Source organism: Lepeophtheirus salmonis, chromosome 6 (assembly GCF_016086655.4).
Source record: "Lepeophtheirus salmonis chromosome 6, UVic_Lsal_1.4, whole genome shotgun sequence".
In the NCBI taxonomy this organism is placed as follows: Eukaryota; Metazoa; Arthropoda; class Copepoda; order Siphonostomatoida; family Caligidae; genus Lepeophtheirus; species Lepeophtheirus salmonis.
Genome location: NC_052136.2, coordinates 40,140,591 through 40,428,948, shown reverse-complemented (window position 1 = coordinate 40,428,948; position 288,358 = coordinate 40,140,591). Strand labels below are relative to the sequence as shown.

The 288,358-nt window shown below is 30.1% G+C and overlaps 1 protein-coding gene across 2 annotated transcripts; it reads left to right on the top strand.

The window, feature by feature from the left end:
- The first annotated feature begins 59,103 nt into the window (after positions 1–59,103).
- On the top strand, positions 59,104–259,292 carry LOC121120034 (RYamide receptor). 2 transcript variants are annotated; one of them, XM_040714884.2, is made up of 7 exons: positions 59,104–59,219; positions 163,232–163,362; positions 216,673–216,973; positions 241,744–242,227; positions 242,286–242,386; positions 243,460–243,550; positions 258,699–259,292. In XM_040714884.2, the coding sequence occupies exons 2-7, from the start codon at positions 163,233–163,235 to the stop codon at positions 258,936–258,938; spliced, it is 1,347 nt and encodes a 448-aa protein (XP_040570818.1). In that variant the 5' UTR covers positions 59,104–59,219; position 163,232; the 3' UTR covers positions 258,939–259,292. The 2 variants fall into 2 exon arrangements, with proteins under 2 accessions (XP_040570818.1, XP_071745532.1); XM_071889431.1 differs by lacking the exon at positions 163,232–163,362.
- Positions 259,293–288,358: the final 29,066 nt, after the last annotated feature.

Here is a 288,358-nt window from a genome sequence, read left to right as displayed (position 1 = left end):
CTTTTCCGACCATTTATGGAGACCTGAAGTTATCATGGTCTTATTTAAATGTGTAGAATAGAGAATAGACTTTTGAAACAATTTATTTGATTTTAGTGAAGTTTTTATAGGAAGAAGATGACTTCAACAACCAAATCAGTTTTGGAGATCAATTTTTAACACGAAAATTCTAAGAGCCCTACAGTCATGATTACTTTTGGATATTCGTAAAATAAAAGAAAAAAGTGTATAACTTAGTCATCAACACTTAGACTATTTGTATCTGTGAATATGAAGGGTCTCCGAAATACATAGTCAAGTTATCTATCGGCTATTATTCTTTTTGGATTCTCCGTGAGAAGGAATTCGCCTCCCAAAACTAAGGCACTGTATTATGAACTTTTAAATTCTAAGGCATATTTTGCCAAAAAACTCACTTTAAGATAGCCGATCAGAGTAGAAGATTTTAGAGGCATTATATTAGATGCCGCAGCAAGATACGTTGCTTTTAACATCGAAAGACCAAGAGTCTATGGAAATTTATGGGACCTAGCCTCTTACATAGTGAGGTTCATACCCTCTGAATCAGAATGTCACCTGAAAAATTTAAAACATATTGTGAATATTTTTAAAAAACATCATCGTCTCTCAGATAAGCTAAAGCTGTGGAAATTTTTATTACTGTAATATTTAACGCTTTCTTAGTATTTGTGTCAGTTCTTTCAATATTTTTTTAATTCATTTCATTTTTTATTTTACTTCCAATATTTTTAAATCAAAATTTTTTATTTTTTATAATTTTTTTTGAATTGAGACATAGAAAAAAAAATAAAAATAGAACTGATGAATTGGTCTATCCCTGTAGATCTAATTTTAAACTATAATGTTTATTTATATTATTATAATGAAATTCATCTAGGTATCTCATTTAATTAATAATTGTACTAAAAATGTTAATGTTAATAAAAAGACCGCAAAAAAAAAAATAATAATAAAAAAAAAAAAAAGAGCTTTTCTACTTCAAGGGACAGAAATATCAATTTTTCATCTTTCTCTCTTTCAAAGATTTATTGGTGAATAATGAAGAGGTCGCAATCCTGTAACAGAACGGTAATTCTTAAAAAAATTAATTCAAAACATAGTAAAAGAGTGTTAAAAAAATTAAAGTCGTCTATTATATTGAATAAACTTAGTTATCTAAAAACTTATTAAAAATATATCCACAGACACCCCTGTTATAATTATGTTAAAGTGATAATTTATACACACGATTTAACATTAAAAATGGAAATTAAATTACAGTTTTTATTCTTTCTGTTAATTATAGGCAAGAAAAACCATATAATATATAGCTAAGATCCATTTTGACGTATAAATATTAGGGATAGATTCGAGTATTACTTCAACACTAAAAAAAAATATATACTGTTTTAAAGTCGACAATTTTCAATCGATTTTTTTTGTTTTTTGAAACCCCTACTCTACTACAACTCGAATAATAATCAAAACCCGAAATATTCCATTAAAGACTAGTCAATTTTCTAGAATCACTACTCAAAATTATACTAAACAACTTGATTAAAAGAAGAGTTGACATAATAGTAAGGAAGATAAATCATATTGCATACGTCAAAATTCGATCCAATTCGAAAATTGGAATATGCATTGTCCTAACATGAACTCAACTCAAAGTAGAATTAAAAAACTTAAAACTCCAAAATTTCCACTATCAATTTTGTTTAACAAAAATACAATATTTCAATTCAATACCTTTAATTCAAACTGAGTAACTGGTATAATATAGAAAACTTTACCAAGTGGTCCATTAAAATCAAAACAATTTTAGTCTTGAACGAGATATAATTTATAGTTAACAATAAAATTTCAACAAAATTAATAATTAATACTATAAATAGATGTTTGTCTGAGCTCTTCTTACCATTAATGTAGCCGCCCGTAGTGGCAATGAGATCTCCAGGGGGAGCAGAAGTAGTCCTCTGTCATAGCATGCTAGTACTGGGTAAAAGAGAGTGGCTTTGAGGGCCTTAAATTGGCAACAAGGCTATGGGGGAGGGGCACAATTGTCAATAAAAGAGTTGTAGTTATTAGTCAATAAAAGAATAATTCAAAACTTGTTCAAAAGAGTCTTGGAACAGAGAAGATGGGTTTCTTTCATTGCTCGTGTCAAAAGTGGCCTTTTCACCCTCATCAGTCTCTTTCCACCTATTTTTTGATAGTCTGGTCTAAAACCTTGATATCTTTTGCATGGACCCTCATGGACTTGCGGAGAATGACTTGGGATGTATTCTTTAACCTCTCCGGCTCCAAGTTGGTTTTTTTTTTTCAGGGGCTTTCCTTTTCTCCAGCGTTTGGGACTTGCAGAAAGCGTAGACATGGGAGCAGGAGACGTCCAACTCTTTGGAGTGCGCGAATGGAACTTCATAGATCATATTAAAGTGTCATTTTTCGACATGTACGCAAGCTCGGATTTGTTTTGTTTTGTAACAAATTGTTTATCATTTAATATATTTAAATATGAATCTATTTCAATCAGTTAACCTTTAATTAATTATTGAATTAGTATGTGTTCAGATTTTCATGGACCACCCGGTATTATAGGAATTATTCTTTTGTATATGTATAAATAAATTAAATTTCAATCCGTTCTTTCATATTCCTCATTTCTTATAATTACATTATTCATTGATACTCTTCAAACATAATATATGTGAATTTAGATAATGATATTTAAAAATTGAATGCATATAATCTAATATAAAACCTTGGAAGTAGAAAAAAACAAACAAAAAAACAACGACTTAAAAGTTTGAAAATAATGAGATACAAAGTTTAAAATGTTTATTGATACACATATATTGATACTTCTGCTGAGGCTCTACAACATGACCACCCTACATATGAATATTCATCAAATAACCAAATGAGCGCATTCAGTCTGTAAAAATTTATTCCTCCTCTGGACCAGTGGCTCTCAAAATCGGGGTGGGGATAAATGGAAAATACGGAGATCTTACAGATCTTGGCTATCACAGGTGATGATCCTCGAGTTGCTGTATCCAAAATTAAAAATAGAATAGACCTGCTTTGCTCAATGCACATCCGTCACATTAAGACCTTGGTTCGTTTATAAACCTATTTGTATATCCACAACCTGAAAGGTTATTTATTTGTGATACTCAATTTTGACTTTATTATTGCAAAAAAGAGAATTGATAGTATAGAAATGATTCAACGTATTACATAATATAAATCGTTGATTTAATATTTACAATATATTCGATTATTTCGACGTTGTATTTTTTTTTCTTCTTCTTATATTTTTCAATATATGTAGAATTAAATTCCTTATACTTGATCAATATAGTCAAATAGCTCATATTATTTGCCTCTGGGTTAAACTTTATGGGGTTGATATGGCCTTTAATTAATCAATTGACATGAAATGCAATCCAATTTTTACATTCATCTCTTAATGAAAAGTGTAGGGTTCGCTTATTCTCCAATCATATATTTTAAGAGTCGCATTCAAAAAAGTTTGGCAACCACTACTCCAGACGACATCACAAATAATCTGTTAGCAATGGACACCAGCTTTTTTTCTGTTGACAAAACGCTATGGATATGAGGACTGTCATACTAAGAGTTGTTTAAAATATGACGTACCGATTTCAAAAAAAAAGAAGAAGCAAACATTAATGTAATAACATTGAAAATTTGAATTATATTTGAGAGGAGAGAAGCTCTGCTGTAATGAAATTTCATGAATATAGCTGATAACAGCTGTTATATTTAGGAAATAAACACAAATTCCCTTCCGTATCTTGCAAGGACATAGGCAGAATTACCCCGATGTTGATCCTCAATTATACTCTGACCTTAAAGAACTCCAATTTCAATAATAATTCAATTGAATTTTGTATATAAAATATTATTTTTTTAATGAAAACTTTCAGATTGGGCTCAAATGTCAAAAAACAAAACAAAAACATATAATTGATCACATTATTATTATAAGTGATTTTTAAATAATATTTAATTTCAAATCTCTTATAACTTTAGAATTAAGTTATTGTAAAATAGTTTAGTAGCTAAAATAACTTCATTTTCAATTTTTCTGAGCAATACATGGCATAGTCGGTAAATTAAGAAATTAGGTCTTTTGTTAGGTTCGGGAAAAAGTAATTTAGTATTTCTTTTTTTTAAGCTCTTTTTATAAATTAAATATATCTTATTCATTATTAGTCATATCAGATCATACGATAAAGGGATGTAAGGGTATAAATGTACACTACAAACTTCTTTTTGGACAGTATTGCACATGGCCAGTTCAGTCGTGAATTATTTTGCGCCAAGTACGTTTCTTCATGTATCCTTTTGATTCCATACATTCTTTTTTTTATGTAAGGAATAAAGTGTACAACCGTAGCTACAAAAATTTAATATTGTAAGCATTTATTTTAAATAATACAGGCAATTTCATCGAAACTAACTAATTTGATTCCCAAAATTCCGATATCATAAATTTAGTAATTTTTTTTTTCAATAATAAAGATTTAATGTGTAACTATACAAATTAAAAATTAAATCTTGTCGAAACCCAAAAAACTCATGTTGCTAATATTATTTTAGACGAATAATTTATTTTTCTCGATGTTGTGCATTCATTAATGTATTTTTAGCATTTTAATTGATATTTACTAGTGCAAAATGAATGAAGTAGTTAAAAATAATCTAATTTAAAATTTAATTAATCCAATTATTATTCTCGTTGAACCGTTTATCATGTAATAAAGTACATTTTATTTTTGTGTTATATTTTAACACAATTCCCTAACTGCTTTATAAAAGGAATGTTCCCTAACAAAGAGTTAAACATAACTTCTTGTATTTGTTTTGGTAAACATATCCATGTGGGAAAAATGTCCCATTGATTTTTTTTAGTTTTAAAATAGTCTACTGCACTAGGTTAATCATTTGACCCTCGTCATTGTTTGGAAATACTTTTTGAAGAGAAACATTACAGTTTTATTTGCCATGTGCTTCCTGATAGTCCCATCTTGAGTCCTTTTTGATACAGGGAGTTTAAAAGAGTGAGCATAATTTACATTAAGAGAAACACTTTGAAATCTTCCCCTATTCAATTTTAAGGAAAAGTTTGTATTATTAGGATTTATAAAAAAAATATTTGAAAATTTAAATATCTACTCAACCTACTAAATATAGTAGTATATGGTTGTGAACAAATATAACTCTAAAAAAGGTGGAACCCCTAAATCTTTAAAGTATTATGGAGAAAATCATATCAATTTCAATCAGCTGTTGTGCAAGAGAAATTAAACACTGAATACCTTGAAATCAATATATCAGAATTAAGTCCTTATGACAAAGTCAATTTTATTAATTACTGACACAATAGTCTCAGTATCTCTAAGATTTGCAAATCATTGATGGAATGGACCAAATCAAAAATAATTATAGATTTCACATTCGATCAAATTTTTGAGTTGAAAATGGAAAAGAAAAGAAGTGTGTGAGCTCGCTCTGTTGCTTAATTTACTTTTCGTAATGATATATAAGTCTTACTTCATAAAATATAATATCATGGGATGAACTGGCGTTTGCCCCAGGATTGACATCCCCAAAATTCCTTGGAGATGCATTAGTTCAGGGAATAACAATGACTTACTTGAGAAGTTAGGCCAAATTGATAACATAATGAAAATTAACCATGATGTTGGTATTAATATTCGGGGATCAAAGGGAATAAGGGCAATTCAATTATCGGTTGAAATTTCTGTAAAGAATGGTTTCTAATAAATATATGAGTATACTAAAGGAAATATTGAGAAAATTTGGAGAGTTGGTGGGTAATATAGAAAACATAAGCCACAGGAGGGTGGTGGGAGAAGACGATCAAAATCAATATGCTAGTAATAATAGATTCTTAATCAGTAAAGGGTGTCACCAAGGCGACCCAATTTCACCTTGTCTTTTCATAATTGCATTGAACCCTCTAATAATGGAAATTGAAAATTGTTCTGTCATCAAAGGGATTAAAGTAGGAAACTTAGAAAAGAAAGTGGAAGAGTTTGCAGGCCACCTGACTACTTTATACTCAGGACACGCAAAACAAAAGATTAAATCTCTTTACTAGACCGACCATATCCTTGAAAAGTTCAAATACATCTCTAAATTAGAAGTCAATTTTTAGAAATCAAAACTAATGACAAACTGCTCGAATAGACTAGTCTTTCAAAAATTAGAAACCGTTCAAGTAATTAATATACTGGGATCGTTTGTTGCACTAGAAAGAGGGGATGAACATGAAAATTGGAAAAAAAATGGAAAACGATTTGGTCAACACAATTGTTGAGGGCCCTCTGGAATGTAGGGTTTGATTGTTCCTTATATTGGTTAAAATATCGAATAATTACGAGCACTCTGCCTTTTGGTAGGATTCAGGAGAGGTCAATCGATTGTTCTATGAAAACAATATAGAGACGTCTATCTATTTTTTATTTGAATGTAAAAGCAATGAATCACATATGGGACCACTTAACCTAAGAATTTTTTTCAAAATTCCGCTTGATTTTAAGAGAAAAATATTTCAGTTTTATTTATATTGGTCTTGGCTCGGAAAAAATAAACTTTAAAGAACAGCATATTTTATATAAATTAAGAAGTACGATAACCCCCCTGTTGCCCAGTTGTTTAATGCGTGTATTTAATATGATTGAAGTTTGTATTAATTTGATGTTGTAATTACAATTAAATATAATTGTAATGGAAGCTCCTCCCAGAGATTCTATTAGTCGACATAGACTACAAAAGTCTTCCAACATCGAAACAAAATTTGACAATATTGGTCATTTTGTTGAACCACATGGAAAAAAGGATGGAAATATGGCCGCCAAGACTGGAAATCAAGGCCTTCATAAAAGTATTGTTATGCAATGTCTAATTATGTATCAAATGCTTCAAAAATAAAAAAACCAACAGTTTATATATATACATATGTATGTCATATGTTTATAGGATGAAAAACTTAATATCTGCCCGACATACTAAATATAAAAGGTGCTGTATCTCTAGTATAAGTATGAACTATACAAAAATAAAACTATTTTTAAATACTTTACATAACTTAGTCTAAAATTTCTTTCCCATTAAAGGGTTAATAAAATGTATAGATATGTTAATGAACAATAATCATTCAAAGTTTGAGTTTCCAATGACCATCATTTCTTAAGTGTAAAGTGAAAGCTCCAATATACACGAAAAACTTTTTCCTGATTGTTATACTCCTACTCATACTAAATAAAAGCTTTGAGGGGTTCAAAATTAGGATGCTGAGCTTGGAAAATCTACCTTAAGAATACGCTCCAAAAATAATAATTGAGGGCATTGAGATCTGGAAGTGAGGGTTTGTCTATAACTTTTCAAAGTTTTCAAAAGATAACTTTTGACCTTTCTTAGAGGTGTGAGATAAGGAACTGTCCTGCTATAAAAAACACTCTCTATTAAGACTAATTTTCTTTGGTCCAGGCAATTTTTTTTATCTGGATTACCCTTATGTAGTATTTCATTTTTTTCCATCCCCTTGTTTTGCAGATTTTCTTTTCCAAATCATCTTTCTGAGAGATCCCCATTTTTTCTCAACCAACGATTTGAATTATATCATCTTCCCCCTCCTTGACTTCGACATAGGTTCCTGACGACCGCCACGAGTCAACACTATTACATTACATAACAGTGCATCTATTGTATCACCAATATTTTGAAATATACATCATGTAATCTATTCATATAAATTGGAAGAGAATTTAGTGATTTATAAAAGGATTTCTTGAGTGAAATTAAACCTATTTAGCTAATGTGGAATAATTCAAGTCATTTAAAGGATTTCTCAGTTATGTTCATTTATTGGATGTATCAACTCTCTTTCCTGAAACAACTTATGTCCAAGTTTTTGAAGACTCAATTTCCATATGCCAAAATATTTTAACCTTTATTAATAATTAATATGTTGAACAAACTTTTCAATGTTTAACATATATTGTATAACTTGTATATTTTGAATACTTTTTTCAGAGTGTACCAAAGGATACGTGAAAATTCTCTTATTGAAACTCTGCATGAAAATTGTTCATCAACAAAACTTGTTGATGTAAGTGTATCTGTTCGTTTGCCGGATTAAAGTTTGTTAACTAGTTGGGCACTTACTCCTCATTATAAAATTTCAAACTGTTGGCTTTACACCTGTTCAAATTTTAACTTTCTTTTTTTCAAACCTTTCAATATTTGACTTTTTTCTCGTCATCCAAGGTTTATAAAAAGCTAAATATACCAGTCATTTGGATTTTGGACTGCGACTATACCTGCCACATAGGCCTTGAAAATTCATTGTTAGAGGCTCTAAAAAAACCGAAAAAAAACCCGTGATGGTTTGTATTCTTTTCACTATAGCTTCGCAATGGCTTAGCTTATTGTATAACATTCATCAAATCAAAGCAAATAAACTATCTTTCAAGTTTTAAAAATATGTTATTAACCCTTTATTTGTGCCTATTGGTAAATTTAATACCAGATATTAAAAAATGGTTGGTTTTTATATTTTCCCATTTTTTTACTGTTCTTTTTTCATTTTTTATTAGCACAACTTCATTTATAAATACTACTTTAGTCGTAGTTGAATTAAAACTAAATTTTCTAAAAAACACAATAATATATGGATAAGTACATATATAGTAAACATATAGTTAACATTCATCTTCTTTTCTTCCCATAACAATCAATCTTTACAAATTTTTAGGGATGACATAAAACTCAAATATAAATAATTTAAAAGAACGAGCTATGATTCATAGTTGATTATGATTAATTTGTGACTCGTAATAATGTAAAATCCCTATTTCACTCCCAATTCCTCTTCTCTGTCCCCAAGGTAATCAGTAACATTAAAATAAAAACATAACGAGAATTAACCAATAAAATCCAGATCTTTGTTCCTACTCGCTAAATACAACTAAGAACAAGGTTATACCATAACGCATGTACGACATATGTTTGACTTCCACCACGCTTTTAATATTGACGTCATAGTAGATGAGTGGTTGTGTGTTTCGTCAAAATCTTTTTTTCCTGCCTAGCACCCGGTACGATATTTTAAATTGAAAATTCTAGCAAAAGTGATGTCATAGAATATAAGTGGTTCTGTATTTTGTCAAAATCTGCCTGTCTTGCCCAGTAGTCGGTATAATACATCAGATTGAAAATACTAGCAAGCGCGATCTAACCTTGTATTTCTATTAACCTTGGTACGCATGTATCATAGACATCATAAAAACCAAAAATCTCAGCCACACCATTCTCTTTGCATTAAAAGGAGTTAAAAGTCCGACTTCATTGGTGCTAGTTCAAACTCCCCAAGAGGCATCTCCACTATTTTTGGTGAAGGGCAGACACCTCTGAAACGCATCGCAGGGATAAGAGTCTGGAGCTTGCATATAACCTTCGGCACCAAACGTAATCCCTCGTTGGTTCCTTTGAAGCCGTAGAGAACCTCATCTGGATCAGGTTTGTTTCCTATTTTCTCCCCTACACCCTTCTTCACATTATCTATGATGTCCCGTAGTATTCAACAGTCCCGAAAAAGAGTTATGAAAAATTGTATTGACTTGCTTGCACTCAACACAGTGCGCCCAAGCGTCATTAAAATGCCCCCCAGTAAACAAGCTCCCCGACGATATCCGATATTTCAGGTACATTTCTGTTGTCAAATTGTCTTGAGATATTTATCTATATTTTCTGTCTTCATCGTTGCCCTAGCAAACTTATTTCTGAAATTTTCCTTCGCCAAGTTGATCCTCATCTTTCTATTTGGGATGTTATATGGACTCCCCTTCCTCGTAATTGAGTGGAGTATGTATTCTTTAAGTTGATTTTGAACCATAATTATCAGGAGGTGAATAGTTTCAATTTTTAAAACATCGTCTATCGTTCTCAAACTGTCTTCACATTTGCAAGTATTTTTATTTGGAGAAGCTCACTCTCATGGAGCAAGGCCGCCCTTCGTACCTGGAGCCAATAGATCTTCCTCGTATCTTTGGGTATGCCTTGAATCTCTTTCTATGATGAATATTTAAATTCTTTTTCCACCATGTGTATTATTCTTTGCCATCGAAAAATAAGCAAGGTACCCTTCTTTTGCCATCATAGTAATAAAATGTTTCATTCCCAATATCGATCATACCAAGCCTGACTCGACACTTTGGAGTGAAAAGTCTTCTTGATCCTACCGTTTTAGATAAACAAATAAGTTCCCTCCCTTTCTGCCTCCATATTTGACTATGTGTTTTGTTCTAGGACGTATATCTCAGAATATGGATCACTTTTGGAATGACTACCATGTTCCAATATTTAATTCACTTAAAAATGGTGGGCTTATGTTTTCTTATTTCTTGAATTGAGCGATCTATATATTCATTTAATTTTTCTATATTTCCGGTAGTTGTATCTCTAAATGAAATTGGATTTCCCACCACAATGGTTGTGTCTGCTTTTTACAGCGATTTTAGCGTATGAGGTATTGTGGAAATATTTGTAATTTATTGAGATTTTGACAAATCTTTTTTTCGGACCATCCTTAATATATTGAGTCGACTCTGCACCATTTAATATACTACTCACCACAGAGCAAAATATCTCAGGAAATTTTCTTTTTGCCAGTTCATCCATTATAAAGAAATGCTCTATCGAATCGAAAGCCTTCTCGAAATCCAAGCATATCAGCGCCAATTCATCTTCATTTTTTTACATGTTCCACTATTGATCTCAATGACATGGTTGGATCCTCCATTTGGGTGTACAGAACGAAAACCAAATTGTGTGCCGCGAATAATTTCTTCTAAAATTGGTTTTAATCATTCACATAAACAACCAAAATAAATTTTATATTCTATTTCCAGCAATGTAATGGGTCTCTACGTAGTTTCTTATATTTATACAGTAGCCTCTTCCGAAGAAATTATCATTAAAAAGTTCTGTCACAAAGCAAACAAGTTCTGGGAACTGTCTGTAAAATTCTGTTGTAAAATCCTGAAACACCGGGCGCCTTATCAGTCTTGAGCTTTCTTGTTATAAACTTCCATATTTCTGATTGTGGTAAAATATTTGTCAGCTCCTTCTTATTCCCGTCTAAAAAGTCTCCGTCATATGTTAAAATTTCTTCTCTTGCCTCCATATGGGATGTAAATAGATCTTGATAAAAATTTGCAACATTGCCAATTTTCTCCTTTATATTCGCATCGTCACTATTCTCTATCTTGATCTCATCTATAATATTATGGTAATTTGTATTCTTCATATATTTTAGGAGATTTAAATTTTTGGAATTTTATTTCTATTTAAATTTCTTGCTATTACTCGCACTCCTTTGCTATTGAATTCGATTACCCTCTCCAGTTCATTGCAGACTATTCTTAATAAGTATCTACAGATATTTTTCTCCTTCTCTTCTCCTTGCAGCTTCCATTCACCACGCGTGTATCAATATCTTTTTTGCAGCACCATAAAAAAATTTCAATGCCTCTCGTACTGTCCATCCAGCCTTTATATCTGTTTGGATATCCTTTATTACACATTTGATAGCATTTTTTACCTGTTCAATGTGCAGAAGTTCGATATTCAATTTCCATCTCACTGGTTTCCTTGGATTTTTGCGTTCTATTAATACTACCTCAAAAAAAAAAAAAAAAAAAAAGATCCGAGAAGCCATTTGGCGTTAATCTTTTCAGCTGATATGCATTACAAAGCAATTCATCAGAGATTTAGACATGGTTTATTCTGCTCCTTGGTTTACCTTTTGCATTTTGCCTAATCAAAATATATTAAAGGACATTTCCCGAAAATGCACCTCAGTGACTACATAATTTCCATTTTTATCTTCATTGCCGAGATATTTCTTCTAACAAGTATTGTAACACCACTTACTGGGTAATTTGCTCTAGTTCAAACCGAATTGGAAGAGTAATTTTCATAATAACTTTAAATGAAGGACCACTCACCTGCACTTTGCAGCCTTGTATCATTTAAGCAGACCACCTCGGGCAGATCAATTGCAATCAAATACTTGAGTAAACTATTCTTTTTTTTTGTTGTTGGATTAGAGTCCATTAATATTTGCCTGCAATATTCGTAGGCCTTTAGTTTTTTTCGATACATCCATATAAGTATTCTTTAGATTATCGTGCTTTTTTACTTTCATTTTTTGAGGGGGGTAGTCCCTTCGCTCGAAGATTTTCTATCCCTTCTCTTTTGTTTTGTTTTTTAATTGAGTGTCGGATCTATTCGAGGCTCCTTCTCATTTTCCCCTTTTTCACTGTGAGTTTAATCTATTTTTCTATGTTAAAAATATATTTCTCCTTCTAAAAATTACTTTTTCTCATCAATTCAATATTACTTTTAAGATAAGCTGAAAAAAGTTATTTTCACCCTTTATATGATCTTCGAGATGATATAAAAATTATTATTTTTTTTTTTAAATAACGACAATAGATTAACAATTAATATTATGATTATTTTGAAAAAATTAATAATTTTTGTCATCTTTGTTTGAAAAAAATATTTATCTAACTATTAATTTCTCATTATTCATTGATCTATTTTTTTTTTAAATTTATACATAAAACTCAATTTGTTTACTGTTGCAGCCATCTGCATCAATCGAATCAGCAACAACATTAGACTGATCTTATTAAAATACAGTTTGTGAAATAACTAACGACTTGTATAATCTGTCAGGGTATATACCTACAACCAAAATTCAATATACAAATTAGAAATAAACTTACAAACTGACATGAAATAAATATTGCAAACGAAATATTTAATAAGAAAAGGGTTATCAATTATAAATAATGCTAGTATTTGGCAACCTAGATTGTTTTCTGGTTGTACTGAATGTAAAATGTTTGAGAATCACTTTTATATACTTTCCCTTACTGTGTTTTCGTTTTTCTTGCAAAAGTGAACATTTAATTATTTTGTAAATGCCTAACAGGCATGATGACATGAACAAAAAAAAAATCTTAAAAGGAAATCAAAGATTTTATTTTATAAAGTACAATCACTTAACATAACTGACATAGGTTCAGAACAAATAGAAAAACAATACAAAACGAAAGTAAAGATCTCTAATTTTTTCTCACTACCTTTTATAATTTAAGGTTGAACTATACTTAATTAAAATGGTACACAAAACTAGGCAAGGTTGATTCTGCTATATTACCAACATTTTGCTGTTAATTAAAAGTTCATGTTAAGGACCATTGTCACAGAAATGTTCTAAAATGCAAGTTTTTTAACGATTAAAAATTCCAATTTTATTGAAATTGGTTTACTTTTGCTTCGTCTTGAATATATTATTTCTTGTATTTTGTTAATGATTACTTCTAGCTTCAGAGCCGTAGGACAATTTGGATCCTTGGCTACTATCTAATCTGTTTGGAGGTCCTGGCATGTAGGTTGTCTTTTATTTACTTTTGTTCACACCTTCGTACTAAAGGATAAATCATAACATATTCGTATAGAATTTGCATTATTCTTTCTTGTTAGAAAAATATGTGTGCTTCATCACAATTGAAGTATTCCTCAAGTGGGTTATAATGTTTGGAAGCTTTTTTTTTGGTTTATTTTTTTGGAATTATACAGGAATGAATCGTATATATTCCTTTTAGCCAGCCTTGGGATGTAGTTGACTACTTCATCATAAATGAGCAAAACCAGTGGTGACTTTCGTTATTATCACGGATGTTCCTTGATGATTACTAGACGAACTCTTTAAAAAATAGCTTCTTGTAAAGGAAAATTGCGATCTTACATTTGTTTTAGATAAATTTCAAAGGTTCACTTGATTGGGGTTCCTAGAATCTTGATTGTGGCGCCCCTAGGTGACTGCTTTTAACTTTTTTTCAATGATAATTAATTATTTTTCCCGTCTGTGCTTCAAAATTTTTTTTTTCAACCTATATTTTCATTTAAAATTTGGACCCCTTAAAACGATGATAGAAGAAAAGGGGACATAAACGCCCTGCTACTATGCCACTGTTGTGGATGCTTTCTAAAATATGCATGACTTATAAGTCAACTTTCTTTTCCTTTTGAATATCATATATTTGTAAAATTAAGATATTTTTATAATTGATCACACTACTTACTGAATCCTACTTTTACCATTGTTATTTAAGGCTTATAACTCTTACAACCTTAAACCTTTGAGAATAATTTGGATTCAAAACCATATTTTGAATTTGAAATAACTATCTCAATAACATAAAACCTAAAATCAATTGTTAAGGATTTATTATGTTGTATTGATTATAACTCCTACAAAATGTTTCTAATTATTAAAAAAAGTAAGATGAAGGATTGTATTTATCATATATTTAGTCATTTTTATATTTATTATATAATAAATGAAAATTTAACAAATAAAAAACTGTCTCATTGTATCGATTATTCATATGTTAAATTTGATCTTTATTACATAATATTGATAAATATCTAATCATTAAAATTTGATGATTATTTGTTAAGGCTGTGACAATACGTGTGTTGTACCATGATACGATAACTCGATATTGAATAATATTATTGTGATAAATCAATACTTCACACACCCAGATTTCTTCACAAATATTGAAAAAGATTGAAGTATCATTCAATATGATTACAATATATGATAGTAGATTCAGTATAGATATTGAATATATATTATTGGCTGTGACATCATAATTATTAGCTGGGGTTGTATTGTTTCAAATTATTGGGATTAATCAAATGGGAAGGGGAGGAAATGGAAGAGTTGGAACTGTGAGTCAAGGTATTTAATTTATGAGGATTTGCAGGGGTCTTTTCAAGGGAGCATTCGGATATATGGATCTGCATCCACTCATCCTTCGTCTTCCAAGGAATTCATATTTTCCCATTGGGATATATGTGCCAGTTGAAACACACCTTTTCATCTGAGATCTTCTCTTCAACTTCAGGTTACACTCAGTCAAGGGATCCCACTTCTTGTTGCCTCACTCACAGGATCTCATCTCCTTGAATGCAAGGATCGTTCATTACCAAAGTTACTTCTCACCTCGTGAATCCCTCCCTTTATTCTCAAGAATACATAAATTACTCCATATCTTCTATAGAATCATCATATACTTATACTTATAAAGCGTCATAAAATAAGATCATATGCCCAATAAGGAACGAAGAGAGTTCTCATCCTCCATCCACAGCTCCTTTATTGCAATTCTTAAATTTATTAGATGGAAAAAAAGAGGAAGGCTATCCTAAACTCTCTTACTCGATATATTTGTCTTCAAATCATATTCTGTTCAACTATTATGAACATATATAATTATTTGGAAATATTATGTGATACAAAAGTGACTTCTTAACTTCTGTACACTTCTACAGGAATATCCGAATGTCATTCCAATTCTAAAACTTATTGTGTGGGGAATCATCTTCTTAATAAGATTATTCCTTCTTAAGCCTGTCAGCCTTTCTGACGGATATAGCATTATCCAGCACAAATGAAAGGGATACTGTCATACATGATATATGAAGAGATTTACATATATTCTCTTTAGTACCTAAAAGTGAAGATTTAAAAATAATTCATTAAGTTTCATGTAAAGGGTTTTCCAATAAGAGGTGTTATTTTGGTATTTAAAAAAATAGTATTTTTTGGGATAAATGATCGGATGTTTCATTCACTCTAAAGGAAAATGTATGTCATTAATAATAGAAAACAATATCAGCGAAATGGCCGCCACGGCTACGCCTACCGCACCGTATCCTTTTTATGAAATTTTCCTTCACCAAATTGTAAAATGGATGTTGTATGCCCTCAATGGCTTCACTAATTCCATCTTTGAGGTCTTGAATCGTCGCCTGGCTGTTGACTTAGACTTTATCTTTCACGTGGCCCTAGAGGAAGAAGTTGCAAGGTGTTAAATTACAAGATGTCCGTGGCTCATAAATAAGAAGTCATATCAAAAAGTCAATGTGGTCACTTATTTTCAATAATTCCTTGGAATAACTGGTTTTAATCTATATCGATATTCTCAATTAATATATACATATTGACATATATTGCAATATCTTATGATATCAATACTTTTTGACAGCCATACTATTTTTACAATTTCTATTTTTTGAACATTATTTTGTATAAAGACATTCTTATCAGGGATAAAAAATTTCTAATTTTATCAACATTTTTTTATAATTTTAAAAATTTATAGTTAAACAAATATAATCAGAATTATATCCGTCAAATCGCTTGACAGCAGTAAGCTAACAAACAGACATAAAGACAGAAAGTTACGATTAATTTGGCTACAACTCTTGTTGCATTGGACATATCTAGATTCTCATTAAAAACTACAAAAAAGTTTTGATACAATTTTTAATAATGTAAATTTGCTATTTAAATCGTAAAGCTAAAATGTGTATACTGCTCACAAAATACAAAAAAACAACCTCTACCCTAACAAACATTCGTTTGAAATTTTAGTTTTTGCTCAGGTGTTTCTTATCTAATATATTAATAAGTATATTTGCTAAGTTTTAGGTTTTTGTGATAATTGTCATAGGCGTCACAAGGTGGTAAGCTGGAGGGGCTGTAGCCCCTCCCCAAATAAAGGAACTTTTGCTTTTTATTAATTTTTTTTTTTGTCATTCGAGCAAATTATGTAGCAATGCAAAAAGTTTAATATTTGGCATATTTTATAAATAGGTAAGAATTTTTCCTTGTTTTTTTCAAAAATTTAATTTTTTGTGTATAACTATGAAATTTCGATTTTCTTTTCATCAAATTTAATTATTCAAATTTTTTAATAAAAAACTTAATTTTCTGTGAATAATAATAAATTCTTGAATTTTTTCGCAAAAAATTTAATTTTTGAATTTTTGTTTCCGAAAAATTTAATGTTTGGATTTTTTTTGAGCCTGATTGTTGCCATTGGATCTATTGATAAAAGATAAATTAATTTTATTTTATTTTTGCATATTTAAAACTGATATTTTTAGAAGACATTTGCCATTTCAAATTCAATGTATTGATAATTTATGAGCCTTAATATAGAAAATAAAAACAAAACACCATGTTGTGTTTTAATTACCTTTATTTAAGTGCACCAATACATTTGTTGCTAATATGAATAAAAACATATTTGGAACGTTTCAGATCTCATTAACTATTGCAAAAATGTTCAATTTCGAAATGACCAGTAGCATGCGAAAAAGGATTAATGAGACATTAGATACATTCAAGATTAAATTGAGGCTATTGGAAAATAATTTTATTTTATATTTTTCCTTCATGTGTACGTCATTAATATAGATTGCTTTCTCAATCATTTGACCTGCTCGAAAAAAAACACAATAATTGCCATGGTAACCCTGACAATTTAAATTTTTTTTAAGGAAAAAAGCAGCTCAGCTATTATGACGTCTCATTAGATTATCTGCAAGTAACTATAGCATAAGGAAATAAACCTAAATCCCACTTCGTATGTTACAATGATATAGTAGGAGTTACTTCAATTTCCATCTTCAATTATACAAGAACATACAAGTTACACCGACAAATGCGGAAGAAATAATCTGTAGACTCTGTATTTAGTTGTTTAGTTGTATTTGCCCGTGCAAAGTCCGAGAGATAACATTACTGGCGCGTATCGAGGTTATGTTTAGTTAGTAACATATCCTGGAAGAACACAAACCAACTTTCAGTCAGATCGGTCTGTTTCTTTCTGTTTGGCATTCGTCTGAATCGAGGAAGTGGAGTGATTTAAAAAAAATCGAAGAAAAATAATTTCGTGTATTGATTCAATCTGATGAAAGACAAGAGATACTTCAAAAGACTAAAAATAAGCTTGATTAACATTATGGGGACTTTGCAACTTCGATTAGAACAGTTTACAAGTTTTTTCAAAATTTTCTGAGGGGCATTATTGACACTAGTGACGCTGAACGCCCTGTTGAGGTTACTACTCCAGGAATCATTGGTAAAATCCATGATATGGTGACGAATTAAAGAAGAATGAAGGTGCATGAAAATACTTGTAGCTATGGGCATCTTGAATGAACGGGTACATAATATTTTGCATCAAAATTTGGAAAGGACAAGCTATCCGCAAGATGGCTGCTCACGCTTAACCGAAAACGAAATCGTGTAAGTGTTGAAAGGATGGTTTGCAGCAGTTAAAGAAGAATCTACAGTAGTTTAAGCATTGTTTTGTCACTATGGATGAAATATGGATACATCACTACATTCCTCCAAGCAAACAACAAAGGGTTATCAAGAGGGAATCTGCACCAAAAAAGGCGGAGACTGTTCCTCGATTCAAATGAATACCAATCATAAAGAAATAAACCGATCTGGCTGAAAGTTGGTGTTTTTTCTTCCAAGAAATGGTACACACTAAATATATCATCAATACGGGCCAGTAGTTTCATTTCTTGGATTTTGCACAGACTTTTCCAACGACATTCCTAACTATTAAAGTTAAAAAGAATACAGATAATGACTCAGTTTTTTCATTTTTAATGAATATATATTTTTTGAAATATTTTTATGTTACATAATGTAATGTTTTAATTTATTTTGACTTAAATATTTCACCATCTTTGATGATTATTAATCTAAAAGGATTTTCTTTTCTACAGCATGTTTATGTCCCAGAAATATAATACATGTAATACTAAAAAAGACTAAGGAAAAGATTAAAGTCTTGCCGTATAATTAGATGTACAAATGGGATGTCAAATGAATGGACTTCAACCATTATTTTTTATGAAAAATATATATGCTTTAAGTCTAGTTTTAATGTATATCAGATTCAAATATGTATAAAAACATGTTATTGTATTATTATATATTTTTTATTAAATAAATAGCTGGTATTTTTCTTCTAATTTCTTCTTTTCTTATCTTTAATAAATTCCTGTAAAAATCTAATTGAACAAATTTATCGATTTCATAGGGATTGCAGTTTGAAACATTTTCTTAGAATATAATAATAAACATGTGTTTTGTTGGTTTAGGACTAGGTGCAATTGTTATTTAATTTATCAACAAAAGCTTTCATTTTAAAATATTGTTAACAAACAATTATTTAAAATAATTAATTGGAATAATACAATTATAGAAAACATAAACAAAAGGTTTTGTTTTATTAACCAGTCTTTTGGAATTGGGAAATGTATGAAACAACAAAATATTGAGCATGGAGTCACTTAGTTTTAATAAAAAGTCGTTAAAAGAGTTGTAGAACATAATCAGTTTGGAGCTTTAGCGGAATACAAATTGAAACAGTCTATCAAATCATCAGGCTGTTATAACTGTACAACAGAATCTCTCAGTATAAGACTTTCAACTACTTTTGAAGAATGCAACTTCAACTAAATTACCTTCCATAAAAATATCAATAGGGCAATGTGTAACATTTTTATCGTCTGACACGGATTGTAATAAGGAAGCTCTACCTTTTCCACGATTCTGGAATAAATACTGCGTTGATCGATGTATTCTTTTAAATAAGACAAAACCCTTTTGACTAGTCACCCAAACAACAAATAACGTATTATTTACGCATACACAGCTGTCACCGGCTCTTAAAGTTTGTTGTTACAGTAAGCTGCACACTTAATATCTTCTTTTTTTTTTAGAGGGGGGTCAATATAGATAAAAGATTTCTCTGTAACCGATCTAGACCAAATTTCTTTAAAGAACCGAATTAGTTATATCCGACAAAAATTATGACAATCTTCGACCCTTTTAGGATTTTCAAACCAAAAACCAACACTAATATCTGCATATAGGATACACGTGACATGTAACTATTGAAAGAGAAACATAAAAGGACCACTACATAATGTGTACTTATAACTTATAAAAGCTAAAAGGAAAGATTTGATACGAATACAGAACATAAAATAAATATAGATAAAAGCATTATCGAGATGATTGAATGTTTTTATTCAATGAATAGAATGTTCATTTATAATCTCTTCGTTCATTATCTTTTCTTTGTCAAAGGCTTATCAAAAACATTTTAAAAACAACAATAAAGCGAGAACAATGATTGGAATTACTCTGAACATGACCCGTAAATTTGAAGTGAACATTATCAACCCCTCTAATTTTTCTGCATACATTCTTGCATCTTTGAGGGAGATATGTATGACATATTCACTTAAAGTAGATGATGTAACATAAAATAACAAAAAACAACAAAATGCTATTAAAGGAGATCATTAAGTTGTCTCCTTTGAAACACTGAAGTCAAGTATAACTATTGATAAAATATATCAAATACTAAAATACAGGAAACTCTCTTTGCGTACAAGAAATTGAATAAATTTTTTTTTCTTTCCAAAGGAAGAAGTAATAAAATTCCTTCTTTGAATATATAAAACTTAAAATTATCATTTATAAGATCAGGAAAAGATTGATAAAGAGATTTTAAAGGTTTACAATCGTAGAGAAAAATGATCACTACACCCATTTTCAGTGCAGCAAAAACAACACTTACAATGTTCATCCTTAAACAATTTCAACCTCACTTCGAGTGTGCCTGTGAGTACGCAATATTTGAACCACTTTTCAGAGGAGGACAGCGTAATATTTTTTATAGCTTTAATAGCAGAAGCAGTTGGAAGATCCAAGTTTCTTCTCCTCAAATTGTTGGTAAAAGGATAGGTCTGGTAACAGGCTTATACTGTATCTAAATACTTATTCAACACTCAAAAGCTTCTTGTTAGTGAACAAACTTTGAATTAGTGGTTTCAGCAGTAGAATCTAGTTCAATGGTTTGAAATTCCGTTAAACCAATAGAACTGCTAGTAGGAAATTCCTAAACCATAGTTTTATTTCTGGTCATGGAACCTCGATATATAAGCGTTTATAAATTAGTCCGCGTATTTATGCAACTACCGGAACCTTCACCTATATACATAAATTACCGTGTGCAATGGTTGCAAGAAAAGTGATTTTATAATTTCCATTTTTAAATTCTTGTTGGCATCAATCTGGTGATAAAAGGTTTATTTCTTTATATTAGAAATAGTTCAGAGGAATTAACGTTTTAAGGGAAGACACATATATTGTCAAAGAAAAAGAGAATACAATATGCGAAAATACAGGTCCGACCGAGACAAGTTACAATCAAGAAATAATTTCTACACTGTTACTTTTCGAAGTCAAGGTAGTTAATGGTGGGGTTTCACAAATAAAAAGCATGTCCACTAATGTATGCCTGGTTGAGGGAAAAAGAAAAAATGTATGGGTCAAAATTACAAGGAAACCATTTCTGAATGTAAGAGTGACTTGAGAGGAAAAGTTGAACCTAATGTACTACCTCTAAAATCAATTCTTGGTAAGGGCAAAATTCTAGACAAGTGCGCACACTCTTCGTCTGGCTGTAAGAAAAGCAAACCTGACTCTGATTATTTTCAAGCAAGGGGGGATTACCAAAGACTGTGAATCTACATGATAATTGTTTTCCTATCATAAATTCATCTGCCGGTATTATATTGTGATAAAAAATATCTGTGAAGTTTATTACTACATTTTTTTCTACAGCAGTTTCAGATGATATAAAATCAAATCTTGGCATTAATAAGATTAGGTTCCTCAATACAAGAGGAGGAAAAGATAAATAACACCAATATACATTGATGAGTTATACTATTTTTTAATCCAGACATAATTTGTCTACAAAACATTGGGGTGGAGGTACCTACTTCATGTAATTTATTAAAATGTAGTTTATTTTGTTTAAAGTTTTAATGATTGTGACTTTAGTTTTATGAAAAAGACTTTCATCATATGTTATAAACAAATATTTAATTTCAAACAGATAATTTTTCTTCAAAGATCTTACAGAAATTCCTTTGATTTTATTTGTTGAAGTGGAAATTTGGAGTAGATTTGAAATTGATCTAAAATTGTTAATTTTGCATTTAATATTTAAATTTTACCAAACTCTAAGTAATCACATATACCACAGTCCAATGATGAGGGGGACACAAGTTTGGAGACCAGAAGTTGGTGATGTTTTCCTTGCACCAAGCTTGAGCTTTTATTCCCTTATCATGAGGTACTGAGTCTTGTTGCCAAAAGTAAACTCCTTCAAGGTAGTTGGCTTCCAACAAAGGCTTAACCACCTCCTTCATCACCTCTTGGTACTCCTGGGCTTCAATTTCAATGGTCACATCTTGTTGTATCCTCTACTTCCTGACACTCTGAAGAGGCTCTCGCCGTTATTAACGGGACTCCTGACCTAACGGACAAGTTCAACAGAGCAATTCAAAACGTTCGTAATATCATTAAAAGAGTGATGGGGCCTAATAAGATCTGTAATCCCTTGACTTTTTGACTTCATTGTTGTTTTTTGTTTATTTATCGCAATCAATGATACAGCGTATGAAAGCTGATAAGCTTTGGAGCAATGTTTTATTAATAACCCAAGTATATAATTTAAACTTATTTCTTATAATTGACAATATTTTTTAGTACAAGTTTTTTTGAAAGTAAACGCTAGTAACCACATCTCCAAACATATGCACACAATTTTTTTTAGAAATTTTTTGGATGTTAAAGTATTCAAATCTGTAGAAACTCACATGTCAAAATATATAGGTTCGGGTATTCAAAATGTTCATTGTATGGTGGAGAGAAAATGCCATGTGCTTTCAGAATTTAATTTAATGACATTTTTCCTCTAAAAAATAAGATTCATTTAAAAATCATGTTAAATATGGTAACCTAACTTACGGTAGTAGTTTTATTATTTTCCATGAATATATTTTTTTATTATTTCATTCCTTTTTTGTTTAGTATTAATATTGGTAGAAGGTTTTCAATCCCTTGTTCATTTTTGAGCAACAACTTTTTATTTATAATTATCAGAACCATTAGTTAAAGTTTCCTTAACACTTTGTTAAAAAATATTTCTTATAGCGTGGTCAGTGAATCGGGGAAAAAATATAACATATTTAATTACATGAAACAGATGTTTTTGTCATTTCTTTCATATTTCATTCATTTTGCACTCGTAAATATCAATTAAAATGCTAAAAATACTTTTAATAAATTCTTATTTCAAATTAAAGTTTGGAATATTACAAAGTTATAACTTTTGAATATCATAGTCAAAACATTACATTTTTTATCGATGACAAAAAAGTTCTATGAAATATTCATTACTTTATGCAAATTTTGGGAATCAAAGAAGTACTTATCCGTTTTGATGAAGTTACATGTATTATATACAATAATAGCTACAATATTATAGTTTTAGGGCAACTGTTGTAAGCTTTAGTCCTCACATTGAAGTAAAAATTAATCAAAGAAATAAAAAAGAAAACCAAAAAAAAAAAAACGACTTTGAAGCAAAATAGTTGATTAAATTCACTTAGCCTTGACCCTTAACCCTACGTTAATGACTAATATATATATTTTTTAAATTTTACCTGAAACTCGAGTATACATATTAATAAATGTTCTGTAAAGAAATATAAAGTCATAAAAATAAATCCTAATCTGCATATTTGTAAATTATATAAATATTGCACAAACGTAATCATTAAAATATCTATCATACAAAATATGTTGCGTAAGCTCAAAAAACAACATTTGATTCAAATGTGTTTCTAGTTATGATTTTCTTTTTTCTTTTATAATTACTCGTAGATCAGGAAAAACAAATTTAATTTGTATTATTATTTAAAAAATACCCAATAACAGTGTTATAAATATTCTAAGTGATATATAAATTTGTTAGATTATTTTGTATGATACTCTTGAGAACATTTTTGATTTATGTGCATCTTGCATTTTGAACATACCTATAAATATAGTTTGACTATTACACAACTTGCAGCCACGTTAAGAAGAAGGATCAAATTTTTGAATGTGATGAGCTATATCCTCGAATCGTTCATGTTCACTGAGATTCATCTGTGTTTTTTGAATTTTTTCCAAATCTTGAGGAATAGCACTTCCTCCTCCACCATATTAATTGTAGCTTTTTTTGTGTGCTCCATGTTTTCCTAGGTATACGTTTTGGATCAGCACAACCCAATCCTTGTATCCCCACGGAATGTACTTGCCCCAGATGAATTGCTTTGATAAGTGACGTTCAAAGTGGGGAATCAGAGCTACGTCAATTTTCAAACATTATCTGGACCTAACAGTTATTCAAATTACCTGAAATTTGTATAATAGATGTCAAGCAATGGCTGAACTTTTGCAAAATTGTCGTTGGATCTTTGGAATTGTATGTCTGGTACATGAAATGACTTCATAATTTAATTTAAACAATCTCGCCTCATATATTTTCCAATAGCTTCATTATGGTTGTCCGGTTGCATTTGCTCAAAAAGTCGGGACCGTGGCTCGGTGCAAAATTCTAACACGAAACATCTCATTTCAATTGAGTCGATTCTAAAGCTATGGCTACCTCGTGGAATTGCATAATTTATTGTTTATTTGAATTGATTTTCTATGGCCTTTTCAGACAGAAACAGTTGAAAAATTTAAATAGATCTTCTTCGCAAGTCAACCCTAGATAGCATAAAATTAGATTCAGTCAATTTTAAGCAATCAGATATCTCTTCAGCTAACCAATTTCTGGATACATCTTTTCGTGATAATAGGATTACTTTTATTTGTGTCCTATTAAATCTTGAATTTATACTGAAGAAAATGCTCCGACGAAGGAAGGTTTTCTAAACTTACGTTATCTTTTTCACCAGAATCCTCATCACTAGCATTTCCATCATTAAGAGACGTAATGAATGCGTTTAGAGTTCCAATAAATTTATTATATTAATCCAACGAATAAATATAATTTAATCACAAATCCGACCATGTATCAAAATATCTATTACTTTGTTTAAAGTTAATGGTTTGAAATATTTGTTATAAAAGATATAGAAAAAATTAGTAAAAAATTGCAGGAAATTCAATACCGACCCTTGTGTTTAGCCAACATTCAAAATTTTACAAATGGATACTTGTATAGGGAAGAAATATCCATAGAAATATTATCAATTAATCAATTTTTCAAAAGATAAGATTTATTAGAGTGGTTCAAATATGACAAAGTACTTTTTTCAATATTATTATATACAATTACTTTTTGGATAGAAAAAATATTTTTTCGATAAAGTACGCCTCGTTTACAACGCTTTCAAGATAATAAATGATCATTATTGTTGGAGAAAAAAATAGAGGGAGTAAAAATTAAGACTATCTACTTTTATATTGCGCACTTTAAAAATTGAGACAGAGTACTTTAATATTGCGTAGTTATAATTAAGTACACTTATTAGTTTTATAATTACGAAGGTTTTAAGTTCATCATTTTTTAGGTTACACTATAAAGAATTTCTTATATTCCTTGGTGATGTGCCTCCACAAGGTGAAAAATTTATGTGACCTAATGATATACACCATGTCTAATGGCTATCAAAAGTTTTATAATACCTAAAAATTTGGATTTTTTGATCTCAATTCAAATTGACAAACATAGAGGAGTGAGGTTTATGCAATATTTGTGTGTTTATAATGAGAGTGTATCTTCGAGCCTGTATGTCTGCTACATAAGTCTTATGTGTACCTAATAATGACCTGAACTTGAAAAAATCCCTCCATAAATATTCCTCCATTAATTTAGACATTTCGAAATCAAAATCCATAAAATTATTCAAACACTTATAGCACTTGTCCGAAGAACTTGTTGGATTAGCTCTATTGGACAGTGGATTATTTATAGAATCTAAAATACATATGGTTAAAGTCATACAAAATTTGAGTAATGCCACTCAAGAAATACCCGTCTTTGCTCTAGATAGATATGGAACTGAATTTTGAAAACCCAAAATTTCCACATGTGCCCTAAAAAATACGTCGGATTTGTCATAATTTAATTAGTTAAATATTTGGGAGTTATTTCGAATATTAAAATTCAGTTCTCATTTTTTTAAAGATACCTCTATTTAAATGGAAATCAAATAGTAGCCATATTATTATAAAATATACTGTGGAAAACTTAAAAGTTGTAAAATGATACCGCAGAGAGGGAAAATAAGCTTTGCAATGACTATGTAGCCACATCACTGACCAAACCAGCGACAAAATCAATCGAATAATAGTAAATAGTATCTCACTCTATTTGATTAAAACCTATATTGAAAGAAAATATAAATTATTCAGATTTATTAAACAATATATGTATCATTTAGGTTATCCATTAATATGAAAATTATCCAATATATTTAATACAAATGTGCTAATCCAAGATATTGTCTAATCCTCACCAAATTTTGAAGAGTTAGTCTTAAGTTTAAGTCTCAAGACCATAAAAATGGTCAATTACAAACCGTAACTTAAAAAAATAAATATGGCAGAGCAATCAACCTATTGAGTATTTATTTAAAGTCATTGAAGCTTTCTTATCAATCTTTTTGATAGTTTTAATTTTTGCTTTTAGCATATCAAAAATTTCATGCCCTAATAAAAATCAAGGAAGCTTTAATATCTTTATTTTTCAAAGTTCTAACTTTTACCATATCAAAACATCATAAAAAATTTCTTCATTGAACATAAAAAGCGCCCTTCTTTTTCAAAGGCTTCTTACACTTCAAAAGGTAAATCTTCTCTTAATAATTCATTGCCAGATTAACTTCATGCCATTCTTAATTTGAGGGTGTCTCTTTTTGACTCATGAGTAAAAGCTTTATTTTTTTTGCTTTTTCACTTTTTTGGGTATCATCCCTTAATTTTTTTACACGGACTATACTTTCATTCTGTAAATTACTTTTCGCATTTTTTTATTAGTTCAATAGCTTCTTTTAGCAAAGTTTAAATGCTATCTTGTCTAAGTACTTGTAACAATTATAGGGATTGTTGATAACTCTTGAATCATATCATCTATAGATTGTTTCTTCCGATGCAAATTTAGTTTTCATGTCTTGATATTATCGCGTTCCGATTTAAACTCAGAGGTTATGTTTGGAACAGCATCGGGCTTTATGAGTATACTTTTTGCTTTCGTGATGTTATTGGGAAATAAATTATTGTTCAAAATATTTTTTACATACTACAGAATATAAAGCAGGCTTCCAAATTAGGAAGGTATATATATAACTTTTAATATCCATTTAATATTTCTTGTGACATTTTTGTGATTTGTTGAAAATGGAAATCTACAAAAGTGAACGTTTCTTTGAAGTCTTTAAAACTTTGTTGATTCAGTTCTATTTCTATATAGGAAACAAGAAAAAAACCCAAAGAAAAATACAGATTTGCATTTTTAATGATATAATATTTTCTCAGTGTTACTTTCCATCTTTCATGAGCAAACACACTTTATATTTAGATGTTCCCTCTTCAACAATCAAAGAACAATGACAATAAGGGAAGTAAATTTTAGCTAAATGGTAGTGTGCTTAAATTTAGATATATATATATATATATATCTCTTGGTAAGAACAAGATGTTAATGCTCTTAATAATTATTCGTTCAAATAGTAATGTTTCAGAGAGAAGGATAGTTTTTATTGGTGTCTCAGAAGATCTCTAAAATTGATCATTTTTTAATAACATTCTTTCAATATGTGTTTTTACCCTTACCGGAATTTAAACAATATTCCCATCATTAATGATGCCAGCTTTTGGAAAATAAACAACATTCTTTAGGTTGCTACGACAAAAAGCTCGCAGCTAGTCTAAGTTCATAATTTTTTAACAAATCCATACACAAATATATATATATAAACTATTATATTTGTTTCTCATTTAAACTTCTGACTTTTCACTATAGAAAAGAACAATTAATAATATTTTTATGTTCAGTCAACAGGTTTTTGACAATATTCACATTCTTAATTTTAATACCTTCCTGCTGGCTGCACCCTTGATACATGACGTGATATACCGGAAAGTCAATAAATCTTGCATCACATTGTATTCTGTTCTCCATTTTAATAGGAATCAAGTCAAAAAAACTTGGACATAATAGACATCAAAGAGATATTTACTCAAAACCTATATCTCCAGGAATATTATTTGGGAACTTGGCTTCTATTGTCATAAATGGCAGCCTACAAGCGGGCTGGAGACATTGTAGATGTAAATGTGGCTCATTTTCATCCAAATCTTATTCAAGCAGGACATGCCTTCGGCTATGTTGCAGTGGCTGACTAAACAGGCATTAAAATCCACTTGCCAAAATATTTTTTTATTGTTTCTTTAATTGGTTAGATGGAATTACACTGATTCAGTATAAATAAGCATTATAGTATTACATTTACTCCATCTAACCTAGGAGTTTTTTGGTAAAATCCATATACATAACGTATATTTCTTTTTCTAGTAATCACCTGGGCGCGAACGTACACACATACACTTGAGTGTATTGTCCATGAGCTACGGCTATTCTATGCAGATTTTGTTGTCTAGTGGGTTGACATCTGTGCTCTAAAGTTTCCAAATGCTAATTGAAAAGTCATTAAGAAGACTCTTACAACACTCCTTATGAAATTTTTGATGCTTTTGAGTCCATAATGACCTCTCTTTAAACCTCTTTGACTTTCTCCTAGCAGCTTTGATCACTTTTAAAATGGTAAAACGGTATACTTCATTATCGAATTTAGCCAAAGACATGGCCAGGATTGTCTCAGAAAGAGTGTTTTGCAGTTTTGAAAGTTAATTTGACTACTTGGAGGACTTATTTGAGGCCATACCCACCTTCCAGGCGCTTCCAAACGCAGTAAATAGTGTGGTGGTTGACTCCGAGCTTCTTGACGATGTGCCAGGTGTCATGGGCGCCGTGAATCAAAGCTGCAATCTCCAAAATTTTCGTTTTCATCTTCTTATTTAAGTACCTTGTTAAAAAGAAAGCAAAAACCAGCTTTTCATTAAAGTGTGAGAATTTATTATTGAAAGTCTCTGTACATATATCAAAAATACAGTTAAAGAGGTTGTGCCAAACTTATTTACAACCCTGTATTAAAAACAAACTAACTATTTGTATATAATTCTCTAATAGTTTTATCATAATAAATATAAAAATAATGTAATATTAAAATGTTTTTGCCTTTTAAAATTAAAGTTGTAAATATTTATATGTTTACAATTCTTTCAACCATTACTTTATATAATTTAAAATTTATTTACATCCAATATTTGCTCACATTAAAGAAATAAAATAAAAGTTTAATATGCAAAAAAAATATTTTCAATACATTCACATTAAAAATTGTAGTTAATTTTTTTCCTTTTAATATTATCACAGTCCTTATCATAACATGGAATTATGGACAAATCTCTGACATTAGTAAAATATCAAACTTTATACAGGAAGTCATTTATTCAATAACTTGGCCAAAAAAAGTTACATATAAATAAATATGATATTTTATAAAAAATAGGTTTCCACTACGTGCCAAAATTATTTGATAAAGTAGAAGAAAAACTGAACACATAGATGTCCCATTTTCCCTGGGCTCGATTGAAATAAAATAGTTTTTTCTTCAGCACATTGTCTCAAAAGGGTCTAATGTCAAAAATTAACTCTGTCTCTGCTGTCTATTTAATATCATTTAAGACATTTATAAGTGATGGTATCTTAATATTTTATAAATTGTATATTTTTTGATTAGTTTACTAAACAATTACATTTTTTCTATGATATTCTTTAATATTGTAATTTATTTTTGAATATAAAGAATAATAAGATGGACTGTTACTTAAGGACTCAAGGGAAAGAGTGGACAGACAAAAAATCTACAACAACAACAAAAATATAAGGGACGAAACAGGGCCTTTATCTAGAGCTATAGCACTGACTCATATATAATTTAAATTCTCTTATGATTAAAAATATTTATTTAAAAAAATAAAGTTTGTTAATACTTTGTTTTATTATCTTTATGAAAATAGTTCAATTGAAAATTTAATTTTTTAAATAAATATAAGGTCAAAAAAGAACAAATTTAACTTATTTAAATGTTAATATTTAGTCGAATTTTACAACATAAACTTGAACAATATTTATAGGAAATAATAACTTTAAATAATTAATTATAAAATAATTAATAGTCAACTTTATGTAATTATTGTTCAAATCAAATGAAGATCTACTATATAAATAAAATATGGATTGCTTAAATAAATAATAATGCATATTCAAAAAAGTGCATTGTAGACTTCAGAACTAGAAATTTTCGGTTATGTAGATCATTTTCATGTTTGTTGGTGTAAAAACCATCAGAAACACACCATCTCAATCCAAAGACAAAATTTATCTAAAGAAACATATTAGACTGTTCTTTCATTTATTTTGCATTTAAGGATTTTCTTATGCAATTTAAGGGAAAATCATGTTTGCAAAGCGTCAGCCTTCAAAAACGATTTTCAGAACTCTCAAGTCTTTAAAAATTGGATTTTCTATTTCAATGAGCTTGAGAGTACTCATTTTTGAAAAAATGAGTACCAATTTTCTTACATACTTTGACTAGCATGATGATCAAGAAAATATATTTGACCTCTTAAACGAAATGCAGAGCTGAAAATTCACTTATCCAAACAAATACAAAGAAATGGGCGCTTTAATAATATAAATGATTTAAGCTGCAACTCACCCTGCGAAAGAGGTGCTGAATTAGTCCCTTCAGCTCTTATTCAACCCGACCATAATACCTAAGCCAATGACAGTGGTGATGAATGTTCCAATTTGTTCCATCAAAAGAAGACGACGTTTTCAAGATCCAAGTCCGAATGAGCTCCATATTTTTATGAGGGCTGCAATGTAAAAAGAAAAGACAAAATAATATGCAAAAACAATATTGGACCCTATACTAACAGCGAAACAAAGGTATTCACATTATGGAATAGCATCAGGCTTCTACTTCACACAAAAAGTATTTTATGATAAGCAGAGACTCAGCAGTTACTGTAATGAGACACAGATATTAGAGCACGACTTTAGGGACTGTAAAAGACTAAAGTAAGCGGTGAGAGTCCTGGCGTAGGGCATTCTCAAAAATATTAGGAGAGTATCAACACAGCACGAACTACTATTTCTACAGTTTCTTGCTGGATAACAAAATGTGACGTTGAGGACAGCGTCCAAGGAAGTGTTAAGATATATTACTTTGAAATAGAGTCAAATGCTCTTTCAAGATCCACGAGTACCGCTGAATAATTATAAATTGTTGAATAGTCAATAGAATCCTGAACTGATCTTCTAATAGATGAAGTTTCATAAACCATTTTTGAGCCAGAGAGCTGATTTGTAGAAGATATTTTAGTGTTCGGCGATTAAGACCGCCGTTGAGTATTTTGTAGGATGTATTCAAAAAGGAGATGACCCTGTAACATTTTAAATCATATTGGTCTCAATTTATTTCAAAATCAAAGTCAGAGGACCACAACTCATAAAGTCTGGCATAAATCCCTTTTATATATTTTCCTCGAAAAACCTCGTGAGTATTGGTGATAAAAATGAATCAAATTTTTTATAGAACTCGAAAGGCAGGCCAAAGGGGCCAGGAGACTTGTATTTCTTTCCCTAACTAGGCTGAAAACTGAGAATTTTATCGTGAGTAATTGGTAAATCCAACTCCTCTATAGTGTTTTTAAGAGCAAAATTGTTAATTTTTCTTTCCCTCATGTAGGGCTCACATTTGAAATATAGTACCAGTTTCAATTTCGTGGGATCCTTAATCAGTCTCCATCCATAGAAGAAGTCACAGAGGTATTCAGACGCGCAGTCTAGACAGCAGTACAATTTTCTTTAAAAATTGCTAATTTCTTTCTGAATTTAAGAGGGATCTTCTGTTATCTTACCTGTCGATAGTCTAAGTGCAGATATTCTTTTTGATTGGACAGCTTCTTCCATATGTTCAAATGTTGACTTTGACAATTTATGAATTGTTTCTTGGAGCATATCAGTGACCCCTGTTTCTTGTATAGCAGAAGCCCTCCAGTTTTAAGGGTGAGGTAGAATCGTCTTTGCTCAAAAATTATATTTCATTCAGCGTTTTTTACATAAGTGTAGCCTTTCCTCTGCTTTTTGAATGAAGATTTTCCTTGCTTGAGACTCGATAAGTATCAGGTTATCCTATGGAGGCAAAAGTCCGCTTTCCATCGTGAGAACGTAGTGACGAATGACCTTGTATATATCTTCTCGTGTATTTGCTTAAGGAATGTAAGGATGTAAGGAAACATTGAGCTTCCTGGAAGATTTCCAGTTCAATGGGGATGCTTAAATGATGCTAAAAATAGGTAGTAATCTGAGATGTCCAGTGGAAGCACGCTGAATACGTATACTACTATGTGGATCAACTATATTTTACAATATTTCAAAATTATTTTGTGGACTCTTTTGATATTTTCCTCGGTTACTGCCTCTTTCGGACGTCGAATGCATCATTTAAATTTAGCAAACCATTTTCATTTGTTAAGGTCGCTGGTGCAGATTCTAAATAATATTTATCAAGCTAAACCTTGACTTCAATAGTGTTTATTCTTTGACCAAAATGTAATGCTTCAGTAACACACGAAATTATTTTTTATTCATTCTTTTTACAGTAACCATAGTTTCTTCACGCACAATGCTTCTCGTAGATCGTACGAACCAATTGTCTGACAGCTGTCAAACTTGTACACGTATCATTTGAAAATTAATACTAACTAAAAATTATATCATTTATTCTAGAGGGGCTATCTATGTGTCACCCTGCAAACTTTTCAATCGACAAAATAGTTACTCTCAGCATATTTTACAAAACAATTATAATTTCCTTCCTAGCCTTATTAAAAAAATTATTTTTATACTATTTTAAATAGTTTGACACATCCTTAAAAGTTAATTGCTTCCTTTTTCATTAGTTTTTTTACAGTAATCCCAAGAGAGCAACTAAAAGACATATTAGTTAATGTATTTGTCTTAATTAGTTATGACTGGTTGTATTATGAAACAAAATCTTTCTGATATATAATAATGGATCTTTTATCCTATATTTGAGATTGTCCAGTTGTAAAGGTGATTCTTTATTTATTTTCCGCTGATGAATTCAAGTTATGTATTAATGAAAAAATTAGTCCACAAAATTTCAGCCTTCAAATGCCATTTTTAGACCTCTAACACAATTCAAAATTACACTTTTAACACATTTTATTTCTTATGTTTGTTGAATTTAAATAAAGAAATGGAAGAAAATCTTTCCTAGCAAACAAAATAATTGTTAATATATAAAAAAAATTTAATGAAACAAGTATTTTGGCAACTAAAATGGTAATTTACTAAATCTTTATATTCTGGTTATATAAATAGAATATATACTGACAGCTTAATTTTATGGTTTGTAGCCGCAGATGTAGTGTTTTAAAAAAGTTTTTGTATGTTATAACAATTATTTAGCTTGAAACCAAGCTTTTATTAGGTTTTCATTTTCAATAGTCGGTCATTAAATGTAGGAAGTATGAATATATTTGCATTTTCTTCTGACAAAATCTCGTAATACTTTGGCCGTATAATGTTTTTAAAGATAAATGGATACTTATTCTTCAGAGACTGACTGAAGAAATGGTAAAAAAAGTGCCAATTTCACAAAAATAAATATTATAATGCTCCAGGTCTCCCGAAATTATCAAGGAAAATACTATTGGTGAAAGACCGCATGAAGGTGAAAGATTATCGCCAGATAAAGAAACCAATCCCATTGGTACCCAAAATTCTCAAATTAAAACCCGTACTGTGATTGAGGCCTTTACACCTCAATAGACGGAAAGCCACTTTAAAAAGTAAAGAGGGAGACCTTCAAAATATGAATAATAAAATGAGAATTGCAAGTGAGTGTGTTTTTTTTTTATTTTTTAAAATACAATAATAGCAACTTATCTGACATTTTTTTTTTTTTTGTTGGTAGGTATCTCCAAGACTTTTGTGTATGATACATCGTTTAAAGTCCCAGATAATTTTTGGGCATCCTCAGAAGCTCAAAAGAACTATTTTTTTTCGCTTTTCGCAAACTTTAAACTTATACTATAAGTATGCCAACTCTGGTATCTTTCAATAAAAACTCAATATTCCCTTCTAGGAGGACCTCCAGGATATTTAATAAAATCAATACATTGTATTACTATACAAGATATTATAACGTTGTTCAATATAAAAAAAATCGTCTATCTTCTACAAAAGACACATGTCCTTTCCTATCTATTCTAGAAAATCAACTCACCATTCAAGAGGACTTATTGTGCTTATCCATAAAAACTTAAACCAAACTGAAAGAGTCTCTTGTAACTAAGGTAATTACGTTTTCGTTGATTTGAATTTCCTTCGAAACCGAACAATTTACGACCTAACCATGATTATAACATTTTGTTCTCAAAACTGGTCGAAGGACTTGGCTCTTTTGATGGAAATATTTAGGTCTTACATGCGATGGCCTCCCCAAAAAATGACTTTTAATACAAAAACTAGGACTGTAAAGTAATCAGGGGCACACTTTATTATATATTCGCTTGTCACCAAATTACAAACCTCCTATACAAATTCAGCGTGCTTCCACTGTACATCTCAGATTACTGCCTAGTTTTAGCATCATTTAAGCGTCCCCATTAAACTAGAAATCTTCCAGGAAGCTCAATGTCTCCTTACTAGATTAAGCAAATACACGAGAAGATATATACAAGGTCATTCGTGACTACGTTCTCACGATGGAAAGCGGACTTTTGTCTCCATAGGATTTCCTGATACTCATCGAGTCTCAAGCAAGGAAAATCTTCATTCAAAAAGCAGAGGAAAAGCTACACTTATGTAAAAAACGCTGAATGAAATATAATTTTTGAGCAAAGACGATTCTACCTCACCCTTAAAACTGGGGGAGCTTCTGCTATACGAGAGACAGGGGTCACTCATAGGCTCCAAGAAACAATTATAAATTGAAACTAAAATGGGAAGTCATCATTTGAATATATGGAAGAAGCTGTCCAATCAAAAAGAATATTTGCACTTAGACTATCGATAGGTAAGATAACAGAAGAGCCCTTTTAAATTAAGAAAGAATTTCGCAATTTTTAAAGAAAATTGTACTGCTGTCTAGACTGTGCGTCTGAATACCTCTGTGACTTCTTCTATGGATGGAGACTGATTAAGGATCAACAAAATGGAAACTGGTACTATATTTCAAATGTGAGCCCTACATGAGGGAAAGAAAAATTAGCAAATTTGATTTGATGTCTTATCAGGACATTATAACAATCCCAATTCCCCCATATTTTCAGTTACACATTGTATTACAAACTTTATAGATACATATTTATATGAAAATTACTTTAGTGGTCTACACATCCAATTTTACATTGCGTTGGAGGGTTTCAAAGTCTGTTAGTTTCAAATGATTACGAAAGATAAATAGATAGGCACGGGATAGCTAAAGTGGCATGGAAATCGGTCAAGTGAAATCCATTCTTCAATTTAAAAGAGAAATAGCTGCGATATTATCTCAGTATTTACTAACAAGCTTAAAAAAATATGAAACAGAGCGATTCTGCAATTGGAATAGCAAAGATTGGTGGGTGGGCATGCCGCCGACTACACGAGCTTACCTAAAAGCAGATACAGTCGTCATTAGCACTATGTATATATTATATGCTAGCCGGACCATGAATTCAATAATAAGATGTCAGAACTCCAGGATTTTGTTCCGCAACAGTTGAGGGTGCTGCTACTGTTTTAGACTTTGTATTTTTACTAAGTTTATTTACCAAGTGTGGGATTAAAAAACTAAATAATCTCATTTGCTTCCACTGTGTTCTCGTCTCTTATGAGAACCATTTAATCGACACGATGTTGTATAAAAAATAAATACAATTACATTTAATTTAATTCATGTTTTGCTCCAAAATATTATCTAATATTTCTTTTATATGGAAAAAATTGAGGACATATATTGTAGAGGATAGATTATTTCTTAATTTATGTTAATTTTCTTTCAAAAAAGTAATATTCTGCACAGAATATAACTGGCCCTTCATCTCTCTTTGGGATGGATATATAACAAGAAAATATTAAAAATATTTTCAAAACTTGAATAGTTAATTTCAGAATTTTTAAATATAAAAAACTAATGACGAACCATCTGAGAAATATGAATAGGTATTATTAACGATAGATAAAGAATTTACATGAAAATAGGGATAGAATTCCGGTATAAAAAAAACAAACAAGGAAATCACTCGAAAGAACTTCAATATGCAAAGAGATCTTTTACTGAAGGACTTGAATATTAAAAACGAGAGTGTGTATGTACACGAATTACATGCTATTCATTTTCTTATTAGTAGTTACTATTATAATTTATATCTATAATGTATTACCTAATGCTGAATTTATACCTATTCTATTTATTCATAATTGGCATTATCCATTCATTGCTCATAAATCATTATTTTATTTGGATTAATTTAACATTAATTTTATTGTCTTAAAATTATGAATGAGTATTTTATCAATTTGCTGATACTATTCGCTTAGAATCAAGGAACCCATATTATGAGTACAAGCTTTCTAAGGATCGCCTTTATGGATAAGTTTTTGTGAAAAAATAATGATTAATAAATGGAAAGGAGAAATTCCAAGAAATTAGGCACCAGATTTTATACTTGTAGTATCAGTTACATCGAAAATCATTAATTAAATTTGTACAAATATTATTATTAATTAATAATATTCATCGTTTATATATCCAGAGCAACACAGAACAAATATATTATTAAAATATTATAATAGGATCTGTAAGTTACTTTCTCGAACGATATCGTCATATTTTTTGAATTTCGACGAATGAATAACTGGAGAGCCTTTTCATGTCATACCGACATCTGTAGGATGTATTATAATAAATCGGATGCACAACTTTATGATTCTTTATCACAGGGAGGGATCTCCAATGTAAGTACAGTGTACCTTGTTGCAACGGCAATTTGTATACATCTAATATCAATAAGACTATAGCACTTTTGCATAAATTCAAACCTTTTTTCAAAACTTTTTTTCCCTTCTGATTGAGGTAACTTCAAAACATAGGTCTTTAATGAATGAGTGGCTTATTTGGTGATGAAAAAAGCTAACTATGTAATTTATTTTTAGTTTATGGGAATAAAAAGATTCACGAAGCCCATGTGTAACATGTATACGACATTTCTGTCATATGTAATATAAAATAGGTAGAAGACGACATAAGTGTTTTTCTATCTATTAATTCGATTAAATTGCCGGTTAACTCTTTTTGAGGACTTTGGCTGACTTTTGCCTGTCTGGATCTCTCCTTTCCTTCGTTATAAAGGATTCAAGAATGAAAAAGTTTAAGCTTTGTCTTCTACTAATTGTAATAAAATAAATAAATGTTGAACGGAACTTTTAGAATTTCAATATTGTTCAACCTTTCTCTACATAAATATAATTTATAACTACTTTTATTATTTTATGTATAAATATAAAGGATGATTCTAATATCGACCCAACAATGGGTATGAAATGGGAAACTATCATCTACAACAAGGGGGGGAAGAGGTTTAGATCCCAATATAATGAATAAAGAACGAATCAAAAAGGGACTCGAAAGAGGCAAATAACAAGCAAAATCTTGATACAACAAAGATGCCACTGATGCTAATTGTAGAGGGACTGAAGCTCTCAATGAAGATGACAGACCAAGAGAACAAACAACACCCCAGCCAAGTACGGAAGGAGTAGATCAAGACCCAAAGACAAACCCAACTAGAAAGAACTGCTCTTTGAGGATTTACAACCCAAGACTCACCAGGGTCAAATCCAAGGGCTTGGTTACGATCTGTTAACCATTTGCAAGCATGGTCAGTTCTATTATTTTTAGACAGAGACCTCAACATGATATGTATGAAAATAGATGGGCTACTAACGTATATATATGTTGCTTACCTTGACCAATTATTACTTATTGAGAATGAAGCAGTGTTACGTCTCATTATGCATTGTGAACAAAAAAAAATCCACTTCTCTGAGCTATGGACTCCAATGCCCACAATCAACTTTGGGGTAGTAGAGAAATTGACATAAGAGGAGAGTCTCTAGAAAACATCATTGATGAAAACAATCTGACTGTTATAAACGAGGGGAACGAGCCTACTTTCATCACCTAACGAGCCAGTTTAACTATCGACATCACATTTGTGAACCAAAATGCATTCAACAAGTTTGAGAAAACAGGGTGGCCCATAAAGAAAAACTATCAGAGCAAAATTAATTCTCTGGTGGACCAAATATCTTGCCAGCCTAAGGTATAAGCTCAGAAAACTTGAATCAAAATATTATCGTAGTTTCCACAGAGATGAATACCTTATAGCAAAAAATGCTTATCCTTCAGCAATTGGAAAAGAGTAGAGAGAATCATGGAAGAATTTCTACAGCAAAGCGGAAGGTCCAAAAGATATCACTCAACTTATAAGATTTAAAAAAACGTCGTAGAACTCTATTGGTCTTCTTAAAACTTATCTGGGCTACGTGCAATCACCTGCCGAATCACTAAAAATACTCATGGAAACTCATTTCCCCAATGTAGACTCAGTACTTCTTCTAGAACATCCATACAAGTAAATGATTTTAACATATACTTCTTGGAAAGCAAAAAGGTCAGGGAATCTTTTAACTCCTTTGGCTCATACAAAAGCTCGGGACCTGATGAACTGAAACCAGTTGTACTGCAACATCTTGGGGAAAGCTTCGTCGCCTATATCTCAGAACTTTATAAGGTCATCATCATCACTGGTTATACACCAAAATGCTGGAGATAAATGAAAGTAGGTTTCGTGGCAAAACCATGTAAAAAAGATTATAGTCCGGCCAAATCTTTCAAATTTCAGACTGATAACTCTTTCCAACTTTATGTTTAAAGAAATTGAGCAGATTTTACATTGGGAAGTTCAACAAGTTATACCAACACTACTCACAACATGTCTATACAATGGGTCCATCAACTGAGACGGCTCTTTCACATGAGACGAGACCAGTACCATAGAAAAATACATCGGTCAACAACAATGCACACTTGTTGCCCGTTTTGATTGCAAGGGTGCGTTTGATTATATACAATTTCATGTAGCTGATGCAGCAATGGGAAAACTCGGTATTCTAGAGTATATCAGATCCTAGTACAAAAATTTACTATGTGCCTATACGGTCACAGCCAAGCTTAATGGTGTATAAGTTTGTGTCCATCCAACCTGTGAGAGCCCACAAGGGAGTGTTCTATCGCTGGTCATTTGGAATATGATTATGGATAATTTATTTAATAAGTTTAAAAAAAGGAGCAATCAAAGTCGTTGACTATACTGACGATATACTCCTTTTGATTAGTGAAATCATCCTCAACTCCTTGTCAATACAACGCAAAGGCAAAGTAATACTGTTATTGAATAAGGAAAAGAAAATGGTCCTACTTATAACCCATCAAAATCAAGCTCTATAGTCTTTTCGAAAGCTTATAAACTTACATCAAAATACTTGCCACAATTAGACATGGAAGCCAAAGTGATGAAATATGCTACACATATGATGTACCAAGGTGTGACTTTTGATCAAGGACTCACCTGGACAGATAATTAGAAAAAAAATCTCCAAGTGTTCTTGGATATGAAATATGGCTAAGGCAATTATAGGACGAAAATGTAGACTGTCCTCAGACAAGGCTATCTGGTTGCATGAAGCCATAATCAGACCTATCATCTCCTATGGCTTCTAGTATACTACAAAGAAAAGCGCAAGGAAAATATTAAACACCATTCAAAGGAAAGCACTCTTGGCAATGTCTCATACATTTCGACTTCACACCAACCGCAACTATGGATGCAGTTTTGGGTATTGCTCCTTATACGTTAAAGAACATGCAACAAAATCAAGATGGAGAACAAATCATTTCTTACGTGATACCTGGGATGGAATTTGTAATCTTCCAAAACGTCGTGGGGATCGGTTGTATAGTGATAAAATACACAAGATATAGAAGCTCTTCTCAAGTACAAAAAAACACTGAACAATCTTATAATCAGATCGGACTCCTAATCAGCAATTGCTGAAATCATTAGTCCACTTAATACAAGTAAAGAAGTTTGAAAATCTAAAGAAAAAACTATCATCAAAGGAATGAGTGGGAAAAATTAATGTCTAGAATGGTCCAAAGGACATTCTGACATTACAGGAAATGAATATGTAGATCATCTTGCGAAGAGGGGTACTGAGAGCCAAAACCAGTTTACTATTGGGATGCCTCCAAGCTACATAAATCAAAGTATGAAACATACACATACTATGTTTAATAAGCCGAAATCGAAGTGTATCAAGCTCAGAAGAGAAAAATTGAGACTCATTGTTCAAGCCTACACTGGACATGGCCCTTTTCTAGCCCAGCTAAGCAAGTGAAAAAACATAAGCTCAACGCACAATTTTATCAATAATTATGTGGTTGTGTTCGTTGCCTTATATTTGTAAAATTTTATTTTTTGTATTTATGCCAAGCATTAATGAATATTTAATTAACAAAATGGGAATAAAAAAAAGTCAATGATGGACCAATCAAGGCTATACAGCGGATAACCCATCAATTCGACTAAACGAAATGCTCATTGTTTGAACAAAAGCATAAGTACTTGCATTGTCATAATGAATAATAGTTCGACTCTTCTTCAGATTTCTTGGAAAACTTCCGTTAGACAAACGATTTTATACCAATCAAAATTAACTATTCAACAATACAATAATACAACTGGAGCTACGGCACCTGTCAAACTGAAAAAATAGCAAACCATTTGCATTGATGTGCTTTTCCCAGGAATAACTATTGTTGAATTTGGCTCATCTTGATAGATCCATACCGTCGATTACTTTTTTTAGGGTAATATGTATATATCCATGTTTTGTCACTTGTTCAAATATTATAAGCAGCTTTTGATGGACTTCAAATTAATTTTTCACCATTTCCTGGCTCAAACGACACGAGCCTTCTTTTGACCATTTGTCAGATTACGGGGGGTCCAATGTGAAGAAATATTTTTACAGCCAAATTTATACCTAATATCCTGTAGATGCTGTTAATACTAATCCCTAAAGATGCCACGATCTCCTGGTAAGTCAACTGAAGATATTTTTTTAGACCATGCACAACATCTTTATATTCTGGCTCAACAACCAATTTAGAACGATCTATACGAAAATCTTTGATGGACGAACTACAGTCTTGTTTGAGTTCGTTATACTCTAGGATGGCGAATAATCACCATATAAGGAATTACTTAAATCAATGTACTGTTTCCTTAATACTCCACATCGAAAGTTATCAGAAATGATTGGACGAAAGTCTTGAGGAATCCATTTCTCCATGATGAAATAGACTACATCTCTTCTAGTATTTTTATCCGAATCAAATAAAGCACTTCAAATTATACTGTCTTGGTGTGCAAAGACTGAATTAACTTTGAATGAAGTTTCAGCAACATATTTCAACATTTTTTTATAATTTTTATTTGCTTAACTTAAATTATTCGGTTAATTTTCCCAGAGTGATCAATTTATTCTTTTTTGTATTTATATTCAATCCACTTTTTTTCCAAAGTCTTATAGCAATTCTATTAGTTTTATTATTATTGATCCTTTTCCTTATGAAGATACTACGATAGTCGTTAGTCATGTCATTGGCTTAAATCTTTGACTTTAATTTAATGTCTCCAACCATTATCTCACCTATTCTGTCGTTATTATCTATAATTTACTCTTCTTAGGTAATAATAAAAATACATCTGTCACTCCCCTTTCATCTTCTTTTTTCTTATTCATCAATAATATGGATAAATAGTATGAACACATGAACAATAATAATATTGATTTAATAAACAGAGACTATGGTGCACATTTAGAAAGAGTCTGAATAAAGTTTGAGTTGCTAATGTTAGTCTCATCTTTATTGTATTTCGTTACCTTTCCAATCACGGGCATGTTCTCAAATATAAGTTAAAAAGTAATTATAATGACAAATAATTCCAATTCACCCAATGAACATTTCTAAATATATAATAATAGGTATGTAGAAAAACGATAGCTTACAAAAAATACTAAGAACTTTTTTATATAGTTGAGCAAACGGTGTGGAAGAAAGCAATCCTTAGCAAATTTATTTATCAATTATTACATTAATTCTTGAATAGATCATTACAGAAACAAATAGTTTATATAATGAGTTGTAAAAAAGAAAGTCTATTAAGCTAATTGTCATTCAGAGTACATATAGTAGGTTATTTAAAATAACATCTATAACATTAGATGTGTCTTCATTAACAGTAAAAATATATATTATAGCATGAATGGTCGTTTGTTTAAGCTCTATCATTGTCATCAAGGCCGGTTTTTAGGGATAGATCACTTACATCAGGAATCCGTTCTTGACTCGGGGTCCCTTGCTGGATAGAATTGAGTAAAAATCTAATTGTTTGCATCTTGGTCGTTCCTAGAGAAGAAAATGTATTTTGACTTCAAAGATAATTCTTTGTTCCTTGTTCATAATATGAACTATTTGTTCTCCTCATGATCTATTGATGTAATGTATTTTGTTACTTTTATTTCTTTAATCTAAGAAACTTTGATTTGTAAGCTCCATCTGTTGTATCCAGTTGAAAGCTTGGTATTGACAAGTATGAAATTTAAAATAATGTTTTGTTTTTACAAGTGATTTGAGTATTTTTAATCTTATTATTTTTTTTTTTGGGAAAAAAATGGAATTTATACTTAATTTCATTGTTTTTTTTTTACAAAATAACTAGAAAGAAAAAGAAAGAATAAATTAATAAAAAATTGCTCAAAAAGAGCGTTGTATTACAATATATGCTACAGTATATTATGGACTCCATAAATGAATGAACAAAATAAGCTTGTTTTTTTTTAAACAAAATAATGGAAATTGTTTCTGAAGAAAAAGTTTTTCTTTTCAAACTCACTTTTAGGAATAAAAAGTTTTTTCATCCAATTTTGATCATTTTCGGGAAAAATTATTAATGGCCCAAGCAGCTCTTCGAATTCCAGCCACAAAAAAAAAGCAAGTTATTCTTACTATTACGTCAATTCTTAATATGATCAATTTGGATTTTGGTTTGGTTTAAATTGGTTTTATACAACTCATGTCACTATTATATTTTTTATTGTTTTGGTTGAAAATGTATGATACTTGTTATATAAAAAAATCTGCTTATCTTCTTTTTCAAAATCATAGCTCTGAGTGCCACAGATGCCTTATAATTACCCTTCCCTTTTGCTGTGGATTTTTCATCTTGGAGATGTAAGCCAAAATTTCCATCAAAGATCGAGTCACAGCTCTCCACAAGTGGGAAAAGTAGTCTTGAATAAAACTATGGCTTGTTTAGATTCGGACAATAAATATTTAAAATATCAAATATATGATAATTATTTTTAACTTTACATATATTTCCCCACATGTGGCTGAAGGTGAAAAAAAAATTGTACAAATGAAGAAAAAATTCATTTTTGATCGAAAAATACGTATTTCAATATTTTGGAATTGATAACATAAAAAAAAGTTTTTTGCAGTGGTCATGGACTAGTGAAAAAGAAGAAACACTGGATTTTAAGTAATTTAAGATATTAAAAAAGATTGAAAAGGAGTGAAAGTATATAGACAAACATAATAATTGTAAAAAAACGAAAAATAAATGATTTTGATCTTATTTGCCAACCTGAATATGGGCATGCCTACCTTATCAAACTATTTAAAATTTAAAAGAAAAGGTAATATAGTTGCTGAATGCTCGAAGATATTTGATAATTTCTTTTTCTGAAAAAAACAAAAAAACATACTTTTTGGTTCTAGCCACAAAAGGTTCAAGCAATTTCAAGGTCAATATGATGGTATCTTTTAAATAATAAACTCATTTTAAATTATTTTATTTTGAAATAGGGCACTTATGTTTTTTTATATTATATTGAAAATAAACTGAAGATAATCAATTTTTTTCATAATAGGGTTCGTTTGGTCTATCCCCTTCTTTTAACAAAAATAACTCTAATTTTGACTCGTCCTTTTTCAGAATTCACTTTTTGTTGCTGTGGTCTTGAACCATGATGGTTTTTTTTAAAAGAACAGAGTGTTTATTTGTGCTGTCAAAAATATCAAAATGGATTAAAACTAGTTATTAATTGGTTTCCTTTGAAATGAAGTAATGCCATATTATTTTTTTATATGACCTCATTATTCATGTTTCAGTGATTTTTTAATCTGATATTTAAAAATTATGAAACTAAAAGTACTGAGAACCTCTTCATTGTGGAGAGACATAACTTGTTTGAGACATTCAAAGAAGTATATTTGGTAAATTTCTTCTATTTAATTCCATAATTGCGTGAATGGATTGGAGTACAACGTCCACATCATTAATGAATATAAATATAGGATCAAACTAAGAATGACTAAAATCTGTCGTTTGATTATTTTTTCTACTCAAAATTTTAGTGAAAAAAGGAGGAAATTAGGGCTGATTGTAGGATAGAGTGCGAATAGAGGGTGGGATCAAGACATAAGTTAAGTTTGATCAAAGTGTATTTCTTACATAGACTTTTAAATATATTTATTTAAAGACAATAGATCATTTTGACATATGTTTATTTAAATTGTTTTGCAAAACATAACCTGCAGTTTTATATTTTGGCCATCTTGAAAAAAACAACAACCTGAAAATCAACATGGTAACCCCCGACTGTTTAAAATTTTTTTTGGAGGAGAGAGCTTAGCTTAAGGGTGAGAAGGAAATAAATCAGGACATTGCGAATAATTACTCCGATGTTGATATATAATCTCTGAGAAACTTTTGTTATCTCAGAGTTGTCGGGAGCATGGCCACAACCTCATCTTCTTGCTGAATTTCTATGCCGTATTCTTCTTTTATTTTTTCCTACCGATTTTTCCCACAGGTTTAATTCTGCGACATTCATAGAAAAAACGGAAAAATGATTTTATGTTCTTCTTACAGAATGACGTAACTTATCCACCTTATTTTTCATGATTTATTTGTGAAGATTGCAAACGTTGGAAGACGATATCTCATCTATTTCTCCATGGAATTGGTCAATGACTTTCTCACATAACTTATTTCCATTTCGTTTTCTCGATATTTGTGTTATACTTATCCAGCTATTAGAGAGATTGTTTTGATTACTTGGGTGAATATTTTAAGTATTGCTTACTGGGACTTGTGTTTCTTTTGTTGTGTAAGTTTCATGTTAAATAACGGCCAATTTGATCATTAAAGAGTTAAAAACGATAATTAATTAATGAACGCTTAATTTTTGCAATAATTACATATCTAAATTTTTTTTTTTTGCTGACAAAGTTTTTGTTAGGGAGAGTGTCCGCGTTTAAGATTAAATGTATTAAATATTTCTTGCCCCAATTCTACACTTTAGTGTCAGTCAGCGGTAGTAAAATTTTTTTCGACATTAGCCTTTAAAAAAAAAACACTTTTACGATGAACATTTATCCATGTATACTTTGTGTTAATATATGCAATGTGTAAACACAAAATAAGTAATCGCTAATTTATTACCTTACTTTAGAATTACTAAGAGTGCAAAATCGTCAGACATATGCATATCAATCCTTCCTACGGTAGATGAACCCTCTTGTTATACGTAGGCTACATGTATGTTTTTTACGTTTTGGACACAGTCAAAGGCTCATGCCACCTCTCCTTTCCAAGCTCCTTCTTACTTGCGCTGTTCGATGTGCATAATCTCACTGATGACAGTTTCACTATTTTAAAAATAACAAACGACATGTTAGTATGTTGTATTTGTATACAAACCAGTTATACATGCCACATAGAGGAGAGAAATGAAGAAAAGTCCTCCGGAAATACTATTCTTTGAGGTGTCGACCTTAATTTTTGTAAATTAACTAAGGCGATGAGTGAGAAAAAGGTTAAGTAATGTTTCATTTGAGGAACGCTCGCTACAGAGCAGAAATTAGGTTGGATGACAATGAAGGCCGTATATTTTGCCTATAACGACGTCTAGGACAATACTAGACTGAAAAAATGGGTTTTCTAAAAGTTCAAACTCAAAGAGGAGAGATGTGTCATTCATTCGTTTGTTATTAGTGCTATGTTAGACCATATTTAGGACTGTAGTGCCATCCAGTTCAGTCAAGCATATCAGTCCTAAAACTCATAAAGTTAAGTCATTGATGAAGTAAATCAACTTTATTTCTTCTTTTTTTAATTAGTTCTATTACTGATAGTTCTAAAGACCCACAGTTTTAAGGACTGATCTTGACTGGACCGAATAAATAAGAATTTCTCTCTTTAGCATATTTATATACATTCATTTTTTCTACTTTTCTTCCAAATACTCTTTGGCTGCTTTTATTAATTGTCTACTTGTAAGGTAGTCCCACCCATAAATAAATGTGCAGTGTCAACTCATAAAATATTTATTTATATAATAAATAGTGTATTATTCATCTTTTTAATAAGTAGCGATTCAAATAATTTTATATATACATTTTTACGTAGCACATATGCTTTAACGTTAATATAATTATAAAAAATGGTGTAATCCGTATTTTAAACCATTCATTAACTCCTTAGTGTGTTATCTATTCCAGATACTTAAATATTTATCTTAGCCTTTAATTTTTTCTTAACTTTTACTAGTATAATGGATACCAGTGAGTGTCGACTATAACTAATAACATTTTAGTAGAATTTGAATATTGAAAAATAAATGTGGTGATAATTTGGTATATTGAAACAACACTTCCCTTGATATAAACGATGAAACTTTAAATTACCTTTTTCAGTCCTTAGTTCTTTTATGATTATATTGTCAACCTTTCTAGAATTATCTTTGTGGTACTCCTCATTCATTGTATATTCTCCTCTGAACTTTTTCAATTAAATTTATTAGGTAAAATTTCGTTGGGTTCAACACTTCAGATCCCTACAATCCTTGGAGTATTATGTTTGTATTATATTGTTTCTACGTTATTAATTATCAGAATTTCAAAGTTGTTTTTTTACTGAAATATAAAGTAATACAATGTTAGGATGTATACATAACAACTATTATGAACAAATAAAAAAAAAAGTTTGATAGAGTATACATTTGTATGTTTTCTGCAAATTCATTTTTGAATGTATTTTTGGAACTGTCTAAGTAATTTTTTTCCCTCTTTCATTTATTTAATCATCTCAGCTAAAAGGTACAACTTGTTTATACGTTTATACTTATTTATACGGTCTAGTCCAATCCTTAAGACTGTGAATCCTTCAGGTTGTTAGTTCTAGAACTGATTAAGAAAGAAAATAATTATAGATCAGTGACATCATCAAGGATCGAACTTTATCCGTTTTAGGACTGAACTGGACCGTACCAAGACTCAAAGGGACGGTACAAGATACAACACTAACTACAACATAATAAACGACACATATTTCCTTTTTTAGTCTAAATTTATAGAATAACTATTTTATGTTTTTGGTGAAGTATTATACTGGACGAGCGTGTGTAGCTGAAGCTCATATTAACAAATAGAAAGAGAGGGAAGTACAGGTTGGGGAAAAAGTAATTTCGTATTTTTCACCTTATTTCAATATTTTATAAGAAGTGTTTTACAATCGTCCAATTTGGGCCAAGTATGTACTGTTATTTTCAATAACTTCTTGCCAACGGGAATCCAACTTCTTAATGCCCTTGTCCCTATTGGCAAAACACTTGGACAACCAACTTTCACTGGCCTCTATAGAGGCCAAATTTGTACCCCCAAGCACATTGTCCATTTCAGGAACAGGTAGTAGTCACTTGATGCCTGTCCTGACTGTAGGATGGATCCATAAGAAGTTTCCATCGGAGCTCCTGGAGTTTCTGGCGCGACATCAAAGATGTGGGTGTAACCTGATGTTTTCTTGATGATGTCTTGTCCCCTTTTCACCAATGCTTTACTTCTGTTCCACTGCGAGCTTCAAACAGTAAAAAAATTCACTGAGGAGGGCAGAATTGAGTGAGAAAAGATTTCCTCAAACCACTGTTGTGCAAGACGAAACCAAAAAGTACCGGCCCTATATATATGGACATTTTTCTCAGTTGCTTTCGTCGCATTTTTCCCATTTGCCTAATAAAAATGTAAAATATGGCGAATTTCTTTCTTTGATATCTCATACTCGACGTACGATAATTCACGACTGAACAAACCAAACTCAATACTGTCCAAAAGTGTTTGTTGTATACACTCACACCTTTACAATACTATATCGTATGATCCGATGGGACTAATAATGATGAAGATATACCGTCCCTTTTAAAAAATTTACTATTTTCTTAGCCTAACAAAAAATAAAGAAAGTTAATTTAAATGAAGCTTAGCAGCGAGAGTGTTTAACTAAAGCTCAGACAGGGAGCGTTGTAGAGACTAAAGTACTCAATTTCTCATCAGTCACATTAAAAAAGAAAAAAATATGGGGTACATATATTTAGAGTTGTAAATACTAAGCATTCTATAGTGTGAAATTTTTGTTGTTTTTCTTTTTCTAAAGCTGTTATTTTCATTTTTAAGCTAACTTCGGGTGTGTTTGCTCATGAGGAATGAAGAGTCACACTAAGGTTAGTTATCCTCTATATGAATACAGCAAAGTTTGACTGTTCATCGACACCAAAATACTACGAGTAATGCTAGGTATTATCGCAATTGAACAAATACACTTTGATATTGCTAAAATATCCATTTCAATGACTCCTGGAACTTGGTCTAGATAGAATGTAAAAGAAAGTAATTCATGATTATATAGTGATGTGAATCTTGTTTATCTTTTATTTGGCCCGTTTTTTTTTTTTTTTTTTTGGAATTGGTAATCTGAAGAATTAATTTTCTTTTCCTTAGAAGTTGTCATTATTATTTTATTCCTGAGTAGTGAACATCCTTTTCGACTACATTCAATTATATTCAAAACCTGATTAAACATTCGTTTGGGCCCATAAAAGACAGAAAGTAACCTTGAGGATTTTCTTGCGGACTTATAATTATCAGTCATTGTTGAACTCAGGATAGAATTCCGGATTGATATTGTAATAATCCCTGTCAATGTCCTAAGTTATTTCCTTCTCTTCCTCCCACTTGTTGCAACTGATCTATTGAAACGTCATGACAGCTCAACTGCTCACCTCTAAAACATTCTTCATATTTTGTGTGTTAACTTGTTGATTTTTGATTTTTTTTTAATCATGCTCAAAATAAACACTATTTTCATCACTATTTATTTAGTAAAAAAGAGAAATGCGTTAGGACAATCATCACATTAAAAACATTTACAAATAAGTCGAAAAAGATACGTAAAAAAATAAAAACGTTTATGAGTTTGATTATTACACATACCAACAAAAATAAATATTTTAAAATCCTTTTCTAATTCTATTAGTACCCTGATTCTAAAATTAAGAATTTTATTGATTAAGTTCGATATTTAATTCTCGTAGTAATTGTTCAAAAGTCATTATAAAAACTACATTGTTGGAATATTTATATTAAATTCTATCTATTTTAATCTATAAGCGGTAGACCTGGCATTGTACCGGAGTTCAAAGGGGTTCACAAAGAGATCAACCTTGCTTTAATATTAGAAAATATAGATATGCAAGACATCATACGTGTTACTCTTTACTTTTAATGAGTACACTCAGCCGTAGATACTCAATACTTATATGTTCTCTACTTCAGAATGAAAGAATAATGTTATCAGCTGTAGTTTTTTTTATAGATTTGACTTCATAAGCCACAATGTAATTGCTTCATTAATTAAGCAAAGGTTGTTTGTCTGTGGAATACTTTTTTTAGTGTGTTCTTCATATCTTACTGCTTGCCTACTTGACCTGTGAAATAACAACGTTGCAATAAGGTTGTGTAACTAAAGCACATTGTATTATATTTATAAATAAATAATCGTGGGATGCTTAAGAGTTAATATTAAAAAGGGTTTATATATCTTAATGCAAGACAGAAGTACAAAATATATTGTTTAAAAAGAAGTACTATTTCAATTTGTATTTACAATTTTGAATATATTTTTAGTACTGATAAAATTCTGGTAAAAACAAATAGGGTTTATTTGTAAACAAAAACTAATCCTACGCTTCAAATAAACTCCTTTTATTTATAAATACTGGGTGGTCCATTGAAATCAAAACACTTACTAACTTTATAATTTATTAAAATTAATTGATTTAAATTAATTCATATTTCAATATATTAAAGCATAAACAATTAATTACAAGACAAAACAAGCCTAATCTCTTTAGTTTACGCCCAAGTCGAGAAAATAGCATTGAACGTGATCAACAAATTTACAATCGCTCACTCAAAGCAGTTAGGCATCTCTAGGAACAGCGTCTACGCTGTCAAAAAATCCGAAACGTTGGATAGGAGGAACAACTCAGTCAAACAGGCCAAACTGGACTCGGATGAGTGAAAGAAAACTGACCAGGACAATCCAATTGAATCCATGCAAGATATCTCGGTTTTTAAAACCAGATTATCCGGGGAGCTATCAAAACAGTGGGTCGAAAGATCCTTGTGAGGGTGGAGAGGCCACTTTTGGTACCAACTCTTTTTGACACTTTTGGCCCCCTTACAGGCCGGATAAAAAACCCCTGGGACTAAATATTTTGGGGATATATGTCGAGGGGAAGGCCAGTAGGGTCAGTCATCTAAACACCAAGGCCGATAAAACCACTGCCAGCCAGCACTGGGACGCCATGACCTAAAACAACATCTGAAGGGGATGTCAGGCTTTCTGCTGCCGCCTGGAAGTCATCATTGTCACTAAGGACGGCTACATTAATGATTAAGAGAGCTCAGGCACACATCTATTTATAGTATTATTTTTTTTTAAAGTTCTAATTTAATTAATATCGTGTTGAAGTTATAATTTAAAGTCAGTAAAAGATAAAAAAGGCTTCTTACTAAACAAAACGTTCACAAATGATTTTTTTTTACCCTTAAAGAGCGTTTCATAAAAATGTCATATAAAATATTAATCCATCTTTGTAGTCAGTATAACATTTTACCGATACTAAGTTTATTTTATAGTAAATTACTGATTTTTTGTCTTAATCATCAATTGACCCAAACAAAAGGGATGAACAAATGAAAAATTTCTAACCGAGAAAATCAATTAAATTCACCAAACGCTTATAAAAAATTACGAACTATACGAACAATTGCAAAAATAGTTACAACATCTAAAAAGTTGCATTTTATCTGGCTAAACGTTTCAAGAACATATTAAAAAAGTCTACAAGTAAAATTTAGTTGTAACAGAAATAAAAGGTGTTTGATATACTTTAGGGTACATAAATTATTCTTTTTTTTGTTGAGGCGTCACACATTATATATTTTTCTCCCATAAAAAAATGTAAAAAACATTGTTGTATGCAGTCGAAAATCCTCATTTTTTATTACTTTTTTAGCAATGGAAGACAAGAATGTCAATGAAGATCTTCAAAAAACATAGGGCTGGCCATATATAGCAACATACGCCGAAAATCTAATTGAATAGTTTATCTGAATTTATTCAAAAGTTATGGACAGTAATGCATTTTTTACGTTTTGTATTACCTTGACTTATCAAAATTTAATATAGGGTTTTTCTGTGACCATATACAACCCCTAGTCTCTAAAACATTAATTTTTTAAGTTTTAATAAAATCACGTTTTTCAAGTGTAATTAGAATTCCAAAACGTATTTTAAAGTGAAGGAAACCAAATACATGAAAATCAAAGTTAAAAATTATTGCAGCAAATTGAAAAATGTATTAATTATTACCTTCCTTTGTAAAAAGGTAATTATGCCATTGCATTCTGTAATTTAAAAGAAATCATAGTTAGTTATAGGTTTATGCTGAAAATTAAAATTAAAAAGGGTTTATAAATCATAATGCAAGAGGAATTAAGTAGGAATATTGTTTAAAATCAGTCGATTATACGCTTGGGAAATAAATATTTGATATGGAATTAACAATTTTAGATCAGGATGCAATCTACTAAAGAAATATTATTTTCTGAGACAAAATCAAGTAATTTCTGCTAGGTTTTGGAGTAAAATCATATCATTGGGGAAGAACATGTATAAATCAATTACTGGTAAAGTGAATCACTATACTGAATATTTATTAGGTAGGTTACATTCAGAATTAGTCAAATATTTATATGCGTATCAGTTTTATATGATATATTTTTACAATATAGTAATTAATATAAATAATAATATAAATCATAAAATCAAGTTCCAGTAGTTAGTTAGATGATTTTTAATACAGAGTCAAATGGTATCAAGTATACAACATCATGTTGGGGCCAATAAATCTTTTTAATCGAACTTTAAGGTGTAAGAACTTTACTTCAATGTCCATGTGTGCGTTGTTTTTCTTTAAAATCCTGCAGAACCAGCAGGACTTGTTCTACAATAACTGTAGCATACGAACCAAGGGTGATCTACTGGTCTATCTGAAATGCAACTTTAAAATTGTGCCTATTACATAGAAGGGATATATTTATAAATTAACAAAAATTAGATTTAATTAATGGATCAACAAAAGTTGATAAAACTAATAAGAATATGATGTTTTGAGTTATATTTCTCAATTTTACCCTTACAAAATACTGTTTAAAAAGTCAGAAAAATCCAACTATTAGTTAATCATTAATCCCAAATGTTGGGCTTATTTTCATTCACTTCCAAAAACATATCAACGCTCAAAACAGAAATAGTACTATTGTACTCAAATTTGGATATAAGTCATTTTCTTATAAACAAATAAAGACCTGCAATCATTTGTGTTACAATTTGTTATAGAATATCATTTACAAGTACTATTTTATCTTTATTATTTTAGTGATAACGATTCTACTTCTGATCATAGCTATAACAGTAGAGATTGTTCAAATTGTAAAAAATAATCTTTTTCAAAATTTTATGTTTGAGTACATAATATAAATGATAAATAATTAATGTACGTAAAGTCCCTAGGAGCGCTATCCATTGACTCTTGATTTAAAATTAATTTCTGGGCCTATAGTATCTTTAATTTCATTTTTTGGTATGAATGAGTATGTGATAAGATGTGGCATATAAGTGATTTCCTTAAATTTTTGTCGTCAGAATCTGTTCTTGAGGATTCTTATTGTTGGAGGGACATCACTTTTTTTTTGTATCATCAACCTATTTTCTCTTCTTCCTTCCCCCTCATATCTTCCTCCTGCTTAAACTGCTGAAGGTGTATAATAGTGATAAAAATCAGTTGTATTTTTTAGGTCTCCATTTTTTGGGAGTTGGTAAACTGTAAAGTAAATTTTCTTATACTGAGCTGTTGTGATTATTGTTTAATTTTTGTGGATTGAACTTCCTTTTCGACTACATTCCATTAAATTCAAACCCTGATTGAGCATGTGTGTGTCCTCATAAAACCTTAATTTTTTTTGAATAATATAAAATTTAAATAATTTAATAGAAAAGATACTGGAAATTAGTATTATAAAAAAATTAATAAACACTTTAGTTGAAAATTATTTTCTCTTTTTATGACCACTTTAATCATGTTATAAACATATATATATATAAAATCTTTGTACTTCCAGGGCCGTGCAGAATTATTTAACGATTTTTGTTCAGAACATATCGCAGACTATAATGACATTTCGAATGACTTGAGAAACAATTGATTCATATATTTTTAGAATAATAAAATAGTTTGTGATCAAATTTAATCAATGTAGCCACCATTTGACTCAATGACACTGGTCAGGCAACGTCTTAAGCTGCCACAGACTTGCTGGATGTAATTGGCGTCCATGGGGGCCCAGGCCTTGTTGACAGCAGTCTTTAAGGCATTTATGTTCTTGTGTCGTTTTTTGCTGGCCTTGGTCTCTACGTGCTCCTAGATAGAGAAGTCTAGTGGGTTCAGATCTGGGCTCTGAAGGGGCCAGTAGTCCTTGGGCCAAAAGTTCATGTTGTCCTTGAGCCACTCCTGAGCTTTCTTGGAAGCGTGGGCGGCTGCTCCATCTTGTTGAACACCCCAAGGAAAGTTGCCGACTATGGATTTGATCCACGGAAAGACCTTGGATGCCAGAATCTTCACATAATCCTCCGCTGTTAATCTGTAGCCAGTGGGGAACCATACCGGCTTCATGACCTTCACGTTGGAGGCCACGAGACCCAACATCATCACCGAAGCAGGGTGCTTTGTTGTTGCCACATAGTGGTGCTTATCTTGCACATCTCCAAAGCTCACAACACGGTCATTTTGCCTGTTGAAAACAGGATCGACCGTAAAAGTTTTCTCATCTGAAAAAATGATGATGCGTCCAGATGAACTCTTGATATCATTCAAGATTTTCTTGGCACGCTCAAGTCTGACTTCTCGCTGACGTTCAATTAGCAGAGGGCGTTCAGTACGCCTCAGGGACTTTCCTCCAGCCCTTTTTAATGCCCTTGAAACTGTTGATCTCGACGTTCCCATCTTTCTGGCCATGTCGGCAATGGACCTGTTGGGAGTCCTCTTGAACACTGCCTTTATTTGCCTTGTTGGGACAGTGGGCTTCCTGCCAGCCCCAGGGGAATACTTGAGATCACCCCCTGCCTCCAAGCGCTTGGAAACGTTGTAAATTGTCTTCAACGAGGCCCCAACCTGTTCCTTAATGTTGTTATCTGGCACCCCTGCTCGGAGGAGGGCTGTAATTTCGATCCTCTTTGTTTCCTGATTGGACATGGTCTTACGTGTGGAAGTTGTTACGCTCTCACAGGAAGGATTTTTGTTTATTTTAGCAGTAAAAATATGAAACAATCAGATTGGTTGCCACAAAACCTCTTAAAAAGTATATTTACATCATCGGTAAATAATTTTGCACGGCCCGGTATATGAAGATAATAATTTTAAAACTTTATATATTTTACAATAAACAATAAAAAAACCACAACAATACAAGCAAAAGAAAAAAAAGAAAAGAAGTCCACAGTTTCTTACTTACACTTATTATGTCGATGTATAAATATTCTAAGAGTGTATTCAATATTTTAAGAGTGATACCAATGGAAAATATGTAATCAATTCGGCAGCGTAATCCCACGATGAGTATTGTGTTCCTTAGGGTTAAAGTGGAGTATCTAGTTAATATCAAGAGAGTCCTCAGATTTCTTCCATCAATCATCTATCTTCTGTAAGCTGTTGAACAATAAATCCCTTAACGTTACTGATAGTTGCAATAAATATTTTTCTCTCATCTGAACTCTGCTTTCTGTTAGAGGGAATACAGAATAGGATAAATGCTTCCCAAACTCTTGGTTCAAAATTTACAATATTTTTTAATTTAATTATTATACAATCTTTCAATTGATGTGAGATATAGGGTAGAAGGTTTAAAGATGCTGATGGAGTCAAAGAAGAGGTGTTTTTAAAATTGAGAGGCATGGATAGATAATCCATAATTAGGAAAAAAAATTACAATTGAAAAGGCTCCCAAGAAGGAGTGAAATATATTTTTGTATACTGAAAAAAATCTGTTTTTTTCTCCTAAGTTCAACTCGGAGAATTGTTGGTTGTCTTACTACAAAATTAATCTTCAATAGGGAAAACGTTCTTAAAAATCAAATTCCTTTCGTTTTAGATATTTCCTATAAAGAAAAATGCAACTGATCGTCCTCCAGATGATCTTGATTAAAAAGTGTATTCTAATGTTACTATAATAATAACAATAAGTTCAAATATAACAAAGCATCCAAATTGAAGTAGTAATGCATTTCATGTAATTGAGGTTTTGTCTGAAATGAGAATACAGGTCCAAACCTCTGAGGTTATAGTTCCAAGGATCAGAGAACTTCTTATAGTTAAATTTATGTCAATTGTACAAAAAAATTTAAAAATGGATTAGTAGGGTAAAATGGAAACCATGAAACTGAGGGAATAAACATAAAAAATTTATGCACGAGAAATGAATTGATGAGGAAATTGAAAGCAAAGACTGCCTAGAGAGCTTTATTTTTCAAAGTTGGGCACACTTATACTGAGTGTAATGTCAACATAACATTAATTTTTGGTTGAGTAAATATAAAAAAAAGTGTTTATGATAATGTGTATCAATTAAATAAACAATTATCAATTTTTGTATCGAGCTTAATTAGTAGCAATCGAAACAAATAATTGATTCTTCACAGTATACACTTGCACTTAATATTTTATCTACATACGTAGACATGTAGAACTCGAGTATGGACTATGAAAAAGTTACAAGAATACTGCATACCTTTATTGTATCTCACAACATTTTGTCTTGAAAGAAATAGGAAAAAAATCATATCATTATGAACATGGGTATAATTACAATTGCCCCTATAGTCGTAATGATATGGCTTTTTGAATACCTACTTAATTTAGGAGGCACTCCAATTATAATTTTTTTATCTAAAATTATATCCAACATCTCCATCATTCACCTCGCCCCAATTTTTTCTATCCTGCTAATTATACCCATACTTCTAGTGGTACCATTTATCATAGTAGTATTTTCAACAACTGCTCGAGAAATTTTTTAAGGAAAACTCTACTCCTAAACTTATAAATATTAGGATGTATAAAAATAAATACAATAATGGAAAATTGCATTTATCCCTTCATGATTTCCTTCATTGAACAAAGTATTTTCTTCTCCCAAGATACCGGCAGATCTAGCAATGATATACATATACTTTTTACTAATGTTTCCTGGTTCTACACACTTTACCAACCTATTATAAGCTTTTAGATACCATCGCATCAGAGGTGGGTGAATTTGGAATGTTTTCTGAAGAGTAAAAAAATAATTTTCCACTATTAAAATAAGAATCGAGTTTTAGATCGTGAACAGTAGGGGTGATTTGAAACAGGGGCAATGCTCTCAAGATCTTCAGGTCCTGGAAGGTTTAAAAGAAAAAAAAATTGTTTTCGATCTCGGTTTGGTTAGATATATCAATAGTCAAATTATTTTCAAATTTCTAAATCCTCTTTGTACAGATGCCCATTCACTAGATATCTCAATGCTGGAATAACTGGAGATAACGGAGGTAACAAAGGAATGTCATAGATGTAAAACTTTGTAAATAAATACTTTTCTATTCTAATTCAGACCTTTTAGGTATATCAAATAATAACTTACCATATATCTTTGAAGGAATATCTACCAATAAAGACAATCCCCCTTCTAATTGCTTGCATGTTCTATTTGATGCAGAATTATCTCTATCGTGGAAAAGTATTTTCAGTTAAACTTCTTTGTCTCTCATGGCTTTCTCAGCTAATAAGGGAATGAAAGGCGCTACATAATTTTTTAGGGAAACAAGCTTACTATTGTATATATCGATTCTTTTTTTCATGTTAAATTTACACCATTCATAGCAAAAAAATTGTACAAAGAATTTTAGTTCGACCAATTAGAGGGACAGAGTCCTTCAGAGTTACATACTATCCCCAAATTTTCTACCTTATTGCTCACTTTACATGTGTCTATAAACATAAACGGTAACGGTTTCCATTGGCCTAAAGGGATAATTGAGGTCTTGTCCCCCATTCAATAAAGGAAGGGAAGTATCCATTATTTATAACATTTCAAATTGTCAATTTGTCTTTAGCAAGACGTTCATATTATCAACATACAAATCTACTTAGTCGTGTTTCTCACCGAAAAAGATATCAAAACCTCCGTACTTACGCAATAAATTAGAAAAAATCAAATTTGCAACGAATAAGAGAGAAAATACTGGGTAACCCTGTCTACAACTTTTTCCTAACTTAATGTGTTAAAAATTATTCCATGGATAGAAATGGTGTTTTTTTTTTTTTTAAATACATAATGGCAAATCATAGTTTTTACAACAATAACTTATATAGGTATAAAGATGCTGAATATTAGGTCATTTTATTAACAATGATTTGTAATATAAAAATACTATGATGCTCACTATTTAATTACTTTAATAAAAAAAATAACATTGCAAACATGAAAGAGATGTATTACATGAAGACAAAACACACATTTGTCTTGGGTCAACATTAAAAAATCTTGAATTAAAATCAAGAAACTAAGAAAGTTTTTAAGATAAGGTGTTGTAAAACGAAATCCATCAATTTTAATGAATATTTATCTAATTGGCAATCAAAATAGTACTTACCATAATGTCAGACAAGACCCATTACTATTATATCGACTATATTTTGACAATTGTATTTCCAGAGCGTGGTGCATCTTTGACATTAAAATTCTCGAAATGGAATCGACAAAATCAAAAACTCACATGATTGATAGGCTGTTATAGTATTCAAACCATAATCACTTTTCCTCTTTTCATCCACCTGGCTTACATTTTACTCTTTATCGAGAAAAAAACTGCACAATATGGCGTATTTCTCTTTCTTGGTGTGTAACTTTCCCAGCCGCTTAAACGATACTCAGTAAAACAATCACACAACTGTCCTACTTTTTTTTTTTTTTTTTTTCAGAAAGCTTATCTTTCTAACGCCATCAACCTTAAACCAATTATATTTACACAACACGAGATTCACATTACCAAAGCCATCTAATGGGAAAATAATAGGGATACAAAAATGTACATATACATACATAAATAATATATACTTGTAGATATATCTAGGACAAGTAATAATTAAATCAAATACTTTAATTGATTTCCGTGTAATCTTTGCTAATTAAACTTAATTTAAAATAAATACAAAAAAAGTATCCCAACAAATGTAAACTACAGGGATGTGAATAGGTAATAAGAAGCACTTGGCATTTTTTTAAGTAGTACCTGATTAAAACATACATTTGTTTAGTGAAGTTAAAGAGAATAAGTAAGTTGTACATTATGTGTAGAATGTAGCGACACAAACAACTATTTCTTTTCAGAAATAGTTGTTTGTTATTTGTGCTCATATAAGGTACATTCGCTCCGTGTGTTTTAGATTTACATATAGCTAAGACTGTTCTTGACATTCTAACTTAGCACTACTAAAACGTAAAATCAGGTAAACCAAATTTATTATTTCAGCCTTTTTAAATCATATTTAATGTTTCATCATATACAGGGTAATGTAAAAAAAAACTTTCCTTTTTATGGAAGGCAATAAAACAATTTTTTTAGGGAAAAAAGTTTTTTAAAATGTTGTTTAAAGTGTTTAAAAATCTTATCATATAGGTGACGCCACATCCCAATTACCTATACACCGAGTTTTGATATTTTAATATCTGGTGGTTCATTAAAATAACTTTTCATTAAGATGTTTTAGAGCAGTGATTTCTAAACTTTGAGTCCCGTCATTCCTATTGTGTTTTGTACTAAAGGTCTATATAAGTTCTAAAGAGTGATTGTTAAATGCAAGTTCATCTTGGAACCTATCTTCACACTATGTAAAAATAATAATAATAAAATTAAAGCCTTTTCAATTTTTAGAATGTTTGTGAGGAGAGCAGTTTATCTGTCATGAAGTTTTGTTAGATGACGTGAAAGGAGCTATGAGAGGAAAAAATAAACAAAAATATCATTCTGTATATAAAATATGATATAGTTTAGAATGACTCGGAAGTTCATCCTCGATTCTACTCTGAACAATTGATATAATTAACGGCAATATATTTTGTTAATCTGTTTGGGAATCCGTTTTTATTAGAGAAGATTGATCTCCATCATTTAATTTTAAGCTAAAAACACAGCTGCTCGATATTCAGTAACTTCTATCAAACTCCCTCTGTCATCATCTTCCTTGTGGGCATGGCCTGGAAATATCAACAAATTTGTTCCTTCGAGGTCTGTGCAATATTTTAATCTCCTCAAGTTTTTTAATTTAATGTAATTGTCCTGTTGCTTCTTATTTATATGATACTTTATGTGTATTTATTATCTACACTGTTTGTAATGTAGAATAGAAATAAATTATTTTAAACCCAAAAAAAAATTCTACTCTGAACCCTACAAGAACTTGCACTAATAACTACCGTACAAAACCTCATTTTTACTCTTCGTCTTTGATGAACACATGCATTAGTTATTAAATTATACCTAAATATTCTGTCTCAAAGAATAAAATAAAAATGGCAACAGCTTTTCAAAAAAAAATCAAAAACAGAATGTCCATTACTAAAAGTAGTCCAGCGTTTTAGTACATCTGTAGTTTGTAAAAGGGAACTGAATACCGCTCCTTAGTGCAGTAACACGCTGACATCTGGTAAATATTAGACCAGGTTCGATTTAATTATATGTCAAGTTTGGATTGAAGATAAATTATCTTTATTCAAAATAGTATCAACTATCATTTACGTATAATCAAAGCTGTAAATGATGAATATATACCAGGTGCAGACTTAGTTTATTGAATAACTTTAACGAAATATAAACTCAAAAGAATAAAAAAAGAGAGAGAGAGAAATATAAATGAATCCTATATATGAATAATAAGTATCAATGAATAGTAAATTAAAATCATACAATCGTGTAATGATTACCTTAAAAAAAAATAGAATAAACATATTTATAAACTATCCTTCTAATAATTTAATATTAATAAAACACTTGTTTGAACAGAAATCACGTACAAAAACTAAAGAGCCATAATTTTCTAGGACCAAATTTTATAAATACATATATTTTAAGGAATAAAACGTGATATATACAGAACACTTGTTTCATCAGAGAAAAGTATAGAGCTGTAAAAAATATGACGGCAATACTTCGTGTAGTTCCAGTTAGTGTTGTGTTAATCCTTATTTAAGACTGAAGATTGTCCAGCTTAGTCTTGCATATCAGTCCTAAAACTTATTATTTTGTTCCTTGATGACGTCACTGAAATTTATTTCTTTGTTTTATAATCAGTTTTATAAATGACAATCCCAAAGACCGACAGTCTTAAAGACCGGTCCTAAGACTAGACTAGACAGAATAAATATGGACCGACAATCTGCACAGTGTTTTGTTTACTGTTCTGGTAATTATTATTTCATACTTGAGAAGGAAACATCCTTAAAGTATAAAGTGCGTGTGCTCATGAGGCTTAAGGTTAATACCACAGATTTGTTTCGAAGATATTGGAGTGTAAGTGTTTGTTTAACTCTGAGTAGAATTGAGGATCAAATGCAAGTTATTGCTACATATAAATGTCCCTGCTATTTAGAAAGTAGGATGTGTATTTCCTTCATCTCAGAGATACTTGCAGATAGTCTAGTATAATGTTATGACTGCTAAGTTCCTCCTCTACCATTTATTCTTTAAATTGTCTGGGTTATAATTTAATTTTGTCTGTACGTCGGTAGGTTCTTTTTTTCTAACTAAAGTAGGGATTATTTTATAAATAGAACTAACACAGTTTTTTAACTTTCCTTTCTTTTAACCTCCTTTTAATAGTAGAATAGTTAAAAAATTAAATCCAAACAATCATGTAATGATTCCATTAAGAAATTGGGATATACATTGTAAAAACTATCATACTGATAATATAATATTAATAGGTAAATAAGAACTAATGTTTGTATCCCTTTACATTAAATTCCCTTTCTCATTTCATAACTATTATACTTTAAAAAATAACAATTCGATGGTCAAAACTAAGAAAGGGGGGAAACTATTGATTAGATTGTATAAACAAAATTTAAGGTTATGTTCAAACAATAACATATTTATAACAATGCTGCAACATTTCTTTTATTTGGATTTAAAAAAATTCCCAACCACACTAGGAGTAAAACGGCTTAATCTTTATCTGGCTAATAATTTCGATATATCGAATAAAAATCCTATTTATATACTTAAAAGTATTTCTGTTTACATTATATACAAGAGTATATTATTTACTTATGGTATACTAGATATGTTTTTAAGCGTTCTTTCATTAAATCACAGGATAACGCAAAAAAGTGTTTTTTCAAATTCTTCCATATAAAAGCTGTTAACTGTTTTTATTTTGTCTTGTTTTTTAAGATTGATTTTTTGAATACTATTTGAAATTCTACCTTGGACCTATAAGTATATACTATTTGTTCTATATATTTGTTTATGTACTTTTTACTCAATAGCTCCGCTTTATTAATATATGTATGTTCTGTATAATATAAAAACCTAATAAAGAATAATAAAAAAAATGGAATAGAGGCCTCGTTTGGACACAAGAACAAAACTGATAAATATTTTACGTTTTCCTCAGAAAACATTACTTTTGGACAGGGATAGATTTTTCTAGTCTATTAGACGTTTTCCAAAAATATAATTTTATGTTTGATGGAACACCAGTTTTGTATTAATAAATATGTTGTGTTTTACTTTAGAAAACATTGTATTTGAACGGTAATAATTTTCTACTCTAGACATTGTTTAAAAAAAAGTTTTAAGTGGAACAAAACGTAGACTTGGTATGAATACAAGTCCAATACAAATGTGGCGTTTTACTCAGAAAACAATAACTTATGAACGGGCCTTATTTTTATTTATTTCTGTAAGTAGGTAAGACCCTCTTATTTACGTAGATATCAAATGTTTGGAAATAATTAAACTGTCCACATTTTCAGAAATTGGACTACTTGATGAATCAAAAATGATTTTGTTTTTTAAGGATTATTAAAAATTCAATAATCGTTATTTATAATAAGCATACATACACAAACTTTTTTTTTCTAATTTACTTTTTTCCTTTGACTTTTACCCCTACTTATGTTAAGTTTGTTCGTTGCACCTCCTTAAACTCAACTCATACTTTTCTATACATCTATATTTTTCTTTTAAGAAGTCAAGCATAAAAAAAATTATATTTTAATGATCTGTTATACATCACAATATGAAAGTTTGCCAAATAGGGAGAAAGATAAAAAAAAATGCATTTTGTTGGAATACTTAAATGCAATATATATATATTTTTATATCTATGCATATTATATTTAAGATTATAGTTGAACAATACATAAATAATGCATCACACGAGGTCAGAAGCCGTTCCGCAAATACAACTTACAATTCAATTTTTCTATGTGAGTTTAGGATGGATAAATATTTCATAAGCTTTCTTTATTTAGAAAGGAGTTTGGCATATCCTAAATATGTGTGTAGTTTGTGTGTTATATAAACCAGAACTGTATTTGAGTACCATTTTTTCGAGTTCTATTCAATATTGATTCCAAAATCAAATACAAAAGCTAGGAGACTACTCTAACTCTAAGTTTTATCCGGGTAAAATTTAAATAAGGAGTTTGCGTCTTTATTTAGTAGCAAATACTCGTTTTTACCCAGGAATTTGTCTTATATAGATCATTATTGACGAAAAATTTCTAGTCTTTACCTTTTTCTATGAGTACTTATCTACAAATAATGATTGAACAAACTAAGGTGTTCATAGTTTTTTGTGACGTCATCATCTTTCTTCAAAAGTCAGCGATATCGAGTGTTTCATAAAATCTGATCACTAAATTTTAAACTTCAACAATATATAGTTTATTAATTAAAAATATAATTAATATTATAAAAAGGTGTGTGGTTGAGCTCTATTAACCATTAATGTAGCCGCAGAAGGCCTGGCACTCGCAAAAGATGAAGTCTTCTGTTATGGCTTCTCAGTGCTGACTGACAGTGAATATGTGGGCCTCTGTGTTTGAACTATGGATACTAAAGTCCTTTCTCTTGACATACAAACAAAAGGTGTAGTCAAGGGGGTTGTTATCAGGTCCGTAGGGGGGCCAAAAGTGTCCCAAAAGATTTCAAAATAACTGAAAAGTCTCTTTCAAAAATCAATTAAAAGAGTATTGAATGGGGGAATGGTTTTCTTTTATTTTTGGTGTCAAAAGTGGCCTCTCCACCATTACAAGGGCTCTTTCTACCCACTTTTTGATAGCTTTCTAGACAATCTTGTGTGAAATCCCTAGATCTCCTGTATGGGCTCACATGAACTTAACCTGGGCTGTTTTCTTAACTACCCTGGGTCCTGTTTGGCCTTTTTGAAAGAGAAATTTCCATACTTTTTTAGATATACATACAGGAGATTACATTAAAGTCTAAATACTGTCTCACTTTTTGTAAAATTAATTTGATCTCTCTTTACTGTTTCAAAGTGCTAAAAATAGTGTTTCTGCTTTGATTTCAGTGATGAGTAAATGTTTATGGTTCATTTTTGAAGAATTCATTATCAAGGATGCTTCATCGTCCCCTGTACATACATATAGACTATCTGATTAAATATGTACCTTTAGCCTTAGGATTTTTGATCATCTCTATTCATATCATGAGTATATGTAGATATATACGAGTACAGATATATACAGAACAAAAAATAATATACATAATATATATTTCTACGAGGAAAGCTTAAAATTAAACCTCCTAGCCAAGATCTACACCTATTACAATTAAACATTCCAACGATCCAAAAATTATATTAAACATCACAAACGAAACAATTCATAACATAATAATCAATCCATTGGTCTCCCTCGATGAAATAAAATACCACAGCCGTCATACTTTTGTTTAATTTTTCTTGATAATTCTTCTTTGGTCATAACAAGCAATAGAGGAGCCGTCAAACATCCTTGACGACAGCTTCAATGTAGTATTATAAGATTAATTTTATCTCCGTCTATATCAATGGTTAAGTCTCGTTAAAAAATAAAGATGGAATAGGGTTGTAAAAACGTTTTGGAAGACATTTCTTCGTAGTATATAAAATGTGTTTATGATTTACCATATCAAATTTATTAAAAAAACAACAGCAGTTAGGGTCTGTATCTTTTTCTTCTTTTTACAGAATGTATCGAGCTTTGGATATTTCGAAAGGCATCAAACACCTTTCGTCCTTTTATTAAACCTTTTTGATGAGTATACATATGTCTCATTTAGTATTGTTTTGGGCCTCCAGTGTACAATGTCAGACACATCTCCTATTTTGGAACTAATACTATATGTCTCTCTGTGAGTGATCTAGGAAGCTTTCCGTATATTTCCATAGATTTACCAACACATAGTAAATAAGGAATAATCTTATCTTGAAACAAGGATGAACTTTTCCTCCTATTCCTTCAGGTCCAGGAGCTTTGCTGTCATTAATTTTATTTTTAATGCAGTTCAATATTAATTAAAAGAGAAAGCAGTAGCCGTAGACTTCTTACAATATTTAGAAAAAACGAACATTCTGCACACACATCGTGCCCTGAAAATCTTTTTGAAAACATGATAATATATTCTTATTTTTAGTTAAAAACAAAACCATTATAAATGTTCTTTTTAACTTGGAAGATTTTTTGTATAATTTAATTTATGTTTTCTAATTTTTCCACAAGCTGCTTCGTATGGTTTTTTAAAATATCTCTGACGAATCATTAATCCAATGCATTAGAGTATTAGCTGCCCAGAAATATTAGACTTAAATTATGTTTTTTAACCTAAGTTTGAAGTAATCAACATGTTAAGTAATTAATATTATGCCTGTTTTATTGCAACAAATTGTTATGAGGTTGGGTTGATTTTTCTTTCATTTCAAATAGATTTTGATAATTTTTGGTGACAGTAAGTTCAATTTTTACTTCCTAATATTTATTCATTACATTATAGTTATATTTGACTGCTATTAATCTTCTTGCATTGGAATGATTACATAAACCACCTAATGTAGACTATTTCATATAACTTATATTCACTAAAATAACTTGATAGAATAAATTATTATTGCTTTTCTAATTCTATGATTATTATTTATGTTTTGAAAATTCTATCATGGATTACTCAACATCAGTGTAGAGTAATCCATGATGATCTTTATAAGAAATATTGATAAGTAATAGCAAATCAGTCCATAGATTTTAACTTAACATAGATTCGCTTGGATGTTGAGTTTTATTTTTTTTAAATGATCAGATATTTCTCTGATTTCTTCGTTTTGTGCTAGTACAAAGTTAATCATTACAATATACATATATATATTGATATTATGGACAAAAAAGAAGAAATGAAATGGTCTAATTCATAGAACATTAAAATATTTGGCAATATGTAGAGCAAGACATAGTAACTAAGTCAAAAGATTAACAAAAATAAAATAAAAAGGCGACAAGAGCTCGATAACATTTTCAATGCATGATATTTTTGCACAAATATCTCATTCTGAAGATTCAATAAAAGCTTATCTTTACAAATAAAAAAATTGATTATTTTACAATACAAATACGTTTTGAGAATCCTTAGTTTAGTTTTTTTATCATCTAAAAAATGACTTAATATGTTTACAAATGTATAAATTCTGAAATTCGTAAATATTTTTATAGAATGGAATTTTTGAAGCTATTTCTAAGAAAGATAAAAAATATATTGAGAAACTTATTTTTTATTTCAATGCTACGCATAATCTCTTCTTACAAGGCTACAAATAAACAAGATGTCTTATTTATATTTGGGGGAAAACACTGTCGAAATAAAAACAATACAACTGTGTCTTCTTGTCCTTCATTATCTTTAAAACTATTAGAAGATGAAAATGTAGAAAAATAGGTATAATTTTTTTTTTTAAACAATTGATAGGAAAGTGACATTTTCGCTATCAAACGGCTATTTCCAACCACTTTTTAAAGCTCTCTGGAGAGTTGAGAGTGAAACCAGGGATCTCTTCGCCCATGATGGACTTTAGAGAATTGGCCTATATTGTTTTCTTTATCATCCTCCATAACCGATTTGGCCTTTTTGACAGAGCCTTTCTTCCTCGTTTTGAAATTACTAACGTGTAGACAGTGGTCCTGGAGATCCCCAATTGCTTAGATTGCGGAAATGAAATCCCGTTCAAGTGTCATTTTCTCGACTTTAACGTAAGAGTTTAGGCTAGTTTTGTTTTTAACTAATTTTTTGATATATCAAAATATGAAATATAAATTCAATTCAATTAATCAACCTTCATCGAATATGTGAAATGGTAAGTTTACAGATTTAATTGAACTATTTGGTATTACTGATATGTGAAATAAATATTTATTATTATTTGAGGGGTGCTAATTTTTTAAAACAAGCAAATTCTACTTTTCTAATCACTACGTATGTTGGTAGTATTTTGGCAAGAAAATAAATTAAAATTATCCCTCAACCAAAATTATGTTTAAAAAATTTCTGTCTTCAAAAACAGTTTTTTTCTCTATAGCACTTAGAAAATGACTATTTTTAATACAGTCTGTATTTGTAAAGGATTGAAAGATTACAATTTCTAAGTTATGTTGCTACGCTTTTGCATGTTAAAACTTTATAAAACTAAAGTTTTGTTTATTTTAACACTACATTTCTCCCAAATTATATATGTCAAAGTTTCTACTCCCTCAAATAGAACAAAAGTTTCTTCCTCCTAATAATATAAATGGCAGTTGATTTGATCAATAAGTCCTCACATCAATAGTCTTCATAACATGTATACGTTAGAAAGTCACCTTAATAGTCTCATTCATTATATCATAGTTACTCTTCTGAATTGATTAAAATTGTAGTTTAAAAATAATATAAAAGTCCAAAGACATTTTTTTCTCCTATTCATCAGATATTTTTATATATCGAGAATCAATAGAAAAACTCTGCTAAAAACTTTCTCATAGAAAAAGAAAACCATATATCTGTATTTTATTATCTTTAAATGAAGAGTAAACATAATTAATTGAAGCGTACTGAAGTGAAATAGAAAAAATAATTTATTATTTCACCATAACAAAACTTTTAATGAACATCATTTAACGGAGTTTGAAAATAAATAATCTACTATAATTTGCAAATTTTTTATCATTATATATGAATTACCATTTTTCATAATAATATTTTAGCCACAAGCTTTTTGCAATGTAATAGATTAGGAAATTGCTCATTAACTTTTCTAACATTTTACAAAAATTGTCTCATTGTGAATAGTTATTGCAGAAAGAAGGGATTGAGTGTTTCTATCCAAAATACATTTGTTATTTTGAGATTTATACTTTTTCGTTAGGGTACTTAATCTAGTGTATGTAATTTGCAATTGTGGTATTGGGGTTTCCTTCAGAGGTTACCTTTTCTTCTAAATATTTTGTGGTTTTACACCTTTAATAAATTTTGGGTAAATACATATTTCCTGCAAAACCTCCCGGGAAAATACATTCCTAGTATGTTCATTTTTAGTGAACTCATTCACTGTAAAAACTTTATTCCTATTTATAGGAGGGATATATTGTTACGGTATATATTTTTTTTTTTTAAATACTTTGGTATATACCTTGTATTAAATACTATCTATGTAAATATATATATATTTATATTTAATAAAAAAAGATAAAAATAAGGAAAAAAAGATTTAAACAGCAATTACATATCATGAAATTTAAAAAAATATATATTAAATGACTGACTTTTATTAGAAAAGATCTATAAATTTCTGAGCCAAAAATATGAGAGATAATGGAGTAAAAAAGGTTACGAACTAATAAATTGATATTTTTTGTGTAACGCTGAAATGGAAGATCTGATGAAGGTAATCAGGGGGGTTTAGAGTGCAAGTTATTAAATTGTTACAAGATTTAGATAAAGATCAATCTTCCCAAAAGTACCCATGGCAATAACTTTACATTTCATGCCAACTCAATTATAACTCCCAGTTAATGAACTGGGATTTTATATTCTCCGAGAATTATAAAAATACTTACTATTCCTTTGAATATACATTTTATCGTCAATATTTTTACAATATGCTCCTACAACATATAATCAGATTTTATCAAATTCTTTATATCTAGATAATGCATTGCTTAGGATTAAATCGTATATTTAACCATTGTTTAAATCCAGGTTTTGTGAATTTATTTAACTGATTTACTGAAAATTCGTTCCTTATTTTACCTTTATTTTATACTACAAGGATCCTTCTCTTTTTCAATGAGACAATTGAGGCATACAGAAGTAGTTCCAAAAATGAAATATTTTAACTATGATTTGACACGCAAAATCATTAAAAATTCATTAATACTAGCTTGATTCCCGAAATTCGCATTTAGTAAGAAATATTCATTTTTAAGATGTAAATAAAATGTTTTTACCGTAAGATTAACTCTTTAGTGAGCCCTAATACTAACGTAGTTAAGACTATTCTATAACTATTGGATAAGTGATAAGGAGGGGGAGAAAACTTTCACATCTTTTTCCTCTGTCGTAGCTAAAAACATTTCAGATCATGTTTAATCGACAAATAATGAATACCCCAGGTTGAAGAAGGTTTAGTAGGTCCTTCGATTTCATACTTACCCAAATCTTCCCGATGGTCCTCATTTAAACTAAAAATAAATTACTTAGATGTCAGTATTCCAAAGGAGGACGTTTTCCTGGACTACAAAGTAGCTGAAGTAGCGATCAATAAACTCAGAGTGACTGCTTATGCTCTATCACGTAACAGTGCAGAAAATGAACCCGGTCGTATTGTGTGCGCAAAAAAAACCTATTGATATCATACAAAAATTCTCAAATCTAACTCTTCCCATTAACTACGAACAAACGTAAACAGGATTAAAACTGAAGTCCTAGGTTTAAAATCTTCACTTGAAAAATTGAAAAAAACACACATTTCAAATCCAAGCTCCGTTACATATTGAAAGTATCAGAGGCCGAACTTGTTTCGAATTTGAAGCTCAGTATCTGTGATTGGACTTGTGAGATCAATGAAAAATCAAAAAAAGTTTATCAGAACATCCAGAAATAAAACAGGCAGCTAAAACCATTGGTTCGGGCTCCCTTTTGATCGAAGTAATTGGAGAATCTCTCAACTTTACCGGTGAAAGGAAGTATCATCAAATTGGTATTCGATCAATCACGTAAACAATATAGTAACTGTTTCATATTTAGCCACACATTGACCAAATGTGACGGCTCTAAGGTCTCATTAAAGAATAAGAAGAAATTAATCTCTGTAAAGAGAACCTACAAACTGATTTGAGAGTTATAACCTTCGGATTTAAGGAACGTGATTCTGAGTCTGTTTAGAATTCAATCGACTCAGGTGGCATAAAAAGCAACGTAGGTCTGCTGGGGGAGTCGAGTGTAAAATATTTAGAGGATGGTCCTCTTCTTATGGCCCATCCATTAAAGGCTCTGATGGGTGCGTGTCGAAGAAAATATCAATGTTACATCGAAAAGAAGATATATTCTACATAAGACAGAAGTCTCCTGCCTCTGAAAAAGGGAAAATAAAGGAAAATACCATTGGTGGAATGCCGCATGAAGATGGAAGTAATCGCCAGATTAAGAAATGGTTAAAACGACTCAGAAGCTCTCGTGATTTCTAGACAATTAAAATCGAAACAAAATTTTTACAAAAACAATTGGTTAGAACGATATATTTTTTCTAATCTAGTTTGTACTTTTCAGTAACGCTTTACAAAATTGCTTCCCATTAGTTTGGTGTCTTCCCTTATTCAGGACTGAAGAATGCAGTCCCGTCAAGATCACTTTTGGCCCAGTCCAGCTCAGTCTTAAAAATTTATAAAGATGAAATCACTCAACTTTACTTGTACTTTTTTAAATCAGTTATAGTACTGACAGTCCTAAGGATCAACAGTCATAAGGACTGATAGGACCCGTCCTAAGAATAGACTGAACTATACTAAATAAATAAGGACTGTCACCATTCTATTTGCTACTGGAGATTATTAGTAATAGAAGACATAACAAATCATAATTTCTTATCCCTTGGGTTAGTGAACATCCTTTTTATAAAGCGGTTAGTAACTGTTTTATAAAAAGGCAGTTCACTAACATCTTTTATATAAAAAGTTTAGTAGCAGGGAAAAAATAGGCTTCAAAAATAAAATGTATTTAATTGCATGATAAAAAGTTGAACGATTTCAATAACTATGTCATTAATATTTTCTATAACTTTTTTAATATTCCAAACATTTTGCACTCTTAAATATCAATTAAAATGCAATTAATTGGCCATAATAAGAGGACCATCCTCTAAATATTTTACACTCGACTCCCCCAGCAGACTTGCGTTGCTTTTCATGCCACCTGAGTCGATTGAATTCTAAACAGAGTCAGTATGACTTTCCTCAACTCCGGAGGTTATACCTCTCAAATCAGTTTGTAGGTTCTTTTTACAGAGATTAATTTCTTCTTATTCTTTAATGAGACCTTAGAGCCGTCACATTTGGTCAATGTGTGACTAAATATGAAACAGTTACTATATTGTTTACGTGATTGATCGAATACCAATTTGATGATACTTCCTTTCACCGGTAAAGTTGAGAGATTCTCCAATTACTTCGATCAAAATGATATCATAATATATCCTACATATGTATAAAGTTGATTGGAGTTTGCAGGGAATTGATTTATGTGGAATCAAAATACAGGGAATTCAATTACTAAAAATTCCTTCAAATTCATTAAATTAAAAGTTAGATAATTGTTTTAACCTAAAATGAGGCTATATTGGATTATCTTTGACTGCACTCTTAAAAAGAATGTACATTAAATACTCTCATTAAAAAAAACCAAAAAGATAACAATGGCAATAAATCACTATTAAATAATACACAAGAAATACCACCTACATATTCAAAAATCCCTTGAGATCTAGTTTTTAATTATTTATGCTGTGTAAATAATATCCACCGAAGCATTATCAACAAACATAAATAGAATTATTAATTTCGAATCGTTTACTGTTAAATTCAGGAACATATTCACAAAATGCAATATGGATTTTTAAATAGAAAAAGTTCAAATTCATGAAAATGAATCTAAGCTGAGGTTTACCCTATACCTAGAACCAATTCTAATTCTAACGTTACACTTTTGCAAATAATGATTATTATTTTTAAAAGTAAAATATTATGTTAAGTAAGTACTACAAAGAAGTTTCGTGTTAAAAATGTGAAAAATAAATTTTCTTTGCACACATCCATCGCTTCAAAATCGTGTAAAGCGATGAATAAACTACTGGAATCTTACTAAGTATTGAAAAAAGCAAACAAAAAAACAACAACACACATTTTAAATAAGTAACTTATTGTTAATTTATGCAAATTCACAACTTTTATTATATTTATATTAAATAAGTAATCCTCATTCTTCTTAATTCTGGTAAAAAATCATCTAATTAAAAAATATATTATAAAGTTAAGTATTAAAAAGGGCCCTAATTTCACATTTGTTGTCAAAAAAGTGCAGTAGAATGCAATCACATTTTATAGAAAATTGTTTTTTAATTCGTTTGTGTATCAATATACTCAATTGTATTCAAAAAACTGTTTTCAAATAAAATAGCAAACAACTGAGAACAAAATTATCCCTTTTACAAGTTAATTTGACATATTGACCTTCTGTATTTAAAATAATTGTTGCATATACTTCAGTAATTCACTAATTTCTCAAAAAGTGAAGAAAATATCATATATATACTTATGTATGTATTATATAGTAAAGAACTCTAAATAAACAGGTATATGTATTATAATAGTTTGAATAAATACGTGTCTCTTTCATGGAAAAAACAAAACAAAACTTATATATATCCTCTCTTATTTGGACTCCATAGTTGATCATTTTTCAAATATCCTGAATACTTATGGAAAGATTGTGTAAATTGAAGTTTGCGTTATTTTAAGAAAAATGATAATTCAGCAAAAATATTATTTCTCCAACTATTGGAAATAGGAAATATAGAGAATGCTTACTAGGATAATAGTTTAGCTCTCTGTTGTTCTGAGTATCTATGAAAAGAAAAAAACAAAGTCCCACTCCGTATCAATCAAGTACATGAGAAGAAATTATTCTATTTTCAATTTGTGATTATAATCTGAGTCCAACAGGTACTTACATTTATAACTCCCCAACGAATCATCAACATTACTGTCTATCATTGATGAGGACACAGACTCGTGGATACAATTTATACTTAGGGTATGACTTTTTACTTCATTTTTTTAGCAATATGGTATTTTTTAAATGGAATTAAAAACTGCTTTTTAATAAAACAAAAACAAAAATCACGAATTGATGGTTTATCATTTTTCATTCATCAAGACTGTTGTGTTCTCACCTAAAGATAATGAATATACTTATATTCAGAATTGTCACAACACAAGGGGCAAAATGAATGGAAGAGAGTGACTCCAGACAGGGTATATTTGCCAAGAGTATGTTATGCATGTTCACTAGAATAAATGGAATATATAATACAGTTGCGAAAACACAAGGAAGTGACTTGACCCACGGGTAAAAAGGGCGTGACGAGATAAATGTATAGACATGTTACAAGGTACACAATGTTATATTATGCATTTTCACTAAAATAAGATTGTACAGACACTGCCATGATCTTGTAACACAATAAAATTTACTTATTTAAGGTATTATTTTTTAAATTTATGCTTACCAGGATTCAATTAGTTTTTTCATCGCTCAACCTGATTTTCTAAGTACAAAGCTAATTAACATAATTTTTTTTGTTATCTTCTTAAGAATAAAATAGTAATTAATTTTTTTTTAAATCCTAATGGGAACTATTTTTTCTCATTATATATTCTTATAAAACAAATTTTTATTCTAAGAAATTACTTTCAATCTTCAAAAGAGACAATCCTTTTCTTTTTAATTTGACTTATAGTGAGATGAAAAAGTACTATAAAAAACTTATATAAAAGATTTAATTAAGATATTAGAATCTGATAAAGGATAACCCTTAATTTCTTGGAAATGATGGAACAGTCATGGGGATGATTATACTGAATAATTATATGACTGGAGTATCCTGAATAGTCGATATAGTGAACTTCAGATTCTACACACTTTCTCCCCCTTGTCATCAATTAAAATATAGAGAAAAATAACCATTTTAAAATTAAATAAGACACAAAAAGTTAATTCCTATGTTCATATATTGAAAGTTTTATTCCCGTTTTCCTTTAATGTAATTACGATTAAAATGCACACTTAAATTATATTAAAAAATGTTTATAGCAAGGATTATTATTATACTTTATCTAATGCTTTTTATATTAAGAAAATATTACATTTTTCTACGTCTGAAATCATATATTAGAAAATTAATATATTCAATTGTCTTTTTAACCATTACAGGCGATGACTATTTAGGACAGTTAAAAAAATTGGGATATAGTTTATTTATTTATAAAAGAATCCCAGGGCTCCATATTTGATAAACGGATTATGTATCACCTACATTATTCGACCATAAATGCAAAAAGGAATTACTGCTTGATATGTTCAAAAGTTGAAATCAGAAACCTCACGGGAAAGGTTTTGCATCAAACTAAAATGGTGCCTTCTTTTACAAAATTATTTAAAAAGATGCGATTCTATTGGAAGTGGATTATTATTAACACAATTCACTATTCAAAAAATGTAAAAAATAAATGCATAAAATTAGCATTGAAATTATTACATATTTAGTTTCATCAGATAAAATATATGAAGAACATCAAATTGTGGCATAAAAAATAAATTTTTATATGGAGTAAAATTTATGAATAAGAAAAAAAAAAAAAAAAAAAAAATAGAAGTAGAGAGAAGGTGAAATTGGAAACAATTTACTAAAGAAGTGAAGTTAATAACAGATATACAGAGTAGGGATTTTAAATCCAGAACAAGTGTCAATATCTTGTCCCCCCTGAGATATATGTTTATGAAAGTGTGCTAATGAGATTCAGCTAAAAAAGCTGTAGAAGAAAAAAAATGTCCTTTTAATGCGAAGGCCGTGCGGCCATTGTATACATCTGTGCCGGCGCACACCCAACGACGCAACTAACTCTATCGATAATTATGCTGGAGAGCTTAAATTAAAAACCCATTGTAATTGTAGTATTTAAAATTAGTGCACTTTGTCCATATCTGACTATTAGAACTTGATATATTCTGGAAAACCCAACATTTTTAATACCTTTAAGTTTGGAGAAAGGAAATGTGCTATCCTAGTTCATTGGATCTGAACTCATCCGACGACTAAGTGTGAGTATGAACCGTCTTGGAAAGAGGAGTCCAATAAACGTGTACATAACACTTTTGACTCCTTGCAGGCTTCTAATCTAAAGACAGTAGCTGAGATAGAAAAGGAGCTCATCATCAAGGCCTATATAAGGTATAAAACTAGGTTAGAGGCTGTGGTTGAAGCTAGAGGTTGGTTGGTATCCCTACATGTAAGAGCAAAATAATAATAAAAATTATACTTATATTTTCCACATTTAAAATCCCCACCATGTATATAAACAGTATAACAACGAAATACGCCGTTCTTGATCTGTCCACTTAAAAATTTACATGAAAGGATCACTTTCTAAGATTTATTTCAAAACTGGTGAGCAAGAAATACAATCATAACATATATCTCACTAAATGTATTCTCCGTTGGCTTCAATAATAGCTTCTATTCTTGTCCTGCAACACGTGCAGGTCCTGGAAACCGATCAAATTTTTTGTATTCCAGCGACATCATTCATCCAAGGAGGCAACATATACTCCATAATGCTTGGAAAATCACATCCAAACATTGCATCTACGTTCTGCATCTAAAAATGTAAAATACTGGAAATCTTTTGTTCTTGACTTAATGACAGTCATTTGTATATTGCACCACAAAAAAACCTTGTGTTATTTCGTCATTATCGCATCTGGCTAAAATTCCTGATCTTCACACATAGGTGGTGCTATTTTTTTTTAATTCACCTTATTATAGTGCCTATATTACCAACCTCTTTAGTTTGTGAATTATTGTCGTACGTGTGGTGCAACCAATATTATTTTCGTAACATTTGCATAAATTATTGGACTATTTGGAGAAGGGAAATATCGTCAACAGTGAATGTTATATAGCTTTATTAGAGCATTTGAAGGGCGAAATCACAGAAAAAAGGCCTTATTTCAAGAAGAAGAATGTGGTGTTTCACCAGGATATTAATTAAAACAATGACAAAACTAAATGAATATAACTTTGAATTGCTTCCACATCCACCTTACTTTACACATTTGGCTCTCAGCGACTACTGGCTGTTCTGAGAAATTTGACTTTAAGTAAGAGGTTATTGCTGAAACTGAGTACTATTTTGAGGCAAAATATTGAAAAGTTAGAGGGACGCTAGAACTATTGTGTCACTCATGATGGAGATAATATGGATGAATAAAGCCAATATTTCCAAAAAAAAAAAAAAAAAATGTTATATATTTAATATTATTATTAATATTTAAAAATTGTCCATTTGTATGGATAATATTTATAAAGACATTTTTAATTTTACTTGAGGATTGCATTGATAGTTAATCATAAAAATGAAGATAAAATTTAACATTCGCGTCATATTCGGTAAAGTAAAAAAATCAATTATTTTCTGAAAATATGTCTTTTGTAATGTGTTTTTATCGTTGTATAAATGTGATTGGTTTACCCTAGATTACGTTAGAAAGATAAGATTTGGTAAGAAATATCTTATCAAACAGTTTCATTTTTGCTTCAGTATTGTTTAGTATGCGTCTAAGATGGACACCAACAAAAAGAAATTAAGCCATTTTTTAGAGTTTTTCTTCAATAAAGGGGAAAACCCAAGCCCATAGGAAAAGTGTTTATTGTTCTGATGCTGTAACATCCAATAACGTGCAATTTTGGTTTTGTCGATTCGGTTCAAGTAATTTTAGTGTCAAATATGTACCACTCTCTGGAAGACTAAAAGTCGAAAATGGGGATAAAATATTGGAAATCGTCGAATCTGACAGTCATAAAAGTACTATTATTATTCCCAATAATATCAACCCTAATCGAAAAAAAAATATAAATTAAAAATAATAGATTTAATTTTACTAGATGTAATGTAAGCCTCCGACAGTGAGCTGGGATATCATATACCCCAAGATGTATTAAAATGGACCCATTTCCTTTTGAACCTTAATTACATATATTTTTTTGTATGTTAAATTTAGTAATATACGATTTTTCATTTTTCTTGATAATACATTGTGTATGATTTATTCGGAGTTTTTAATCCAGGCTTGTGAATTTAAATAAAATTTTGCTTAATGGTAGCTTTTTTTTCTCCCTGGCTCCTTATTTTTTCACACATGCACACACAAAAAAAATGTAAACAATAGTAAAATGAATAAAAAATAATTCATTTTGAGTAAAACAGAAATAAACATAAAAGTTCCAAATTAATTGCTCTTTTTGATATTTTGAATTGTTTTTATTTCTATGTGAGGACTGAGGTGTACAGCAATATCAACAAAACTTAAATTTTGTATCTAGTCTTTTATGTAATACATGAACCTCAGTAAAAACTGATTGATACTAATTGGATTCCCAAATTAGCATGAATTAATGCATATTTCATAGATATTTCTATGAAAAAGAAAAATTTAACTTTTTTATTTAAAAAATATAAAATTAGATCTTGTGGAGAATCCAAACTAATATTTTCATAATTATTTCCAAGAAAAAATATTTTTTATCGATGTTATTAAAAATGGCAATTTAAAAAAAGAAAGAAAAAAACCAAAAAAAAAAAACAACCCAACAACTGAACATTAGACTTAGCAACGATCGTGTGTAGCTTAAGATCAGTCAGTTGTCACTAAAGAAGAAATTACATCCTGTCTAATCACGTAATATTATGAAATAATAGATAAAAAGATTACATATATTTATGGCTGTAAATACTGAGGATTCATTACTGTGCATGTTTAGTTGTTGTTGGGAACATGAAAAATGTTTTTATTTTCTCAAGCTGTCATTATTATTTCATTCTCAAGGAGGGGACACATAAATGATAAGTAACTTTGTGTGAGTGTGCACAGGAAAAACGGAGAGTAACACAGTACATTTGTTGGAAAATTATCTTCTGTATTATTAAAGCAATGTATGTCTTCTTGTCAACGCCTAATTAATCCAGGCAATGTCAGGTACTTCAGGTATGATAGCTTTTCCTGCATTACAGTATATTTGGATATATTTGTTTAAAATATTCCAAAGTTATCTTCATTTTAAGACTCTTACTGACATTTTGATAGAAAAGTAAACTACCTTTTTGTGTTGAAGAAAATGATTTTTTGTCAATTATATTGTATCAAGAATTTCGTGGATTTTATTTTTTATTTAAAAAGAAAAGCCAGTCCTTAAGAGAGATTGCCCCCGAATATGGCATCCCCAAAATCACTTGGAGAGGTTTTAGTTTAGGGTAAGGCTTCAAACCAAGTAACGAAATGCGACCGTTAGATGTAATAATGCAGGGTTTTAACACTTTTTCGGAAGGTGTCGTCACGTCAACTCTGTCATTTTTTCTTAATGACGTAGTCTGGAAAATAATAATTGATGAAGCACGCCACATGATTCTAAAATTGCTGATTCTTTGATTTTTCCTTTTTTTGAATATCCCATCAAAGAGAAAAGAAGTTTTTAATAATACAATTATCATTTATTAATTGTTATTAATTATAGTATAAGATAAGAATACATGAATAATTTAAGATGCAATGGTCAATTATTGTCAGAGGTGGGAATTTGAAGTCAAGACTTGACTTGAGCTCAATAGTTTGATTATTAAATACTCGTATATATTTTTACATAAATTAACATACTCATCTTTGAACTGGAATAAACAAATTAGTGGTTTAACAGGGCTCCATATGACAAAAATCTGCTCTAACTAAGCTAAGTACGTCTTCCGGACCTCGAATGAGCAACTTCTTAAAACTAAAATATATTAAATAACTCCTGATTAAAAGTTGTGCCAAAAATATATTCATTGATCTCACAAAAAGTCAAGATGCTGAATGAAAAGGATATATCTCTTCAAAAGGAGCTCTTAAGTGGATTTTGTTTGGTACCAATTTTTCAAACAATCACATTAGTGAAATATCAAAATAATTGTCTATAGCGGGGAGAATTCTGTGGAGAGGTTCTCGAGTGTACGACTCGAGTTTCATAATGGACATCATCCACCAAAAATTATAAAAAGAAGTACTTCTTCATGTAACAAGAAGATGCAGCAGTTTTGAATTGGGAAGCGGTAAATAAAAATATTATCTTTGTCCGTGACACTTTCTAGGGCGATAGTATGTCAAAGGGAGATGACTATATCCGTTAATAAGAAGCTCAAAGGGGAACCAGGCCCCTGCACCAGTGAAACTTAAATATGGAGAAATTACAATAGACAAACCAATTAAGGTGGTCAAAGAATACATAAGACTACTATTGAGAAAAACTCACTTTCAGAGAGCTAATAAGATTAGAAGATTTTAATAGATGCCACAGCAAGACACGTTGCTTTTAATATCAAAATAACAAGAGTCTATGGAAAGTTGGTTGATACCCTCTGAATCAGAACGTCACATGAAAAATTAAAAACAGATTGTGGATATTTTTAGAAAACATCATTGTCCCTCAGATTAGCTACAGCTGTTGAAATTTTCATTATAACTGTGAACGTTTTCTTAGTATTTTTGTCTATTCTTTCAATATTTTTGTTAATTTTTCTAATTTTTATTTAACTTCCAAAATTGTTAAATGAACACTTTATTTTTCTATAATATTTTTTTGAGTTGAGACATAAAAAAGAAAACAAAGAAGAAGAAGGGATGAATTGGTCTATCCCTTGAGGTCTAATTGTAAAATATAACGTTTATTTATATTGTTATAATGCAATTCCTCTAGGTATTTTATTTAATTATTTATTAAAGTAAAAATGTAATAGGTAATAGAAAAACAAAAACTCCTAATTATATCTCAAAATAATATCTAAACAGCACCTCTAGCGGAGAAAAAAGGCTTCTGTGTACCAATACATTTTTTAGTTATTGTTTTAAAGCTTTAGTTCAGGGAACTAAAGCACTTAAGAAAGAAATGAAAATTGACAATTGTCAATTCATTGATTAAATTATTTATTTATTTTATTTAGATATTGATGGATTTTAGATCTTGTACGTAGTATTCAGGTTGCTCATAAGACAATTATCTCCAATAGGGATACATGTATGATGTGAGCATCTGCCCATATAGGAATTTGATGAAACTGATCCAGTTATAATTCCTTTGAGTTTTAAGTTCGTCTTCAGTAAGGGATAAGACTAATAAGTTCATTATGAATGAGAAAGTTAATGAATCTGAGAATATAACAAAAACTAAAAAGTAAATTATTTTTGATACTCATGCAATGCAGCTCATTCTTACTACGAAACACTTAACGTTTTAAAGTATACTCAACTGATACTTGATACTTTAATTTGAGCTCCTCAAAAAAGAAGTCAAGAGTTCTCATTAATCTTCATTAAGGTCCAAGTCAACCCATAACCCCTTTCTCCTTATACTCGTCAATTCAATTAGCGTATTCCAGACCTTAATGAGCATTTTCTAAAAGTAAAATATATTCCCCATCATATTAACTCCTCCTAATTATCTCTCCAAACAATAACTCAACAGTCTCTCTAGCAGGAAAAAAAACCCTGTGCATCATGGGATTTTTCAGCTGTTCATCAACTGGGTCCATGTTTCGCTACTTGGTTTAAAGCTTTACAGGGAACTAAAGACTTACTTAGGAAGTTAGACCCACATGATAACATGAATTTATGTAGAAGTCCAGGGGGGAGAAGAAAACGAAAAGTTCGACGTGCCAGAAGGCCAGAGTGCAGCCAGTTTTCAGGAAGAAAAAAATATTGGACGTATTCATATGTCACTCGGAGCAGGTTGGAAGGATCGGTTGACACAAGAAAAAATGAAGAAACCTAAAGAAAAATACCAAATATGATGTTAACAAAAAAATAAAGAGCAACTCTTTTTGGAATAAGTTTTATTTGGAAAGGAAAGATACCCAAAGATTAAAACCACGGGGGTTCACTCCAAATATAGGACAAAAAAAATCTTTGGCATTCTCATTTTAAAAAATGGCGAGATTCTTAGGTTAAATGATTGTAAACGTGAAGCAGGATTCATAATCTCTTGTAAATGTGATTACAAAATTTCAACATATTAACGCCTTACTGAAAATTAAGAATGATGGTGGTTTTAAGATTTGGGGATTAGAGGGATTAAGGGCAATTCAATCCCCGATTTAAATCACTGTAAAGAATGGCTCCGACATAAATATGAGCATACTAAAGGAAATATTAAGGAAATTTGGAGAGTTGGTGGAATATATAGTATAGATTGGTGGATACCTCCACACATTCTATGAAAAGAGTAATATATTCTGAATCAGTAAAGGGTGTCCCCAAGGCGACCCAATTTCCCCTTGTCTTTTCATATTTCTGTATCAAAGAAATTAAAGTAGGAAACTTAAAAAATAAATTAATAGCGTTTACAGATGACCTGACCACTTTACACTCAGGAGACGCAAAACAAAAGATTAAATCACTTAACTGTAGAGACAATATCCTTGAAAAGTTCAAATACATCTCTAAATTAGAAGTCAATTTTCAGAAGTCAAAACTGATGATAAACTGCTCGAATAAAATATACTTTCAAAAATTAGAAACCGTTGAATTAATTAAAATACTGGGATCGTTTGTTGCACTAGAAAGAGGGGATGAGCATGAAAATTTGAAAAAAAAAGGAAAACGATTTGGGCAACACAATGTCAAAGTACACTCACTACCTTTGACATTATAAATATTCCCTCCAGAATTTTTATCTGGAACACACAAATACTACCTAAACTAATTCATCTGTTGAGGATTTCAAGGCATTCTGAAGGATTAGCAAAGTAAGTGGATACAATAAGCCAACATTTTATATTTCCTAATTGACCAAACAAACTAATTTCGGGGAGAATAATATATTCTATGAAGAAATTCAGGGGGCATGGAATGATATCTTTCAGAGATTTTTGGAAGACTCTTTCATTTTCTTGGATTGGAAGTATTTTTGAGGGCTCTGTATGGTCAGAGCTACTGAAAATGAAACTGGAGGAGAAGATTGGGCAAGAAATAGAGATAATGAAAGGCATACACCCATTTAAGTTGCTCAAAATAATATTGGACATGGTTTTATTTTGGTCGGAAAACGATAGAATTAATTCGGAAATTTCCAAAAAAAATTATTAAATATGAAATGGCAAAAACCTGTTGATGGAAATCCAAGACTAGACTACATGACGAATTCATCAATTAGAAGGAGACTTGACTTTATGGAGAAGTTTTTAATAAAAACAGTTTTTTACGTTTAGTGTAAAATTCGAAAAGAAGGAAATTTTGACAAAAGTATTTTTTAATAAAGGACATTTGCCCCGAGAGATAGTTTTTTTAATTACGTGAAACGAACAAAAAACAAAACAATTTGAGAACTATTAATGGCAGAAAACGATAAGTAACACTTCTTGCAGTTGATTGAGAGAAAGATCGAATGAATACATTTAGAATCTAATTCAATAGATTTGTTGAGGGCCCCTTGAATGTAGAGTTTGATTTTTCCTTATGTTGTTTAAAATATCGAATAATTACGACCACTCTCCCTTTTTGTATAACTCAGGTCTATCGAAGAAGGATTTGCTTCTTCTGTGGGAACAATATAGAGACGTCCAACCTATTTTTTGAATGAAAATCAATGAATAACATATGGGACCACTTAACCTAAGAATTTTTTTCAAAATTCCACTTGATTTTAGGAAAAAAATATTTCTGTTTTATTTATATTGGTCTTGGCTCAGAAAAAATAAATTTTATTCTAACCAAAGAACAGCATATTTTATATAAATTAAGAAGTACGAGACCCCCTTTTTTCCAATGTTTGTTAAGGTGTGTGTTTAATATGATTGAAATTTGTATTAATTAGATGTTGAAGTATAGTTGTACTGTTCTACAAAAAAAAAAAAAAAAAATCATAATATTGTATTAAGAATTTCGCGTAAGATATTTTTTTATCTATAAAGAAAAACAATTTCTTAAGAGAGAGTGACTATGTAGAAAGCGGGAAAAGGAGATTGGAAAGGCTGAAAAACTTGAAACAATTTTTGAGACGCAATACATATTTTGTTGACACTGCTGGCAAATATTAATTTAGTTTTCAAATGTAGGATCGCCCTTTGAAATATACGTGTCCTTGATCCTAGGAAATTGGTATACCTACTGTCATTAGAGCTATGACCTACAGGCACCGTAGAGCAATAACCTGTAAAAAGGGCCAATCCTTTTCATCTATGACAAACAGATGCTGGTTATTCATAGGTTTTCCGGCTCTTAGAATAGCCCTGTTTGACCCCTTGTTCGAAAAATTGATTTTTGGGTAATCCAATCTAGATATACAAAAAATACTTATAGGTCCTGAAACTTTATGGCTTAATGTATTGAATTAGTCTATAAAAGAAAAAAAAACTTAAATTTAGCCGATTTTGTAAGTTAATATTAAAAAAAAAAAGAATCCACATTTTATATATTCTACGGGTTGAAAGCTCAAAGTATGAACTATATTTAATTGTTTTAAAAAAATATAATATTTGAAACTGAAGAGTTATGAACCAAAAACTAAAATTCACCCATTTAATCTAAATATATACTACTTAGTATAACGTTAAGAAGGAAACAAAAAGGAGGGTAGGCGAGCTGGTTGTGAAATAAGTTGGTCGGGAGTAACAAAAATTTTTATTTGTAGACCTTTCATTACTCCATTTCACTTGATTTTATCCCGGAAATGCTATATAGATTATGAAATATAACAAGTTCCCATTTCTGGCATTTGAATTTGAAATTTTATCCTGGAATAACAGCTCTGTACGATGAGTGTCTTAGAACCAACGATATCATATCCACAAACTTACGTAAAATCAATTTTTTTACAAGTGCTGGAAATTGTCCCTTTTGCAAAATCAATTAAGATTGTTTAAATTTTTGTATTGTCGGACGAAAAATGATCCCATACAGGAAATAAATATTATTTTATCGAATAAAGTTCAGGATATCACTATGGCTTATAAACGAGTCTATATTCTTACAAATAACTTCATTTATGGAACTGAAATTACAAATAGTAAATAATTATTTGATGAATGATTCGGAAGGAGTGGTTTTCACTTGTCAGATCCCTGACAAAGTCGCAAAAGTCGCAAAAGTTGCATATTTTGGAACAATTGGGGCAACTATACAGCTTTGAGCAAAAACTATATTATTGTGTAGAATTTATGATATAAGTGTATGTGTGCATATATATTGTTGTTGTTATTTCAATATATAGGATGCAGCCACATAACTTTCTTTTGTATAAAACATGACAAAAAGGCTGTAGAAGTAGTGGCAGAATGTACAGTTTGTTGTTTTCTGCGTTTGCCGTCAAAAATAAATTTTACTGAAAAATGGTTTGACAGAATTTTTTAGTTACCTCAGTTTTTATTAGTGAGATGTATGAAAATCAGTGTATTGCTTCAAATTATTAATATTCAAATATATCATTTTTTCAATTCATTATCATAATTTTATATGTACAAAATCCTATTTGCCAATAACTAATTACTTAATCAACTTATTATCGATAACTTATAAAAAGTTATATGTTGTTAATTAATCGTTGCATTTTTTGTAACAATAAATATTCTTTTAAACCTCTTAATGAAAAATTATATGCTTTTAAAACACCAAAAGTTGATTTATTTAACATTGGATGACTTTACCAATATGATACGATTTTTAAAACTGCGTAAAGCAAAGTTTAAATGAAATACAATAATTTAAAAAAAAAAAAATATTCACAATGTCATTAACTCTTCAGTAGAGAAAATATTTTTTTGCTGCATTAAATTGCGGTTTCCGTGACCCATGGAGGGAAATGTGTGTTAATACTCCTTGGGAAATGACAATGGAAAAATTACTTTTTCAATAAGGGAAGTTAAAGAAAAACAAATTGTATTAAATGACACACAAGTACATAAACTTAAATTAGATAATTTAAATTTCTAATATTTCTTTTAATATTAAATTGATTTTACGATAGTAATATAAGAACCGGAAAAAAATCATGATTCATTATAATCTTAAGAAACATAAGTTTGGGGTCTCAATATTACATAACTTTTTTTTTTAAATATCTAACTATAACGTTAGAGTTTTATTATAAAAAAAAATTAACGAAATTTTCATTCATTTTAATGAATTTTGGGCGAGGTTACGTATTGCATATGTATAAAATATCAGTTTATTTTACAAATTTTCCATACGTAGGTATCAGAAATTTAAATTAATGAATGCTAAAAAACGCAATAATAAGCGAATAAGTTAATTTTGGAAACCTTGCCTACAAATTGCAAAAATATACAAATAAATCCTAGAACTCACACAAAATATTACAACATTAAAAAATTGAGTATAAATTCATTGCCTGTTTCCAGAACAAGGCAAAAAGTTTTGGGGTTAAAATGTGCGGTATAAAAAATACAATTTCAGCTACAAAGGGTTCTAAATAGACGGAGCTTTTACAGTAAAAATTGATTTTAGGATAAAAACGACAAATGGAAAAAAAAATGTTTGCATGATTAAATGTGTACATTAAATAATAGTAGTATATTACTATATTTATTTAGTTTTATCCGTTGTCAACCTGCTAATTATTTCTTTACTGCTTCCGTCATATAATTCCTCAAATTTATAATTTATCAAATCAGAAAATAATGACGTATTCATTTAAAGAACATAATGCAAATGATTTTTTTTCAACATAATATCATGACTCACTTTTTGAGACAATCAAAACTACTATGTATTATATCATCGAGCGCTTTCATCATTAGACTATTTTTGTTTTAAAGGAGCTGACTTTACACTTTTATGAATTTAAATGTCTACATATAGATACCATAGAATTAAGACAAATTGTTATTCGCATTTTTTTACAATAAAAAATAAGGAGTGTTACTCATTTGTATTTTTTACATAGAAAATCACAATATAAAGTTTTTTGAAAAATTTAACGACTCCTACCTACATCAATTTTAGTTTGAAAGTAAGTTTAATAGTGTTATCTCTCTGTATTTTGTAAGATAGGGTTTATACAAACATATAGAATATTAATTAATATTAAAAATTCATTTTTTCTGTTCTCAACGTAAAAATGCAAAATATACATAGCTTTTATACGTCAATCCAAAGTTATTATTTAAAAAAAAATATATTCATTTTAAGTTATTAATACATATATTTATATTAGAAAAAAACTTTAATTTATTATAACATTTTGTATATGTCTTTTTGAATGATATTTTATTGGAAGAAGTAAAGATAGTGAAATAATACATTTTATAATGTTATATGAAGTTTTGGAGACTAGAAATCAGCTGTCTATCGCGTCACATAAACTACATAGAAACTGCACACTTAAAAAAATTAAAATATTTCTTTACGGGTTCTGTCTTACATTTATACTATATATAAGATATATATACAATCTCAAGCCTACGGGGGCATTTGATACTTTTTTAAAAGCCTTAGTTCAATCTAAGTTTAACGAAGGTATATGAATTTTTTCTAACATTTTCTATATTATTTTGTTTCAAAAATGTCTTTTTTTAATATAAAAAAAAATCGCCCTGGGTATTAATAATAACATCAACTCTTGCTTCCTTCAAACTACAAGGACTTTTCTGTAAAGGAAATTCATTATATGACCATAATATAAAATTTGTATAATCGATGAGTTGATAAAATATGAATGAATTGAGCGAAACTTCTATTCTTTAATAAAAAAAATACTGCTAATTGTTTTGAAAAATTCTTTAAAAAGTATCATTGATTCAACATAATAGCCATCTACTAGGTAGAGATCAATTTATGAATATATTAAAACAAGTCACTGGGTGCACTATAAGTAGTTTTTCACGATGTATATCATATACCAATACAGCATTAAAAAAGGGAGTATAATTACCAAGGAGCACTGTATAAAATGAATTAAATCTCGCAGGCATTTAGTTAAAAAAGAAAATGAAAAAGGAAGCATTGTGTATATGAATGTCACCTTAGATCAAGTTTTAGCAACAAACTCTGGTATTCCCTGGCTCATCAAATCATAAAAATATATATTTTTTTATTCTTGAGGAGAAAATGTCTTAGTATTGAGTGAGTATCTATATGTGAGTCCACTCATTAAAAACAGAGAGTAACACCTAGGATTGGTTAAGAGTTATTTTCTATATTTTTAAAACGAAGTTTGAATGTTTGTCGACGCTTAATAGCCCTGGACATTGCCGAGTAATACAGCTGGTATTCAATGAAAGTAAAAATAGATATAAAAAAACATAAAAATCGATTTTCCCTCTTTTTATTTAATTTGAATAAACAAATTTGGCAGTAACATGACAAATGTATTGTTAGGTATTGACCATTCTAATTCCATGTTTTAAATTGTCTCCCAATATTTTTACTACGTTACTACATGTATATCACTATAATTATTGTACAATGGTGAGTAGCCTTTCTTTTTAATGAGGGGGGGGGGGAAGACATGAAACTATGAATCATGACTACTACTAATTAATTTGTTTTTTTTCTATGTACCATTATTTAGCTTGTTTATTATAGTGTAAATGACAAATAGTCTAAAGCATAAACAATATTAAAATACATAAATCACGACGAATACAATACATAAGAAAAATAAAAAAATACTATATTTAAACAGCCTGACTATGACTTTTGTGTTTCTTTTTAGAGTAATTTCTTCATACTCATCATTTATTTGAGTCATTCTTTTCCTCATTTTACATATTTTTGAAAAAATCCTTGAGTGGAAAATATTTATTTTCCATTTTGAACTCAGTTATGTCATAGTTAAATTATGATGAGTAGAAAAATATAAAGGGTGCTCTATTTTATAATAGGCTTGAGAACACTAAAAAAAAACAATGTCCGTAAGATGGCGTAAATGTACTAAGCAAATAAGTATACAAACTAATAATAAACGTAAGGTGGCGCATGTATCGCAAAATGTATAGCAAAAAAAATACAATTATTGTTTTTGTTTAATATATAAATATGAGTTGATAATAGAATAAAACCATGCGAATGTAGCCGACCGTTTAGTTGTTGTATTGAATAAGGTCTCAATCTAAAGAAGACACAGAAGATATAGCAGAGGTTTAGTACAGCACATCTTTCCGATCTGGCCACTTCAAAATATGAGTAAATATGTAAAATAGCTTACACATTTCCCATCAGTTTTTCTCTCCTTTTTTCTTTACAAAAATAAAAATTTCCTTTTCTTATCTAACAACACAGCTTAGCGACAGCTCAATTTACAGCAGCACCAGCCACAAAGTAACTGGCCAAAACTCTTGTGGAAACAGCTGAACATTATTGAAAGTCACAATGAAATGTTGGTTAATACTAACCAAATCCAGGAGGCCACAGGAACAGGACAGGCTTGCGATGAAAGAGATGCTACCTGAGCTTGACAAGCTTATTGATAAGGAAAAACAGTGGAGGTAGAGAATAGACAAGTCCTCAAATGTATCTATCTTTTACAGAGTTGGATACCTCTGTGGCAATATCCATCACGACTCTGAACAGCACACCAAGGTTTGAAAATATCAATATGAGTTTATCATCCAGTATGGATTTACATGTTTCATAATCAACGAACGAAAACCTCCCTAATGTGTGATATGCACGTAGGTTATGACACATTAGATGCTCAAGCCGGCAAAATGCTCCAACACTTGAAAACTAAATATCTGTCACTTGATGATAAACCATCCGATTTTTCCCGCAGAAAAGAGCAGAGTTAAAAGGCCAAAATCAATTCCTTACCAACTCAAGCACACAAGGCATCAATCAGGTGGCATATTTAATTGTGCATGCTAAAAAGCCACACACAATTGGCGAAAACTTAATTAAACCTGCTTCTATAGCTATGTGACGAGTCAATCATGGGAATAATATTACACAATAAATTTCGAATCTACTACAAAAGACTACCGACAATTCGTCTAAATTCAATAGGTTTTCCTATTTCTTCATCCACAATTTTTGTCAGCTTTGTTTCTAAAGCTAAAGGGGTATCCACTGTCTTGCTTTCCTCAAATCCAGTTCTTTCTAGTATGCTCAGACAAAATGTTGACTGACCAATCCATATTTCATATCTTGTATATACATTTATTCCAAGAAAATATCGCACAGGTTCTCCATCAGTAGACACAAACATAGAGTTAATCTTTTTCTTTATATCAATTGATTTTTGTTCAGAACCAATGAGTAAAATATCATCTACAAACAGAGCAACAAACATTTTTCCTTTGATAGTAAATAGACATGGATCTTCTTTGTTTGCTCAAACACAATTTGTTTAAATGTTGACTAAGAGTAAAATTCCAACATCTAGGGGCTTGCTTTAATCCATATAAACTCTTTTTTAATTTACAGACCAACTTTTCATTTCCAGGTTCACTGAATCCCTCAAGAACTTCAACATACACGTTTTCAGATATTTCACTATTCAGAAAAGCAGTTTTAATATAAAGTTGATGTACCTAAGCCCTTCTCCAGTAGCTATTGCTAAGAGCAATTGTACAGTTTCAAACCTAATTACAGGACTAAAAATTGCATCCGCCTTGAATCTTGCATGCCTTTTGTCTTCATCTTTCTGCAATTTAAATACCGATTTTGTTTTGATAAAATTTCTATTATGAAGATGTTCTACCAAATTCCATACATCATTTTTCTTCAAGGGAGTAAATTCCTCTATTATAGCCTTCTTCCACTCTGTTGCATCTGAACTTTGTGGAGCCTCTTCAAATGACTTTGGATCTCCGTGTAACAAATATGTTTTTTCTCCAAAACAACCAGGTGGTTTCTTTTCTCATGTTTATCTTCTGAGTTTTTGAACACTATCCTAAATCTTATGTAAAGAACAATAGCCGATATGGTCTTCTGAATTTGCTTCATCATTTGAGTTCTCGAATGCTATCAAGCTCAGAATCTCAATCATTTTCATTTTAACCTATGCCATTTTCCTCACAAATAACATCTTTACTAAAAAATAATTTTTCCATTTTTTGGTTCACATAATTTATAGCTTTTTACTTGCTCTCCATATCCCAATAACAGCATTCTTTTACTCTTAAATTCCAGCTTTTGACGACTCTTTCTAGGTATAAAAACATGACTACAAGATCCAATTCTTATTAAATGTGCCAAATCTGGCTTTTTACCGTTCAGAACTTCATAAGGGGCCTTCTCTTCAACTGCTTTATTAGGATATTGATTACAAATGTAAGCAGAAGATGTCACTAATTCAGCCCAGGATTTGTTGGCTAGACCATGATCAGATAACATTGCACGCCCTGACTTTATTAATATTCTAATAATTATTTCTGATACTCCATTCTGCTGAGGATTCATCAGTACAGTGAATTCTCTCTTGACGCCTTCACTTACCAAATATCGACTAAATTCTTTAGATATGTATCATCTTCCATTATCAGAACATGGCCATTTCACCCTTTTTGCAGTTCTTTTTCCACCATGACTTTCCAGTTATTGAATTTTATTAAGTCTCATCTTTATTTTTCAGAATATGTATACCCAAAAGAAAAGGTTAAAGGAAATTGAAGATCCTCTTTCAGACGCTTTTGAAATATTTAAAAGGTTGAACGATAAGTCAAGTACATGTAATATATCATAAAGTGTGCATGGTCTACCCAAAGTATCAGTCGTAAGATTTACATAGTTAATTCCAATGACTCAACGACCTTCCATCTCCAAGTATGATCTTCATGGACCCCTCCTTCATCGTTTTTATCTCTTTAAAAACACTTTTATTCCGACGTATATGACTCGTTGCACCTGAATTAATAATCCAAGGCAAATTGCTGTATTTCCATTCCGTAATTTCCTGATTCAGAGCCTTCACACTTTTCCACTGTTTATTTTATGTCCTTTCTTCAACCCGTGGGGAACTGACCCGTATACTTTCTTATTTGGTAACAATCTTTTTTTTTTGTGCAACGGTTTGCTACATCCAAAACATTTAAGAAAGCGTCCGCTCCCAGTGGCTAAACCCTCTTTCTGATCTATTGAAGTATTATAAAAATATGTTATAGCAACTAACACATGTGAAGAAAAGACTGACTTCACACATCGATGGGGGCTATTTTTTTAAATTAACATCCTTTTCAGTTAGTATCTATCTCCAAAAGACAGTTGTAAATTTTTTATGAGAATTTGTCCTTTAGTTTGTGAGTTATTGTTATATGTAAGTGTGACAGTATTTTTGTTATTTTCAATGCAATGGATCAAGAAAAATATAATATTTTAATGTTCAGCCCATGTGTTAGATATAATGTTCGCCTATACAATTTTTCTGAATCTTATAATATAATTTTCCTCACGTAATATCTGTATTTTGACCATTTTAGTTTATTTATTTAACACAGAAATATATGGCTTCTGTCAATAATGGACAGAGATGATGACATAAATATCTTATTTTATCATTATATTAAGTGTCTGTTGTTGACTTAATGTTAGAAAAATGGAAAATGATATATTTATACACAAAGAAATGTGTACATTATATCAGATATTAAGAGTTCTATGTTATAATGTAGTAAATTATAACGTGTCAAAGTCCAACCAGCTCTATGCAGCTGAATCAAACACAATGTTGAAACACTCCCCGGTCTCCCGGTAAGATGTAAACTATGTAACTTTTGATTTAAATGCTTTATTTGGAAATAATTCTATTCGAGTGATATTGGGTAAAAAAACTATCTACTACTTTCATTATATCTAAAAAAAAGTTCCCAACTTTATTTTTGTAAAATACATAATTAAATCAATCACATAGTCTCTATAAAATTAACAATCTTTTTTAAAATACAAGCTTAAAAGGTATGTTGGAGGAATAACCACCTCCTCTTAAAGCCAAAGAAACCTCAATTAAATTTGACAATCCATGTAATGCATACCCCTTAGACTGAAATATCTTTTTATCTACTAAATTAACTTTATAACACCAAAGCAAGGTCCTAAAGCAATCCATAAAAATAACAGTATTGATGAAAAAAAACGTCATTAAAATTGCCATTCCTTTAGAGGCTTCAATCAATTCAATATGTTCATAATTAAATTGGTGTCTCAATTGTATATCCATACAGTTTGCATGATGCATCTTACATCATCACCATGATCTTTAGATGCTTCCTTAAGAGGATATATCCTGTAATTAAGCCAAATCTAATTTTTATATATGCTCTCCTGTTTTTTAAAAGTTTTCATTCAAAACTTGCCCCTTCCAAAAAAAAAAAAAAAAATTCTGGGCGACATGTTGAGTATTCTATCCATTCCCATTTCCATATCTTCCTTATGTAATTATTAATATCAAACAAAACTGCACTCATAGGAACTTCAATTTCAGATTCTTCAAGCAGAGCTCCAACATTCTTGGCATGCCCATCTACATATGCATTTCCTGTATAATCCTAATGACTTTTCCTCCAAGTTATTGTCACCTTCTTTTTCAATTTTTTTATTTGTTCTATCATCCTAACTTGTCAATCCGAAGGAAGCCTTCATTCTTGGCTATAGAATTAATAGCAGCTGCATTGTCCTGAAATATTTTGATAGGCATTTGAACAAACTTTTTCATATGAGGGAGAGCACAAAATATGCTTTAAAATGCCCTCCAGTTCAGCTAGAAAAACAGTGTTGTGCCATTTTAAGTTCCCAAAGCCTTACTTGATAAAAGTATCGTTATATGTTATACACAAGCCATATTGTCATTTGTCACCATTTTTTGAACCATCTGTATCAACGTTGAAAATTTTAAAACTAATTGGTCCTACTTTGTTTTCGTGCTTCAAAGATATTTAAAATTGATTTAAACTGTTTTTGATTTTGGAATCCTAGATTGACTAAATGAACTGGGAAAATTTACATAAAGAAATTGAAATAAACTTCATCCAAAAGAGAAACGGTGATATCTGAATAACATCAATTTAATAAGTAATGGAAAATGTCTAATTTTTTAAAACTAATTTTTTTTTCATAAACTATACACTGATAAATTTTTATACTGAACTCAGTAATTTTGTAAAATGATGAAATAACATATTTATTTGTCCATTTATTGGTCAGTCCATTTTTACATCGAAATACACAGCAATATTTAAGGTAGATCCAAATCAAATCAAAAATAACTGAATCAATGACTTTAAATAGGTTAAAGAGTTTAGTTGATACCAAAATGATTTTTACTTGTAGGGTAACCACTGAGTTATAGATTGCACTTTTTCTAACCCGTAAATTGATTTTTTTCTCATACTTCCTCAGAAAAAGACGTCACTTGTTTATTTAAATTTTATACTTTTATAGGTAGATACCACATCCTAAAATCAGTGACATCTGTTGACGTTTATATTCCAACACAACCTTTCATTAAATTAAACAGGTTTTAATTTAATAAATATATTATTTTATTTAACATAAATATATAAAATACCGTTGGTAATAACATTTTAAATTATAATTTAAAAATATAACATCAAAACACACTTCCTTATAGTATGAGATCACAATTTTGATTGATTGTTTGTTGTATATAAATGACTTCAGAACGTTTCTTCCATATTTTGTATTTTATTTATAAGTCATATTGTTTAGGAAACAAAATTTCACCAGTCCAATAATGGCTTTTTCAGTTTATATAATTTAATGAGATTATGCCACTTGATATATAAAAGTCTAAAGTGTACCAAATTCTGCTCGTAGCCATCAAACTGAATATTTTATTAAAAATCAAATTTTTGTAAATCCTATAATGTCGATGTCAGTGGATTTTTTCTTATAAAATTTTGACAAAACCCTATAGTTTTCCAGATCATACCTCTAATTTACCGGAGGTGTCTAAAAGTTGACGAAAATTAACCTTTTTTAAAAGACAAATTTTAAAAAGGTAGTATTGAATGTATTATAACTATTTGAACAAAAAAAAAATTACACAAAGTTGTAGCTGACATAAAAATGTATTCGTAGCTTTATCTAAAAATCTATTTTTTATGTATTGTAGCTTACTAAATTTGTGATTGCAAAACAACATTTTGCAAGTGCAATAATGTCTATGTCAGCTGAAATAATTTTGGGAAATTTTGCTAGTTGATGGAAGAAAACCTGAAGTATACTGGATCATATTCGTATTTACCGGAGATATCTGGAAGTTGACAAAAATTATTATTATTTTTTTTAAAGTCGATTTTGAATGTGTTAGAGCTGTTGAAACAAAAATATTTTACACAGGGCTTTAGTTTGGTTCATCAAAAATAGTAAGCTGAAAAAAAAAAAAGATAATTAAATTTGCTAGAGTAATTTACGATTGAAGAAATGCATACATTTATTTTCTTTTGATAAAATAAGAAAATCCTCTAAAAGTAAGGATGACAATTTGATGGTGGCACCCTCTAGGTTTGTGACTTACCTTAATATTTCCAAGGTAGTGGAAGGGGAAGGTGTGTCACTTAGATTCTACACTCTGACTTGTTTAACTGATTAACGTCACAAAAATACTATTCAATCAGAAATGAAAACAATAATATTGATGTAACATCTTGAGTTGAGAATTTATCAATCAAGGGGGGGGCGAGGGGATGATATATAATCTGTTCATGGGATCTTGACTCTTAAGGCGAGATCCCATGAACAAGTGCTTTACTCGGTGGATCTCATCTGTTTTAATGGAAGGATCGCTCGTTGTGCAGGTGTCTCTTCTTATCAAGGTCTGTGATATGGATGGACTTCTGACATCGTTAACTATTGTTCCTATACAAAAACTCCTCCAAATCTTCCACAGAATCGGCGTATACTTCCACATATAAGAACTAAGGAGTTCCACAAAACGACAAAATAATTGACTGAGGTACCTAATGAGGAGGAGAGAGAGTTATCATCCTCCATCCATCGCTCCTGCTTTGAAATTCTTGAAAGTCAACTTTGCTTTGTCTCCTACTTCAGTTTCCTGGATATATATAAGGCTGAAATCCCTCATCCCTACCACATTTATATCAATTCCATTTATAAGTTGGACTTTGTGATATACGGTCTATACAGTTAATTATGTAACTTAGACACTTAAAGCTCACGCCTTATTTCTTTCATAATACTGAGTCACTTTTGACATTGGAAAATAAGTGAAAGATTATTCTAGACTCATAAAAATAATGTGCTTCTCTTTTCTCAATATTTTGTTCCGGCAAGCAAATTATATTGTGCTGTTACATATAAATAGTTATTTGTTAATTGCTTATTTGTTTTACAAAATTTATAACAAACCTCTAAACTTCTGTGGACTTATAATAAAATGTTTAAACATCATTGAAATTCTCAAACTTATTGAGTGGGGAATCTTTTATATATATAATTTGATTTATTCAGGGAAGTTACATACAACTTATTTTGTCGGGAATCCTCTTCTAAACAGCCAAATTGTTTGTCACCATATTAGAATATTACTCTTTTTTTTACTATTATTAAATAAATAAATTATTATGTGTTCGCCATATTAGCTAATTTAATATTGCTTTACTAAAACAATGGTTAAAATTTAACGAAATAATAATACGATTGTTTTAGTACTGATTGAAAAAATAATATTCGTGAATGATATTATTTCAAAATTTACATTTCTTATTTATGAGTTCGTCATTATTTTTTTTTTAATCTTATTGATTAATTTGGTCGTATTTTGGAGATGCAAATAAAATTTCGTTCTCTAATTGCTGTCAGGTGAATTGAATTTTTTCTAAATCCTTTCTATTATTAATTGTAGAAATATTATTGGTCTGTATGAAAAACTAATGGACGGAATATGCAAGTGATAATGCTTTAAAAATTTGATTTACTGATAATTATTCAAATATTTACTCAAATATATATTTCATTTCGGGGAGAATAGTAACTACAAGGCAACGGGGCTTATTCAATGCATCATCTTCAGTTATGTTAGTAAGATAATTACATTGACCACTGTATCAATATAAATTAAGATCTTATAATATTTTTTTTAATAAACATTTCATGTTTTTTACATAATATCCACATATTCTTAATATCGATTTCTTTGCTTTACTGATAGTTTTTTATTTTAAAAATATACCTAAGATTAAGATAATAGTTTATATTCCTTATTTAAAGAAAATTAAAAATATTCATAAATGCAGTTGTTCAAAGTTATATGGCAACTAATAGTTATAGTAATCTATCGTATTATATTCATTAACGTAGATAGATGTTCACTTTATTGGGATACCTACGAGGGTATAGTATGAAAATACGATGCAATTTTCCGTTTATATAGTCCCAGACCCTTTTTACAAATAGCAAATCTTACACTTTGAGTTAGATTTTTTGTATCTCAGATTACAATATAAGTATCAGATCAGCGTTTTCAATACTTTTGTTACGTCATTAAAAGGGCTTGTTTACTTATGTCATCATATATTAGTTATGAGCGACTCACCTTTATCATCCGCCTCCTTGAATTTTTACTATTTTCCTTAACTTTAATGGAAAGGATTCCATTCTAAGGAAACTTGATAATTTGTGCTCCTAAGATGGCTGACATCCTTAACGTTGACGTCACGTGAAAACACTCTTTATTGTAGACAACCAATTTTAATAGAAATAGTAAATACATTAACAAATATAGCCTTAAATAAAAATAATGGTAAACTGTTCCAAGGCATGAAAGATACTAGAGTTTTGCTAAACAAATAAATTTGTGAAGTTGACGTATTTTACTATTACATTAATAGGGATAATGTTTTCTAGTGGAGTACGTAGATACTTTCCAAAGTACGAATATGACAATAGTATTTTATATCATTATAATGTATTGATTAAAATTACATTAAATGGTTTAATTTTTGACTATACTAGCGGAAATTACTATTAACACAAGAAATACGTATGGTGACGACCTCCTTTAAACGACGGTGGATATCAAAAATGACACCCATTTATTTTTTAATATTTGTACCTGTTAATATGTTAAATTTTGCAAATGATCATGAACCTTGGACTTCCTTCAAAATGTTTTTTTGTCTAAAACGGGCAGAATTTTTTCTAATTCCTATTTGTGCTGGATTGTGTTATGCATTGACTCTCCTAATAAGTTGGTTGATTTATTATTCCTTGAAGGTGGGAATTGAGTCACTTGATTGCATTCTGACAGTTCTTTAAATATTATGTATACCACTTAGTTGTCAATATATACATATAGCATCTTGCAAAACTAATAAAATTATTCAACAAGATTTATCACCGACTTGCTTGTAAAAAACTGCAGAATAGTAACCAGAAGAAGTTGATTGAGATGGTTGGACATATTATTCATCTTGTTCCAATTTGAAATCATCACCTTCAGAATTGGAGTACGACGTAGACACAAGATAATGTCTTCAATGCATAATTATCCATTGGACATCCTTGCTTGTTCAGCAAATTCTATATTTGCATTTAAATAATTTCTTTCTAAAGTTGTCCACTCATGTTTGACTTTGCTTAAGCCTTTTCATACACAATCGAAGGAGAAAAACATTACTTAAAATGATTGGATATCAAATATGATACCCACGTCTGTCTAAGTAGTTTTCACTATATCAACGAAACGATTACTACATCATTTTAATTTTTAGTATTTCTTTTTTGTGTTACATAATATGTATTAGAATAATTCAAGAAATTTTGAGCAAATATGATGAAAGAGTTCCCCATAATATTTCATTAAATCCCAAATAGGTATCAAAAATGATACCCCCGTCGTTCTAGTGTAAATAAATATATTTTTGTAGATTTTAAAATTTAACTTCAATTTCTCATAAATAAGCTATAAATATAAGGGTTATTCCACAAGGAAACAGATTTGACTCGAATTTAAAATGAAATATCAATGAAATTAGTCCTTCTCAAAAATGGAATATTGGATTTATAGAAAATTCCTACTCTGAGTTCTGATATGGAGTAAAGATGAAGAAAATATAATTTTATTGAATTTTTGAAACCAAAACAATGATAAACAAGTGTAATACATCATTAAAAAGCTTTTAAATAGGACAATAGCCTTAATAAATAATTTTTAATGATAAATCCATGGAATTTGGAGTAATGGTGTGAGATATAAAAACCATAACTTTGAAACTGAAATCTTATTTTATAGTATAAATAAAGTTATAAATAGGGTTGTAATTAACAACCTTTTTTTTTTTGCACAGGAGTTTTTTACTGTTATAAACATGGGTAGTGCTTTATTTACATTTGTAAAGCTGAAATGATTCTTCTTCAATCTTTAGAAGAAAAAATCTCAGTATAAAGTGTAATCACGAGCCACGAGGCTAAGGATTTGTTGGAAAGTTATTAGTAATATTTTTTCGGATCTTATATAGGACTGAAGACCAAAGTACAGTACAGTCTTATATAATCAAGTCCCTTCCAAATTGTCAGTCTTTAATAAAGAAAGTAAAATCGATCCCTTGTGATGTTATTGAGGGAGATTTATTTTTACTGTTTTATAATAAAATAAATTTTATAAGTAAGAAAAAAGTAATTTTGTATTTCCCCCCTTTATTTCAATGCTTCATAAGAAGCATTGTAATCATCCTATTACAGCCAAGTAGTTCTGCTCAGTAAATTGTTGGCAAAGGGATTCCAGTTTCTTAATAACCTTCTCGTAGAAGCCCTAGTATCCATTGCCAAAACCTCGAAAAACTAATTTTCCCAAGTCTCTATTTGGGCAAAATTTGTACCCCTAAGGGCGTTATCCATAGACAAGAACAGGTGGTAGTCACTATGTGCCTGGTCCGAACTGTTGGATGGATGCATAAAACCTCCCCATCCGAGCTCTCATAGTTTCTGGTAGCGTCATCAAATATGTTTACGGCCTGGAGTTGTCTTGGTTAAACAGGATTCCTCTTCTTTTCATCTATACTGGCCAGTTTTGTTCAATCGTAAGCTTTCAACGGTGGAATTGTTCATAGTAAAGGGCAGAATTGAGAGGTGGGCCATAGTGGAGCAGCTCATAGTTTATTATACACTGACAATCCCTCCAAACACACTAAAGCAAAACCTTCCTAATAGTCAATCCTTTCTTGGCCAAAGTATGGGCTGTTTTTTGGTTTTCTACCACGATATCATTCGCTCAATATTGACGTTAGTGATCCATTTTTCATTGCCAGTCACAACCCACTTCAAAAATGACGTGTTTTTCCCTTCCAGGTGGTAAAAATGTAAAATATGGCAAATTTATTATTTTGAGTTGTCCATACTCGATGCAAAATAATTCACGACTTAACCATTATGCCTCTTACAAACCATCTTAACATATTAAATTGCGTTAAACAATAAATATACATTTTTTTTTAAAATGTTCTAATATAAAGAATAAAAAAATCTAGCATGCCAAATAAGCATGAATTTTTTAAGCATATTGCAGATTATATTATTTTTAAGTAGTAAATAATTTAGAGTAGAGCTTATTCTGGTTGATGTAATGCCGCGTAATAAAAAAGGCGGACATGTAAAAACATTTGGATGACAATTGATTAACTTCCTCCTGAGTCATTTCAGTTTGCCAAATTAGGCTCATTATACCAACATCTAAAGCTTCAAGAAGGCAATGCATATTTTTGTTAATTTTTTTACTTTTCTATTTTTCTTATTATATAATCTAGTGAAGCGTATGAAATGCACTCACACCCCGAACTTATACCTCAGGCCACCTATTTAGAATTCCTACCTTAGGCGTTTATTGTTAACTCAATTAGGGACCGTTTGAAAGTTTATGGAGGGGTTCTTGGTTTCTATAGCCTGCAATATATTTTAATTTCGAAATAAAAATAATTTCTCAACATTTTTATATTTATGTTTTCATTCAAAAAGTACCAATCAATTTACTTGTCACTCTGAGGAGAGTTCGTTATTTTATCAACATTATCAACAATACAAGTGGATAAGAGATAAAGAACAAAATTTACTATTAAATTGGGCTCTGTGGTATCTTCTTACGAGAATAAATTCAATTCATCTGAGGATTCTTCTACTTTTGGATCAGGTAGATACTAACAATATTTTTTTTTATAGAGGAACAATAAATTAGTCAAATTTCAAAAACAATAAAAGAGTTGTTGCAATACCAAAATAAGTATGTATAGAGCTATCTTGTAAATATTTTATTTTTAACCCCTAAAAAATTTGAAGAAAGCATTGTTAAACAATGTTTATAAAAATATAAGACAAAGTAATGAAAAGAATACTTAAAATATTGTATATAGCAGTATTGGAATGAAACTTAAAGTCCTTTTAACAATTTAATTTGTTTGATGGAAAAGAAGGGTTTAAAATATTCAAATCAACTTGTAATAATAGAATTTACATGTTTAGTCTGCAAAAACAATTAATTAAATTAATGAATGTAATATTTATTTCCCCTAAAAAAAGAATACTAAAAAATTATAAATGTATTAGGTATATTATACAACTAATTTATGTATCATATACAAATTGATGGGGTTTAAAAGTTATAATGATCAAATATTGGGGTATGTATTAAGATTATTTCCACCAATTTAAATCTTAGTTTAATACAATGTGTACCTCTAAGAAAAGGATTACAGAGGAACAAGATTCATTGACTCGATCTTATATTACTCTGACATATATGCATACATAAAATTTAGAAAGTTCATATGAAAAATTCAATTAATATGTTTAAAACATAACAGTATATTTTTTATAAATCTCTATTTATATATGATATCAAATAACATAGTTATCTGGAGTTAACGGATTGGGGTATCCATTAATAAAAGTCAAAAATAACTCAACCAATGAGATGAAATAGTTGGATTATGAAATATCAGCTGTTATTTTATTAGGGAGTTAGGGTGTGCCAGATAAAATTGTAGACTTGACTTAAAATCAATCTTGATTATTTTAAGGTGAATATTATAAATATTCTAAATTGCGTCATTAAAGTATAAAGTAGAGACTGTTCTGGTTAATAACAGTAAAAAAACAATTTGAAAAATCAACAGTCGTTGATTGAGGCGAAAAAGGGCGTCTGACTTACTGCACACTCAAGTAAGTATCAAGGAAATCATGAAGGTCAAGAGTGCTCCTGGAGTCTTGTTTGCAAGATTAAAAGAACAATGGAGTCAGGTTAGAGCCTTGAGAGGTCCCCTTGCAGCAGTAGACTCTGGAAAGACAAGATCATGGAGAACGTGGACACAGGGAGGGATCACCAATAGTCCGGCCATGTTGATGGGGCAGTATGCCAAGGATCTCAATGTCAGTAATTGGATTATTAGGAAATAGTGAAGAATTTTGGGAAAGGTTCCTATGTTTAACGATATCAGCAACTGCTTTCAACAGCAACCAAGGCCAACTGGGTTAAGTGAGGCCAGTAATTCTTGACTTGGATAAAACATAATTGACAATAGTTTGAATTCCCTCTCCAGACTATTCCTCCCTCGACTATGACATTGGGAGCATAGTCAAGAAGAGAACCTGTAATACACTCACCAAAATTTGAATTACCTTAAGAGATCCGTCTAGCATCAGTGATATTTATCAGGATATTTATATGGCATAATTGAAAAAGAATGTGAAATAAATGTAATAAGAAATACGCAGAACAACAATAAAGGAGCTACCTCTCAATTTGTACCTATAAAAGAAAAAAAAATCCCCAATGGAATTTTTCAATTACATGAATTCGTATAAATTTGATACCAAAAAAGAAAAAGAAAACGACTTTAAGCAGAATTTTGACTTCATTTTTCTTTTGTGCAAAGTATTTTATGTAGTAAAAGAAATGGTATCCAGGGGAACGTTGACTATTATTATATCCGGAAATAACTGTATTTTTGTGAATAATTTAAAAGTGTATATTTTTCATTGAAAAAGTGTCTTCTAGGTAGAACTTGACGGTTAGTCAATTAAATTGACTGATTTTAGAGAAACTTATATGTGTAGATAAGTTAAAAAAAATCGCGTATTGACTTTTATAACACATTTTTAATTCCTTTACTCCTATACAAGGCATCAGCTCTACCGTTATTGGTAAATTTGGCAATTAAAGAGTAGAGCATATGGCTTTTGTGTCTCTTTCACAAGATTTATATTCCGGCTCTTATAAGACTTAGAAAACAACTTGGTGGTGGATTGGTACATTTTAAATTTTAAATGATATGTCTAATAAACCAAATCTTGAATGGAGATTGCCCGTGTGTAAGTTTAATATATAATCATGGATAATAATTAGATCTGACATATTGAACAGTTTTTGGGAGTCCATATCTCAAAGGGCAGCTGTACAGATAATTATGTGGCATCCTGTCTTTGATTCTACGTCAACAGTGGATATTGTGAGACAAAATACATGCAAAACATATTGTTTCAAGGGTATAGAAAATCATAGGGACTTAGAAATGGAAGCAATAACTGCAAGTATAATTACTTTCAATGACTTGAACCGCACCACAAACTCCTTGTTAAATAATCAAAAATATCTGTTTCCCCTTTTAAAATCTGCTAGGTATGATTTACATCCAGGACCTTTGCACTTAAAGATGAGGATTTTATCTATATGTGTTCATATTTCAAAAAAGAAATGTCCTAACTTCATAGGAAAAATGGAGCTGCCAGAATTTTGGTCTAACAGACTACATAATTCTTTGTGTGGATTTGTCGAAACATTTTTTTTTTTTTCATTCCCGATTCTGAAAGACTATTGTCTACTATGATCCCTGCAAAGATTGTGAAAATTTATTTAATACTCTTTTACATGCATTTTTCGAGTACCCTTTTAAATTGATTTGGTCTCTTTAATTATGGTGGGCGAAAACATTAAATGCAACCATTTTGTTTGGCTTGCCTACAAGGCAAAAACGAAGAAGTGGCAAATATTGGGCAATACATTTCGCTCTTTTGAGCGACAAATCTCTAATTGGTAGTAAATTGGTATGTGTGGAACCTATTATTATGGTAGAAACCCTAGGAGCAATAGTTTTGTCCTCTACCGCAAGGTATTGTAATTTTCATTGAAAATACCAAGGATGGGTTGTGATTCCTAGGACCATCCTAATGATATTATCAAATAAAGATTGTCAGAGTCAACAAGAAAAAAAACCAATTGTACGGAGGTATGAACATTTTATTAAGGGAAACTAATGGATTGATTTTTATATTTTTTATTATTTTGCGTGTGATTGTTTTTAAGATCATTTCATTGTTGAAATGTTTAATTGTTATTTGGTGTAGGTCTGGACAAGTAGTACTAAATTTAGACTTAAATAATTATTTATATGAATACAACGCAATTCCTCCTAGCAATTTCATATCATATTATTTTATGCTTTGTATATATCTACATATATCATATGAATGAAGATTAAAAAAAAGCGAATGCGTAAGTCTCCCTAAATAGTCTTTAATAAATGATTGTATAAAAGATACCAGCCAGTGACATCATCATCAATCAATCTTGCCTGATCTGGTTGATGAAAAAATATCTTAAATGAAGTTATTTTTAAAAGAAATTATAAACTATTATCATGATGGCATTATAGAAACCACCAAGTGACGTCATCATCAATCAATCTTCCCAAATTTGGTTGATGAAAAAAATATCTCCAAAAAAGTTACTCTTAAAAGAATTACATTAAAAATAAATATAGATTTAATTTTTATTGTATGTCTTGTCAGTGTTTATATTCATAAAAGTATTTAGAAAATTTTAATCCATATTTAGGGGTACAAAATAGATAGAATAGTTAAATAAATAATACATAATTTAAATGACGTAATAAATTAAAACGTTCTAATGTTTATCATATAATTAAATACTTTATAATTTTTGGGTTTCTTTTTCAATACACTCCTCTAACTGCCTTTGTTTAGTATTGGAGACTGTCTTTAAAATTTTGGACACTCCATTGCAGGGATTACTTTTATAATTCTGACCTTGTATCATAATAAAATTCTTGAGATAAACGCTCCATAAATGATGATTATTCCAAAGTTGACCAATCCAATACAGATTCAATGACCTCCATAGAGCTGAAAAATGATAATTGATGGTCCACTAAATTCCCTGTCGTTGTGTAGTCTTTTTGTAGATAAATTTATTTTTTACTTAATTGAAAAAAATACTTTCAATGTCACAAATTTTACTTAAAATATCAGCTTGAAAAGGAGTAATGCCTAAAATATGTACAACTTTAGGTACAATATAGGCATTGCCTTATCGCAGATATTTAGAGTAAATGAATTAAAAAATTTACTGAATTTATCAGTTTAGAAATGATATCATCCTGATTATTTTCAACATTACTTTCTCTTATCCATGATCCTAGCAGTTTTATTCTTCCAGTGGTCTTACAAAGGGAAATTTAAAAAAAAAAATCTTTGTATGGACTTAAAACATCTGTTTTTTCTGAATTAATTTCAAGGCCAGAGCATCGAGAGTATTGTTTCAAGATTTTTGTCACATTTTTACTATATATTAAACTTTGAAGTGGAGTTCTACTAAAAATTAAAGTCATGTCATTTGCGGAACATAAGGATTTAAAATAAAAGTTGAAAAAATAAAAGCAATGATTGGATTCATTTTGATGGATATTTTGTATTAAAAGATCGATTCACAAAATAACAAGTATTTCAGAAGAAGGATCTCCTTGGCGCACGCCTCTTTTGTTGTCAAATAAACATTTTTGTGTTCCATATTGGAAGCATGTTTTAGTTCTGGACCTACCATTTGAATGATATAGTCTCCAAAACCCTTCTCGTAAAGGTTTGATAAGACAAAAACGAAATCTTGGATCTATTTGAAAGTATATTTTCATCTTATGTAAGGTTGTCTAGTTTTTTCCTTTCTAATAAATTTATCTATTTCTGTAACAAATATATATACCATGTCATTTTGATTTATTATAATTTCGACATTTACATACATACATTTATACAAATATATACAATATACATTCTTAACACAAATTTATTTCATCGTTTATGTTTTCTGAACAAGGTCAGAGCTATTTCAAATATTTGTAATATGTATTAGAAATAAACAAAACAAAGAAAAACTTAATGAAATATCTTTTCAAAAATATTAATACAACATTTATCATAAATAAGCTGTCAAATTAACCAAGTACAAAAAGCACCCAAGTTGGAAAAATTGCGATTGCTGGCAGTGGATATTGTGGTTTCCTTTCCCACCAGATCTGAACAATCTCGACTATGGGAGTTAGGGCACCATTTATACTAAGGCCTGTGCTGTCCCCCACAGAAATACTATAGAGCTGAACGCCTCTATTGAGTGGGAGTCGATAGCCATTTCTATTGATTAATTGTCATCAGATTGTGTAAGGCCTTCTGAATTTTTGTAGAGAATACAATTGATGATTTTGTAAATGTTGTCCGCTGTGATGCATTTTTGCTTAAGCACAATTAATAAAATTTTTGTACCACGAAAAATATTTACATTCTTAATTCATCTGGTAATTCCTATATTCCAGTTTTTTGGCATAAAACGTCATTCGTTTGTAAATAATTCAACAATTCTAGAATTAATTATTAAAGTTTTAAGAGATTGATGAAAATTACGTGTATTTTTTGCTCTCCTGTTTTTTTTTGTTTTTTTTTGTAATTGGTAATCTGACAAATGATTTTTCCCCTAGCTGTTTTACATCCTGAATAATGAACTTCGTTTTCTAATACTAATTATTAACTACATTCAGTTATATTCAAAACCTGATTGAACTCATGTTCTCATGTTGTGTGTGCTCATCTAAGAACTTTGGGGATTAGTTGTTGAGTTGGAACTCTAGGTCTTGGTTGTTCTGAGAGTAAATTTAAGGATTGATATCTCAGTCTTTCTAGCCATTGTCCCTTTTTTATTCAAATCTCCCTTTTACAGCTGATTGTAGATGATGTAATGAAATCTCATGAGAGCTGAGCTGCTCTCCTATAAAAACATTCTTCAAATTGTGTGGGTTACCGTGTTGATTTTCGGTTGATTTTTTTAACATGCCTTAAATACACAAGACTTTTATCACTAGATATATGTATATGAATATGGGGGGGGGAGGAAAAAAAAAAAAAAAAAATAATTTTGAATTTTGCCACTTTTTGATAATTCCATTTTTTTTTACTTTTTAAACTTACCCAAGGATTGGTTTGCATACTTTCTAGTAAGCATTTTATTTTATTTTTAAATGTTTCATAAAAGGTTTTTCATTAACAGCGCTCACATTTTTTTGTAAATTTTGCCGTTAAAATACATTCAAGTTAATTTATGAATAAAATTTGATGTCGTTTGAATGACCACCACGTGCACGTTTTACGAAGTCCAATCGTTGAACCCAATTTTCGACTACTTTTCCACATAAATTGGCCGTAACTGCAGCAATTTCGCGTTTAATATTTATTCTGAGCTCTTCTAACGTCGACAGATTATTTGTGTAGAGCAAGGCTTTCACGTGACCCAAAAAAAAAAATAGTCTAGAGGTGTTAAATCGCACAAGCAAGGCGGTCAATTGACTGGTCCATTTCTGGAGATAAGACGCTCGCCAAACTTACTCTTCAATAAATCGATTGTAACATTTGCTGTGTGTGAAGTGGCACCGCGCCGTTTTGTTGAACCCACATATCGTCCAAGTCCATATCTTCAAATTCAGGCCAAAAAAAATTGGTTATCATGGCGCGGTAACGATTTCCATTCATAGTAACGTGGCGATTGTCATCGTCGACGAAAAAGTCCCAAAAGGCCCAATGACACCACCAGCATTCAATCCACACCAAACAGTAATTTTTTGGGGATATAATGGCGCCTCGTGAATCACGGCCCAATAGTGCATATTTTGCTTGTTAACAAAGCCATGAAGCCAAAAATATCCCTCGTCGCTGAAGATGATTTTAAGTTGAAAATCAGGATCATTTTCGAATTTTCCTTCAGCCCATTTTACGAATTCCCGACGTTTGAAGTGGTCAAGGAACTTCAGTTCTTGTGTCAACTTGATCTTATACGGGTGTAGACCAAGATCTTTTCGCAAAATTCGCCACAACGATATCACAGAGATGCCCAATGATTGAGAACGGCGCGTAAGAGACAAATTTGGGTCATCTTGAATTGATGCGCTTGCGGCAGCAATATTTTTACACTTCGTGCATTTCTTTGTCTCACTGGCACTGGAACATTATGTAGCGTGTATGTGGACTCAAATTTTTTCGCCAAACGTTAAATTGTTGATTTTGCAGGTCGATTACGTTGCCCATAAATTGGCGTTAACGCTCTTAAAGTTTGGATCAAAGACTCGCCACTTTTGTAATACATTTTAATAATTTGCAAGCGTTGCTCGAGTTTGTACTGCTCCATGATAAAACTACAATTATTTCTGAGCCCAGCTGTCAAAGAAAAAATAACAAATATCACGTCGTTTTTGAAACCTATCAACATAAAGTGTGAGCGTCCTTATTGACAAACCCTTTGTATGTTTGATAGAAAAAAAAATTCTTTTTTATTTAACTTATTTTCGATTTTCGCAGACAGATATCAATATTTTTTTCATTCACATCATCTTCAGTTAATACAAACCTTCAAATGACAGATGTTCAAATTTCATATCAATCTGGATTTAGCTTACAAATTATTGTATAAGTGTGTCGTTACTTTAATTTTTTTTTTCAACACAATGGATCAAAACCATTTTAGTGTTTTAGTTTTATACTACTTCATGATGTCAAAAATACTATTCAAGCTAAGCAATGGCTTGAAAAGACTACAAAGAGTATAGAAAAAATATAATCGTATAAAAATAATAATTGAGATGTTTGGAAGTATTTACAACATGTCTTTCTTCTTAATTCTTCTATAAATTTAGAAATAATATAGCTTTTATATGTAAATGGTATAAAAAGTATATAAAATTGTTCACTGATAATTTTAATATCATAAGTATTAATTACTAAAGCTGGGTTACCACATCTATTATCCTCCACCTGTAAATAAAATTAATGTTAAAAGTTCTATATATTCACTCACACACCCTCAATTAATATATAACTAGGGAACGGGACTTTTGTAGAGCGTGAGGAGAATGAAACTGTAATGTATCCTTACAAAAAATTTATACCTTACATGAATGCGAAAAAAAAGAACATTGTACAGCTGACAATTTTTAAACTATCGTAATTCAATGTGATATAATTTTTAAATCTCGATGGGAATAAGATGATTCAACTTCTGGTTTCAATAGCAATTTAGTATAATAGTGTTTTAAATGCGTCGTCAACCTGGTACCACTATAAATTTGGTAAGCCAAACATTTATAAAATATAATTGAAAATGATCGATTAATGATTGATTACAATGAAATCAGACAAATAACAAAAAAAAAAAAAAAAATATCGACTAATATATATAGGTTGGTTTATTGATTTATATATATATATAAAAGAGAGATGGTGTGTGTAGATGTCCTTTATAAAATTGAACTTAGGAGGCTGAAAAAAATGAACTTCCAATGGAATATGGGATTAGTAAATGGAATAAACTTTGTAAAAATTTGTCTGGAGATTGGTTTTCATATAAAATTGCCAAATAAAATTCGATGTTTAATTGAAATATCTTAATAGGAGTATTTTTAATTTCTGGAACATTTTATTACATAATTTTTGGAATATTTGCAAAAATATACAAGTTATTTTGGGTTATTTTTTCGACAACATTATTTTTCATCAATTTTTTGTATTTGCATGTTCGAAAAAAATGTTGGTAGATTTGTGTTTCTTTTACGTTTCCAATAAATGCTATTAACTATTTTTTTTGCAAAAGTATTGGTAATTTTCTAAGTGAATTTCAATTTGGGAATTTTTTGAAGTAAATAAACAATTGACTTCTCATCTAGACAATTTTTTAGATACATTTACGTATGTCGGTATGTTATTTAAAGTTTATAAAACAATACTTTTTTTAATATTCATAATAAGACGACGAAGGTTGCAAGAGGCAATAATATGAGTATAATAATAAAATGAGTAATTATTATTATTATTTTTTTTTTTTGGGGGAGTTACTATTTACCTTACCTTACTTAACCGAATTGATATAGTGTTAAGAAATCCAAGAGAATTATAATTATCTGGATCTTTTTTGACGACAACGAAACATTCATATGATAGCTATTAGTATTTAGAAGTATTTTCTGAATATTTTTTTTAATTTTCACAATTAATTTAACAAGTTTCAATGTGATTTTTTTCTCCCTCCTTAGACCTAGTAACGTTGGGTAACCCTTACCTAGTATTATATAGTGAAATCAATATGTTATTGATTTCACTATTATGTTAAAAAAATTGCCTTTTGATAAAGGAAGACTCTAATTTATCACCCCTAACTTGTACCAAATTTTTGAGCAAGCCCTCACTCTAGCTTTGATCGGTATACCAGATATTATAGAGTTCCTGTGATAATGAGACATCAAAAACAATTTCATGCTAAAGTGGTTACAAAATGGTACTTACAGCGTCATTACTCTTGAAACACTATCTTTATATATATAAAAAAGTCATCCTCTGAACTAACAACTTTACTACCAGAATCATTATTAAAATAATGAGTTGATAACCACTCCAAACAAAAGTTATGAAAAAGCCCATTACCAACATTTTTATTTTCTATTTATGTTCAAAAAAGTATTGAAAACTAACAAAATACTACTTTGTAACTTGAACCGGTGTTGTAACCGACTTTTTGCTTTATTTAACTTTATTTGTAATTTATAAGAATTTAATAACAGAGTAACCATCAACGATAATATTTAAAATGAATATGGAGAACTTTCATTCTGTTAATAGCACATGGTCCCCGATGCTTATGCCACTTGTGCTTACATAGATAATATATTATATACGATCATATAAATATTAAACAACGGAATAATTTTAAATATTTATCAGAACCGGTACAAAAAAAATTGGTATATCGTGACAACACTACATTATATTAATACATTTTATCTTTAAATAAAGCTCTTCAATATATTTTTGGAAATAAGGATGCAGAGAATGATTTTGTATATATAAATGACAGTATAGGTAACTATTTAAGTACACACTAAAGACTTACATAAATGAAACTGAATCGTAATATTTTAAAGAATCAAAATGGAATATTAATGGTTTCAATGAGGTTGCATAATAAAAATATTATGTACATATACCTACTTTGTATTTTTACAGATCTGTATTTATCGTTTTATTTTGATATTACACATAATTAGTTTTGTGATGTTCCTTATTTATTAAAATTAAACCAGTCTTAAGACCGTCGGTCCTTGTAACCGATCCTGAGGACTGTCAGTCCTTGACGGTAGCCTCTAGGAAAGAGCCTAAAGTTCTTATGAATGATCATCAGTGCCTTGAGCTGAGACCCTATATCTAATTTCTTTATTTCTGGGATAGAAGAAGGGATTATCAGCTCCGCTTCTACTGAGTCAGACATGGTATAGCATTACTCTATGAATGACAGTCTCTCACATTCGGAAAAAATAATTTCCCAAACTTTAATCAATGTCTCCGTAGAAAAGGAGAAATTAGACTCATTTTTGTCAATTAAGGAAAATTTCCTGATACAAGGAACCTCCCTAAACGGCTCCTCCACTATCTGAAGTGCTTTAATTTCGTCCTTTTCCGTTTTTGTGGCCTTCAGGAATAGAGTGGAGGCTGTTATTGAGGCTAAGGGAGGCCATTTTTAATAAAAAAAAGTTAATTTCAGTTGTAATTCACTGGAAATAGACTAAATAATGTTCTCATTGTCCTCAAGAACTATATTTTAATTAAGCTAGAAAAACAATCTTTCATATAAACTTAAAAATAACACATAGGGTAAATTTACTTTAATTTATATTTATATAGATATACATAAACTATTAACACTATGCACAGAAGTTTGATTAATAAATGTTTCTCTATGGGTGGGTCGTAAACCAAAAGTGATCCATAATGTAACTATATGTCTGTATATCTTATTACCCCTCTCTGCTAAATATTTCAAGGTGCTATATTAATATTTAATCTGTATGGATCTTAAAAAAAAAAAAAAATGCTCATTACTGAGGTTCATTCTATCTGATGAAAGCTATTGATTTAATATATTACAAGTAATTTAGATACTTGAACATCATCAAATTTTGTTTCATTTTGTATTTGTGTAATTTTAAGTGTATATTTAAATAATTTATGTTAATTTTATAATCAAAATTGTTTTATTTATAAGCGAATAATATAAGATTAAAGCTTAAGATCATGATGCATTGAAATTTGTATATATTGTAAGTATTTTTTTAAGTTGTTATAAATGCAATTATTGCATGGTTTTTTATTTGTACAAAAATATACGTTATTTTATAATTCTCATTCATGTTACTCCTACTTTAAAAGGTAGCATATTTAATTATTTGCCAAAAATTGGAACATTTAACGTTTATTAATTAATAATTCATTCATTTAATATATTTATAGAGTTGGCTCAAACAGAACTGTTCTATTAGAAATAATGACAACTAGATAATAAATATATCAATGAGTAGGAGAAAAATGCTTAAAAAAAGAACGAAATTAATCAATTATTAATTAACTATTCCTGGAAAGTAGTTTAAACATTTTATATATCAAAGCTACAGTAATATGACTTGAAATCATTATTACTTGCATAGTGTTGCAGCATAAATATACTCATCAAATATATTAATGATTTTTTTTTTGGCAAAGTATTCACGACGGGTATTACATATGTTTACTACCTAAGGCTTTCATGATTTAATTTAAATGGATATCTTCAAATATCAATAACTCGTCTTTTGAGACCATCCTTTTTTTTGCGCTCTTGATTAACTGACTGAAAAATAACCCCCGAAAAAAAAACTTATTTAATTAAAGGGCAAACAGTTAAATGGTTATAATAATTGCATAATTTCAAGTTGTTACTTTTATAAAGTATACATTACTCTATGGAAATTTTGGTTTTATTGTTGTTATGGGAATAATATGTGATAATAGCTACACAACAATATCTTTGAAAAAAAAAAAGTTCAAGAAATCAAAAGGAAAAACAAAGACATTATTAAGATAAATAATAAACTACATGTAATCTAATTGAGTGTTTGAGAAGAATACTGAAAAGTATTGGCGATAAAATGTAGATTCAAACGAATAAAAATAATTTTTATAAATCATAGGGTGTATTATACCCCTCTTCACCAACGGAGGGTTAAATAAGTAACTCCTTTATTCAGTTTGTAGTCATTGTTGATGTTGTAATATTATTTTTGTAGATATTTTAAAGGTTTCTGAAGTTTCATTATTCAATATACCAGTAGTTGCATAAATACGCGGACTAATTTTTAAACCGCTTATATTTCGAGGTTGCGTGATCGAAAATAAAAAAATTCAACACATGTAACATGATAAATCTTTTAGCTTTGTTTTTGTTTTTCTTATTCGCATCAAACAAAGTCGTTTACGATTAATGACGAGGCCAAACGTCATATGGTTGCCACTCTCCTCTGCGCCGGTAGGTCTGTCAAGGAGATAATCAAGGACACTGGACTTTCTAGGACTACTGTGTTCAAGGTCCAGAAGCTTGTCAAGGAGGGAAAAGATCTGAAGGAAGGTGTTTGGACCGGCAGACCACGGAAATACAATGTGGACGAGGCAAAGGAGGCCTTCACAAAAACATTTGGCCACCTCAATCACCTGATTTGAATCCCCTTGAATACAGTGTGTGGTGGCAAACTGAGAAGAAGGCCTGTGCTACCTGCCACCCGAATTTGGAATCATTGAAGGTGAGCGTCAATGAGCAATGGGCAGCCATGGAAGACCATTACATCATCAATGTGTGCATGGCCTTCCGCGGGCACTTGAAGGGTGTCATATATTCAGTAATTATGTTAAATTTTAGACCAGAATAAATTATCCATTATATAATTCTCAAAAAAAATACGTCATACAAATTTTATTACACATTTAATTATTTGCCACAAATAGTCCGTGTATTTATGCAACTACCGGTAATTTCATTATAACCATACATACTACTACCTGCGAGTTGTTATGTGTGAGGGCACTTATGAAAAACGGAGAGTAACACTAATGATTTCTTTGGGAGTTATCTTCTAAATCATTAGAGGAAAATTTGTCTTTTGGCTAACGTATGATTATTAAGGGCGATACTGTGCACTACCCCTAATGATAAATAAGAAATAAAATTAACCCTTTAGAATTATTATTTTTTAATAGAATAATCCTAAGAACACAAGTTATTCTTTTAAAAAAATATATATCCCTTTAAAAAAGTTTTTTGTATTACCTTCTTTTTTTTCCTCCAACAGCATATTCGATTTATTTATTATTTTTTTTTTTCAAATTACACTGGACAAATTAATTTTACCATTTGATGGATCAAATCTAAATTTGATAGTGGCCTTAAAAGTTTAACGGTTAAGATTATTTCTGAGCTCTAATTTACACAATGATTATGAAGGGAAAGCGAGCATTCCCTCCAAAATTGTTTTGAGACCCAAGAAGTCCAGAGGGTTCCCTGAATTCAGATCTTTCAAACAAAACGATCTGCCGTTCCATTATCTTTGTGATTATTCTAATAGAACAACTTAGTTTTTGTATGGATCGGACATGTACCTATGGTGAAAGAGCTCTGAATTCCGCAAGAAAAATCTCTATATTTGAATAGACAAGAATATAATCTAGTCTGTTTCCCATTAGTTGACCCGATTTATTTTTCGTGTATTACTTCATTTATGGATTACTACTTCTATTATTAAGATCTAAACCCTTAAGGCAATACTTGAAAATAACCCCTTTAGGTCGTGTTTATTTTTAGAATTTTGTGAATCGTGTAATTCAATACGTGTCTCTTCTAATTTGTCAAGTATTATTTAGATCTTTTAAAATTAAGATGTTTTGCTCTTTTATACCAGAGACAATATGATGTTATATCATATAAATAAGAAGTAAATGTAAATATATTTTATTACATGAAGTAGAGAGATTAGTTTACTCTTCAGGGATTGAAGGGAATTTGTTGAAGAAGATCAAAACATTACATGGCGAAGTTTCCCGGAAAAAGTAATTATGAAACTTGAGAAAACCTACGCGAGAAAATTTAATATAAAAGACGGCGACGAAGAGCGAATTGGAATTGGAAGATCAATCATTTATGAAGCGGATTCAAGAGCTGAAAAAAAAGTCAAATTAACAAATCAAGAATCTACAATGACGTTAATACAAATGATGGTAGAATAACAAAAATAAGCTCGAGATGAAAACGGACAGTTCATGGAGAAAATGTCCACAAACTTTATTAATCACAAACCATGTAAAGATGATGATAAAATCAATGAAGGAAGGCCATCAGCAAGTCTGTCTCTGAGAAGTAAAATTCACGAAACCCCACCAACTCAGACCTAATAAGATATGGAATTCAATTAATTTATGTTTGGAGAGCACTCTGAAACATTTACGTAATGGGGATAATGCTAATTTATAGTCAAGTAGATTGAAATCAGAAATGTTGTCGTTACAATATGACATATATATAGGATTGACATGATTTTCCAGCATCTTTAATTCCTTTTCCTTACCACTGAAACGAAAAGAAAACGATTTCAGCTTTACAATGAAGTACAGTTGGGTAAGTTATGACTTATTTGTGTAAAAAAAAATACTCTCAAATGTTTGTGACGAGCGCTTACATATCTTATAAAGTGTAAAGTTTGAAGGTGTAGTCCCTATATATTAAGTATATTTTCTTCTCTAGGAACGACCGAGACGTGAACCTACGCTTATTATATAGCTTTTTACGGGGTAAGACTTGTGTTTATTTCCATCATCTCAAAGCTGATCTAATAAAACGTCATGACAGCTATGCTGCTCTTTTCCGAACATTCCTTAGATTATTTGGAAGATAACGTAAATTTTATTTTGCCTTTATTTTTAATACCGACAGGCAAAATATTATGCATAGCTGGCAATTTACATAATTTCATCAAATATACGAAAGCTTCTTTCATCCTTAGTTACGTTTTCACATGACTAAAGCACCTTATTTTTGATATTCCTATATCATTTCCAACATTGTCCTTATAAAAATCATTTATACCAAATAACTTCCTTCCTTTCTCGACACATCTTTATCATAAATATATGATACCATATACATATATATATTAGGTTCATAAGCTTTATCTGGATTAATATCATAGGTATAGCTTGTGAATGTGCTTTAGTACAAGTCAATAAAAAATATCATTTAGTATCATTTGTATGATTAAATTCAATTTGATTGAATGGTTTCGTTAGTACAATTTATAAGTATGCATAAAATGTATATCGAATAAAAGAGTGAAATTTCCCATGGATTTACTTAAAGAAGGTTTTATTTTTACATATTTACGTGAGAGCAGCATCTAAAGTATGCAAATTTATTTGGATCATTATGAAAGCTTCTATGTTGATCAATTATCGTCAGAACTCCCCCCCGCCCATGGATTAATTGAGTTGGAGAAATAGGATAGACTTTTCCCATAAAAATTGGAAAAATAATATATAGCTATATAAAAAAAAACATTTTAGCCCTTAAAATATAAGAGAAATTACGACATGGTGGGCGTAAGAGGTTTAAAATACATATATTTCACTCGGAACATTAGATAGAAATGACTAAACCCTAGTCTATATTTCTAAATATAAACTATCTTTGTCTTGGTCGTGTAGTTTGAAAAGTTATCTTAAAGCTGATCAAATTTGATAGTTCCAAATCCAAAAATAAACAATTATACAAGGTGAGGACTCCAAAATTAGAATAATCTTCGAAGCCGTTAAGTCTCAGTTCTAAAAGTTTGAAAAAAAAATTAAATTGCGTCATTCCAAAGAGCTGACATAAAGCTACAATTTAATGTTAGTTTTATTTTCGTGCAATCAAAATGTCCCATCAACAAGCAAAACGAACTCCTCCGTACAAAAGAAGATCTTCCATAGTGGACGTTGTTCTGAATGGGAGAAATGCTCACTTTCTTAGTTGAATCAATAGCTCAGTTCAAGGGAATCTTCCAGATCAAACATCCAGCTCAGGTCATGGTTCTCAGTGTCTTGTTGTCGGACGTAAGCAAGATGCTTCCTTACTTATTCAAGACCAACGAAAGTTTACACGGACGCCTACTTCAAGATCCTTAGGTACCATGTCTTGCCATTGTTGAAGAGCACTTTGCCCAGGGACGGCTATGTGTTTACTCAAAACGGTGCTACAACGAACATGGTCAAGAAGGGGCAGTATTTCTGATGTGAGAACATGATTAGCTACTGGCTAGTAGACTTCTTGCCTTTGTCCTCGTCCGATTTGAATCCTATGTACTTCGCTGTTTGGTGCATCTTCGAGGGTAAGACAAACAAGACTTCTCACCCATATGTCGATGCCCTGAAAGCTGTGATCACGGAAGAGTGTAACAACTTTTGTTCGGACTTCATCAAGGTCAGCTGTACTTCTGTTCATCCCCGTTTTGAAGCCAACATTTCGAATGGAAGGGGTCATATCAAATAAAAAGTGAAGAAAATTGTTGAATAGGCAATTTTTGGTTCAAAAGTTTGCCATAAGAATATGTAGAAGTGAAAACAGCTTTCAAAATTTTCTAATTTTAGTGTCTTCGTCCTGTATACTTTGAAATGCGCTTTCTCATTCCTCTGTTTGAATATATTTCTTATAAAGCGGTTAGTGAACTGGTTAAAAGAGAAACCCCACCAATAAAACATATTTCAGTAGATAATAACATATTAATGAATTATTACTATTATGTCATTTAAATTATGGGTCATTTTTGTAAATATTCCATCGATTTGGCGTTTGTAAATATATTTTAATATGAATACAAGTAACGTATAAATATAAGACAAAATATAATTTGTTAACCTGGTTGAAAAAAAAACTTTGAATTTTTATTAGTGATAAAAATTTATATTAAAGATTTACTTCCTTCTCCCCCTCCTCCCTTGTCACAACGTCATGACGGCTAGGCTCCTCTTTTCCCAAAAATTCTTCCAATTGTCAGGGTTACAATGTTGATTTTCGTTTTTGTTTTTTTTAAACATACGCGATACATATTGAAATTAATAATATTTAATTAGTTTTCGTTATTATTATTTTCAAATATCCATACTTACCTTATAGGGTAATTCTGTGCAATATTTAATATTTTTTAATAAAAAATATTGACAAATATGTATTGTTTTTTTTTTTCATTAAAGCATCAAATAAAAAAGTTATTAACGAATCAAAAGCTCAACTATAAAAATGCTCAAATAATGTCTATTTACTTCGTACTTGATTAAAATCTTTTTATTTTTATTTTTAGGACATCATAAAATTGCAAAATCATTGAATAAAATAATAATAGAGTCAAACAGCTGTTTTGAATGTTTAACTCTGAGGAAGTTAAAATCTCAAATATAACATAGATAAGGTGAATCTCTAATTGGCATATAGGATCCCATATTTCTCTTTGAGGCAGAAGAGAGGGAGGATATTTAAAAGCGTAATCAAAAAGTGCCCAAAATTTATAATTTCGGACAAGTTTTAATTTATTATTTTTAATTTTGGACATTACAGGGTTGCCTAAATAAATCTGGAGAAAATTTATTTGATGTTAAGACTGGTATCCTTGCATTGTGTTCACATCAGAGTGTCTCAATTAAGAGGTTGCAGTCTTGTGTATGGTATTCTTCCGAATTTTTTATCAAAATAAATACTTAGAGTCATTGAGCAAACTAAAAGATCCATTATCATCGAACTCGCTCGTGCAGGCCGTGGAGCAGTAGCTGTAATCAAACTCACGGGATACACTAGGAGCACTGTCTACGACATCGACACCAGGTTCAAAAATGAGGAAAAGGAGAAAAGATACCCACGTTGTGACAAAAGTGATCGTGAAGTCACTCCTAGGTTTCTGGCAAGCCTGAATAGAACAGTAACCGCTGATCCATTCTTGAACCAGACAACACTGTCCAAGAGGAAGGGGTTGGCTCGCAGAACCATCCAAAAGGCATTTGGAGATCTTGGTATGATCTCCTACAAGTTGTTTGTGCGTCATCTGTTAACTGAGAAACCTGAGGATGTCAGATTGGCCCACTGCAAGACTCTGCTCTCTAAGCTCAAGACGTTCAATGCAGGTCACACCATCACTTTCTCTAATGAGAAAATATTCAACATTGAATGCAGAAGGAACTCTCAAATGACAGATGGCTCTCCATGTCCAAGGATAATGTTCACTATGTGTACAAGTCCAAGAACTCCAGCTCCATCATGGTTTTGGGCGTCATCACCAGCACAGGGAAGGTCATGCCACCATTCTTCTTCAAGAAGGGGAAAAAGGTCAACTCTACTGTGTATGTGGAGTGCTTGATGTCCACGTGCTTTCGTGGGGGCAGGCATACTTTCTTGAGCCCTACATGTGGCAACAGGACTCTGCCCTCTGCCATACGTAGAAAATCAGCCAAGAGTTTATCCGGACCAATTTTCACGATTTCTGACACCCCACCCCCAAGACCTGACCATCCAACTCCACCGTTTGCAATCTGTTAGATTACTTCTTCTAGGACAAGTTGCAGAGGGAGGTCTGAAAGCACCGCATCACAACAGCGTGGACAGCCTGAAGGCAACCATGAAGAAAGAGTGGGAGAGTATTTCGGCTGCAGATGTGGAGAATGCCTACAAAAGCTTCAGGGCCAGGCGCGAGAAAGTGATTGCCACTGAGGGTAGTCACATTGAATAAAATAATACATAAATGTAAAACAAATCATTTTTGTTAATTATTTAAATTTCTATCTAGTCTACAATTTTAATAAGGTACTTTTGAATTTTATCCAGATTTATCTCAGCGACCTTGTATTTGATTTATGTTTCTTAGTTTTGGACAACATGAAATATCCAAAATTTAGAAGAAAAATATACATAAGAGTGCAAATGCTGCATTGAATATTTAATTTGGGTGGATAAAATTCAAAATAAATCGTAACTTCTTATTTGTTTATTATTATTTGGCGATCTTTGAAATAAAGGATCTCATATAATTTTATGATAACATTGGCTAAATAATCTTCTGCTGTCTTCTCATATAAAAAATAATTGCTCTAAATTACTTCAAGATACAACTCCACACATTGACATTGCTTCAAGTGGAATCATCTCGTTAATTCAGTTATACTTAATAATATTGATACGAGCATCGGTAAGTGGATTGAAAAAAAATATTTATGATTTAACTCGAATTATTGTTAACTTCCCATGGTGATGAGTTAAAGTAAAGTGACTAGAACTCTTAGAGAATTCCTACAATACATGGCTAGAGTTTTAATTCAGCAGATAAATTCCACTGTCAATCAAATATTGGAGATATCTTTGAATTAAATTACATGATCTTGCTGAATTGGATCCGTTATATGCCTTCCCAAGATGGAGTTGGATGCTTAGATGTAAAAAGTATCTCTTTTATTAATTACACTGTTTAACAGAAGAAAATGGAACAAAAATTGTATATGTTCAGTTTAATTGAGTTTGATACCTTGATTCCAAATATTGTCTTATTTTTTCTTGCTAGCCTTATGACCTTCAGAAAAAGGCCATGCATTTTTTCTATCTTTAATGTTCATAGCTTTTGTAAGTGCTCGGTGTTAAAGATAGAGATACATTATTTGAAGAAATTGTAAGGCCTGATGTTGAAATACTCTACAACTATTTTTAAAATGCATGTATCATACTTTTAACTAGAGTTATGATTCTTTAAAGTTGAAAATACATACTTTTTATTCAGGGGTTCATAGATTCAACACGAATATATTCAAAAAGTTTAAATGTATCTCATTTTATATCTAAAAACTGAACTTTTTTTTTTTAAAAGAACATCACCAAAAACGTTCTATATGGAGATAAGGCTACGACAATATTTTAAGGACAAAACTAATTTTTGAATTAATCTCAAAGGAAAAGTCCATAAATTTAGACTGCCCTATCTGGAGAAGAGAGAGAGGGAAAGAAAGAGAGAGATAATAAGCGCTAAAGCATTGAAATGAAATCCCTCTTGAGATTAGGATCCTGAATACTAATTTGGTTTTCGTCAATGGAGAAGAGTACATTTGTGGGGAGGAATCCGAAATCCCTTCTGAACTGCCCCTCACCACTAGGATTTGATTTTGTAAGGATTTGCTCCGAGGACTCCCTTCAATGTCTCATTTTTGGAATCTCTCACTCACTACGGATCTGCAACGAGTCATTAGGTTTTCCATGTCTAGATGAGGGATGCTCATAGTACAGAATAAAAAGTTAATTATTCTTTGCAATACGATAGGTATATAATACCTTGACTCTTTCAGATTAGGAAGGATAGCAATGATAATTCAATCAGATATAAATATTATAAATTGCCAATTAACTTTTGCATCGACTTATATTTGTACTTAACGACATATGTATATGACCATTAGATTATAATATGAACCTTGCAGTCAAGGAACATGAAATATAAACATTTTTGAACTAATTTATTTGAACTTTTCGAAACTTTGATCCTTATAATATCATGCCTTTTCTGAGAAAAATACCAAAACACCTTATATTATGGTCAAAACATATTAAATATGCACTTTACTTATAACCCTAAATGCAAATGCCACAATTTATCAGATTGTGATCATTTCAAAAATGGCACATGGCTTATATGCTGGTGACGAAGAAGTTAATATAACTTCTGTGAAGTACATATTGAACAGGAAAATAAACTGCTTAAAAAATCTGGGAATTTTTTAATTAGTTGTGGTGAATTGACGTTCCATTAATCAAAACATTATTTTGGTTTTAAAGTAGGAGATTAAGATAAATCTGGAATTCTCATGTATCTTATATATCCTGCGTCAAAAATCTCACTGTCTGGATGAATAATGGTTCTCATCATCTGTCTTTTGCCTTACCTATGACAGAGCTAGAAAACTATAGCGCGAACTGTTATTTTTACATATTAAAAGTAGCCGGTATTAAAAAACATACAAAACACATTGTAAAATATCCAAATTTGAAGTCGACTTTTAGTCCCATTCCTCATCATTAAAAATATCCAGTACATGATTCGCCAATCAAATTAAAATAATTGACCATCCCAGTGAGGACATAGAAGATGAATAAACGAAAGTCCCATCAAATTGTTCAAGCAGACCTCATTTATTAGGCCAGGAAAAGCTAAATTATCTTATTTGATATTTATATCTAATAAAAAAGTCTTCCCAAATTTTAGCTTCAACATTAAAGGGATGGAATCTTTTGAAAAAAGAGACTAAAATCTGTTTTCACAAAAAAACTAGTTCGGATTCCCAAAAAAAAAAAAAAAAAAAAAAAATCGAACTTGAAGAAGACATTGTAGTGACATTAGTTCTGTAATGAAGGAACTTTGCCTTGATTATGAAATAAATGAGCGGCGTTTATTTATTGACTCTTCCAAGACAAGTCTCAAAGTTGCATTACTACACAATGGTAATATACTTCCATCTGTTCCTCTTTTGAATAAAGTAGGTATGAAAGAAACCCACAAAAGTATGAGGCTAGAAAAAATAAATGGCAAAAAAAAATTAATGGTTAAACTGTGGAGACTTAAAAGTTATAGCACTTTTGCTTGGTATGTAACTTGGCTATACCAAATAAATTGCAATTTTGGTAGCAACCATTGTAAAAAGAAAAGAAGGTCTTAAAGAGTTTTAACTCCAGGGAAGAAAAATGTTATAAAAAAAGATTTTCTTGTTAATAAAAAAAAAAAAAAATTCTTCCTCCATTTAATATTAAATTGGGATTAATTAAATTTTTGTAAAAGTTTTGGAGAAGAATGGAAATGGATTTGCATATCTGAAAGAAAAGTTTCCAAAAATTAGCAATGCAAAAAAAAAAAAGGTATTATTGTGGGCCACAAATAAAACGAACTTGTTAAAGATCTTTTAGCATCTCACAAAGCTTTGGGTTGCAACATGAGTCTAAAAATACTGTTTTAGTTCTCACTTATAAATTCTTCCCATAAAATCTTGGAGATCTTATTGATGAGCACGGCGAGAGGTTTCCCTAAGATATTAATTTTATGGAGAAAAAATATCAAGGAAAGTGAAAGATAACAATGTTGGCGAATTATTTTTGGGAGATGAAAAGGAATCTTCAAAGCCAAAAATACAGACAAAAATCTTACCCATATAAATCATAGTCATGTTAATTATATTATATATAGGTATAATATATTTATGTTAATATACAAATATTTATTTTCATCTAAATGAATTTCTTCAGACTTAAACAAATTTTAGTATTGAATGCAAATATAAAGTTTTTTTAAGTCATTTCATGTAAATTCATCAAGATTTATTAAAAAATTGTCGATTCAATTGAATAAAAATATCAACTTTGAGCCCCCAAAATGGCGTTTCCTTCAATTATGATACAAATTATAACGTCAGTGAAAAAGTTCAAAGAAGTGGATATCGAAGTGAATTCTCCAACTTTCTTATCTTTGTAATAAGAGCCGTTATCCTGAAATTTTGTTTTTTTGGGGGTTCCTTTTCCCATGATGATTAGATGCCTCCATATTGTCAAGTAAAAGAAAAGTTACGTTATAATTTCTGCAAGAAACCTCCATCCATTAACACAGATCCAAGATTAAACATAGAAAATAGATTTGTCATATTATATTGATTCTAAAATTCACTTGTTTCAGTTATACTGTTCATGCATCCTTATTTCAAGCTCCGTAGGTACTAGATGGTTCGTTGCAGACCTGTAGTAAGTGAGGGATTCCAAGAGACTTAATTTCGACGATGTCTGGAGCAGACCCTAACAAAATAAAATTCTAGTGTCCAGTGACAGTTTACAAGGAATTCCATACCGCACAAGCACACTACTCCATTAATGAACACCGATGAAGAATTAAAGATCCTAATATCAAGAGTCAAAAGGGACTTTTTTTCAAAGTTTTAGTTCTTAGTTTATCTCTCTCCTTTTCTCCCTTTCTTTCCTTCTCCTCATCTAGCTAGGGCAGTCTAAATGAATTTTTCTTATGAGATCAATTCAAAAATGAGCTTCATCCTTAAAATATTGGAGTGGCCTTATCTCAAATTGACAACGATACAGAAAGTTTTTGGGGAATTTCTTTTTTAAAAATTTAAGTTAAGACTTTCAGCCATCAAATAAGATATTTTTAAACTTTTTTAATATTTGTCTTCAAGCTATGAACCTCTAAAGTGCCTATTTTCAACTATAAACAATTATAAATCGAGTTATAAGCATGATACATACATTTTAAAAATAGTTTAAGAATTTTTTAACATTAGGCTTTAAAATAGTTTCAAGAATTTTTTTTTTTTTGCTTCTTTCTTTTTTTTTTGCTTATTTTTGGTTATTTTTTCCCTCTTTCCCTCATGGAATTGAACATATGCTATACTATTCCTTTAAATAAATGTGATTTTTTTGGACGTTGCTTGTTTATTTTTTTGTTTTGTTTTTCTTATTTTTGGAAATTGTTATTAATATGATTAAGGGTGCGGTATTTTTATTTTCTATTTTATGTACCGTGTGTGTATTCCTCCCTGACTTTTTTCTCATCTACAGCTATTTCAATTATTTTCTCTTGGGTATCTAGCTTTTTATTTGGCTATTTAGTTAGCTATTTCTTATTTTATTCCATTTCAAACACTGTCCGATAATATTAATTTGTCAATTATTTGGTTCCTATTATCAAACAGCGATTATTAAAGTATTTTATTTAAATGATTATAGCAATTCTCTTATTGCACTCGTATATGCCAATTTTGTTTATTTTTAACCAAATAAAGACGAAATATTTACACATTATCAAACACAAGAAAATTTGGATGTGTTGTCAAATTAAATCATTAATCATAATCATTAAAACAAGTCTTTTAATCCCATTGATGGATTTTTTGAATATATAATCCTAAAACTCCAGGATGCTTTTAAAGTACATAATGTGATCCCTTTTGTACAATCTGACAAACTGCTGTTGATCCATGCTCAAACATTTTTATAAATATTTATCTATATCTAGTATACTTCATTTTATAGCTACAAATATATAGTGTCCATTCACATAAAAAGTTTTAAATTTAAGAGCTTTATAAGATTTTGGCTTTTTTTTATATATTTCATAGCATTGTTTTTTGTTTTTTTTTAAAGTCAGTTCATTCATGTGAAGTAAACAAAAAAAAAATCATTGCAAAGGTACTTTGAATTTCTTTTTCAACATGTCGAATTATTCAAACTTGATATCCACTATTTACAGGGACATCATAACTTCCAATAGCTCTGAGGGAATTGACACTACCAGGTTTTTTAGTATTTATTAATTATGACATCTAACTCATCTGCAATGTATGGTCTTTTTCCAGAAATTTGCGAGAAATAATCTTTTTATATTGTTTCAGGCTCTGAAATAACAGTAATATGTTCCTCCAAAGTTTCTTTTTTGAGAAATTGAGAAAAACATTTTGTTCCATCCTTGTGTCCATCCAATTTGACAAAGATGGAAACTTTTTTTTCTTTGTGCTTGTGGAGTAACTGATTATAAACTTTTTTTGCTTGATAAAATACTTTTGTTGTAGAGAAACAATTTTCTGAATTACAAAGTTTAAGATATTTCAATAAGGCATTATCATGCGCAGTTACAGTTATGACAGACAAACCATACCTTACTATACTAGATTATGAGAGATCTGCATGTTTTTTTGGTTAATTATGTTCCTCTTCAAAAAAAGAATCATCACCAATTACCAATTTTATCGATGTTTCATAATCAGAATTGACAAAGTTTTTGATATTTTGGAGTCTTTTCTTTTTTCTTTCCAAAACATTGTATATATATTTGTATGTTAAATACTAAAAAAGTTTATAAAATAAAATTGTTTTAATCAGAATAAAGTTAAAATGCCTTTAATTCTTGAAAAAAAAAAATTAATATAAATTGCTGAATAAGTAGAAAATCTACCTTTAGTAAATAACTAGTTTATACTAGTATCCTTTCTATAATTAATTCGTGAATTTTAACTTATAAAACTGAATATATACTAAAGTCAAAATAAATTACTCAAAAGGTCAAAAATATTATAAAAATATTTTTTTATTTTCTTATGCCATAAATATTATAAGATTTTTTTTTATTTGACCTCATTTTGAAGTACTTTCAGTACACTGGAACTTTGCATCGAATGGAGGTTGATTGTTTCTAATGGCACCGAAAAAAAATTAGTAGGTCATTACCAACACCTAAACACCTTTCGTGATCTATGATAATTTTGAATTTGATCAACTATAAAAAATAGTGAACACTCTAGTGTATAATAAACCCAGTTCAAAAGTAAGGGTTAAAGTATAATATTAAATTAGAAATAGAAAGAGACATCTCCTTAACTCATCATTTTAAGAAAAGGTAACCTATGCTCTGAAGTTAATATTTCGTTTCCAACTTCGTTAGTAGTTTCCATACAGTAATTTCCAGTATAATCACAATATAAAATTGTAAATTTGATTGCTGTTATTTTTTATGTATGAGAAAAAGGTACTTTTGCAACTGTCCCGTGTCTCCTCTACCTTTACAAATAGTAAGAAATCGCAACCTCTACTTTTCCACAACATTTATATTTATCATATACAACATAGTGTGACTCATATGGACATTTATAACAAAAAAAACAAAAAATAAGTAATATTATATTAACCGTTGCTAATGAGAAGAGTTTGAAATAATTTACATTAACTTTTGTCGCAGTGCTACAGCTGTTACAATCAGTTTTATTCCTCATTATCTTCTAACTTTTTTGCAGGTATTCCTACTTTTTCATCTTCATCTTACTTTTTGCTCTTTGAATATTTCTTCAACATGTATAAATATTTCAATAAAGAAGTAAGTATTCGTTAAGATTTGAAAGACTTCTATATTTATCTTTTGAGAAGAAAAAATATATTTTTTGGTCCTAATAACTTTCACATCATAAATTAAAATATATACCAAAGCTATAAAACAAAAATAAAGTAAAACTCCCTGTTCACACTTTTGAAAAACAATAAATAAACTAAGTGACGAAATGAAGAGTGCATAATCAATATTTGTGCATAATAGTGGTCGTAGCAACCTTCTTTTTTTTTTGTTCACAAGGAGCTTGTTTAATTTTTTATCTCCATATCGAAATAGGTAGATTCCGTGAATTCACTCATTCAATTAAATTAACAATGTGATTTCTGTGAAGGAGCAAGGAGAATCTTTAAGTTTCATCATTTATGGTATCATAAAAGCGACATCTTACGAGAAAAAAAAAGATACCAGTACGACCAGGACTCTACTAAAGCTAAAAGTCGTTATGTGTCATTTTTTTTACTTCAATACTCCTATCAGTGAATAAAGCTATCACGTGGCCAATTATATTTGGACAACTATTGAAGATGGGGTCTCTGCTTGGTATATAGCTTTGGGTACTCTCACACAATTATAATGCTCTCAATTATAAATAAGAATGTTTTTGGAATATTCAGAAGATTAGTCTGAACAGATATATTGTCTCAATAAGAATCTATGTTCATTGTTCAGTAGTAAAGCTTTGCTCACTTTAATATAAGTAGGGATATATAGATTGTGAACAATTTTGATATGAAAAAATGAAAATGAAAATTAACATGTTAATCATGGTACTAATATAATAAATGGATTAACGCAGCTTATCAATCATGATGCTTCATAAGATTACACTATCCAACAGAAAATGGTACAAAAAAAGTATATGCTCTTTTTAATAAAGCTTGATTCCAATGGGGTCTTATTTTTTCCATCATAGCCTCGTGACCTTCAGAAAAAGGCCACACATTTATTGTTATTTTTAAGGTTCATAGCTGTTTTAAGCCCCCAGTGTTGAAGATAAGGATAAATTAGGCTAATATATTTTAAAGCCGGATGTTAAAAAATTTTAAAACCATTTTTAAAATGTCTGCATCATACTTTTAACTCGAATTATCTTTGTTTAAAGAGGAAAATTGAAATATATGACCTTTGATTTAAAAAAATGAGCCTCTCCAAAAACGCTCTATATCGTTGTCAATTTAAGATAAGACCACTTTTGAATTGATATCATAATAAAAGTCCATAAGTATTCGTATATCCCAGCTAGAAGACATCTAGTGAAAAAAAGTTGTCTCGTAGTCAACATAAATTGATCACATGGTGTACGTAATGTAAATATTTAATTATTTTATAAAATGGTATATGGATAACAAAAAACTTTACACAGACGTTGTTCGCATAATACATTTGCACAAATGCATTATTTACTCGTAGTTCTTATTACTATAAAATATATTTAATACGTGCATATGATTATGTTTTTTTTCTTAAGGCAATAATGTTATCACAAATATTATTTTTATGTATTAAATTACATAATTCTTATGTACTACCGAGTGGTTCAATGAAATTTGAGCACTTAATAAAATTCAATAATTAATGTTTCGATATATTAAAGCATAAAAAATTAATTTAAAAAAAATGTGAGCTGTGTAGCTTATGTACCAGTCGAGAAAATGGCACTTGCACGTAACCGACGAATTTCCATTCGTACACTCGAAGCAGATTGGCATCTCCAAGACCACTATCTACGCTGTCAGCAAGTCCTAAACGTTGGAGAGGAATAAGGGCTCTGTAAAAGAGTCCAAATTGGACACGGAGGAGTTAAAGAAAACAGCCAAAGACAACCCCCTCTAGTCCTTGAGGGTCCATGCAAGTGATCTCGGGGAAGAGAGGCCACTTTTGATACCAGTAATGAAAAAACACATCTCCTCCGTTGCAAGACTCTATTGAACTTTTTTTTGACAGTTTTGGTCACCCTACAGTTCTCATACCAATCCCCTCGGGTACACTTTTTTGGTACATTTCGATGGGAAGGGCTGAACATCTATTTAGAGTGTAAAGTTCTTTTAGATTCTATTGCTAGATAATTAATTATATCTTGATGAATTTTGAAAATTGAAATTGTTTAACTTTAATGTACCACCCAGTATGTATGTTTAAAAAAGTCTCGAAATTGATATGTCAACCCTGACAATTAAAAATATTATGGAAGAGATCATTTAAACTGTCATCTCGTCATTAGATTAGCCACAAGCAGTTATGAAAAGAAAATAATAAACCCTAATCCCACTCCGTATCTAGGAAAGGCATTGGCAGGATTTACTCCGTTGTCGATCCTCAATTCTACTCAGAATCTAACATGGATTTATAATTAAGACTCCCTGTAAACCATCAGTGTCTTTCATAAAAAAATCGTAGGTTACACTTTATACTTAAATGTTCTCACCTCAATAACTAAAGAACAATGATAACAGTTTTGGAAAATAAAAAAAACTGCTCTGATCAGGAAGAAAAAAACAAAAAATGAAACGTGTTAAGGTAATATTTTAACAATTCTATCTAGGACCAAAGTGTAGTTTAACATAACAGCTGTCAGCTAATATTAAAAAAAGGTTGTTGTTTACTTTGTCAATAGTACCCTCATTAACTTATAAATATTTATTTTCATATTTGTTGGTAGCTATTGAGTGTTCAGCGTTTTTACCTCTTATCAGATTTCTGAATAATGACTTTAATTTTGAATTATGTTTTTCAGCAACGAAACATTCCAATATTATTGGGTAATCATTCTATATTTGATAAGAATAGACTTTCTTCAAACTGATTTTGGGCATTTATTTGTTTCTTTTTGCAGGAAAGGCTGTAAGATACAATAAAGGTAACAACGTGTACCATGTACTGTGTACAGTAGGGGGTATCATTGGAGTCCAAAATTGAACTATCACGCATTCTGACCCATCAGAAGTTGCGAATGGTAAATAAAAATCCTTTTTACAAAAAGGAAAATCCCTGAGAAAAAAATTTAAAAAGATAAAAATTACTTATGAAAAGGAGAAAATTCTGCCAATATCTTTTTTTTTATTCTAAATAAGTTAATAAATCATAATGTGGATATCATAATTGCTAAATGTTTGTGAAGTACTTTGTAGATTTGGAAGAAAGAAATCAAAATTTAACACAGAGAAATCCTATAAAGGAAGACAAAATTGAATAATTATTTATTTCATCACTAATTATAAGCTTTAAGCGTTCTCAAGGCATTCCTTGAAGCGGCTACGTCTCTCTCAAAATATATATACATTTTTCTAAATGTTTAAATATTATAACATACTATATTTAATGGAAAGCCCTACTATTGAATTGGGGAAAAACATGTAATATGGTTCTTTAATTATCTTTTGCTCATGTTTAGATCTGACGATTCAAATTATCCAAGTTTATATTCTAAAATAGATATTATATAATTATTTTATGGCCTCAATTAACAGTCAAATTAAAAACAATGTTGGAGAATATCATATTAAGGATACATAAAAAACAAGTATTAGATTAAGAAATTCTAAAAGACTTGAGCAGCTTAATAAAGATTTTTAAGCTATGGATAGAAGTCCATTTTTTCCATGTCCCCATGTCTTTGATTCAAAATAATTATGAGTCTGAAATGAATCTATGAAAACAATATTCGAATCAGGACTTTAGTCCAAGTCTGGCTTCTCTCATTAAAGTCTAAAATTCTCTTTTTTTATCATTTCGTCTTCACAATGTCAAGATGAGAATAATTTTATTATATTTTTGTACAAACCGATGAAAATGAGAGCTACTCATGAAACTCCTATTCCTATATAAAATTAATTGAGCATTAAATGATGCGATGAATTGATTGTAGATTTATATTGTCAGCATTCTTGTTAAACTGTTCCGTTTTTAGAAGTCTCCACATAGTGAATATCAGAGGGATCCATTCGATAGTAGGGTCACATCTACGTTTTTAAGTAATAAAAATAATCATTCGTCAAGAAAGGCATTATAAATCACCGAAGCTAAATCCACTTGATGTCCTAGAGCTTGAAGCAAGCTGCTTCAAACTGTATTGAAAACTATTCTCTGCACGAGTTTAAGCCAATAACTTGATGTAAACTAATTTTATTGATCGTATTTTACAAAAAGTCACGTGTTCATTGATCATCTATGTCTTTCAAAATTCATGCTCATAGTCAGATATCACTATTATCTACATTGTTTTTATTTTTCTCTAAGATCATTTTATTTATATGTATGAAGTCTTAACCTTTGATAGTTATTGATAGATATTTTATGACTATTATGGGTTGGCTACGAGTTATGTAATAGGCTAGATGTATTTATGGAAGAAAAAGTTTAGAATGAAAATGCTTTTCCATGTTTGTTTCTATGTAGAACGCAATTTATTCTGTTGCTAATTATTGTATTTATATACTTCTAGAGTAATTGAAGATTTACTTTTAAAATCTGATATTTAAAAAGTACTTTAGATCTAATGAAAAATAGGAAATAATTTTTTAGTTAACGTTCAGTCGAAATAAAGTATTTTATTCTTTGATCAATTTATTTTGCAAGTCCAAAATATGGACTTCAATCCAAGTCCTTACCTTTGTAATTGACTAATGGTAGACTAGGAATGTATTGATTTCAAATCACTTCCAAGTTGAATTCTAAATTTGAAGGTCGCATCAGAATATGACGCAAAAGTCATGCCATTAAGCATACTTTGCTTAATAATAGCATCATTATATACATCATTAGATGGATACTCAGTGACGTAATTAGCAAAAGTTATAACCTTCCTATATAAATCCAATTTTTTGTTAGAATAATAAATAAGTATAAATTATATTTTTCTGGCTCCAAATACACAGGAGAACAATTAGGAGGGGGGAATCAACTAAATATGAATTGAAGGCAAATCGAATTTATCTATGAGCGTGTATCTATCTATATGTATTAATTTGTGCAATTGTCAAATTATTTCAAAGAACTTAACAAGTTATATTTTTTACTCCTCACAAATGAAAAATACTATCTGCCATATTTTATATGGAGGTCAAAATTTAGAGAAAAAGTACAAAATGCATAATACATTATATTTTGCAAATTACCATGGTGGCATTTTCTCTCCCCCGAAAATAAGAAACATTTTGACTCAAAATCTTCTTAATTTGAGAAGGAGACTTATTGAGGGTTAAAGATTTTAATATGCAAAGTTTTTAGAAATAAATTCCTTGTACACACATGATAAATGGGGTAACTAGCCTTTTTTCTATATATTTCCATGGAAACAAATAAATACTTGAAACTCTCCGCCCCCCTCCTCCTTAGTATTTCTGCAAAAAAAAAAAAAAAAAAAATGAAGTATATACTCTTCAAATAATAAATTTGTTTTTCGCACATGGTTAAGAATTATTATTAAAAATATATAATGAACTCATAAAAAGCCTTAACACATTGACAAATTTTCCAAAAAAACAAACAAAATAGGATACAGAAAGTTTATGAAAAATAAAAATAAATACACATAGAAGGAAGACACACTTGATTTAACAGAGTATTTCCAGTATTTGGTGTAGATAAACACCACCATGAAAGAACGTATAATTAATAATGTGAACTTCCGGCCATCATCGATGCCTTTAAAAGAACGTGTAATCCTCCTCTCATAGAAAGATCAAAGTGTTATTTATAGTCCTTAGTGGTAAGATATGTATCTATAGATTTCAAGACTTCCGTATTAGATTTTAGATGGCAATGATTTTCGTTATTTGGAATGTCAAAAGCAATTTTTCATACCTAATATATAAATAAATACAAACGATCAAAGTATATGAATACATATAATCTTAAAAAATATGAGATCGATGAGTACTTTTAGTATTTGCAACCTGTAAGTTTCTTTTTTTTTTTTAAGTGGTTAGCATCGAAATTTTTTTAAGCTGAGAACATCTAAATATAAAGTGTGTGAGCTCATGGACAATGGAGAGTAACACTAAGGATTAGATGGGGTTTTATAAGTTCTTGATGGACACGTAGTAGTATTGAGAATTCAATTTGGAGTAATTTCTTTCAAAATGTGCCCTTATCTAATTTAATAAAAGACCATGACAGCTGGTTGTCCTTCTCCAAAACGTTATTCAAAATTGTCGTGGGGACCACATTCACTTCGGTTAATTTTTTTGAAACATAGCACCATCCGCCACGTCACATTTTTTTTACAATTATATAAATTAAAATACAAAGTTTAACGTTATTATTCTGCTAAAAAAACCCGTGTCATCAAAACTTTGAAAATGTCCATTAATATTTAGTCATGAGATATCTAGTGTAAAAAATAAAAGATAAATACAAAGGGCTTAAAGTAAAATTGCAAATAATTTAACCAGATTTATAAGTCCAATAACATTTTAAGATACATGTCACAGTATTAAAATGTTAATCAGAAAAATTAAGAGTTGTACTTAAATCCATCCCTAGTAAATTTCCAGCTGAATCCAACGATGTCAGGATTTTTTAATTTTTTTTGCATATTTATAGCAGGTGTAGTAATTAATATTTAGCGAATATCTTCTTTTGTACTATTTTGCTATTGCATTCAAAATATAGATTGTTTTATTAATCGTTTACTGCACCTAATTACGATTGTTTTACAATACAGAAAATATCACTTTTAGTTTCTTCATACGTTATTAAATTCATTCAATATAACAAGTAGTATTTTTTATTGAAATATAATGTAATTGGAACAAAAAAATATGCTGTCATCCTAATTAAAGTATTTGTAACTCTAATATACAATTGGAGGTTCATAGATCGTTAATATACGCTAATAATGAAGTCCCTATTATCATGATATTATAGGTCAAAGTTTTTTTCGATAGGAATACTTTTGGGTCTTACTCTATTTGTCCTTACCATTTAGGAGTCGATAGTGAAGGGGTTTGAAATCGATACATTTTTAGCATTACATTGTAGAATTATCAATTGATAAAATATATTTACAACACATGATAAGTCATTTCCATGTAGATTTTTGCGCGGATATAACTTCTTTTAATCTTATTTCTACGTTGTTACTAAGTAAATTATTCCAAAGCAGTTAAAACAGCAAAAAAAAATACTTATTGTATAAGTCTGTTTCTAGAAAACAATTATAAGGCTTCTAATAATAATAAATGCACAGAAAGACATCCAGACATGACTAGGCAAACATTTGTATCTATCTACATCCATGAATATTGTATACAAAATTACGTAGATAAATAAAAAATAAATATTTTTAAACATAACAGTTGATTTTTATATAATTTAATAAAAAATTCAAAAAACCAAGCCTTACCCAAATTATAATTCTGGGAACCCCCTGCAAATTCTACTTTGTATAGTAATCAAATGGACAGAAATTACCCTGAATCAATTCTTCTCTTACTCAAACAAGGACTTATATTTATAACTCTGTAACAAATCCTCAGTGTTACTTTTTGTCTTTCAGAAGCACAATCACTAGTGATTACTATTTGCTAAGATATTCTCTGTTCAAGGATATAATATTATGATAACTGTTTGGATAATAAATAAAAAAACACTTCAAATTACAAATAAAATAATTTTTTTACCTGTATTATGTCATACTTTTTACCACTCTAAGTTTAACTGTATGCCATATTTTATATTTACCCACGTGAAAGAAATAAAACATTTTAGGGTCCACAAATTAGTTAATCAATTTTTATTTTTAGAGTTAGGTTATCCCGTATTAATATTTGTGTATAGTAACTCTATTACCATGGCCCAAAATTGCTTTATTCTACAGTTTTTATCTATTCTGCATTGTTTTGGCTCTGTTTGATTGAGATTTAATGAATAAAACGTAGCTATTACCGTAGTTGAAATTCCAAAAAAAAAGGAGTAAAATTGGAAATAATATTTTAATATAACATATTAATGTACATATATTCAAACGAGGTAATTTTGATTACAAAACTTCTTAAATTTGATATTTATTTTTTAATTCACAAATTCTGAATTGGGTCATTAAATTTTTTTCCGTACAAGATAAGTTAAATACTTCAAAAAGTAAAAAAGTTTAGATAAATGAAAAAATATTAAATTTATGGCCATATTGGCTTGCTATTACAAATTTTAAAAAAAAACTTAAAAAAATAGCTCAAATTATGTATCAAATACACATTTACTGATCGGAAGTACACAGATTCTTTTACAGCAGTGTATTTTAAACTTGGAGTTGCCGCAGAGATGCTAATATCTTCCTCTCCTTAACAACAATATTTCTTTACTTCTCTCTCAGAAACTCTTATAAATTTGCAAAATAAACGTAACTATTCACTTCTTCTCCAAGATGTTTCAAAAATGCAATGAAGATAAAGTTCTATTTATTATATATATTTTTAAATTCAAAATTCAATGTATGTATGGGGACGCATTGGAGTACATGTATAATTAAACAAAATAATTCAATTTCTTTGTTTCTAGTTATATAATTTTTTTTTTTTTTTGTGATTGTCCGAATGCAATATAAATTTCAAAGAAAATCCACACGACTATCAAATTGTTTGCAATGAAATTGAATAATAATCAAATTGCATGCAATGAATTTTTTAACAATCAAATTACCAAGAATTATTTTACCGGACAACGTAAATGAATATTAAATGCCCATTCTATTTGAAATTTTATATAGTGGTCGGGTATATTGTCAAATGTCCAATTTTCCACATTGCTAGTTACATATATACTAGTGTTGCGTGAGCAGACCTTTACCATACAGTTCTGATTGTATTTTTTGAACCGGTCACTTTAACAAAAATTAGGTGGGTCATCACTCAGTAGCTTAGTTTTTTAACACTTTAAATGTATTATTTCGGACTAATCAAAAGTGTAATCATTGAAATCTCCCAGAATAAACTATAAACTTAAGAAATCAACCCTCTATCATGTTTCTATGCGACATTTTAAATTTGGTACATTTTTTTTAGTTTGAGAATAATTTTTTTACAATATATTAATAAACTGCTACATCCGTAGACTAAAATAATTTTATCCACCGGTATGTTAGAAAGAAGGAAGCCAAATATTAACGTGTTCACCCTGTGAATTAGAAGAATGTTTGGTAGGAGAACAACGTAGCTGTCATGACGGTTCAATAAATTTTGCTTAATGTTTATCCATAAATGAAAGTAATAAAGACAAATCCCACTTCCTATTTATCAATAATATAGTCAAGAATTACTCCGATGTCTATCCTCAATTCTACTCAAGTAAAACATAGACTTACTTTTTTATCTCCACGACAGATCCTAAGTGTTACTTTTTATCTTTCACGTTTTAATGTATACTTTATGCCAAAATGTTCTTTTTTCAGAAATATAAGATTAATAATAATAGCTTTGAGTAAAAAACGAACATATATTCAGGTAGCATTTATAAAAAGCCGGACACTCTCTCATTCTAATATAATTTTTTATCTATGGCTATATTGATAGTATTAATAAATAAATACATAAAATTGGTAATCGAAATTAAATGTATTTCGTCCATATAAAGTATAAATATTAATAGATTGGGAATGGCTTTAAAACGTTTTTGTTTTTGTTTTTTGTACTTATCATAATTGTGTTTCATTTCTCAAGTTCCACGTCTACATCAATAACAATCACTTAAGAAGAATGGGATTTAAATTTAGTATTTTGAAAATGAAGGTCCTCATGTACAGTGTGCGAGGCTAAATTTTGGACTTTTTGATAAAGAACAAAAAGGGTAAACTTTAGCAAATTAAAAATAAGTTCAAGATTAAGGCTTTATTAAATAATTTTTTATTGATATAATTTTTTTATTGTTCAAAATGTTTTCCGTTGGCTCTTAACATGGCTTCCAACCTGGGCGTAAATGAGCCACAACACTTTTTGATAGAGTACTCTGACATGGTTGCCTATTGCTGCTTGGGAGGGGCTTAAAAGTTACTAAAATTTACTTGAGGAGTAGGACAGGCTCTTTAAATGACTACACCTGAAATGGCATAGTCGAGGGGGGAATAGTCTAGAGAGGAGGGTTGCTAAACTGACCCATTATGCTTTTACCAATTCAACAATTTTTGGCCATTCTTGACCATTAGGACTTGGTTGCTGATGTAAGCATTTTCAATGGCCTTCCACCAATCTTTGACATACATCATTACAGTCCAACCACTTACAAAGAAAGCCTTGGCAGGTTCCCTCATCGACTTGGCCAGACTTTTGTTGATCGCAATGCGTATGCCTTCCATGATGACATAACATTCTGAGGAAGTTTTCAGTAGAACCCACTATTGATTGCATTCAAAATCGTTCTTCCAGTCAAATATTTGAAATTATTATGCATTATATATTCTTTTTTAATTTCACATAACACAATCAACATGAATATTTTATCAAAATAATCAAATCATCTATTTTTTATTTTCGAGAAAATCTTATAAATATTTTTTTGATTCTGTAAACTCAATCTTATAGCTTATATTACATGTTTCATCATTCTATCTTAAGAAAAAACAATTTAAAGGTAATTAAACCTTCATTTTTGAAAGGTCTTTTAACAAAAAATCATGAATTGATTTTCATTCATTTTATTTAAGTTTAAAGGGATACTATTACTAATTTAGAAAAGGTTATTGCCTGTAGGTGGTTTACTTTAGTAGCAATAGTGATTTGATTTTAATATCTATAGGTAATGTACGAAATTGCTGGAGGTTTAAAACTGATATTTTTGATTGTATTAAAAAAGGAAATAAATAAAATAATTTTTTATATTAACTTCATTCAATTTCTTCATCATAAAAAAATTATAATCAATAGTTTAAATTATATAAATTAAAAGAAGAAAAACTCACAATGTAATTTATTAGACAACTTTTGCCTCTTCAAAAAATTACTTCCATTTTTCTCAAAAAAAGGTGGACAAATTTTTTGACTTTTTTAAATTGTCATAATATTGTTTCTAGGAGTGATTAAAAGTTGACAACAACAAACAAACTTATTTTTATTGATAAATTATATACTCCAATTATGTGTCTTTTTAACTTAGCATACTGAGCTTAAACTACAAAAAATTATTACTCACTCTCATCTACATATATTCACATTGATGACTATAGTCCCATTTTCTTTTCTTATTTTTAAAAGACAGGCTGAGCTTTAGGTACACACTTGTTTTTAAAAATGAGTTCTCTTCCGACAATTTGTTTTATTAATATAGATATTTGTTGTTGCTGAAAAGCGCGCAGTGGTTGTTATCCTTTGATAAAAGCTTTTGACAAGTGATTATATAAATCATAGGCGTTTCTGCATATGTGATATTTGACGAACACCTAAAGTGTATCTGATGATTATCTTTTCCAAAATTATATAAATGACAGCTAATTTTAACAAGGATTTATTTATTCAAAAGTACCATCTCCAATCTAGCTCTTGTTATCTTCTCGCGCTGTAAAAAAATCATCTAAGGAATGATTGTTGAAGTACTTTTGTGTTAGAGTACGAAATAAAAAAGATCATCATGTTTTGACGTCAACATTAACCAGTTTCAGACATTTTAAAAAGGGCAACAATGTGCCTAACTATAACCGCCTAGACAGTTATATTATTGAAGCAAAATTGCTTTTTTAGTCATATTGAATATAAGATTAAATTGGATTCAAAAGCCTATTGCTTCGTGGTCAGGAAATGAATACTACATTAACGCAAAAACGATATAGATATATATATAATATTCGAGTGGTTAATGACATTACAAATAAAAAGGAATAAAAATGATGATTGACCAAGAGAGCATAATAACTAAAGATCCAAAGTAGAGAGGGTATCTTCTTCAAGCCGTATAATATAGTAATTGATAATTTAAATGTTGTAAAAGAATTTCTTTCCATAAATGTATGGATAATATAAATTATCACTTTATTGGATTGATAAGTTTTTTACTTATAGAAATCTAAGAAAATATATATAATAATATATAAAGGTAAATAATTCTTATCTTCAAATTGGTATAAAAAATTATCTTAAATTAAAAAGTTGAGTTGAGTACACAATCTTTCAAAAACATTAATTATATTATACTAACATTAATGGATTGAATATTTTTAGTACTGCCATCTGAGGACCAAGCTTTTTTTCTTTTCCTTAATTGCCTTGGGCAATCTTGATACTTAAATAAAATATTTAAAAAATATTATTCAAAAATAATCATATTTTAGTTAAACCGATTTTTTCTTCCATTTTTGATGAATACATAAGCGAAGACGTGCCAGTCCTTCATGGTGCATAAATAAATCTAAAAAGTGATGTTAGAGTTTGTTTACATACTTGAAAAGTGAATATTTGGGATCGTGAAGCCTTAAGTGTTCACAAATAGTGTTCATTGTTATCTGAGGGTTTTTTAAACGAGGTTTTTTTACTTCTCATAAGGTTTCTATTGCCTGGAATATTTATTTCTTTAACGTATTGTCTGGAAAAGATTATCCCCATCTTTTATTATTATTTCATCTCAACTATTTCAAAATTTCTTCACTCAATTCACTCGGAATATACACGCATAAGAAAATGATGGGGGAGGGGGTCTTCTTCCTTTTTTTTATATGTTTTATTTGATTAATACTTACTACTAGACTTTTTTTTTTTTTTTTGAAAAACATAAATACAAATCCAATTGATCATCTTTCTGACAATGCTCCATCCAATGGATTCAATAAAACTAAAATGTCTTACGCCAAAGTTCTTGCAAAGAGAGAAAAAGCTATCTTAGAAGCTTCGAAAAAAAAAAAAAATTTGAGCTCTAAGTTCAAATGGGAAACCTTCATCATTAGCTTAACGGAGTGTAATAATGACCGTGTTTATAACAATGTAAATTTGAAACCAGTAGCTGTTCTACACTTCGGTTTCACCAAATAGAAAATTGCCGGCGCTCAACCTAAATACGGGTTTAGCTATGCATCCTTTTATACGAATAAGCCTGTCGACATTTGTAATAGATTGAGTTTAATGAAAACTAATTTACTTAGAAGAGTTGAAGGACCAAATGGGGAAAGCATGTCCATCTTTATGAAAATTAAAGGAATAAAGAATTTCGAATGTAATAAGAGAAAATACTTCAAGGGTACTGCTATCAACACTTTCAAGAGAGCTGATGAAGGTAAAGTAAAAGTATGGATCGGGAAGTTTGCCGAAATCTACAAATCCTACCCAGAACCCAACCCCTAGGATTTTGATGCCGAAAAAAAAATTAAGAATAACAACAAGGTCTGGAGAACCTCAAATTATAGTTTTAAAGTTTTAGCAGACCTAACGCAGCTCCCTCAAATAATTACTGTAGGAATTCTTCTTTATTTAAAATTTTCAAGTATAAGATTAAAATGCCAGAAATGTTTTCAATTCGGACACTCTCGGTTAAATTCTACAGACAAGAGACTCCAAACTGTGGAATATGAAGTGGTCCTCCTACAAAAAATTGCTATAATGAAAAAGAATTAAGTAAACCCCATTCGCCTCTCCAACTATAAAATTCCATCAACCACGATACCTCTAAAAGTGGTAAACCGCCTGAGGAGCCTTCTCAGAACGATTAAAATATTACTGATACCCTCAACGGAGACATAAATAATGTTGCAAGTTTGAACGTTGTAAGATCATCAAAGCATTCTTAAAGAAGAAAATATACCTCCCGTATCTATCAAAGAACCCAAATAGTTAGTCTCAACAAATATAATAAAAGACCAAAATCGAAAACAGATGCCGTCGAGCCACTTAGAACAAACTGGGAATGTTGAACTAAATAAAAGCCCTCTCAACATAATATCCCAAATGCAATCATTTTTCAATATCTACTGATAAGATCCGTATCAAATCCAACCCAGAAGTCATTATCAAATGTTTTTTCATCACCAAATGGAAAGCCCCTCCCCAAAAAACCTTAAAAAATAGCTGTGTCTATTTTTCCCTTAAATCTCAATTCTTTACTAACCGTAAACCGAAATTATGATCTTTTTAGACTTGAAAGTACCTAGCCTTACCTGATATAGTAATATTAAGTGAGACAAGATGTTGCCTTGATGACTATTTCTTGAATCCCAAATGTTACAAATCATACACGACATATTAATTCATCTAATTTATACCCAAAGCGAAGCGTTTCTTTACTTATTAAATCCAGTCTGAATCCAAAAGTTGTTTTTTAATGTCAGGACGGAAACATCATCAAAGCGAGTTGCAGATACTATAACACTGATTTTGACATAATAGGATTATACGGTCCTAATAAAGACAACCCCGTTTTTTATAGGGTCAAACAAATGTCAATAATTTCAAAGAGACCTACCATCATTGGAGGTGATTTTAATATTAAGATGCATCATCGTAGAGATTTTCAACCCTCCTCTGTAAATGATCATCCTCGTATTACTCAGGTACTGAAGTCAATGTTGTCTTCTTAGGTTTTACAATGTCGGGAGCTGGAAGAACGATAATACACACACTTTTTTTTTTCAAAGGACAAAAATTTAAGACTAATATCTTCGTGCATTGACTTATTTTTAATCAAGGGATTTTTGGGGGAATCAATAGTCTCTTATAATGTTAATGATACCATGCTATCTGATCATAAGAGCATCCAAACTCAAATTAACTCATGTGCAAAGGAACTGAGGACTAAAGGTATTTAGAAACTTAACTCAACCCTTTTAAATGCTCCCGAGATAAAAGACGAAATAATTGATATTATTGAAAGAACAAGATACTCCCTAACTCCAAATGTACAAATATTCTTCTAAAATAATGTTGTTGTTTTTTAAATAAAAGGTCTTTTTTATATTAAATTATTAACTTTTAATTGAAATAGATACGCCTTGTGTCCAAGAAAATGTTTTATTTATACTTTTTATCCAAAACCATCAAAAGAATCCTATTTTAGTTTAATCATTTTTTTGCAATTCAATCGTATGTTTTTTTATACTTTTTGTCCAAAATCATCCAAACTTTCACTTTAAAGCTGATAAGGCAGCGTATAGAACATTTATAGATCCATAAAAAAAAGAGTTTCTCACATCTGAAAGTATGGGAAAAAATGCGGAGACGTATCGAAATTCAAAAAAGTATATTTTTGAATAGGTTCAACGTCACATGTTCGGAATAAAATTATAAATGTCGTTACTTATGTTATCAAATATGACTTCTATTTAAATTTGAAAATGTGACAACCTGTTCGACTCCCGTTAGCTAATACATTGTCTTGAGACAAATTAATTAATTCGTGAGAAGATTTTTAATCATCAAAATCACAAAATGTGACTCAGAAGTGTCATTCTAAATCAATATATTTACAAAAACATACTTCCCTTTATTTATTAAACTGTAAACATACGTTTCCTCATCAATACTCAGTTGCTTTCAAACTACTCCATATCGTTTTAAAAGAAATGAGTGAGAAACGTTAATTGACTTTTCATCAAGAAAAAGTATCTTTGCCAAATCGAAAAGTCTCTACTATATTGAAAGTCTGCTGCTAGAGCTCAAGTTTTAGTATTTACCTTTGGGTACGTTTAATTTTTAAAAAACAACAATAATATCTATTTAAATATTAGATAATATACGTCAAGGAGATTAAGTGAAGAGCAAAAGTTTGTTATGATCTCATTTAATACTTAAATTTTCAATCTTGTTAAATATTTTGATAGATATATTCTCCTATTTGTTATAATGGCAAAATGATCCTTAACTTTACTACCCACATATATTTTATAACAAGACTATAGACTAATATGACATCAAAACGGTTACTTAAATGTTATTGGCGTTATCCAAGATATAATTATTCCTATAAAATTTACATAAGTAGTACTATGAAAACCAAAAAATTATAATGTCTTGATTACAAATGTAATTCTCAGTTGTAATTAAAAACATAATTATTTTCAAGTAGTAATTATTTACATTTACCAAAGTAATGGTAACTATTTTGATCGAATGTGTATTAATAAAGTATATAACTTGAAACTTGAAAAAACTATAAAGAAGTTGTGTTTAAAAACGTACACTAGAAAATATGTGTTTTCTTGTTCAATATAAAAAAATACAGAGTCAAGCGTAGAAATTAGCAGAAAATAACATTCTCACAAAAATGCAATAAATTGTTATTTTCAATCATAAAAAACCAGCTGCATTCATTCAATCGAAATAATTTTTGCCCTCAATAACCTTTCCAATTTTACATCTGACGAAACTGCAGGTACTTTTTACGAGGTGAAAATCCATTTTGGCGCCCTTGTGCTTAATGGAGTTCATGAAATGGGGCTTAGCGGTATGAGGACGACTATTGTTATTAGGACTTATCATTTCCTGGAAAATTGTTTTGGAGTGAGATTCAGGAAAGTACTGGGATCCTACAAGTAAATGATAAATACGAGCATATACTTTGAAATTTAAGAACTTCTTCTTATATTTTAAAATAAAAAATAAATTTGAAGCAATTACAGCTAAACACTTACTAATTCAAACTTACCAAACGTTGAGGGATTCAAATTAATTCATATTCAAATATATTAAAGCATAAACAATTAGTTGCATAACAAAACAATTCTGAGCTCTTTAGCTAACGTACAACTTGAGAAAATGACACTTGAACCAGATTGACTAATTTCTATTCGTGCACTCCAGGCAGTTGGACGTCTGTATCACCACCGTCTACGCTGTCAGCAATTCTGAAACGTTGGAGAGGAGGAAGGGCTCTGTCAAATAGGTCAATTGGGTCCGGATGTGTTAAAAAAAAATAGGCCAGACCAATCCACTCTATTCCATGAGGGCCCATGCACATGATTTCGCAGTTTTACAAAAGAGTGTCCAAAGAGTTATCAAAGAAGTGGGTAGAAAGATCTTGTGAGGGTAGAGAGGTCACTTTTGAATCCAAAAATGAAAGAAACCCATCTCCTACGTTGCAATACTTTTTATATAAATCTTTTCAACTCTTCTGACACTTTTGGACCCACAACGGCACTGATGTCAAGGGGAAGGGCTTTAGTGCCTGTCATTCAAACACTGAGTCCATAAAGGCAACTATCAGTCAGGACTGGCACCCCATGACAGAGCACTACATCAGTAACTGGTGCTAGGCGTTCCTCCACTACCTGGAAGCCATAATGGCTGCTACATTAATGATTAAAAAAGATGAGAAAACAATCTTTCTTAATATTAATTTCGTAAAAAATATATTTTACTTATTAAATAATATTTTGTCAAAGTTTAAAATAAATATGTTCAGATTTTAATGGCCTCCCCAGTATTGAATATTATCAGTTTGCATTTTCTTCATGTTGATCTTATCAGTAGTACTGCGGGGTTTTAATTCTGTAACAAAACCAAGGAAGAAAAAAAAAATGTCTAATGAGTCAGTGATGAACCAGCTAATTTTTGGTGGAACTATTGTAGAATAATTGTTAAATATATCTTGTAGCTCATGGGCTATAAGTCAACAAAGAATATATAATATTATTGTTTTAGTAAAGTCCCATAATTTGAAACATTAGGGTACTTTGTTGTCCATAATTGGTTTGCGATTTTTCATTATTTAACTAATTTTCTATAATGTAATATTTGAATGTGGGATCTTTTGGGAATTTCCCGGGGGTGTAAAACCTATAGAAATCCCAAAAAACGAGATTTCGAAAAATAACCCTCAATTTTTATGTGACCTAAGGACATCCCACTTAAAGAAACCCATTGCCTCCCCATTGATCCCTTCTTGATGTTCTCAGCCTTCGTACGGCTATCAAATGTGAGCTCAGATAGGTCTCTTGGCTGGATATTTTGCCATTTTCGGTTAACAAAATCTAGATTACGGGGGATTTGCGTCCTTGTTTATTGAATTGTATTTCACCGAGCTCTTCATATTAAGCCCGTGTCTTAGAGAAAACTCAATATCTCTTTATATTTAAGGACCAAGATTTTTGAAGGACATAATAACCAAATTTGTTCTATTTGCTTAATAGAAGATACTATAGATTAAATTTTGCGCCAATTTATTGCCAGATCCAAAAGTTTTTATTCCCATTTAGTAAGTACAAAATAAACATACTGGTGATATGTGGGTCGGCCTTCTAGAGCTTGTCGGTTCATTTGAGGTATTTAACCGAACTAACTTATAGCATTTTATGTAACTTACTATCATAGAAAGTTAAGCAAAATTATAAATACTTAATTGTTAAATGTTGCGTATATTTAATTGAAATTTTGTTTGACCTTGAACTTTTTCACTCACATTTTAAGTTGATCTTCGATATATTCTCATTGGAGTGTTGTTAAGCTTTTAAGTATTAATTTTTATCTACCCATTTAACAGAAATGACACAACTTCTTACTTTAAATTATAACATACTTTATGAACAAGCACCTTCAATAAAATTTATAGATATTGGTCCGAAAGTTATTTGGATAAGTAAACTCATTCAATTTTGGAATGATACATCTCTCAAAAAAGAGAGGTCTATTAGTACAAGAGAAGCGAAGAATCTATTTTATATGATTTTCTCGAATTACGGAAAAAACAGATTTGTTGTAATGATTCCTTATAAGTTTGGAATCTAATTTCTTATGAAATTAATAGCTGTAAATGAATAAATCTTGAAGTGGGTCTCACCCTCAATATCATTATCTAAATGCGTTAAAAAAAGATCCAGCTGCAAAGGCTATTAAAAGCAAGATTATAATAGACCTTAAGACGAAAGATGGTGATTGTTCATCTAAGTGTTCTACTTATGTAATAGTAGAAAACTTAATATTTGGGACTCTTAAGCTTGATCATTCTATACTCCAAGGAATTCATCTTTGCCCGGGCGCTATAAATATTATTGCTATTGTTCTTATGAAAGATTTGAACATTGGCATTGCCTTTGCTCACGTCGAAGATGAGTTTGTCATCAGGAAAGTAGCAGAAAACGACGGAGCAATCAAAGAAATAGTAAGGAGCTTAAAAATTCAGCTTAAAGTCTCTTCGGGAAATCCTTTTATTTTTGGGAAAAAATTTATAATTCACTCCCCGGCATGAAGATGTTGTAAATGGAGAAATCAATATATTACTAGAGAAATATGAAACTTTTATTAATCCCTCAAAACCATGTGTTTTTCAAGAAGAGAGATTGAAGGGTAAATATAATGGCAACTTCGTTTTAAGCATAATCCCTAGGCGTTAATTATCAGGATTTTTTCCACTCAAAGGTTTCAAAACCAGAATTAGTTATTTGCAAAATATTATGAAACTGGTCATTTTGCTAAAAGCTGTCCCAATATGTATCACAATTGGTCAAATTACCTAAAAAATCTAAAAAAGGAAGTTCTTTAAGAAAATGCTGAAGGTAATAATACTAATTAATCAAAAAGCAGTGACGAGAAAGTTCAAAAGATTTCTACAAATATGACAAAATCTGTTAAGATAGAGTAATAGATCAAGAGTATAACGGTGAATTTTCAAAGACTAATGGAGTCAGAACAGGATATACCTTTTTCAAGTGATGTGGAAAAATAAAAAGGAAGTCCCTCACAGGGAAAGAATGGCAAAGTCGTAGAAGAGGAATTGTTTAAAACTGATAAACAGACAAATAATGATGGATCTCAGGAATATTGAAGGAAAATAGGGATTTGGGAAAAAGTTGATGTATTAGATGAGGCATCTAATGCAGAAATAAGTCAAGGACATGTGCCTTTACTCTGAGTCGATGATAAAACAGGTACGCCTATAACAGGGAATGAAGACAGCCATTCGGAACCATTTGAAGATATTTCGTTGGATTCGAATGAAATCATGAAACGAACTTTGAAAAAGAAACGTCGAATTAATGTAGAACACATTTTAACCTTACGTACAAGGTCAGGATAGGTTACAAAAAGATCTGCTCCGGATAATCGTTTTTACACTCAAAATTGATAAAACCACAACAGAGCAAAGATGAATTAATATTTGCAATCATGGTAACATTCAAAATACTTTCGCTCAACACAAGAGGCGGTAGAGACAGAAAGACCACACATACTTTAAAAGTTCTTGTGGGTTCTGTCTTCCTCGTGATTTTGATTATTTTTTTACTGGTTCTGACTCTTATAGAGGAATTCTATCTATTTCAATCCAATTTTTATTAATACATATTATATTTTAAATATACTTCGAATTTATAAAAGACAGTCATTATTGAATTTTATGCTGATCTATTCAAGATAATTCATGGATTGTTAATTTATTGTATAAAATCTGGCTATTTTTCGGTGATTACTTAAATATAGATTATTTTTCAATTTTTTTTTTTTTTTTTTTCAATTCTAATTTGATCATTTTTGTTTGGACGAAATTAGGCAAAAAAATGTTGTACATGCTTGCTCAGATAACAGGAGCTTTATCCTTGAAGACAATATGACCAATATTACATTTTTGTTTTAAAATAGAATCAGTGATTTTTTAAATTTTCCATCTGGGCCGCCATTGTATATGAAAACAAAGATTGTCGATTATCAGAATTGATTAAGATATTGTAAAGGTTTTGGTGGCTCAAAATGGTATCATAAAAATTATAGATAAATATTACAATTTATAGATATAAAGAATCTGTAAAAAGATTTCTGTTCACCTCAATTGCAAATGTTCTAATGTTCCGTTTTAGAATCTCGAGCAACAAAATTGAAAAAATCTGATTCTTTGGGTTGAAAGAATAATAAATTTTTGCAGTCCTCACAGTTAATTGTCTTAGAAAGATAATAACAAATGAATCCGGCAATAAATAATAAATTATTTTTATTTTAGATTGGTCTTGGTTGTAAACAATATAAACAAAGGAAAATCAAACCTCTTTTCCTCTAGCATGTAGCAAGCAGTAGCATCCAAAGATGAGAAAGTTTGAAAGATGGCCTCAAATGTTTATTTAGTAGAAAAATTAGTATTATTTTTTCTTTGTCTCTACAAACCAGCAATTAATCTAATATATATACAAGTTTTCTGGAGCAGTTCATGATGGTATTTTTCATAAGAATACTGCATATCACTTATTAGACTTATATAAGAAAGAATAAGAAATCTTTACACATTAAAAATAACATAATATTGCAAGTCTTTCTTAATAAGTAGGCAACTCAAGATTTGTGGGCCTGGATCATTATTATTAGATATTTTCTCATCAAAACGATAAATCCCTCGATGAGTTCTGTCTCATCTGTAGTGAACATAAAAATAGCATTTACTAAACACTTTTTTCATAAAAATGGATCTCACCTTAATTCATTTTAAAGTCAAAAGTGAGTGACATTTGGCAGCTTTAAAATAACTCTCCACCTGTAGCTCATGCTTAAGTCAAAAAGTTTTATTTCTTTTTTGGGAGAGATTATTTCTTCCTCGAGTTGCAGGAAGAGGTTAGCTGAGGTAGAAAGGTGCATATGGGAATACACTTGGAATTGAAACTTTTGTCAATCTCCCGTTGAAAAACTAAAGTCTCCCTTTTTTTTTCTTCCTCCGAGTGAACAAATCACAACTCTTGGTGATAAAACAATGTGAGTGAAAATAAAGTGAGCAAATTGACAGCAGATTTTATGGATATTTCTATTTTTTCCTCGCTTTTTCGATTGCTTTAATTCAATTTTTTCTTACATTTGGATCATGAGGAAATCTATAATGACGGCGTTGATACTTAAAATACTTAATAATTTTTAATAGTTTGTTATCTGTGAAAAGTTAGACCCTCTTGCTTTTCATGATAGGGGTTTTGCCTGAAGTACAAGAAGGGGTAATATATATATTCAGGCAATGTTATAGGATTACAGGGAGGAAGCCAATTCACAAATACAACTCTTAAAATTGTAGTAAACAAGAAGAGAGGAGATAAAAAAGAAGAGACAATAAACATAGGTACGTACGTGTATGCCGACTTGTGTACGCCTCACGCGAGATAAAAGAAAATTGCTTAGTCCTTATATTCATGTAGTCCTAGTTTTTTATAATGCTCCATGTAAAAACTATGGAATTTTTTTGAACTCATCCATACACGTTTTCGTAGATTGTCCCAGTGTTCGAATTCCGAATGTATTTATTTCCTTAAATGTAGAGGGACTATTTGACCAAAACTCAAAATTCACAAAAGTACTGGTTTTATTTGGGCTTTCAAAAACGAAAGGGATCCGTGAAATACGAAGGTGTTGAAATTAGCGTTATTGAATTTTCTTTATGGTTCCAGATACCTCTGTATCTGGATGACAATATAGAGGCAATGTTATTAGGTATTCCCCTCGATGTCTGCAAATTATTTAGACTACTTAAAGTAGATTGTAAGATCTTACAAAGCTTTTAAAAAGAAACAGTCTTACTATAAAAACTTTTTGTACTTTTAATGATCGATTGCTTTTTATATAATTCTTATTTGCTCCTCTTTTGGATATAGCTTTATGCTTGTATGTCCGTTCTAAAGTCTATATGTAGAAGGATTTTATGTAGTTATTTTATCAGTAATATATGTTTAGATAGTTTTTTTGTTTTTTTTTTCGGATAGGGATTATTATATACTAAATTGTTTATTTATGTGAGATCTTTTACGTGATCCTTCTTCCTTCATTTAGTTCTGATGTAGTTTGTGCATATAAAATAAAAACTTCAATAAATAATAAAAAAATGACACCGAATCTCTCTGAATAATTCTGATTGTGTCTTACCTTGTTTTATAATTTGATTTAGTTTACAATATTTTTCGTCTTTAATTTGATTTTTTTATTTTATATCAATATTTTAAAATACTACGAAGAGTAGACGGTATTGAACACCAGTCAATAAATTAATTTTCTTCATTTTAAACCCTTCAATACCTCCAAAGTTGTTTTTTTCACTTAATTTTAATAACAAAACATATTCATTTAATTATTTTACATTTTTATAAAAACATATATACAGTCATATTGGCAATATTTTAAAGAGAGCACGCCTGACAGGAATCTTTTATCACATTTATGTTTTTACTAATATTGCGCAATCTGTTTAAATAATATACTAAAAGGGAGAAAAAAATAAACTTTTTGTGTGACGTCACCATTGTCAATGCCATAAATTTTAGGACCTTAAACAATCAAGTTTCATTAGAATAAAAACTTTTTTTTAATTAATATAAAAGAAATAGGGAACTATTGTATGTCAAAAAGGGAACAGCTAATAAAAAGACTTACACCTTATTATTTACCATAAATTTGTTTAGTTTTATGAAATATCTTATCCTAAAAATATGTTATTATATCATTAAACAATCTTATTTTCATATAGTAGATAAAAATGTTTAAATTTTAGCTAATTTGACCCATTTTGTTTTTTAAGAAATATATAATTATTTAATATTTTTTATGTTAGTTAGAAGGTGAAGCTGTAATTAAATTTACTTATTTATAAGTGTGTTATTGTGTAAATTCCTTAACATCTGGATATACACTAGAAACGCAACCTCGTTAATTGGGGCCTGCAAATAAATACCCCTTCAATTAATAACTGTAAAAGATAAAAATAATTTTTTTTAAAGTGATTTAAAATAAACACAAAGATATGGGGACTTATCCCATTCTCAATTGGAAACCCTCATTTACGCTTTAAGTAATTAGTCATGAAACTGTAAAAGGACAAAATATTTTGTTGGAACATTTCATTTTTTTGTGGGTGAAACTTTATAAGGGAGTATAAAGGAAGGAACCTTTATTAAATTTCATCAAAGAAACATATTTGGGACTTAGTTCATATTTTACTTGTATTGGAAAAAACTTCCGTTGATCAATCTTTTGTATCTTTAAATAACTTCACCTCAAGTAATTAAGGAATTCAAGTTTCACTTAATAAGAAACTAGAATCATGCAATGAATCAATACGGTAATTGTTACAATAGAGATGTTGAGTGACTTTAAAAGTTAATGGTTTACCCTAATGTTAAATAATCTATGGATATAAATATACATCATTTGCACTATAGCTGAAATTGTTAAAAATATTACATACACTATATGCCACAGACTTTTGCATATTAAGTATAAATCTATTTGATTCCAGAAAAAGTCATTGAAAAAAAATAATAAATAATAAACAAGCATTCAATATGTATACTCTATTAATGTTTATCAATTTGAACTCTATTTGAAATTGAATCAACCATGTATTTGTTTTTATTTGCTTTGTGGTTTTTTTATGTTTCTTTAATTGGTCAGATGAAGTTGCACTGATTAAGTATTATAGTATTACATTTACTCCATCTGACATAGTAATCTTCTTTGAATTCTATTTACATAATGATTATCTCCTTCTCTAGGAACGACCGGGATGCAAACATTGAGTTCGAGATAATTATTTTTCCCGAGGGAGTTGCCCATTAAGTTAGGTTGATCCAATCATGTTAGACCACATTTTAATTAAATCATATTGGAAAACCGTGAATTATCTATTTTATTATTTTAAAAAAAACATTTCAAAATTTGCAAATGTATCTTTGATGTACTAAAACACACATTATGAAACCTTAAATACCGACATTTTAAAATTTGAGACTTTCTAAAAAAAAGGACCCAATAGCTTTATCTATTAATCTCTCACAAAATCAATAAGATAATCTTGAAATTTGGGGAGCCCTTTAATAAAATAATTAATTGCAAAATATATCCTAGGCTTAAATTGACGATAAATCCAGAATTAATATTATATTGACTCTATATAGTATTTGCTGATGTATATCATAAACATACTTTGATCATAGAAATAAGAATATAGTCGTATTAATGAACATTTGCAAGCATGTGCATATAACAGCATTGTACATAGTGATCCCTTATACAAATCATATAAATATTTTGGGTATAAAATATAATAATGTTGTCGTATTAATGGAATATTGCAAATGCTGCAAATAAAAACAGCAGTTTTCCTGTTTTTTTTCGTTATTGGTCTCTTATCTATACCCAATTACGTCTTCTACTCCAGGAAATAAAAGAAAAATTCAATTGCGAGTATTTTATTAGTAGACGACACGAAAAGTTATTTAATAAAATCACTTTCTTTTTACTAAATAAATACTCACACACGAATTGATCTTTATTTTCCAGCATTAAAGATGCCTTTAATGTATATCAAAATCTTCTATATATTAAATACGAATATCTGTGTGTGTGTTTTTTGTCTGGAAATCACACAAAAACCTATGTATGAATTTTGCTGAAAATTTTCATATAAGTATTTAAAGCTCAAGAGACAGTTCTGGTAACATTTTTTTGGCCTTCATGGCCACGGCACCTTTAAATTGCATTTGTGTACTAACGATTTTTTGAGTAAAAAATGACTATTTCATATCAAAAGAAAAAAAACGTAAAATTGTTTCATGTTCATATGTATCTTGCACATTTTTTTTCAAGGTGATTATAAGTTTTAGAGAGGAAGAAAAATAATAAAGAATAAGACAGATAAGTTTTTATAGAAATATGAAAGAAGAGCGAATGATAATTGAACTTCAATATTTTTTCTTCTCTAAACCTAATAATATCCTTTTATAAAATAAAATTTGTGATTTTTTAATTCCCGGGCAATCCCAGGAAGACCTAATCTATCTCTTTTTTAAAAAAAGGGTACAAAGCACCAACACACATCGATAATAATTCTGAAAATATTACGGTCTTTATTTTTTTTTATATATAAACCATAAGAGTTCTTAATAAAGTTTGATTTTGTAATGTCCCAGGCCACTCCAAGAAAAGTTAATGTAGTCCATTTATTAAATAAGAATGTATGTGGGAGTGTCTTTGAATCACAAGCAGGCCAATGAACGGGGTTTCCTGAAATTTTTCATGTAGGTCATGAAAGCACAAGAGATTGTTCTGACAAAAAATTCTTTTTCCTTCAAAGCAGCACTCTTAAAATAGCTTCTTTCTATACACGAATTTTTGACAAACAAACCACTACTTTATTTTAATTATAAAATAAAAACTCTTAAATTCTAAGAATTATTTTCCCTGTATGTATGTATCTTTGCAAATTTTAAAAAAAAGAAGGAAATTATAAGATCTAGAGAAAAAAAGAAAGAAGAGAGAATGATACTAAGAATTTTGGACAATAATATAAAAGTTAAGTGAAAGAAACTGCATCATTTCAGTGGGATTCAAAACATTTAATATTATGCTGCTTCAACCCCCCATGATTTTAAATATGTTTTTATTTCATTATGACGGTATAGCCAAAATGTCACCGATTTAATATTTCATTACTATAAGCCTCTTAGCCATATTATGTTATTCACTAGATGGAGTTTTAAATTACTTACTTGGGCAGGTGGTGCCATTTCTGTGGTGAAATACCACAGATGACGATATTGCACTCTTAGACACGGTTGGATTGATAACTATATATTACTGGGATTTTTTGGTACAGACACAAATAATTCCAAGGGGTAAATGTATTCTGCTATGAACTGCAGATAAACATACAAAATTGACAAAGACAACTAACTCTGATATTTGGAATAAATGGTTCCAAATTCTAATGGATGACAAATATAATAAATTGTGATGCAAAAGAACAATTTTGAATGAAAAAAACAATTTCAAACATCCAGCAGGCATCTGTGCACTGCACCAGGACGTTTGAGGCAAAAATTCTTCTAGGTAAGGCCATCTAAATACAACACTCAGGGTGCAGAGAATTCCTTGTAATCTTTTGACTTTTGACAAACTGAAGTCCTTCATTTCTCCATTATTGTACCACATTCTTAATTTCATCAATGAACTTAGATCAAAGAGTGCTAGCTGTTCTTTGCTGATGCAGCTCACACTTTCAAAATATTTAGAAATATTTTTAAGACAGATATTTCTGGTCTTTGAATATTTGTTTTAGAATCTACTTACGAATATGATGAGGACATACTACTCAGAGTAACAACCGTCCTAAGACTTTTATAGAAAGTTCATATTCAAATGTGTTTTAATATTGGAAAAACAATAACTTTGATAAATTAGAAATCAATTTGGAAAACGATTATTTAACTACCAGTAAAATACTTCTACTTAAATGAATTACTGTACCTATTTATGTATATTCAATGATTTTAAACATGATATTTACTATTCCATAACATTGAAATCAAATGTAACATAAACACGCAAATTGTTGTATTGATTTATTTTAAGGTAAAACATGGATGAATGAAATTTATTTTTTTAATTTTGACTCATTTACTCGGATTTATTTTGAAATAGACTCGCAATGTGTACCACATAAACATGTTGGAATTGTTAATTTTTTTGTTTTTTTTGTTTTGTTTCTTTTCTACATCTATTTTTAATGTTATTTAACTCCTTAGTAGTGAAGTTTCTTTCCTACAACATCCAACAATATTCATAACCCGACTGAAAATTCGTGCGTACTCATAAGAGACGGAGAGTAAACTTAAGGATAGACATTGCAGCAATTCTTGCCAATGTCCTTGTTTCTTTTCTTCTCACCTCCTTTATTCTTACAGCAGATTATAGCTGATCTAATGAAATGTCATACCGGCTTAGCTGCTCACAACTACAAAACATTCTTCAAATGGTTACCATATTGATTTTGGTTTTTTAACATGCCCAAAATATACACGATTTTCATCACTAATTATAATTGCAATGAAATTGTACACAATAATATGGTCTTGCAATCAAACTATTCACAATCATATTACTTACAACTATGTTTTTCAGAATGATATTACCAACATTAATTTGTCTCAAAATGATACGATACGACAATTAATTTGCAGTGAAATTTTTTAAATTGTTGAATGATACACTTTCATTATATTATATAGAATTTTATAATTAATTTATTCTGTAAGGTTGATTAACCCCATTCACACTATTGTAGAAACGAGTGTGCCGTACTTATTTTTATGAGGATTATCAATAATGTTTAATTTTTTTGTTTCCCTTTGATGTATACAGATGACAATAACACAATATTGATTAAAAAATAATTAATTTGTAAGATATATTATTTTTTTTTTCATTAGAAGCGAACCTTTAATCATTTGATTATTTTGGGTTAAAAATAATAAGTCAGGTTTATGATCAATAAAGAGATTTCTAATCGTTATTGGTGGTACAGGTTTGTTTGTTTCAGGCTAGACACTCGGTTTTAGTCTGGATAAAAGGAACTAACTAAAACGGTATTGTTATTTATTTTACTGGCAATACATTTTATCTAGACTAAGACAGACTATTTTCCCTCATCGACCAATTGTTGTTGACAACAATCTGTTCCAACTTGCATTTGAACTTTCACATCTGCTCTTGATTAAGCTATGGCCCATCGTCAACTACAGTGGCTTTCAACTAGTCCTTAATAATAATCAATTCCCGGTTGTTAGATTTCATTTCCTTCCCGCAATTGGGGAGGGTGGGAATCCCAACATGCTCAGGCAAGGTAAATAAAGTGTCTCTGTTAACACCATCTTTCCAAAGGCGAAATGCACCTCATCAATGTACAAAATAATAACTTTAGGCGCGGATTCCACCATTTTCTTCCTGCTGTAAACCTCTTATCGCAATCAATTGGCTTCAGGCTTGTCTTGGTGTTCTTTTGTAACTCCTATGACCAAGATCATCCAGAAAAAATATTTTCTTCATCCACAGTCTCATATGGCCTTACTAGAGCTGGCTCTCAAGATTTATGTTATCAATTATGATAATAAGGGCGAATTGCTTAATCTATCTGTTTTAAATATTATCTAGATGTCAATGGATTTGCTAATAAGCAGACTCAATTTTACATCCATTTTAATGACAAATTTAAAAGTTTATCGTCTGAGGCAAACAAACCTATGAAAAGAAAAAATGTTAAAAAATTTAACAAAATATATAAAAATAAAGTTTTTTTCTGTTTTGAGGAGTTTCCAAAATATATTCAATCTTCCTAAAGATTGGCATAGAATAGTTTTTCATAGTATTACAAATTTCCCAATACTTCTGATCATCACTAAAAATTTGATTATCGACTCCCACTACTGTATAACTGAACATTTTCATGTAAGAATGAAAAACCTGCTGTAACTGCTCACGGCCTCTCCTTATACTTAAATTATATGAATACATATCCTTATCGTTTTTGAGGTTGACCATCTTTGAGAAAATACAAACAGCCACATTATAACTTAACAAAAATCCTTGCTCTTGGGTTTTGAATAGTTTATTTTTTTCTTTTCAATCCATTAGATAAAATTTCCTTAAAGTTTTAAATTAACATTTAGATGAATATTTCTCAAATATAGTGTCACTTTGCCCTTTCTTTCTGCACCAAATTTTGATATACTCCAAGCGGCATTCATGACAGTATCGTACGCCATGAACACAGTTTACATCGTCAGTAATTGTCAATCTGCTCGCCAACGTGTTTAGGCTCCTATTGCTTGTGAAGGAGGAGATATTGAATAGAAATATATCTAAACATGGTATTTAAACATATTTTAAATTGGTTTTAAGTTGTTCTTTCCTGTCTTCATGAAAATCATGATTTTGTAATTAAGTCATGCTTTAGTGGCATATTCTATATCTAAATATATCTATATGATTTATATTTAATGAATGCTATTTTAAGTATCATTGGTTCTACTCTTTATATTAGTAATTAATTTTCCTCTAAAATTATGTAACAGGTAGCTGATGTTAACAAGAGCATTAATTTAGTTGTTACATAAGTCTCCTCTCCCCTTTTTCTTGGCCCTTTTTAAAATACAACAAGTAATTATAACTTCATCTTTTAAAGGGGAAACATATTGCATAGTTCATAATTTACTTAAAATATGTATTTTCTTCTTAAAATATAAAATTAAAATAATTTAAGATTAACTACCCGGATATTAATGATACTTAAAACCTTAACAGGTTTATTTTTATCAAAAAAAGGAGATTACTTCTTTAAAATAAATTATTTTGATCTCCGACAGCCTCCTTTCTGGTTATTTGAAATATAAAAAGAGGGGTTTATTAGATTTATCATCTTTAATTCTTGGATAAATGAAAATTTTGCCTCACTTTTATAATCAAATATGTACATATTACTATTTTAACGATTATTATAGAACAAATAATTAGAAAATTGTATTTGATTTGGATATTACAATGAAATTTAGAAGTAATTTGACAAATTTCAGACAGATGGGCTCACTTGGTTTCTAGTTTACCCTGAAGAGCTAGACTGCAAGCAGTAAATGGTTTCAATTAATATAGAGATGATCTTTTTCAAAACTTTTAGGTATCCCGAAATTACAAATTGGTTTTCTTGGATCTTGTTGTAGAGCAATTTACTGAGAAATGAGAAACCCCACGAATTTTATTTTGTCTAAACAGCAAATTTTGTCATGAATATTTAAATATATCTAACTAAAAGGAATATATTAACCATAATTACGGACTATTAACAACAAAGATAATTGCAACATAAATATACATATATTAAGCTTTGTCCAAAAAATTGAGGATACATTGCTAATTAGAAATTGCATGAATTTTACCAACTTCAATTATTACTTCTTTTGCATAGTTTGTTATTATGCCACTATTTTGCTTTAATTTCCAGTAAAAATTTGACGACCGACCTTCTTTACAAAAGAGCAAATTGAACTTGCTAAACCAACTTGAAAACCGGTGTTCTTGAAATAATTAGTAACTAAAAAATAATTTATACCTTCTGGATGAAAATAAAGAAATATAATTTTAATTTTTACTTAAAGAAAAACCCTTAATGGTAAATTTCTTATAATTTCTAAAAAAAAAGTGATTGGGCCTATTCTATAGATTTTTTTTGGTATTTTTTTAAAATAAATGAAAACATGTGGGATATCAACATAAAAACAATCTTGAACAAAATCAATGGTGCATTTTTTGACATAATATCCTATACATACAGCTCAAAATATAACTACTATATTTTGGAGAAGTATAAGGTTTGTATTTCAATTTCTGGGGTGAGGTAAGGTACCGAATAACTTCAGTTATACTTAAGAATCTTTATTTAATTTAAAAAATTTATATTGCCCTCGATATTGGATGGTCAATAAAATTTGCCAATCTGAGAAGACTGTCGTCTCTAAAAAGTTAATAATAACAAATTTTAATAAAAATAAATTATGGAACATAACAAAGTCAAAGAATATACTCAGCTTTCAAAAGAACATTTTTAGCTTGTTTCTGTGCTGACGGGTCAATCATACATCTCTAAAAAGAAAAGTCAGCATAAAGATAGTTGATGCAAATGAATAAGTTGATTCAAAACGTCATAGAAGTGACTTGCTACTAAGCTGCAGCTAACCGAATGTTATTTTCTGAAGGACCAGCGAAATTATAAATATATTGTGTGTTGTTTTTCCACCAACCCTAGTTCTGGGTATAAATTTTGAATGATTATTGTAGCAGTTAATTTCCGTAGTTTTATTTTTTGTTTAAAACATTTAAGAGTTAATATATTGTGTCTCAACATAAAAACAATCTTGAAAAAGAAATTTAAATTAGTAGGGCCTTTTGGGAGCAGTATGTTTAAGACAGCTTATTTTCTGCATTCACAGTCAAATAAAACAAACACAAATTAAGGAGTAAATAGAATAATCATCATCTGAAAACTCTGTGAAGGAAAGACGTTTTTGGTTATTTAACAAAACTGGTGATATTATATTAATTAGTGATGATATGATCCTTTAATATGTTAGTATCATCAGAGAATAGTTGTTGTTTTTTTACCTTGCTATAACTATACTTTCACTTATTAACTTATTATTTTTACAAGCATTACTTTTAATTTATTAACATATTAAATACAATATTCTTCAATAATATCGTAAAATCCTTAGGCAATGGTGTTCTGGTGCATCTAAATTTGTCTAACATAAATTGTACTTTTGTAATTAATTTTCACTTGATATGATCTGTTATAAAAATAAATCTTTATGGACAAGACTCAACTTAAAATTTAAAAAAAAAAAAAAAAAAAAAAAACTCAATTACTTGGTCTTTATACGAATTATATGAGGACACTAGACTAAAAAGCTTCGGGGTGTCTCCAGTGATTTTTTGAAGAAGAAACATGTTCTTTCTTCTGATGTTCTGCTATATAAACTACCCAAGGTTACTAAGTAGGTAACCACTTTGTACTTCTTCCAAAATAATGAATAGTCTGTCATCTGATTAAGCTCTCTGGTTATCTCCCCGACCGAGGCATTAAAGCCAACCATAGATTTCCTTTTCTATATTTGATCTAAAAATTGATTTCGTTTTGATTTGCCCACTAAAAGCATTCTCAGCTTATTGTTTTCTATCATTTTCATACAATTAAGAAAAATATCCCTATCCACAATTTATCTTCTCTTCAAAACAACATTCTTTAAAATTCTTTCTCTTTCCAAAATTTAATTTTTCGTAAATTTACCATTTTTATTAAAAACATCTCCCAAGAACAACATCTTTCTTATGATTGACGTTTCCTTTATGTATGCCAAATATGTTATTCTCTAAAACTGGTTCCAGCCATTTTATTCTTTCTAAAACTTTCTCCGCCAATTCCCAAATAATTACTTCATTCCCCCCCCCCCAGAATGGCTTATATCCTTAATTATCCGTATTATTTTGCATGATCCGATGCCTTTCTCTCCCTCTAGTGTAGTACCCATTATTTCAAGGAACGTTTGTTCAAGTATTTTATTCCATACAAAATCCTTATAAATAATCGTCTTAACCATGTAAAAAACATTGTTTTCCAAAAATCTGTAAATCATAATAAACCTGAATAGTATAATAACTTTAGTTTTGTTAATCAAAAATAAATATATATATTTCTTGATTGAAAGTAACTATAATCGATATATAATATGATACAAGTTATTTATTCTCTAATTAGTTTGTGAATTTACATCAACTAATGAATGTTTTAAATGTGTTTTTTTACTTCAAATAATATTAATTCAAGTATATTCTGTCTCCTTAAATATATTTTCTTAATAAAAATATTGCTCATTTATGAATTGCAGATCTGACTGGAATTACCTGTATTTTAGATGTAAATACGTTTTAATGAATATGAAACTATATTGCACCTAAAGGTTTTAAGCTGAAATAATTAGCACCGAAAGAAGTGCCCCAAAATTGTGTGGCCACAAGCTTTTAGCCTTTGATTTTTGACACTTAAAATGAATCTGAAATAGTCTTTTAAATGAAATTAATGAATTCATCATGCTTATTCATTTCGATAATATATTTTTGATATTTTACGTTTAACTTGCGACATTTCGAATGCGTAAGTTAGCATAATTAGTTGGTAGAAATGAAAAATACTTTATTGAATAATGAAAATATAATTGTGACTCAATTATGAAAACAATCATTCTATCTTGATTATGTACAAATGGGGGAACGCAAATAAAAATAGTTTTATGAAATGAATTAATTCTATTACTTAAAAGTCGTTCCTTTTTTTCTCTATTTGATTTCTCGAATTCTTTTTTTATCAATTTGAGGAGTGAGTATAGAGATAAAATACATTAAGTGATGAAAAAAAAAATCATTCCACACCAAATCGATCAAAAAAGACACATTTTTACTTTTAAGTAAAAACCTCAGAAAAAAAACTTTGTACAATGTGGATATGTTTGTTTGAAGAGGTGATGATTTTCTCGTATAGTTACAAATTTATGAGATGCTTTTGCTTTTTGATCTTGGCTCCATTCTTACAAACAGCACCATCTACATTTGTTTTTGGAAATTTTGCATATAGTTTAATATTGAATAGATACTCAAAAATCTAAAATTTTAGAGGCTCCTAAAGTTCCAGCCTCGAGGCTGTAATCTTGTAAATCCTGTTTATCCTGTAAATCTTTGATGAGTTAATCAAACTCTTGAGCTTTTATTACGTTTGTAGTTTCTTCTTCAGCATTTATATCCGAAACTAAATCCATTCCTCCATAAATATTTATCAATTTGTTTTAAATGGCTTTCGATGATTTTGTCCCTTTTCTTGGACATATTTGGAAGTCATATGACTAACCCTTTTTGTAGGACTTTCTCCTAATGCAGATAAACATTTATTGAAGTCCAAAACTGCAAGTTTGGGATTCCTAGGTTCGTCTGAATCACTTTCATTAGAAGAATTTAAGACCATTGTGTCGTTTTCAATGGCAGTATCTATTTGTGGAGGTTTTTCGTTTTTTAGCTTTTAGCATGGGTGGCATATATTCCTAGGTTCGTCTGAATCACTTTCATTAGAAGAATTTAAGACCATTGTGTCGTTTTCAAGGGCTTGATGCATATATTTCTTGATGTTAACGACCGTTTTTTGACAAGGTCCTCAGGACACAATCGAATATTATTCCGGCTTCGTGTTTTATGTTTATTAAATGGATCCCTACAAACTTTTAATTGATTTAAATAGTTGCCACGCTGATGTCCCATTTTGAAAATGATTTGCCATGTTGAAAATAAATAAGTAACCCCCCCCCCTTTGTATTAAACTCATACAGTATATTTGAATGTAAAAATTATCTTAGCCTATACACATATAACCAATGCATTAGTGAGCCGTGCTCAATTGAGCGCCGCTCAAAATTAAATTCTCGACGGAGACCTGGAGCGCGCTCATTGATTTGAATAACAATCAAGAGTGGGTGCGCGCTTGCAATTTTAGAAGAGCGATAAAATTGACTAATAAAAATTTCTTAACATAGCTATTTCAATTAAACCAAGTATTTGGATTATTATAAGGTATCGCAAATAATGTATGGCTATCAGAAATCGTGTGGGGTCACTAGAACTTGTCACAATACACACTGTTTTGGAACTACTACCCATTAGCACTTTATATTATCTTATTTGCATGTGGTAATGTGAGTTTGATCAATTTAATAATTAAATATTCAAAGATATTTGAATATTTGGCAGAATCGCCGTTCGATCTAAACAAGTCTAAATGTTACCTTCTGATTTATAGACTTATCACTTATAGCGTTGACCCTGATTTGAAAGCAGCCCCAAAACTTTTTTGAAATTAATTAATATATGTTGACGGCCATTTCATGAAAATTTGAGAAAAATTGAAGTATACCATGTTTGAAATTTTTAAAGTCAAATATTTGACCTCAAGGTCAAAGAGATATTTTATTGGGTAAAAGTATAAAATATAGAATAATCAATGTGATCTATCCAATCACGTTTAAATTAGATCGATATCATTAAAAACACAAGAGAAATAGCTGTTTAAAAACATGGGTGCTGGCCTCGAGGCTGGAACTTTAGGAGGCTCTAACTCCTGATATGGAGATCAAAGAAGACTAAAAATGTAGATTTTTGAGTTTCTATTCAATATTAAGCTATATGCAAAATTTCAAACGAATCGGAGATGGTGCTCTCTGACGAGTGATCGATTTGACGTAGGAAGACCCCAAAAAAAAAGATATGGGCAATATAAAGTTGACCAAAATTATTGAATTATAATATTTAGATTTGTTCAAAAACATTGATTTCTTTGCACTTATTCGTGGGTACGATCTGAATTTTCTTTTCTTGAATTCCCTTACTTTCACGTTTTCTAAGCTATAAAATTTTTTATTTGCATAATATTGTGAAATCGATTTAACCTCATCAAAAACTGAAGGGTACTAATTTGATTCAAAAATTCAAATATTGTAATGAGTTTTTTAGACATTTATACCAAAGATAAAGATATATCATGTTTTTTCCATAAAAGGAACTGTCTAAGTATATCTTGTAGGGTATTTCCAAAGATGACAAAAGTTGGGAATTTAGTATGGCCAAATATTTTTTTATTTTGCATTGTATTCCTTTTAACAAGATAATGAACATCAAACGTAAAAAATGGTCCTTTACGAACGTATTTTGATTTAAAAATCTGTAAAATGTAGGGGGGAAAATGGATAATGTTTCTTAAAAATTATCTATTTAAATCCAGTTAAAAGTTTTTTAATTTTTTAAGTATTATAGATTAAACATATATTTTGCAACAATATTCAAATAATTATCTTCAAACTTACCTCATGGTATCAGTATTTTAGTTCCAAACATGCTGCCAATAAATATTTTGTTATTGCGCATAACTCGTATTTATTTTGACGTTTCTATTCATTTTTAATATTTAATTCTTTTTTTTTTGATACCAAGTGTCTCTAATATATTGTTATAAAATACTAATCACTTGACTTTGGGGGTTGACTGATGTGATAAAAGGCTCAGTGGCGTTGATCCAATTCTGGTTATTAAAAATTGAAGTAGCATTGCAATTGAGGTTAATATAATGGTATGGCCGAACAATGAAATCACACAAATCACTTCCATCTAACAATTCCAAAAGACAATATTTATTTATTGGCAGAATTTTTGGAATTGCAATACTCATACCAAAGGGGCAAGTTAGAGAATTTTTTTGAAAATATTCCTTCAACTGTTCAACTGTTTACGTTGTAATTAAATATGTATTATATTTGGAGCTTCTCTTTTTACACAGTTCACCTACTCCCTTATAAAGAAGAGGTTCACTAACGGAAGGTTTATATATACAAAAGTTTGTTTAAATCATAAGCACAAAATAGAAGGACTAATATACATATATATGTACAGTTAAAAGAGGACATTACCTCATAGAAATGAGCATTTTTAAGAGAACATTTAACTTCTCAAATAAATATAGAATATATAAATAAAAAAGTATTGTGGTTATGAAAGGAAAAATAATGGGGGAAGGAGTGTGGAAAGAAAAAAGAAATGTTTCCTTCTCCTCAAACCGTTGATACTACCGACGACGGTTCTTTTCTTTCAATCTCCTTCTCCTTCTTTCTTCGTAGTTGCTTAATAGGAAATTGTTTAGGGAATCTGACAGACATACAGATACTAAAAAACGGATATTTTCTTTAAATAAAATCAGTGAAAAAGTGTCACAAAAATCAATCAAGGACGACAATAGATACAAGGCAGTGGAAAATAACATTATTAAATAATACTTAAAACTATACAATTTGTTTCAGAATGGAGAATATTTCTTCTGACACATTCAACCAAACAGATTTACAAATCAATTATGATCTTGATTGCTATGGACTATCACAAGATGAGGACACGCGATGTTTGAATAATTATCTATATGCTGTTCCGTTAGGTAAGAATTTTCCCTGTAAAATATACAAATAAAGACTATCTCGTTTTCAACAAATATTCTTGTAAATGTAACTTTTTTTACAAGAAACATCAAAAAATAAAAATTAGCAATGTTTGGCCGTATTAAGTTAATTTCGGGGAGGAATAGGCTATTTTAATTTATTTTTAATAATTTTATAAAAATAAAATTGGCCTTTTGTTCGTCCCTTATACAATTTTATGAGTCTCAAACTATACGATTTATATTTACTAGAATTTGGTTCATCAGTTAAACAAGCTTTACACCTTGTTTTTATTGTTTAAAGGGTTAAAAATCTAACTTTTCCTTGTTGTATAAAAGTTCAATAAATAATGCACTAGTCAACAAAGGACTTAAATAGTGGATCCTGATTATCTTTATTTTTATTAACATGAAAATAACCATTCTACCCCTAAATCTATGTTTTTATAGTGAACAAAGAGCAACATTTAATTTAATATCAATACACTTTATAACATAATAAATACACAAAGTTTAACCAACAAGTTTTAAATAGCTCTTGTTATATTTATCTTCTTAAAATAATATTTATATTAGCATATAATGATGTTACATGTCTTTACTTCAAGAGAAATTATAATTTTCGTCGTTGTACTCAAAAAGAAGGAATTTATTGAACAATGCAAGGGTCATTTTTTGTATTTAGAAGACGGTTCCAAAAAAAATTGAGAAATGAATAAAAATTTTTTAATATGGAGACATAAAAGACAAACTGTACTTTTTGTATATTTTTCAAGGCAAAAAATTAAGTTAAATATTTTATATATTAGAAATATATATTTTCCTAAAAAAAATTTTGTAGGTCACAAAATCATAAATTGAGAATTATTAAGATAATTATTATGTTTATATCGGTAAATTATATCACAACACACTATCATTCAAATCTAAAGGGATAAAGTATTCAAGTGTATTAATTTTTGTCATCAATTCTACTAGGTTAATTTTTTTTTGTATAATGCATGATAAGCTACGAAAATTACACACCTTAGACTCCTTTAATTAATAAAGACACATCACACAATATTTTAACTGATAAACCGAATACTAAAAAATATATTAGGTTGGGCAAAAAGTAATTTTTCAAATTAGTATATCTTCTTCATTTTTGGTCACATTGAATCATACGATAAAGTGTTCTAAAGGTGTGAATGTGAACTACAAACGCTTTTTCGGAGTGAATTAGCTTAGCTAGTTCAGTTGTGAATGATCATGCATTGATTATGGAGGTCTCAAAGAAACAAACTTGCCATATTTAACTCCTTTCTTACCTGAAAAGGAAAAACGGGTCGTAGTCGACCAAGAAAATTTGCGATGTACACGAGGTCGATACTCTTTCGATTCATGTTGCACAACAGTGTTTCGAACGGATTTTTTCCCCTCTCTATTGTGAACAACTTTACTTTTTGAAGCCGGAAATGAAACAGAAGCTGCCAGCGTTGGTGAATAGGAGACAACAATAAGTCATAAAGACAATGCCAGGCCGCACACATCTTTGATAACGCTCCAGAAGCTTAAGGAAGATTATTTTGCATCCCCCATGTCGCCCGGACCTGTTACCAAGTGAATGCCACATGTTTTTGTCTTTTGTTAACGCGCTAATAAAAATAAGTTATTTAAAATGAAACTCATTATTTATCAAAAGTTATAATTTCATTTTTGAGAAAAATTGAAATGTCTGACATAAAATTACGAAAAAAAAAATCAAACCCCTTTTTCCCTCTCTTCAAAAAAAATTATTATGCTTCTTCGGCCTATAACGGGCACTAAATAGATGAACAGTCAGAGTTTCTTGAAATTATAATCTTGTTAAAACAAAAATAATTTTTTTTTTGAGTCGGTCAAAATTGAAGTTATTTTATAGATAGAAAACCAATTTATTTATTTAAAAGGTATTATATAATTTTTGTAAAGATTGAAAAAGCTTAATCTTATTATCAAAAAAACAAAATAGTAGATATCAGTAAGAAAATTTGAAAATAGTATTCAAATCCCCTCCATCTTCAATTTTTTTTAACAAACTCCCTGCCTATAATGGCCACTAGATGAATAACCTGTTAAAATTTTATGATTATTTGATTTAATAATCTTTCTCTTGTTAAAAAGAAAATGTTTTATTTTATAAAAATCGGTCTAAGTCGAAGTTTTTGAATTTTTTTTAAATCAATATTTTTTTAGTTTTTTTCGGTTAGTAATTGATAATAATAATTTGGGCTCAAAATTTAAGGTAATAACAATTGATCAAAAACATTTCAGCATTTTAATTATAATTATATTTATTAAGTTATCTTACATACATTTCCCACGAAATGTGTCTATTCATACAAAAACCCGTAAAATGAAAAATAGTATATGGAAGCTATTATTGTTTCCTTATTCTTTTCTATTATTTATATTATAGCTAAATCACAACTTCAAAAGATTTTCTGTCAAAAAAAAGTTTGAATTTGATTGATTTTTTCAGTTTAACTTTAATTTTCTTAAATAGTATTTACTAAATTAGCGATGTAAGGCTTCGTGAAAATGTATTGAAATTGAATACACTTAATTCGAATATTTCAATAATTATAATAAGTAGTTAATGTTTTAGAGATAAAATGATTCGCCCCAATTTAAATATGTTTCATATCCAATGTATTTTATTAGTAGTAACATAACATAATATTTCTTTTTTTCTAATGTTAGATTTTGCCCTTAGTTCCTTTTTAAACCTATAACTTGTGAAATGGGATTAAGTTGCTGTACTACCCTGTCTTGGGGTACCTAGTCAGTGCTTTGTTTCACTCTTCAACTGAGCTATAAAGCCATGTGACTAAAAAAAGACCAAGAAAACAATTTGGTAAATTTATGAGGATACTTTTTTGTGCAATATGGGTGCTGACAGTACTCGGAATTACTTTTTATATAAGTTTGTAAATTCAATGAAGTTACTTATTTCATTGAATTTACAAACCTACAAGCTATTTTGGGATTCTTGTTAAGATATTTTGCTAAAAGCTTATATTTTTCTGACTGCTAGTTATATGGACAAAAGTATAGTTGTTGTAACCCTAGAAAAAGTTATTATCACCTACACCTGTGTTTACGACTAGAAAAGTAAAAATGTTGATGGTGGGATTATCTTAATGGAACTCATTTGCGTAACATATTTGACCCAATCTAATTCATAAAAATCTTACTAAAAGCTCCATAATCCTTTAAACACATAAAAACATACAGAACATAGAACCAATTAAACAAATTTATCAATAAGATATTTTCCAGAAATAAGGAAAAGAGTCTATATTGCAAGTCCTCGTAGAATCCAAATTTTTTGTTCAGAATACCATGTCCTTGAAATACTCTTATGGATCAAATCCAGTTCAACTACTCAAATTTTTTTCACATATATTTTATTTGAATAATTATTGATTTTAGTCTTAAGACTTTTTTAATGGTCACAGCCAAATTTCATTATTTATAGTACATATAATTTATATATCATATTTTGCTGCAATTGTCATTTTTTTCATTCTTCTATGTAAATATGTTAACTATTAATAAGACTTTTTTCTAAAGTAAACTAATAAGTAAAACCCTCCCCGTTGGTAGTACTATGTAGTCAATAATCAAGTATTAAAAAAAATTAAAAACTTTCGTAAAGATGGCAAAACTATCCTGGGCAAAGACAAATATATACATTGAGACTACACAGGGACTCCGATTCGCCGTTCGACATAGTAAGGATATAGTAGATTAAAATCTTGAGTCTACAGGAACAAACCCCAGTTATGTCAACGTTAAGAAGTAAAGTTACAAAAAATAATTGAGATACCAGTGTCACAAAATTTGAATTCTTATTAAGCTTGCCAAGTGCTAGTGACAAGACGAAAGAGAACCATCAAAGTTCTTGTTTATTTTTATTTTTGGGGGATAAATTACCTTTTCGTACGAGCTCCGTCCAGGAAGGAATTCAACTCGAGTATCAAAGTATTACTCTATTTTATTTTATCACCGGGTATTACTGTGTGTTGTAATTTCAAAGTCATATGAAGCAAAAAAAACGTGATTGGTCAACTATTTATTACACCATCAGAGTAAATCACTGTTGAATATTATTTCTCTAGGTGAAATTCACAATCATTGATATAAGAAAAACTTACAAATATGACGTCATAATATACCCTTTGTGTCAGTTAATATCTTTGCTCAATTATTTTCCCATCTTTTTCTATAATACAGGACATTCCATGTTGTTGTTCTTGAATGTAGGAAAAGGAATGAATGATCCCTAAGATTATGTTCAATTATATACTTGTTACTTTTTCTTTTTGTTAATCGCTTAAACCTTAAATTATGTTTGAATATTTAATTAATTATAACAATTCTAATTTTATTTAATTAAAAAAAAGACCAAACCAATCTGACATTGAAAAAGGATTTACAAAAATATAAACTACTATTATCAGATTATAAGACAAAGAATTTGTTTTTATTGCTTTCAAAAGCAAGAATCCTATGTTACAGTTATAATAAAAAGCCAATTTTTATATTAAAAAAACGTTAATAAAAGGCTTTAAAGATCTTTTTTACTATATGATGTTCATTTGATATAAAGCTAATTGATACGTCTTACTAATGTTTTTTTACAATAAATTATATCAACTTTGAGGAATATTCAGTCTGCATAACTGAATCTGACTACAACAATAAATTATCATATAATCCAAGAACAACTTGAAATTTTATTTAATGAGTCATTATATAATTAAGTTATAATCTATTCTATATAACTATTATTAGCTACCTCCAAACAAATTCTAAAGATAGAGTAAGTTTTCCTGGTCTAAGTCTCATTCATGTTTCCTAAGATGCAATAATAAAAGTTTGCACGTGATCCACATTCCTTTGAGAGATTTGGCAAGCACTCTATTATATGCAGTAATGCAATGCATTCAGATCTGGTAATGATGTGCGTCACATGGAGGCAGTCCAAAAATCACATAAGTTGGACTCAACACAAACTATGCACTTTAAGCTGTCAAGTAAAGCAAGATGACTGAAATTTGTCCTTAACTGAATAAACAGTGACACAGGAAGACCCAACTGATTGGCAATGTTCTTGGGCTTCATCCCCGTACGGGTGCAAAATCAGGATGTTGTTTTGTTTGTTCCATTACTTAAATTAAATTAAAACATTAAAAAAGTTATTAGCAAATTTTCTTCATAAAACATCGGTAAAAGTTTCAAATTTGTATAGGGGATTTCACCAAATTCCTTACCCACAATTTAGCACAATTTCTTCTCTTTATTGTTATTATTATCCTTATGTAGTAATTTTTTTATTTTCGAAAATAGTTTATTAAGTGAAGTGTAATAATAAAAGTAAAAAGGGATAAATTATGCGTGATTAATGAGTCCTTAGGGTTTCAGTGAACCCACCTTTACTCTACTCCCTGCTCTCCATTTTAAACCTTTATTGCTTGTTCTGGATTTCATCTTCTTCTAAGAAAAACCGGAGTTGAACATGGAAAAGGGATGTTTTACCTTTGATTTCTTTCTTTGTAACACATTAATATACCAGTTGACAAAATTCGAACATTTTTTCATTTCGAATAAAATGGATTGCTTCTGTTTTCTTTTAAAACTGTAAATATTGAAAACATATTAGCTTCTTAATTACAAAATTGTTAAGGGCAAGAATAAGATTCAATATAATGTAAGATTTCAAAAAACAAATCAATCGTCATTATAAAAACAATGACAATCCAAATTGTTTAAATTTATAATTGTGATAGACATTACCAAAGTTTGATAAAATGATGTCCATTTTGTTAATAAAAACTTATTCAATTTTATTTCTTATAGTCATCCTTATTGTAAGATAAATACATAAATGTTTCCATTTGCTTAAAATATAATCCTTATATTATAGGGAGTTTAATTTTTTAAGCATATTTATTCTAAGCCTCATTATATCAACAATTCAAATTTGTCACTTGCTTTGATAATGTTCTGAACAGAATAACAATGCTCTCTCCAAATTACTTCGAAAATACCAACACTTTTATCTCTGAAGTAATTTTTTTTTTTTTTCATAATTTTGGTGATTGAGAACAATGAATGACTACGCCAAATACTTCAATTCAGTCTCAATGGTATGGATAAAACCAGTGGTGTAAATAATAAATCAACCGCGAAAATATTATCCATTCATGGCATTTACATCCTTTTTTATAAAGAAATTTGTACGCACAACTTATATGTGTACTGATGAATGAAATTGCTACACATTTATTCGAGTTTATCATCAATAAAAACTGCATAGTAGATACAACCAATAAAAAATGCAAATATTAATATTTATGTTTAATGTTATACTCACATCTATCTATATTCATATTTTCAAAACTTATTTCACATCTTCATTATAGATCAAATTCATATTCCATAGTAAATATAATTAAAGAAAAAAGTAAAGAGCCACTTGATTAAATATTCAGAGCTGTATTTGAGTCCAGCTTTACAGTGTTAAGGTCAAGTCCGAGTTCTGATGCTGTCAATTTCTTCGTTCCTAGTAGAAGTTTTCATGGTTAGGATCAATGGTAAAATAGGTATTGTTGGAATCTACTTGTAGTCTCGCCCAAGGCAAGATATCCTTTTCCACAAGTTCTAACTCAATCTTTGAGAACAATACTTTACTTTGGAACTCCATTGACTTTGTTATGGCGTTGTGAGATTAAAAAAGAAAATAATAGTAATGATGATAGTGTTGATAACTAAAAGCATGTATTCAGCCAGGAATAATAATATTTAAAATTTATAATATCATTTTTTTCATCATGGCCCATGAGCAATTGCAATTCACAGAGATATTTTATATTTAAACTGGTATTAGTAGCAAATGATAGTTATCTAATTATCTGATTAATATCTACACTTTGGTCTTAAATGGTAATTATAATAAATATAAAATATTATTCTGAAAGAAAATACTGACTAATTTAAGTAATGCACATGAAACATATTAATTGTTCTATAGCTTAATCATTATATTATCGTTTTAAATCGAATTTAAATATGTCATCCCATAAATCTATCAATATATTTTATGTTGTTTTGGGCCAAATGTCCCTAATTGCTCTTTGCCGCATTACCCGTTCCGTAAATTGTCCTACCGCAAAAAAAAAAAAAAAAAAAAAAAAAAAAAATGGACTAACATTTCTAAAACTAAATAATACTTATAATCACAAAATTTTATGATAAAATACATGTACTATTGAAAACAGGGTGGGGTTTTTAAATCCAGAAAATTTGGGGATAATGTATATCACATATAAATTATATTTTCCCGAATTAATTCTGGTGTTCACAAATATTTTGCTCCTACTATGGTGCAAGTGAAGTCAATCAATAAAACCAACCATTTTCAGCTTCAACCATAGCCTCCAATCTGGTACAGGCCTTGATGAAGCACTCCCTGTTCATTTCGGCCACTGTTTCAATAATGGAAGTCAGAAAAGAGTCAACAATATTATGTGCACGTTTATTAAACTCTATCTCTCAGAAACTAAGAACAAAGTAGTTCGAAGAGTTCGGATCTGGTGAGCTAAGAAGGAAATGTCCTTTCCCCAAAACATAAATGTTTTGTTTTTTTCAATGAATCCGGTTCCAAAAACTAGAATTGTACAAACTTTGGGCAATAAAAAGTTTTAGCATAACACCGGATCTGTTAGCATCAATTTAAGTTCCCTAGTATAGTTGCCTATGTAGTTTTTTTGTAAGACTTGTGTCTTGTAGAATAATAGCCGCACTTCAATCGTATTCGGAGAACATCTTTAGGGGGTTGTATTCTTTCTCATTCATTTTTAAGTCAGTTTAATCTGACTAGCATACTTTCATAAGCATACATCTCAGGGTTGCCAAAATGTTGAGGTGTAAACTTGTTCCGGATGTAATATCTTCACCCTATATGTATTATGCTATCTGATTAATACATTAAATAGCCGGTAAGGAAAAAGTAGGATGTTTGCCTAATGCATAGATCAAAGCCCTATCCATATGACTAAAATCGACATTTTTAAAACGCAAACATGACATCTATAGTATATGTATATACATCAATATAGCATAATATTATGTTTGACAAACCTATTCTTTTTTAACCCATTACAGACGATAATTTTTGAGGACACTTATAAATAATTGGAAAATAGAGTTTATTTATTTATTACTCAAATAAGAGTAAAATAAAAAAAAATCTTAAAAAATCCCTGGGACACCGATAGGAGAAGATTAGTTAAAAATTCTACATATTGCCAGTTTCAGTATCATTTAGATATAAGAAGAGATATATAATTTATATAGATAGATATTTGTTTTTAAATTGTTAAACTAAATCTTTTAAAAGTATACAAACTAATTCAAATAGGTTAGTAATGTATTTACATCAACAAAACTTATAGAAAAACTATAAAATTACTAGTTTAGGTAATTGCTATTATCTGTGATAATTCTAGAAATAATGCTAACGTAGCCTAATATTGCATCTGAAACAACCACATTTCGCCTTTCCCTTAAACATAGGAACTTTGAAACGTCTTAACTATGAAGTAGAACTTATGAATGGAATTTATATTGTAGCTTCTCAAAGTTTTGCTAGCAAATCTTCTCAAAAATAGATGGATATCGGTTCAAGAACAATGAAAAATGATAAACAATGGAAATATACATTCGCTATAACTTCCATGCGGCACGAAGATGGAACATCTGGAGCACAACTGCCCAGTTAAATATAGGGCACCATCCTTTTATATGTATATTAATGTGGCATGTAAATTGAAAAAGTCATACTTTTATGTTGTGGTAAATTAGTTAACCTATTATGTAAGCCAGTAATGGGCTAGAATGTAGTTTTAACAGATCTGAACAAAAATTTGGTTTTCCCCACTGCTATAAATTTACCATAGGTGTAAGTAATAGCATCTTCATGATATCTAAAATTTTAATTGTATTTTTTTCCCCACTTATTTTGTTTCTTGTTAGTTCTCAAAGCAGATCAAAGATTAGTTCTTCATTATTTATACGCCATTGTTCTCTTCATTATCTATTTGTAATTACTCAACAGTATTTTTGCAGTATATTTAAATAAAAAAGTTATATAAAGTAAGTGGAATAACTAATGAATAACAAAATTAGATTTATTAAGTACAAAATTTAAAACGGATATCCTTGATAGTACAAGAGAGAGAGAGGACCAATTGGTTGATAGTTCCAATGTTAAACTCTAAAAAAAATTTTACAATTACATAATAACAATTCCCGCGTATCTCTCAACGTCTCTCTTAAAAAAGGAGAAAAAATAGGGTCACAAATTACACATAGATGATAGTTCGCCAATTCTTTTCAAATACATTATGGATTTTTGAGTATATAAGGTATAATAGTAATTCCACGTGTACGAGTCCGTAACTAATAATTAATTCGAAGGAATAGATTAGATCCAGGTTATAAAAATATTAATTGATTTATTATCACGAACGAAAAATGTGGTTCTTCTTTGAACGAAAGGAAAAAAGAAATCTCGATAAAAATAACAAAAAGGAATAAATAGGGGTTGGTCACTGAACGCCACAACATAATTTTTTTATATTTAATAATAGGTAATTATTTGCAGCTTAATCGTGTACTACCAATCAACGTTAGGAAACAACAAAATAAATAAAAAATAAACAGCTTACATAAAAACATCATTGTGCTACATTTCTTTATCTTTTTATGAAAGGACAATAGAGAAAAACATAAAGATATGATTTTGTTAAAGAATACAGGATAAATACTCCTACTACAATGGTATCTCTAATGCCTCAACAACTCCTTGTCAGCTGTCGATTTGTCTCTCCATCAAGGTTTTATTTTATTTGGCAGTAAAAATTAAAACAGTTATTACTTCATAATGAAGTTGGAAATATATTTTTAATATGTAGTAGTATTCCGATAAAGATGGTTGTAAATATTTAATCTCCCTAGAAAAATTTGTTGAATATATTTCTCATTAATAATAATTTAATGTAAAATACACATATGCCTATCTTCAACGTTATGAATAATGTTAATATATAATTAAAGAGCAAGTAGTTACTTTTTATTTTTTATTGCTCAGACCTTGTTATTTATGCTCCTTATTACTGTTCTTAAGTTTTATTTACTGAACTCAAACTAAGGTATTATAGGCGATAATTATTTTGGAAATATATAAAATTATTTTTTTCGAAAGGTCCCTGGGACCCCGATATAACTTATCACCAGTATCAGTAGCATTGAGATGAATGAAGATAAATAGTATTTGGAGACATGTTTGTGATTAAATTATAATATTAAATATTGAAAAATTAGATTAACTTATAAGATAGGTTCATTTGATATTTACATGAACAAAATTTAAAAAAAATATCATAATTACAGGTATAATTGCTATTCATTGTGATACTTATACAAACTATGTAGAGGTTGCCAAATATAGCATCTGAAACATCCATATTTCGTTTTTCACTTACAAATTAGACTTTTGCAACGTCTTAACCCAGAGCTATTAGGGGAAGACCAATGTTGCCTCTCAATCTTATCTCAAAAATAGATGGAAATCGGGTCAATACGACTGAGAAATTATAAATAATGCAAATATACATACATTTTTAACCAGGAGCTGCTAAGTTTGAACAGCTGAAACACTCATGTCCAGTTAAATATAGAGCACTTTTCAAAATTTGAAATAAAAATTTATCTATCCTTTTCTTCATCCATTTTTTCTTGCATAGAAAGATGTTATGGCATCCAAGAGATCAATTCCTAATGAGCCTTTGTTATATTTAGAATCTTACCAGGACATGTTAGGTTCATATACTTTTTTTCAGCTATATTATACTCTCTTGCCTTAGAAAATAGAGCAACGTTGAAACTGACATTCAAATTTTGTTAACAGTAGGAAATTTTTACTAAAACAATATATTCGTATAAATCAATAAGCTTACCTTACTGGAGAGAGGTTAATTTTTTAACCATCTTATTTCAAAAATAAAGAAATCTGCAAAAAAGCAAACAAACAATGGAAATTATTAAAAATTAATTCTGAGCAACATCAGGAATTAAAAAAAAAACATTTCCGCTTAAAATTTAATGTATAAAACTTATCCTTTACGAGTTATTTACGTTTTCATAGAGGCCATAATTTTTATTTGAACAACACTGTCTATTCGATCGAGACCATTGAGTAATGCAGTTCCCCAGTAAGTAATTTATACTTTTCTTTTTTATATAACATTAAGTAAAGTACTCCAGATGACAGATAAAAAAAGTTATAAATGTTTCATATAGATTGAAAAATTCAAACTTATATGCAGTGCAAAATTACTTATCCATCGCTTGTGATGGGTTAAACTATATTGGAAACTCAGTAGTGCACCAAACTACTGCACTAAATCAAATTGAGATACAATTTGATTTAAAGTTATACATTTTTCACATTTTGTGTTACCTTTACCTTTCATTTCATATTCTGACCATACATAATCTTTATACACGTTTGATCAAAATTGATTATTAACTTTTGCCGTAATTCTTGAGACTAACACACCAATAAAGAGAGGCAAAAATATTATCTCAGCTCAACTTTGTTGCCAAGGTAATCACGTGAAGGTGTTAATTTTCGCAATATAAATATCTCTGACACAGATAGGGTTATTAAAACAACCCCTAATTTTATAAATGTACAAAAACAAGAAGAGGATATTTTCAAATTTCGAACGGTGATATATTCTTTATTTGTAAGAAATCTCCTCTACCAACCAACATTTAGAAAATACTAAAAACTTATTTATGTTATTATATATTGATTTACCAACACGAAACAATGTTAACTGTAGACTCATATGGATCATTTTAAAATTTGAAGTTTTATGTTTTCTTTTTTGTTTCTTCTATATTTTCAAATTTTTATTTTTATTTACAAATATGATTAAAACTACTTTCAATATCAATAAAAAAGATGTATATGTATAGCTATGTTAATATAAAAACTTGGTTTGATTATTTGTCTGCAAAATTGAAAAAGTTAAATCCGATTGAACTTAAAGTTTGAATGAAGATAATAATATATGATAACAGTATGCCGCTATTAAATTTTGAGAGAAATACGTTAAATATCAAGGTCACACAAAATCTTAAAAATTCAAAATAGACCAAAACTTTTGAACAAATTGAATAACATTACTTTAATTAAATTTCAAGAGGTCAATTTGACAAAAAAAACGTTAATGAAATCGTATCAACCGTAATGAAGGAAACTTATTTTATGCTGATTTTAGTTATTATAATGAGATAAGGTGCGTTATCACTTCTATCCTATGTGTACTTGTATATTTTTGAAACTGGCCAATAGACAATTTATTTCTATGAACTTTGCATATTATAATCTTCAAATCTCAATCCCTTTCAAAATAAAGGAGTTTTCTGATTTAAATTATTTCTTGTTTATAGGAGTGAAAATACGATGATAAAAAAATCTTGCAAATACGAAAACTACTAACATCACATTTTATTAACCCTAAAACATATTTCTTTGAATAACAGAACCTCTTTATTTTCCAAGGTATAACTGTTGAAGTTTGAAAATTATAATAGGCAAAGTTCTTTGAAATATATATTTTTTTAAACAAGATCTTTAAAAATTAATCGGTTGTAGATCACCCAATAATGTGAATAACCCAACTGCTGAATAAAAATGTGTATATTAAAAAATGTTGTGTATTTTGTTACTATTTTATAGAGAATAGTCCAACAACTAGAAATAGTTAACTGACTCCAAAAATATTTTGTATTTTTTATTCTTATCTTTTTTTGAGAAAAGATTGACTGATATAATAAAGATGTGTCCACAGATAATATAATTGATGAGAAAAAAGGGCATTCATTCATTTTTGCTTCTCTAAGAAGTATTTGGTAATAATCGCATTAAACATAAAAAAATGATGAATTTTTATGATGTGAAGAGAATTGTAGTATATTAAATGAGTCATTTTACTAGTGTACAAATATAGATAGAGGAGGATCATGTCCTCAATGTACAACACATTTAATGTGTAAAGGAATGAATGAGGCGTGGATTTTTAAAGTAAAAAACATGACATAAATCTAAAAGTTTTAAAGCTATTTAAACTTATGTACAATGTCTATTTTTCATAGTACGCAAGTAGAGACATAATAATTTTGAGGAATGAGGTAGTCATAATCTTGAATCTCACTTATTATATCAGTGGTTCTCAAGCTATTTACAGTCTGTGCTAGTGATGTAATAATATTGATATTTTATATCACCTCCTATTTCAAAATTAGTATCTGTATTTTGTTATTTTTTTAATTAAAAATATAAAACAAAGGAATGTCGTTAAGAACCAATCACATGTCATTAGCAGGTTTTTGGTCTGGGGCTGGCTCAAAAATTTGATTCAGTTTTTATTTACTCAAATAAGACAAAATTCATTCTTACTAGTCTTATAAAGTAAAGTTTCCATCTCAAGCATGACGGGGCTTATGTCATTGGTGAGCCAGTTTCTTAAGACACAATGATACTTCAAACACCGTTTTCGGGTAATGTATAGCCTGCATATAAAAAAAGAAAAAGAAAATCAACATAGTAACTGAAAGAATAATTGGGAGGAGAGTAGCTTAGCTATCATCACGTTTTATTTGATCAGCTACAAGGATCCGTGAATGGAAGAAAATAATTGCAAATCCCACTCTGTATATATCAAGAATATATAAGGTAGAATTACTCTGATCTCCAACCAGGACTTACACTTCCAACTCCGAAGTAAACCCTCATATTTACTCTTCGTCTTTCACGAGCCCACGCACTAGTTATTACATTTATGTTCTGTTTTCAAGAAGTAAATAATAATTACAACTGCTTTGGAAAATTCAAAATCTTGTTCAGACGATCAATTAGAAAAAGTGGGTCCCATAATCTCGGACATATTCTTACATCTGTACCGATTCCAATACAAAAATCATATAATACTTTTTTTTAAAGCGCGAGTATCTCGGTAGTACTTTAGTACTTGTATAACGAACAACAATGGAAGGTTGGTGCCACAGAGGAGGGGGGAATGGTTTGAATTACTTATGATAAAGCTGAAAAAAGTTTTATAACGCTCATTTAAAAAAATAAATGAGAAGTCTTTTGAAAAACAATAATACCTACTTTGAAAAGAGTCATTCTAGAATTACCTAAAAAGGTCAGGAAGGCTATTTATGGAAAATTTGGAAGACCCGTATCATATTTTCCAAGAAAAAGTTATTTCATATTAGAGTCTGAAAAATGAGGTGTCAGTGGAACAATATGCGATATCCGTCGGAACAATAAATTAAGAAAAAAAATATTGCACTGGCTTTGGACACTAGTGTGTACCACTTTAGTAAAAATCAATATCTGAAAGTACCACTATCAGGGTATTGGCGAGGTGGAGAGTGAACCCCCAAAGAGTATGTGGGTCGGCACAATTTGGATGCCACTCGGAATGTTTAACTTTCTAAAGATACCTTATTCCATTAAAAAGGAACTAAATTATATTTTATGTTTGGGAAAAATTAAACAGACCACATCTTATTTTTATACAGAATCACCTCACAGCAAAGTTGTAAAAACTGAGATGTTAGAATAAAAATTTTAAGCAAATATTCACATTCTGCCCGTGTAAAAATCCTGGTACTGGGTGTGTTTACAAATATGAACAAACTGAATATACAATAGCATAGACTTAAACTATTTGTGGTGTACCTTCATACTAGGCTGTGACTAAGATCTTTCTTTGGTAGTCTATCTTTTTAAATGTTATTTTTCATCATAAAAATGTATTTCTAAAGAAATTATCTTATTAAATATAAAATAAAGAACAAAACAAATTCATTTTTCAATCATCTTTATTGTATTTGGAACAAAATTTTAACAAATTAGACAAGAAAGTGCTCAACATTGTAGTTACAGAACTGTCTTGATGTAATACTAAATGAGCTTACATATCAGAGTTTGAGAACCACTTGACTAAATACATCATATGTAGATACAATTATTTGAAGGAAGAACGGTCGTGATAATTGAATATTCCATGTTGAATATCATGACAAATACGTATAAAATAATTATTTGAACAAATATAGGTAATTGTAATGGTTATTGGCTTAGATATTGAAAAAAGGGGGACAAAACAGTATTTAAAAGAGTACTTTAGTCATTTATATACATAATAATTAGGTTCATGGTTGAACTATAAAACATAAATGAGCAAGTGTGGTTAAAAGGCTTTATTTTTAGTTTTATTCATTATTGAAAAAAAGTGAAAGTTAGATGTAACTTTTAAAATATATTCTACGAAAGAAAATGGTGAACATTTACATTAAACATTTAAATAAATATAATTTGATTATATTTTACTTTTTGATATTATAATTAGAATTGCGATAAATATTGAGATAAAGTTGATTTGAAGTAAAGAAAGAGAAACGACTGTTGATAATCTAGTACTTTTATTATTATTGCTATTTTTTTTTAAGTAACGGGAGTTCCAGGTATAGGTAAGATATATTAGACGTCGACAAACAGACATACAAACTTGATTTAAATAATATGGATGTGTTATTCCCTTTTCTTTTTTAATATGACTTGCTGAACTGTAAAAAAAAACACATACGTAGCCACATTATTATTTCATAGAACAAGTAGAAATTTAGTTCTCGGATATTAAGCGAATATTCAATAATGAGGTATACACAGACCAACTTTTCTTTAAATGTAACCATAACAAATAGCTCATAGAATGAAACAAAGTAACCAGATATCAATTGCAGGCATGCTCACTCACCTCCACGAAAGAAAGTATAATCAAATTGAAACAATTAAAATAGGTTACCATATTCGTGAAAGTCATTTCATACCAAATCGACAACAATAAAACAAAATATAATCGTAAAGTTAAATTATTTTTTGTGACAAAATGTTATATACCATGAGATGTGGATACTAAGCATAAGCGTTTCTCCAGAAAAATAAATAAGAAGGTTTTTAACTCCCCCCACTCAAAAAAATAATAATAACAATATCTCCTTGAGATACAAATGCCCCAACTTCCAATTCCAAGAGATTTTATTTAAAAAATTTCATTGACATACTAACTTTTATAGAAATACGAACTGTCGAGGCAATTAAAGTTTTATTTTTAAAGTTTTTTCTCACAGGATTAATTACTTTGAAATTAGAGTTTTTGACCCTCGGGCACAAATTAAATTTGTATGTCAAAATACTACTTAAAATAAATTATATTTTATAAGAACTGCATTTAATAACCAAATATATTGCTGATGCTTATATTAAAAATTATGACGTGTTCTTTTGTCACAGCTAAGAAGTAATGTACGAAATACCATCAAATTCAGTTATGGTTAAATTTTATCAATTTATTTACATTAAATAACTAACCTATTTATCAATTTTACGTTAAATACATAACACTGTTTGAAGATTTAAACAATACAATTTAGCTTTCAATGTTAGAAGTTATATGTTACATTGTCTGGAAATAAGAATACAAATACATTTTATAGAACCCAGAGTCAACCAAGGTCAATCCCCTCAAGTCCATGAGGGTCCATGCAAGTGATCTCGGGGTTTTACACCTGACTGTCCAGGGAGCTATAAAAAACGGATGGAAAGAGCTTTGCAAGGGTAGAGAGGCCACCATTGACATTCACACCCCCCGACTCACTCACTTTTCGGTTGCATGTCGAGGAAAAGCCTACAGTATCCGTCATCCAAAGATCGAGGCCCTCAAAGACACTGTCAGCCAGCGCTAAGACACCATGACAGAGGATTACATCTGCAGCTGGTGCCCGACCCTCCACTACAGTCTCGAACCTATTATTGACTCTAAGGGCGGTTACATTAATTATTAAGAGAGCTCAGATACATATATATTTATAGTTTTAATTTTGTTGAAATTATATTGCTAATCAATAACTAATATCCTATAGAATTTTAAAATTCAAAGTGTTTCGATTAAAATGGGCCACTCTGTATCTTCTCAGTCAAAATAAATACTCTGTTTGAATGACTTATGTGATGGCTTAAATGTTTTTACCTTTTATTGTATACCTAATTATTTCACCCAATATTAATTCCCTTCAGATCTCAACATAAGAACTTACCTTGGGGTTTGATCTACCCTTGTTATAAAATAATAATTGAGCAATAAATTAGTTTATATTTTATATGTAAGAAATTGAACACTTATTTATGTGGGCATTCCATATCAAATCGCTACGGTAAAAGTCTATTTTTCACCCAATCACAGGATTTCTTGTAATTTAGTATACATGTAGATTTTTATCCGTAAAATACAAATCTATCTTTTTTTAAATCTAACCATTCGCTCTACAGATATTAAACTTGATGCACAACACATTTCAAATAGTAATATTTTCTGAATCGGTTGCTTAATTTGAACGATCAAATTATTTTTAAATATTATTTATAATTTCCCTTTTTATCTAAACGCAGCTACTTCACTTGTATGTTGAGCAACTCAAACATTAAATTGTATATCTTAGAAACATACAAATTGAATTTCCCATAGTCAATGTTACATATGAGACTTTATGCATCCGTGAACAGTGTATACTTTAGAGAATATAATATGTTTAAATTATTATGATACAAGATATGTTATATTAAGAATAAAACAAATCCCACTCCTCTTTCATATACTTTTTTCATATTCATCGTTGGGCTAGATAAAAAATAAGAACGTATACAGAAAATTCTTTGAAACCTGGATAATTAGTACTAGAGTTTGTTACTAACTCGAAAACTAATGAAGTAACATCCCTCAAAAAATCAATACAGGAAGTAATTAAAAAAATTAAGACATCAAAACGAACGTATAACAAAAAAATGATGCACACCAAATGTTTCTGGTGTGGAAAAATTAAAATGGTCGTCATGATCATTTGAAGGGGAGCAGCTTAACTGTAATTACGCTTTATTAAATCAGCTACAGTCAACCTAAACAAAGGAGGAGAAATAAACAAAGAGAAGAAACCAAAAATCCAATAAATTTAGAAATGTTTTAGAGCTGTCACGGTAAAATTAAACCAGCTACAATCAGCTGTCACAAAGAAGAAGGAAATAAACAAAAATATCGACATGAAATAATTCGATGTCGATAGTCAATTTTACTCCAAGCCCAGCTTTGAGTATGACTACACATACTCAAAGTTACTCTCCGTCTTTTATGAGCCCACATAAGTGTATTTAATCAAGTTTTGAATATAATTTAATGTAGTAGAAGAAAACAACTTTTTACTTCTTTTTTTCTTCTAAATTAGTCTGCAATTCCAATGTACAGGCGTAACTTCTAAAAAACTATCAGGCAGCTCCATAATTTCAAAAAAAAAAATAATTTACTTCTTAGTCACATAGTGTTGAATAATTTTATGTATAAAATAATTGAATATGTTTTTTGGCCTCCTCTGCTCAACTTCGAGAGAGCTAAGCATTTTTCTTTTTGTAGTTAAACTTACTTTATCATCAAGGAAAGTGAGGACAACGAGTTCCCCCGACAAATACCATAAATGCTTAGAAAATTTGTATGAGGTGGATTTGTAAATATGTCCATTAATTGAAGAATATTTGATTAATAGCTTCATTAGACTGAGAGTGTTCAATGGAACATTGGAGGCTGATGATCTGTATTCGTACAATGAGAACACAAACATCACGTAATCCATGTTCTGCGCTTGGAGTCAAATTTAATTATAATCTAAATATCCAAATCTTGAGACTATATATCTCTTTTGAAAGCCAACGGGTATGGTAAATTACACCAGGTGACGTGAACTTAACTCCACACTCAGGGGTATCACCAATTTATATACGTAGGCTGCTGTATATATTTCTGGCCTAGGCTACACTAAGTGTTACCAGGTACAATTTGACATTTCCTTTGGTAATTTGAACAGTTTTGTAGCATAATCGTACTCAGAATGTTTTGACATACAACCATCGATGACCAATTTCTTTGAACCTTTTGAACAATGGGATATCTGGTGGCAATGTGGCACAATTTCCATAAATATTTCTATTATATGATGTCTTCAAGGAAATGGTAGAAATATTTTGCTTAGTAATTTTTCTAGTAGAACAGAATTCGAAAATATATTGCTTTTATTTTAGTGTCCAATATTCAATTCTTTCATTGCTTTAAATACATCATTCACTTGTTCTTCTCCTGTCACAGACAAAAGTTTCCCCACCAATAATAGTTTAGTAATTCCTTTTCCTGAAATGAAAACAGATAATCAATCAACTTTTTCGGTTCAATTAAGACTTGGAATAATTTTTTGTTCCAATGTGTGACAAGAAAAACTGAAGGATTGAAATGTTTTGTGACATCATATAATTTTTTGAGTAGGTACTTTTCCCTGTTTTGACGAATTGTTTGCCTATAAACTGAAAGTTCTTCCTAATTGTGGCTCAAACTTTTAGCTGCTTCTGATAATATAAAAAATGATTTTTAGTGGGAAACTTTCATTATATTCAGGGAGGTGAAAGATCTGAAGTAATAGTTGTTTTTTTTCCTCTGTTATTTTTTTGGAGCATGCATTGGTATTTCATCTTCACTTTCGTCATCTATAATTTCATTGGTTTAATCAAAAGTATAAGCTTCAGAGGTGACCGACAAAAATTGCTTGATTAAGTTATGTCTTGCTTCCTTTTCCTTGCTGGGCTAAGAAGAGTCATTGTCTTCTTGCAATACGGAGGTAGAGGTCATAATTTATTTGATACGTCATCTAGAAAAAAGAACAAATTTTTATTATTTGCTTTATCATATTTATTGGATTTACTTTTCTATTTCTTTTATTATTTTCGGTTTTATATTCAGTTAACTTTGCGTTTCATATTCGGGCACTTTTTTACTCCATGGCCCCCTCAATTTATTCAAAACTTATCACTATTATAAATCGAAGCCCTATATTATTACACCTCATGTAGTTATTTCGTTCAGTATAAAGTAAAGCTTTAAATCTATTAAGGTTAGTCTCCGTTAAGGTAGGTTAACGTAACAATAAGACATTTTTATTTAAAATAATCTCAACCACATAAGTTTGTAATCAAAACAACTATAATTAGTTATTCTTATAGTAAATATGTTCATTAAACTCTAGTTTAATTTTAATTTAATTTAATTCAATTTCTTTAAAAAACTCAAACATTTATTCACAATTTGTGAATCAGATCATTTGTTTTGTTGAGGTTGTGTGTAGTATATAAAATATCAGCTATCATTTTACATTTCCTCCCATTTTATAAATAAAGAATCCAACAAATAAAAGGAAAAACTAAGGAACGATTTTAAAGGAAAATAATAAATTAAATTCACAAAATCTCGATTAAATACACGGATAAATTATAAATAAGGCATTATCAAGATTAATAAACAGTTTTATTGAGAGTTTAATAAATATACTAAGAATTATTGTTGTATAAATTTTAAATTCAAAGGAATATGGAGCATTTCTTATTAATTTCAAGGTGTATAACATCCTAGTTCATTATTATGAGTTAAACAGATATATATAATCTTGGCAATGTCTTTTTTTGCCATTCGCACATAAAAAAACACCTCTAGAAATATTTTAGGTTTTACTTCATGCTCTACGATAATTCAAAATTGAAAATATTATATAAAAAGAAAATAATTTCAATTTTTCATAAGAGTACAGTTTGACCCTTTAACACATATAAAAGTAAAAAAAAATATTTAAAAAATAATGTAATCAATGTTGATCATTATGACTTAATTCATTGAAAAAGAATGCAATACCTATAATTGAAAAAATATCAACTAATTTCTATATTTACTCATAATCATTAAATTAATGATACATATATCATATAACATATTTTAATTCAATTTAAAATAATATTATATCAAATAAACATGGGTTTAACTCTAAAACCTTTATTAATTTACCATAACAAAATGAATATTTTGCATGTAATAGGTATAATTAGAACTAATTAATTTTCTTTTGTAAAATAATATTTTAATTTATTATATTCATTAATTATGTAAGCATAACACAATAGAATGGGGTTTGAATGTAGTTCGAATCCTTAACTGTTGTAGTTATTTAAATTCAATATTTTTTGCTTTTCTAACATAAAGAACATTTTACAGTCCCTGATGTTGTAATTATATCATTTTTTTATCTGTATAAAATTTCAAATTATATGGTTTTTTTAAGGTGTAATACTTATAAAGTTAAGAAGATCCTATTATTTTAAACAAATTTAAGTTTCATTTTCATTCTTATAAATGTTACTTGTTTAAACTTCAAACCAATGGTTTAACAAAACCATTTAACAAAAACTATAGTGAGGAATGTATTATATCTTATTATGATGAATTTTGTATCAAAATCTGAGCCTATGATGTTTGAGAACAAACAAATGTTGAAAGAATTTGTCACATATTAAATGATGCAGTACATGAATCCATCAGATTAGTGGCTTACGAACTACAGACGAAACAGAAGGATTTTGAAGAAATTTTTGATCAAATTTATCATTAAAAAGAAAAAAAAAAGTCAAATCATAATTATCATTTGAAACCATCAAAATTATATTGTTAAGATTATTTTAAATTAGAAAAATATTTTTCTGGATGTATTCTATTCGTCCAAGTTTTTTTGAGCATTTTAGTTAATATTAAAGAGTGCAAAATTAATGAAATATTTAAAAATATGATGCTTAATGTAACTGACGTAATTATTATAACTGTTCAACCGTTAATCATATTTTTAAATGCACTTTATTTTTGGATATTTTACCCAGATCAATAACTCCATAATACCTGAAAAGGATAATGACTAACATAGGGTTATATTAAGGTTATGAATTTTAAATGAGTACAAAAGTGATTTGAGACCTCTAACTTGAATGATGGAAGTATATAATGACTTTGACTTGTAAAAAAAGACTTGATCTAAATTTGGACTTGCAGTCAAAAAAAATTATATTTCTACTGCATTTGGTCGTGAAAGAAAATGGATTTATGTATTAATTTTTCCATAAGTAAATGGGTGCTTTATTAGTTACCCAAATAAATATATATATTTTTTAATTGAGAATATATTCACAAGATAGATATATCTGCAATCTAATTATAGCATTAAATACTTAAAATACATTCATAAATTTGTAATTACAACTTTATCTGCATTAAAAATTCCAACTAATTTGGAAAATGAAACAGTTATAACAGGTTTCCAGTGATTTTTTTAATACTCAAATTAAAATTATATTAATTATTATTTATTACCCTCAAATCTTGTTATTATTATTATACATAATTAGATATTTAAATTGTATAAAATATTATTTGAAACACGTCTGAGATTTTTCTAGTTAGCCACTTGAGTAACTTTTTTCTTTTTCAACACTTTTATCATTATTCTTTCATTCCTGAGGAGAGAACATCTAAGTGTAAAGTAATCACCAAAGGTATAAGCAAAGTGGTGAAACGACCATGTGATCAATTTTTGTTTTGGCCGTCGTCACATTATTTTTTTTTGTGCACTAGGAGTGATGAATATACCTCCATAACTAACAGCGGAGCCTCCCTTTAACTGAATTATGAAGGGGAATTTCGCGAAGGGAAGATAAAGTTGCATAAGACGTTAGAAAATTCTTCAAAAAATGATAAATTGACGTCACTTGCGGTAGCATAAGAAGCGATATTTTGTGTGAGAAAAAATATATAAGTACGACCAGTAATCTACTGAAGCTAACTGACGTGTTTCTCTACTTTTAATAATTTAATTAATTTACTTTTTTTTCTAGCTTTAATAATTACAAGTAAGTTTTATGAAAGACGGAAAGTAACACTGCATATACGGCATATACGTTCGGGAATTATATTATGCTAAAAGAAAAGTTAATAGGCTGAAGCATAGATGGCGGCAATAGACTCAAATGCTATTATTTTTTATCTAATATCAAGTTTCAAACGATAAGTTTACAAGTTTTTCAGGTGGCCGACTATTGATTCGTAAGATAGAGCATAATGAGTCAAGCATCTTTTGTAACTGTAAAAATAATTTTCTGAGTCAATGTACCAATTTTTTTAGCGAAAAAAAAATACTTTTGAAGCTAAGAAGTGGCTTGATAAACATTCTTCCATCTATGAAACAGCACAATCTACCGTTGACAAATGATGTACTAAATTCAAACGAATCAAAAGGAACATCGAAGAGGATGTACATAGTAGACTTGTGAAAGAGACAGTTACTGACAAAAAAGATAAAAAAGTCCTCAAAATAATTTTGAATGCTCGTAAAATTTTCCGAATCTTACCGATAAGATGCCTTGGAAAGGCTTCCTCTGAGGAAATACATAATTTCCTCGAGCTCTTTACGCTGTGGGTCAAATATCTTGGGTGAGTTTGCTCTCAAATTATCGAAAAAAGAATCAGAGATCATCCAGCCTTCAAGAACAGATACTATAAATACTTTGGACTCCTTCTGTGTCAAAATCGTACGCTCATGATTTTCCCGTCCGTCCTTCCTTTATTAGGTCCCCATGAGTCCCTAAATTATAATATCAGGTTACATAGTAATGAAGAACTATATAAATCCGATCAACACACCTTATTCTTACAGGAGGGTTGAAAGCCCTTCTTAACTTCCCACAACTTATTGGTGAGAGGTCGTGCCACTAAGCAATAACGTGAAACCCATCGATACTACCTTAAATTAGGCACCCTACACTGCGGGTATTATTTCTCTGTCCACTTCGAGCATCACCAGCGTTAGGCGAGCTGTTTCTGTAAAAGTCCTTGGGAATAACTCAAGACATTTAACAAAAAGACGTCTTGATCAGTTAGGTATCACCCTGACCAGACTATCCATCCACAAACTTAAAACAAAAGTTGTTTCTCTTTAAAGTAGTGATAGACTCCTTATTTACAAATAATAAGACCTTGAACCCGCTGTAGAAATATTGGCTGACCTTCTTAACTTACTGGGAGACCCCTAATTCCTAAGTAGGGAGTTAGATTTAATAACTCTCCCCACTATTTTGGTAGTTTAAAGAAAACAAGTAATTTGTAAATACTCGATGCTCCAGGCCAAATAATTATTTTAGGTAATATCTTAACCCCCTAGAGCTCAAAACTCCACGTGCTGAACACCTTAAAATACACTTTTAAGTTTTAAGCTATTTTTATAATGAAATTATCACGTGATTACACCCTAAAAGTAAGGTCAGCCAAATGGTGAGTTTTAATTGCAAGTAAAAATTTTATTAACCCTAAGTAATTAAAGCCCCTTCACTTAATTCGACCATTTTCACTCCACTGAATAAGCGTATTAATAGACAGAAAGGGGTTATAAATAATATGACTACGCCATTATTTCTGTATAAGACCCTCATGTGGACTTTAAACCTCACAAGGACTCTCAAAACCAGCCTAAAAGTTAATGAGAATAATAAGGCTCTTCCTCTAACCCCCTTGTGTAAAATCTAAGTTTTGTCCTCTCACCAACTATTCTATAGTTTCCCTAGGGTAGTCCGAATCTATAAAACATTAAAAAGTTTAGTGCTCAGCGTTTTTGGAGTGATGATCTTGCAGAGCGACTGGTTCATAAAGATGTACCTGTCAGTGGTTGAAAATATGAAGTTAGATTGCATAATAACAGATATCCTATTATCAATTAATCAACATAAACAGAGCAGTAGTTTTCCCACACTGCTCATTAAAAAAAATTGCAAAATTACATTAACATGATGACACTTCTCTAATGCACTTTGTTAGTCTTCTTTTGTTGTCTGATTAATTTTATATAATGTTTTTGCACACACGCCTTACCTTTTTTAAATCAAAGTTCTACCTGTTATTTTTTCCTTATTTTTTTATTATATTTTACCTTGCAATCTCTCATGTTCAAAATTTTGTAATGATGTATTAAATTATTATCGCTCGGCCAAAATTAAATAATAATACCTGAGAATGAAAAAAAAATACTCATTACTCATACTCAATATTTTTCTTTGAAAATGCGAATAATATTTTTGATTTATGTTTGATATTGACTGTCAAACATTTATTTTAAATAGTTGATTGTGTTTCAAAATATCAAATAGACGATAATCTTATTTTTTTGGTTATATATATGGTTCTGAAATTATGATGTTATATCTAGGAAAAATGTTAATTTTAAGCATCCTCTGCTAACATTTCGTTGACATGTAACAAACTATTTTCAAGTAGAAAGCAGTACAATGTCAGTCATGAGCTAACATGTTTGCAGAACATTTTTAAAGCTATTTGCTGGAATTACCAGGTGTTTGAAATGTATTGAAATGTTTATAAAAATAAGAACTAGAAAGGTTTTTTAGGCTTTTTTTTTTGTTAACATCCGGCTCAAACTTTTTGGAGCAATATCTTAGATGTGAGCTCAGGTGCTTAGCTTAGATTAAATACCCTTACGTAGAAAATTGAAGTTAAAATGAAGGAGGTTTTCGTTGTAGTACATGTTGGTCACATTGTCAACATGCCCTCATTCAGCAACCAGCCAGTCTGGGAAGTCAGGAAACGTATTTTTCTTTCTTTGGATTATGTTTATGCAGGATTTATCAAGGGTTTATATTTATCATCTTTCCCGTAAATAACAGGACCAACATTGAAGGTTTTTTCATCGCTAAAGAAAATAAACCCGTTTCCAAGATGTTTAATATAATTCAAGATGCGTTTACAGCATTGGAAACGAGGTTTGTCGGTTGTTTTTTTTACCTGACTAAAAAAATGTTTCTAAAGCCTTGGAGACTCACCACCAGAAAACTTTTATGACTCTTGAAACTGTGAACTTAGAAATGTTTTTCGTTTGTTTTTGTAAGCCAACTCATTCATTTTCATTCTTTATATCATTGATTTGATAATTCAAAATAGCGTTAGTACTTTTAGTCATAAAAATATATTATGAAAGTTTTCTAATTGTAATATATGTTGACATATGTGTGGCAATAAGATAAAAGCAAGCTGGGATAATTTTTCTCAATATTGCGACAGTAGAACAAACATATCCGTTGATATGGGCACTATAATTTATATTAATTTAAACAAGTGATAGAATCCTTAGGAGCCGTGTTTTTAGGCTAACTGAACCTGATTAAAATTGATTATTTGGTAATACTGATTATAAAAGATATTGAGACGTCAAGACGTGAAAATTATTTTTAAGTATTCACATTGCAAGAATAATTAAAAGAAGAAAGGGATTAGCTTGTTAAGAGCATGCCTCAGAAACTGAAATTGATTATATTGATGATATCAATATTCGATTTAAAATTCGAATACAAATACGTTCAAATTGACTAAACTTGTGTAATATATGTTCATGTAAAAATTGAAACAAAAATCTATCCTATTAATAACTTGTTGGACAACTTTTCAGTGGTTTAATATTGACTCTATAAAAATTCCTCTTCGGTTTTTCTTTGAAGTAAAAAACTTAAAATGCATTTTTCTCTGTTTCATCAAAAAATCCCAGCTTGCTTTAATGTTATCGCCACACATATATTTACATCACTACATGTCAAAAATTAAGTTATGCACATATAACCATTAGAAGAGAAAGTACATTGTAGAGCTGTTTACAATTCATTTTTTATTAATTTGGTTCGAATCCGAGTTACAAGTACCTTTTTAATTGCAATGTTTTAGAAGCAAATTAAAGTACAGGGTGGTTCAGAATGAGGCTGTCAGGAAAGTTTACCCTGCGTAAAGATCACCAGGTGGAAAATCACCTTCCTTTATTTAATATAAATATGTATCTTACTTATGTAATGAATAAGTGATGTGTTTGAACTAGACATAAAATAGGCAATATTAATTAATAAAAAATATAAGATAAAAGAAGAATAAATAAATTTGACAGCAAAAACAATGGAAATTAATTTTAATTAACCTTAATATAATTTCATTAATAGTGGCCCAGCCCACACTACAAATAACAAATAATAGTGGAATGAAGATTTTGAAGAGTTTTGGTCGCACTTTTCAACTGACATTAATCCCCTTGACATTGCAGTGGAGGGTGTCAATATTGAAGAAGGAGGTCAATGAAGACTCCAGGCTCTGCAAGCAGAGGTTGTGGAAGCCAAAATTCGGGAAGACTTTTTGTGCATGCTATTGACGAGCCATCTTATCCAAGGTGGTCAAAACAAGAGTAACTGTAATAAAATGTCAATAAGGTATGCCCAAATTAAAAAATACATCCAATATCTGCAAGGTGGTGTGACAGTATGTAGATGGAGGATGCAATATACATAAATTAAATAGGATATTCCTTTATATTTTATTTTTCTAGGTTAGAGAAAAATCATTTATTTCAATGCTGATAAGAAGTATTAAAATCATCCGATTTTAGCAAAGTAGTATGACTAGTTCTGTTCGATAGATTGTTACAAAAATGATTCCACATCATAGTGCCCTTTTCGCAGAACCCCTTGTTCCAATTTGCAAAAAACTTGGACAACCAATTTTCTCATGCCTCTATTGAGGCTAAATTTGTAACCCCAAGCGCGTTGGGCATAGACTGGAACAGGGGGTAGTAACATGATGCTTGGTCCGATCTGTGGGGTGGATGTATAAACACTTTTCATTGGATCTCCCAGAGCATCTGGCGCGTAATCAAAGATGCGTGCAGTCTCGCTCTGTCGAGATTGAAACCAATTCTCCACTTTTCATTAATGTTATCCGCTTCTGTTCTATCACCAGCTTCTAATGGTTGAGTTGTTCACAGTAGAGGACAGAACTGAGTTTTTGCCCCGAGGGAAGGGGCTCATACTAGATTCTTCCCTGCCAACCCAACACAACATACAGCATTACCTTTCTTGCATTCAATCCTGCCTTGGTAAATTTCTAGCCCATTCTTTTGGGCTTAGACCACAAATCCTGTCTCTTGGCATTGACGTCAGCAATCAATTTTTCCACTTTAGAAATGGATCAATTCGGTTTCGGTCCATGATATTTTTTATGTTATGGTGCATTTCTTCCTTTGAATCCGCAATGCTGGACGCATGATAATTCACTACCAAACCAGTCAAGTGCATTACTGTCCAAAAATCGTTTTAGTATACACTCACACCTGGACAACAATTTATCGTATGATCTAATATGTCCAATAATAAAGAAGTTATATTTAGTTAAATAAAAGCGAGAATTATAAAAATACTTTTTCTCAGCCTCTGCAATCATGAATTTTAATTTATAAATAATAATATAACTCAGTTAGTTGTATTATTTTGCTGCAAAACAGAGCCAATCTCGATTGTTTTGTTTTTAAAAAAAAAACTAATATATGTCAACGACACTAATGCGTAATTTTTTTCATGAAACTCCAATTCAAGATCAGCCTTATAGTTTTTAATGAAAATATCTATGAAACTAAATATTTATTTGCAGTGATTTTGTTTACTCATGAAATATTATTTAAAAAGCATACATACATATAGTGTGTAAATAACCAAAAAAGTAAAAAAAAAAAATTTAAATTTAAACAAAACTATTATACAATGGTCAAATAACAGATATCATATATAAAGATCACACCATGCAGTCCAGACATACAAATTTATGCATTTATTCTATTGAATTATGATCCTTAAATAATACCTTATCTGATTGTACTTGACTATGACATTAGATTACTTAAAAAAAACTTTCAAAAACAATTTTAAAGGTAATGCTAGACTACAAGGTGTTAAGTAATATAATAGAAGGCATCATGAAAAGGATAAAAGAGAGATTGGGAGGAGATTCCCTCTTAATACAAGCTCCTGTATAGTTCTTTTGGGAGGAAACACTTAATGTGACATCTAAAATAATGATTAGACTCCAAGCATTGATCTCCATAGTACGATATAAGATTAATAAACACATATTGAATGGGGTTTTTTTTGGGGGGGAGTGAGGAAATTACTTGATTAAATCACTACTCCAAGCCCTAAACCTTATGTTATTGTTAATAGAAATAACATTGATATTACTTTTGCAAGTGTTGTTCAACACTTGCAAAATCAAGCAATAAGGATATTTTTCATATTCGAGGTTTATTACATTGTTATTGTTTTTACAAAATATCGTCAATCGCTATCAAAAATGTATTCTTTTTGATCCAGTATAAACGGCTTCAATTGCACAAAAAGTAGCCTAAAAGCGTCCTTAGAATGAAAGAATTAGAAATTGATATATATTTATTTTATAAAAATACCTTCCGGGATATAATTAAATCTCATAAATCAAATGAAAGTTTTGATTTATAATTAACAATCTTGGTTATATCAAATAATCATACAAAATTCCACTAATGTTGTATTTTATAAAAAATAATCCATTTATGTTATAGTTTAGAAAATTGTGAATTTTTTTTTTTGACATTTCCATCAAATTGTTGGTATCTTCTTATAATTTTTATAATTTGCACAATGAATGTGCATCTTTTTCTTTTTCGATTTTGGTATATAATGAATACATGTAAATTGCATGATCTACCACAAGTAATTGTTAAAGTAATAATTCCGTGTTCCAATCAGTAATTGATTATAAAGAGCTTAATGAGATGGGTCCATTGAATTCGTATGGTGTATGATGAAAAAAATACTTTTTTTTTTATGATTGATAATATTAAGAATAGGATTTATCATAATAATAAATACGATATACGAGTAACACGTATCAGTATATTACAAAATGATTTTAAGTCACAAAAGTCACGTCTAACCTTGAACATACCAAAAATTTAGTTTCAGGTCATTGGTGATCCTTTATTAATCTTTAAAGTGGGGTTTGATGTTAAATGTTTGAAGGGAAGATCACCACTAAGTAACTGTAAGGAGTGACAGTAAGGACATCGTTGAAAACCGTTAAATACAGTTCTGGTTTTTGTATATGTATATTTTCAGATTGTTAATTACATTAATTGTTTCTTTGGCGTTTTTGTTGTTACGGAACAGCTGTGCTTCAGTTTTTGCAAGCTTTGTTTATTAAGAAGGGTTAGTTGAGCTTTGAGTATGCTAGCTGTATTTTCCTTGATATTATCTTTATTTGAATATGATCCTAAGATTTGAAGAGATTAAGTGGGTTAACCTAATGTAATAACACCCTGGGATTATTGCACTTATTAATTAATCTGTATTTGTGTGTGATTTATATTATTGAAGGTTTTAATAAGAAATATGTCTGCAAAAGCTGTGTTTTTTCCATTTTTTTGATAATTACATTGTTATTTGTTTTTGTGATGTCAAATATAGTTTCATAATAACTGCATAAATATGATATATGTTTATTTTTTTGTTCTAATTTTGCTAAACAGATGTAAAAACAAAGTTAATCAAATAATTTTTTTAGGCTTAAACAGGATTCCGCTTTCATAGTTTCCTAATAACAGGTTGTTATTCTACAAAAGATAGTATGTTTAAGGTCAGGAGTAGAATTATGATTTGTCCGAAACGAAAATTGAGATAACAAAGTTTTAACCCTCGCAAAAGTTGTGACTCAACAATAGAAATGAATGCAGATTAGTACATTTTGGTGATCCCCTCTTCCCCCCATTTTGTGTTCAAAGGTTTGCGTATGAAATAAAACTTTTTGTTATGCGTCATAAAAAAAAATAAGAAAAAATGTGTGTATTATCATAAAACGAATCACTTAATTTATTTAAAAAAAATTCAAGGGACTTTCCAAGGGCTCAAAGAGCAATCAAAAAATGCACCATCTGATAAAGAAGAACTTTTATCATTTGATAGTAAAAAGGCTGAAAAAAATATAAAAACCATTTTGCCCTTTTGCAAGGAAAATACTATTTCTCAGTATGTTAATTTAAATACTACTGTGTTTCAAATATAATACAACCCCACATACCTACATAAAAATTATTATTCTAATTAACATCTACATACATGTAAACATGCTTATTCTAAAATATTGAGTATAATTACGAAATAATGTTTTTATTGATTTCTTTCGCTCTAAAAAAATAATTATACTTTTTCTTAGATCTAATTTTATGAGTCGTTTTCAACATTTCAGTGTTGATAAAATATATCCATGCCTCTGATTGTGACCATAATCCTTCTCCGATACCTTAGAAACATGTTCTACCTACAGCTGTTTCTATAAACTGAGAATGATTTTGAAAGTTTTTAAGTTGCATAATCTTATACTTTTATAAGGTCTTTATAGGACAAAAATTGTAAAATAGGAGGAACACATATGGTAATGGTTGACATTTTTTTCATCGTCATCAAGAGATTAACCACTACTGTCTTGTCATTCCTTAAATAGTAACGAATACATCTTAATTAATGTGATTATCTTTTAGAGAGTTTATCATTAACTTTCCTTATTATCAGCCTCTTTTTTTTAACTTTTTGAAGGTCAAGGGTATTTGAAGGAATGAGCAATTTCAGGTCTTCCAATAGAGAGTTGCAAATGACTGCAACTGCTGTATAAGACAGTCTAAATCTTTCAGTGAAGATTGCAAGATTAGAGAACTTTAGTTTATTTATTTCTAAATTGTTGAAAATTGTAATGGCTTCTTCTTCTTGCTCATGGTTGAGAAATCTTGAAAACAAGGAAATGGAATATTGCTGTCGGTAAAATGTTCTCCAGAAGGATTTGATACATTATTTGCATCTTTGGGGTTGTTGTTGATGCTGAACAGCTGTATTTCAGTTTTTTGAAAGCTTTGTTTATTAAGATGTGCTAGTTGAGCTTTGAGTGTGTTAGCTGTATTTTCCTCGATATTATCTTTATTTGAATATGATCCTAAGATTTGAAGAGAGATAACCTAATGTTTTAACACCCTGGAAATATTGCACTTTTTAACTTATCTGAATTTGATTGTGATTTATACTGGTTAACTTGTTTTTTTAGCTATTATTATTTAGGAATATAATTGAGTGATGTAAAATGATTGTGTAGTAGATATATGTTTGGGTCAATCACACTTGTATTGACATAGTGGTTTAATATTTTTCCATTCGTTAGCTCACACAGTGCAAAGTTTTAGGGTTTTAGGTGTTGTATGAAAATGTTTGTTTATGTTTTTAATGATAATATATGATTGTCTTCATAATATTGTTGCTAAATTATTTACCATTATCTGCTGCGGTAACAGACAGAGGTAGAGAGGTTGTATTTCGTTTAACTATGATTTCGACTGATTTAAATGTTATGAAAACGAATGCTACGTGTTTAGTGATGGAGTTAATATTGTATGATTAGTGCTTGTTGATGATATTACTTTAAAGAGGTCCTATTATGTGTTTGGGAATTTTTTTGTTGAAGAAATGAGATTGTTTGATAGGGAAAATCATATGTGAAATGACAATGTTTCAAGTATTACAAAATTATTACTGTAAATAGATGTGTGTCTGAGCGCTATCAATCATTAATGTAGCAGCTGTTACTGAAAATGATTGCTTCCAGGTGGTGCCGGAAGACCTGGCACCCATGTTGGATGGATTAATCTGTCATGGCGTCCCAGTGATTGGTGACAGTTGTTAGAGGGCCTTGGTGTTTGGATGACTGACACTGCATTCCTTCCCCTCGAAATGCATCCAAAAAAGTGTCGTTAAGGGGGTTGGCATCACCTGTAGGGGCCAAAAGTGTTAAAAAAGAACTCAAAAGACTCATTCAAAAGAGTTTTGCAACGGAAGAGATGGGTTCTTTCATTGATGGTGTCAAAAGAGGCCATTCCACCCTCACAGAGCCCTATCCACACACTTCTTTGGTAGCTATCCAAACAGTCTGGTGTGAAACTTCGAGATCTCTTGCTTGGACCCTCATGCACTTGAGAAGATTTACTTGGGAAGTTTTCTTTAACTTCTCCGGATCAGTTTGGCCTTTTTGAGAGAACTTTTATCTCTCTTAACATTTTGGACTTGCTCATGGCGTAACAGTGGCACTGGAGACAACCAACGGCTTGGAGTTTGCGAATGGAAAAATGAATGAATTTTAATCACTCAACCTTCATTAACTATTGAATTAGTTATTGTTCAAAGTTCAATGGACAACCCAGTATGTTATTAGTTGGAAGGTATAAAGAATGGTCATTCAGTGGGTCAATGTTGTTGTTTTTTTATGTATGTGTCTCTTTAAAAGTTTGAGGAATTTCTAATTATAACTATTCTTACTCTTAGGTATAATAAATATTAATGATAATAATGTTGTACCGATAGGATATAAAATTAGCGTATGTCTCATTTTTACCCTTAAATACTTCTGTTTTACATCATTCTGGTAATTGTGTACCTTCGAGTTTTTGTTTAACATGTTGGCATTGGTATGTTTAGACTTTGGGCTATTAATGGTTAAGTACAAATATGCACCACGTTTCGACTAAGGGATTCAGAGGATCCAATATCCTTTTATAGTTATTTCGTGGTTTCAAGATTGTATGATTGGAGTTTATCTTGAAAGGCGTGAGTGCTAAGTTGATAATATAATTTTATATGTCTGATATGGATATATAGCCTGACAAAACAATTACTTTCAGATCACCGTAGATGTCATGATGAAAGTACATGCTGAAAGTGCATAATACTATTAGTAAGTGCATAAAGTGTATATTGTGCCTTAATAATCGTAAAAGAATGATAAAGATGCATTTATCATTCGAGCTTTTAGGTTGCAAATACAATAGATGTATTAGATAAAATTGACCTGTTTTAATCAGGGCTTTTATTTGTCGTATATACTGAGATAAATTACCTGCTAATTTTGTATAACCTGCAATGTGTTTGTTAGGCAAGAAATTATCATTGTCTTATTTCGTTAATCGATTGCGACTCTTCACAGTTATGAACTGCTGGAATTTTGTTAGATTTGGCAAGAAACTTTAGAAATTATGTGTATGTTGAGCTGAAGTTTTACTTAGTTGGGTTCGGTTTCATATTTTTATTGTTTTACGTTTTGAAGCCATCATTCCGAATGGAGGGGGGCATTTTGAATAAAAAGTGTTGAAAATGTTGAATTATCAACTTTTGGTTCAAAAGTTTCCCATAAAAATAAAAATATGTAGAAGTGAAAACGGCTTTTAAAATTTTCTAATTTTGGAGTTATTGGCCTGTATATCTTTTTTAGTAAAAGGTTTTACCATTGGAAACTCTTAACTGAAAAAAAGAAGTTAAATTCTACGACAGAGCTAAAGTTGATTGAATCGTTTTACCAAAAGATAGGGTTGTGTCAATTCTTAATATTGGTCTTATAATTGGTCCTGTCTCTCTTCCAGTTGCATTCCAACCAAAAGAGAGACAAAATATATAGATGTTTGTTAATAAAGTTAAGTGACGCCATCAGGAACCAATTTTTTTGAAATTTTCGAGACTGATATGCAGGACTGAACAAGACTGGACCGAGGGTAAGCTGGACGGTACTATAGTCTTCAGTCATAAATGAGGACAGACACAACAGTAAAATATTTTATTGTGAGATTCCCATATCAAAGAAAACCCTCTTGAACAATCATTTCATTATTTTTTTGCATTGTAAAGGCTTTTAGTCAAATATTTAATTAATTAATGTTTCTTTTAAGAAGAATGATTCATTGCGGTATATCCTTATTAAGAGTGATTAAGAACAATTATCCAATCGAGAAATGGAATATTGTTCTTTGTACTCTATATAGAATGGAACATAAATATGTATTATTAAATCTCAAGCGATAATTTCTCTGAATAGATATGTATTCTTTAGTTTATTTACTAACAACATATAATTCCAGAAAATAATTTTGCTGTATAACTCTTCACTTTTTGTCTCGTAATTCAATTTGTAAATTATGTTTAACAAAATAAAGAAGCATAGATAAATAAAGGGGGAAAAATGCAGGCGAATGATTGAGTAAATAATTTAGCTGACACCAGGGATAAAATTGGACGTTCTATTGGTTTATTTTCTGATATTCACAGCTTAAAAAAATCATCGCATACATAAAAATTTCACTGTATTCTGTTGTCAGTTGGTGATGTGTCTGGTTTTGTTCACCCTTATCAGTATTTTCAACGTTCATTGCGAGAATCAATACAGGTAACGACGTGATAAAAGTTGGTAATTACAGCTAGAGAATTGATATTAAACTTGGATAGACTCTGATGGTCCAATAAAAAATAATCTATCATCTGTTTTCCTGTTGCTGACGTTGAAGTTATAATAACAGCTTTTAGTAATAATAATAAAGTATACTTCAAAGCACACTTTCGTTCCGTCTCCAGCTCTTGACCAGTATGTATCTAGGACCACTAGTATCTCTGTTTATACTCGTTGCTATGGTTGATTTTCATTGCAGAAAACAGAAGATTTTAATCAACTAAAGCATAACTATGCCGAGCTAATAAAGAATTTAATCAAACTTACAGTGGTGTTTCACCATTTTATTTCTTAGATTTAAAGCAAACTAAAGTTTTTAATCTAATACAACCTTACTATATCGAACTGCTAATCTAAATTTCAATATATTTATATACATATCTATGCATACACACTTTTCATAAATAGTATGTATGTAAAAAATCATTATTGCCATGTTTCGAAAGTAAGAAATTGTGAAAGATTTTTTGACATTAACAGTCTTTTACGAAATATATAATATCAAAAAATGTACAATATGATTCAATATCGTTTTTATATAAAAGAATATCCCGTCATTATTGTATAACAACAAACAAAATAATTTGTATAACATTGTTGATCTTCTTTAACGTCGTTTTTAATCAATTTAATCCATATAAATTCTAACAAGAAGATATATTTTGTGGATTCAAATAATTGAAATTTAATATATAAATTAATTAGGATACTATTTCTTTTAAATACTAATTTTTAGTTCATATTAAGAGATAAATTTTCATATTTAAGTCATTGAAACTGTGTACCAAGCCTATACAAATTGATTTTAAGAGAATAATTTGAATCCATCATTAAATAATCAGAAAAAGAAATTTGAATGAAAAGTTTATATAAAAGCTCAAAGTTGATACTTTGATCACGTAACTTTTTTATCAATTTTAAGCTTTACATATAAATAGATACGGCAGTATTAGTCCATATTTCATGATATTATGTCAAAACTATTCCTATAAAGACACGATGACTTTTTTTACCCATCTATGTGTCTATATTTTATAACATTGAACAAAGGCTTATGTATGCAGATTTATTTATGTTATCAAGGCGTCTACTTTAATGCAATATGTATATATTCTCAATTTGTAAAATGCTGTAGTAAGTTGTATAATTCATATAAAATATTTTATTTCATTAGCGAATTTAGTTAGTGTTTATAATATCGAGTTAAGTTCATAAATAATTAACGAAATAATTTAACAAATATGTTAAATAAACTAATCAAAAATAATGATATTTTACATTATCTCTGAAAACTGCCAAGTTACATGCAATTATAAAAATTGTACGTGCCTTGGCGGTGGGATATTTTAAATACGCCTTGAGTTTTGATATTGATTTTAACCTATCGGTTTTGGTTGAATTTCCATACATCCACAAAAACCCAACATTTGTTCAGAACTGAACACTTAAGGATGAAAATAATAAAGTAATATTAAGCTGGTTGACATTGTATCTTAGAATTTAGTCATCTTGAGAAAACTTGAGAAAACTTATTTGATTTAGGATAACTACAAAAATAAAGGTAAATTTCCCGAAAATAGCTAAAAAAAATTATTGGGAATCGATAAAAGAAGTTTTACAAAATTCCTGAAATTATATACTGTACTTTTTTTTTGTTTTTTTTTAAAAGGAGTTAACAAAAATAAAGTATTAGGTACTTGATGCATGAAATTGATTTATTCATGTACATAAATAAACATTTGAGTTTAGTATTTTGTATTATATTTCCAAAATAATTTTTTTACTACAGGTTTTTATAAGATACATTTTCAAATGAGTTATTTATATATTTAGAAGAATATTTATGTTAAAAATAATATATTATGAAATAGAAATACACTAATACACTATAATATTTCCATCGATTAGATAATGAACTGAAAGAAATTGAAGTTTTGGCACGTGAACATATCTTTCAACAAATGAAAGAGTATTAATAAAGTTATAAATCTTGAGTTTTTACTCGAATATGGTATTTTTAATAGTTGGCAGTAAAAATACGGATTTTTAATTTTATTTTTTATGGCTGTCATCATTATTAATTCATTCTTAAAAAGATAAAACAGTAATTATGTGTCGATGTGTCCTTATGAAATATGGAAAGTAATACTGAGGACACTTATAAAGAAAGAAGGGGAAAAACTAAGTTTCTCCTTTAATACAAATTGAGGGAGCACTAAAAGGAGTCTGTAATATTTAGGGAGAGTGGAAGATTTTCAAGAATATCAATATGAACGAACAATTAGCTGTATTTTTGAAATGGGAAAATTATATTGCTGATTATTTAATGATTTTCAACATTTAAATTATCATTGTCACTCTCAATCTCAGGTTCAAGAATGGTCCTATCTATTTCATCTAAACTATTTGAAGAACTGTTGAAATCCTCTCTATCACATTCATATATCTAAATTATGAAGTTGTAGACATAGTGTGGAAATCAAAAATAGTATCGAAACTTAAATCAATGTATTCTAATATAAATAATTACCATTTCAATTTCTTGAAAGAAATATAGGCTAAATCAATAATTTGATATACAAATATACATATGAAAAGGAATATCAGTTTATCCTCATATATATATATATTAAATATTTACGTTCTACGAAGAAAAATAAAATAGTCAAATTGAAACAAAATATAAATCATGAGTATCTAAATCATAAATACTTTGAAATTTACGAAGAATGACTTCAATTTATTCTTTTAGAAAGGTAAATATTTTCATGGACGAGAGCCCTGAATACTTTTTAGCCATAGCTATCCTATTTTTATAATATACTGCACTACAGATTTGAAATTATCAATATTAAAAAAACATTACAATTATTGGTTAATTATAGAAAAAATTAAATGAAGTCCGGAAAATTGTAAGTAAAACACCTCCAAGACCCTGTAAATAAGTATTATGTCAGCTGACAACCTGAACCCAATCAGGAACAAGAAGCAAAAATATTTGTTTTTTTTTCTACTGAGTGTCCCTTTTTGCCTCGAGTCCTTTAGGTACAACTACATATCAACTTATTATATTAACAAAAAACTAATGTTGATTCTTTTTTGTATATTTGTTACAATAAAAGTAAAATCCTTTGGCATTGGAGTTCTTGAGATAACTTCAGTAGATTGTGTCAAACACTCAGTTGGTGGTTTCGCTCAAGTATTGGCATATGGAAACAGAGGATTAAAGAAAAAATGATGGCTGCAAATGCAAATATTATTAAAGATTTGAGTAAGGAGACTGTTGAGAGAGTGATTTCAAATACAACTCAAGTTTTAAATGTTATTGGAAAACCCAAAAATATTACATGGTATTTTCCAATCGGAAAGCTTATCAATTTTAGCGGAAGTACGAAACAATGTTTAAATTGGGAATCACGCATATCTTTACGCAAATCGAAACAAATTCCCCTTCTGAATATAGAAGAAGGTTTTTTAGAAAAATGATTAGGGTGAAGAAGAGTGATAATCCAATTCCAATAATTGTTTACAGTGAATATGATCCAGAAATTGATCAAAGGCACAAGCAACCTACTAAAGGACATAGTGAAGACCTTAATCTGGAAAAGAAGGATAATTACACTCTGAGTATGGACAAAGAATTAAATTCGCCCATAGAATTGCAAACGTGACCGGAACAACAGAATGTAAGTGGAAAATGCAGGTCATGTATTGATGAATTACGGAAAAGAGACTACACAGGAGGTTCAAACAGAATCGGAGTCTGAAAATTTATCCTCAACATAAACCAACGCTGGAAAAGAGACTAACAATTCAACTTAACTTTCGTAGGAGAAGACGAACATGAAACTTAAATGCAGAAAATCCTGAAGCGAGGAAAGAAAAAAACATGGAATAGGGGTTCAGGAATTTTATTAAAAGATGTTAGTGGTATGTATACCTTCTGTGTTTTAGGTGCTGGAAAATGATCGTTATTTCAAGGGTTAATCATATTTGGCCATGTACCTCTTACGATTAAACACAGTGCCAAACATGGACTCTGAGGGGATGGAGCTTATTTGTCTTCCAAAAACCATAAGATCAAAACGATTCTTTGGACTAAAAAAACAAGAAGGTCTTCGCATGATTGATATAAGACACAATCGTGTCTTATACTTTTTCATGGTAAAAGAGGACAGCGTCCAGGGATTTTCTGTGGAGAACGATTATGGGCGTTGCCAAAGGAAATAGAGAGGTACAAGATGTTGCATATTTGGCATGTAGAGGAATGTAAAGTATACCGTAAGATATCGGGAAAATCTCAAAAAAGACTCAAGCTCTATTTGTAAAGAATGCAACAAAACAAGAACAATTGCACAGGATAGGGGAGTTGATTAGAAGGATCCCTCTTTACACAAACTCCTATATGGTTTTGAGGGAACCAGTGAAATACTTCCAGTAGCTTCTTAAGTAATTATTCGACTCCAAGCATCGATATCCATGGAAATTTATAAAAATGTTGTCTCTTCTCCTGAAATAGTAAAGCTAACTCTCACTGAGTTTGAATTATATAAACAAAAGACAAATTTTTTTTTAGGCTTCAACCATTACGGTGTGATGTAAATTTATTCTATGTGTATTTCTTTTTGCAAAATTTTGTATTATAGGTTTGCTCTGTTGTGTGTTGTGCATGTTTCTAGTATTTCCTCGTTGTTTTGTAGACATATGTTAACTCGTTTTCCTCACTTCTCAGTAGAGAGAAAATAGGAATTTGGACTTTTTATTTTACTAATAACTTTTAAACAATACTCACAATAATTACCAATTATGGGATACTTATGTGAAACATCAATTCGCTGGTATATATGTTTTCATAATATTCAATAATATAGCCGGTTTGTTGTCATTGCAAATTTATCAAGATATAACAAGTCTACAAAAAAAAAATCTTTAAAACGTGTATTATAATTTTGACTTGTGACAAGTCGACTTTAGTATTAAATTGTAATAGAAAAGTAAAGAAATTTTGAGTACTATAAATTTATCAATTTAATAGTTGGATAAAAAAAGTTATTTTCAAATTTAGTTATAAAAAAATAATATTGCATTGCTAATATTGCTTACTTTAATTGGGAAATGGGGATATATATTATACAAAAAAAATAATGGACTATCACTCGTTAAAAATATTGTATTAAATCTTCAAATTGGGTATAAATATGTAACTTAATACACAAAAACATCACAATCTCATTGATTGTATGTTACTATAAAGTGAGATGGGTACTATAATACACACTCGAAATACTAAAAGCAGCAAAAATACGTTGCTACTTCATGTAACTATTAATTTACTTACTAAATTATAAATGGAGCATACAAAAATATAAATAATGGTTTTCGGTAATGTACAATAATGTAAAAATTAAAAAAAATTATATAGGTGCAACATTTCCAGTAAGTAAGATAAATTTTTGAAAAATGCTCTTGCCTCTACTGTGTGGATTAAGGGAGTAGCACCTGTCCATAAGGATTTCAGGTCGTTATATTTCGCTTTACAATTTTTGACAGCTCTTTATACACAACACCTGGATGTAATTGCATGTTGATACGTCGCTGGGGTAGCAGCCTCAGTTCAGAGGGACCGTTCGTTCCGTGTGAAGACCCTACAAAAATGGTTAGTGGATAATTTTTTGTGACTTTGACTAAGTCCCAACAACAACTCGTGCAATGATAAAAGTCAGTTGCCTCCATTTACTTAACAATGTATGGGTTCAGTTTTTTTCGAGCTATGCGTACCACAGAAGCCTGTTCAGAATGTCTATGTCCTTGAAGGCTCGTGCGAAAGTAGAATACATGCTATCACCTTCGGACTAGCCATGGTAGGCTTCAAAAAGAAGAGATCGACAGTGTGGACATGTACCGCCTGCTGAAAAAAGTAGTAGAGAATCACAGGTAATATTATTTTCATATTTTGTCACGGAAAGCCTTCACAGAACAAATTGATGCTTTTAATTCCAGCTTCATTTCTATGTTTCACCCAGTTGTAGATTATGCTGCTAATTTTTTTTTCAAATTATTATTATTATCACAATACCAACTAATATACATTAATATAAACACTAACACATAATTTATATTTCCCCCCTTCCTCCGACGTAAGAAAAACGAAGGAGATAAAAGAAAAAAAAAGAAATGGAGGGAGGGAGGGAAGAAAGGAGAATTGTTGAACGAGAGCTCATCCCTTCCTTTTAGAAAATCCCACTTGATCGTAGATAGACTATCATTTTAAAACCAACATATAGTGTAAAGTAGAAAAATATCTATACATAAAACATTTTTATAATACATATTTTTTCCCACCATCCATTCTTTCCTATACACATTCGTCTGTCCATTCCCCCCGATCCAAGCCGGGCTCCCTTTTCTGTAAAGTATCTGAGGGAACGTATCGGTTGCTCCATATATTTCTTGAAACTGCCTGCGATCCCCTTCCCTCAGCACCAGATCGTGTAGAGTATTGAAAGAACGATTACAACCAAACTCTCAATTTCTCTGCAGTTCGCATGCAGGCTAGAATTACGCTAGTAACTTCATTGGCTCCGCGGTGAGCTAAAGTTTCTTTCCATAGAGATCAGTAGCCTTCTTTCAAATTAAGTTCACATATAGTTTCATTCAAACATGATGAAATTATGTATAGAAAGATTTCTCCGTGGTTCGATTGAGAAAGATATATAATCTACTAGAGATCGAAAGTTCTCACGATGTATGAGGAATCTTCCATGGATTGACGTTTCGATGCTTCCTTCAGTGCTCTCAGAGCATTATTTCTTTACTTTTTGGTGAGTGTTGAAGAGTTCTTGCGCTGAAATGTTTTGCTCTTAATCTGCATCATTGTAGTATGCGCATATTGGCCACATGTCCTTTTTGTGGAAGTGAAATTACAAGTTATTTCCCTAAAATACCTTTCGGTGGGGGCTGAGAGAACCATCATGGCCTTCGGACTTGTACATTGACAACAAATTTTGACACTGAGAGATTGATGGAGATACTGACGAGTGTGCCGACAGAAGTGGGATTTTACGCGAGAAAACTTATCAATGTGATATGTAATCAATTGCCAACGAGCGGCATCTTTTTCATTTCATGATGCAGGTCATGACATTACTCGGCTTAAAATTTGAAAGGTTTTGACTGTTTGTATTATTTGGATATTAAAAACTCATATACTGAGTTAGTCTGAATGTAGCCCCATCTTATTATCAATAGAATGCTCGAGTTAAAAGCACCCCATTAATGTAATAGTTTAAATATAGTGTATAATTTGTATATTAAACACTATAGATAAACACCGTACTATTAGTCTGGCGTCTGAGCTAGCACGTGCCTACAAAAGTAACTATCCCCAATGTAGACTGCTGTATTGTGAGAACCCATTCAATAAAACAGGATCTGTTCCGAATCGAGTTATTACAAATCGACAATTGATTATAGCTTTTATTATTATAGCGAATTTCAACAAAAAAAAAAATTTACATCTTCTGTATATAGCTAAAAGAGAGATTGTGTGTGCATATGTCCTTTATACGTTCCCACACCATTAAACCTAGGAGGCTAAAATTTTGCATGGGTACCTGTTTTGAGATTGGACAGGCTAAGACGGGGGTGTTGATTTTTGGGGAGGTCATATAAGGGGGGCTTATGTGAAACCTAAAAAACGTTTTTTGCATCTCAAGGAGTCTAGATAGGTGGTTGAGTTATTTATCAATAAGTGATTGGCTTTTCAAATATAACTATACGAATAACTAAGTTTTCTAAATTTAATCAAAATTAAAAAAAGTTAAGGGCAAAAAAAGAAATCGGTGAAAATTGCAATTTCATTTATTTATGCTGTATGAATATTTATCTTTTTGGAGGATAAAATTCAAAATACAACGTATCTACTCTTATACGGGGGAGAATTCTTGATTATTTGGCAATCTCTGAGATGAAAAATCTCATATTATTTTATGAGAAAGAATAGAGGGACGAACAGACACAATGTGTATAAATTAGAAGAAGATATTAGAAAAAGAAGAATCATCACTCCTTTTGTCGTATTAATTATTAATATAATTTGTAAAGTATCATGACTGTGTTTCCAACTCCGTCTCGGGGGAAAATATAATGGACCCAGTTCCGCGATATGATACCATGTTTTCCATGAATACCTCCAATATCCGATTCACTGTTAAATTTCTACTTGGATTCTAACTCTAGCCAAGTACAATCTATGGAGTCTTTCGGAGTCCAAGTCGCTTCACTTCAATTTATGAAACCTCGGGAAATAATCAACTTTGCAAAGATGTGCTATATCTATCGTGTCTTGTTTGCACCTATTGTCAACTCCAGAAAGTTAAATCCTCATTTCCAATACGATCTTATATTTCATTGAGACTGTTCCATGTCAAAATGTATATTAATCATCATCCTGATAACATGTTAGATCAATTATGAAGAGGAATTGTCTCTAACTCTAAATCCTTCATTTACTTCAACAATCAAGAGTTATCAATTGTATTCCGATAGATGATGTTGATGTTATAGGCTCTTACATTCTTTGGTTTCATTTATCAATATTAATTACAACATCACTATCTACATAGACATATTGCATTACCGTTCATGAAAAAGGCTTCATTCATTAACTTGAAAGATTCATGTTCGATTTATTAATAAGCAAGGAAGTCAATAGACTACATCCTACCTCCATAACTCTTAATGTATTTAAGAACACCAAACAAATCTGAGCCCTACAGGATTAAGGAGCTAATAAATTACAATTTTCCACTCCGTTATTGCTAAATTCAGGTTCTCATTGATTCAATGATTAAAGATTGTTTTCATATTGTCTAATTTCTGGTTTTATCAATCAATTAATTTAATATTATAATATACAATTCATATAGGAATTCATTTGAGTTCTTATTAGATTAGTTAGTTCGAATATATCGCCTTGATTGGGTAATTAGCCATTGGGAAAGGTGGAACATAATATTGGCTAAAGATTCTTTTTTCGTCTTCTCATGTTTTCCCTCGATAAAAAATATTCATCCAAATGATTTCAAGATTCAACTCTTCGAATATAACCAAATGGAGAGAAAATATCTTCATATTATCACACACCATAGAATATAGAAGTGTTGAATTTTAACTACAAATAATTAAAATCTGGAACTTTAAACTTTTGTTGCTCAAAAACTATACCATCAATCGATTCGAAAAATTACAGGACTATTTAAAAATGTGTGATGATAACATTACAATCTCTTTTGATATTCTTGGTTGAAGTAATAAAATTTGTTGCGACTTAACCGTTAAGTGTCCGACAATTTGAAACGATTTTACGATGCATAACTTACCCTTTTTCATAACTTTTACAAAATGTAAAAGAGAGTATAAAAATTTGCAATTAATCGTTTAATTTATACATAATCTAATTTCTAAAAATAAACAGATTTACAAAAATGTAGGTCTTTTAACGAAAAGAGGAACAAACTATATTTAATCTTATTAGTTCTATGTTAACCTGTGCCAAATTGTTTCCTTAAATGTTGACTCAAGTCGTTAAATTAGAAAAAGAAAGAAAAAAGATAAACTAGCTAGACATGCCCATTGGCCGATTTAAAAACAATTTATGTTTGTACTATGTTCCTGTATCGTTATTTTTATCGGCACTTATGGCACCGCTCTGTCATAAAAGCATTGAGGATCCTATTATATAACACTCATAGTTTGTGAGTGAACAAACTCCAAACTAAAAATAAATCATTTAGAAAACAAGTAAAAATTAAAATTGTTATTTTAATAGAAAGTCATTAAACTTCTGAACTAGCTCTTACGCTTGCAAAAATCCTGATGACACACTTTTAAATGTAGGTGAATTGCTCTTAAGAAGATTTTGGAAAAATAATGGAAAAAAACATTATAAAGAACATATTTTGATGTGCGAGAACACATTTCTAAATGCAATTTTGTCGGACGAACACTTTTCCGAATGCCTACATTGCCAAAGGGAACCTTGCCAATGGACAACTTTCCCGAAAGAAAAAAAATAAATAGGTGTTATGATAATGAAACAGCAATAACAAGTCCATAGCAGCTCCAATACATTTGACACAAATGATAGATTTATTCACCTTGTCCATTTAATCTCAATTGACACTCATTGATTGATTTCTTCATTCATCCCCTTAAATTAATTTTTTGATCTCAAAACTCTATATTATTGAAGATTAATTTTGGAGTAATACAATCCACAATTATCCTAGTTGGACTTGGGGGAAAAAACAAAAAATTCAATTATATTAAAATATATTTTACTACTTTTTGGGAGCCTTTAAATTGTAACTGATTATCGTAACAATTATACATAAAATAAATACATATTATAACCATCAAATATTATGTACATTGATCTTTCATTATTGAGGATAGAACACATATGAAGAGATATAAGTCAGTGACATCTCTATTCTATAGACTGTCCTAAGAGGGAAATAATCGCACTGCAGCTTTAAAGTATGGCTGTACTTTTTATTGCTGTTTTTATTTTCAGATATTTAAAAGAATAGAGAGTATAAACTATGAAGTCGCGATTGTTGTGACTTTGAAGACATGGGATGGACGTGATATGCCCCTAGATGCTGGCAAGGCTATGAAAGTACGCTCCAAAACCCAAACACACATGCTTGGCAGCAGCTAATCGTACGAAGTACTCGGTGGATGGAATCATCAACATCTTGCATAGCATGTTCCAGTCTGATTAGATCGAGAAAAGAATCGTCTAATACTGACTACATAGCAGACGAAACAACTATATTTGTGCCAGACAAATTATGGATGCAGAAAAATAGTCAATGACCACCACAAGTGAAAGCAAGGCATTGCACTTTGTTGTGTGCTACATTGCATCACTCATTGTACAAATTCAAATGAACATCATGCAAATCATTTCTGGGTGTTGGCGAATATCTAAATGACACTAATATTAGGCTTGTGGCACACTCTTAAGAGGAACAAGTCGGCCTGGGCCATCTCATTGACATCGTGAGCTGAGGAGGGCTATTCACTCCAACATACATGATGCTCCTCACCTGTACCTACACTCAATCTCTGTTTAGTTTAATCGCCAGCAAGCAGGAACGAAAAGACTGTTTTCAAGATTTTATAAATCTTTTCAATGTGATGAGCAAAAAACTTGGTAATTCATTGATAAATAAATAACTTATTGTCGTCAACTTTTCAGCATTAAAAAATTTGTAATTTATAGGTCCTTTTAAAAATAAAAGTTTTTATATAAAACATCTGTCAAAAACTTCCTCTACTGAAATAAAAATAAAAATCACAGTATCTGAATAATATTCGTTTCGCTACTTGGTTAATAGCTTTAATATCCCACTTTCAACTTCGAGAGTAATAAGTTTAACGTAAAATTTATTTCCCACTTATCTATATGACGTGGAATTAAATTTTATAGAAAAGTGTATTGGCTTTCACTTTATCTTATAGAATAACGTTTATTTATTTTATTTGCAACTTATAATGCAAAAGAAAAAGGAAATTTCTTCAAATAATTTCCTACAAAAAATAAAGTAGACTAGATCTATATACATATATGATTATAAATTTGTATGTAAAAAGAAAAAGTAAAAACAAACACACGAAGTTCTCATGAATAAAACTTACTTCCATTACATTTATCTGGCTTTGTTGCCCGGTTCTTTTCTTTTTTGTGTTTTGTGTTGTCATAGTATTCCGTATTTTGATGAAAAATATGATAATTAAATGGAGGATATAATATAAACATTGAACATATTTATGATGGAAAAAACATTATATCTTGGGAAAGTCAACGACTTGAGTAGTTATTCATGTAATCTCTACTTTTGTAGAATAACCAATTTAATCTGATTATATCTTATGTAAAAATTGGGATTTGGTACAAGTTGACATTTATATATAATATGTAGTGAGTTAGCAAAAAACAGCATTGAACCAAAATCAACAAACCTTAATTACTGTAAAATAAATAATCATATAAAACTTTTTGATTTTAATAGTAAGTAACCGAAAATTCTGCATTAGTACTACTGAATATCGTAACAATATATCAAAAAAAAATCAAAATGCCCATCCATCGGAGAAATTTCAGCTTTGAATCCATTAGACAAGATATCACATTAGCTCAGGCAATTTCCTTGGGAATGAGGATCTATTCCTTAATTAGAGAGGTCTCAGTACATCCAAATTAGGATGGGGCTTCTTGCAGACTTTTTTCCCCAAATGTACCAGATTTCAAACTTGTACGGGAAAAAGGCTAAAAATTGTGGTTCCTAAAGCTAAGGTAATGAGTATCATACCACTTTTGTATCATATACCGGACCGGCTGATGATAACCTAAACCATCACTGACTCTTGCTTATGCATCTAATTGATCCTAAAGGGCGAATCGCATCTTTTTTTTTTACCAAAATTCGATAATTATTCGTAGTTTAATAAAGTCTGAACAGAAAAAATTTATAGATTTTGAGAAGCGTACCAGACATCAAAAACTATGAAATTTCTAAAGTTTGTTTACTCTCTGTTCTCTTGTAAATGAACATTAATCAAACTTTGTAGACAATTAATCAATTTTTACAATAGCTTATCTAAATTTATATAAGTTTAATTGGATATTAATTTTGTTATAATATTTAGGATCCGCCCTTAAACCCCCTATATTTCAACCGTAAATTTCGCAAAATTATAGCCTATGTATTCTTATTTCTGAGATAATGTCATGTACCAAAAATGGTAACTATCATTTAAAGCTTAATTTAATATTTGAGCCTAAAGTTTCAGCAACGCTTTGAGTTTGTTCTTACTGGGCTCACCAAAATCCAATTTTCAAATGTATAGAATTATGAGCTCGTTACGTCCGTCATGTAGCCTTGTTAGCGCCACTTCCTCGATCGTAAGTGCTGAATAAGTCTCAAGGACTATACATAGAAATTATACTAAAGAATATAATAAAAATCCAATTAGTGAGATGGGGAGTACTGACCGTTTCAGAGGTTTCATTTTCAAATTACTTTTTCTCCGCTCAGGGCAAGGTGGTAAGAAAAGTTGTTAAAAGCCGTCTTAAGAGAGTTTTAGGTCAAGAACAGACACATCTCTACCCCTCCCCCACCCTGAATATTCATATTTCCTTTCTTGTTGAAAACCTCTGACCATGACAGATTCCTTGATAATCCGCGGAATATATGACAAATTATTGTATTATAAGAAATTAACTAGTGGGAAAACGTTAGTGGACCCATGAACGTCCAAAATTAGTGGGATTAGCGATAGATAATCGGCCAAGATAAATATACAGCATTAGGATTGATTTGAAGTTATAGAACCATTTTAATAGTTTAGTACCGTATATATAAGAAAAAATATTTTTTTTTCTTCAAAAATGAGAAAATATTAAAAAGTATGTGTTGACTAATGACTAATTCGTCGATTTGGAAAAAAAATATTCCTCCTTTTTCTAAATCAAAAAATGGACTTTAATATTACATTGGTTGATCGACTTTTAAATCTTTGTTGGATGCCAACAAATTCTCTAATTATTAGAAACTTTATTTTTCTATTTAGTAGTGAAAAGTGACAATAGGATCGTATCAAAATTATGAATACGGATATAGAATTACTATGGGGGAAACTTTGGATTTATTTTTCTTTTTTACTCTAGGGCCCTTATTAAAAAAAACCAAATTATTTTATTGTATCTCAGTCATCAAAACAAAAAGAGTCCATTTGAAAAATTCAAAACTCCACCGTCTCAATTATTCGATGTCAACAACGTGAATGTAGAATGGAAATGGCCAGGAAACAAATAACCCCACTAGATTAAGAATTGAGGCAATGTTGGTTATTCTACGGTGAAAAAGATACCTTTAAAGTCAATACATCCAAAAAAACGTCTCATACTAAGAGTTGAAACTTAGCTTTGATATGTAACTGACTTTGAGTCTAGTTATGATTCTTTGCTGAAGTCAAAAGCAATTTATTTATCATTGTTTTCATTTCCACAATATCAAAATATGTAGAGATAAGGGAGTACAGAGACGTTCCTTTCAACTTATCAATGTAGGAAAGGCAAAATGACGTCACAAAGGAAGTTTTTAGTTATAAAAAATAATTTTGTTACTAAATAAACTAAATATTTATATTTCTAAATAGCTTCGAAAAAAATTAGAGATAAAAATTAATTATTACATGTACTTTTCTTCGTATTTATTTCTTTCATTAATCTAATAAAATGTGAACATTTTTAAATATCCTCCATTGAATCTTTCCTTATTTGAAAAGTGGAGGAATGGTAGGTTTTTGGTGTTGAATGGAAAATATATTATCAATACATTTCAAATTATTTTTTTAACCTTGAACATCTTTCAAGTAAAAATTAATTTTTTGGAATTGATAGGAGCTGTTAAAATTTAATTAAAATGATGTTATTTAAAACAAATATAAAATTCTAAAAATAGGTCTTAACTAATTTTTTCTGAATTCTACACATTTATAAGACAAATTTAAACATCAAATAAATTTCAAAACATTAATAGAGAAACTATTAAATTTAATATATATAAATTTATAAAACAATATTTTAAACAAATTGAGAAATTTTTTTTACATTACAATGAGTTTTTATCTGCCTCTTTTTAAATTTATCCTGAAAATATTTTTCTTTCCATACTTTAATTCTTATACAAGTCCTTAATCAAGAAAACTTTTTTATGACTTCTGAGGGAAGTTTAAATTAAGATTCTAAATTATATTTTTGAAGATGATGATTAAGCTTTTCCTTGACATATTTATCCTTCTAATTCCCTCTCCTGGATTTTTATAAAAAAAATATTCATGATTTTTTAAAGCTTCTACTATATGGTGCGAGGGTTGCATTAATACACCTTTAGAGACACTTTGAAGCTAGGGAGATAATTCTGACGAATTCAATGTTACTGTTTTTTTCAGATGAACACACATATAAATAAATCTCTCATTGCCCATAAAATCGTCTTCAAAACCTGAGTCTTAGATTGCTTGATTTGTAAAAGTAAACCTGGGAAGATAATCCTAAGCTAAGATTCAGTAAAAAAAAAATATTTCAATTTATGAGCGATCGAAGCTGAAAGGATTTGTCTCTCTTTATTATGATCAAACAAGTTGGATTCGACTACTGTAGCTCCAACTCCTTGTTTACTGCTACATTGAGCTGGAGCGGATGGGACAGCAAATTTGGCTTGTCGACCAAGCATAAGGATACGTTTACGATTGAGTCCACCAACAGGAGTTGTGTGTTATGTTTTGTCACTATAATTCCTTTTGTCTCACGACTTCTTGCAGTACATAACCACATTTAAGTTTTTCGCTATTGTATTTTCGTCTTGATGAAAAAATAGAGTACCCCTTATTGACTAAATAAATAAATTCATATTGTTTTTTAATTCGGTGCCATGAAGTTTAACAAAACTTGCCACTTCATGACTTAGTAATTAATTAGCTAACTATACGAATTGATGATCATTTCCATGAAAATAAATATGGAGGGACTTTCATTTATGAAGTGGCGATAGGTCTCCTACATATTACGCTCCAAGTACATTTTTAAACAATTATTTATCCAAAATTTTACTGTTTGGAAATAGAAATTAACTTGAAAGTAAATTGTTTCTAACAAGTTTTATCAGATGTGGGGGATCCGCCATGTAAAAAATTAATTATCAGAATCTTGTAAAAAAAGAAACAAAAACATTATAATAACTTATTAACAAACTAATTATCAGTTACCTGGAAAAGTAAAATATGATTTATTGTTTTGGTATGCCCAACTCTCCCAAATTGTTTGACTGGTGGGACCCATATCGCTTATTATCTATATCACTTTACCACTGTTCATCTCGACTTTCATTATGTCTTGAAATAAAATGTATTTATCATGGGCTGGAAACTCCAACCTTTTTAATCAGCTGAATAGTTATATCAATGCAAACCCCGTTGTTTCTATTTAAGTGCACGCGAATAGGAGGAGTGTGAGCAGGACTATCTTGGACCGAGCAGTCAAGGAGAACTTAAATCTTTCCACCAACATCAGAGGCCACTGACTTCCTTACAGAGAAGATGAAGCAAGTCAGTGTCGAGAAGTTGATCAAATTGCGTAGTATCTCTAAGAAAAGTCCTAGCATCATCAAATTAATATCTAACGAGTCCAACTTCACTGTTGATGGTAACTACAACGCACAAAACGATCAGTGGCTGTCAGGTACGAGGTCCTCAGTTCCTCCAGTAATTAAAACGAAGAATCTATTCAAGGTGATGGTCGTTGGACTCCTGACCAGCGACGGAAAGCTGATGCCACCTTACATCATTCCGCCTATTGTCAGGCTGAACACAATGTGTACGTGGAGCTTATTCAAACTGCTGTTTTACCATGACTGATTCCCCAATACCCTCCTAATACCAAATTCATACAGATTCAGGACTCTGCTCCAGCTCACGTGCTCAAGAAGTCAATTGCATGCTTGAAAAAGCATTTTCACAGAGTCGTCAAGCCGGACGAGTGGCCCAGATCTCAACCCCTGTGACTACTAGTTGTAGTATAAGCCGAGAAGGAAGATTATTAAGACTCCCCAAGACAATTTCGTCCCCCTAAAGTCCTCCATTAAGCGATATATGGTCTCCTTTACTACGGTAAAGGTCATTCGCGTGTTTTTCGCCTTCCATCGCAGCCTGGACTCTGTTATTGAAGCAAATAGTGGCCACATCTATTAAGAATCTGTCCATAAATAGTTGTTGCGAATTATTATAGTAAAAAAACAATGTTTTAAAGGAAATTTAAAGTGTAGTGTAAATACTTCTGCCCACCTCTGTGTGTTCGTGGTGAGTATACTGAAATAGTGTGACATCATCAGCATAAATAATTGTTTAGAATTACATAAGGAAATTCCTAAGACCCTTAGTTTCCTTCACAGAGTTATACAAAATTCTTCAATTGCAGCAATAAATAATAAAGTGCTGCAGGACATCCTTGCCTGCAGGCTCTGTTGAGAAGAATAAGCTCACTATCACAACCATTGATTGACCCAAATTTTTTATTCTCCTTCAATGAGGCCCAAATATTTCAAAAAGAATTCGCTTTTGTTGCTCCAAATTATTTATTTAAAAAAATATTTTTACTATAAAAGTACAGACACACTCGTATATAGTTATATTTTCAAAATAATATATGTACATAAACTTTAACTTCACAGAAACGAGGAAAGTTTTTTTTTAACTTCAATAATACCACCAATAAAATTATTCGTTTTCTAAATGGTTTCACATTCAAAACTACTTATATCTCCCTAGACTTGCGGCCAAATTAGAAAACTACCGAATGATAATATTATTTCATATAAATATTATTTATTTGTAAATTCAATTTTAAAATTTTATTGGGGGCCCAACAAAAAATAAGTTAAGAAGGAAAAGCCTTTCGATTATATTCGCCAACGAAGTTATACTTTTGCCTCGGTTAGTTACTTCACCGAGGGCCCAATCTAGTTTATTTATTTTGTGGGCTCAAATTTTATACTTTCATAACATCTTGAGGTTAAAATATTATTTTAGTTTGCTTATGCCCAATGTAAATTTTATTTCCCACATTGATAAAACGTATTTCCATGTTGCCTTAATGTATTTTCTTTTGACTATTTTAAAATTTATATTTTATTTGTAATAAAATTGAAATGTTACATGAAATTGCTTTTTCAATAAATAATTTAAATTTCTATATACATTTAAGTATATATAGTGCATTGTATTTGTACCGACATGAAGAGGCATAAACTAGCTTTAAAAAGTGAGCATCAATGACTCTGATGAGTAAATTATATGAGGCATAAAATAATGTACTACTCGTAAGAATAGGAAATTACTTGTTCTACTTTTTATTGAACATGAAATATTTGTACTAAATGTGTTGTTTTTTTCTTCCCTACAGGCATCATTCTGCTTCTCAGCTTTTTTTACGTGAGCATTTCTGTGGTAGCTCTGGGAGGAAATGGACTAGTCATTTACATAGTTGTTTTTACTCGTAGAATGCAGAATGTGACAAATATTTACATTGCAAATTTGGCATTTGCAGATGTCATCATCGCTCTTTTTTGCATCCCCTTTCAGTTCTATGCCGCTTTACTCCAGAGATGGGATTTACCCGGCTTCATGTGTCAATTCTGTCCCTTTGCCCAAATCCTGAGTGTTAATGTTAGTATCTTCACAATGGTTGCAATTTCTTTAGATCGGTAAGTGAAATAATTCTTTTTTTTAAAAAGGGTTGTGCCATTTATTATTTCTTAAATAATTTTTGAAAAATTCATTTATAATAAACAAAAATATATGATGTTGCAAATGTGAAGTTCTACCTTTACTGGATTTTTAAAGAGAAAAAGTATTATTCTAATTGACCAATTATTGTAACTTATGCATTTCAATCATCATAATAACTAGAAAATTATTGATTTTTTTAAATACATTATAACTGCCACATTTAAATGTGTAACCTCTTGAATTAGGCCAATTAAGCACCCAAGCAACCCTGCGACATCAAAAAAACGGATTATTTATTTAGTGGGTGTACTGATGAAATACTATACTAACATAGCGTAGTAGAAAATATCAGCTGCAGCTACGCTAAATAAATAAAACTGAAAAATGACTAACTCTGACAATTTGAAAAATGTTTTGGAACAGAAGAGCTTAGCTTTCAGTATGTTTGATAAGATTAACTATCAGCAGCAATAAAAGGAAGTACATAAGCAGAACTAACAATTCTTATCTAACAAAGTCAGCAATTACTCTAATGTCGATCTTCAATTCTACTTTGAGTCGAACAAAGGCTTCAACTTACAAATCCTATTGAAATTTTATTGAAGTATTTATATTCAAAATATTGAAGTTTGCAACAAGTTTTTTTTTTTTTTTTTTTTTGAGCACATCGATCATGCAATAAATAAAACAAGTTTGTGATCTATCCAACAATGAATCCACAATTTTGTTCCCCTAATAGATTAAAGAAGTTTGTACCAATTAGGAGTACGTAGACATTATAGTACTTCCATTAGTCCTTTTGACATAGGACATATTTTTAAAGGCAAATTATATGTCATATGTAGAGAAGTGAAAATTTGCGAATTTTAAGGTATGTATGATACAATTGTACAATTTTTAAAAGCACATTGCGCAAGTTCAATGTATGGGTTAAATTTTAGACACTTTTTCCTGCTCTTTTTTATGTTAATTTCCTTCTCTAGGAGCGACCGGAATTCGAATTTGCACATATTGATTTCACAAGAATAACTCTTACCGAGATCGTATCTTGCTACAATTTGAAAATTATCATGAAAAAATTATAGAATGAAATATCATAAAATCATGCCGGATGAGCAAAGTAGATATTGTGATAGAAAAAGTTATATCTGAATTAGCCTGTGACGCTATATAGGGATTATTTCGCGTTTATAGTTGTTATTGGGGAATAAGATTTAATTTTCATGAAGACAAGCGTCCTGTTAATCTGTTATTGGTTTTTTTCCGTGCGAAATATCAAGGATGTATTGGTCCCTAAACAGTTGGTGTGTGGCCCTGTCCCAAATTTTAAGGATGGTTCCAAATCGTACACCAAATACGTTATAGAAAAATTTCTATAATATTAGAGATGATAGACTATACTTAAAATTTTGTAAATAGTAAAATTTATTTTATTTATTAAAGCATGAGGCTTATAAAAAGTTTTAAATAAAGCACTTTGAAGCTTATATTATATAAGCTTCAAAGTGCTTTATTTAAAACTTTTAAAGTAATTATGACTTTACGTACAAATTGAAAGACCTTTTTAACAATCATTAATTTCAAATAAATAAAAAAATGGTATTACTTTGTTAGAGCTTAGTTCAATTAATTAATTTTTTACAAATATAAATACATAATTCCTAAAAATATTATTATTATCAATTACTATTTGTTTTTCATTAAACATGTAAATAAATAGTTTAATTAAAATAATTCATTATAAGCCTCATTCTTTAATAAATAAAATAAATTTTACTATTTACAAAATTTTAACTATAGTTTATCATCTCTAATATTATAGAAATTTTTCTTATTGTATTCATTGTTTTGAAGTATTATGGCCATGGTTTTGTAAAAGTGCCGCATTGTATTTGACCTAATATGTTAAAATTAAGAAAAATAAGAAGCAATGGAAAAAATAATTTTGCACAAAGAGATAATGATCAGAGTTATAGAAAAATATGTGTAACCAAAATGAACCAAATTATTACAGGGTAACTCTGACAATTTGGATAACATTTTGGAGGAGAGCAGCTTAACTGTCATGACATTTAAATTAGAAAAGTCTGGAAGCAGCCATGATAGATTTATCTCCACATTTAGCAAGGTCAAAGGCAGGAATTGAACCTTTTTCGAGCCTCAATTATATTTTGAGCCCATCAAGAATTGTTTGGAGAGTTATATGAGGTAGTCCTTTTTGGTCTGAATCAGAATCTCTTTATGAAACGACATTGAAGTAGAGGTCCTGACCCCTAAATTTTGCCGTCCGAACCTCATTTTGCTCATCCCGAGAAGCACTCAGTCTCAACCTTCCAGTCGGACATTTATTTTTAATGTAAAATAATCCCTTAATAACTAATTGATGACATCATCTTCGTTTTGATACCTTATGAAAAATAATCTGACGGCGACGTCATTGATTATTACTATGTTTTTCACTTACAAATTGGCAGAGATGAATGTTATGGCAATTTCATCTCTCCTTGAACAAATGTTTAAAAATAGAATATTCTGGGAGGAAGTACAGAGTACAATTGGGAAATTTTCCGCCTTCAAGAAGCAAAACCAATTCCTGATTACTTTTTATTGGAAAAGTATAAGGAAAAATGCTTTAAAAAAAACTTTTAGCAATTAATTTTGGCAGGAATAATTCAATATGGTTGCCTCCAGCTTCTATCACAGCCTCCAAAAGAGGTTGGAGAACATTATGCAGTTTGCCACACTATAATCTGCAGACATGTTGGCCCACTGCTTCTTGATGCCGACTTTCAGCTCCTGCATATTTCTTTGTGATGTCTTCCCAACCTTGCTCTCTAAGATATTCCACACACTCAAGTTATGGAAATTGAGATCAGGACTGGAAGAGGGCAAGTATGTCTTATCCCAGAAGTCAGCAAAGTGATCCTGGCAGAAGTTCGATATCCTTTTTTACCGTGAAGATCTTCACAGTCGACAGATGACTCTTCAAGTAATTAAGGACATTTTTGGCATCCATCAAACCTTCAGGCCTTTATACTTTCGGTGAAGAGATGTCTTCGAGTTCTGACAAAGCTCTTAAGGTCGAGGTCATCATGAACTGACCTCCTAATGGTGATCTCATCAGACAAGTGGAACATTAATGTTGTTGGATCTTCCTTGATCTTGGTCCCCAGAGACTTGAGAAATGTGTCATCTTGATTCAAACCATTTTTTCCCCTTCCTGCATTCCTTTTAACTCTTTTCCCATTCTTCTTGGCCATCTGATGTTCTGGACAGTCGTAAAGTTCACGCTGATAATGTCTGAAATTATTTTTTGATCAACACCCGCTTCGAGAAGATCGGAAACCGTTTACCTTTTTTATTCCTGTTCACTCATTTTTTGTCCGATTTTGATCAAATCAAAACAATGCACAAGAAAAAAACACATGTATCCGAACATTGCTCGGGATGTCCGCTGAAACCTTATTTAGCGCTAAAAAAAAATAATTATGTCCCTCTGTGTAAGCAAACGAAGAGCTGTCGAAGAATTCAGTTCATAATTGATCAAACTGTAGGAAAATGAAGGTAGAAGATTTCAAATTACCGATAAAATCCCTTCCTCAAATATTTCATATGAATCTTGGATTTTGTGGAGATAATTTGACGGAGAAATTAACTCCCGTGAAAGAGAGAAAATTTCAAAACCCTTTGATTCCAAAATTGATACCAAAAGTTACTTCGAAATTCCACTACACCCTAAAATTACAAATCGTCTGGAGTGATGGCTCTATGAAGGATGAACAAGATTTGCTTGTATTTTTCGACTTCCAAGAAAATATTTGTCCATACGAGCAATGTATGTCCCCTCAGAGAGGGTGTTCTCTGCTGCATCGTATTTGTATAATTGATTTTGTACCGACATACATTAAACACCCAAAATGTTTAATCAAACAACCTCCAATATTAGAAGCTAAACAGATCTAAGATCAAAAAGTCTTAAACACATTTAAATAATTTAATCAAGATGTTAAGCTTCAAAATTATTGCCTTTTTATCAAACTGACCTTCTGGTATTTTACTTCATGGATGAGCTATTACATGGTAATATTTTATACATACTTAGCTATCATGAGTATATATTGGAAAACAATACTTGTATCATTTTTTTTTTTTTTTTTTTTTTTTCATTATTCTTTTTACCTATCAATAGTGGCAACGATTTAAAACACTTAAGTGACAAATTTATGCAGTTTTGAATAAAAAATCTAGTCATGGTTGGTTACTACAGCTGGCATCTATATAATGATCTCCAAATCTCTATATTTCTCCCTGTTAAAATATATAGGTTTAGTTATTTAGATGGTTTCTTGTTGTAGAGAGAGAAAATGCCACCTTTTCTAATTTTAGTGCTTAGAAAATTTTATTATTAATGTTGTATTCACTTCTACAAATACAATTCATTTTCTAACATGAAACCTCTTGATTTTGACAGGGAAAATTGTTAAGATTTGAAAATTTAATTATGCTAAGTTCATAGCAATAAATTGTTTATACACGTACTAGGTCTACACGCATGATAGATATAACAATCCAGCTTAATGATCTCTTAACTTCTTGAGAAATTAACATATTTTTTTTAATTCTTTACGCCCATATGCGACTAATACGTCAGATCATAATTTTTGGACAATACACATGCACTGATTGTGAACATGTTATTAAAAAAATATTTTTCAAAAGATCATAATCTGTTTTTTTGTTTGGATGATGAAAATTCATAAGGAAAGTATTCACATTGAGATTTGAAAGAAAAGTGTGGAGCAAAAAAAATTTGAGTAAATCTTTGGAAAAAATATACTGGAGCGAATAAAATGCTTACTTTATTGATGTTACTATATCATTAAAACCTGAAAGTATTAAAATGAAGATATCAAATTTTCATTTTAATTATTTTTTTAATATTTTTGAATTGAATAAACAAAAGGTGTTAGATAATATATAGATATTTTAATTCAATTGTTATTAGTCTTTCAGCTTTATTTATTAATTAAAGAGAAATATTATATTTTCTTTGAGATATACAGGATATGGCACATTATTTAGTTTTTTATCATACGTGGCAATCAAATTGTAGAAGTAGTAACGTGATGGACATGGTTTTACTTTAAATGCAATTTTCTAAAGTTTTCTCGGAAATTCAGCCCTTGCAATTTTATGGGTGCATGGCTTGAAAATTAGGTAATTGCTTCAACTTTTAATATCCCAAAAATAATTTTTTCAATTAATTTTTATAATTTGAAAGAAAGTTTGAGCGCAAATAACTCCACATCATGTTAGAGAGCTCAAATTAATGCCGTCAGATCATGTTTGATGCAAATATTTTGCAATGGTATAGTTTCCACAAATCATGTAAATCAAGCCAGATTTATTCTTTAAAAACATTATTGACAAGACTTTTCTGGAATCGCCAATAACTAGTTTTACCTTATTACCTCAACGAATTCTCTACAGTTATTTAAAATAATAAATATGATGCTAACTTAATTTTGTACTTTTTGTACTTTGTATTAAGATAAGTTAGTTTTGTAGACAATGGGTAAGTAATTTATCAGATAAGATTTTTAAACTATTTAAACAAAACTACACTATTAATATGAAATAATAAATATACTTTTTAGATGTATAAAACTTGTTTTATTGCCTTTTGAAAAAAAGAAAATTATTTTACTGCAAACTGTATTAAAAAAATATTTATATTTTTTTGTATATTCAAGGAAAACTCTAAATGCTGTAAAATAAATAATCGTATAGAACTGTTTTGTTTATTTTATTAAAAACCAGAAACTTTTCATGAAAACCACTTAATATTATAAATATATTACAAAAATATGCAAATATCATTTCTACAATAAAATTTCAGTTGTAATATTATATCAATTTCTATTTTGTATATACTGTTATGTTCTGATCATAATTAATCAATTCACCTCAAGCACTAACAGTAGTCTTATCTTCATATTCAACGTATTAATACATGTTTACAAATAATTGAATTCTTCATATCTACATGGTCCATGGAATGTTTTGTTAAATCTTAATTAAAGTACTAATCATATTACTAATTACACAATTTACTTATAATTATTGTCATAGGTCGAAACAAGCTTCAAAAACATGTAACATAACTTTTATTCGAAATGGGTACCCTTAGCCTTGATCACAGCCCTATTTCTCTCTCGAAAGACTTGCATGCTGTATGTACCATATCTACAGGATAGAGTTCCAGGCAGACGACCAGTTTGGCTTCCAGGTCGTCTAAATACTTGCTGGTTGTCTAATAGACTCTGCTCTCAAGAATGGACCATATGGAGTAATCCATGACGTTTAGGTCGAGGCTGGAGGGGCCAGACTGGTTTGCCCCCGAAATCACTCAAATCAAACCACAGCTGCGTCTCTCTGGGTGTGTGGAAGGGGGTGCAATCCTTTTTTGAAGGTCTATAGCTCGTTGTGGAAGTGTTGTGGGGCTCCAGGAACAATACCTTCCTCCAGGATAATGCCGATGTACTCCTTGGTGTTGAAATCCATCCCGACCGGTACAAACATTAAGGGGAGCTTCCCTGTCTCATTCATGGCCTCCCAATGGATCATACACTAAGGCTTCTGCTCCCTGTTGAATTCATGGTCACCCAACTCACCTTTCCTGGTTAGAATCCGATCATTTCGGGGTTAAAAGCCTGTTCATTGTGAAAATCTTCTCATCACTAAAAATAATGGTGGAAGCCGTGCCATTCCTCAAAATCTGAAGAATGAAATTTTTCTTTAAATCTTTAACCTTTGACCTTGCTTAACAGGTGCTGTTATCTCTTCAATTTGTAGGTATACATCCCAAGATAATCTCAGATAAGTTTTCTCATTGTTCTTGCACCAATGTTGAAATCCTTGGCCATCTTGGTGAGGTTCCTCCGGGGATTTCATGCAAATTTCATGAAAGCCTTTGCAAATGGCAATGTACTATTTACGCTTTACAATCCCTTTCTATTGTCAGTATTTACTGGTGTCATGTTGCTTATAACTGTTTCCAGATACTTGACTTACTTGGAACAGGTATCCCGGTTTAAATACATATAATAACAAAACCATTATGTTTCTTATATGTCGAATTATTGTTTATTTATTTAAATCTTTTTTTTAACTCCGGTAAAATGTATTTAAAGATATGTTTCTTCTTCGTGAATTATTTTTAATTTAATTGTTGGCATTGAAAAAAAGAAAGTATCTTTTATATCATACATTTGCATGAAAACATCATACATATCAAAACATTCATATGTGTTGATTGAAGCGTGAGGATATCCTGCAATGTGCAAGTTAAAAGTTATTAAATGTTAACCAAACAAATGTATGATGGAACTGCAAGTTGTAGGGGTCAATAATGAAAAAAATGAGTACACATGATTGCAATAAGGAATACATCAAATTATTTGTTTTTGTTTACAAAAATACTTGATATCGAATCAAGATTAAAATTGATTTTTATTTTTGTACAAAATAAAGCTAAGCTGCTCGTCCCACTAATACTCTAATTAGTTGTCATGATTACAATGTCAATTTTAGTGTTTTTTAAATCATATGATCTATCAGTATATTAAAAAACACTAAAATTGACTTTGTAATCATGATAATTAATTAGAGTTTTTGTGGGAAGAGCAGCTTAGCTTCCACAATGTTTTATTTGATTAGATACAAGTAGCTGTGAGAAGAAAGAGACCAACACAAATCCCGCTCCATATCTAGCTAAGACATAAGTAGAAAGGAATTATTCTTATGTCTATCTTTAAATCTACTCTGAGCCCAACAAATCCATCAAACGTATTTACTTCAAACTTAGATAATCTTTCCTAAAAGATGAAAGAATAAGATTGCCAACTACAAAACTGTTTCAACGGTTTTATGTTACATTTTTAAAGTTCTAGCCATGCAGATGTCTTGAATTATAGCTCATCAAACCCACAAAATAAAGTGAAAAATCACAACATTTCTCTTAAGTGTCCCTTTTGAGATATATACGAGTGTGGTCTGAAAAGTTTCCCACCTACAAGTATAAAAGACATTTTTTCTGAAGTTTTTTATTTATTTTTCCACATAATCTCCTTGAAACACTTCTCCCAACGATAATCCAATCTCGGTAACTAGTACTCAGCGTTTTGTTTTGTTTTTGCAAAATAATTGTTTACGATTTTCGATTGACAAAAACTTCGTAGTCCACTGTTTGGACTGTATTTTTGTTTCGGACATACAGTGATGTATTCAATTTTCATCTAAAGTAGTTAATCGGCGCCAAAGCATGGATTAATTGCATCCAAACTGCGTCAACAGAGTAATACTCACTTGTGTCCATTTTCACAAAAACAGTCACATCAACTCACTCAAAAGTGTGCTAAATAACAACATTACATCCCCGTAAATGGCTGAAACTTTTGTGAGTAACTGTCAACAATTGCTCGTTAGATGTTACTAGCTTTTATTTACAAGTAATGTGAGCTTTACATTGAGAAATCGACAAACATACAAACATTGCTTTATTTATACAGATTTTATAAAGATAATTATATAATTTGTCAATTTTTGGTGGAGCATCAGGCAAAGTAGAACTATGCTTCCTTGTCCATTAGAACCTTCACAATTCTCAGTATCGTTTTTTGTTGAGTCTTTAGGTCGAATTTTGGTGGAGATTAGGGAAAAGAGGCAGTGTGAAATTATAGTCTACAAAGTCAAAGGACAACAAAATAAGGGATAGTTCTACTTGACCTGTTGCTCCACAAAAAATCTATCAATATGTAAAAATACAAAAACATGTAGATCTAAGGTTGAGTGACTCAAAAAAATTTAAATTAATATTTTATAATACTTTAAGCTTGGAAAAGGAATTGAAATTTGTATATTGATTGTGCTCAAAGTTCGTAACAATCTAGAGTAGAAAATTTTAAAGACAATGAGAGAAAAGAAAAAAAAAAACTTTCTTTTGTATATTAGAGTCCACTCTTCCCTAGAGTCCACATTATTCTAGGATATAATATTTTTTTTAAATTCCATTAATTTCTTGTAATATATGCACAAGAGTTATTAAGTACTATTTCTTAGTTGGTATAAACATTTTCTTGACATGCGGCTGTATCATTAAGAAATAGTTTTGTATAAAATTTTCATAATTAAAAATTTCCTACTTGAATGTTTTTGAACCATTATTTTACACAAACTGACACAGATTTTGATATTGTTCTTTGTTTTTTTAATTCAGAGAAAAAGGGGAAAAAAGGGGACGCAAAAAAAAATCAAAATATTTCTAAATGAACGTTAGGATGGAACATATTTTTTATATTAACACCCTCCCCGAGATGGAACCTACCGCAGTAAGACAAGAAATTAGATTCAAAAGTTTAATTAAATAACTTAATCATGTCACATAGTCTCCTCCGGATCGGATAACGTAGTGGCAACTCCCACAACTGCCCGGATAACTAATATTCGTTCAGTAACTTCATCACCCTCTGAAGGCTGCGAGTGATGTCTGAATGACTATCAAAATCGTTACCCCACAGCAGGTGTTTCAGCTTACAGATGATAAAATCGGTCACAGAGATTGAGATCCGGGCTGTAGGGACTTTATTAGATCGTTTCCACCTTTTCCCGATTTAAGAACTGCCTGGTGTTGTTGGCTATGTGGGGATGTGTGTTGTCTTACATGAGCAAAAGTTCCTTTAGATGATTTTTGTTATTCCTTAGGCTGGAAAAAAAACTTTCCTGACGTCCTAAGGTACTCTATCATCGTTTCTCAGCTGGCTGTGGTCCCGGCAGGCAGGGTTTGGACCGACGCTCGATCGGGTTTACAGGTAAAGCTGGTCAGTATCATCATCTTTCTTGTTGTCTGTTTTGGACGAGTAGTCGAGAGTTGCTAGTCCTTCTCTGTTCACCCAGATATCCCTCCGATGCTGCTCCGGTTCTAGAAGAACAAGAAATTGTACTGTACAAACAGGTAAGACTCCAAAAACGGAGATTTTTGAAGCAGAGATCATCTGTCAGGATTTAAAACCGCTCTGTGTGTGGGGGGGGGGGACTAAGGCCTCTAAAACGTTCAATCGGGGTTCTTTGACTTGGCCGATATTGTTGGGTATCCTTGTCCCCCGGGGACGTCCTAACAAGATATCATTTTTAGAGCTTAAAAGTGTCATCTCAGATCTCAACAGCCCACCGAAAGATAGTTACAAGACTAGGGAAGGCATCAGGGTAAACGATAGTGAGGTCAATGTGGATATCAGAAATTGTTGTGCCCAGTTTTTTTGCGTGGCAAATAGTACGAGCGAAAATTGTGAGTCTCCAAGACAAAACAAAATTATTTATGAAATTATATTTGAGCCCTGTATGGTATTTTAAATAGAATCTGTTATATTATCAATTTCACTATCCAACAAAATCACACTTTTTTTAACCACAGGAACAACTTATGCTCAATTTGATAGAATTTGATCCCCAGATTCCAAATATGGACTAATTTTTACTCTCAGAGCCTCGTTGCCCTCAGAAAAAGGTTTTACATTTATTATTATTATTGGCTGTTTTTAAGGTTCAAAGCTGTTTTATGCCCTCGATGTTGAAGATAGTTATTATATTTGAAATCAAGGGTCAAACTCTATTAAATTGAGCATATACTGTTTTTGTTCCATTTTTGCTGTTGGACAGTGTTTTTAATTGTGAATAGGAATTATTTCCAGCTGGGTTAAAGGTGAGACCTTTTTTGTTTCCAAATTTTAGAACTGTGTCAATTGCTTTCTGCATTACTGTTACCATGGTGTGAGGGTGTTCTTCAATAATTAATAAAAGAATATCATCTGCATAGGCTACAGCTTTAACTGTACCCTTTCGAAATTTCTTTAAAGGAGTGTTCATTATTATATTCCAGACAACTGGTGATAGAACTTTCCCTCGAAGACTGCCATGCATTGAATGGACGGAGATTGTTTCACCTTTGACTGATATAAAGGAAATTTGGGAAAATACTTATTTAACCTTTATATATAGTAACACAAAATTTATTACAAATAACATTATTCTTTGTTTTCCTATTATTTTTCTTTATAAATATTTAAAACAAGACATGTACATAAGAAGGACGGTGATTGTTCTAACACTTTATGTTTATGACTTATTTTCTCAGAGTTGATTTGACTTAGACATGCTAAAATTTAACATAAAATGAGGATAATTTTTGAATATATTTAGAAACTATACTATTCAGTAATTGTTCTACAAATATCCTTTGAGTGCAATTTGTATAATGCTGGTCCCGTCTCCGTAGCCAGGGACAGTTTTGACCGTTAAAACAATCGAGTTTTAATTAGAAATGAAGAAGATTTTACTCTATAATTTTTTTTGACAAATAACTAACAATATTTTTTAGGTGTTCAATTATCAATGTACTTTACCTTATCAATTATAAATCAACAAGGTTTTTTTTTCTTAGAATTAAACTGATTCCTTCAAGGTTTTGTTCTCACTTTCTATTTTATATATAAAGTGTTAATGACGTCACTTGCTATCCAAATTGTAAACATCGGTACAATGACGTCATTTAAATTTCATTTGAGTACAGTTAGTATAACTGGATAAGAGAGAAAATCGGTTCTCTAAGTAAGACTATGTTGTAGACCAAATTTTCACTCTAAAACAATCATTTAAGTTCAAACCAAGAACAAATATCAGTTTTTACCAAATCTCATCACATGTAGGCAGCCAATTATGTATTTAGCTCTAACTTTATATGAATTATTTTTTACAGTAGGGATTTGATAACAGCTTAAGAATATATACTTTGAATTTATTAGATCAAACAATGTTTTCTATTTATTTCAGTTTGTTAATCCAGTTGTAAATAAAAATAAAATGAATTCATGATTTTTAAACGTAAGAGGACAATTTGCTCAAGATAAATTATTATATAAAATTTACTGTCGGTTGGTGTGATTCATGGTCGCTTCTGAAGAAGTAATTATACGTTATGTATTTGGACTTCATAAAAAAATATAGATGAAAATAAGAACTTGTAACATGATAATGTGTATTCCTACTCAATTAGTTCAAATTGGCAACTCTCCAATGTACACTAGTATGTCTTGAACTTGTATTTTTTCAACTACCAAAATACATACAAGATATCTTAAAATTTGTATAATTTTAAACAAATTACGAAATTAGTAAAAAATAAGATTGTGCATAATTTAGTGGGAATTACTGTTCTTTGAAGTTTTGTAAAATTTACGTTTTCACATATTTTAACCGTAAGTCTGAAATAATAAAAAATGATGTTCAAAATATATTTTATTACTAATATTAATGACTCAAAACATTGAAAAATTAGGAAAAGTAATAACTTTAATCCAAAACAAAAAAAAAAGAATTATAACTTAATTTGATGTACGAAATTTGGCATTTTTGCTCGAAATTTCCATTTGGTTTCACAAATTTATCTTTAGAACTTATGTCATTCACTTAAATAATAAATTGCAGCTGTAATTAGGCTTTATGCACAAACCAAATTCAAGTGAAGTGCACTTACATTCAGCAACGTCGAATTGCGTATAAGAGTACCCAAAGATACTTTAGTTTGTATAGAAAACTATGATTTTGTTTGTTTTTAGGATATCTTTTCAATATGAGGTACTTTCCTAAATAGGTTTTTACCAGTTACATAACTCATTCCCTTGCTACAGATGGAATTATACCTTTGGTCTCTTCTTAAACAATTGTATAAATATCTCCATTAGATAAATTCTTTCATTTAACTTTATTTTTTTAAATTTTTTATTTAAAAATAAAATGAATTAAATGACGTTCCTTTTAGTTGGTTGCTACTAATTATCAAGTTCTATGTACGGCCCCAAGAATCAAAGGTAGTCCCACTACGTCTAGAACTTAAAATTTATAAGCCACAAAATCTACTTTTAGAACTGTAAAACTCATTTTACTGTTTTTCATAGTATAACACACTCCAGCAGCTAAGAAAAAATATCGAGAGCAAAGCCATAAAAATCATTTAAACATTTTTAATCATTATGAATTTGAGATCGAAACCCGTAAATACTATGTTTCTATGAACGTATTTTTCCATGTTTCGTGTATATCCTACACCTAAATATAATAACTAAATTTTTTTTTTTTGTTTACGAACATAAATAAAGAAGTTCAATATATTACCGTGTTTATACATACTGGAAGTTGTACCTGGCATTGTCTGGAGTAATTAGGCGTCGCCTAAAAGACAAATTTTGCATAAATAATATAGAAAATAACTCTCCAAGAAATCCTAAGTGTTACTCTCGCTTTTCATCAGAACACTTACACGTAACCTTTTAATGCTTATATCAATTAACATGACATGTTCTGACATCAAAACTGAAAAAAATAATAATATGATGGGATGAATGATAATTTATTCAATCTTTAAAGCGCTCACTAACAAAAACAAACAATCCAGTGATCCCTGTAAGATAAATACAAACTGCCTTCGAAAGTTACTTGATTTTTACATACTAGCGTATTTATTCTAATCTTAACATTCACTGCAAATGCATAAGAATTATGATATACATAAGTGAGCAATAACAAAAACAAAGAGTAACAGTGGTACGTGTTCAAGCTTGCAATATTTCAAAAATACGACTACGTTGTTATTTCTTAGATCAATACTATGTATATGATATACACTGGAAAGAAAAAGTTTCGAAAACAATACTTTTTCGTCATTTTCATCTATGTTTATGACTTTATCGATATTTTTACTTTAACCCAATGAAAATTACTATGAAAAAATAGAACCATAAAATATTTTTTAATTATTTGTCTGTAAAAATCCAGCTGTTTTGGTCAGGCTTTATTTCATATGTAATGTTTATCTCTGGCAAGTATGAGAGATTGATAGTAAATTCCTTCAGAGTGGTTATCATTCTACCCTGAAAACGTAAGCCATTCAGTCTGGACATTCTGGACAGAGATAAATTGGAAGGAAGTTTGTTTTTTAACAAGAACACATCCCAAAACATAAATCCAAGCTTTGCGAAAACTTAATGGAAAAAATATATGCCTCTCATATCTTATATACTATGCAATGGCTGACTTAATCTCCTGATTTGAACCAAATAAAGCTATTGTGGGAATACATCGACAGAAAAGTACGGAAAAAGTACCCCACAAGTGAGAATCAGTTGTGGATCATTTCGAAGAATGCTTCGAAAGATTTTACACCTGCCTATCTTGAAAAACTAAGAGTAAGAATGCAAAGCACTTATAGCGCCAATGGGAAGATTTTTTGATAAAGCTAAAATTTAAAGAAAAATACTTTTATTTTTACAAATAAATGTTTATAAGCATATTGATCCTTATTGATCTTCATTTTAATATCTTAATTATGTACTGTGTTACCTGATGATAAAGTCATAGGTAGTTAGAAAAATAAGTGAAATAATTTTTATTTTCAAATTTTTTCTTGGCAGTGTACGTCAGGGATATATAGTGAACTCTGCATAAACGTTCGATACATCAGAAGTTGGGTATTGATTATTTATTTTATTGTCCTTATTGTATTTTTTTTTATGTTTTGTATCATTGATTTTAATAGCAAAATATTTTCTAAATTAATTTTTGAAAGTATTTTAGACATACCTATGGTTTAATTATATGAAAGCATACACTTTTACAAGAGTTCAAAGAATAGTAGAGCCCTATTAATGATACATAGGTTACTTATATTACTATTTTTGTAGATAGTGTAAAATTACACAAATTTTGATACATCTGGTGTTAGCAAAAAATATTATTTTTATGGGCAGCTTACATAGTTTATTCAGATATTATGCCATTTAGTATTTTTTTCTTCGACAAACTGCTTTTGAATTCAACTGTTAAAATTTAGCAATTGTTCTCGTAGCTAAAAACTGTTGAAACATTTTAAAATAATCAAATTTAGAAAGAAAAAAATAATGTTAAAAACACACTATTGACCCTTCAAATTAGTTTATGTTACTTAAAAATAATTGAAAAACAGAGGCATTAATCCTTTTCAAATAAAAATTTTAAAATATGTTTGTTAAATTGTATTTTCTCAAAATGAGATAACTACATATAAAACATAAGTACATGTTCAAATTAAGAGTAATAATTTTAATGAAATAAAGTAACTTCTATATAGCTTATTGATCTTTTTATATTCAAAAATTGACTTAAACTTTTAAAAATGGGTAAAAATACAAATTAAAATGAAATAAAAATTCTGAAAAAACAGATTTAATTTGAAAAAACTAATTATAGATTCGTCATAAATTTGCCATGAACTGCCACCATTGAATATGCAATTTAAAAGATACCGTTAAAAAGTAACATTTTTGTAAACTTATCTAATAAATACGAGAAAATTGCGACACTTATTGCCACTAACTTCTTTTGTTGCAATGTCTCAAATTTTTCCTCAATGAGTGGACTTTGAATTTTTATAAAACCACACGAAGTGATAGTAATACAATCAAAAATTTCAATAATATTAGTCACAGCCAGAAAACTAAAAAACTTATTACATTATCAAAAAAATATTTTTCCTTTAAAAAATTACTTTAATCCTTCAAAATAAAAGAATTCCACTGAAAAGTTTAGATAATCTATTATTTTTCCTTTTATGTTATACCAATTTATTGTAACTTTTGTTACAAGATAGCTTCTTTCGATGTTCGAGAAAAAGAACTGCCCATTATTCTTAAAATTGTGGCTTCAGATGGGCAGAGGATGTCACCCAACTGGCTCCAACTGAGAGTAGGGTAGGTGCTGAGGAGTAATCCTTGTATATGAGACAACGATGAAGTTCAGACTGGTAGGACAACTACCCATTGGAACACTAAAATGTGGCCCCCAACTCAATATTCTTGACCATGGCATAGGGGGCACAATTGAAAGGAAGGTTGGAACGGTTCCCTACCCATCTTTTGATGACGTGGACTGGGAGTTGGATACTTTGGACTTTATCCATAGAGTGTACTCAGGAGGTTCGAGCTCTATATGGAGGCCAATGGTGGCCATTTTGAGGAATAACATGTAAAGTTCTTATGTACAATTTCATATTCAAGTTTAAATTATTTTCTTTTCAAATACATGAGTTATGTTGTCAAGAACACCAAGATTCCTTTTGTGACAGTTATGGATCACCAAACTATACGTACATTGAAAAATGATAAAAATGTCAAGAAACAACTTTTTAAAATAAATTTCATAAAGGTAGTTTTAAGTAGATATTTGAAATGGATGTTGATGATGAATAATGAAAAAAAGTTGGTAGTCTACTCCGAAATGAAAGTAGATTTTGATCGATAAATCTATTTTACATTTCACATTTTTAATAAAGATATTAAAAATATATACTTGTAGAAATTTATATAAAGAATCTTCAACATAGCATATTCTATAAAAATAAGTTAAAGTAAAATATCAGCAATATTTTAATCTTTGAACGTATTTGACTAGTTATGGAGGAGCATGCCTGTATGGACTTAATAATATAAATACTTGTATGAATTCAACGCATAAAAAGAGGGTTTTTTAAAAAATGGCAACAACACTAGTTTGGGGTTTCAACAAGATAAAATTTGTATTCTTAAAGGAAAAACCCTGCAATTTTATATTTTATAAAAATATTATTACTTTATGTGAATTTTGGGATTCATATTAGTAGCCATCAATTTGGATACGGTTGGGTGTATTATATGCAATAATGACTACATAACTATATTATCGTACTTTACATTGATTGCCTCAGTCTTCCCAATCAAAAAATAAGAATCCATGAAATCAAAAGGAAAAAAAGACAATACTTTCAAGCAAAATAGTTAATTAAATTAACAAACCTCAATTAAAAAAAGCTACATATACGACTAACTCCTACACAAAGCAATATCAACAAAAATAAAGAAATGGATATCGTCGCATTAAATATTTCAGGAACATGCTGAAAAATATTGGCCATAAAATTTAAATTCAAAGGAATAAGAAATATTTGTATAAATGTCGAGGTGTTTAATGTCAAAGTTTACTGACCTTTAAGATCCTCATTCAAATATTGATCTTTAAAAAACCATAAAAAGTATTATATATACATAAGTCAAGAATTATGATACATGCAATATTAATAAGAATTATGTCATAAATTAAACTTCCGTGTAATACTTTATAAATGTAAAGCACCGTTTCTCGTCCAATAGTTTTTTTTAAAAAGATGTCGTGAATTCATAAAACAAAATTGTAACAAAATATAATAAAGACAATTTTAATACGAACAACAAAAAAAAAAAAAAAAAATTTGGAAAAGTTTTCAAAAATCTGTTAATAAAATCAATGGAACAAAATTTAAACTACATTAAATGGGAACTTGGTAGAAGGCAAAACCTCCACTTAAAATTCAATTGAGTAATGCATCTCAACTTTTTTTGCAAAGTTATAATCCATTATGCATTTTTCACCTTTGATCTTGAACTCTCAAAATATTATGGCCTCTTAGTGTGACTATATGTGTATAATCTTCGTACCAAGTTTGATCAGAATCGATCTGTAACTTTTTTATGTAATCCTTGTGACCAAGAAAAAACAAAGGCAGAAACTAACACTCCATTCAACTTCGTTGGTGAAGGTACTAAATAAAAGTGTACGCTTTATTTTAGTACAGAAAGTATATCACAAACTAGAATACTCAACAAAAGTTAAATATACAAAAATAATAGTATGATACAAAGAAAGTCTTATTTTCAATAATTTTCATTATTAAAAATAGCTAACTAATATTTGGTAAAATTTGCTGAAAAGCCAATTGATTGTTAATAAAGCGAAAAAAATTTAAACACAATTGTTGTTTATTTCAGGATCAGAGGATTTTCTTGTGTTGATTTTGTTGTTCAGTTATCAAGGGGGCGTCCTAGAATCTCTGTTATCATCTCTCTTGCCTTTTCCGAGTATAACCACTAGATTCTTTAGACAGCCTGCAGCGATCTACTCCCTCTTGTCTAATCCAACAATTTGTTGGTGGAGAGTTAGTTATCAAAGTTACCGAGTGTAATGACATATTAAAGGGTGATGTATATCTGTAAGCAAGTCGTTCTTATTTCTTTTTATCTTCCTTCTTTTTTTCATAATTTTTGAATAGTCCCAATTATAATATTTTTTTCAAAAATAATTCAGAATTTTCAACATTTATCTACGTGTACCCTAGATTGGGGTCATTTTCGGCTTTTCCTTTTAAAATGAGTCAGCTTATGTTCAATTTCTTAAAAAAAATCAACCTATTCCCCCTCAAAAACAATCCTAGTTACGGTCCTGACTCCCACAATCATGTATGTATACAAAACAATCAGTTTTGTCTCTTAACAGCTGAAGATAAAGAGTTATGATTCCATAAAATATTTGATGAAACATTTTTTTTTGAGGATCCTATTCAGAAATCGATAGATTTGCCAAAATAAATATATGACAAAATTAGACTATGTCATAAGAATCAAATCAAAGTGATTAACATTATACGTAGAATTTATAAACCGAAAATGTGGACTAAGGATTAGAAATATACTTTTCTTACATAAAAAAAGCAGAATCAGCTCTTAGCGATCTTTGATTACTTCAACTACTACGAAAGCTAAATAATTATGAGGGCATTACAATCAAGTCTAACAAGTATAATAAAACAAAAAATATTATTTATTTTGTATTAAGAAACCATGTCATGTAAAAAAACATATGTAGGGCATACATAATGGTTTATTGGATTTGTTTTTGTTTTTAAATTATTTATTGCCTAATGTGAATTTCAAAATATATTCATGATACAAATTATGCTGCATGAATTCTATATATACTTACTTAAAAAACAATTGACTCTTATAAACTAACTTGACAATTATTTGCAAATTTTTATTATTGATGTCTCAATTATCATTACATTTGGTATTTTTTTAGCCATACAAAATAACTTTTACATAGCATGGGTAAGCTCAAATTATTTTTTCAGAGAGAGAGAGGGAAAAATTTGATACATCACTAAATTGGTTATGGTTATGACACAAGGATGTATAGACTCGACATGGAATGTCCCATATATTATATGTCAAAAACCATCTCAAATGAGGTACCAATCTCAGTATAATGATAAATTAAAGCAAACACATTTAAATTCGTGACTATGTTTTATTATCATTATTACATATTTCCATTGTATATTTTTGTACTGTAAATGTTTAGTGAATCATATATTTGGTACTGATACAAATATAATGAAAAAACGTGGAAAAACACAACTTGTTCATCTACTGTTTTTATATTACTAAAATAATGACAAATAACTAAAGTTCTTGTAATTCCTTTATACATTTATTTCACAATTTGTTTTTATTTAAATATATTCTTCATGTCATAATTATTCTACAAATCGAAAAATAGCCCTTAGTTGGTCAAAAATTTGAAAGGAAAAAAGGGGTACACTTTATATGTATAAAATATTTATTTATCAAGTGAATATTGCATTCCATTTAGCAAATATAATAAAAAATGTTGTAAGGGATAAAAAAGAATGAACATTTGTAATATGTCAAGTACAAATGCTCCTATTTGTCCTTTGTTCCTATCCAAATAACCTCAAACTATAAATTATTTTTGAGCATGATTATGTGGTTTGCAGAAATGGATTATGAATTTATTCTCTACACAAAACTTTCTACATTAAATTAAAAAAATATAGAGATATCATTAATATTAAAAATACAATGGTTGGGTAACGGTTTTTTTATTTAGCAGCACATAATTCTACATGAGTCGTTCGACATACTTATTTTTTTCATCGACAACTATTATATGGAGCCTTAGTGTAATCTCATTTTGCACTTAATATGTGAAAGCAAGATTAATGGTTGCTCAATCATTTGCTTGACGATAACTTCTTTTCTTAGAATAAGTGAAAATGTATTAAGCAAATCAAAAATATTATACTTATATCATTCAAATCTTTTTTAATCTTGTGGATACGATATAATTACTATTAGATCCATATTTCGATGTGAAAGATAACAGATAACGATTTCAACAATTAAAATCATGTTTTTACATTCATGAAAAGAAATCTTTTTTCAAGAATTTACAGGACTCTAAGTCTTTGAAATGGGAAATACTCAGGAAGTCAGCTAAAAATACATAACAGTGGTGTTAACTCTGTTGTTGTTGTTTTTTTACAGGAAGTTTATTCTCATGAAACATGCCAAGCTACACAATTTGCCCATCCTTGGCATTTGAAAATGATTTTTTTCCCAATCAGAAGAGGGCTATGCATTGTCAAGATGTGATAGATGGATTAGGGAAATAAATCTATCTAGTAATTGTATGCATAGGATTATGTCTTCGACTTCCCGAATAGCTGATGGAAGAAAATTCATAGCTCAAATTCAAATAGCCACAGGGTTTTTGTTTTTCAGCCCTCTATGTAAAGGTTGTGGTAAATTATTGGAATCTATTAGACACGCTTTTTTGGAATATCCACAAAACCTATTCTGATATCATTTATTATTTTAAACCTGAGAGGTCTGGAGGAAAATAATGTTTATATAATTACAGCAATAATTCTATTCAGCGTTTCATCAAAAAAATAAAGAAAGTACTCCTGAAGCTAGGTCGATAGGGAATGGTTTATTAAATGTTAAGAGCTACCTAGCAAAGAATATAACTGTAGGAGAACCTCCTACAAGCAAGTCTTTTGTTTACTTCATAATATCTATAGAGTCAAAATTAATTATTGTATTTTTGATGATTGATAATATTCAGAAAACAAAGGATTCGGCATTGATTTAATATGACATATCCTTTAATTTAGATTAGACGTGCGTCAAATACTCCTCTCAAAGACATCCCAAACTTCAAAATCTAGGTGGTTGAGGTCAGGGCTGGAGGAAACATAAAGACATGAACAATATATATTACATCAATTTAAGGATATAGTATATAAAAATTTATTTCCTAAAATTAATTAGGCGATTCACAAATCTTTTGTTCTTTCATTTATGGGTTGATAGTGTAGTCAATCACTCAAACCAGCTTCAATCATATTCTCCAACCTGGCCCTTAAAGTGGTAGAGGCGTTGATGAGGAACTCATTGTCCATCCTAACCACTACCACAAGAATGAAAGCCCACAAGGAATCAACAGTGTTACGTGTATGTTTATTTAACTCACTCTCTAAGACATAGCAGTTCAAGGGGTTCAGATCCATTGAGCTAGAAGACCCCATTTTCCTTTTCAGGAAATGCAGGATACATTTCAGGCAGTCTGGAGTGCGTTTTATCTCTCTAAGAACTATTTTCTCAGCAGGTGTTCCCGACCAATCAGACTTCTTGAATGCCTTGGTAACATCGTAAACAGTTGAATGGAAGGCTTTCTGATCTCTTTGGGCGTACGCCCGGCACAGAGATACACAATAATGCCTGCACAGTGTTTGTATTTGGAAGAAATCTCAAAGATTTTTTATTTTTCAAAATACAGTTTTGTCGGTCATATCTTATGTGTACACTTTTATATGAATAGATCTCTGGGGTACCAAGATATTGTGGTCTAAATTTGTTCCTGATTTAAAATGCCCTTTCTTTATATAAATATGTTTAAGTAAATTTAGTAGATTTAGAACAAATGGTACTATAGAAATCAAAAAAATTAAGCTTGTAGGAACCCCTTAATTTGGTTCAACATTTTTAAAATCAAAAATACTTTAACCCTTCGTTAGTTCCCGTTAAATTTGCCTAACGAGGGATTGAAATAAATAGATATTTTAGCAATAAATAACTTTAAGTGCCCTCAGTAATTGTTAGATATTATGATACCTATGGAATGGAAATATTTTTTGAATGTTGAGCGCAAAAAAAAAAGGGATTTTAGCGTTCAGTTCCACCAATTCTTGCGGCATTTACTTCTAAAATTGTAATCACATGCATAATCAGTGTGTCTACTCAAAAAAATAGTGTCGTCTAAATTGCTTCTGAACTTCTTGCAATTTTTCTAAAATTAACAGTTGCAAAGAATACAACGCCTATAGTCCAAACATCCTCTTCTTCTTTTCTTTTTTTTACATTTCAAGCCCTTTTCAAAATATTTTGTGTGCAATCGGGAAATACAACAAATTTGTGTTGACAATGGCCAAATTTATATTGTTAAATTCAAAAAATTGTTAAAATCTCAAAAAATATATTTATAATTTTTATTTATCAGTAGTTGTCCACCCGTACGTATAACAAATACGCTTGTCAAACATACCAACTTATTCACTAATATGTATATATGTCTCAACAAATTAGTCAACAGAAACCTGTTTATCTTATATAATTCAATTAACAAGTAATCTGAATAAGTGAATGGAATTGAGTTATTAAAAATTAAAAATACAGATTCAGAGTCCTTGAAATATTTTCCGACTTCACATCTTTGGAAGGAAAAATATATCTGGTCCGTGTATATGTTTGCTTAAGCGAATTAATTTAACGCTAACTTAGAAAGAATGCTTTGAAGTGGTGTTAAAAATCTTATTTGCTAGAATTTGCCTAGAACCAAATGCATCTAAATCGCTACATATCTTATATTAAATTTTTTATAATCAATCAACCTTACAACCAGAAGCATGATTTTAGTCCTTAGCAGCCTATGTAAATCAAAGGATCAAAAGTAATCTATTAGTTCACTTGATAAAATTATAGAAAACTGTGATTTGTTTGGATAGTTCTAAATTAGCTCAATACTATTTCGAAAATAAAAATTAAATATCAGCTTTACAGTTTTATTTCACTATGCTTTGATAAGAGAGTCCACCAATTCAAACTTATTTACAAACACCATGTAACAAAAATATATTTTGTCTTCTTTATTAATTGATAGTTAAACGGAAAAATAAAAAAGCTTAACTCTAAAAAAAAAAAAAAAAAAAAAAAAAAACCCATGCACATGCCTTACTAAAAGCATCTCTGAGAAAATAGAACACTTTTTTACGGAACACTTCAAGTCTTTCACAATTTGTATCAGTAATTAGACACTAGGGATAATTGTGTAATCAAAGGTGTTCCTAGTTTTTATGACGTCATCATCTCTCTTAAAATACAAACTCATCCCAAGGAAAAAATTAAAGTGTTTAGGGGGAATGCAGTTTCATAAAAAGGACGTCATGTATTGATAACAATAATGCACACCTTTTCATTGTAATTGTCTTTCAAAAATGAGATACCAATAGCTCCTTGCTCCAGCACTAATGATGATCAGTAACAAAAGTGCACATGTTAGTTACATATGTGCATTAGTCTGTACTTCCATAGGTACTTGTCATTAAAACTATATAGCTACACAATACTATATCAATTAATATACAGGGAGCGGGGATCAAATTGTTGCCTACTTTAAACCTTGATAACTTGAAGACGACATTATCAAATAAAAACCGGTTACCAAATGGGAAAGCTATTCTCGTCAGCTGATGATATGTAGTTCAGTTGGCATCATGCCGTCATAATATGAGGAGATAAAGAGCTATAAGTGGAACTAGGAGCTTTCGAGGTCCGCCGTAGTCATGGCATTGGTTAATAATGGAGGTGAAATCTCCAATTCAGCGATTGCTTCAACCTTAGGAGTGAATTTACGGACTGTTCAGTGTATCCGTAAGAAGCTAGAGGACACCTGGGATGTTGATGCCACCACAAAGAGGGCACCTAAGGAGGAGGGCGCCGACAGGAAGGTCAAGGACACCGACTTTGTTGACAAGGTGAAGAAGATGGTTTAGGATTACCCTACCAGGTCCATGAAGGCCATGGCGAGGGATCTGGGCTGCCCTGGGTGGGGCAACAGGACTCAGCACCCTGTCATGTGTCCAAAATCTCCATGCAGTGGTTAACCGAGAACTGTTATGACGTCGTAACCAAGGATTTGTGGCCTCCTAACTCTCCCGACCTTAATCCTTTGGACTATTTTGTCTGGGGTTATGTCGAGAGACATACCAATAGACATCCCCATAGCACCAAGGTCAGCCTGATGGACTCCATCAAGGAGGTATTGGGCAATATGGACAATGAGATGGTCAGAAGAGCCTGCGGCCGGTTCAGAGGCCGTTATTGATGGCAATGGTGATTATATCGAATGAATGGCTACTGTATAACTATATGCTCGTCATAGTTTTGATTTTCAATAAAAAAGTTAAAAAATGTATATTTTGTGTTGTTTTTTGTAGAAAAATATTTTGGCGACAATTTGATCCCCCCTCCCTTTACCTGGTTTCACATGCGTAGGAAGTATAATTAACCGATTGAAAAAATAATGCCTTACACCCATACCATATCTGGGAACTAAATTTATCTTAATTTTTCTTAAAATATATGGTAGCTTGAATTCGAGTTTTTTTCACAACACATTGCTTAAATTTGGGTCTCATTGCAGGATTTTTTATTTTTGCTCAGTAAAATGAATAATATATAATCATATTTAACCCTAAATTAAATTTTCATCATAACTTTTTTGTAACATTGGGAATTTATAAAAAACACTATAATATATCAATTTAAAAATTCCTTTTTACCAAAATTCATTTAAGAATAGTGATAATTGAAAGACAGTTATTATGTTTAAAGTTATTACTTTTTAGTATGAAATGTGAATTGTATTGATATTTTGTACTTATTTTCAGATATCGAGCCATAATGACTCCACTTCGTGATAAGCCCACCAAATTTGTGGCCAAAATTGTTATTTTCTTCATATGGCTCATTGGTGTAATCATCGCATTACCTATGGGATTATTTCATCGATTCGAAAATGTTTTTGACGAGAGCAACGGAGGAACCAAGCCCTTTTGCACTCCCGTCCCACCCAACGTCAATAACATAGTCGTAGAAGAGTATGACACCAGGTCTGAGGACTACAAAAGTGTGGATACCGACACAAACAGTGAATGGAAAAATACTACACATATTGCCTCAGTAGTAAGCTTACCTCCAACTAAAAATCTGTATGAAATCTACTCTCTGAGCCTCATCATCATTCAGTATGTCATTCCCCTCACCGTCATCTCATATGTATACATTAAAATGGGAATTAAGCTTTGGATGAATCGAACTCCGGGATCTGCGCAGGATAGGCGGGATCAAACCATTTTGCAAAATAAGAAGCGAGTAAGACTTTATCAAGATTATTTTGCATATTCATAAATTTTACAATATATATTTCCAGGTAATCAAGATGCTTATCATAGTTGTCTGTATATTTGGCATCTGTTGGCTTCCTTGGCATTTATTCTACCTATGTCAACTATTTGCTCCAAGCATACTAAAGTAAGTAAGGTTTTACTGTACAAAAGAGACCGTTTCCTGATTGGAAAAAGGATTTTATATTCAATTTGCCTTTTTTTCTTTGAAATGGTGTTAAAAATGTTATAAGGGGACAGTTTCATCTTTGATGCCACCCCTCAACTTCATTTCTTTTCTTTTTTTCTCCGTTAAAGTACTTACAGTTCGAAGGACCGACAGTTTTTATTTACTATCGATGCACACACCACATCATTAGCAAAGTGTAAATTGTAAAAAAAAAAAAAAAATACTCGTGTAATTCTTGAATATAATTTTTTGAATATAGAATTGAATAATTTATAATTTTTGAATATATATAGTATTTGAGATTTCATATTATTTATTCTATATATTTAAATTAAGTATATATTATCAAACAATTTTGATTCAAGATTTCCAGTATAAATATCAATAAGGAGAAACACTACAAAAAGACTATCTACATTTTTAGATTATACAAATAGACAGATATATGTTCTCCCCTTAACTGCTCCCACTAGACTCATCTTACAATTATTATAACTACCAGCCAAGTCTATAAAATACATTATTACACATTTTAGTACATATACGAGGGTCTTCTGAAAAGTTTCCGACCTCAAGGTGATGATGGTAGTACAAGTAACTCAAAGCTAGTAAAAACTGTTTAACATCTGTTGACTGACTAAACTTTCAGCCATTTTGGACGAGCAGTTGTTATGTAAAAGTCGTTTGAGTAAGTTGATGTGAGTGTTTCTGTGAAAAATGAGAAAATCCAATCGAACTCGCAGAAATTGAGCTAAAAAGAAACAGTGTATCGTGAACAATTATTTTGCAAACAATACGCCGAGTCCTATTTGAACGGGTTACAGAGATGGGAGAGTCGCTGGGAGAAGGGTGTAGAGTAATAAGGGGACTATGTTGAAAAATGCAGGAAAAATCTTTGTATCTTTGTTAGGGTGGAAACTTTTCATACCAACTTCGTATGTATATAGATATATTTAAGGGAACTCATTTAAAAGACAAATGTTCATTTATTTGAATTAACATTTATTATCTCTTCTTTTTTTTTCTTATAGGTACCGCTACATTAATATTGTTTTTTTCATTTGTCATTGGTTGGCAATGAGTAACAGCTGCTACAATCCTTTTATTTATGGAATATATAGTGTAAGTTACATTATTAATTTATGTTATATGTCAATGTGTATTTATGGTAACTGGGAAGGATTAAATTGTCAAACTCCTTGCAAGTGTGAATTAAAAGAAAAAAAAGGATATGTTGATTACTTGCATGAATTTAGTTCCGCTATTAATTATTACTCCCCTAACATATTAGCAAACAAGGAACACTATATTTTAAAAGGAAGGGATTTTAAATCAGGAACAAGTTAAGATCTCAATATCTTGCCAACACAAATATATATGTTTATAAAAGTGTGACAAAACTGTATAAGAAATAATACAAAATTCTGGAGATGTCCTCCAAATACGAACTCCATGTGGCCATTATTATGTGCCTCCGTGCTGGGCGCTCGACCAATGATGCTAATAACTCTATAAATAACTATGACACGGAAATTATGTATATGTAGCTATGGAGGCAGAAAAAGCCATCATTGGCAATTTAATACGCACCGATAGGACCACCATGGACATCATGAAGGCCTTAAACATCAGCAAGGCCATAGTCTGTCGGATCAAAATTGTTTGGGTGATGAGGACAACCTTAAAGACAAACCCAAGAATTGAAGGTCATAGCCGACTCCTTGATGATGTTGAAGGAAAACGTGATCCCATCGATCACCAAGACAAGGAAGAAGTCCAACAAGGCCACGTATGTATTTTAGGTAGACGGGGCTCCGATCTGTACTGCTAATATTATACAAGAGTGCAACATGAACTTCTTTTCCAAGAACCATTAGCCCCCTCAGAGCCCAGATCTGAATCCACTGGATTACTCCATTTGTTCTCAAATTGAGAGAAAGCCCGGCAAAGTCCGCCACCCGAATATTTATACCTTAAAGACCTCTGTTAACCATCAGGGGAAATTCATGAAAAATGACTACGTTGCGAATGTGTACAAGGGGCTCCGGAGCCGGTTGGAGGGTGTCATTGAGGCTGAATAGTTTATGGTTAATAAATTATAATATAAAATTTTCCATGTGTACAACATCATCCTGATCAATTATGATTATTTTAATGACTACTTAGAGGCAAGTCTCAGTACTTTTTTACACCCGGTATTAATGTTAAGAGAACTGATGTCATGCTAAAATTTTAAATAGGCTCTGTTTATACACATCGGTTAATAAAAAATATTTTTAAGAATATATTTGGGCAAAGAAAATGTGGCCTCTAGCTTGCCAGATATGAACCCTTTCGACTACTTTTTGTGATGTTTCTTGGAGAGACTGTCGAAAAAACGTGCATATTATACTTTTGACTCCTTGCAGGCTTCCATTCTGGAGGAAGTGACCAACATGGAGAGGGGGTTCCTTATCAAGGAACTTTTCCAGACTCAGGGCCAGGTTGAAGACTGTAATTGAAGCTGTAGGGGATTGGTTTGAGTGATTGACTTACCAACGGGCCAATACAATTCATGGAAGTGCAAAAAATTTGTAAATTGTTGAGTTAATTTTGAGAAATAAATTCTTATATACATTATTCTTAAATTTAAAATCCCCGCCCTGTATATAGTGATCTCAGTGAGGAAATATGCTTAGAGTTGAAAAAAATAAGATCTGCCATTGTGTAAAAAGCACACCAAAAGTTAACACTGACAATTTCAATAATGTTTGAGAGGAAAGCAGCTTAGCTGACATGACGTTTCGTTAAATTAGCTCCGAGAAGCTGTGAGATATGGGAATAATTTCCGTTACTACTCTATACCTAACTAAGAAGAAACATAAATTACTCCAATCTTGATCCTCAATTCTAATTTCAATCCAACAAGAACTGTATCACCCCAAAAAATATATAGTCTTAATCTCCGTCTTTTATGAGTACAAGCACCAGTGATTAATTTATCATAAAATGTTATTTCTTTAAGAATTAGAGATTAATGATCAAAGGTTTGGAAATTCAGCATCACTGTTCAGGTTTCAACCACAAAAAAATTAGCACACTCGTTTAAGGTCTTTTTTTTACAATTCTAGATATGTTGTCTCTCAAAGTTATCAGCAAATAAATACTTTTTTTTTAAATTTCGTTCAATAAGATTTTGACAATTTTTACATCTCCAGAAGTAACCACGAATTCATCAAATAAGGATAGTATGACTAATGATTCGTATGGGGATTTTAAGTCTAAGTCCATGTAACGGACACAGAATGGAATAGAGGATCGACATCGGAGTAACTCCTGATCCAGAGTCAGATTTGTCTGTGATTCCTTTCCCTCATAGCTACTGGCAGCCAATCTTTTAAAACTTCATGACGGCCTAACTTTTCTCCTTCCACAAACATTCTTTAAATTGTCTGGTAAGCATGTCATTCTTGGGTACTTTTTATGCATAACAAAATCCATAGAATTTATAAATCTATATAACAAATCAGAAAAGTACTTTAGAAGAATTATCCAAACAAATGTAAGAGCATTCAAATTTATTTTCAAAATAAATTGTGAAACTGTTCATTGCAAAATATTCATTTAAGTAACTGAAGGAAAAGCTTGAATCAAAGTATTAATGCATATTTAATCATATGACTGTATTCTAAAAGTCTTTGTTGACAATAATATAAATATCTAAGATTCCTTTTAAATTCAAAAAGATATAACGAGTTGGCTCTTATCGAAAGATATTGTTCGACTAAGTGTGAATATTTCGAACGCTTCTTTTTGTAAAAACATTTCACGTGATGTTTTCGTAGAGATAACATGTTTTTTACAGATAATTGATTATTTACAATTATCATTGCTTAGAAAATGAAAGCTTGCATAACTTTCAATTTTAGCTCATGGAGTTAATTTTAAGTGTAAATGTATACACCACAGCTTAAAAATGAACATATTTTGTAACTGACAGAAAAAATCCGTGAAAATGCAAGCATGACGCCATAACAAATCAAATTTGAATAGAAGACTACTTCCCAAATAACTATGAAAATATATTATATAAAACGATTTGTATATCAATCATTGGGACCGATCCTTAACTGTCGGTTACTCAAATAATTATGTGAGCGAACTCAGTTCTACCAAATTTGGTCTCATGCCAGAGTTTTAAATTATTGTGGTTTAAGTTAAAAGTTATCAAACCCATGTTTATCCGTAAAAACAACATTTTTAAGAATTTTGCGTAATGGTCTAAAAATGATTACTGAGTCAACTAATCATCCCAAGCTATACTATAAGCATTATTGTGAATTAAGTTAAACATCTTTTTGTATTCAATATGTATCCTTCTAAAACATCTAAATGTAAAGTAATTTTAAGAAAATTTTAAAAAAATCACCGTGTATGAAAGTATCAAAGTATCATAGACATATGTATGTCTATGTTTTCAGTGTATGAACAATAGGGTACGCCATCTATCTGATAGTATTTTTAAAACTAAAAATAAAACAAAATTTTAAATATATACTACCATTATGAAACAAAAAATTTTCTTTTCTGATTTATTAAACAAGTTTTATGGCCTTTAGGAAAAAGGAAATTATGTTTTCCCGCCCTGTATAAGGAAATTGTTGTAGTAAAAAAAGTGATAACTAAGTCTATTTGAAGAATCTAAAATACTTGTGCTGATAAGGCTACTACAATATTTGAATTACTCTGTGGCCCCAAATTTTAAACCCTTCTGTTCTAACGGAAACAAAAAGCTCGGCATGTCTTATTACTTAAGACACCAAGCTATAGACTTTTACACTAACTGGTAGATAATATATTTGTATGTTAGCTCATGGTCTATTGATTAAATCAATCTTCCCCAATATAGGCTTTAATTAAATTTAAATGAAGAATTATGGTAAACCATCAACCTGTTAAACTATATAATAAAGTTTTACAAGAAACTAATTCAATTGGTAAGCTCGAATACTTCTCTGTAATATTAGTGAAAAGGATGGCAATAAATATATTTTAAGTCTCATTTTATTAAGGACCAATACATTCCTTATAGTTGACTTGTATTAAGTCTCATTAAAATGTTCAAATACTCAAAATTATGTTTCTTAAAATACATCATTTACATGTCATTGTAATCATAAGAGTATAGTTGGTAATAAAATTACCAGTGATGTAATGTAGTAAGACGTTTTGTGACTTGGACAAAAATTGTAGCATGTACAATATTCTTATACAAGTTACAACTTATGCCCTTTATTACATTTTTATGGAAAAATAAGGAAAAATGATAATTAAATTATTCAATCTTAATTTTTTAATACTGAGTCTAACAAAATTTAATTTTATATAATAATAAATGATCATTCACAAAACCACGTAGTCTCATAAGGGATAAGGTAGATCCGTTCTAAAACCACGTAGATCCTTGATGATTATGAATGATCATTTTAAAACTACGTAGACTTGAATAAAGTATTAAAATAACATCAATGAAAAAAATTAAAAATCATTGTTAAAAAGTTTTTTTTTTTTTTTTTTTTTTTTGCATTAACCAATCAAGATTTATTTCAACTTTTTCCTTTATTGGCTTAGGCCCATCAAGTATATTATTTACATATTTTTGAAAGACCTATTTTTAAAATCGGAATTACATAATTATTTATAAAATAGATATTTCATATACTTCTTCTTCTTTTTGTCCGGTAATTACAATGAAAATGAAGACATAATATCGTGCATTTTGCAGTATTATTTTTTTTAAATATCGACAATTAAGCTAGATTTATCTAGCATCGGCATATCTAAGGTCTAAAATCAAATTTTTATCTATATTTAGTTACTTTACATAGACCAAGAAAAATGTGCATAATATCAGTTTGCTTATGTTTTGATAAAAAGGTCAAATTAGAAGATGTATATATCATATACAGCCCCATATTAATGTTAATTTAAAAAGTAGATGAATCATCTGTTAACAGAGCTTATGTTCAATAACAGCCCCATAATGTATATGTGAATATATTTAATGTTGAGCATAAACTAAAACAGACAATATAATATGTAAATTGCCAGATCTTTCAAAGTTTTACGTATGACTTTAATAGCAAATGTTGTTTCCCTTAAAAATAAAACAGAATAGTACACTAAGAAATTTAATAAAAAATTTAAAAAAAGGAACTGAGAAGCATGGATAAAATAATAATACTGTGAACTCGGAAATGACAAGGTAGGTAAATTAGTATAGTACAATGTTGATTTTTTATTAAGTTTTTGATATTAAAAACAATATATGGATTATAATCGACCAATGGCCATGGTCAAAGAGATAAACTAAAACTTGACTCACCTTGTTAATGAATGAATCGCTTAATCATACTACTAAGTACTTATTTTGAATTTTTATATGTTTCTGCTGTTTTTCCCATGCTTTAAGATGTGAGAAGCTCGAAAATCATTGTTTTAGGGATAAAAATATGTCCTATAACATGCCTCATCGGCCTTAATGTTTTTCTAAGATGACATTTTTGCGGATTTGAGTAGTTTTTGGACAAAACGTATAGATAAAACACACGATTGAATGTCAAAATAGACATTAAACTAAAATGTAATTATTTTGGACTAATACTTTACATATATTTTATTACCAAAGTATTAAAATTGCCAATACAAAGAAAGTAAAGAGAAAAAGGTAGGTGTGAGAATGGCAGTTCTAAAAATGTATACTTTGTTCTGTGAATGTTCTCCTATTTTTACTACAATTTTTAGGGAAAAAATATAAATATTTTTGAAGGACTGTATAATCATCTCTATTTTTTATGTTGAGATAATTTTGGTAATACCAATTTGAAAATCGGAATAATAACCTTTTATATTATTTTATAAACTTTTTATAAAAGCCTGAAATATATCCAAACTCAAAAAAGCATATTTTTGAATAGGTCTTACATAAAACATAAAAGCAGGCGGGAATAAAATCTATTTTAAGTTAAAAAAAAATTATATGATTTTTGTAAAGGACATTGTGCACCATTATATTATTAACATTATTTGGAGTTACAATGATTGAGGCTTTGATGTTTTTCATTAGGCTTCTCATTAAAAATTTCAGGCCTTCAAAGATGCGGTTTTCTTCATTAAAGCAAACTTATTTATATGATTAACATTATTTATTGAATTTTTGTCAAACGTGATAAAGTAATTAAAAACCACGGATTTCCCCAAATGAATAAAAAATTGGTAATATATTGTAAAGAGCAGAATTTAATCAATTATTTTAGCTAATTTATCGATTTTTATTAAGAAAATTCCAGCCTTATTTGAGGTTGAAACACATATGTATATATGTAGATTAGTTACGAGATTATGATAGTAGAAATGATGGACCATTTCAGTATTTCAGTGTTCTATTGAGATATCTGGCTTTGTACTGAGTCTACAATTTTTGCAAATTTTCCACTGGATTTCCTGAGACTCTACAGGAAAAGGTAACCATAAGGCGTCCGCAGTACTCAGGCGTCGAAAAAAATGATGTTGCAAAGAAGATTATCGACTGTGCAGATTTTTTTTAAATAACAAGGATCATACATTCTCAACCAAAACAAAGAGAAATAGAATCGTGACATCAAGGCTGGACATGTGCCTCTTTAGGAGCAATGGGGGATGCAAACCATTAAATGATTTATATACTTCTAAACTTCATCTCTGATCTTAAATCAATTCTCTTAGAATTTGCATCTACGAATGAGAGGAGACACAACAAAAGATGGATTCTGAATAGTACAATTCTGAAAGACAGTGTATTCAAGGAAAAACTGCATGGTGTACTCAGATTCAGATTATGGAGGGAATGGAGATTTCAAAGGAGTTAGAAAAAACTTGGAAAATAATTGCAAAGTCCTTTACATGTGCCAAGCCGTCTAACAAAACACGCAATTAAAAGTCTACATGCCACACAAGAATTAAGCTCCGGAAATTAGGCAAAAGAGATTATTGATGTAATCAAAAAAATATATAACAAAAGGAAAAAATCCCCTGTTAAATTGGGGATAGGTATTGAAATTTATCAAATGTTTGGGGAGAGTTAACACTAAATTTAAAAAAATTATTTAAACATATACTTTTACAAGGATTATTTCCTTCATTTTTGAAGTTAAGGCCTGCTCATAACAATTCCAAAATACGACAAAGAACACTGATATGTCAAAAAATTGAGACCAATCGCCCTACAGAGCACAATTTATAAAATATTTCCTCGTGTGGTGTCGAAAGTCTAAATTCGACAATTCTCAATATTATTGGCAAGTCTCAGAGAGGTTTTATAAAAGGATGTAGGATGGAAGACGTCAACGCTAATTTACAAACAAAGTTAAAAAAAAGTAACAACTGCAGTATGATTGCCATCGATCTTGAAAAAGCATTTGATTCAATATCGCAACAACATAAGATTAAAACACAAAAATAAGGTTTGGAAATTTTATGACACGAGTAATGGCCTCAATGATGGTCCGATAAAAAACACAATACGTTATGAATGAAAACTTATGAGCCTTCTAGTTGTCAAGAGGCTGTAAACAAGGAGATCCGATAGCCGGGTTGTTATTCCTAATTGCAGCAGATCCTCTTCTTAATCAAATAAATAATAGCAAGTTATGGAGAAAAAGCCAACCTAGGGTGGTCTTTCTATATATGCCTACGCAGACGTTATATATGTAATAATCATTGACAATAGCATCATAGTCGACCATTATTACAAATAATACATACATCTCAAATATAGGTGAAAGGCTTAAAATTAAAGGAATTTGGGATCCACTATGTCATAGATAACACCCTAAATGAAGAAAACTGTCATTAAGCCATGAAGTCGATTTTTCAAAAACTAAGTGTAGTTGGTTATATAAATAAACTTATTTTTAATACAAATGAAACGTTCCAACTGGTTGAACTATCTTTTCGCCTAAATGCACCTTTAACATTTACAGGAGTGAATCCTTCGATTCTGAGAAATGGTATAGAAGTTCTTGAAGACCTGGAGGGATTGCATCAAAATCTTCTAGCTACATTAACTTTTAAAAGGGTTACGTGGTTACAGAGGAAAAATAAGTTCAAACTACCACGTTTAAATTATATCTCATTCAGGAGTCAGGTAAAAACAAAGAGTGTTAAACTAATTCGAAGATTATGGTTGCAGTCGTCATTAGATGTGGTGAAGTCGGTATTAAATCGCAGGAACGTTGATGTCTCCGCTCCCAGACTTGTATGGGCTAGACATATTTTCTCCTTACTCCATCTTGAGAAATAGTTCGCGTATCGAGTAGTGATAGGAACACTAAAGGTATGAGGATAACTATCCGATAACCTACTTACTATTTTTGTAATTCAGAAAGATAGACAGCTTCTCACCTTCTGTGTGAGGGCCCAGTTTTAAAATCTGTTTTCTCTTCTCTTGGAGTGCTGGTAAAGGAATGCTTTGGAGACTGAGTAAACAGAAAGGACTTTTTCAAACTAGCTTCCAAAGACCAAAATATATCATCATGATGTGGTCGTGAAAATTCAATTCTGCATCTGCGCCAATACAGCATCCAGCTCAAAGCTCGACGGTGGGGGGATAAATATTTTAAGAAACTATAATGGCACGTTAAATAGAATTAAACTTAGGTCTTTCATATTTTAATGAATATTGGTTCGAGTTTGTCATGTTTTTTATTACTCTATTGTAGATGTATGTAATATTTTCAAAGATTTCAATTTTTTTGAAATAAATTTTGGCTATGGAAAAAAAAATCAACTGTAGTAATTCGATACCCGCTTACCACAACTATCTTATTTTTCAAAGTTAAATTAATAAAAAAGTTTATACCGTTTTAAAAAAAGTATATATTTTATTCTTTGCCAATGATGTATATATATTATGTGGGTATAAAAATAATCAACAATTAACTATCCTAGGTATATTGCGTTGCATGATAGCTCATTAAATGATCACACATAAGCTTACATTATTAAGATTTAAAATCACTAGTAGATATATAACATTGCACTAGCATACAAATTTTATTTAAAGGGATATATTTGACAGAAAAATCTTGTGATAGTCATAAGAGATTTAGGAAATCCCTTTATTTTAATAAGATAATATTATTAAACAAAGGGATATTATAAATATTTACTTAAGTTAACATTTTGGTAAAAACCAGTGGCATCAATAACCCTATTTTTTATGGAGGGGGTTGAACACCCATAAAGATTCTACAGCATCCCCCCCCCCAAAGAAAAAAAATATTATACCTACTATATATATTAATAAGTATGTACACCCTCTTCTCGTATATATATATAAAACCCCTAATTATATAACATTGTTGATAATATTTGGGGCTAAGCCCCCCATCTTCAAATCATCAAAGCTGTCAACGCCCCTCATGAAAACAATTCAATTTTATAAGTAGTGTTATAGTGGTCTTTAATATGGGACTTAAAATTGGTCGTGTCTAGTTCCGTTTTGTTCCTGTTATAGGTACCTGGAAAATTCCCATACGTTAAATCACCCTACCAAATGTAATGTTTTCACTATTATTTTAGTTATGTATACATATTTTTAACATTTGAATAAGTTTAATAAAAGCTTGAGTATCTTAAAAACATTTTACCATTATTCTTAATTTCAGGCAAAATTATGTATAAATTAGGTTTGTTAAAGTTATAGAAGATTTTTTGGCATTATTATTTTTTATTTACCATTTATTTTGGTACAACTTTAACAAACTAATAAAATAAAAACATTAATAACCTAAAGAACAGTCAATAATCCTTCATTTATACGTGGCGATAAAAAAAATCATATAAAAACAACCAATAAAAAAACTAAAAGCTTAATAGTTATAGAATAAAAAATAGTTATTGGTCTAAGTTTACTAACAAATCTTGTATCCTTATTCTTTTTTAGAATAGTTATGAGTAATCCATCGTTGATATACGTCGGAAATACGCCTTCCATAATAATATATTCTAATAACTCTTTTAAAATATGTACAAGTTCTTGAGCAAAGATTTTGTATAATTCCAAGGTAATCCCAGACGTTCCTGGAGATTTTCCTTTTTTTGCCACATTTTTGGATGGCATATGCTTTTTCAGGCTCATAAATATGTCTTTCTTTGACAGACACTGATTTGAGAATATCAGATGGGATTTGAACTTTGATGTTAGACGAAATTTGCATTGTTAAATGTACATTTAGTGCAAGCTACTGAATTTTTGCAGTCTCTGTAACGATAGAGCTTTTCGAAATAATCAACAACGGACTCAATAAAAATATTTTGAGAAAGATAAAAACAGAAGTATAAATCAGTATTCGCTCCCAAGATCGATAGAAACTCACCGCGAACCATCATCTTTAAAATATCCTAAAACCTCAATTGACTTCGTTATAAGTTTCTCCAAGCACATGAGTAAGTTCTGGCCACATAAATAATATGTAGGATTCTTGTCAAGATAGCTTCCCGTTTAAAGTGTGATTTGTGACTAGGAGAGGACATCACTAGCTATTCGTCCAGGAAGATCGGAGAGCCATATGCGTCTTGTAGCAAACCAAAGGCCAAAGCTGTCATGGGTAAAATTCCGGAACAGCCATAAAATAGGTGCCTTAAGTTTCTCTTTCCAATTTGCTGATGGAACACTTCCTCTTTTCATCATCCTTCAAGGACTTATTTGTGAAAAGGGTTGAGGTAACCATACGGTAATGAAACCATATTCCACGAGAGGACAGGAAAGGGTTGCAAAATAGTTTCCTGGACATGAGCAAATCCTACTCTCGTGCGGAGAAAGCAATTTTAGACAAGGCGAGAAGGGGATACAGATAAGGTCAGGACACTGCCCCGGATTTTTTTTGAGTGCGTGACGTCGACAGGACTCCTAAGGCATAGTAAGTTGGAGTGTATGTACTTGTAAATGCTATTAAATGATATAACTGATCCAGTCCTATCACTACTCAAGTTCCAAACAGAATCTTGATATTAGACCAAAATGACCACAAATTGTTCTTACAAATTTATTATGGGTAACATTTTAAGAATTATGACAAGCCAGCAGAGAAATTTCTGCCATAAAATCCTTGACATGGAACTTATTTGGAGACAAGATATATAATTGCCACAGGATCACTATATCTTTGAAACCTAGTAACTCAATAAAGAAATATTTTGAAATGCTGTGGATATGCAGGAATAGTAAAAAGACTACTAGGTACTTTCTAGGAGAAAGCTGACAAATAAAAACACACATCACTTAACTTAAGAAGAGGGTTGAGGCATTAAGTGGGAAAAAAGATCGTAGTATTTGATAAAGTTTGGCTAATAGTAATTGATGGGAGGGTGAATGAGTTAATGAATGCTTTGTTAAATTTCTTATGATGGTAGTTGCAACAATGGCGAAGAGCAAGATAATGAACGAAGGATGTGTGACGGCGGCAACGAGGGAGATCCAAGAGTACGTCTCCGATTATTCAATTTGGACTTGATACAGACAAATATATGATTAAAAGAATTATTTCTCTATATAGTTTTTTTAAAGAAGAAAATCTTATTTAAATTCTAGTTTTAGAAAGATTCTTACCCGTATAAAACTTATTAATTAGATCATTCTCATAAATGATGTTTCACTACTTCTGTTGGTGTTTTGATTTTCATATTAGTATTGAGATTCAAAGTATATACTTCTCTTTTTTTTAACAGGCTACATTAGTTTGTAAATAATATATCTTTTTATCTATATTATTTACATGTAAAGCCAGATCACTGAGATCTTTTAAACTCAAATCAAGAAGTTAGAGATGCTTCTTAACACTAAAAATAATCTTAATAAAAGCGAAAATCCTCCTATTGCGCAGTGAAATGGCGTTAGAAAAATATTCAACGTTCACTGAAAAAATACTCCCTTCAATGAGTGATGAAGTGGAGGCGAATCAAGACTGGAAACTGTAAAAACTCTGAAAGACGCGTTGGTTGAAAATTTTTCTAGATTTGGAGCTAAATTAAAATAACTTTTAATAGAGTCAACGTGTTACTCTCATAGAACGACTTTTGATGGAGCCAATATTGAAAATATTCCAGAGCAAACCTCCAAATTAATATTCATCACCGAAAGCAGTTCGAAGATACTATGAAATTCTCTATATTCACTATGTGGCTTGAGCAATGGAAAAATTACGTCTCTTTGTCTCATTTCAGCGAAAAACCAAGGACATAACTATTATCGGTTCTTTAGGATTGTTTGTCCAAAGAATCATCTCTCTGTCAGAAAATCGACCACGGATTGCAAAGATATAATAACTATTTCTGCACCCCCACTGATTTACACATATTAAACTTTCCCATTTTTTAGGATGGGCTCAATGATTTGAGGTATCTATGTTTTATCAATGATACCATATCAAAATTTCACCCTAGTTGAATTTATAGATGTTGAACGAAAAAAAGAAACATTATTTGTGTTCTATTTGATATACAGGGAAACTACAAATCATTGAACAGTTATCCTTTAGAAAAAATTCAACTTCTTCTTATTACTAAAAGAAATCCTTATGATTATTCTGAATTTTGCAGGTTTTAATCAAATTTTGATGAATATGATTAATTTATTTCCCTTTAAGTCGTTCTTTGGCTTTTCTTCCTTCTATTTCCCATAGTTTAATTTCAGGTATACACCTTGTAACTAATTTAACATCAAATGTTATTCTATATATTACACTCAACCTCATCAAAACTAATGAGTTAAAATTTTGTACCTAAAATTGGTTAAAAATTATTAATATTTCTTAAAGTTTTTATCAAAGATCAAAGATGAAATTATATATATATATAAGAATCACAAATTTTACTTTACTCAATCTAATTTTGCTAAGATTATTTTCTTTAAAAATGTATTTTCCTCCTTTTCTTCAACTTAAACAAGTATTTTTGTTCGATATTTAGCAATGCAAAATGATGAAATAGTTAAGAAAATATTACAAACTTTCATAGTCTAGTTTGTAGTCTCTGTTGAATATCTATCCTTTGGTAAAATTCACTCAAAACTTCGAGGTACATTTAATCCCAGCTCATTAAATACGTAAAAAAGGAAGCTCCCCACTGAATACTAAAAAACATAAAAACAAACATACATTTTTTAAATATATTTGGGACAGTACATCCGGCCTAAAGAAATGCCAGTTTTGACCGAAAAATACTATTATTTCTAAACTCAAATGGTTTGTACTGTCCCAAAAAAGGGCTTATAGGGGTTAGACCTTGCAAAAGTCAGTATATTTATTGTTTCCAGCAGAAAAAGTATTGTTGCGTTTTAATTAAAATTACCCACTAAAAACGGTACAGTCTAATGCAGGTACATTATCCTTCAAAAAAAAATTCTTTGATAACAACATTATGCTAATTTTGAATATACTTTTTCATGTTATAATGAACTGTTGTACATGTTTCACTAATATAATGATGAGCCTGTTTATATGTATGATAATAGGGGAAAAAATCATCTGTATATATTTATGTACATATCTTGATGTGATATTTAGATATTTTAAAATAAATACAACAAGGCCTGAATAAAATTTTATCTGCAAGATCAAATTAAGTGTCAATGAAGGTATGGCTCCAAAATAAACTAATATGAAAACGAATTAAAAATAAAAACTATTTTTTAGATATGTTTAATTTTCCAAGACACTATGTTTTTTTGGTATTTAACAATATATTCAAAAGATAAAACTATTTGAACTTTTCTAAAATTGAAAAATAAATAACTCCATGTATTAGAAAAGTATTAATATTTATCTCCTTGGCAATCAAAACGGGCTTACATGACAATTGGACTCAAAGATTTCCATTATTTTATCAATATTTTTTACAATCGTGGATCCAGAGAGTGATGCAATTTGGAGTGGAAATATAACGGAGTCGAAAAAACTAAAATTGCACGTCATTGACTGCTAGAATATCAAGACCATAAAAAAATCACATTTTCAGCAGCCTGGCTTGCGTTTTCGTCTTTTTCGAGGGGAAAAAACGGTAAAATGTAGCGTACTCTATCTTTGCTGGTGTCCATCTTTGAGTCAAACATTCACAAAACTCTGTTTGAAGTTTTTTTATTATGAAATCTTATCTTTCTATCTAAATCTATTGTAAACCGATCACACTTATAGAAAGCGAGGTACACATTACAAAAGTCATTTATTGGCAAAATAATGGATTTCCTTTTACTGCACCAATGATTTGGAATTTAGAATTAAGAATTTACATAAATAGTGAAATTTGTATATTGCGTTGTAGCAAAAGATATATCGATGTCATAGTAGATAAAAGATTACATAAAGGATCAAATTATATCTGGCAGTAATGTAATAACATTCCTTCACGGGCAGAGAGGGACGGAAAGACAGAAATGCAGATGCAGGTAAAACATTCCGTTAAGTTAATTTATATCAAGGAAGACTCAATACATGTAAACCGCACTTATTTTTTCCTTTTTTATATTTTAACTAACAAAGTTCTATTTTTTCACCTTACTGTTAATAGATTAGTAATGAAATAAATAAAAGAGATAATTGATTATATAAAATAAATGTATATGGTATTCCTTGCCCATTACTTTGCTTACAATTTAATATAAATAAACAACGCTCATGTGCTATTAGTGATAAAAGAGAAGATAAAAAAATCACGTTAGAGATAAACATTGGTTTAGGAGACTGAGGTGGATGATAATTGTCCCCTTTCTCATTTTAGGAATGTTTGAGAAAGTAAATCAATTTATTTTGTTAATTATTTTTTTATATATATTTTAAAAATCCTTTATAAAAAGTATAATTATAAAAAATGTCAACAAATAAAAGTTGTTGTAGTTTTTTTTCAAAGTGTCGTCAATTTTTTTTTTTTTCAAAAAAGTCATCAAATATATTGATGAAATATCAAAGAGTATCTTCTTTAATAAAAAAAGGTCATGAACATTGGCCTTTTATAAAAAAAAGTCATGTTCTTTCTTTTTATAAGATATAAATTCACAAAAAAAGTCTTTCTAAAATTGGTTTTGAAATAATAATTAATATATTTTCCCTTACAAGTATGATCTTCTTTAAATATTTCTTTCAAAATTTGTATCTATATATTTACAAACTTTTGGAAACTATGAACAATTTAAAACTTTTGACCCTAATCCTAATAAATAATATGAATGCTTGACTAAATAATAAATTATTTTTTGCAGGAGAAATTTAAGCGAGAGTTCCAAGAGAGCACTCGATGTAGACGTCGTCATTCTAATTTCATACATAACAATGGTCGAGGAGGAGGATATATAGTTCCGGGATCCCCCTCTGAAAGTGGGCTGGAGCAAATTCGTTTATATAATCGTAATGGGCCAAGGGATTTGACACGAGACAGTGTAGGACATATTCATCCTACTCGTTTTGAAGATCATCCCCGTACTTTTTTTAACCATTTCTAAAAGTATGGACTACTCTGAAGAACGTTCGTGGGTTTTATTTTTTCCATAAATTAAGTTCATTAATTTTTAGTTTGTGTTTTGTTTTTTGGACTTTATATGTACCTACTTTAAAGATTTTTTTTTTTTAAATCTATACATAATAATTATTGTATTTATTAATTATTATTGTTAATATTAATGTTCAATATTTTTGTATCAAATAAAATGACATGACGTCAATAGCATAATTGTAACTTGAATAATAAAATATTGTGTATAATAATTATAATATTTTTTGTCTAAACAAAAACACCGATCCTTTTATTTATAATTAACTAAACAATATGAAATAGACTATGGACAGTATTTTACTTATATTGAATCAAGGATAAGCTAGTCCGGATCCTTTTACACTTTTTCAATTCATTTCTGTAAAATTTTCGTTCAGGCAAACAATATACACCAACGAAAACCCAGACTATATTAAAAATTAGTCGCAAAATTAGTTGACTATACGAAACTTTTTTCCGCGCAAAATTCCTATTTTGAGGTACCATAGATCACGTCACATAATTATTTGATATATGTCATTTTTCTTTATTTTGCATAGTTCTCTTTATGAGTTCGGTTACAAGGGTGTAGTTCACAGGGTAAGGCTTTTTCTTAGTTGGGAAAATTTGTGGATAATGTATATTATAATTTACTTTCAAAAATTAATTCAGAAATTCAAAAATATTTTGCTCTTACTAGTGCATGTTGTGGTCTATAGTGAAATCATTCACTCTAACCAACCACCTCTAGATGTAACTACTAACTTTGATCTTGTCCTGAACATGTCCAGATGAGAAACTCCCTGTCCATGTTGGCCACTGCCTCGAGAATGGAAGCCCACAAGGACTCAACTATGTAATTTGCATGTTTATTGGAATGTCTATTTAAGACGCCTCCAAGATAGTAGTCCAAGGGAGTTAAAATCCACTGAGATAGGAGGCCACAATATTCTTTGCATTTTTGCTTCAGGAAGTCTAGAGTGCGTGTTTTGCCCACAGAACGATTATGAATCTTACTTGCAAGTAGTGTTTCCAATCAATCAGACTCTCAAAATCCTTGGCAACATCGATAAAAGTTGATTTGGTCAGGTCAATTATCTCTTTGGCTGTATTCCCGGCACAGAGGCACACAAAAATTGATGTATGGCGTTTATATTTGGAGGACACTTCGAAAAATTTGTATTTTTTCACATACAGTTTTGTCAGTTGAATCTCATGAGGACACTTCCATAAATATAGATTTGATGGTCGCTATGATATTGAAGTTTAAACTTGTTCATGATTTAAAATCCCCACCCTGTATTTCTGGAGGCTGTGTAGAGTTTAAGAGTAATTCAGGGTACCCTCAGTGCTCCCTAGCTGAGGAAGATTTTATTAGGTGGGGAATTTTTTTTTTACTAAAATTGATAATTTGGTCATCGTTTATTTCAGATTTGGGTTTGGCATAAAATAATTTGTGGAGAACAATAAACAGAAGAAAAGTAATTTTTTATAGGATAAAACCTGGACAAGCTCTGGAGTATTTCAGAATCAATTAATCTCACAAAGGGTTTATCAGTAGTAAGACATTAGGTATTACTCCACAGAATTGATATCCAATATAACTGAAAATTCGCTAATAACAAAAAGTAATAAAAATTATTATGATATTGAGTTATATAGATTCTAAATTTTTCTTCAATATAATATAACTTTAATAATATTTGATAAATTTATTGTATCAAATTAAATACCTATTTTTTTAATATCAATGATCTAAAGTATTTGAATTTGCTTGAAATATAATAGTATACTTTTTAAGTACCATATACATTTCATGCTTAAAAATTTTAGTTTAGAATTTTATTTTTTGTTGAAATCAAGTATTTAATTAAAAAATTATAAATATTTATTTATTCAACTATTATTTTAAGTCCATAATATTTTTATAGAAGAAAAAAAACATATAAAAATAACATAAAAATTATTTTGTTAAGTAACAATATTCATGGAAATTTAGATTTCTTTGATTATGATATTGAGTAGAATAAGCAAAAAATTCTAAACACTTAAGATCTCGTACCTAGAAGAGATGTACACATACCCAATTGCAATTTATAATTCTGGTCGGGCAACTCAGGTCGAAAGAGTATCATTCTCAGCTATAATTTTATTCAACTTAATCATGACGGATGAGTGAATGTAAGCTCAATTACGAATGCTCGTGTCATTTTTGTAGTTGATATTATTTGGATATCTTAATTTGAAATCTGGTCAGAATTCAAACTCCTAAAACCTGTGCACTAGTTCTCCTTTGTATCCCACGTAGAAGTTCAGATGAAATTGTTACGAGAATTTTCGTCTTTTCTTGAATATAATACAAACTAATATAATACAACTAAATAAAGAGAGGGTTGATCTTATTTATTAGTACACATGTATTTATTTTCAAGACTCCAATTTGAACAAGAGTTTTTGAGGGCATTTATTGAACCAAATTATTTGAAAATAGTGCTTGGAGCAACTTTTTGAGCCCTCAGTTCTAATAATTGCCTTAATACGAGGCCTAAATACCTTGCAGATCTAGTAGTCAAACTCGTTTGTGATCCACTTCTTCTTGATGGAGACCTCTAGAGACTGGGCACTCCTGTGAGGAGTAGCACACACCCTCTCCTCCAGACGTGTCTAGTAGAGAAGTCGAAGGGGGTAGCGTCTGGAGAGGAGGTCGACCCGTGCTTAGGTCCAAAAAAATCCATCAAGTTGTCTGTCAAGAAAGCCTGGGGCTTAGCGGTGTTATGACTCAGAGCTCCGCTATGAGTGAAAACAAGGCTGTTCCCTAACTTTTTTCTGGTCCAATGTAGCACTTGCTTATCCAGATGTTCGATGTCTGCATTAAATATTCTAGTTCAAGATGAAAGATAAAGCAGCTACTTGACAGACAATTTAGTTTTTCGTAAATAACTCTTCTTGTAGAAGTAAATTTATTTTCAAAACTAAAAAACAAAATTAAGCTTTTGCATATAATCATTCTTAAGTATTTTAGCCGTAATATCAATTTAAATGTGAAAATATACTGGCTCTTTCTTCAGGCATATCTAGCACCCCTTCAGACAAACTTAACAATTATTGATAAATAATAATAGAAAATCTTTGTTTATGTATCTGTAATTTAAACAAAATTTAATACAACCAAAAATATTTATACCTTGATTTGTGGTCCTCGGATAATTTGCAAACATTTTATTGATTAAAATTCAGCATATACATTCACACACTGAATTAGAAAAAATAATATTACATATTTCTTATTTATGTTGCTTGTCTACAAAAAAAACCAAGCTAACATAATTTATATCAAAATTGAGTCCACATTACTTATAAATTTTTCAAAGAAATACCTATCTAAAAATTATTTGGGGCCGCACTTTTGCCTGAGACTATTTTTCCTCAAGACATTTTGCCTTCAATCATTTTACCTTAAAAGATTTCGCCTTAAGGATATTTTGTCTAAATATCTAAATAAATTATGTTTATACGTTGTCATTTTTTTATTTTCGAATGAAATTTATGTTTCTTTAGAATTTTTTAATCAAAAAGTCTAATATTTATTATTATAAAACGGTTTAATTTGTTTTTTGTGTGTTGGAATAGTAATAAAATTATGCTTGTTCGTCAGTCTATGAGTATCTGCCAATATGATTAATCCATCATGTCTAATAATCATTGATAACGGAGAAGTATATAAATATATAAAGTGTATAAATAAAATGGTCCGAAATTATCTGATGATCACGAATCAAAATATAAATATTTTTGGATTTGCACTTTCCCCATTCGAATTTTTGTCACGTTTCTTTATTTTCATTATCTTATTTAACTACTTTTATTACCTATTTTATACCAACTTCGAACTTTATACAGAGTGAAACTTTGATAGGATGTATGCATTGGGATTTTGGGGCATAATTCCTTTATTATTCCTACAGAAAACCACTATTCAATGCATTTTATAGGAATTAGCATGACTAATTTTAATTAAAAAGTCAAAGAGAACATCATTTTCTACCAAAAATAAAAAATAACGACTTATAAGCCTCATTTGCTTATGTATTGAGGCAAAATATTCTTCAGGCAAAAATTATTTAATTATGTGAAATGTGTTTTTTATAGCTAACTTTGTTTATTTAAAATAATATTTATCCTTACGTATAGCTTCCCATATAAGAATAAGCAAAGGATATTCGATATTAATGATTATTTGCTTACGTGCAGCTATAAACTAGATGATAGCTCTTTTTACAAATATTTATTTTTATAATTTACCTATGTATGCAGATTTGATTATATCTTTATGTTTACTAACGAGGTTCTTATTTTGCATAATACTTGCGTATTAAAAGAATGTATAAGACTTTAAAAAAAGGAATCTCTTCAAACAGTTACGTTATCTAGATATGAAAAATGTGTACAGGGTAACAGCAAAACGTGGACTCGACAGATGGATTTAGAAATACATCAATAATTTTATATTTTCAATAATAGGGGAAAAAATAATATTAACCTAACATGTAGACAAGGTGTTTGCAAAACTTTTTTCAATCAATATGGCTACCTTCATTATCAATCACAGCCTTTACGAGTCACCTGAAGGTCATTCAGGGATTGATGACAGACTCCACTGACAAGTTGTCCCATGAAACCCCTATGGAGTACTTCAGTGAGTCCACATTTGGGTGTGAGGTCACTCTGGTTTCCCTTCTAAAAGTGCCCCACATAGAAAAGTCCAGTGGGCTCAAATGTGATGAAGAAGGGGGCTTAATCTCTTTGTACCAGAATAGAGCTATGTTAACAGTGCAAAATTTTTGGTACTTAGCAGACGTGTGAGAGGGTGCATAGTCCTGAGTCCACACGTAGTTACCCTCCGATTAGTTGGTCTTCAGCCATGGTAAGATGGTGTACCTAATCACCTTATAGTAGGCCTCATGACCGATTTAAGGCCCAGTCTTGAAAAAGAATGGAGGTATCTTCTTTCCATCAGAAGCCACTACCCCGAGGACCATTGTTTGGCCCGGATATTTATGTAGTAAGCCCGTTGGACCTCTTATTTTGTTTCCACAAGCCAACAGTTGTTCCTGCGGTTGTGGAATTGATCAACTGTGAAAATCTTCTTAGCAACTCTCGTGCCTCTTAGCTTTCATGCACTGCACCAGAAGGTGGCGTGGGATCCTTGTGAAAGAAACTAATCCAAAGCAATTTATCGACTCAGTGGACCCTCCTTTATATTATTCTACATGCCTAACAAGAACTTCGTATTCCTCTTTAAATTATACGCTCCACTTCCTGATATCCCGGAGAGGTCTACTCCCTTTGTTTTCATCTTGGCTAACTTAAAAACCAGGCTCCTAGAATACATAATAATGTCCTTAATCTTCATCACATCAACTCCAGCATCCAGGAGACCTAAGATGCGCTGCCGTTACTCGCTCATGGTGATGAAATTACTAAATGATTATTACAACATTTATATTTTATTTATTTAGAAAGGACGGCAGATACAGAAAATCAATAATTCCGTATTTTTTTTGTCAGTCTTTAGTACACCCGGGTATCCATAGGATTGTTAGTATCTACCTCATTGAGTGGAATCTATCATTGCAAATTGTTTTATTTGAGACTCTAATTCAATATAAGTTATTTCGTTGATATCTTAAAAAATTTTATTTTGACACCTTGAACTACATTATTTATATTTTCCTTTTCAAATCTTCATGAGCTTCTTTTTTTATATATTATGAAAGGGATAATCTCCAAAACCATGGAAAAATTAAGGTATTGTTCATATCTATGATAAAAGTATATGATAATATATGATCTAGGATTTAAAGAAGACTTTTGATGGATCACCACGTCAATCATGCGGGAAATTTTCATTAAATATATATAAACTGATATTATTTCCATTTTATAACGTCTAATGTACTTCATTCAGTTCCTTTAACACTTTATTCTAAGTTGTTGTTCTTATTATTTAATTCCTGAGGAGTGAACTTCTTATTCTGCTATTTTCAATTAAATTCAAAACGTGATTGAAAATTTGTGTGTATTGATAAGCGTGAAGATTTGTTATGATTGTAAGTCCTTGGACTCAGAGTAGAATTGAGAAGTGACATCAGGGTCATCTTTGTTTTTGTACTTGTTTATTTGTTTCAACCCCTCGTCAAAGCTGCATGTAGTGGTGGATCACTTGAAACAACATGAGAGCTAAACTGCTCTTCCCTAAAATATTATTTAATTTGTCAGGCTTACCATGTAGATTTATAGTTTCCTTTTTTTTTTAACATGCTCAAAATGTTCCTAATTAGTATATTTGGGGATCAATATACAGCTTAGGGAATGAAATACGTACTTCAAGCATCAGAAGTTTCCAACTTTAACCCTTTAGTAGTTAGGGTTTTTAGTAAGTGACGCTTCATTTTTTCTTAACATTAAGTAAAAAGACGCCATATTAATTTTCTTCCTTTGACAATTATAAACATTATTGGTATAAATTTCATCATGGAGTGATATACACTTGATCAGGGATTGGAAATCATCAAATTTATTATCAAACTAACTATTCAATGATGATGCTGATTTTCATTGCAAAATCATCTTCATAAATGAAGCTCATTTTTGGCACAATGACTTTTATATTCGTTTTATTTGTTAATAAGCAAAATATGTTTGGTTTAGACTTCATGCTGGAGGGATCGTAGAGTACAATTTTTTTTCGTTGATAATGATAAACACAATTTTATTATAAATGGAAATTGCTATCACACCATGGTAACTGATTTTTTTTTTTTTTGGCCCCAATTACAAAGTATGGACTTGGCATACATGTCGTTTCAACAACAAGACGGTTCCCTTGTTGAATAGTAAATGTTCTAATTGATGGATTGCAAGCAAATTTGGTGAGTACGTTATTTCGTTTAAACAATATTTTATGTACGTTAAAAATATCATTAAATACAAAATTATTTCATTACATACATGATATATATATATAGTGATCTTTCATTGACTTCACTCACCTCCCCCCCATTTAAAATCTTAACATCTCTATCCTTAAATAAAATATGAACTTAGATGAACATGATATTTTATGAATATTGAACCCTTAACATGGTTTTTTATTTTCCAGAGGTTTATTAATAATGGAACGACGATCCATTTATAAAGGGCATGAGCTCATACATAAAGGAGAGTAATATTGATGATTTGTTGGGGAGTTATAAGTAGTAATGCTAATAGTAACCATTTTTAAACTCATCCTTCTTTTTTTTTTTTTTTTTTTTTTGAGTTGGCAACCAAAAAAATGGGTTTTTTTTCTTTTCCTAATCTATGATAATTATTGTTTAATTCCCGAGGATTAAGCTTCATTTCTACAATATATAACTGAAAATATAACATTGATTAATACTAGACCGGATTTAACGCATAGGACTATGCTCTTAAAAGATGGAAAGTAACCCTGAAGATTAGTTGGGGAGTTATAATTGCAAGTCCTTGTTGGACTCATAGTACCAGGTGGACCATTGTAATCTGAACCCTTACTAATCCAATAATGAATGTAGATTAGAAATGACACATATTTCGGAATATTTAAGCATAAAAATAAAAAACAAACCTGAGCTTAATTACAAATCGATAAAATAACCATTGAACGGGCTCGACAAATTTCCTTTTGTGCATTCCATGCCGTTGGGCGTCTCCAGGACAATCGTCTACGCTGTCAGCAAGTTTGAAACGTTGGAGAGAAAGAAGGACTCTGTCAAAAAGGCCAAATTGGTCCTGTAAGAGTTTAAGAAAACAGGCCAGGCCAGGCCAATCCTCTCAAGTCTATGAGGACCCGTGAAAAAGATCTCGGGATTTTTCATCAGACTGTTCAGAGAGTTATTAAAAAAATGTGTTGAAAGAGCCTTGTGAGGGTGGAGTGACATTTTTTGAAATCATCACTGAGAGAAAGCAATCACTTCCGTTGCAAGACTCTTTTGAATAAGTCTTTTAAACTATTTTAAACTCTTTTTTTTTACAATTTGTTCCCCTTACAGCCCTGATGCCCATCCCTCAACATGAATCTTTTGTCGAGGAGAAGGTATGTAGTGTCTGTCATCCAAACATTGAGGCCCTCAAAGCTACAGTCATGCAGCACTGGGACGCCATAAAAGAGGACCATATCTGCAGTGGGTGTCAGGCCTTCCGCCGCCTGAGAAACCATCATTACCGCTAAGGACTGCTTAATGCATGATTAAGAGAGCTTAGGCACAAACCTATTTTAAACATTAAATTTGTTGAAATTCGATTTTTAATTTAGAATTTATATCTTGTTGAACTTTATAATTCAAAGTGTTCAGATTTTAATGGACCACTCGGTATAATTGAAGCTTGGCATCACTGTAGTTCCTACCTATGTTTTTGTTTATTTTCTTCTCCTACTTGTCACAGCTGCTTGTAGGTGATCTAATAAAACATAATAAGCACTAAGCTGTTCTCCTCCATAGCATCCTTCAAATTATCAGGGCTACTATACAAGCTATGGATTCCTTTTTTTTTTTTTCTTTTCTAAATACCGAAAATACTAACGATTTTCATCACTAGCTATAAGGGTAAAAATCCTTGTTGGACTTACAAAGAGAAGACTAGAGGATTAAAATCTGAATCTAATCTTGTGTATATCACTGTTGGATCCAAAATCGGATTTCTAATTTTTTTCTTCATATCACGGTTAATTGCACCTAATCTAATAAAAAGCCATAGTAGCTTAATTGTACTCCTCCCAAATGTTCTTCAAATTGTCCAGGTGAGATTTAAAAGCGAAAAAAACAAAAAACAGAAGTTTGTTTTATTTTTATTTTTTTTTAACATGGAGGCAGGTCATTTTGAACACGATAAAAAAAATAAATGTAGAAGACTTCTCCAGGATGTATGGAAGTGGAAGCCATAATTTAAAGAGGAAAACAAAGTTCTTCTTAAGTTAGGAGAAGAATATAAAGTAGGATCTCACAAAGTCGATAAATCGTTTCGCCAACGACTTATCTGTGACTCCTAGGACCATCAAAAAGTCTATAAAGCGTAAATTGTGATTAGTTTCTTTCATAAGGACAAGAAATATAGAGCCAAAAAAATTGAAGACAAAAGACAAACTACCAGGACGTTAACTACGTGTGGACTCCAGGAATGCACCTCACACGTCCGCCAAGTGCCAAAAGTTATACGCTGATAAGATGGCTCGATTTTTGTCCAAAGGGATAAGACCCCTTCTCACCAGATTTGAGCCCACTTGAATTTTCTATATGGGGCACTCTGGAATGGGAATCAAGCGGGACCTCAAACCCAAATGTGGACTCACTGAAGTTCTCCATAGTGGCTGCATGGGACAACTTTTCAGAGGAGTTTTTCATAACAAAATCACAAATTTCTGAAACACTGTAAAAAAAACTTCCTATATGTCTTTAAAAATTGAAAAAAATATATAAATTTGGAGTACATATAGGAAAAAGTCTCCCACATTCTGATAAAATTTGATCATTTATGTTTCTTATTAGGAAATTGCCTTTCAAGATGATGACGTCACCCCAAAAAAAATACTCACTATGTTTTTAAAAAGATTCACATAGATATAAATTATAGTATGTATTAAATATTCATAATAAAACCTCTGACAAAGACTATTTTTTTACATTAAGATATACGAGTATATTTTGACTCTTAGGCATTAACATGATAAATGTACTGAATTTTCGACAATAAAAGAAAATGGGTTTCATATTATATTATATGTATTTTATATGACAAAAATTCTGAAGTGAGATTATTTTTACATTTACATGTAACAGATCAGATAGAAAAACAGTAGCCTTCCTTCTTAAAACACACTTCTGTTGCAAAATTTGATCATATGTACAATTTACCAATGTTTTTTGATCGTGCAATTTCTTTTTAGTATCAAAATAGAACGATTCTCAATACAGGCTACACACCCCACAGCTGGAGAGAAATGAAGGTAGTATTTTTGCCAAAACCGGGAAAGATTACTATAGCTTAGCAAAATCATTCAGACAATTACTTTGTCTAACTTCTTCCTGAAAGGTCTTGTGAGAATCGTTCAATGGAGAGTTGAAGAACTAATCAAAATCGATCCATCAAAATCAATGTACACTCGTGGTCAGCTTTGATTGTACAGGTGCATTTGACTGTATTCAATTCAACTCAGCGAAATGTGCAATGGAAAAATGGAAATACCAGATAGTATCAGATCCTGGTACAGATAACTCCTAAAAAGGCAAACAGTGACAGCTGAACTTAAGGGAGCATAAAGCCAACACGGGGTAGTCCCCAAAGAGGTGTGTTTTCATCTATGATATGGAACATAATCATGGACAACCTACTTGAAAACTTTAATAATAATGCAGTCAAGGCTGTTGGCTATGCTGATGACATCCTTCTACTAATGAGTGGAAAGCATCCGCGTATCCTGGCTAGCAAAATGCAAGAAGCCAGCAATTCTAAAATTGTGAAGAATGAATAGTTTGACAAAACTAAATCAATTGTTTTCTCAAAGGCATATGAACTGCGATCTAAATACTTCCCATGACCAGAAATGGGTGGGAAACACATAAATTTTTCATCACAAATGAAATATCTTTGTGTTATATTTGATCAAGGACTTACTTGGACGGAACAACTCAACGAAAAAGCTGCTAAATGCGGTCGTCTGTGGAACATGGCCAATGCAGTCAATAGTCAAAAGTGGGGTTTGACCTCAGACAAAGTTTTATGGCTCTATGAAGCGTTGATAAGACACATAATTCCCTACGGGAGCCTTATATGGGGCCATGCTATCCTAGCAAAAAAAAAAATGCCGAATTTTTTTTAAATGGCATTAAAAGATAAGCACTTCTTGCTTTTAAACCACACACTTCGGTCCACGCCGGCAGCAGGGATGGAATCAGTTATGGGAATAGTCACTCTTGATCTTTATATGTATAATAGGAGAGGCAACAAAAGCAAGATAGAGAACAAGACACTTCTTACAGGATACCTGGGACGGCATTGGCAATCTTCTGAAACTTTGTGGACACCGCTTCTCCTGTGACAAAATACTCAACCAAGCTCACCTAAACAAACCCAGTGATTACATTAAAGGAAAGTTAATTTGGATGGATAACTCTTAGCTTGAAAATCCGAACACAATCATATACACAGATGGATCAAAGGATGAAGAAGGCAATACAGGTGCCAGGGTAGATGTTGTAAATCATCAAACGATGGCATCTTTGAATAAAGAAGCATATGTCTTCCAAGCTGAGCTTTTCGTCATAAAACAATCGGTGGAAGACCTTCTAAAACAAGAAAAAACATCAAAGAAAGTTATGATCCGAACTGACTCTCCTCAGCAATTGCCACTCTGATTAATCTACTTACCAAAAGTGATGAAGTTAAAAAGTGTATAACAACTATCAACCTCGGAAAAAAAGATAAAGAAATATTCATCGAATGGTACCGAGGTAACAATGACATAACAGGTAATGAATTCTCTGACTATCTTGCAAAAAGTAAACCATGAGTGCGTTGTTGTCCCTCCCAGTTATATTAAAAAAACACTTGATGTCTCTTTTTACAAAATGTGGCGTAGTCGTTTTAAAAACAATCAGAGCATGAAGCACAGACTTGTGATGATGAAAGAGCCAAGATCAATACCAGTTAAACATCGACGTGAATGCCTGAAGCTACTTGTTCTTCAAGCCTACACAGGACATGGACCATTCCTCCCTCATCTCAGTTAATGGAAGAACACAAGTGCACTCTACAATATCTGCAAGGAAGAGTCTTAGAGTGCAGATCATCTTATAAATTGATGTCCCGTTCTCTCATATGAGAGAATTGAAGCTATTCAAGAAGAGAAAGAAAATGGCCAAATTCTTGAAATTATGAAATGTGTTAAAATGAAGATAATAATTTCAAAAATGTAAAAAGGAATCTCTTTTAATGAAGTGACACAGATACCCCGTGTGATACGACAGTGTTTTCTTCACTAATAAAATTTTAACTACAAAAATATAATGAAGTTTAACCAAAATAAGGGCAATTTTCCTCCATTGTAATTTTCTTCATGGGAATCTTCCACCGGCAATTTTCCCCAAAGCAATTTTCCTAGTGCCATCAGTAACAATGCCCCATACTATGCAATTCCTAATTATCTATGTATAATTGCCAGCCGATTAACTACCCATCAGCCTATTCGGGAGGATGAGTTGAGAAGTATCATCTTAGCAGCTTCCGCCAGCTATGTCTCCCTCAGAATAAAAATTCCAAAATCAGGATGGAATTTTGCAGGAGGAGAAATCCGGTAACTTCCATCGACTTCCCATAATCATATAATTTTTTAAAAAAGGTGCTAAGAAATTTTAATAAATATTTATCTTGATTGTTAATTTGCATATTTAGTGGTTTGTTTTTTCATTTTTTTTTACCGATTAATTTTTAAAATATCAGTTAAAATTCTATCCTGAGCATTAAGTATAAGTTATAATGTTTATTTTTGTACTTGTTACGCCATTTCTCCGGTTTATTTATATATTTATGTTCTGTATAATATATAAACCAAATAAAGAATATTATAGAAATATTAGAACTATACAATATTTTTAAAAAAAGTGTCTTAATATACAAGCATATAATTTATTTCAAAAATATAAAATTTATAAAGATTTCAAGTTTTTTTAAATGTGGAAAAAGTATAATATTTAGTTGCTTATACAATATTAAAATCTCACTTTTGATAAATCACTATTAAATATTAAATACAATTTTATAAATTTTAGCTATGAAGCTAAACGAAAAAGAAAGTTTTGATAAAAAGTAATACAGTAAGCAATATTGAATTTATTGAACATTGGGGACCCTTTTTTTGTGAAAATGTGTTAAAGTCGGATGACTCGAATAAGAAGACCCAGTCACTTTTTTTCGAGATATAATCATCATTCAGTACTATACCTGGTTTTTTTTTTTTTTTTCCAAGTATTTTCTAATATTAACTTTATTATTTCGGATATTTATACAAATAATCAGCAACATATTTCTTATAATTTAAATACTTTTTTTTCAATTTGTATAATAAATTTAATTAGAAATTAAAAGTACTTTATGTTAACAATAATATATTGTTCATTTCCTGTGGTTGGTTTAAATTAGGAAATAAATACTGAAATTGTAATTTTGGCACTTTCATATTGATATTTAAAAAATAACTACATATTTTTATTTAGAAAAGCCTATTTATAGCAAATTATTATTAATTACATGTAAATTGTAATTTTTTATACACAGGTATTCTCAAGAAGTAAAGTTAATTGAATGAAAGTACGTTTTTATTATAAATGCAATGCCATATTTTATAATAATCAATATTTGGTTTAAAAATTAAATCTTTCCATTGAAAATTAAATGTAATATTTATGAATGAAATGGAAAGAGAACTTGGGGGAATATAATGTGAATTCAACTATGAGCAGTTGAAGTGGCTTTTACACTTATTTATTGTCAGATATTTTAAAAGATTTTGAAAACCGATTGAACTGCTGAAGGCTTCAAATAAAGTTCCTGAAGTTGGTTTTCCTCTAACTTGTATTTCCAAATACTCTCTTCCCCAGACAAATAAGGATACAAGATTTTCAAGAATGTCCTTCTCTTACAATGCTTAAAACATCATATGAAATCCATAGTATTTAAGAAAGAAAATAGAATTTTTTTTTTGCCTGAGTAAATTACATCCATCCCATTATTCATTGTAGAGTTATGGGAGATCTGGGCAGAGGAAATAAAGATTTGATTGAAGAAGCAAAAAGACATTTTGTTGGTGATATGCACTGATTTTATTAGGGAGTTCGACAGTATATCTAACCAATAGGTTTTACATGGACATTTAGATAAATTTATAGTAGTAGTAAGTCTCTGCAACCTTTCCCCTTAATTTGAGAGGGAGGATAATTTTCTAATTGAATAGAAGCCGTGGACAAGAAAAACCTATTTATTTACTGTAATTTCTTCAAATCCTACAGGAAATTAACTGTTATAACATATACATATGTTATAAGCGAAGGGCTGGTGTTTAAAGTAAAAACTTATGCCGATAATATTATCATGATTTACTCAAACAATAAGGAAGATCTTATATATCATTTAGACAAACATTGAATTCCATGGAAATCAATGGAAAAGATTAATGAGGAATTTCAATATAACTGACCCAATGGTAGTAGTAATACACAATAAAAGACATCATAAAACATTGGCAAGTAAACAAGTAGATCATTCTCCTGTTGTAGATTTTGTCATCTTATAGTCAGAAACGCTGGAAGGATACTTGGAACTCCAATTTTTTTTATATTGAAAATAACGAAATTTAAATGAATAACGATTTTCCCTTTCGTCCAATCCAAAAGGTATTTTTTATACATATGACTTAACCATAATTTTTTTGGGAGATCCACTACAAACACTTAAGTCTTTGAAAAAGAGCTTTACGTCAGCTAGATGTTTTTTCCATAGTTTCTTGACTAAAAATAAACCCTGAGAAAACTAAATTACTCAGCCAATGTCATTGAAAAAGCATGGCGAACCTTTAACACGATAGAAACTATGAAGTTATTAGGGTGTTGGATTGGAATCGAGTGCGTTAAAAAAAATTAAAAGAAATCACCAGAAAGGGCAGGCTTGTAGCTTTTTTTCAGCCTTCAATTTTAATACATGGTACAAAGTTCGGGCTTGGAACATGTATATAATCTCAAAAGTGATTCTCCTTTATGAGTAGCTCACTATTATGAATAAATTGCCACATAGATTCTCATGATGGAGATGGCGTTTTTAAACTTACATAAAATATATATATATCCATGAAGATAATAAATAATCTTCTGAAATATGGAGGCCTTTCCATCATGTATTTTAATGTTTTATGGAACTCTCTTAACTCCTACTGGATAGGGCAAGTTTGGACGGAGGAACATTTCTGGAGTGCTCATCTCTCAATGCTTTTAGATAACAAATGTAAGAGTGACCCCTTCCAAGATCTTAGAAGGATTATGGAAAAGTGGTATTCGGAATGGATGAAACGACTATCAAATGGGGTCACTGATATATTCTGCTCTTTTGAGAAATCCCTTAAGTGGGAATTTCCTACCAGAGGTTATGAATGATATGAAGGTCCGGACAAGTGGAGTCGATTATGTAAGCGAAACAGCGAATTCAGGTGAGCTAATAAATAAAATGGGCTTCGAATAATACAAGTTATCTCTTGGGAGTTATGTCACAGTTCTAAGACATGCATTGTCAATACGTCTTCCATTGTTTTTCTTAGTACATCGGATCTTAGAAAATTTAATCAAAATCTGACATGGGATTATTATTACAAATGTGCAATCAATGAATAGTGTTAAAACCCATCTCCTTTTTTACTTTTCAAATAAAATTAAATCTATTCAATTTGTAAATAATCCTTTTAAGCTCTGAATTTTTATTTTTTTACTATAACTTTAATATCAAACAAAATGACTACGTGAAGTAATAGTTTTATTTATAGGTGTTTGTTTGAATTAATTTCTTGTTTTTTGATCAAAATTATCTATATGTTGTATACAAGTTGCAATATAGGTACAAGTTGCAACTTGTATATTACAATTGTACAAGTTGTCATTTCTTCATCTTAAAATGCATTATTTAATTACAACATTGGTCATTCTAATTACCAACTACACATTGATACAATCATTTCATTTTGATGTAGTAAAACTACATGGTTATTATTTATTTATGAGTAGTATATCTGTGGACATTTGAACTTTATAATGTACCATAAAATATTATAATTGAGTGAGTATTTATTAAAATGGTCAAAATTACATAATTAATATATAGACTACAGGACTATCCAAGGAATATTAAATTATTGCATTATCCTAATCCTAGGTGATGCAAATCCTTCATTTAAAATAATTCATCTCATTTTATGGTTGACAATTGTGCACAACATTAACTTTTATTTATTTCGATGTGTTTCTTTTCAGCGATTATTTTTTTAAATGAGGAGTTTTTAATGTGTATATTTTTTCTAGAAGTTGATGAAAACTTAAATCCCAAATCCTACACTGTGAGCTTTATGTATGCATTTTATGCTTCCATAAGTTAAGATACCTGATACAACATCAGTATACAGTGCCGTATGTCAGGAAGATTTTTCGGTCCGCTTTACAAGGTTGAACGGTTGATTTTCAGTGGTGAGCGTGGGATATTTAAACAGGGCAAATGCTACTCTCGACTTTAGGCACAGTTTCCCGCTCAGTCTCCACTCTGGTTCTGTTCTGGATATCCTTCCGCTTTGGCTCCCGCCCGGTAAGTATCGGGTCACCCAGCTTGCTCGTGAAGACAACAGGGTACTCTGGGCCTTCGTCCACAAACTCCATCTTCTCAGTCTTGCTCTTCTCACCTCCCTGGACATTGTCGCTAGTCTCAGAGTCCTCTGTAGAGGAAATATTGTTGTTGTTGACTACAGAGAGCCCGATTAGTCCGATATCGAGATTAGGAAGTCTTATTCCATGAGAAATCCGTCCGCTGGTGTAATTTGATGAGTCGCCATTATTTTCTGTGTCTGCAGTAACTTTCTCTTCAGCAGAAACGGACTTTTCAGATCTTGATTCAGGCAGTAAGGCCTCAACTGGAGCAGGGTCATCGGAACAGGAGGATACAGTGACTGAGGATGAGGATGTAGCAGAGGAAGTTTTCTTAACAGCAAAGTTCAATGTTTTCTGCTTCTTAGGATCAATTTTCAGTTGATACTTGCAGCTGGGGGCATTCTTATGGAGTTTAACTTTGTGATCATTAAAGTTGTCCTTCTGTATTTCCTTCTGACAGATAGAACAAATCACCAACTCTCTGTTAAAATGCGTTTTCCGCTTCCCGTGATACATTTCTGATAATTAATAAATTATTGCAACAATCCACTCTAAAAAGTACATAACTATTATTTATGTCCCTTTTAAGCAGTAATGATTTAATTTATCTTTTATTCAATGAAACAAATTCTCACGCTCTTAAATATTTCAAGAGTACCCCATACGAAAAATGTTGTGTGGGTCTTCTTTTTTTTTTTTTTTTTTTTTTGGCTGTAAAGTACTTCACATTTGCAACCAGTAACGTTAAACATAATATCTAACTCAAATATCCACTCAATGTGAAGTACTTTAAATCCATACCAAAAATGTTGTGTGCGTCTTGGTTTTTTATTTTTGGCAAGTACTCTTGAAATAATTGCAGTAATTTATTAATTATCAGAAATGTATCACGGGAAGTAGAAAACACATTTTATATTCAAAGGTTCAATCATTTATATTTATAAAATGACAGGCAATATTTGAAAGAGATATTACGGTAAATTACAGGATTTGAATTCAAATTTCTGCGATGAATTGAGATACCCGAGAGTGTTAACTGTAGTTTAAAACCTCCGTTTTATCTATCTGACTTAATTTGGCCCCAATATTGTCTTAGAGATATAATTTATTAATTTACTAATTCAATAAATGTGCCGGTGAATTTTGGCTACTTTAAGTTCAATTTGTGATGCCTCCAAAGGATTAATCAGAACCATTTTTTCATTTAAATGAACTATAATTTGTTGGAAAATGTATTCCATGTTCAATTTTGAGAAAAATTATGTAGGTTCCGTTTGGGTGGGCGTGCTACAAATATGTAATTTTATTATAATGACTCAGTACTATTATGAGTTGGTCATAAGTTACATATATATAATAGATTTTAATAATTAATTATGACTTAATTCATCTATATTTACATACCTATATGATTGGTGGACGGTTAAGTAAGGTGTTTTTTTTTTGGTCCGCTGAAGCGGACAAAGTGCAATACTGACGTACGGCCCTGTTTCTTCTACCAGTTGAGGTGATATACGATACGCAGTCTTCCCGAAGTGATCCATCAAGTTCACTTCAACAGAGCCTTCTTTAATAAACCAGTTTCATATTTTTACTTATATTTTTTTGTATTTATGAGCTTACTCCTTCAATTTAACAGGGTAATATGAATAATAGATAGATAAATGCAAGAAATATCATTATTTAGGAAAAAAGATAGACGGTAATTAAATACATCATAAAATGTAAATACCCAAGGAAATTATATTCCGATATTTTTTTTTTTTTCTTTTTTGGCTTACAAAATGTAATTTCTTTTAAATGAATAGTTTTTAAATGAAAGAGGAATTGAATTAAAGCAATCGTGCAATAAATACTTTCGGTAATTAAATACCTTTTTTGGTTAATCTACTTATTTTACAATGATATGACAAAAAATAAATTTATACAACTTACACTTCTCCTAAGCATTTATTATGGATTTATTTTAATTCCATTACCATTTTCATTTAAACACAATTCTACAAATATAAAAAATAACTTTTAATTGGTTAAAAATTGATGGTAAAAACAATTATGCATTCGTCGTATTGTGTATCACTTCAACTGTCGATTCAAGTTGAGTCAAATTTCTATAGTTGTGTAATTTCTTCTGTTCTACATAAATTGAGAGAATCTTTTTAATTCAGTAGCGGAATCATCTTCAACAACTTTTGTCCTACTTCGTTGGTGTTGATACTGCAAATCATTTGGGCTTCTGGCTTCATTTCCAAAATGTCTTTCTCCTCTGCTACAAGGTTCAAAAAACAGTAAAATTCATTGAATGTTTCTGTACACCTTTTTCTTCTTCTAAATAATTTGTATCGAGTCACTGCTTTTTGTCTTTTCTCTTTTAAGTATTCAGTAATATCTTCCATTACTTCATTTAAAGTCTTATTTGTGTTTGCAGGAATATCAACAATATATTGTACTATTGTGAGGAATTCAATTGAGTAACATCTCCATAATTTTGATATTGTTCTTCCGAGTTTTTTTTCCATCCCATGAATTATTTATACATAATTCTTACATCTTTCTAACCATTAAAGAAAGTCTGAATAATTAATCTCGTCTTTGATTTGATAGTGTAGTTTGATATAAATTCTCTATGAGTCTTTATATTTCATCTCAACCGGATCAACCCTCGAATTGGGTAAGTTTGATTCCAAATATTGATCTACTTCACACTCAATTTATATTAAAATGTATTTATGGTATGAGTGTTTTTATCAATTTTGACTACAAAATTAGATGATTAATCAATTAATGATAAAATTTCTTCCATCTTCTTATTAAATTTTTCAATAGCTTCCCTCATTGTATCAATCCTCCTTTTAATTTTAAAGTCTTTTGCATCAATATATCCTTCACATATTTTATTTTTCTATCAAATAATTATAATTGTGCTTCTCAAGACCACGGGTCTTTGGTCAATTTGATCTCTATTAGATGTCATTCTTGAATTTAAAAAAACCTCGTTATGCGCCAGTAGTTCCATTTCTTGGACTTTGCACAGACTTTTCAAACAACCCTGGGTTCTTTCAAATAGTAATTACACTTGTATCTCATGTCTAATAATGCTTAGACATACTTTTAAACCATTAACGACGGTGCAATTTAATGATGAATTTAACGTTCTCCAATTGACTGACAATATATTTTATTGTACATAATATAATATACATTCATAAATAGTTATTTACATGGAAGTTGTATATTAATAATATACAACAGTATATACATCGTTGACGTCTTCCAAAAATTCATCAATGACTTTACATTTGCCTCAATATGAAAATGACTTGCTGTTTCATGGTGAAAACAAACAGATGAAGCATAAAATTAAATGTTGTTGTCTACTTTCAGGTTATCTTAGAGTTTAGATAGATAAAAGGTTTTAGATGTAAAAATGTCCTAACACTTCTGTTCACCTTTGTATATGTAAAAATAATTTCTATTTTATCTCTCAGAAGATGAAAAGATGAGATAACCAAAGGTAGGAAAAATTCCTTAAATACAAGTCAAGTGTCAAGCTTATACTTCCAAGTCCAAGTCCTTGAATTTTTTCATCAATTGCTGTTCAAATCATTAAATATTTTTATCCAGTACAGTTTCAGTCCTCACATTTCTTTTGAATTCATTTCAACGCAATAATTTTAATAATGGGTTCATAGTGTTGAAGCTTGTTTTGAGTCGAGTCGAACTCCAGTTGTATGTCTTAGCTAGTCAATAGCCAATTATCGTTAATTCCTATGATAAAATTATTCTCATTATCACTTTGGAGACAGAATTAATCTTCGCCATAAAAGAATGATAAATTAATAGAATTGATTTGATGAGTCTTATCGTGACCAACAAAAGTATCTTAAATTAATTAAAGATTTTAAAGTATTGTTAAAACTATTAGGTATCTCAAAATATGTCTATGAAATATTGTATTACTGTAGGAAATATATGATGTAAATAAATTAATTGGTACCTTTTCTTTTTCTTGATTTTCGTTCAATAATATTTTTATATTGACACTTTGAATTTTTTAAATATCAATAAATACTTGAGTACAAATTATTATCAAAACTTTTTTGACAAGGAAAAAATATAAATTGAATGTGACAAAACAATTTTATAATCTCTTTTACAAGAAATTCAATATTATTTATTAAAATATTATATTCGACATAAATGATTAAAAAAGGAATTCAATACACGGAGTATCTTTATATACAAAATTAGTAATTTTGGGAGACAAATATTTAAATGATTATTTTGATGATATTATGTTTTTTTCCAACTTACTAAACAATTTTTTATGGTGCATTACGCAATAAGATGGAATTTGTATTCAAAAGGAACTTTCATAGAAATAGAACAAAAAATTAACTACTATTGTTTGAAGGGAAATTTAATATGAATTTAAGGATTATAAAGATTTTTTTGATGTAAAAAGATTAAGCTTGCATGTTCATTACATTTATGTACATTAACATTAAAGATTATATGGTGTGGTATATAATTTTATCGGTTTACAAGATACTAAATAATTAAACTCTACAGCAAGAGAGTGTAGCTCTAGGAAATCACTTTATTTCTAGAAAGAATCATATAAAGTAATGACAAAGCTTTTTTCGAAGTTGAAGTTGAAGTTATTCTTAATTAGGAGAATCAAGTTGTAAATTTTATGGCATGCTGTTATGTTATTTAAAAACTGTAACACTGATAGTTTGAAGAATGTTTGGGGTAAGAGCACTGTAGTCATGATATTTTATAAGATAAGATACCATTAGGTAGAAGTAGGTATATTAGAAAATGCCGATTACGGTGCCAAAAAAAACTTGTGTAGAAGTCTAAAAGTGTTTTGGGTCTTCCCATGGAAATAATCGATTTTCTTTACTTAAATGGGGGCAATTAATTTGACGGCATGTATATTTAATGTAGATAAATTCTTAATCTTTCACCCAGTTTATATTTGTTTTCAGAATAAGATGCTTTGTTTAATCGCACCATTTGCTGGAAAATAAGTCACCTCAAAATAGCCTTTTAAAATTACAATTAAAATGTAAAAGATCAAATAAAAGGTGTAATGGACATTAAAACACATATTTATCTTGTATCTTGTAAAGTTTCTAATCAATCTGTTTATGCAAAGTACACAAACTTTAACCCGACTTTAAATCTTTATTATTGTGCAACATGAAAGTACTTTGTCTTACTATTATTATTTTTTTTTAATTGCAGGTATTTAAAAGTTCCTTTTTTGCACAATTTCTGCAATTCCTGAAAATTTCCTTCAATGATCTAAATGTTTCAGAAAGTTGTGTTGCTTTATTGAAATATCATGTCAGATCACAGATTTATAATATAAACAGTAGGAAAAAAAAGGTATGAAATTTCGATGATAAATTGGTCATAACTTCCTTAATATTGAAGCTTGATACATAATTTTTATTATCAAAATGTCTTTTTTTTTTTTAATATTATCTATTATATAAAACATGTTTAAAACGAAAATATTGAATTTGATTTTTTTTCGTAACATACCTAATATAAAAGGTGGAGGAAGAAAATTATACTCCTACTCCGTTTCTAGTAAGAATTACAGAAATTACTATAATTTTGATCCTCAATTCTAATCCAACTTCGAGAAGAACTTACACTTATAACTAGGGATATAAATCGTGTGTATTTTTTTGCTGCCCTGTTTTTTTTGTTTTTTTGAACGGGTATTTTGGAGAATTAATTTTCTTTCCCTTAGCAGTTCTTGTTATTATTTTACTCCTGACAAGTGAACTTCCCTTCCTACTACATTCAAAACCTAGTTCAGCATTCGTGTGTGCTCTTAAAAGACGGAGAGTAATCTCAGAGTCGAATTTGCTTTCGAAATTGGAGAAAAATCTTGTCAATACCCTCGTTTATTTCTTTTTTTTAATCCTTCTGTGCTAAGCAGCACTTTTTCTTGGGCCCACATACTCTTTGTTACTTTATATTTAAATGTTATCACCTCAAGAATAAGAAAAAATGATAACAGCTTTGGAAAATAAAAAGTACAGCGCAGTATTTTGCAAGCATTTTAATTCTATGTTTGTGTATGTTAATTATACATTTACTCATATATAAAATTATTTTGATGACTAGTTAACAAAATATTCATACTTATAAAACTGGTTCATTTCCAAGTTTATTTTAAGAAATGTTGAGCTCTCATAAGCTTTAATATGCACTTGTGTATTAAACTATCTAAAAAAAAATTGAAAAAGCTATTAAGGTATCCCCACACAAACAATTTTTTTGGAAAATATAGATTTTTTTCCAAAAAATTGTCTTCTGTTTTTATTATCTTCTATCCAACAACAAGGTATGATTAAGTATTTCTTTTATAAACTTTTTTTAGAGAAGTAAATTACTATTACAAAAAAAAAAAAAAAAAAAAATCTACTTTGTTTCTAAATTAATTTCACACGGAATAGGAATGAACGATATTTTTTTTCACATTTATTGATCATGTGCACCTTTTCTTTTTTTAATTAAACAGTAATACTGACAAACCTGTATGGTAAAAAATACACAATATTAACAAGGGGCTCTTGATACTTCATTAAGGTTCTTTCAAAAAGTTAAATTAGCTTTTTTTGTTAGAGTAAGTTTAAAATATGAAAAAAAATGTTTTTTTAAGTAATCCTAACTAGTGAGAAAATTGGCAAAAGTAAATATTGTGAGATTAAAAGAAGAGTTTTGAAAAAAAAAAAAACTTAAAAATTTTACTTAATGTAATTTTTTTGAAATTGCGAAATATCTTTTGATGGTCTTGAACTAATTGTAATAAATACTCTTTCCGCTTTTCATCATAAGCAATCAATAATTATCAGGATAATATTCAAAATTACCCTATTAATCAATGTCATACTTATTTTTTATAGTTCAGTACAAACCTAAAATGAAGGATCAAAGTCCTTCTGTTAATACTGTCTAATTTTACTTCAAAAATTTGGCAATATTGCAGTTTAATTAAAAAAATATATATAAATAATACTCCGCTGTTATAATAAATTAAAAAAAATTATTTACTTCTATTTCGTTAAAAATCCAAGAAACAATTTTAGAACAAAGTAATTTAACAATTTTTAAAGATAATTTCATGTAGAAAAATTATTTAATATGTTCAATTATATCTGCTAGTGATTTGAAAAAAGACAATTCTTAAAAAAAAGAAAAAATCTTTCAATTTTCAAAACCTTGAAAAACATTGGGCGGCACCCTTTTAGAAAAAAACTAAAATTTGTAAAAAAAATTCTGAAATGCCTTTTTACCCAATTATATTGGTAGATTGCTTTTTATATTTCTGCCCTAATAATTTAAAAAAATAGTTATTAGCGAAAATACTTTTTTTAATATTCTCCATGAATATGAATACACTTTTGTATACCTTTGATCAAGTTTTCGAAGCATTTTTTTCCATTCTGATTGAGTTAACTATAAAACATAGTTTTTTAATGCATTAGTGGCTATTTTTTTTATGAAACCCGCTGACAACGTGATTTATTTTTTATTCGCCTTATTTTCTATTTATTTTTCTTGGAAGATTTCCAGAAAAAAAATGGTGTTGTACCATTCAAAATTAACTATTTTACGTTGTTCTAATACTAATTAAGCAACGTGACCTGTCCAACTGAAGAGAAGAAAAACAGGCAACTATTTGCTTGGATATATTTCTCCCTCGAACACTATTGTTAGATTTAGGTCATCTTGAAAGACCCATACATTCGATTCCTGTTTTTTAGGCTCATATGCATAGATCTATGTTTCCTAACCTATGTAAACATTATATACAGCTTTTGATGCACTTTCAAAAAAAAAACATGATTTCTTGACACCAATCGACACGAGCCTTCTTTTTGTAATTTGTCAAATTATGTTGGATCCAACGTCAATAAATTTTCTTTACAACCAAATTTTCATGAAATATTCTATAGATGCTGGTCGTACTTATCTCCAAGGATCCCTCGATCTTCCAGTAAGTCACATGACAATCTTGTTTTATATAGCTCAAGCACAGCTTTCTGGCAAATGAACAATTTTGAAGAACCTTCATGAAATTTGTTGTGAACCAAACTCCGACCTCACTTGAAATCGTTATACCAGTTTTTATTGTACTGTAGGATGGCACATGTTCACCATATAAGAAATTAAGTTCATCAATAAACTGTCGAAAGTTATGAAAATGATTGCACGCAAGTGTTCACAAATCAATTCAATTTTTTATCGGAAATAATCAGGTGTAAATAATAAAACCTAAATATGTAGTTGATACTTGTAAATACCAAGCTATCAAGTCGGAAAAAGAGTTAAATATGGAGAAGAAGAGGGAAAGGATAGTAGATGCTTTCTATCTTAAGTGAGTAATAAAAAAAATATACATACTCCAACCTTTGGAAACTGGGGTAATAAATCAGAGGAGGATTCTACTTCATCTGTCTAGTTAGCATAGAAAACAGTCAATTAATTATCTTTTGAAACTCTACTTAATGGCAAAAAAGTGCTCAAAATTCTTGTATAAATGATACACGGTTTAACGTTTAGCTCGTAAGTGGAATATGGGTTTGAATTTTCAATCTGCAATTCGAACCAAAATCATCTCGTTGATAAAAGTATTAATTATTTTTATACTCTTTACTTGAAATATTTCTTACAAAACAATTGTCCCCAATTCAGGGCTCTCAAGTATTGCAAAATATTTTAGAAACTCAAGGAAATCTATATTTTATCAGGCTATTATGTTAAGTTATAAGTTGATATATATATTTTAAGGGGATAGAGGATTCCATTTGAAAACTTTACAGCAAAGTAAAAAGTAAAAGTGAGAGTGAGAAGGTTTAAGGGCAATTTCGTAAATAAACTTCGAAATTTTAATTAAATACCTTTAATTTATTTGTATTCGAATTATTTGTCACTCTCACATTTTTCATGGTAGTCAAATATCATAAAATATTGCAGGTCAGGTTACTGGATTCAAAAGATGCAGACGCGAGGACTAAAAAAATCCACACATCACTATTCCTTATATTTCAAGTACCCATTTACAAGGGATTTCACACGATATAAAACCTACAACTATTTCTGGAAAAAAAATATTTTAAAGGAAATTTCATATTTAATCAACTTATATTTTGTTATGTTTTTTTTAACTTGTTTTGTTTTTATTATCAATTGAGGATTAAAAGACATATTATTAGTTTGCTTGTTTTTAAATCAGTATTAATTTATTACGGTACTTAAATTTTATAAACATTAAAAGTATCAAAAATACTTACAAATTTTAATCGACGAATAAAAATAAAAATTCAAACCCTAGTTCACTAAAATTTCTCAATAATTTATGGATTTATTTAAAATGGATATACCAATTGCTTTTTAATTGATCTTAATGTGAAAACAAAAAAAACTTCTGTAGCTTGATGACCCCTGCATGCTGATAAGTTTACTTTTATATGTGAATACAAATAACTCCCCTTTTTCCCATGGCCTCCCAAAAAATATGCCTAATTCAGCATCTAGTGTATCATATATTGATCGAAGTATTTTACATTGATATAACTTGTACGATATTGTTCCTTTACCTTCCTATCAAAAGTAGCAAAGTACACCATTACTTGAAATAGATGGCACTTCCAGGGCACACGTAATCAAACAGTAAGAAAAACATTTCTCAGAAGCAGTTAACAATAGATTTTGAAAGCTCTTATATGCTTGCACTTCAGTTGATTGTATTTTTCTCCTCATTAAAATATTTATTTTCGTTACTAGTGATGATTCACAACACATTCTTTTAATGGATAACACTTTAATCCCACCGAGCTGTTCTCTTAACCCATGCTCTGAAGTAAAAGCGTATATATGTTTATGTTGTATCTTTTGTACTTAAGACAAACATTATGTACCATCCAATTTAAGCAACTACACACTTTTGTTAGTGTTTAAGATTTTATTTTGTGAAAAGTAAATTTAATAACTTATGTATATTATATATTATTTTTTATTGTTGGATTAAATTATTTAAATTAATTCATATTATAAGCTTTCTTTATGCAATAATTCATTCAATGAAAAGTTGAATACGTATTGTTGAAGGTTTATTTTGGAATATGTTTTTGTTGATTTGTGCTAGACTTCAAATGCTCAACAAAAGACCTAGAAAAAATAAACAAAATGAGTTTTTAGTTATAATTTCACATTTAACGAAAAGAAACTATAATAAATTTTACTCACTTTCATCAAAGTATGTTTAAAATCGTCTTAAAATATCTTTTGATTTGAATTCAAAATAAATTAATTAAATTTGACAATATTTATTTTTAACTATATCATCTATAAATTCCTGTGATCTGGCTGATGGACAATTTCCAGAGAAATGAGAAACTTTAATCCTTAAATCTTTTACAAACTATACCAAAATAACTTATTCATATCTGATGTGAATTGATAGAAGTTGGGAAAATAAAGACTCAATTATTATCAATATCAGGCATTCTTATCATCAACTTGAGGGATTTAAATAAAAAAAATGAACTTTTAACTCTTCAATACTTCCCTTCAAATACTAACACAAGTAATTTACATGGGATTTTTAACCACCCAACTATAATCATCAATAAAAAAATTAAATATTTTTTTAATTATAACCTATCCCTGTGAATTCATAATATACATAAACTAGTAATTGAACAAAATAAATTTAATTTTTTAAGACAGTACGCTAAATATAAAAAAAAAAAAAAAAAAACAGGCAGTTAATTAGTAAATATTGAGTTAAAAAACATAGGACGAACATTTTGACAATTTACAGTTCATATAGCAAATGTGCTAAAAAGTCCAGGGATTCACATATCGATGCCGCTTCTTTTTTTTAAATTTACCTCATTTTCAGTTGGTTCCAACCTTCAGCAGAAAGGCCTCAAAATTTCAAGACAATCTTCTTCTGAGTTAGTGAGTTATTGTACTAAATGTGATACTACTTTTGTTATTTAAAAAATACTTCTTGGTTTAATTTTCCACTGTTGTATGATGCAAAAACATGTCATTCAAGCAAAAAAATGGCTTAAAAAGTTGTAGGGAGAGACTCTGTTCAATCATAAACCTCAATTAAATGTTGGTTTTGGTGACTTGAAACGAGTTCATAGTGATACCAGTGATGCGGCGGATCGCAGTCAACATAAAATGATGGAGTAACCCAGCTAACATCAAAAAAAATTAAAATCGTTTTAAATTATGAGTAAGTGAAGTTGTGTGAATTAGTAGACTTCTTTAAGATACCAAAAGTATGTAGTTGCTTTATCTTGCATGATAACTTGTCCATTAGAAAAATGATTCTGAGCAGCGTTTGGCCATGTTTAAATGTAACAGACTGGAATTCTTGTGTTGGAAATCTTATGGCCTCAGTATTTTTTGATACAAATTGTATATTATTCATGGACTACCTTCAAAAGGCAAATACTATCAACAGTGAATATTATATAGCATTATAACAGGGTTTGAAAGACGAAATTTGAAGAAGAGGAAAGTGTTGTTCTATCAGATTAACGCACTGAGTCACAAGTCAATCAAAACATTGGCAAAATTACATTAAGTGAACTTATAATTGCTTCTCCATCCTCCTTACTCTCCAGTTTAGAGCTACCAGCGACGACTTATTGTTTGTAGAACTCAAAAAATGATTATCAGTAAGAAATTCGGCTCCAAATAAGGGATTATCACTAAAATAAAGGACTCTTTTGGGAATAAAGATAAAGCGTTTTATAAAAGTGGCACTGAAATGATTTTATTCTCTGGATGGAAGTTATATTGATGAATAAAGTCAATTTTGAATTAATTAAATTATTTTTTATGTTAAGACTGGGCTTTTCAGTCCATCTATTAAATTTGTAAAAGTGTAAAAATTAGCTTTTTATCTATTCTCGAAGTTAATTAAGATAAAATGTTGAAATTTATGGAAAACTTTTATTTCTTTAAAGTATCTATTAACTTAAATCATTTTATTAGTGCACTTCCCTAGAGTTTGCACCTCAAGAGATTAGTCTTTTATATATAATGAAACGTAGAATGAAATCCAGCAAGTATATTAAAAAGAAGTTCATAGAATATCATTAAACAAAAAATGAGGTTTCATAAGCAGTTATTATATTTATATTATGTACAATTTATTCGCATAAATGATTGTTTTGAAAATAAAAATTTGATCTTTAAAAATGTATTTTTATAAATCTCAACTAAAAAATACGTAAATTGAATAGTATTAATAAGTAGTTCAGGTAAATCCAGGTCACCTTGCAAGGTAATGGTTCTGGACTTCTTCCTTCATTTATCTATTATGTAATTTGTGCATATAAAATGAAAACACTAATAAATAACCCTCTCATACACTACAAATTGGTCCACACCCCCAAAAATTTTAAGCAATAAAAACTTAAGTAATGTTCTGTTGATTATCATAAAACAGAAGGTAATAATTATCTTCAAAACAAAATAACTTCGATTCAATTAATTAAATAAATTTACAAATAATATACAACACCAAAACAACAAACAAGTATTTAAATATCCCAATTGGCTCTAAGGAAATGGATTGTACAGAGAAGATCCACCCTCTGCCCTCTCCTTACTTAAAACGAATTTTGTAAATAAGAACAATCGATTGACACTGCCCTCTGAAAATGACTTGACACTAATGTGTACGAAATGATTGAAACGTCCTATAAATATATAAAAATATCCTTTTAGATAGCGTCAAAGCTGGCCAAATACCCGTCTGTGAGCACAATGAGTAGGGACGTCCAGGACTTAAGTATCATCTTGCATTTCAGAGGCATGCTCAGCTCCTCTCCAACATCTCAAAAGCCAAGCGCCTGAAGGGTTG

What these genes read in the sequence shown, in the direction of transcription:
- LOC121120034 (XM_040714884.2), top strand. Translation starts at nt 163,233, where the DNA reads ATGGAGAATATTTCTTCTGACACATTCAACCAAACAGATTTACAAATC. An exon ending in GTTGCAATTTCTTTAGATCG is followed by an intron (nt 216,974 to 241,743) that starts GTAAGTGAAATA and finishes ACTTATTTTCAG; the next exon opens with ATATCGAGCCATAATGACTC. An exon ending in TTTGCTCCAAGCATACTAAA is followed by an intron (nt 242,387 to 243,459) that starts GTAAGTAAGGTT and finishes TTTTTCTTATAG; the next exon opens with GTACCGCTACATTAATATTG.